The 257,787-nt window shown below is 39.5% G+C and overlaps 3 protein-coding genes and 1 long non-coding RNA gene across 21 annotated transcripts; 1 reads left to right on the top strand and 3 right to left on the bottom strand.

Moving 5' to 3' along the window:
- Window positions 1-30,189: 30,189 nt before the first annotated feature.
- PHEX (phosphate regulating endopeptidase X-linked) lies at window positions 30,190-139,602 on the bottom strand. Of its 3 annotated transcripts, XM_053936711.1 has the most exons (23): window positions 136,552-139,602; window positions 120,004-120,072; window positions 118,709-118,870; window positions 102,755-102,841; window positions 101,478-101,704; window positions 98,255-98,323; window positions 97,592-97,708; window positions 94,520-94,603; window positions 94,062-94,207; window positions 87,769-87,862; window positions 82,731-82,859; window positions 79,202-79,303; window positions 63,275-63,352; window positions 61,564-61,667; window positions 54,617-54,675; window positions 53,809-53,877; window positions 43,370-43,424; window positions 40,213-40,280; window positions 38,695-38,825; window positions 35,698-35,763; window positions 35,481-35,585; window positions 33,694-33,770; window positions 30,190-30,527 (listed from the first exon to the last, which is right to left on the bottom strand). In XM_053936711.1, exons 1-23 carry the CDS (start codon window positions 136,673-136,675, stop codon window positions 30,425-30,427), a joined length of 2,325 nt encoding a protein of 774 aa, XP_053792686.1. In that variant the 5' UTR covers window positions 136,676-139,602; the 3' UTR covers window positions 30,190-30,424. The 3 variants fall into 3 exon arrangements, with proteins under 3 accessions (XP_053792686.1, XP_053792687.1, XP_053792689.1); XM_053936712.1 differs by lacking the exon at window positions 53,809-53,877; XM_053936714.1 differs by lacking the exons at window positions 53,809-53,877; window positions 136,552-139,602 and adding an exon at window positions 124,226-124,582.
- Window positions 139,603-139,696: 94 nt separating this feature from the next.
- SMS (spermine synthase) lies at window positions 139,697-181,542 on the bottom strand. The gene is made up of 11 exons (XM_053936715.1): window positions 181,174-181,542; window positions 168,695-168,815; window positions 161,313-161,406; window positions 160,507-160,571; window positions 157,886-158,061; window positions 155,900-156,054; window positions 154,923-155,012; window positions 153,819-153,933; window positions 153,263-153,342; window positions 143,752-143,867; window positions 139,697-142,442 (listed from the first exon to the last, which is right to left on the bottom strand). Exons 1-11 carry the CDS (start codon window positions 181,502-181,504, stop codon window positions 142,400-142,402), a joined length of 1,386 nt encoding a protein of 461 aa, XP_053792690.1. The 5' UTR covers window positions 181,505-181,542; the 3' UTR covers window positions 139,697-142,399.
- A 6,337-nt stretch (window positions 181,543-187,879) lies between these two features.
- Window positions 187,880-188,633, top strand: LOC128783415 (uncharacterized). The gene is made up of 3 exons (XR_008429155.1): window positions 187,880-187,979; window positions 188,256-188,305; window positions 188,546-188,633. It is a non-coding gene; the product is annotated as an uncharacterized LOC128783415 (long non-coding RNA).
- A 3,827-nt stretch (window positions 188,634-192,460) lies between these two features.
- MBTPS2 (membrane bound transcription factor peptidase, site 2) lies at window positions 192,461-244,325 on the bottom strand. Of its 16 annotated transcripts, none has more exons than XR_008429150.1 (13): window positions 243,601-244,325; window positions 239,232-239,380; window positions 237,372-237,510; window positions 233,498-233,601; window positions 230,979-231,106; window positions 227,055-227,173; window positions 226,076-226,256; window positions 223,557-223,651; window positions 221,143-221,338; window positions 210,730-210,805; window positions 209,315-209,379; window positions 207,613-207,739; window positions 192,815-192,858 (listed from the first exon to the last, which is right to left on the bottom strand). XR_008429150.1 is itself a non-coding variant. In XM_053934053.1 (12 exons), the coding sequence occupies exons 1-12, from the start codon at window positions 243,673-243,675 to the stop codon at window positions 192,734-192,736; spliced, it is 1,452 nt and encodes a 483-aa protein (XP_053790028.1). In that variant the 5' UTR covers window positions 243,676-244,325; the 3' UTR covers window positions 192,461-192,733. The 16 variants fall into 16 exon arrangements, 6 of the variants coding, with proteins under 6 accessions (XP_053790028.1, XP_053790030.1, XP_053790029.1 ...); XR_008429149.1 differs by lacking the exon at window positions 192,815-192,858 and adding an exon at window positions 203,614-205,343; XR_008429145.1 differs by lacking the exon at window positions 192,815-192,858 and adding an exon at window positions 203,614-207,457.
- Between the last annotated feature and the right edge of the window lie 13,462 nt (window positions 244,326-257,787).

Genomic DNA, 257,787 nt, shown 5'->3' on the forward strand with positions numbered 1-257,787 from the left:
GTGTTGACAAAATGACACCACCCCCTCTGCAATGGCTCAACAGCTTGGGCTTGTACCACCTCCAGTCAGGACAGGTTGGCCTGAATTGCTTCCAGGACATCAAAAAGCTCTTACATTTCTGCAACAGTTCTTGTCTTCCACAGCAGTTTGACCTATTATCTTAGTGGAAGTATTTTTTTACTATTCAATAACTGCCACAATAAATCGAACTCCATATATTAACAAGAAGCTCAGAGTAAGTTAACTATCAATGGATTAATTAAATATGATGGATAATGATTGCCAGCTAACATAGGCATTTGCAATGTTATTGCATGTTTTAATAAACAGTCTTCAAATTAATTTGTGAGATTGGTGTCTATTCTGAATGCATGCTTTGTGCCTTGCCTCCCCTGCCCCACTTCAAAGAACATTATCTGCTGCTGTTGTGTGGTGGCAAGTTCCTCTGCATATGGAAGCAGGTGCTCCTCAGTTATCACAGACTGACATTCAGCACTTTCACTGATATGTAGATAATGTCAGCCTGGAAAGGTGGCAGGCAGCATCCTGTCCAGCCTTCCCTGTGGTATGCAGAGATAAGCATCTCCAGCTGTCAAAATCCTTCTCCTTTCTTCTGTATGCAAAACTTACATCCCATTTGTGGCAGCTGAGGATGAGAGATATGCCCTTGGTTTAACATGCTTTGCAGTTAATCCTCTCCAAAGTGTATTTAAAACCAACAGCAGTAACTCAGTATATTAAGGGATTTGGTCAGTGACCATATTTTAATGGCCATCACACTGACACTGCCCCCCTTTATATTTTAATTCTCTTGTGATACTTATGCATGCATTGCATGTACAGGCTAAAGGGGATGAGGGAATTTTAGAAATCCTTGGGCCTGAGAGAAATGCAACCCTGGCCAGGAACAAAATGTGTGCCATTTCATCAGGTTTTTGTATCATTACCTATCTCAATTTGCAGAAACACGCTGCTTATAATTGTAGTGAAGAGGCTGATGCCTGATGGTTAGTCTTTTAAGCACTTTAAATAGCACTTGATGATATAAGCTGGAACTATTGTACTTGCTCTAAACAGCAAGTGATGACACATTGTGATGACATGGACTGTTGCAAATCTAGCAAAAACCACCTCTAGCCATAGGTACTAGGCAATAGTAATATAGTATCAGTAACTAGTACTATAACAGCATAAATAAACTATTTTGATACTACAAGGAAATATTTTTAATCCTGATTTCTTGATGTTTATATGATTGCACTGTGACTGCATTTGTCTGAAAACTGTCGAGTCAGTAGCTGATTTCAATCAGTTGTGACAGAGCTTCAAAGAGACATGCTTAACCCTCATGAGAGAAGAGGGGGAGATAAGAAAAGAAAGAACAAAAAGAAAAGAAAAGAGACAGAGAAAAGTTCTTATTACATGTCAGCACATTGGCTGCCAGATGCAGACCTTGGTGTATTCCCTGCTTGCCTTGTCTCTGCTCCAGGTATCAGGTAACCCAGCCTGCACACAGCAGCTAAGAAGCAGCACCTGGATTTTACACCCTGCCAAGCACAGTTGCAATCAACAGCAAAGACAATATAAATATACCTGGACTTACTGCTCTGGGGTTTCCTGGGTTCTACTCTGGTGCATGGACCTCCATTGGCTGGAGAGAAACAAATGCATGGAAAATCAGGAAGCTGGAAGAAAATGCATTTGACTTGTTCAGGTAGAAGCTGATTACTTCTAGCCACTACAACAGGTTGTCACTGCTCTCTCCTGACTGTTTGTGTGCAATTGGGCTTCAACCAGCAGGACTCTGAGCAGCCCTCAGTCATTCCCCATGGCTACAAATTCCTGGGAGCAGAGGAAGGGACAGATCCATATCTCCCAGAGCCTGGTGGAGAGCTTTAAGTGGTGATTTATTGCACAGCAGGACAAGCATCTGGCTGCTTTACTGATTGGAAGCTGCACAACTCCAGAGCATGTGTTGCATCCCTCTTGGACGCAGGTATTTGACAGCAGCTGAAAAGCAGACTACCTTTGGTAACTCTGCCCTTGGCACTTCAGGTCCCACAGATCCATTCTGACATACCTTACCCTGTCTGTTCACTGCATAAGGGATCCACTCCAATGACTCCCATGCATTCCTCCAGCAAGCAGTGCCTGGCACCCACTGTCCTGTGCTGACACTGTTCTGTTCAACAGCTGTAGAGTCATAGAAGGGCTTGTGTAGGAAGGGACCTTAAAGGTCAAGGCAGTGATTCTGCAGCTGAGGAAAAGCCTTCCCAGGCCTGCAGACAAGCTGAGGTGGGAGAACACTTCTGGAGATGGTCAAGTTCAACCCCCATCAGTCCAGGTATGTCTCACCAGAGCTGAGTCATGTTCCTGGATCTACATTTTTCCTAATGCAGCCCAGGGTGCTGTTGTCCTTTCTTACAAGTAGGGACACTGCTGTCTCCTGTCAAAGCTGGTGTCCACCAGGACCCCCTTATCCTTCTCTGCAAAGATGCTTGTGAGTCAGATGGCCCCTGGCATGTTCTGGTGCCTGGGGATTTTCCTCCCCAGAGACAGAACTTTACACTTTCCCTGGTTAAACTTCAGGAGGTTCCTGACAGCCCATTTCTCCTGCCTTGTGATGTCCCTCTGGATGTCAGCACGATTTTCTCATGCACCTGACACTCCTCCCAGTTTTGTACCAGCTCCAAGCCTTATGCTTTCCCACAGCCAAAGCCTACTGTGGAATGATACTGTGCCTCGGTGTGAGCTAACTGCAGCAGTGAGATTATTGCTCCAGCAGTTCCAGCCAGGGCTGAGGCTTCTGCTTGTGGTGCTATGGGCACCAAGAGGCCAGGGCAGGAATCTGGTCTATTTACTATTCTACAAGTAAAATTACAGTTCAAGAAAATTTACAAATGAACATTCAAGGTTTGAAATGCCTTAGATGTGCAAACAGAGACACCATGCCCTGAGCCTTCTAACTCACCTTAAATGGTTAATATCTGCTTTGCAACTATTTGTTGCAAATGTATTTCGTATGAACTGACTGCTGTGCAGGACTGAACCAGTGTTTTGTTGTGAGACATGCTAGATACAGCAAAAAACACATTTCTACCTCCAACACAAATGCTTGACTCCCCCATCCTTATGTTCACTCAGGCCCAACAAAAAGTCATGTTTCTCATTGCTTTTTCTACTCGTAGCCACTAGGAATCAGTATAAAAGAAAATAGTGAAAAAAACAGAATCTGAAAATTTTAGTGCAGTGCTACTTGAGATATGTGTGTATTTTTAAGTCCACTTGATGAGTTTCATGCAATTGAAAAGGAAGGTAAATGAAAATGTACAGCATTTTTGGTTTTTGTTTTGTATTTGGTAAAACACTCTTTTACCTTTCCACAAGTAATCACATGTGCTAACATGTTGGGGTTTTGGGTTTTTTTTATCTGAACAGAGGAATTTACATGTATTTTTACTGCAGGTGAAGGAAACAGAAATAATGGCAAGGTAAACAAAATTGCAAGTGTGTCTGGGGGAAAGGTAGGGCAGATGACGAATCTATAATCACACCTCTGTCAGGCTGGCTGCTCTCAGCTCAGATGGCAGGATGGTGCTCTCTAGGTATAATGGAGATCTATAAATAGCTGCATCATTATATAACCCAGCAGCAGTCTCATTCCCTTTCTAAATATAGGCTGTGCAGCAGAGGACAGTCTGGTGAAGTGTTGCTCCTGATACCGATTAATTTCATGACTCACACTGCCCAGCTAATAAAAGTGAAATGTGTGCCTTGGAGGCACCACACTGGATAGGGAGAATTTACATGAGGAAAAAAAAAATGGATTTGGTTTTGTGACCAGTGAAGGAGAAACTGAAATCTAAGCAATTTCATAATGCATAAGTCCCTAATCATAATGACTTCAAAGAAATGTGAAGCTGTCATTAATGAAATGTTTAATGTCTTGTGTTCTCTTAATAAAAAATAGTTTATTGCTTTTGAGTAATTACTGCAAACTCATTTGGGGGGTTATAATAATCTCACCTTTCCTAGGTCAACATGGCTGGCATGCTTGGGATGAGTTCAGTGGTGGGCTGTGTTCACTCAGGATACATGTGCAGAGCTCCCACTATCAACCAGGCTGCACATGTAGAAGGGAGGGAAAGTTTTCTGTAAAGTATAAATATTCCTTTTGTAAAGAGTTTTGAGATCAATGCAGCAAATTGCATCTAAGGCACACTTTGACCTTCAAACTCTAATGACCATAAATAGTGAGGCACGTACACCGTCGTTCAGTCATACTGCTGGTTTGCTCCCTCACATCCAGTCTGCAATCAATATTGCCATTTCACACACAAGGATTTTGCATCCACCTTTTTGTCTTTAAAGTTAGGGTGCTGTCACTGCTGAAGCCTTTGCTGTTGTCTTTATTTAATTACATGGCAAAGGTGAATGTCTAACTCTAAATTGTGACTTTGATGAAAAGTGCTGCAGTGGATTCCCCTTATAGCTCAGGACATTGGTCTTTGCTCAGGTGGGAAAGAGCCTTCTGCAGTGAATTGCAGCATCATTTTGTACCATCTTCACCAATTTGTCCAGACTTTCATGTCTTTCATTAGAAACATTTTGGAGTTCTTCCAGGAGCCTGCTTATGCAGTAAAGTAGTTCTCAACAGGACTAGAAGTCCCTTGGACAAGTGAGGCAGTTCTTGCTCACCACTGAAACGGGTGCTGCCATGTGAGGCTGAGGTTTCCTGGCCAGAAGGCCACACACACAAGCACTGGATAACACAACCTGAAACTTCAGCCTCCACTTCCTTCTCAGTTACATTCTGTCCACTGCTTCTTCAGACTTCAGCCCTGTGATTCAACAGCAAATTGAATTTCCTCACCATACAATAGCCTATGGTGTTTTGCTGAGGCAAACCTTGGGTTAACAACCACTGGAGAAGAGGGAATGTTATGCACAACTTCTTTTTTGCACAATTTCTCTGACTTTTCCCAGACTCTTGTTTCAAGCAGTTATGTGTTCCATTTGCACCTCCAGCAGCCACAGCGTCAGTAATTCTTAATTTAAACCATTTAGCTGAGTTTCCCATCAAAAGAATATTTTTTCTTCTTTCCCCTCAGGATGTAGAACTCTGCTCCAGCTGCTTGCCTTTGACAGATTTACGGTAATAAAAAATAAAGTAAGAAAACTGTTATTTTGCTTTCAAACACAAATCTTTTGTGACAGATTAGACATGGAGGGATAACCTACCCGGCTGGAGGAGTCAGGTATTTATCTGCAGGACTGCACAGCTATATTCAGCAAAGACATGGTACCAGCAGCTTGATCTTGGTCATGTGGATAACCTTAAAACCTTTTAAAACCCAGGGCAATGCTAAGGAGACACTTAAAGGGAACTTGCATAGAAATGACAATCTTTATCAATCAGGAAGGTTCCTGCACTGAAAGCCTCAGTTCTGCTACACAGCCCTTATGGTCCCCACCAGTTCCAAGGGCCCCCACTCAGCTGAGGCTGAGCAACAAAGTACCAGCAGCCAGCCCACAGCTGCCTCATGCCACTTGGGATATCTCAAATCCTAAAATACAGCTCTTGGGGGCTTCCAAACCTGACAACTATCATGAACCCTAAACCTACTGTATGGTGAGGAAGAGCCATACCCAAAGAGGAGAGCTACCATTTTAATGAAAAGTCACATACATGAAGATCTGTGTGTTCCTAGGTATTTCTATTTGGCTTGAATGGACCTGAAGAGAGGCTGAAGATGGACAGTGAGATAGAAGGTGGCTTCCCACCAGAGCCCCCTGTAAGTATTGATCTCTAAGGCATTTTTAGAGCAAAAAAGACAATAAACCTAATGGACACCTCTGTGTTTATGTTAAAGTGCTGCTTGCATTTAAAATGAAAAGAGGCAGAGGAACACATTTTAGATACTCTTGTGGATTGTGAGCATTCCAGGCAAAACCAGACTGCTTATTTAGAAGTGTGCAGATCCCATGAGAAGGCTCTGGGACAGGTGTTCCCCAATGTATTGGCATATTAAACCCCATGCAGCAAGGAAATTCAGGGCAATAGGTCTGAAAGCACACGCACAATGTAGTCTGATGGTAACACAATTAAATCTCCAAGCAAGCACTGGAGAGCAGGGATGCTATTCTCTGCTCTCTGTCAGAAAGCACTGGCAGGTTCTCTGACACTGGACATGTGGTGAGGCCACACCACTGCCCCAGGCAGGCAGCCTTGCAGGCAGGATTTAAAATTCATCTGGCTGGCATTTCCCCAGGGACCAGCTCCTGCCATGGCTGTTCATTTGATGCCCCTGCAGGCTCTTGGACTCAACCTTGCCCTGTCTGAAAAGTTTCCAGCCATCAGCATCCATACTTGCTCAGTAAATACGCTGAGACTAATTTGCAGTTTCTTCCTTGATTGATTAGTTTGGAATGAGAGGTAAATCATTAAACCCCAGGCCTTTTATTGATAATTTGCAAATGGGAAAAATGATTCAATTCTTAGTATTGATCATTAGTTACATCCACTTCCCCACAATTATACAAAACATGCCATTTGTTGCTTGGATTGTGCAGGTTAAAGCCACATCTAGGAAGAAAATATACCTCCCTGTGGCTCACTGCAAAGCATCTTGTCTTCTACAAAACAACTGCAGGAGCAGGAAGGAAAAAAAAAGCATGTGCTGCCTTAAAAAACATGCTTGTGGTCTTGTGGAGAACAGAAAGGTCTTCATTTATTAGCTGCAAGAAAAAAGGTTAAGGTCCAGGACAGCATGGTGATTCAAGCCTTACAAGCATAGACTGGAATTTGTCGAATCTTCCAAGTTAATACACAAACAGGCAGGCCAAAGTAAAAAGATTTACAAAGCTAAAAAGCATTTCTGGCTTAATAAAAGCTAGTTAATAAAGTTGGGAACTGAATATCCATCCTGCCCATTCCTCTGTCTGAAAGAACCACACAGGCCCTGTCTGTTTCCACATATGTCTCCAGGGCCCCTCCAGGTGTGAAAGGTTTTGGCATGATGTGCCATGAGTCTGTCTGGCCTAAAAACCCCCCAGCACCCTCCATGCTTTGCATATCCAAAATTAATGCAGCAGGGACCATATGCTAAAACATTGTAACCAGGCAAGAAACCTTACAAAGGTAAAACTTGAAGATTTTACCCTTCATTAACAAAATGCCATCACAGTTCATTCAAAAGTTGGAATTATTTAAAACCTGATGTATATTAATCAAAAGTAATTCTAAATGGATGGTTTGCTTAGCAACTGTATTCTGTGATGAAGCCCTTGCTAAATCTAAAATAGCCTTTATTTTATTCTGGTAATAACAACCAAACCAGATGCTGTAGCCTACATTTCGTATTTTAAGGTATTACTGGTATAAAAATAATACCCTGTAGGATGGTCCTGCATGGTGCAGTCTATGCCTTGAAGAGACAAGAAAAAAAGGAATAGCCTGGCAAAGAATTATCACCTTTATTATATAGCTGAGGAACAGGGGCACTGAGTGATTAGCTGTCTTGCTGATAATACCATTGGAAGGCTATAGCCAGACCTAATAGGGTCTGGTTGTGCCAGACAATATGTTCTCACTACACTGCCATCTTTCTTCACTGATGTAAATGGCTTATTTTAAAAGTAGATTTTCATTGGCATCAGCTTGGTTAAAGATACCCAATTTCTCATGGCTGAATCACACATTAAAGCTGAATAACCCTTGTTCTTCTGCTGCAGATGACTGCTGTGGACAGCTGTAGCTATAGGCACTCAAACACTACCAAAAAAAGTAGCATTTTAATTTTAGTAAAAAAAAAAAAAAAAAATCACTGAAGTTTTAGGACCTGAAGAGAATATTTAGAAAAGACCTTATTATCCTTAACTCTGTCTTATACTGTCAGGTGACAGGTATGTGATTCTGAACAATATTGCCATAAAAAGACCAAGATTTAAAGCACCAGTTATATCTCTGACATACACTGGAGATGTAATAACCTGGGGCACAATGTTCAAAGTCCATCTGATTCCAGGAGACTACAGCCAGAAGTGTGCACTGTGTAGAGAGGTTGCTGTATGTTATATCTATTGGTGTTTTCCCTTTGCTGAGGAACTTTTGTTCACTGATGTGATCATTTCTCTCACTGCATGCTCAATTTAATGGAGCAAAATCCCCATGATAACAAACTACAACTGGGCCAGCTGCTTTGTTTACATAACATGCTAACTTTACTAGCACTTATGTGTTTTATAAGCATATGTAATTGGAAGTGCAACACTGGGGGCAGGAATTGAAAATAATGGTGTATTAATTACTTTCTTTTTGCCTAAGTTGCACCAGGGCTTCTAAATTTTGACGTAATTAAATAAAGAGCAAGACAAGAAAATGTGAATCACTTGAGACTTCTGAGCAGGTGTTAAGGAAAGGAGTGACGACTGGCCCTAAAAATAAAGCACTGGAAGAGCAGACCTGATGCTCCAGGTGGTCTGTGTTCCTACAAAGCACCATAAAGGGTAAAGCAGCTGTATCTCTGCAGTTCCCGTTGGAACTGATCTGGAAATACACACTATCAGGCCTGATTGTGTGTTGCAGACTGAGTTTTTCTGCCTGGAGAATGGCTCTCCCAGGGATTTCCAACTCTCTAAAGACCACCCACACAAGTCCATTAATTATTGTTGCTCTCCTGAGGACTGAGAGCCAAACCACTGATGGCACCAAAGATAGTCTCAAGACTCTGTTGCTTTTCCTTGGCACCAAATTTTCCTCTTGTGCTTCTGCTTTTGCCCCCAGTGTGCTCAAGAGCTGCAGGAACTGTATTTAGGGTTGATGTCTCCCTCCTTCTCCTGACTGGCAGCAGGTGGGCACAGCAATGGTCTCTTCTCTTCTATTTTTATCCAACCTTTATTTTCTCACATTAGTGAGCTACTTTCTTTGTGAAATAAAATTACTAGCCCAGGTGCAATCTATTCCAAGCCTTTCCCAGACAGCGAATTTTGGCAGCACCTAATCTGAATGTCAGAGGTTCTGCTGACCAGTTTTCAGCTTCTAGTTGTCACCAGGAGGAGCTGAGCCACTGCTGTCATTGCTTCCATATTCGCTAGAGAGCCCAGCCAAGCAAACAGGCACTCTGTCTCAGAGAGGATACATCTGTGGATTCACCAAAAAGGCACAAATGAGAGATAAAGCAAATGTGGAGAGGACAAAGACAAGGGAAGATGACAGAAGAATTCATAATTTCTTCAATTTTCCAAGCAGCTCTGAGAGCCAGCTGTGACCTCTTTGCAGCACTCATCGCACTGCAAACAGTGATATGTTTTAAAATATTATTCAGGCAAGAAAGGGTGTTCTATTATTGCCCTAACTTTCCCAGCTCAATCTACCTTTTGCAGCAGATATCTATGCTTTCATAAAATTGCCTTTCTTTTCCTCTCTTACTAGTCATAATTGCACATAAATCTTTATCACAGAAGTTTGCTACTCTAGTGAGACCACTTTCTGCAATTTAAAGAGCTGAGAAACACATTACATTGTTAGTCAAAAGGGCAGGAGATAAAAGGTTTGAGATTTCTAACTTAATTTGAGATATTCTGTGCTTGTGTTGTGTGATAATGTTAAAAGTAAAATGTGTGTGGACACTGGTTTTATAGTGTCAGAACTTCTTAGGGCCTCTTCCCAACAACACTGTGATGATTCACTTCTATACAAACTACCATGCAGAGAATGACATTATGTTCCAAACCTGTGGAAGCAAACCATGACAGAACTAGTAAAGAAATAATTTCTTCTGAGTGTGTCAAGGATTGGAGGCCAATTTATTTTTCAGAGGAGTCACAATCAATATGTATCTCCTCAGCATATTGAAATCCAGGTCCAATTTTACTTTTTATTTGTAACTGTGGCAAACAGGCTGCTTTTGTGGTTTCCAGAACATTGTCTCCCTATTGCAAGTCAGGTTGCTTCATTATTTCTAGTGGGAAAAAATATTTTGGGGAGAGTCAGGCAACTCGAGAAAGATCAGAGGGCAGCACTTCTTTAAGTAGGTACAACATAAAAAACAACAGAAGTGTTCACATTTACAGAAGGCTAGATTTTTAGACTAATACCCACATTTGGAAAGGAATACAGTGATCTTGCAATGGGAGGGTAGTGCAGCTTCTTATAAGGTAATGAAGTAGAAACAAAAATTTCATACCTAGGTTTCTCCTCTTCAGATTTAATTTGTGTTTTCCGTGGTAGTGGAGTGGTTTCTTTTGTGATACACCGCAATCCTTGAGGCAAAGCTGTGGTGTCTGGAGCTCTGCTGGGATAAAGCGAAGGCAGCTTTTCAAGATAGAATTTCCTCCATGGGTGGTGTGCCCTATGCCTTTGCTGCCTGATGCCATTTTAGATCAGACTGAAAGAAGAGAGTGTGTGTGAAGTTTAATTGTAGCTAAACCAGGAAATCACCTCCTCACTCCCTCAGTGGCCAAGTGTGCTGGATGAGTGCACTCCGCATTTCAGTGCCTTCTGAAAGGGTGCAAGTTCAAGGTTATACTTTCTGTTATCAATTTGTTCCTTAAATATTTTCATCTTTTCCAGCTAGGTGGCATGCCAGAGCCCATAAACCTCTTAATATTCTAGCTTTACCACATAGCTTTTACAAACAAGGTCATAGAGAACAGAAGGAAAACATATAATTAATAATTATCAAGACTTACTACTGTGTGGGCTGCAAGTCCCTGCTCAGAAATTAGAACCAAATTATTCCAGGCTTTTAAAAAGGTAGTTAAGATATCCAGCATACCTAAATTATCTCCTCTGAGAGACTACACCAGCCCCATTAGCTCCCTGCAGGTCTTTTGCTCCATGCTAACATGTACCACATGCTTTAAATCACAGCAGCCAGTTCCTTCCCATTGCACTTGCCTCACTCCCCACACTCCCTGAAATGCCTTTCCAGATCCCCTTGCCTTGTCTCCTTCACCCCAACCCCCTGTTAATGCCAGCTGATCTGGAACAGCTGTACAGATTATTTAGCAAAGCATGGCAAAGAAAGGAAAATATTTCAAACATTTTTGGAATAGCTGCAAAAATAAGTAATGCAGTCCTAGTCCCAGGGAGTAGGTCTGTGGTTAGTCAAACAGAACTTCAAAGGCATGTATTTTCTCCTAGTAAAATAATAAATGATTGACTCTTAGTTCGTGATAGAAACATATTCACCTAGAAAATAATTACTTATACTCTTCTGGCAAATAATAGAAGGAAATCAGATTAAGAGCATTTATTCAATAAATAAAAAGTAAGATTGTATCCAAACATTTGTCACCAAATGAAATGTTTCTGCAGCCCAAATCCATTTGTTAATTTTCTCCTCTCTTCCTGGAATGCAGCTGTTTAAGTAATTTCTGAAGTAGCATCTACATCATTGACAGACATTTGTGCAGAATTGGTGATGTGCAGAGAATACTCTATTTATAGAGAGGCAATCATGCCTTTCTTGTCTCCCCTGCTCCCACCCACAGCTCTGTGCAGTGATATCAGGGGAGCCCCAATCATGGTATTAATTTCTATTCAGCTGAAATGTACCCATAAAGTTTAGTCGAGAACAAGTGAGTAAAGGCAAGTGAAGATCACTTTTCCTGTGCTGAAAAATATTTTTAGATACCAGCCACAAAGATTTCTTAATATTAGAAAATGGCAGGATTTGTTGAAAGAGAAAGAACATAAAAATAACATTTTACAAATAATATAGCATCTATTTTTAATCATAGCAGTCTTTGGGTAAAGGCCCAAAGCAAAATGTTTGACTTTGAAGATGAAACAAAAAGAGGTGGCAACTATTAAAAAGCCTTTTTTATTTTCTTTATGATTTTTTTGTTGAAATATAGCCTCTACCTAAAACAATCTTGCTGGAGAAAAAGAAAATAAAAGAGTTTTAGTTCTTTTCAAATGCTCATAGAAGAAAGAAGAAGCTTCTGTACAATGTTTCATAGATGAAAATGATTTTATTAAGAGACCAGCTCTATTTAATTATCTGTGGCTTTCTATGGAGCCAGGATGCTCCCATTCCGCAGCAAGAACACTGCATCATAAACTTATCACAGTAATTCTCATGTTCCAACCCCAAAATAACTGAATTTGATTGAATGCTCCTTAGGAAGAGAAATAGGAAGGTTCTTGAGACACTTTCTAATGAAACACATACTAATTATAGTATTCTTTAAGACTAAAACATTTCAAGATGTACTTTATTTTACAGTGTGAGGGGTTATTCAAATATTAAAGATCATATATTATTCACCTAGAAAGAAAATGAGTTATTACTCTAAAATGGAACATACACAGCAGGGCAGAAAACTCCAAGACGACATTTTTGTGAATGTGAAGGCACTCTAGCTAGCAATTGTTGTTTCCAGGAATCCTGTGCTTGACAGCAGGCTTCATAGGGGCACAGTTTAAGTAAAATAAAAAACCAAACAAAACTTCTATGAAATGGCTTCAACATCAAAGAAAAAATAAATGACTACACAGGTCCAATGTGAAGGGAATTTATAGATTTTGTGCTTACTTTTGTCTTCACAATTTTATTTTTGCTTAATTGTCTGCATTACATAAAATAAGAAAATTCCATGTGTTGGCTTGTGCATCTCTACTCAGAATAGCAAAGGATCTTATGATGACTTTGGGGAAGTCAGGGTAACCTGGGGTTCTCATGGCTTTGCTGAATCTCAGCAAAAGACATTGCAAAAAAAATTAGCCAGTTGTTTCACTATTCAATGATTTAATTTATGTCAGTGTTGTTATTTGTAAACTTTTCATAGTCACAATTTATGCTAACACCTCCAAATTTCATAAGCAATACTTCTGAATAAAATTAGGTACTTGCAAAGATCAAGAGCTAGAACTGTTATTTGTGAATACCTATTCTGCAAAATATCTTAGTTCAGCTCCTGTAAAGGTTAGAGTTAGCTGTAGGCATTGTAGAGCCTGCTAACTGGATGAGGATCCTCCACAATTAACTGAAAATTTTTCTGCAGCATGGGTGGGCCCTAAGAGAGATACCAAAACATTTAAAAATACTCTGCATGGCCATTCAAGCTCTGCTGAAAGGCAGTACTGCAGCTGCCTGTTCTGTAGACTCACTTCATGTCGTTCATGTCAAATGTTTCTGCATCTCGTGCAGTCAGGCTTGGTTGTGCTTCTGACTGAGGCCAGGCTGGAGAGGGCTCTGGGCAGCCTGACCTGGTGGGTGCCTCCCTGGGGACGGGGTGTGGAACTAAGTGATCTTTAAGGTCCCTTCCAACCCAAACCAATCTATGATTCCATGATCAGTAAGACTAGGCTTGCATTGCTAATTCCACCAAGGCCCTGTATAAACCCTCAAAAAGAAAGCAATTAATTTTTTCAAACCTGATAAACCATCCACCAGACTGATCTGTTTTCCCCCAAGCTGAACTATCCAAGAACCCAATGTGACTTCTTTGACATGATTACAGTCTATGTACTAAGACAAATTTAGGCACAAATTCTGAAAGTCTGAAGAGAAACCCTGGCAAGTGTTCACAATTACTGGTGCTCATGGGAGACAAAACCAGAGTCTGACTGGATATCAGCTTATTTAAAAGCCCACATGGCAGAGCACATCACAGAGACAGTCCTGAGTCTCAAAGCAGCACTGCCCCAGCAGAAAGAATGGCAGGAAAACATTTAGCAGAGAACAGCTTGAGGCTAAACTTTGTGTTAATTTGCTTGCCTACCTCAATCTTTTCCTTTTACTGAAGGCTTTTACAACCACTGCATTTGTCAGTGTCAGAGACAGATAAAATGCACAGCAGTCAGGACAGAGATTAGTGGAAAACTGGCCAAGGGTTGCTCCCTCCATTCAGCCAAGTCCTTGTGTCTTGAAGCATGACAGCTTAAATTTTTAAAGCAGTTATGTAAAATTGAAACTGCATTTGTGTCCCCTGCAGCAGCAGGTCACTCTGCCCTCTGCCCTGGCCAGGAAGGCTCATCTTTCTGGCAGGGAGCAGAGAGAACATCATTTAAATTTACTCCTTGGCTGCCCATGAAGAGCTATTCCACAGCAGGCTGGGAAAGTGCCACACCACTTCTGAAGGCAAAGCCACCTGCTCCTGATGAAGGACAAAAAGTCCAGTGTGGGTGGTGCTCTCTGGGTTCCATGTCTTTCCTCCTAAATGATGAGGCCACAGGTATACTTAAAAGCCAGGGGGCAGACAGATGAATCTGCTGTCATCCTTTTCTTTTTAGTTTGTGTCAATTCTACTTTATTTTGCCAACAACCCCAAGAAGGAGTTTACTTGCTGACCTTTCTTAGATGTGTTGTTACATGTCTGAAAATCAATTTCTAGAGTTAGCTGTTGTCTTTTTTTTTTTTTTCCTCCCCTATAGCACTTTGAAAGTGTAGGCTGGGGAGAGATAAGTGATATAGGTTTGCTGGACTGACACAAATGTAACAGGGACACAATTTATGACTCAGCTCATTCATGGTAGATTATATGCTCTTGAGATACTTGATGATTTATAGCCGATGTAAATTGTGATACTTACTGTGCCATTAGCAAAGCCATTATCTCTGTTGTGAAAACTTACAATCAATATATGGCAGCAGAGACAGAAACAGTATTGTGAGCTTGCTGATAAAAATGGGTTTGCGCAGAAGCATTCTAGGATTCCATTTGACACAGCCCTTTCAGAATTTTGAGAATACCAATTTTACTAATGAAATCCTGAATTCAGGTAGTTACGTCCTTTGCAGTTATCAGGTATGTGGTAATGGCCAGAGTGCATTAGCAGCCTCTCTCAAAAAAGAATTTTGCAAGTCACAACTAGGAAAAACGAGCCTGTAACATGATGCTGCCAGCCATTCTCTAGATAATAACTAATAATATGTTGAAATATTACTTTTTATCATGATATTTAATTCCCAGAATTAATTATTTTATTCCGTAAATGAAGAAAATGCATTTTTGGAGAAACGCAGTACTAATTAGAGCCTCTTGCTGAAGAAGAGGATCAGCACCATACATTTGGCCACTGAGAACAGACTGGGTGTCATGCTGGACACACAAGGCAAACAACTGAGCTAGAGCTATCGTGAGCAAGCCACTGACTGCAGTCAGTTCACAATGAATAGTTATACAAACTATTTGCCCAAAGTCAGTTTAAAAATCATTGTTCTTCAAGTGATAGCTCTAAAGATTTACTTCACTAAATAAGACATCTTTTAAGATTTTTCACTTTGTGGTTTTTTTCAGGAACTAGATGTACAGGAGAACAGCTGAAAGAACTACGTGCCCTTTCTCAAAGGTGTTGCTGAGGTCTCAAGTTGAAATGCTTTCAGAGCTCTGGAACATTGGATGTGCCATTCTAGTCTAGCTCACTTTGGAAACAGTTATCAGCCATGAAATGCTGATCTCTCTCACATTTTTCACTTGTAATTTGATACCATGCAATGAGTCAGGATTTTCCATCAGGCTCTTAATAGCTTCACAGTCATTATGTTTGGCCCCTACATCAGTTCCTTCCCCCACCTCTTGCGTGACTGGCTCACCACATCAAAGAAATCCTAAAGTGCTCTTCTGTCTACCCTTGCATCTCAAAGGTTCTCAACATCCCCATACCTAGACTGGCTAACCAAAACAGTTGCTTTTATTGTGGTCTCTAATACACCATCTTCTAGTTTCACACAGTGTTGCTATTATAGGATTAACACTGCCAGAGAATTGCATAGTATTCCAGGTTCGAGGAGATCTCTGGCAGTCTCCAGTCCACTTCCTGCTAAAAGTTGGGCAGCTAGAGCAGGTGGCCTAGGCTGCCTCCTGTTGAGTTTGAGTGTTTCCTGTGATGAAGACTCCACAGTCTCCATCGGCATTTGTGTCATTGTTTGACCTTCCTCACATTGCAGATTTTTTTCTACTATTTTTTTATAATTTTCCTTATCCCTGTTTCTGTCTGTCGCCTCTTTTCAGTGCACTCTTATGGGCAGAGTTTGGGTCTGTCTTCTCTACACCCTCCCATTAAATATTGTGGACAGCAATAAACTCTCCCCTTTGCCTTGTATTCTCCTGAAAAAAAGCAATTCCCATGATCTTTCCTTTATATCATGTACTCCAGCCCCATGAACATCTTGGGGATTGGAGCTGAACTTGCCCCTGAAGTTCCAAAACTGGATGCAGAACTTTCAGCACAACCTCAAAAAATGCCAAATACATGGGAATGGTAATTTCCTTGGACCCCCTGGGTATGTTTTTTCTAAAACTGTGGAGGATGTGATTGGCTGCCTTTGCCACAGGGATACACTGCTCACTGATATTTAACTTGTAGCACCAAATTGATAGCTCCCTTTTTGCAAGATTGCCTGCTAATCACTTAGTCCCTGGCCCAGATGGTTGCAAGGATTCTACTTTCCCAGGTGCAGGATTTTGCACTTCCCTTTGCTGAACTCCATGAGGGTCCAATCAGTGCATTGCTCCAGTCTAGCAAGATCTCCCTCTACACAACTTGGTATCAGCTGCAAATTTTCCGAGTAGTGCACACTGTCCTGTCATCCAGGTAATTTAAAGATATAAAACAGTCCTGTCCCAAATATGAATCCCTGAAGATTATCACAGTGACTATCAACTAGGTACACATTATACTATTGATTAAAATCCTTTATGACACATAATCCAGGCATTTATCCATTCACCTTATTGCTTATTGTCCGCTTAGCCAAACATACCTCACCAATTTGGCTATCAAGATACTGTGGGAAGCCACACCAAAGGCTTTGCTAAAGTCAAAATACACAGCATCCACCACTCTCTCTCACTGTGAGTCATCTCTCTCGTCACAGAAGGCAGTCAGTTTCATCAGGCACAATATGCTGCTGGGAACTCCATGCAGGCTGCTTCCAATCACCCTTTTGACATTCAAGCACCAGGACAGGACCTCCAAGAGGACTCACTCCATAAACTTTGTCATGCCCTTGCAAAGCTGCTTTGGAGCAGCCACATGGTGATGTTGGCCCACTCCTCTGGTGCTCCTAGAGACATCCCATCTGGACCATCTGGCTTCCATGTGCCCAACTTACTTGAGTGCTCCCTTACTCTGTCTGCCTCTCCTCTGGATATTGCCACAGAGGAGACTGCAACCAGCCTCAAGAGCAGGAGAGTCTGAAAGCAGTCTTGCACAGCAAAAAGACAAAAAGGCACTGACCGCCTCCACCTTTTCTGTGTCCTTTGTCCCTCAGTCTCTAGCTATTCTCAGCAGCAGGCTCACAATTTCTTTAGTTCTCCTTTTCCAATTCTGTTATAGAAGCCCTTCTTCTTGTCCTTCACTTCTCTTGCTAATTTAAACTCCAGCTGCTTTTCTGGTATCTCTCTGTTTTCTTATATTACAGTAAATTAGATAAATTCATCCCATTGGTAGTAAGAAAAACTCTGAGGAAGAACTCACTGGAGCCATTCACACAAGAGAAATAGCCTAATGCATCTAAATCTTTCAAGATTTGGGAGCAGGAACCAGATGGAAAGGGACAATTTCCAGATGCCAACCCTCCATGGAAGTTTTCAAATCCTCAAAGAAAACAGCTCATAGAAAATTCGTCTTATAAGAGACATCAGAGAAAGAAAAATCACTGTTCTCTTCTGTTACTGTGCAGCTCAAATCCTTTCCCAAACTCTGACTCTTGTTCTATATTTTTAACTCTCAATGTACACTAATTACCAATTGTATTTTAACATTCTGTCAGCACATTATATCTATTTTCACTAAGAAAACTTTTGGGTTTTTTTCCCATGGCACATTAAGATAAGCACTTAATTAATTAAGCTGCCCAGATTGAATGCAGATGATTGGGAGTGCTACCACTTATGTCAAGTATGAAACATCATTGTTTGGAAATATGTAAGGCAGCTCCAAAAAAAAAAAAAATCCATGGTTGAGTACATACTTGAGGGACAAAGCACTGTATCCTTCAAATCCTTGCTCTCTCAGGACTTCCTAGGAGAATCTTGGTGCAAACAAAATTTTGGAAAACAGTAGGAGAGTCCTCTTAGTCTTCACAATGAAAGACTACAGTATTTTCAACATGCAAATATTAAAACCCTAGAAGATTAAATGTGTTTTCAATCTTTTCTTTGAAGATTTTAGTTTGCTGCCAGATATTAATTTTCATATTTCTTGTGAACTATGGTGTTACTTATAGAGAGTTCAACACATTCACTTTCTTTGCTATGAGAAATGTTTGACATTTTCTCATTATTAGGTATGAAAACAGCAGAAAGAGAATGCAGTAACTATCAAAGGAGGACTGGACTCTTGTCTTTTTTTCAAGTAACTTTCCAGACTGAGGTTGTCACTGTAGAGCTAAGAGTAGAGTTCATATCAACTGTCTTGCCAAAATAATCTCCTCTTTCTTTTGATGGTAAATGTTTTATCTCTTTTTCTTTTGAACTTTTTGCCATGATGCATAAGAAAAGTGTTCCAGTTTCACTTCATTTTCCACAAAACAAAGCACACACCTAGTCACACATCTGCTGTTTGGTATAGTAATGCCCAGAGCCAGCTTGGCTCCTCCTTTAGTCCCTGCCTTTAGGCACATTTCTTTTTCTACAGCAGGGATCTGAAGCAACAGGTCTTCAGCTGTGTTACAGCTTAAAATGGCAAATGGTACATTGCTTTGAAGCTGTCCATTTCTACATCCCCTCTTGCACTCCTGTACATTGCTCCTGTGAAATGCTCCTCTGGGATAATATGACTATACCTTCTTGATTTCCTACATCATGCATGTTTTTCTAGCTCCTGAAGCCTCTTCCCACATCAGCTTGAGAATCACCTTTCTGTTTCTCATTTCATGTGGTATTTCAGCTTATGCCCTCTTGCATTTAAGCATTAAAGAACTCTATCACAGTTTCACATCTGTCTTTTACCACACTCGAATCTTACTTCACACATGTTGTCTGAACACAGGGAGAAGGGCTTTTCTAGTTCCTGCACTACATAATTACAGTTAGTTAATTCCTGCAAGAATTATCTGGAAATTATTTCTATATTCATGTATATTAAAGCCAGCTCTTTTTGGGAATAAATGTTTCTTTTAAATAATTGTATTTGTTGGTGATATCCACCCTCTGCACCAGCAGAACAAAGCAAGTCTTAGGCATTCTTCATGTGTCCTCTGAAATCCTGGGAAATTTAACTTTGATGAGGAAACATTCAGTGTTTTTGTTCTTTCTTTTCCCTCACTGTCCTCTTGACACCAAGGACATTTCACTCAATCACCCCAAGAGAAGGACCTGTCACCTTCAATTCTACCTGATCTGTCTTTGTTTCCTGAGCTGTCACCTAATATAACATGAACCCAACAAACTGATCTGGAAATGCCTTAAAATGAAAGTTTTCCACAGCAGGCATCAAACCCCCATCATCCATTATGGAAACCGATACCTTCACGTGCGAAATAATCTCTCTCCAGCTAAAGCATCCCTTGGGCACTCCTTTGTCCCGGAAGCTGGTCAGGACTTAGGTGCTTTGGTGCTGCCACCTCTGCTGCTGGTGACCTGGATGTGTCTCAGGGCTGGGAGAAGGGGAACAGTGTGCCTGTGGTCACTGTGCTGTGTAGGTCTTCCCCCTCCCAAGTTAAACATTCCTCTTTTGGAATTCCTTTGCTTTTGGCAACATAAACACTTGAAAAACTTTGCAAACACCAGTCGACTAAAAGTTAGGTTCTGAAAAGTTTTGACACCGGGGGAGGGCTGAAAAAACTAATTAGGGAACCATTATTATTGACAGAAAAGACAAAGTTGAATTTTGACCTAAATTTCTCCATCTAATGCGTAACAGAGCAAAAATGGTGTGTACAGGGACAGCTCTGGGTTCTGGACAGAAGGCTCCAAATACTCTTTCACATATAAAAGGAGGCAGAGAGCAAGGCAGCACATGAAGTCCCATGTCTTTCAAGGTTTCTGTGGTCGTTTGCTCACAGGGGTGCCTGAAGGCCCTTTGGTCCTCTGGTGACCATGGGGTGACCACTGAGTGTCTGCACCATGGTGAGAGGCTGGCCTTGGTCGACGGGAAGTGCTGTGTGCATGGTCTGTGCTGCTGGATGAACACAGGGCAGGGTAAGAGAGCAGCCAAGCCTCAAACCTGCAGCTGGGATATGCAGAATATGGCTGCTGGGGTGGGGAAAATGTCACCAGTGCTTTGCTTAAGGGCCCTGATATGCACAGCACTGGGGAGAGGGTGTAGGTAAGAGGAGGTTGTTGGAAAAATCTATCCAAAAGCCTTTAGGAGTGACAAGTGGCAAATTCCCACTACACACATAGAGTTCTCTTTTGTGAGGAATGGTGTAGGGTCTCCCCCAGTTTTAGCCAGACACCAATTGCTCCTAGTGACACAGAAAGGAGGCCTTCTGCAGAAGTGCAACTCCACACTCCTTCCCTTGGCTGTGCCTGTACAGCTTAACTGTAAAGATGGCACTGCTTTGCAGCAGTAAGTACAGAAGGAGCAAGAAAAGAACATCAGACCCTGGAATTTAGAGGAAGACTGCAGCAGAGCAGCTAATCCCACTTGAAAGGATGGGCTTATGTCCAATTATACATTTTTTTTCCAATCCACTGGGAAAGCCATTATACTGATGGCAGTCAGATTGATGCAGCCACAGCAATCTTGAAAGCATTTAGGATATCTTTGATTAAATGATCTAGTGGACAAAGACTGAAATTGCTTCTCTAGGAAAACCCTAGCATAGATAGTTTTTTAATTAAAATGAGCTAATATGTGATTTTTGCTTGTAAAATCACATGAAAGGGAGAAAACAAAAGTGAGTGATACAAGAAAGGGAAAACACCCCTTTGTTTTCTCTACTGACTATCACCATACTGTTTTTAAAATCCCTTCACTCCTCTGTGTAATCAAGTTGATTAAAAACCTCTAAAGAAATAAAACAGCTGCAGAGACCTCCAAAATCACATTCTTCTCTACTGCATTGTATTATTTTCAACGGCTTTGTTTCCAAATTATTCTTTTCCCTTCATTGCCTCTGGAAGTCTATTACTGGATTTATTAAAAGAAAGCTGAATAAGCGTGGTGAATACAGCCACAGTGATTGCCTCAACACATGTTGTTCGTGCAAGGACTACTGTGCAAGCAGGTTTGAGCTGCCGGCTGTCACTGAACTGAGGCAGAACAAAGGAAAACCCAGCTGAAAGAATGAAATTGTTCACTAAAGGAAGGTTCCATATTTTGCCCTTCTATCATACACTGAAGAGCTAACATAATTATTAAGCTGAAGTCAGACCATGACATTTTACTTCAACCCAGGCTAGGAGAAGAAATGTTCCTGTCTTGTCTCTAAAACGACCTGACACCTTTCCACTGTTGGAGGCTGGGATGAGGGTGTGCTGCCACATGCTGCTGCTACAAGCTGTGCCTCCCAGGGAATTAGCTCATCAAGGGTGACTTGGGAAGAGGGCACCCTGTTTGCTTCCCACTCCTGCTTGGTGGTGATTTGCCTGGCTGTAGGAGGGAGCAGGAATAAGGAGAGGCTGGTGTGTAGAGCACCCCTGATCCATTAACTCACTGTGTGTACACACAGCACACACGGGCATTTGCAGCCATGCACGGGAGGGAGGGGAGTGCATGAACCCTGGCAGGAGCCCTGCATGAATGCATGAGCCCTGGCAGGAGCCCTGCATGAATGCATGAACCCTGGCAGGAGCCCTGCATGAATGCATGAGCCCTGGCAGGAGCCCTGCATGAATGCATGAGCCCTGGCAGCTGGGGAGGTGGCACACCACTCCTGCCACTCCGTCAGTGCTTATGCAAACCAAGGTGTGCCCAGTGCTCAAACAGACCTCTCTGGGCCAGGTCCCTTCCTCCTCCCCATTCCATCAGGTTTTTCACAGATAGGCTTCCCTAAGGAGGCAGGAGATTTAACTGCATGGGACTATAGCTGACACTGTAAAAAGGTGCATTGTACCCACTGCTGTAGTGGGAACTGCTGGTGGAGCTACTGGTGACTCCCCAGGGAAGGGGTTGAGGCACCATCACTGGAGGTATTTAAAAGACATGTGGATATACCATTTAGGAACATGGCTGGTGGTGGACTTGGCAGTGTAGGTTAACCATCCTTTGCAGCCTGAAGGACTCTATGATTGCTCTCTGGGCAGCAGGGGCGTGCCCTGTTTCCTGCAAGCCTTCCTTCTGTGCTGCACTCCCCATAGTGGTGAGTTTTGTTCCTTGTTCAGCCCATCCAGCAATTGGAGTCATCTCAAAACAAAGGGAAAGACACAGCTGCAGACAGAGGCAGCTCTGCAGGGCTGTGACATTGCTGGAGTTTGCACAAGCAAGATGCAAGTGCTTTTATAGCCTCAGTCAGCATGATGGTTCAAATCTTCCCACCTTGTTGATTTGTGCAAGAAAAGTAATTTCTTGTTCAGGACAACAGATTTTTTGGTTCTGACAGACAGTACCATTTTAATGCAAGTTACACAGACAAGCACAGACTTTTTCTTGCTGAGCAGCTTTATGTGCCCATGGTGAATCACCCATCCCCTCTCCAGCCATGCTGCAGCCCAACAGCATTGACCTTGCCACGGGCACCAACAGCTTCCCCTGTCACTCCAGTAACACAAAACTTTTCTGCCTCATCATGGAGACCAAGACATTTAGGAGAGACAAAAAAACATTTATGGAGACAAAAATATTTATGATCTCAGTGTCATAAATAAGCCTACACTTAGTTTGATAGAACATAGCAAGTTTATTTTAATGATTAATAGAACCATATCTGGAAAGGGCAAGTTGAAAAAGCTACTTTGCAATTCTGAAACACTGATAAAGTCACTCTTGAAATGTTTAAAAATATGAAAATGGAGTATCTGCTAAACAAGAGCAAATAAAGTAAGTTCTATGCAAATGACTGAGGACAGGGCAGGTTCTGAAAATACCAGAGGCTAGAAATTTTGTTCTGTCTAGAAGAAAATGTGTGTCCCAAATAGTTTTAAATCAGTAAACTTTATGTGCTATTATTCAGATGGAATAAAATGCTGGCCCCACAGACATTAATCACTCAATGAACTCACTGAGGTCAGAGTTTTACCCTGAGACTCAATTTTTTAAAAAATAATTCATATCTCTGACATTTTTATATGCACTCACATAGCACAGACTTACAAACTTCCCACACTGTGCCCATATATAAAAAATCATTTATAGTAGTAATTGTACTAATGAAATCTTTTACTGCTTTACAACACTAAAGACTTTCTAATTTCTCTTTGTCATCCTATTCAGACATTACTCCCTATTTTGCTCTCTTCTCTCCAGTGAAAACCACCCAAGGACCACTCTAGCAGAATGACATGAAAGCACATGTGTTGTCTGGTGAAGAGCAGCCCTATTTCACAAAACACAGATGTTTTTGAGATGCAGCAGCACTGTATTGTTTTGCAGCACAGACCTACAAAAGGCCCTCTTTATTCATTTAAAATGCCATGATATGGAGAGTGGCTGATTCATATGATGTGTTCCTTGGTGAAAAGAACAAAAAATACATATAAAACTAGGAATCAGTGGCAAAATTGCAGGCTTTTTGGGTGCTCTAGACACCCAAGAGAAAGCAAATAGCCCCTCAAGCCCCAGGGCTGATTGGGGTGAACTCTGAGAACTCACAGCACTGTGATCCCCACGAAAGACAGAGCTCTAAAACACAAGTGTCCCAAGAAGTTACAAAGGCAGACAAGTCTCCTGCACTCAGGTTTTTCTCTGAGCAAAAACAATCTGTCAAATTACAAACCATTCCCCTGACCCAGTCTGGCAACTTCATATCCTACAATAGCTTTTTATTTCTTATTGCATATCATGGCATAAACTCACATGTTTGTGCTTCCCTAATTGTTGTATTTGAGAATGTAATCGTTTTTCCTGGTTCTACCCAAATACTCTTTTAGTGTCAAGAGGATGTAACATCATATTTTTTCAGATTTCTATACTTAAATGTCTGCTACTCACATTTCAGAAGAGGACTATGCATCATCCATATAAAACAACCTAACTGGTCATTGCACACAGCAGCTCTGGTATGTTAAATAAACTTCACGGTAGAAAATGTTTCAGATCCCTTTTGAAGCCTTTCCCCAAGTTTTGTTTACCAGTTTGAACAGTAGATATGGATGTGATAAAATTTTTAGAGACATGTATTATAATGTGCATCCCAGTTCACAACCCAGTTAATGTATGCAGCTGTGTATGTCTAACTTCATACTTAAAGTCTTCCAGCTTTGGTTCTTATGGATTATTAAAATTATATCATTATATCTCTTTCTTTGATCACAATTTAGTGTAACACATTATCTTGATTCTCAGTAACTTCCAACTTTGATGTTATATTTAATAAAATATAATGCTGTGCTGAAGAGTCCCTGGGGTATCTTTAATTTCTTTTCTTTTTTATTAATATATATTACACTGTAAATGGGATTAAATTGTCTGATTAGTGAAGCAGGCTCTCGCTGCACAGTTAAACCCTGAATTCCTCAGGGTGTTCTATAGACATTGGTAAAGCATCTTTCCAAGGTGCTGATAACCCATGAGAATTAAGCCTAACATTTCCCTTGTGCTGAGGCTGGTTTCATGCTCTGACCCCAGCCTTTGCTTTGTTAATTCATCTTCCTGCACAGACACCTTTGCTTTTGACCTTAGAAATGTTGTAAAGGCTGCACTGTAAAGTAGGAAGCAGAACCAGTGCAGGTTTTGGAAGACACCCTGCCACCCCAAACCCAAGAGCTGTGTGGACAGTGGCCTGCAAGGGGCTGCACCACCACAGAGCACCATCCAAAAGATGCAGCAAGACCAACATCACCCATTGTCCCCACCAGCACAAATTGCTCCTTGATGCTCACAGGCATGGTGCTGCCTTGAAGTGGGCCAGTACCACTGCTTATGGCCACCCAAGCTGTGTCAGGAGACTTGGCCAGGGTAGAGCCCAGGAAATGGAGAACTCAGCCTAGAAAAGCCCAGCTGGTGCTGCATAAGGCCCCAGTGCAGTCCCTGTGCCCAAACAGCCCTTGAATATGTGCTCAGTCAAACTCATGAAGTGCATTGTGTGCTGAGCTGAAGTTCAAGGTCAGGCATGGCACGAGGACTATCCTACCAAAAACTCCTCTGGAAAATGCTTTAAAGCAGTTCGAAAGCAGAGTGGGCTGAGAGAGGCATGGACTTGGGGAAGAGGAGAAGAGGGAGGCTGATAGGCAGGCAGATCTTTTCTCACTCTTTTTTGTGCTCCAGTGGCTTTTGGTAGAGACAGCTCTGCCCTTCTGCAGCTTTTACAGCATCCAGCCCTCATCCACAATAGCTCATCAGAGGGCAAGTGGAGCCTAAACTCTCGCTGACGATGCCTACACAATTCTCTGATAGAGAGAGGAGGTCCTTCTTAGCCTGTCAAGCAGTAAAAGTAGTCTTGAGAACCTGGGGCCACGTCATTATGCTCTTTATTACATCTCATTAAGACTATATATTATAGAGGTAATATTATAGAGTTGGACAGGGCCAAGCCAAGCAGGTTTTACCATATTGCAAGCATAAGAAAATTCTTCATCACTTTGGCTTTATTTGCTAACACAATTTTCTTTAAAACAAACAATGTACTATGCAAGTAGAAAAATTCAAATGTACAATAGGTTGACCAGTAAATAAAAATCAGATTAAATAGACTTAAAGACAAAAAACATTTTAAATCCCTATAGTTCTGCCTCCTGAGTTGTCAGGCTTTTAACATTTCACTGACAGACACATGTATATATATATATATATATATATATATATATAAAACATTTCCGAGCCTGTAATCGAATAATACTCAAAGAAAATTTATATGCAGACCTACCTGATTATTTAATAAATTATTCAACCAATTACCTACCTAAAGAATAGTGAAGTCCCCCTGCACAGGGCATGAGGCAGAGTTTTGTAATTCAGCTGATTTTTTTTGGTCCTTCAGTGTCCAGACCCAGCTCGGACATCATTTTTGTACCTAAGCAGTTTATACAGGTGAATAGCACAGCTGCATTTTCAGAGAGCTGAGTCTTCCACAATATGATCAGCAGCAATATTCACAGTGTATAAACTGGTGTTTTAGCATTTCAGGCTTAATTAAAGAAAGAAAGACTAGACTAGATTATCTAGAAGAGAATAGGTTTCCATATTTCTAGGACCTGGAGAAGGAGACACAGGACAGGAGTAGAGGTTGTTCCTTTATGTCTACACAGTAGAAAAATATCTCCTCAGATTTACAAAGGTAAAAATGTCTCATTCATAGGTGACGCTTCCCCTCCTGGTCACTGAAGAAGTAGATTACTGAGCCAACAGGAAGAAACATTTCCCAGTATTACTGACAATTAAGCAAAATAACAAATTTAAAGCTCTGAGAAAAGGCTATATATGGTGAAGGATTTTTTTGCATAGATGTAATAAGTGAACCTGAGAGCAATGCAGGAAGACTCTGCTGACACAGACCCAGGAGGCACAATACAAAAACAAAGCACAGCCAGGTGGTCTCATAAAACAGAGGCAATAGGTAGAGCCCTCACAAACCATCACTAATGTCTTGGCTGTCTTTGATGACAGAAAGTTTTAAGAACTTGTTTAATTACCTTCTGCTTTGATTTCCAAATGGTACCTAAGCAGCTTATCCAAAGTGAACTGTAAATTTTATGATCAACTCTTTGGTTTGAGGTAAAAAGCAGCAGGTGAGGCAGGCCAGGGTTCTTGTGTGGACACAGGCAAGACCTAAACCCCAGACACTGAGAACCTGACTCAACAGCAAGAATTTCCTGGATTAGGATACTACTGATGAACGTACCAGTCAGCAGCAAGGACTTCTGGCTTCCCCCAGCAGTGTGTGGGTACCCTCTTAGCTGCCAAATCAGGGTACAAAATCAGGTCATATCCTCTCTTCCTCTCTCCTAGTGCATTGACCCCAGACCACCCAGCTCCCTACTATCCCTCCAGCCCAGAACCTGTCCCCTGCCTGCTGCAGGAGATGGCCTAGCAAGGATGTAAGAGTTTGCAGTGGCTCCTGTGCCATTGGGAATATGCACACTACCATGCAGAAACCCCTGGTATTAAACATGAAAGATCTGAGCTTAACAAGGAGCAGGAAGAGTGATATTTAAAGCAAGAAACATCAGACATTTTAGAAAAAATTCCAATCCAGTACAGATAAACAACTTCATAAATCACAAAATGACAGAATCTGTCCCACTGGAAAATAACCATGAGAGAGGAATTCTTGCAAATGCATCTCTGATTTGAGAGATAAAATTAGAAAATGCAGAGTTGCCTGTTGTGAAACCATCTTTGCATATTCCAGTAATTTAAAAAAATCAGATAAGTGCCTAAATTGATGTCCTTATTTTTCTGAGGACAACAACCATATTGGTACTACCTTTAATTGGGCCAGGATGTCAACCCTGAACTTTGTGCTGTTGATCCAAAGCAGCCAACATCAAGTCATGTCAGTGCTTGTATGAGCACAGAAATGAAGTCAGTACATACTCAATTTGCTAAGGAACTTTCCCATTAGGCAGCAAACAGTATCCGTTGCTAAAGACCCATACCTGCTTGTTTGAGGAAAAGCTCTATGAAAATACTGCCACCATTATTTATGGGAAAAATACCTCCAGGAGAAAAATTTGGCAACTGAAATGATAAACTGTAATCTATGGAACTCAGGAACTGAGCTGAAATGAAGGGAAAATGCTTTCCTCTTAAGAAAACTTTGACTTTTCCAGGGGAAAAAAAAAAAAAGATTAAAGAATGTTCTGGTCCCAAATCACAATATTTTGTTTCTAAAAAGTGGCAACACAGCCTTGAGGACAGGAATGTCTGCTTCCTTCACTCTGGAAGGTAGCTTGAGATCCTGTCCTTTTCCATAAATTATGCTTCCATTAGTCTCCCTTCTTTCTAAAGACACAGGAAAATAACCCAATTTGTTTCAGTTAGTTAGCTTCAGTAAACCTTACTCCACCATGACTGTTGGACAATCATAAAATCATAGAATGATTTGGGTTGTAAGGGGCCTTAAAGATCATCTAATTCCAACCCCCTGCCATGAGCGAGGACACCTCCTTGCACTTCCACCAGGTTGCTCAGCCCCATCCAACATGGCCTTGAACATTTCCAGGGATGAGGTACCCACAACTTCTCTGAGCTGTCTGTTCCAGTGCCTCAGCAGCCTCACAGTAAAGAACTTCCTCCTGGCATCTAATCCAAAACTACTCCCAGTTTACAGCCATTCCCCCTTGTCCTGTCTCTACACGCCCTTGTGAAAAGTCCCTCTCTATCTTTCTTGTAGCCTCCCTTCATGTACTGAAGGTTGAAATTTAGGTCACACCGAAACCTTCCCTTCTCCAGGCTGACCAATCCCAACTCTCACAACCTTTCCCCATAGGAAGGGTGCTCCATCCCTCTAATTGTCTTGGTGGCTTCCTCTCCCTTCCCTTGACCTGCTGCCCTCAGTGCTTTGGACACTGTTGGTTTTTTGGGCTGCAAGTGCCTGTTGCTGGATCATGTCCAGCCTCTCGCCCACCAGCACCCCCAAGTCCTTCTAGGCAGGGCTGCTCTTGATCTGTTCATCCCCAGACGTTGTTGATACAAGGAGTTGCCCAGGCCTGGATGCAGCCCCTTGCACTTGGCCTTGTTAAACCTCATGAAATTCCCAAAGGCCAATTCTCATTGTCCAAGTCCCATTGGATGCCATCCCATCCTTCCGGTGTGGCAACCCCACCACTCAGTTTGGTGTCATCTGCAAACTTGCTGAGGGTGCACTTGATCCCTTTATCTGTCATTAATGAAGATATTAAATGGCACTGGTGCCAGTATGGACCCCTGAGGGGCACCATGTTTCATGATGTCCATTAGGACTCTGAGCCATTGACCATCACCCTCTGGATGTGACCATCCAACCAAGTCCTTATCCAACAGTATTTCACCAATCTTTGTAAAAAAAGTTTCTCTTACTAACATTTCTATACTGATAAAATAAAATTAAAGCATATAAAAAAATTATGTTGTGTATATATGTATATACACACAGAGACTAATATGGATTTGCAGTAATTAAATAAGTCTAAAGACACTCCTTTTGAAATAATTCCACCATGTAAAAATGAAATAATGCACAAGGTATAAATATACACCACTTGTATAGGTACCTTTCTGTTAGGAAAAAAAGAGTTGTGTGTGCATTCTCCCTTACCCCCCATCCCACCCCCCCCGGTAATAGTTATGTGTTAAAGTTTTTCTGCTCTAATAAAATATCATTTCATTAATATTCTTAAAAATCAAATTGAAAACTCAACTGGTCTGTATTTTTACTATATTTTTAGGTCCTCTACTCCTCAATTGCTCTTTTTATCCAGACAAGTCAAATGATGCTGGTACTCTTTTTATCTGTCACGTACTCTTACCTCAAAATCACAAGTCATCCTGCCCCATCCAGAACATGAGGGCAAACACACACACTACTTAAAATGCCATGTAAGACCCAGAAACTATAAAATCCATCATTTAAAACTGGTATAGTATTTCTGGCTTAAAAAAAATAAATGTAGATGAAGCTATCTTCAGCACAAGGTAAAAACCATTCCCTAGGAAAAAACTGCCTACACTATAAACCAGAATAAATGCTGAAATATTTATGAGTATCATGGTGCTGGGAATCCCCTCTGAGAGCCTCTGATTTTCACCATACATTGATTTTTATCATAAGCTGTTCTAAAATTAGAAGAAGCCACGATCTGACAAGTATCCTTTGTGTTTTAGTCCTACAGATTAATACTGTGAAGTACTTTCTCAGCTTGAAACTGTTCCAAAACCAGAGGCACTAATCTGACATATTAAACAGAACTTATATAAAGTCTTGTGTCTTTACATCATGCAACATCATTTATGGCATGCTGGGCTGTGACGGCTTAAGTTATGAAAATGCAGTATCACATGGCAGATCAGAGCTGGCTTTATAGCTGGTCTCGTGAATTTCTTCATCCAGAAAGAATAAATTTTACTGTGGGAGCATTCTGCATAGAACCCCTGCAGAGCAATAGATTAAAACTGGATTTTAGCATTTACGTCTTGCTCAACTATAAATCAGGAATTAGAATTGATAATGGCAGTTATCCATCAACAGCAGTGCAACTGCAGATGAGCCGGAGTAGTTTTATGGAGTTTTTAAGGAGTTACTTTTTATTATTATACTTAAAGAAAAGCTCTTCTATTTGGAATGTTTCTAGGTTCTAAATAAGGAATGATCAGATCCATGCACGGATGAGGAAGATGCATTTGAAATAACACCTCTCCATATTGCAGACCATCATTCTGAAACCCTGGCAGTGGGCTAGAGCAGTTCACATTGCAGCCTCCCCCTGAGAGAAGAGCTGGAAGGGGCAGCTACCACAGCCGGCAGGACTCTGCCCCGCGGTTCATCGTCGTGTTCGCGGCGCAATTGAACGCTTTACGGAACTCTTCAAAGTTGCTCATGGCTCCGATTACTCTGCAAAGAGAAAAGTGATTGACATGCAGGTTGCCTTTTGTCAAACACTACAGGTCTGCAAGTGTTTCAGTGTTTTCACTTCAGGCTGAATTTTCAGGCTTTCATATGATTTTTTTCCACAATAAAACTAAAAGATTCAGGAGAAGGGCTCCCATTTAAAGTTAATATGAAGCAAATGTTGTTTCATGCTTTGAGAAACATCTTGCTTTGCTAGAAACTCGATGAAAAACAAATGCATTTTGTGACACTGTGTCCTTTAGAACAATTTTCTAATGTAACCCTTGGCAGCACAGGTGGGAGATCAGCAGTAGCTGTGCACGGTGGATTCTTCTCCCAGCCCTGCCAGACAGCTGCAGTGCAGCAGGCAGGAGGATGCAAGTACACACTGGGTGCTGGCAGTGAGGTTGTGCTGGCAGTGGTTTCATGAGGCTCCAGATTCTCTTAACAGCACGCTCTGCCCACCCACACACATCCACACCCACACACACTGGGTCCCTGGGACTTTGGAGGCTCTTGTTGGGCAGCTCAGCCTTGCACCTGTGAGCATCTCAACTCCTCTGGTATTTTGGAAATATATTTTCTGAGCCTTCTGCCCTGAGCAGCTCCCAAGCTCTCTTGCTTCTGCCACAGGTGGTGTGATAGTGAAAGAGCAGCACATCCCTGCCTGACACAAGCTGGACAATGTGTCTGCATTCCAGACTGGCACCCTCAGGCACAGGGGAAGAGCTTGGTCTTTGCATGTATTCATCCTTGGCTCCTGCTTTCACGTCTGCATTACTTGATGCAGTCAGAAACTATTATTTTACCTTTGCTAGATTGAAATTGTGTTGTTTGCTGGTTTTTTCCTATGCGTTTAACCATCTTGGGATTTACTAACCTGAAACTTGTAATGGTATTAAAGAGTTTTCTGAGTTAAAAGCAGAAAAATATCAACTGTGATATTAATTGTATACCTTGCCTTTGTTATGCAGCAAGGAGGCATTTTTCTATAGTGCAGACAATCAGCTTCTCAGTGTAGCTCAGCATGGTAGAAAATATTCTTATTACATTGATTAGACTTTCTGTGAGTAAGAAAATTTGTAGTCATCTGGCACAAAAATGCCTAAAGGTCAGTTTTGTATGGAAGAGTACCAAATTAGGTTAGGCTTCAAATAAGATATGCAGCTTTACTGTAAAAAAAAAAAAAATATTCAGGGCCTGTAACAGCAAGAGTTGGTCATGCAGAGCTGCTGCTGATGTTGGTGGGAGTTCTGCCTGCCATGCCAGGGATTTCAGTCTGAAATTGGCATTCAAAAATAGCAAAGACACATGCTAATACTGAAAATCTGCCAATTAAAACCAAGTAAACCCAGAATTTATCCAGTGAAAAAATCTTTATGTGTGCATGCACGCCACTTTTCTACCCATGGTTTGATTTTGCCACACATTAACTGAAATCAGAGTGGAGTGTCTGGATTTCATCCCATTGAATTATAGTAGAGACACCTTTCCTTGAGCAGGTCACACTGGCCTCCCTTGGTAATCAATAGAAATATGTACTTGCAGAGTCTAAGTAATTTAAACTTATTACCTGCTGAAAGATCATTTATATATATATTAACTTCTAAAATAACATTTCCTTTTTGACTTTGAAGAGAAACCAGTGTAAGTAGTTCAGCTGCACACACCTGCGCTCAAGACATGTGTTGTTCATTTCTATAATTTCTATTGTTACCTTTTATAATTACTTTTAAAAGGGTTGTTTGAGCTTTTTGCACAGAAAGAGCTGTCAGTGTTGGAGCTACCTGTATTGCAATTATGCTTATAATGGTCTTGGGACATAAATGAAACCAAGTTGGGAGAAATAGAGAAGGTAATTTTTTAGCCCAGCTGATATGATTTGCAAGAAGACAAGCACCAATGCTTTTCTTCAGTTCTGAAACAGAAGCCAGTTCTCCATATCTCACACAAAAAGTAAGAAAAAGTTTTGTCTATATTTTCTAGATCTCAAATTAAACTAAACTTCTCTAAAATTTTCTTTCATAGCTTGATGCCTTCAGGAGTTTTCCTAATACTCTATCCCTAGAGTTCCATGTGTATCACCATCTCATGGGAATGTAGCTATGAAACAATTCAGAATATAAATATACATATAGGTAAATAAACCTGAGGATTTTAAAAGACAACAGATGGTTATTTTACCAAAATCTTAACATGGGTAGGAATTATGAAAATAACATCTCTGTAGGCTGAAGGTCAACCTGATGCTCTTGTCCTCATTGCCATGATGTATTTTCAATATTAATAGGCACACAGGTTTGCATACTGCGTTACTTTTACCCTCACTAGCTGGTATAACACTCTTTTAGTCAACAGAAAGTGGTAGGATTCTCTAGAAGGTAAATAATCCATTGTATTGTGTGAATTTTGTCCAAATAAAGAGGTAATGTAGTACTTGACCAAGGGCAAACACAGAATTCTTAGTTAAGTAAATGCAACCAACATGAATCCCAATGAAACCAACATGTTCTTGGTGAAGAAGCAGAAAAATGAACTCTGGCTTCCTAATTCCTATTTAGTCTCAAAAACTTCCTCCCTTCCCATGACAGGGAGTTCATGAGTGTCTGTGGCTACAGGAGCCTGTGGGAGGCCTTCTGGCAAGGACAGTGTCCCTCTGTCATGGCTGGACTACCACAGCTCCTTCAAGCAAAGTGTCACTTGAGGGCCAGTGAAAGAGTTTGGTCCTGAACTGAACTCACTGGACACGTTTTGATTTGCATTATCAATGTAATTCAAGGTTGAGACTTAGGAGCTTTTAATGAACTCAGACAGATTAAATCAAGGACCCTCCTTATATTCTATATTCCTTATAGAATTGCTTAGGGAAAGAAAGTGACAGATGAGGCATTTTAGGTACTCAAGCCATGATTACAGGAATCACAGGGATCAGAGTGTGTTCTGGTTCAAATGCTTTTGAAGGTAGATGCAAGCTCCTCAATTTCACAGAAGAGCATTTATAATAGTGAAAGATAAGCTAATAAAACCAGTTCAATTTCCATCTAAACCAAGAGCACAGTCCAATTTTGTGTTTGCTCTTAACCCCCTCTTAAAATGCTATATTTCTGCACTTCTGTTCTGCAGTGATTGATTCTGTGTGTACACTGAGGAAATACCATATTTGCACTACCTGAACTGAGGAGGGCTGTGAGCTCCGGTATATATTTGCTCCCTTGCAGATTCTGGTCTAAAGGAGTTGCATCTTACCTAATAAAATAAAATAAAGAAAAAAAAAAAGTAAAAAGAACAGAAAAAAGCACATTATCTGTGATGACTTTTTTATGTACAGCAAAATGCAATGTCACTGTTCTTAAGATGTCTGTTACTTATAGAATGCATAAAACAGAAAGACACCATAAATTCCTGCTTTGTTTCACCTTTGCCAATCTGCAGTTTTCTCTTGGTATATTCTCTTGTTTTTTAAATCCCCTAATGGATCCAGTGTCCACCCACTGTTTTTCTCTACACACTCTTTCACATCATCTAATCGCAGTCACTTTACTTCTTTTTTTGAAGTTCTCTATAATGGTAGCTTGCCTTTCTGCTTGTTCTGCAGCATCTCACACCTTAATAATTAACAAACATACTTCTTGGTCTCAAAACTATGTAATGTGTATAAAAGGCACACAAAATGATGCTCATCATCTCTAGAATTGCTGCTATATTACCTGATATATTTATGCCATGTTGGAATGTCAGTTGCTTTTGAAATTACACATCTTCCACATTTCCATCAGTGGTCCCCAGTTCCCTGTTCCTGACATGATACTTAACCCAATCATAACTGAACAAAAAACAGGGTACATAGAACATTTGCACAACTGAATAATCCCTCTTACGCTGTGTCCATTGCATGAAAAATCTCCTTTAAACTGCCCCTACCTTACCTAAGTCTCTACATCAAATGTTCCTATCAAAAAAATCCTTTAAGCCAGATTGCCCATAGGATTCCTGTGGACTTCAGCGCAATTTTGTCTGGCTGAACACAGTTCTGACATTTTAAGTAAGTCTGTTGAGTGTCTTGAGCTTTGTGGAAATAGACTGAGCTTGAGGGTACCTGACAAACACTGCTCTCACTGTGCATGTGCCCTCCCTGTGAGGGACCACTGGACATATGATTTCTGCAGTGGTCCTGTAAAACCCCCAGATGTTCACTATAGCTTCAAAATTTTCTTGGAGAAAAACTGACTTGAGGTGAAACTTAATTTAGCATGAACAAAGAAAGTGGAATATTTTGTTTGTTCAATATAATAAAACTGAAACAGCCATAGGCCCATAGACTGCTACACTGACTCTCAGCAGAGAAATTATTTTCAGCCAGGACTGGTTGCACTGAGTCCTGTTTTTTCAGTTTGAGATGATTAATTCCTTCAACTGGTGGCAAAGTTTTATAGCCTTTTACTTCTCATGTAAGGAGTTTGCCCCAATTTGTTTATCCAAATAAATAATTTCTGATCCTTTCTCTTTCTATGTTTTCTCAAGAAAACTCACATCCCTTATCAAAGTTTTGTCACAGCATATTTAGTGAACAGATGGGAAAAAATAAACTAAGACTTTCTTCATTGCTGCTTAGTTTCCTTGAACAATGTACATAGTAACAAGTGGTATGAGTTCAAATTGAAGGAGACTGAGGAGTCAATACATGCTGGAAGACCCTTTTAGTGCAGGGAAGCAGAAAGAAGAAAGAAAGTTGCTGTGACAACACTGTGCAAAGCCAAGAATAATTTCAGCACTTCTGGGTAGTTGAGGACAAAGAGGGAAAGAGAAGGAAATAATAATTGTGGGAGAAGTCTCTGCTTATACTCTCAAAATTTGTGTTTTGGTGATGCAGATTGTTGAAAACCAGAAAGCTCATCTCTGCACTGCACATTGTTCAAGTTCATAGTTGGGGATTTGAAACACATTTGTACTACTCACATGGGCATAACTCAGAAAGAAAAGCTGGTTATGTGTGAAGTCAAGGCCTGGCAGTAAAGGCTCTTCTTCTCCTCCCCTCTTTTCTGTAATCCATTTCCTGTATGCCTGATAAGAAAGAGATACAAAGTGCCTTTCAGCAACATGAAGAGAACCACAGCTTTTTTTTTTAATTATTTTTTTAGTAATATGATATTTGAGATATTTTCCATCTACTTACCCTGAAAGCTTCTCGCAAACCTCCATTATCTGCAATGTTTTCTGCCAAAGTTCTCTTCCCTTTCACCTTGGCAGAATGAAAGAACATCAGTCATTTGACCCATTTCTGAACTTCCTACTTGATCAACTTCAAAACCAGGGGAAAAAGTAAAACAAGGCAAGAAAATTTCAACCAACTCTGGTTAAGAAAACTGGGTTTCCATGTGAATACTGCCAGTAAACTATTTTCTGTGATGAGTTATCCTGGCTCTGGTCATAGATCTCTGTAGCACAAAATACAGTAGATAGAATGCACTTAAGAATCCAGTCCCTGATCTTTGAGCTGCATGTCAGTAATTTTCCCCTAAGGACTGTTTATTTCTGGTGACATGTAACATCCAGTAGCCTCTTAAATTTTTATCTAAAAGGCTATATTTATTTCTCTACATAATTCTTAATATGCTGATGGGATGCTAAAATATCTTCTAAGTCATAACATAAATAAGCGTAATTAAAAATAGCTGTCAGAGACAGAATCAAAATTGGTAGTATATTCAGTGCTCTAAAAATATCTGCAAAGGAGATTCCTGTTGCTTCTCCTGGTTATTGATTCCAAGAACAGGAGCAATAGCAACAAGAATGTATTGTGGGAAACTGCACTATATAAACTTTGTGAGGAAACTGGTCTCCTGGCATTACCAAGTGCAATACCATTACAAAGAAATCCTAATTTCTGTGCAATACCATTACAAAGAAATCCTAATTTCTGTTGAAGTAGCATTATCTCTACTCACCCAGCCTACATAGGTCCTTGTGTTTCCAACTGTGTTTGTAATTAAGCAGTTTTACTCTCTCCTGTGTCTCGAATAAGGAAGATAGTTGAGCATGGTTTTGAGCAGGGCTCTGAAGGGCAGTGCTGGCTGCAGCCATCAACTCTCCCATGCCACAGGGATCAGTACAGTGGGGTTGGCATCAGGACTCAGTTTCAGGATGGCAAATGCGGGGAAAATTCAAGGGAATGGCCAGGAACTTTTGCAAAGCCCCACACTCAGTGCAGATGAGCACCCAGATTGGACTCGGGACATCTTACTTGATGCCTTGGCTACAATGTTACAGGAAAGATGGGAGCCCCAGAGGAAAGGGCAACCCTTTCCTGTCAGCTCTCCCCTGCCCTCAGGAAGGTGGAGATGGAGGTGAGAGAGAAGCTTTTAGGACAAAAGGTGCTGGGACACCAGGGAACAGACATGCACACAGCTGCCTTTTCCCTTGGCCTTCCTGCTCACACATTTTAGTTTCATTGGGCTTGTGAGGGAGACTGACTTAGAGCACAAGATCAGAGTAACCTAACAGTGGCACAGGGCCACAGGGCAGCTAAAAAGTGGAAGAATTCTTTCTGCTGATCTCAGGCAGCTGTGGATCAGGTATTTGAGACTACTCTGCCCAGAGAATTTGTGGCAGGGATCACGGACCATGATAAGCCCTTTATTTGATGAGGTGACTTTATGTGATTATTGCACTCTGAAGCTATATCTATATCCACTTTTCCTTTCATTAGGTTTCTTTTCTGGAGACAATTTTATTGTATACCAAATGAGAAGGAAGAAGAATAAATAGGTTTCTTGATCCATGAAAAATATTCATACAGGGGTAAAAAACCTGCAGAGTACTGATGTAAATGACAGGCCAAAATGATAATAAAAAAGGTCTTTGCTTGCGTAACTCTTCAAACAAAAGCTTTAAAATATAGCAGAAAATCGGAAAAATCTTCTATCATCTAAAAAGTGGTTTTGGTTATCCTGTGGATATAGAAGGAATGGGATGACAAAGCTGTGGGTAACAGGATCTCTCTAATAAGCCCATGGACTTCAAAGGCAGTATCTACACTGGGAAGAAATTCAGACCTACCTCATCTCAAGAGACAGTGCAAAAGGTAAAGGGGATGGCCAAGCCAATGGCAGAGGCATGGGAAGAGCTCAGCCACATCCTTGGGGAAGATTTTAAGGATCTTCTTTGAGTGGCATTTTTGTAATGACGGTTTTTGTCCTACTTATTATTAAATATTTCAAGTCTGAGTTGCTGGACTTCAGACTGGACTACAATATGGCTTTGTTATCTCTGAGATCAGTACAAACAAGCCTGGGAAAAGTGCTAGAGTTGTTGATAAGAATTTCATGGGGCCTCACTATTCATAAAAGGTGAAGATGTACTAGTATTTCTAAAATGTAGGTAGAGGTGATAGAATTGAGTGGGGACTGGAGTATGTGTTTTATTCTGAAAGCTAAGATTAAAATCATGCCCCAGACAACATCACTGGAATTTCAGCTATTCATTTCTGAAGGTCTGGACATATCCTGTTTACCCTCATTTTGGACATGTATATGAATGTACACATCTTCAGGGAAACCCATACCTTTGATACACAATGAAACAAAAACAATTCCCTTGCACTTTCTCAATCCTTTTCTAGGAGCTACCGCTGCCATGTTCCCTTGATTAAACATACAAATGGGGTCTGTGTGCACACATGGAAGAAATAGCAAGAGTTGAATCTGAAATAAAGTAGGGCTTATGCATCCATTTCATAGCTGCAATAAATAACAGGCAGAATTGTTAAAGGAATCTATAAAACATGCTATTATAATCTTTCTAAAAGGGTGACTGCTCAGTTTTCATTAGAGACTTCATCTTCAGAAGACATTTAACATGCTCACAATAATTAGACCAACCCTGCTGAGTGGCTTCATCCTCTTCCTCTGATTCCAAAAAGATGTGATGGAGAGAAATGGTTTAACCCTGTCACCAGAGTGTGGGTATTGGTATTTGACTGGACTAATCAAACCTGACAGACAATTTTTAACACAATTATTCACCTCAAAAAATCATTTCTTGTGAGAAATGAAGTTGGTAGTTTAATATTCCAATATGTTGGAATTTATAAAAAGATAAATAAAAGGTAAAAAAGCAGAACAACCCAAATTCCTCATGTACCACTGTTTTCAGTCACTGGTGGTTTACATACATGTAAGCCAGCTTGCTTCCAGTAGTAGTTGTTGTATTGATTAATCATGCATTTTGTTTTCTCTTTAAATTTTTCTTCAGAGTCAGTCGTCCACCAAGGGTCTAAATTTCCATTTTTGTCATATTTCCGACCTCAAAAAGGAAAGAAAGAAAACAAATGTTTCTGCAGGAAAAAACTTTTATGGTTTAGGAATCTATCACAGAAATGAGAGGTGAATGTTCTCATGTGAGTGTGTGTACAAAATGGATAGGATCAGTGAGCAAATTCTTGACCCCACTCAAGTCAGCAGTGAAAAGCTGGCATTCTATTTATTGTTATAATTTCCATTTGCAGAAAAATATAGCAATAACTAATGAATTCTATAGCACATTTTATAATTACGTAGTGTAAGAGGCACTTAGCTTTCTTGCAAGTATAATTGCATTTTTTATCCTCAGACCATATGTCTTTCATTCTGTTAATGTGATGATAACTAATTTATAATTAATTCTTCACCTGATCAGGAAACAAATCCATTTCATGCAAACTTCTAAAGTTTCCACAAGGTGATAAATTCCCTAGAGATGTATTTATTTCTGTATTTGGAAGGTAAGACCCTGGCAAGGAGGGGTCTGCTTAGGGAATCAAGCTTTAGGTTCCTTTCTGACTGGCAGGAGACAAGGTGGAGATCAGATGCTCACCTACACAAGGTGGGCATTTCTGAAGAAAAATGTCTCCATTCTGGAGTGGTTGCTGACACAAAGTGTTGTAGAGCAGTTGTGAACAGGATACCAGGTTGTTTTTTTTTTTTTTTTTTTTTTTTTTTTTTTTTTTTTTATGGTATTCGATATTACACAACATAAGCAAACTCAAAATTACTCCCTAGAGGAGGAGGTTCAAGTTTCTTTCTGCCTGCACCTCCCTCCTCCCCCCTCTCCCCTAACTTTCTCTCAGGAGCTCAGTTTTTAAAAGCACTTTGATGAGACAGCCAAACCTAGGTAGTGGCAATGCCCCACTACACCCAGTTTGTCAGGACAATTGTATTGATATTTTATGACTACTTTTTTCCCTGTCTCTCTTTTTTTTTTTTAATTTAATTTTAATATTTTGCAACACCTTTTCTGTACCACTCTTGTAACAGTATTGTATTTTAAAATTTTTGCAATTATCTTTTGAAAAATGTCAAACCTGAAATGAAAAGTTTTTTTAGTAATTTTTATCAATCAGAAACTATCCCTTTGTCCTTCCCACTCCCCCCTGGCCCTGTTAGGACTTTCAGAATCTGCTGCTGATTTAGTTTTCATTCAAGACAAACAGAAAGAATCAAACTTGTGGTATTTCTTATCAAATAAAATCCAATTCAGACAAGCATGATTCCATGTAAATAAATCTAATAAATAAAAGTTTATAATTTTTTTCACACAACTCAGTACATTAATAAAACCAAAACAATAAAAATGCTACAGCATGTACAAGTCAGCTTTCTAATCTGTCAACTCTGTAAATAAAAAAGTTATCAAAGTGCAGTCAAATACTCACCATTGCTATCAAATCCATGAGTAAACTCATGGCCAACAATCACTCCTATGGCACCATAACTTAATGACCTGTAACACAAAGAAGCAGTTTCCTCAGAAAATGCTCACAGTCATGAACATTAAAGGACAAGAGACCTCAGCAAAGATTATTATTGATTTAAAAATAGGCTGAAGAGGCAGGAGATATGGGTCTAAAATTCAGACCTACACAATTTTGACTTAAAGACATTGAAAATCTTGATGCTAAACTCTTGCTTAAAAGTAACAATTAATCTAAAACTTTGAAAGCATTGTGATAGTTCACTCTTCCAACCAAATCCCTTATCAGCATCATATAAGCTCCACCCTCCTTCAGCTGACTGAATTCTGAATATTCTGACTAGGAACAGGACAAAGTTATAGCTGTAACTACTCTGAAACAATGACTACCTTTTGTAAAGCATTAACAGATCTCCATTCAGTTTTAAAAAGAAAGGTCATATAATTCCCTTGCACCTGCCCCGGAATAGGACATGATGCACAGTAAGATCTAAGGCACCTGGGAAACAGAGTAAAAAGAAATACTTTGTATTCCTGACTGACAATTAATTATATCTTCCTTATTATATCCAATAAGCATGCTTTTTGGAGAAATAGGGATGAAAGAGGGAAAAGCTCAGGGCTTTTTTACACCAAATGCAGTGGGTATCATGGGGGTAGGTGATTTACTCAGTGTATCTTTCATTTGAGTTGAGTTGCTTTTTGTGATTTTAATTATTTCAGTAATTGAGATGCTATACTTCAAAGTAGCTTATAGTATTTCTAAGACATTGTATTGAAATAGAAGAAAGGCAGAGGGTTTTGAAATAACATATTATTGGACTTAACGATCCATAGTGCACTAATTGCTCATCTCAGACACGCCCAAAAACTATTATATCATTTAATTCCCTCTGCTCCCATGAAAATCCTTCACTTTGTTTTTTGCTTTCCTGAATGGTACTTTGCATGTGTTAAAATCTCCCCTACTGCTTTTCAGCCCAAGTACTGTTACAAACCATCTCAAAAAAATGCAGGTTAAAATTATATGTTTCAGCAATGGAAATACCATCCTTTTGTGTGACAAGTTTGTAATCTTGTGCAGCACCCAGTGATAATTACCCCTAATAAATGCACTGTGTAAGACTTGTTTTCCATATCTGAAGTAAAGGGGTTATACAGGATCTTTTGCAGCTAGAGAAGTATAAAAATAATGGCACAAAACATGTAAAGAGAACTAGAAGATACAAACCCTGTTACAAAATGCATCTTATTTTTCTTCTAAGGTTCTTTGTCACCATGAGTGGCAGGGACAAAGAACAGTCTGGTTTTCTGGCACTCTGGCTCCTTGGGGCTCTTCTTAGCTCCAAAAGATGGGGTTAAGGTTGCAGTGAATTTTGGCCTTTGAATCTGTGAACCCCAACACAGCATTTTGTCCAGCTCAACGACATTTTTTCCAGAAATTTTCCCAGTTCTGTTCACGCTTTTCACTTCTGGGCACAGTTGGACAGAGATGGAAGGGTTAGGTGCAGCCCAGCAGATACCACATTAAAGGGGAACTTTCTGGGACTGGGGAGGCTCAGAACTGTAAGGAAGCTATGAGGTCAGGTAGTTTGAAGTCTCAATTTATATGGCACTGAAGACACTGACAATTGTGAATGGTGGCATTTGAGTGTTATTTTATTTAATATACTGAGATGTAAAAATGATAACTAAGCTTTGCTTTCTGCAAATAGATGAAACTGGATTTTGGTGGTTGTGCTGGAACTGGACACTAAAATGCCACTAAATGTTAAATATTTGCTAAATTAGTTTTTCAGAAAGCACTGGTGACTTCTTGATGGTTTATCTGTTCCACTGCCATGTAGTGTTTCTTCTAAGCAGATAGAAAACATACAGAATATTTCAAGGACGAAAGCAATCTGTTGTCTGATATAAACCAGCTACATTTGTTTACTAAATTACATTTTGATACGTACTCAAGCAAAACCAATTTTAGCTAAGGTAACCTTTAAGGAAGAGAAATGAGCGAAGTATAATATTTTGAAAGAAACAGTTTTATCACTATGGCAGAAGGTCAGAATACAGAGAAATCCGTTCAGAAAGCAAAGCTGGTCTGCAATAACTGTAACAGAAAATGAGTTCACCTTAACAAGAAAGGACTTTCTTCTATCCCCAATTACCACTTACAAAGTCACCTGGCCCACAAGAATTCTTTTGAATGCAAATTAATTTGTTCATAAATTGAACATATATTGCCAAATTTCCTGTTTACAAGGACACAATCCAGACTGGATGATGGCAAAAACAAAATGTTCGAAAAGTTTGACTTTTTTTTTCACAATGATTTATTAAGGATATGTTTCACCAGTAACTGGCTTTATATAACTGCAAAATATCTTTCAGAAACTGCCGCCAGAAATTTTTCATGGTCTTATCCTGCCCTAAAATAGAAAGCTATTGAACTGCACAAAAGCAGTGATTTTTCAAAATTTAATGTATGTGACCTATAATTACCCTTCCTCAACTACACTGGCACATGGGCCTGCTCAGGCAGTCTCAGGCAATCACTTATGCACATGAAGATATTCTCATGCACCTTGACAGGCACAGACAAGGGCCCACTGCTAATCTTAGATATTAGCAGAAAGTGAACAATACACTGATAATAATTGGCTTCTCCGGGTATTCTCTTCTATTCAGGAGGTGTTAGTTATCTGATTTACAATTCGTTTTAATACCTGCCATGTGCACACTGCTACATCTGCATGCTATAGCATTGAAACTCTTCCACTTGGGTGCACTTAATTAGCAATTCCTGTGAGAAATCAGTCATCAGTTTAAGACAACAGCAACACATACGGCTCCCAAGGGTAAGAAAATATCACACAAAGCAGCACTTCTCAAAGTCAGCCCTTCCAGAGGCAAAAGCAGGATACAGCAGGAGAGAACACACAACCCAAGGACTTAAGTTTGCCCTACATCAGGACAACACAATTTTCCTAGGGGCTACCTTTCAGTTGCCTTCAGCACCACAGCCTTCTTCTCCACAACCTCTTCTTTGTCTCTATGTGTTTGCAGTATCTTTCCCTGTTATTCCTCACTTCTAGGTGGATGAGGTTCCCTTGTGCACTACTTACCTAGGATACTCTGCTCCCCAAAAGAAAGGCTTTTGAAGTTCTCCTGCTGGGAATCCTGCCATTAAAAACAAACAAACAAACACACAAACAAACAAAAAACACAAACAAAAAAAAAAAAAAAAAAAAAAAAAAAAAAAAAAACCAGAAAAAAATGGTGAGGTCAATTGAATACAGCTGAATAGTGTCACAATGCCCAAGGGTTTAGATTTTATGACCTCATTTGATTGGTTTCAGAAGGTTTTTTGAGGGGAGCTTTCCCCCATGTGGCAGAATGAGAGGCAGCAGAGATCCTGTCACAAGCAGGTCTGAGTAAATGCATGTGTTCCTGTGAAAAACACACCTCATGCTTCCTATGAAGGGTACTGGATTATCCTCAGATGTGCTGACTGATCAATAGACAATACATAGGTAAAGTGCAATAAGAATTAAAATACTGTTAGCTTAGTGAGGCTTCAGGGAAGCAAGAAATATGAAAATGGTAAAATATAAGCCTGATTCTATTTAGTCTATGAAAAATAGAAGTAAATCAACATACTTAGGCACTTCTGTAAGGGAAAACTGTAGATTATTAAGGCTGTAGGGTCAGCCTAGCTACGGATATTACCTGCCTGCTTCTGGTAGAATAAGCAGTTGCCAAAAATACAGCAATGGAGACATTCTGGTGAGTGATGAGCTACTGATGTTTCACATAGGGATCAAAATTGTTCCTCAAATTCAAAGTCACAGGTTTATTTTTAATTCCAGAGTGACATTTTGGTGCCAGGATACTAAAGACAGGGGAACTGAACATGGTAAAAGTTTAACAGCCCAAATAGTTGCTAAATAAAACATACACCCATGGTCAAAGTTCTTATGTGATGGTGAAAAGTGCTATCCTTCCAGGCCCAAATTAACTGTCTTGTGTCACAAACTCTCATCTATAAAGCACAGGTACACACCTGCTTAGAAGGTTTAACCACATGGTCATCACCTTGTTGAGGAAGAATATTTCCTCAAGTGACTCACTAGTTTTCCCAGGAACTCTTCTTTACCCTATGGGTCTGAAAGAAATCACCTGAACACCCAGAACAATACAAAAAACATATTCATTTGATTCTAACACTATTCAGTTTTTTGTTGACAGTTTGGCTATGGATTTGTTTATATCTGAGATAAGTTGTTATGCAAGACCTTTGTCTTTTCCTTACAAAGTCTTTAAAAACTTACTTTCAAATGAAAAAAAAAAAAAAAAAGAAAACAGAAAACCCAACAAACCAAAAAACCCAAACCAAACCCAGTATGCTGAGTGTAATTCATTCCAATGATGTGGCACAAGGCATGTCCTCCTGGCCCGCCCAGCTGCTTTTTTCTGTTGCTCTTCCATGGCTGCCATCATTCCCTATCTGCAATTAGCTTATAAAAAGGGTGAGCTTCAAACTTATTTTCTGAGTGTTGTCTGGGTTTTTTTTTCTTACTTCTCCAGATGTTGTTTTATTGTTTCAAGCACAATATAATTTTCTTTTCCAGCACTGCAAACCACAATTTTACCAGTGTCAAGGACAAAGTTTTACTGATCTAACTCTCCTTGCCTCCCAGTGCATAGAGAAGATTATTTATTATGCATGTTTTGAACATTTTAAGCAGCAATAGTACATTCATACAACTTGATGAAAATTGCTTGTTAGGCATCTTAAGAGCTGTGTTCAGAGCTGAAAATCTAGTTTGAACTGGTTCCCTCCAAACACTGAAACTCAGAAAAGGTTTTGGAAAGCTTAGGCTCTGCTAACTCTAAGTGATCCTCTCCCCACAACAGCAGAGGAGAGGAACTGTGGCCAAAATGAACAAATGAGCCCATACTGAAGGCAGTATGAACCAAGGTAGCACAGTCACCCCACAAATCATGTTTAATGATCACACAGTCCTGGGTGCCTGTCACTGCATCAAGAGGCTATCCAGATCTTTTAAGGAGCTGCAATTATTTCTTCCAGGTATAAACTTGTAGTGAGTTTGCTCTTGTCTGCAGTAGAGGTAATATACATTATTTACAGCAAATTAGGTGCAAATCTTCACTCAGGCTTATTCTATGTCTTCATAGAACACTGCTGAAACACCGTCAGCTGTGAGTTAAGCCATGAGATAGTTTCACTGAACAAGTCAATGTGCATGAATGGTAGGAAGCTCCAATGCTGAATCTGTACAACAGGTTGGTAATTATTTTACTCAGAGTCGGGATCCATTTTAGGTTAGATATGACTGAGCAAAGTGCTGGTTGAAGGAGTGGTTTCTGCTTCTGGACATGCATGAAAACACCTCTGTAGTTTGCACTAAGGGAAGCTCAGGAAGTATTTTCAGGCCAAAGCAGAGTCAGAGGCCAGTAGAATGTACTACACATTTCAGAAAACCTCAGGAAACTGGAATACATTATCACCAGTAGGAGTTGTTTGGTTTTGCTTTGTTTGGGGGGTGCATGTTTTTGTGGTTTTGTTGGTTTTGTTTGTTTGTTTGTTTTTTGGTAATAAAGAAAAATCTAGGTCTGAAAGTGATTCTTGGTGAGCTAGAAAAGCAAATGGGTCCCATTCTTCAGAGGTCAGCAGCGCTGAGGGACTGAGGGTGCTTGTCCACTATTCCAACACTACAAGGAACACATTAAGAGCTGACAATGCTTTTTATGCAATGTCTCCTTCAGGCAAGCAACAACTACATCATCCTTGGGGGATCAAGTATAACAATGTCCTATACCTAGAATGTCCTTGAAATTGTAACATGAGATTGATCACCAGACAGTTTCTTATTTTGTGCTGATTTGAATCCCTTGATTTAGGCAATTCTCCTGTGAAGCCTGTTTCTTTTTTTGCTTGGCATATTGCACCTAAAAGAATTAATGAAAAAACTCAGAGAGCTCATAGTAGGCTGCAGATGCAATAAATACTAATGGGATTATTTCTATGCCACTGGATTTCAAGCAGGCAAAGGACAGATCTGAAGGAGTAAGACAGACAGACTTCAGGGAATTTCACATCTTAAGGAATAGATACAGGCAGTGGGAATGTATTTTGAGTTAACACTTGACCACAAATTTAGCCTGTGTTATGCATCTTTTAAAGCTTTCTCCCTCTACACAGCCCCAAAAGAGAGGTACAGGCTGACAGTCTCTCTCTTTATAGACTAGATTACAAATGCAGGCCCAGAGTCCACATCCAAGGCCATTACTCACCAACAGCACACAAAAAGAGAACTGTGTTATCTTAATACAGATCCCACACAAATCAATCTGCCATCAGGACCTGGACTTGCAGAATGTGCTTTGACTACCTTCTTAAAACCTACCTAAATTTGGAGCAATGCCACTGCGCTGCACCATCATTCTGAGATGGGCACTGGTACCACACGTCACAAGAGCACTGCTCTGTGGACAGCTGAGTTCAGGCTGTCACAGAACAGCACTGGGACCCTACATCCATGCATCTTACTGGTGGCAAGGTGGGACAGCCAGGCTAGGACAAGGTGGGACAGCCAGGCTAGATCATCCTCAAGACGGACTTTGTGCCACTGATCCCACCATGCTAGGGACCAGCTGTTCTGAGCACAGCCCTTTAAGCCCAGCAGTTCAAGAAGTTTTCAGTGCATCTGACCATCTGCTCGAGTGGCCAATTCTTCAGCAGTTTGTATTTGAGCATGTTAGGGGAGACAGTGCAGAAATTCTTTCTAAAGAATAAATCATATTCACATCTCTCTCCTCCTCCACTGAGCTAGTAATCTCAATGTAGAAAGCTGGTCAGAGAAACTGTTTCTAGGATTTACTTTATCCTGTACACAGGGACTGTTGTGAGCCTGTTGTGAGCCTGGCTTGTAATTCCCTAATCTTCCTTCTTGAAGATAAGAGTGACATTTGCTTCCTTCCAGTCCTCAGGAACCTCCCCCAGTCACCATAACCTTTCAAAGACTACCAGGAGTGGCCTCATAATGATGTTGTGAGCTTGTAGGTGCACCCTGACAGAGCCCATGGGCTTGTGCTTGCCCAGTGTTTTCAAATATTCCCTAACCTACTCCTCCTCCACGAAGGGTAAATCTCCTCTGTTACCAGGTCCCCTGCCCTCACTCAGCACTACATTTTCCTTCAACTTGCTGCTGCTGCAGCTACACTTGCAGAAACGTTTCTTCACATCCTTTGCCAGATTCATCTCCAGGGGGCCTTTTGGCTTTCCAAAGCCCTGTGTCTTGGGCAGTGACTGTTCAGCTTTCCCCTTAGTCACCCAACTGCTCTGGAATGCAGGGGCACTTCAAGCAGTGGAGCCAACACCTGGCTTACTTCAAATATTTCACTCTGAATTTATGCTGATCTCGAAGCTCTGACAGAACTTTGCCTGCAAAAGACTACTTTTAATGTAATTAAAGGTTTCTATCTTCATTTTTATCCGTGATATCATTTTCAGCATCTCTCTCCAGCAAAGTGCTGTAAAGTTTGTCAGAATGTATTTAAAATTTGAAGGTGTTTTCTTTTTCTTCAGTTTTGCAGGGGCTTTACTGCCATTAATAAATCCATTTACTAGCTAATACTTTCATGGTATTATTATACACACTTTGCAGATGAATACCCTTACCTCAGTATAATATTGCTAGTTTACCAAGAAGACACAAATAATTGCATTTGATCTGATAATTCCCTGAAAAAATACAGAGCAATAATGGATAAACTAAACCAAAAGCACATGAGAAATTTGCAGCTCAAGTCTAAATATGAATTCAATTTGTATAGTTCACTTACATTATTCAGTTATATTGCATGACGTTTTTAACTGAGCAAGGAAAAGCCTTATTCCAAGTTAGTGCATTTACAACTTCCAATAATGAGGTTGGTTTGCTTTAAGCAACTTCTGACAGGCTAGTGAATCCCATGGATAAGTAACAGATATGGGAGATAGCTGAGCTAAACTGTTTGATATACAGGGTACTCTGCCACTTGGTGTGCTGACAGTTCTCAGATGTGCTCAAAAGCTCTAACATGTTTTTTAAAGCCACATTCATTCACTGAATGAATTCAGATGTAGAGTTTTAAAGGGATAAGATATAAGCAGAAGACTAACTGCTGGTCAGTAATCAAAGAATACTAAATTCACATAAGGAATTAAATGTGAAGACAGCTGGGATGTTGGTTAGTTGTCTAAAAACAGCCCAAAGGGCAGGATACATTTGTTTAAAATGGTTCCACAGACTTCTGTTTTGACTACTGAATCTCATCCCAGTGATGGTTTTGATGTTTGGGGTCTAGCTGTCAGTCTCATTGGCAAGGGGCTCCTGCAAGTTTTATCTCAGATAAAACACATGAGAAAAACCACATTGCTTTCAGACACTTTGAGACACCCAGACAGCTTTGAGCATCCATATGTAGGTGACAGAGACCAATGTCTGTTATTACATGGACCTGAATCATACACCTTATTTCAAGTTTTATCCTGTGGACAAAGAGAACAGAAAACAAAAATTGTGCAAGGACAGAAAATATCAGTTGTGTAAGGCACAGTAACTGTTCCATGCAGTGCATGAACACAAAGCTTAATTTTATTAAGAGCTCAGTGAATAAATTCATTAAATAGATACAGGGAAGTAATGGTCTTAAAGCAGAGGACTCTGCAGCCTCTGCTTCAATTCTTGGCTCAGTTTATCCTTCACCTGACAAGAGGTTTTTTTCTACTCATGAAAAAGAGAGAACCTGGTGTTTACCAACCTCAGTGGGGCAACATGAGGAGAAACATGACGTGGTTTGTAAGGTGCCAAGAAATACTGTCTGCTAAGGGAGTAGGAAATGTGAAAGCATCTGTTTTACAAGAAACTTAAATCTTTATTTTATGAGGAAAAAGCCTCAGTGGATTCCCTGGGGTGAGGGAATGGGGGCTATGGGGAGAAGAACAAAGTACAAGTTCTTCTATTTTATACACTCATAGATAGGAAGTTTAGGAAGAAAAAATAAAGAATGGAGGTAAGGGTCATGCACCATGGTTAAATAAAAGAGAATAGTGGTCTTTAGTAAATCAGGAAAACTGAAAATGAGGCTCACTTAAGACACTTAGAGCTTATTTAATAACAGGGCTCAGAAAGTGTTCAGTCCAGATCTGTTATGTTCATTAACTTCCAGGAAACTAATGGCACACTTGAAATTACTTCATTAATAACCTTCCAAATAGTCCAGTTCTTAAGGGAAGAGAAAATGTCCTGTGCACATTCCCCTCATCCTGCCCTGGCCATGCACCAGGTGCTGTTTGCCAGCACTTCCCTGGCTCCAGGCAAGAGTTCTCCCTTGCAACTCCCAGCATCAGTGAGCTGCCAGCGTCAACATCTGCGTGACGCTTCCTGTAAAGATGATACTTATTGGCTAATATGAGCTCTCATCTGTGGTTTTCTCTGTGGATGCTAATTTGAATGAAGTTTTTAAATTCTGTTGTAGATCATATCTGCTTTCTGTAACATGTATTGAGGCCTCTCTCTAAAGAGGCCTCTTGACTTTCTCTAGAGAACTGCAGTAACAGCACAAATGACTTAGAAGGAGCATGGATATAAACTTAGAGAGATAATATCAACATTAATTATCCAGTACATCTATTCAAGCTTACACCTCATGAGTTCATTGCTTATATTTGCCTCAGTTCACTGTAAATCTCCCTTTCATTACCGTTCACAGCCCACAGATGTGACTATTTTTATATATTCTAGAGGCATACATATTTACACTTTGGAAAAAAAAAAACCTAATCACACCAAATGTCTGATGAACAGTTCCCTCTTATCCTTAACATATTCAAAGGCCAATATTTTAGTGCTGCAATGAAATAAAACCTTTTCTTGAACAGAAATACGCTAGCACACTTTGATCATCACTTGTGTCTATTTTCAGCATATATTTGTTGACTGCTCTAGAGTGCATTAAAATAAACTAATCCTTTAGAAATTGTTTTTGGTGTTCCAATTATGATAATTAAAAAGATAGTATTCATGCTGCTTAGATGATATGAAGTGTACTTAGATACATTTTGAGACTGTAAAGGCAATAACACATACCTGTTGTCCTTGTTAAGTACCTATAATTAAAGGGGAAATTGACGAGCAAATGCACAGAAAATTGAAAAACTATCCAAACTAGGATTAAAAAATTATTAACAACCATTATAAACATGCACATTGGTTCATCTAAGACACTTTGAATTATGGAAAAAGAGGAAATAAATAAATAAAACTCACATCATAAATAAATAAAACAAATAAGTAAATAAAACAAACATCAGGAGTAAACTTGTATAATATTAAGATAAATTATATGTAACATATTTTTTAACTCTGCTCTTTGCGGCACATCTCACCTTGATGCAGCTACTTATTTCTCCTTTGCAGATATTAACAGAATCATTCAAACTATCAATAGTTTAGTAATGAAAATGAAACAAAGTAACACCAAACACGAAAGTGTTTGCACTAAAAGACATCGAAATTTGGTACATCTACTGCATATGCAGGATTTGCTAAATTCTCCCAAATCTAATAATTTTTAAAATCATCTAGTTTCTATTCTCTATTAATTTTCTCTTTTAGTGAAACAAGACCTTTTCTTCCAAGTAACTGAGTAGTCAAGTTAAAAACACTAACATCCTGCCTGTATATGGAGATTACATTGGATATTCCAATATTTATGTCAGTGACACAGATTACAGCGAGAGAAGAATTTGTGATCCTTCCAACAAGAGTGTCAGAGACCTCCCTGTGCTCTGAACACAGAAAGCAAAAGCAGCTGCCTAAAGCTCAGAAGTGCTCAGGACATCCACATTCCCCTTCCCTTGTGCAGGCACCTGACGATTGCTCCTTTTCAGAATCCATGGGTCAAGGCACTGATGTTTCTTTTTCTCTAAACTTTTTCAAGAAGCTTCCAGTGACTAATCAAGTTTGGAGTTGCTGTAGTTTTGTTGATATCGTCACACAGTACATTTCCATTTCCAAACTAATTTTTAGAATCAAATTTTGGAACCAGGGATTTTCCAGTTCATGTAGAAACTACTTTCCATAATCAAAATCTATTATGCATTTTAAAATTCTTATTTCTCAAATTCTTCTTAGTAAACTCACTTATAAAGAGCAAAAATAGATGGCCCTTATTACATACTAAAGTCCAGTTTGCTCACTGAAGAGCAGGGGCACTCAAGCAGATGAAGAGGATATCTGGTCCATTCACTCAGTTACAGGAGTGATCCGTTGTAGATGTGAAGGGAAAGAGTTTCAGGTAACTACCTGTGAGGTAATTCTTCTGCTAGCACATATTCCTACCTTCCAGCAGCCAGCAGCAGAGGGAACTGTCCTCCTGGACTGGGTTTATATCCCTCTGTTCTTTTGTGCAGAACAGAACACCCTCTTTTCAGTTCATCTGCTAATGCAGTGAGTAGCACAGATCCTCTTAACACACCCCTTCAACTATTTGCCAGCAAGTAATTGGCTTCTACCTCCTTTTCTTATCTCTAATCAGTCATTAATTTATGAAAGGATCTTCTTACTTGTCCCATGACAACTTTCAATTATTAGTATTGGGAAAGAACCTCATCAAAAGTGTTCTATGGAAAAAAATGATATGATCGTATCAAGCATACTTACTTGCTTTCTGAATTTAAAAAAAAAAAAAAAACCTCTAGTAGATTAAGAAAGCATGACCTTTTCTAAAAGAAAAAGCAAGAAATATCTCACATTCTCATGTTCACTCTTCACTGTTATATCATATGCTTATCTATTCAATCATGTTGTGGTCACAACCAGATTCCTTCATATAAAGGCTAAAATGACTTGCTATGTAGATCCCTCTGAACTGTCTTTTAGAAAATAGGTAATTTGATACTTGTCACACCTATTCTTCCTGTGCTGAGGTCACTATAAGCCATAGGCTATACATCAAAGCTGGTTGTTTGGAAAATTTTTGTCTAAGTTCCTTTAAAATACCTGGGAGAATATTATCTGGTCCTTATATTTGTCACAGTTCCTTGTATGAATTTCTTCTAAAGTCCCTTCTATTGACACTAAATTTTAAACAACTTCCAGGACTAACTTCTCACAAGCAAAAGCTCCAGAATTAGAACTTCCCAAACTCTTTCAATGCAAAGAATGATCTTATTTTTATGCCTTAGAGACTTTCCTCTCTCAATGAATTTGACAAAAAGGTTTTAGCATTAGTTCTTAAGCTCTGAGAAATTTGGTCCTCAAAGTTTTTCTGGGCTTGCTTTATCATAATTTTACATCTAACTTGCTAGAGTTCAAGCTTAATTCTTACTCTCAAATGATTCTGGTTTCTAGAACTTTTTTTCTGTTATTTAACTAGGTCTTTAAAAATGTCACAGTTCCTGTGTCATGTGAGCAGCCCCCAGAACTTTGTACAGATTACTACTGAAAATACAGCTGCAAAGCAGTAAGGTAGCAGCTCTTCCCCACCAGCATTAATGGGAAATCAGTAGTGATGTGTCAAATGTTTATCAGCAACTTCTACCAGAGAATGTTCCTCCCACATCACACAGGGCCTCTTGCCCCATAAAAACACACCAGCCAGCAGTGGCAAACAGTACTGTGCCTTTCTCTGAATTCTCCCTCCTGTTGCACATCATTTTTGGAGCATGATTACATTTGTACCTCTCTCTCAGGTATGAGAGGCCTTTGTTCAGAAAGAGCCACCTAAACTCTTTTCCTCTTTGAACCAGTCCTAGAAAGGACTGAGAGTGAGTGGCACTGTCCAAACTTCCAGGTCACTTGCCAGTAGAACGAGGTCAGCAGTTATGGTAGAAAATATGATCACCTCTACACCCATGACTGATGGGTTATGTTTGACAATTCTCTGCCTCCTGACTCTAATTTTAGACACAGTGAATGTAAAGTTTTCAGTGGCTGGCTCCAGCCTCTCATCACAGTTTTCTCTAATGTGCCATGGCAGAGAGGCTGGAACAGCTGAGCACTGCTCAAATTTGAAAGAACCCAATATTAAAGAAGGTATAACAGCAATGGCTCTCATTTTTCTCTGAGCAGGCTTCCTCTCCACTCACATAAAGCCTTTCTAGCAGCAGTGGTGGCTGGAGGAAGAGCAGCTGTAATGCTTCAGGGGTACCTCAGAGTTGTGACCACCTCATTCAAGTGCTCCCTCAGATGATCAACAAAAATGTGACTGCCTAACAATGGCAGTCCTCTAATTAAGGCAGAGCTATCTAAATCTAGCACTAATTTTAATAAAAAGAACTGCCTAATTAATAGACATGCTTTACAAATGAGATCACTTAGACACAAAAAAATTTGAGTGGTTTGAAGGCAAACTGTTTACAGAAATTGGTAGAAGCAAATACCAGCAGACTCAAATTACCAGTCCTCTGTTGTACCTTCTTCAGTGTGATATGTTATCTTTGTGCCTTTCTATCTGTAACCAAAAGAGATTCAGGAGAAAAAGGGGGACTCACTCAGCAATTTTTGAGGTCCTGACTCTGGGGACTGAGACCACAGAAGTAGTGGCAGCCACTTTCCAGACCCTAACAGCACAGAAAAAGAAGGCCAATTTAACATGCAAAGCTAATAAGAGCAAAGAGAATTGCCAGGGTAAAGGTAAAACTGTTGCACACAGTCTGGTATAGAATTTTAAAGCCTGGTATAGAATTTTAGAAAATTTCAATTCAAAGCCCCATTAAAGCAAACTGGAATGAACACCCAAACTCATAACACATCATTGAATAACTCAGCTCTTTTACCTTATTTATCTCCACACTAGAATATATGCTGTCTAAAAACAACCAGTAACAATGATTAGAATCACACAGGTATTTCTGCACATACAGGTAAGAATTTTCACTTAACTACAGATATCACTCCTTGTCCTTGAAGGTATTGAACAAATCCACTGGATACACCTTCTTATGTTTTCTAGTCTATATCACAGTTTTCTCTAGTCACATCTATCATTACATATCTGTCAATACTGTAGGACAAAACTGCTATCACTGTGTATTTATGGAGATGTGTGTACACATTTTTGCTACAGAAAACAGAAGATAGAAACATTAGGCTTTAATAAAAGTGATTTAAGCTATCATTCACAATGGACAGAGTACAAACACACACACATACACACTGAAGTCTCACAGCTGAATTATCAGGTTTGAACTTTTAATTTGCAGTCACAAACAACACAACAGGTACAGCTCTTATCTGAAGTTTGATACCTACATTCCCAAACAAGCACTTTATAAGGAGGCTCAGAAGGAAGATACTCACTGATCTGGTTGGTAGATGCACTATAAAAAGCATTTACAGTAGTTGGGCTTGTAAACCACCTGCAGCAAGAACAAAAGAAATTGTCTGTCAGCACATTGACATTCACCTTTATGAATCAAAGGAGCAAAGATAAAAATTGAACTCAGTAGAAGCAAGTAAAACATTAAGGACTTAAGATACATTAAAATTTAAGTATTTCTCCATTTCAGTACATCCTACCTACACTTCTAGAACATTGAAATCTATTGTTTAATGACTTTACTGCATACAGTCAATAAATGCCCAGTGGGAGCAATTCTTAGTGTTACTATCATGTGATCTGTTTCATTTTTAAGTGACCACTCTGCTTGTGAGGCCAGCCATGCTGATGAAACAAAATTCACCCAGAAGAGGCTGCAACATGGACAGAAGCTGTGAAAACTCTCCTGGGTGTTTTTCAAACACATGTGGAGGAGCTCCGTGTTGGAATTAGAAGAGAACATTTTGAAACAGGTAAAGTGGCTTTACAGGCTTTGCTGAACAACTACTTGAAAAATTAGGATTATGCCAGCAACATAAACAGACAATTTCTGGGAATGTAAATTCAAAATAAACAGCTTCATGTTCTGTACCCTATGCAGTGAACATGACCATCCCAAACAAACAGACCTCTTGCCAGGCATTTCTTCTCATAGTTTGATTTCTCATACATACTGGAAGAAACCCTAGATTTGAATAGGAGTTGGACTTTGATGATCCTTGTGAGTCCCTTCCCACTCAGGATATTCTATGATTCTATGAATAGCAAATGAATCTCCTTAGCCTAAGCTCATCTATATTGACAGTGGCTTCAACCATATGAATGGAAAATCTTGACTGACTTTAGCAAGATCCAAATCCCCTCCGATGAAATCCTGAGTTCAGTGAACCCAAAATTTCACTTTGTGATTTTATAGGGGAGAAATAAGGTTAAAGAAATAAAGATGATGATAATTAGTGGTTAGTTCATACTAACTTAGAAGCAATATTAGTAAATGTTCAAACAGGAACATCCTGATGTCATTAGCAAAATATTACTCAAAAGTGTTATAAATCCATGTGAATGCAATGTAATTGCTTTGGAAAATTTCTTTTAAAGAGAAGAGAAAGGAGCTGCAAAACAATGAGTAAGATCTTTCCAAAGGAAGATCTGTCAGAATATGGAAAATGTGTGATATCAGTGAAAATGTACACACAATTCATGCTTTTAAATAGCCCCATTAATAAAAGAATCATCTGCAGATTCTGACTGTTTTTCTGACAACTAATGAACTCACTTAAACCATGTAACAAAGGGGAGAGTTCAAAAATGGCAGCAGTTTGTCTTTTATCAATAAATTTAACTGCTTGTTTTATTCTCCAAGCTGAGCAGCTTATTTTGCAATGCATCAACTAGAAAAACCAATAAATGAAGTCTAAGAGTGATGTCATGTACATATTTTAACCATCCATTACATTACAGGCTCTAATTGTCAGAGATAACTCTCCCTGTTTTGTTTATTAGGAGATTGTGAAGGGAGGAGCGGGGGGGGTTGTTTTCTGGTCTGTTTTCTGATTTCTTCATAATAATGAGATTAAATGCTAGAGGTAATGTAGTGAGATAATGGAAAATTGAAGAAAGAATGTATATGGTGAGGGGATAAAGAAAAAAAATTAGGGGCTTAATTAACTACATTTCAATTTCATGTTTGTTCACAGCAGCAATCAGCTGAACTGTTTTGAAGGATGCAAGCCTGCCATTTATGCCTTGGAACCACACTCCAGGCTTCGCTGTAAATCTGGAGGACTGTTTCTTTTTTGACAAGGAGAAAACCCATCTGAAAGAGTCAAAACTTCAATTTATATTTTACTGTAAGATTGAGCAAAGACACATAGTGTTGTGACTTGCACCTCATCTTCTTGGCTTGTTCTGCTTACAATGGCCTTTCTGTTCTCAAACAGCAATTTTTAAGCATGAAAAAGGCTTCTGGGACAGAAAATGCTCCCTTTTTGCAAATTCCTCTTAGCCTTTTATTTCCAGTCAGAGAATCAAGGGCCTGAGATGCATAACAGATACTTCAAAACAGATTAATGTGCTGTGGTTCTTCTCTCCATGCTCTGTGAGAGCTTACCACAGCTAGCTGCAAAGAGGAACCACCACAAGCAGCAGCAAAGAGCTCTTCACTGACTAGAGACAGCTCTCAGCACAAGTTTGCACTTGTTTTCCTGGGTGAGGAGCTGGTGATGCAGGTACTTGTCCCCACAGGAGCACCTCGCTCTGCCCAAGAGCAGCACTGAATGCTGGCAACATTTGGTCCACATTTACTGAGGGAGGACTTCACACCATCCTCTGGCCATACTTTCATACCCATGCACTCATAGGCTTGGAGTTTGCAGGTGAAGATGTATCACAGCCTCCCTGCCCCGAGGCTGCTGCTTTTCTCATGATCTGCCACCAGAATTGCAGAGCCCATCCTATTTGCTGAGCTTAGCATGAGCCCAAGGCTGAGAGCAGCCTTGATTTTCCTACTGCAAAACTGGACTCAGTTCATTCCAAACTGCTCCTCCATAACAAGGCCTCAAGAATGACCCTGTGTGGAATTCATTATGCTTTTAAGCAGTTGGGAAGAGGACACTTAGCAGCCATACTGAGGAGTCAGGAAGAATGAGACTCCTCTAGTAACAAGCAGAGTATTTAATATTTGACATTTGGTAAGAAGCGTATTTCTATGCTAAAGCATTTTGTTGTACCATCCTGAGCCCTTTCAGAAAGATTTGGGAAGTATTTTCCATAAAAGAGTAGCAATAACCAAGACTGCTTCCATCCAGACTAGCAGAACAACTTCACTTCTCATCTGCCATGCTCTTTCAAGTGAGCTCATGGAAGTGAGCTCCTTGAAATGACTGAACCTTCAGGGACAGTCCTTAACTAATAACACACCAAATTACAACATGAAGGTGTGTAATAAATAGCTGTTGCTGTTAAATTTTAAGGTGAAGCAAATTTAGAAATAACTCTCCCATTCCTGTTTGAAGTCAGATTGCCTGAGCATTTGCTCTAGGTCTGGTTACAATTTCTGTATGCTTTATCTACTAACAGAAGGATAGAAAAAATGAAAGGCATTACACTTTCCAAGCTCTTATTAATTACAAAGTAAATAAATAAAAATTCTAGAATTGTTTACACTGTTTTCATTTGCTATAAGTTTGTGAAAAAGGGATAGTTTTGAATGATGTCCTATAGTATTACCTATCTGGTACTGCAGCAGTCAAAATCTAATTCTGCAGAGTTGACACTTCTAGGGTTGAGATTTCTTTTGCAGAAATAAAATTTGAAACATACACTGAGATAGCAAGTGGGGCAGAAACTCTCTTAGTCTGTGTTCTTGAGGCTGAAATTTCCTCTGGTATTTTCTTCCTGTGTTAAGAGTATAGTGTGCTACATTGCCATTCATGAACAGGGATGGTTGGGAACATTTACAACACAGAGAAAAGCTTATTCTTTTATTTAATTCTTTGTAAAGCACAAATTGAATTTGCAAATTGATCCTCAGTTTTTGGAGTTGGAAGAAATCATTTGGTTTGCTGTTCAACATTCAAAGTAAGAAATAAATATTAATAATCATATAAACTTAGCAAATGAACTTGTGAACGTACAAAGACTTAAGCTGGTTAGAAGTGAAAAGCTGTACAAAGTTTCTGAAAGCTGGAAAATGCCTTCCAAAGAAAACACTAAAAAGAGAAACTTCTAAATGGGAGGCAACCTACAAAGTGACTTTCAAAATTGTATTTTCTCTTCTCCTTGTTAGTCTCTTTTATATATTTTCCCATGTAGAAACAGATTATTAACCCAGGCCAGGCTGCCATCTGCCTCCCTTAGGAATGATCATGCAGCTAGGGTGGTAAGGCTGGGTCCAGCCCTCAGTGCCACATCACTGCTTAGAAAGAGGCTCAAAGACCAGGAAAAGGCTCCAGGAGGCTCCTTTCCAGCCTCTCCTCTCCAGGGCAGGTCCCAGCCACACGATTTCCAGCAGTGTCTCTCCAACAGACAACAGCCTGCCAAGTGTTTTTGATGGCTGCTTTTACCTTTTTGCAGAAGGAGTTTTTACACCATCCTTAGAGGTATCCAACCCAGAACCTCTCAGAGCTACCCTCCCTTGTGACAAAGCAAGAGCCAGGGCTAACACACAATAGTGTGTGGTCAAGAAAAACAGGAATAGGTTCTGGAGGAGAGAAGGGAGGCTATTCTTTCATAGCATCCTTCCTTTGTATCCTCAGCTCCTGCACAAATCCCTTTCATTTTTGTCTCTGCTGATACCTGAGCACTTTTTTTCTTGTTGGATAGAGCCAGCTGTGAAGGTGACAGTCACCTCCCCAGCCAGCTGTGAGGCTGGCAGCTGGCACCCAAGGCTGGTGTTGAGCACAAGTGACACATCCCAGAGCTGTGGTGTCCTCAGGGGAGCCTGGCCCCAGGACTGGCAGAACAGGCAAGTGCAGCAGCCTGGTGCCTTGTCACAGCTTCCTGGCACCAGTGGTGTGGCCCATCACCCATGCCCTGAGCAATGAGGAGCTCGTCTGAGTTCCTCCATGCTCCCTTCTCCTGTCAGGCAGATAAATGCCAGGGATGGAGGGAACAGAAGAGAGAATGAAGATTTTTGACAATTATTCCTGATTTAGTTTTTTTTTCTTTTCTTTTTTTTTAATTAAAAACTGTTGAATTTCCAAAACAATTATTTTCCACTTTGTTATCCATATTCCCCTTGTTTTATCCAATTGCTTTGTCTTGTATCTCCCATCTCCTCTGTCCATCCCCTGATGGTCTTTCCCTGGTGCTTTGATTGAACTATCATTTTAATTTCACATTTAGCTGAGGAAAGTGATTCCAGTTTGAAATAATTATTAAGAAAAATGGACTGTCTGCTAAAAGAATATAGTGTTTTACCTTTTGGATGTAATATTATTTTAGCAACTTTTATTTTATTTCCTTAAACACTCATTTTCTTATTTATCTTTTTTGGTCCACAACTTTGATGATCTTATAATATCTGTCTCAAAATATAAATGTTATGCTAAAAGCTACTAAATTAGGGAAAAGAAATGAAGCAAATAGAAAGAAAAACCCAAGGGTAATTAGCTATTAACAACCAAGCCTCATCAAAAATTCTGTGGAGTTGTATGAAATGTAAAAGTTTAAAAAACAAAAACAGAAAAATGAGAGAAAAAAAGAAGGTAAAAGCATCAGAAAGCAGTGGAGTATGATGATTTAAAAGTGGGAAGCAGCTAAAAAGTGGCTGATATTTTTGAGGTCAGGTTTGACATGCCTTTGACTCGTAAGTGGGAGTTATTGGTTTATTTAAATAATTTTTTTAAAAAATTACTGGTGGCAGCAATGACTCTGTGCCTTGGTGTCCCTCAGCAGGCAGAGTGACACCACTTTCAGAGCCCTTTTCTATCACTGAACAGTTGCAGAGACAGAATAATTATCACTGAACAGTTGCAGAGACAGAATAATATCCCAGCAGGAGCCCTGATTATCCCTCCCTGCCAGGGCTCAGGTGGAGATTACCTCCAGCCCTGCAGAAGGCAGAGCAAATAGCTGTGCTAACAAAGGGAAGGGACCAGAAATCAAACTGGCATCCCCCAGGCCTGAATGTGCTGAGGGTTAACAAGAAAAGAGCTACAAAGGTGATGAGGGGTTGGCTATTATGTGGTCCTGGGAATAAGAAGGTAAAGACAGGCATGAGAAGGTGTTCAGTCTTGCAGAGGGCAATTGGATAACACTTTCATTTTTGAAGCATACCCGTGGGACAGCTCTCAGACCAGTCCTGGAGTCAGGGGCTGCCTACCACTTCATTTCCTTACAGGGGAGCTTTCCCATCGTGCCAAGAGTCCACAGGTTCTGCATCACTGCTGGCTGCCCCAGGGCTGACCATTGCTATAGAGAGGCCAGGGCTGCTTCACTGCTCTCTTGGAGCTGTTACCCTGAAGAGAATGCACCATTGTGGTCTAGTCCTGACATCCAGGAAAATCCCTAAAATCATACCCCAGGGTTGACCAGTGCACTGTCAGAGAAAGCTGTGATCAGATGGTAAAATTCACAATTAAATCTAAGCCATAAATGATGCCTTGAACACACAGGGCCAAATTAAAACACTTCAACCATGAGCAACCTTTGTTTGTCCCCCTGCCTCACGGACAGCACGGAGCCACCCCCAGAACAAGGAATGGCTCAGTTTGAGTAGTGTTTCTGGAGTCCTAAGGAAATAAAAGCACTGGAGCTAAGCTCTGGCACTGATTTCAAAGTCTGTGTGTAGAAGAAGTCATTTTTAAGTAGCATGATTAGACTAATTAAGTTCTGCTTAGGTTTTAATTTGCATTTTAAGGATTTGATTACCCACCAGTAAGAAAAGAGAATGATCCTCTCATGTATTTTATGACAGTTTGTAACACAATCTGCACTCTCATGTTTACAAATAAATAAAAATAACATACGTAGATTAAATTATGTTTCATTCTGTATCATTGCTATCAAAGCAGGTAACTAACAATGCTGATTTGTATTGCTAATAATAACATTATCTCTTACTATGATTTCATTCCTACAGAATTTATTTCATAAATCCCCACTGTACCATTCAAACTCTGTGACCAAGAGACATAATCCATTTTTAATTGCAATTCAATTACCCCTTTTTTCATTAAATTAAGTTTAAGCTTCAAGCATGTGGCTACTCTGCATATGAACAGGGATACCTTACAAAAAAAAAAAAAAAAATCACAGGAGTTTCTGAATAATGGGAGTTTGCCCATAGGCTTTTTGTGGCATAACATATTGCTGTTGACATAATTCTATTAAAACTTAATATATAACAGTATTTAATATATAAATTAAATAATATAAGTTAAAAAAATGTTAGAAGATTATGTAAATTTGCCTTTTGTCTACTCACTCTGTTTTTGGAACTTCTTTTCTAAGCCAGTAGAAATCAGATTGGGCTGCGTATTTGCGAGTTTGCAATACATTGCCAAAAAAATCACTTTCTGTAAACTTCAGCTGTACCAAGAAAGCACAGACATTTTTAAAGCATGTCCAAAGAAACAAAAGCTGACATAAAACAAGCAGAACTTCTATTTTATATGAGATAATTACCTAATTTTTTTGTGTTATCAAAGCAAGTAAAATTTTCACACTTGGTAGGAAGAATAAATATTTTATGAGCTAACTTAAAAAAAAACAGTGGCTGAACAGATCTGCACAAGGCTCTGGAACACTGGGAAAACACTGTGCAGAGTGCTGCTGAAGGAATCATAAGCACCCAACAATGGATTGCAGACTGCACATTTCTATGGTTATTATTAAGAAAGCCTCTTTCCCAGGAGGAAGTAGGCTTACTTTTATTTTTAATAGTGCATTTTAAAGCAACTTCAAACAATGTAATGAAGTCCCCTTTATCAGCTTGCTTTACATTTTATAAAAAATACTTCATATTCTGTGCCTTCTGAGAGTTCTACCACATTAAATATTTACAGCCATAGGGCTCCATGCTTCCATAAGTTTCCAAGTCTAATAGCATTCACACACACAAAACTAAACAGGCAAGGAAGAGGGATGTTAATAAGTTATAAATCCCTGTCATCAGTTTAAAACAATTCTAGGATTTGTGAGGAAGTTGCTCTTCAGATGTAAACTATGGTTTTGAAGGCACGATTAACAAGTATTTTTCACCAGCCATTGCCACTTATCTGAGCAAATAATGCCATGCACTTAGTGATAGAGTTGGTCACATGCTCTGTCTCATTACACTGTTTTCACTGCATCATCTCACCCTGCAGCTTCCCTGGACTAGGACTAGGCTGGTGGAGTTGGTTCTCTCAATAAATGATGCCTCTATTTAGTGTTTGTTCATGTGCTCTGGCAAAGATGATGATTGCTCTTTTTTACTGCCTCAGGATTAAACTTGTGTTTCTAGTTTGCCTGTGACTTTCAGTGATACAATTCATCAAATGCATGCCACAGTTGAAAAATAGTAAAATTTATTATTATTACTACTACTACTTCTATTATTATTATTATTATTATTAATCATTTGCCTTCCTGCCTCAGGCTGAACAGGTACTGGGACAGGAAGGAGTCCCCCCACAGTATCTTTGTCCAGCAGGCAGCACAATAGGCCTATACATTGGTTAGGACCTCTTGGCATGACTATAAGCATCAATTGTAAATTAAATTCATAGCCTGGAGAGATGAGGAGAACTTATATACTGTATCCTAAATTGTGATTTTCTGAAGTAAAATGCATTAGGCTTTTTTAAAATAATTATTTTGAGAAAAAAATGCTTTTAGTTTGTCCCATTTTTATAACTAAATGCAAAATTATTACATTGTGTGCTTAACCTTTAAAATGCTTAATAGCAGAAAGGTTCTTTACACCCAGGCAGACTTTACTCCCAGCAGGCCTCATGATCTCACTTAGATACAATAGCATTGACTATTTAGACAAAATTTAGAGCTAGCACACTTCAAAAATAAAATAAAAATAACCAGGCAAGCACAAGTCCGGGTGCATGCCAAACAAAAGACTAGCTTTGACTTTAGACAGCAGCAAAACAGAGCAAAGAATGGCTGCAATAAATGAATAAAGCTGCAAGCCTGACACTTACTGTTTTGATGTCTTCATTAATATATGTGTCATTCATTATGAACTGAGGGTAACCAACTTTCGCCATAACTGCTTTTGCCTTTGAAAAAGAAAAAGAGAAAAAAAAAGTTTTGATAGATAAAACCACTTCTCAGCATGCCACTTTTTGTCTTTCTTGCTCAGTTTCCACTTGGTATTATTATGCTTCCTGGAGCCATCCTAATGTAACTTCAAAACAACCTGGCTACAAGGTAAACTTGGTGCCACAAATGAGCTCAGCATCACAACGCAGAGGGTCCAGATTCTGTTGTCAGATTATCACAGTGGGTCTGTTACTGCCTGCAGAGCTCTTGCGTACTTACAGCAACGTGTCTGAGTGCAAAATCTTAACAGCTGATTTTCCCTACAGGGTTTTTTGTTAATCAGATGGTCCAATGCCTGTTTGTACAATGTTTTCCAAAGGACAAAAGGAAATGGCCTGTTTCTCTATGGCACAGTAGCTGGTGCACATCCAACTGCTAAAATAGATTTAATGCACAGATGTGAATCAACCTTGATCCCAGCACGTGCAGCCTGGTGTTTCCACTGAGGGCCACTTCTCTTTGCACCTGGGGATGGGTCCTTTTCTGAAGGACACCGTACGTTCCAAAAAGCACAGGACTGATCTGTGTGTAGTTCTCCAGTTTCCCTCCTTTATTCGCAGTCTTTGCTCTTTCCCTAATGCCAGTAGAGGTGTTAAAATAAGACACTTCAATTTTCATTAATCCTCTTTCAACTGTGACTTGGTCCCAGCGTTTATGCACAACCTGCACAAACAGTCCAGTGTGAAGTAGCTGTAGGTGAGTAGTCCCACTTTGTAAATCATGGTGTGAGTTTATAAACAGCCTTGGTAATGTCCTCACAAAAACACCAGCAGGCCACTCAGACACCCAGAATCTCTGTGGAAACAAGTTTCCAGAAGAAAAGCAGAAGTACACAAAAAGATAAGATGATATACCAAGAAGTGAAATGTGACAAGTCCATAGGATAAATTACAGCTATGATGGACTAGGTTAGCACAAAAGTTTAATTTCTTATGTGTTCAGACTGCTGAATATAATTTCTCCATAAGTCTTTGGAATTCCCTCTGCCCCTCAAAAAATGTGCCTTCATGGTCATCAGACTCCGATGTCAAAACTCGAATGAATATTGCAAGATATGAAAAGCAATAAATAATTGGCTTTAAACCAAGTATAACCATACCAATCCTGCACTCTGCTCTCTGTGAGCAGGGTCTGGACCTTTTTTAGGGCCCAACAACTTTCCTTGCTGCAGGGACTAACTGCTTAAGGGAAGATTCCCCTTCCTCCACATATCCTTTCCCCTTCTCCCACTTCCAGTATCTCAATACAGCATGACCTTGTATACAGCAAAATGTAAAACCAGCTGTTCCACAACTTCAAGAAGAAAGGTGATGGAGGATTGCCTCCATTTAACCAAAGTCATTCTGTCTCCTCTTTTATTTTTCAAGAAGAAAAGCCTCTTTTCTTCTTCAAACTCCTTCAATTTCTCAATCTCACTTCCAACCCAAAGACATAATCCTCCATTTGTGACATCACAATTAATTGTGGTTGAGATAATTAAGATGTCACAAACAGAAGATAACAACTTCAGGTAGAAAATTAGCAGCAGGAGCAGATGATCTCTTAAGCAAGAAAGATCCCATTGTCATGCAAATTGCCCTAGTAATAAAAAAAGCAATGGAAGAAAAATGCTGAATGGAAAATATGAAATGAGCCAAATTAACTCTCAACAGAATGTTTCCTCACTTTGCCAGAAGGTTCAGCAGTCTTTCATGATATTTTAAATCCTGTGGTAGGGAGGGAGAATAAAAAGCCAGGAAGGGAGCACGAGTCATCTGCAAGTTTGTACGTAATCAAGAGTGTCTAAATTTTTCCTGGTGGTGTTGTCAGGTCCAACTGACTGAACTTTGCAAGGAATCAGAAAATTTCCTTTACCATTTCCCATATTTCAGTACTACTTAAAACTAGCTTTGGAAAAGCAAAAAGCAAAACCCAACAGTGTTCATTTCTGCTAGATCAGCTACTTAAACAAATCAGGTGGATCTCAAAGGTTCTGCATGAGTTCGTAATTTGCTTTGTGACTTTCACATTTTATGATGTGAGATTGAGATTTCTAAGCGTGAGAATAAAATAGTGGGACGCTATGGAGATTATTTTATAAAGGCTATAAAAAACCCTAGCAAATAACAGAGTGTGTCTTAAGATTTTTGAAAGCAACCTCAAAAGGTAATGCTGCTTTTAGTACTTTGATGCTTTGTCAGTGTCTAAAGTTGTCTGTATTTTTTGAGATTAGATAGATAGATAGACAGATAGACAGATAAGGGGGAAATGTTATATTATTGCATTTGTTACTTAAAAGGCATTACCACAATATGTGTGGTTTAGAGATCTGAGCAAATAAGACAGACAAAGCTGATGCTGACAGTGAAGGTTGTTTGGCTCCTGGTTAGGTAAACTGTTTCCTGTAGCCAAAGCAAACCCCATGAGACAACATGGAGACCTTCTGAAGTCCTAGGGAATCCCTCTGACTGGGATTCTTCCTAGAAGCTTTGCATCAGGTGCAAACTTTTTCAGCTGAGCCCAGCACATGGCACAATTTATTTACACAGCTGACAAGTTAGAAAGTATCATACTGAGAACAGGTTTCTAAATTTGCATGTTGGAAGTCTTGTTTCTGTGCCTGTTTTTCTGTTCATTTGTGTAATATTTAACAGCAGTTGGGAGATTCCTTATTTATTATTATATAGCACAAGGAAGTGGAAAACTCTTCTACAGCTTGCTTACTCTTTGATAATGATGTCATTATTTTCCCCTTGATAGGATTAAATGTATAAGAGACCAGCCTTCCAGGAGGCAAGCACAGGGAGTCAAATGAAATGTGACAAATGTACAGGAACCAGCCATGTGGCAATTGCACATGAATCCACCATAAATCCACCATGCACAACTTTTTATGGTTTAAAGGCTCATTTAACTCCTTTCTCTAATTTGCATATTAAACAGCCATGTGTGCAGGAAGAAAAGAGGAGCTGGGGTACTTCCCCCAGGCATCATTAAGCACTCAGCCTGCGCTGGGCTGTTGGGTAAATTAAGGAAACTCATTTCTGCAGGGTGCTTTAGGGTAAGTCATGACGACTCTTTTCTGTCCCAGCAGCCAGAGAGAGCAGGCTCTGAGGCAGAGGAGGTAGAGTGGGACTACTTCCACCACACCATGTGCATGGAAGTTTCCCCACTGACTTCAACACAGCCAGGATTTTCCCATCAGTGTCTTTCTGTCACAGGGAGAGCATTGCAAGTCAGTTTACTACCCGGACAAAATAATAAACGAGCTTTCACTCTCTGCTTAACAACCTGCCAACGTGGGAATGCACACATGTTTCAGCGCTCCAAAGCAGCCCAGGTTCCAGCCTATTCAAATTCTCACTTGACATCCAAGCATGTAAGCATCCTGAGAGCCTTTTTGTCTCTCAGAGTATGACTTGGATATTTTATACAACACTAAGTACTGACATATTTTACTTACTGTAAAGAGAAAACAAAACAAAACATATCTCACAACAAAGTTTTATGAGTCTGAAGAGATCTTCTGTATATTAACCTGACTCAATAACTTTGTGAAGATCATTTTTAAGCTTCTAAATAGATAAAAAATTAATACAATTACAGTTCACTGAAAAATTAGCATGAAATACATTGTGAAAGCTAAAATCATTCATGGCAAAGTAATGTTCCATTTAATTACAAAGATTAATTCAGCCTTTATATTTGTGCCCAGTCTTTTCATTTTTCATTGAGAACAGATGATTCAAGAGCCATCTGGTAAAACTGCTGCATAAATATCACTGCATCTATCTAGGGTTTACATATGGAAAAACTAGAAAAATAGAGTGATGGATCTTGGCAAAACACAGGAAAGTTCCATCACAGGGCTAAAGCCCAATCCTACAGATGTCAGTAGGAAATCACTATTGACTTGAGTGAGAGATGAATTGAGCTCACCCTAATGATGCACAGTATTTCCTTTGTGGGAAAATGAAATATCAGGGATTTTCACATTGTCAACTACAATGGAAAGTGAAGTGGCAACTCAAACATGAACACTTGGCCTGAAGTGACAATTTTTAACAGTATTTGATCTGCAGTGAACTGTCTAATCCCTACTCAATAATACAGATTAACATTACTTATTTTTAAAACTTGGCTTAACTGTCCTCTTTTTGTTGCATAACTGTCCTCATTTTGTTTGTCACAATAATAGAAGCTATGTAGACTTTTCAAGAACTGGAATTTCATTTAATAATAATTCACATTCCACCACTTCACACTGCACCATAACCATCCCCTCTGAATTACAGTAATTGTTTTGAAAGCTCTAAAATAATTGCTAAAATAAGGAAGACAGAAAACACAGCTATCATTCCATCTTGGTAATAGCTTGAGGCCAAGGTCAAAGAAAAAGTAAAATAAATAATCAAGTGACTTATGTGAATAATGACACCCATGTACACCTAAAATTGCTTTCCGTTAAATACACGTTATGGTTTCAAAATTAGCTGAGTCCATTTAGCAACTTTGTGCTGCCAAATGGAAAAAAAGTCCTAGTCCTTGTCCTTCTTCCCCACTCCTCTCAGCTCTGTCCATAGCTCTCCTCATCCTGCCTGCACCCCCAGCCTCCAAAGGCTGCCTCAGCTCCTCAACACATCTCCTTAACACACCAATAACAAGGTGGAAATTTAACCAAGTTTTCCCCAGCTAATTTTCTGCCAGATCACTGAGCTGAATCACTCACTACATGGAGAGACCCAACAAGTTCTGGAACTTCTACAAGCCGAGTGCTGGAGACACATGATGTGACAAAGTGGAGAAGGGTTATGTGGTACAATAGTTACCTCCTCCACTGAATGATCTTTTGAAACCAAAGCCTCACTCGGACAAAACTTACTGGCAAGACAATACTATTTAGTTACTATTTAGACAATACTTAAAAATACCATACCATACCTTATAATCCTAGGAAACAGAGAGGAAAAGGGACACAGCAATTCCTAAGACAAGTGTTCATTGAGATTATATGTTCAGTCTTAATATCTACTATTCAGCAAGACAATATTATTATTACACACTATAAAGTTTAAAACATCTAAATGTTTAGTAGGACTACCATGGACAAAAGAGTCAGAAAAAGCAACAATGTACATCAGTGCTACTCTTTTCTCTTCTAAATCCATTCTGGCTCTGGAATACAAAGATTCAGTCATTGGTTCAAGCACTGTGATGAAAGTTTCACTGGCATTAACCTTTCCAATTAACAAATCCCACATGAAATTATTGGGTTTTTTAGCAATAGATTCGGACTAAGTCAGAGAAAGCGTGAAATTAGCATCTTTATTTCAGTCTTACTTATATAAACATACTAATTGACTGTGATATTTTCATAAGCACAACTCCTTGGTTCAATGCAGAACTACAATTAATAGACCTAGTCACATTTTCTCCTTCAACCAGAAACTCATTCTGCTGCCAGCTTTGCTTTAATTTTGCTGAGAAAAAAAAAATCTTTGTCCATTTTATTTTAATTCCATTTTCAATTTGCAACCTCTGTATGACAATTAGCTTGATTCCATTATGTTATACACAGAATATTATATGTGAGAGACTTATATTCTTTCTTTCACAAACAGAACATCATATCTGCAATACTTCTTTTTGTGGCAAACGGAAAATATTTTCATCTTTGAAGATATAAGTGCACTTATACTGCAGACCAGCACATCTGAGTTCCTGGCACAGGATGTGCGTAACTGCTAACTATTCCTGTCCAAAGCACCTGGGTGAGTTCTAAGGGTCTTTGGATACTCAGTGGAGCTGGAATGATGCCCATGGACCAGAAGAAAGGATGATGCCCAGATATGCAAAATGACTCAGCTATGGCACAACAGCAGCAGTGACAGGTCAGCTCCAGCATGGGGGGTCCTGCACTGGATTCCTCTCTGCACACCTGTGGATCACCCTTGCCCCAGGGTGTGTGGAGAGCTGGGAGCTCCTCCAGCTGCACTTCAAACAAGCCAGAAACTAATGTGTTGTGGTCTGAAGACACAGACTATCATCAGTATCATGCTGATATAGGTATAGATAGATATTGATGATATATATAGATAGAGATAGATAGATAGATAGATAGATAGATATAGATGATATAGATATAGATGATATAGATATAGATGTAGATAGATATAGATATAGATAGATATAGATATAGATATAGATATAGATATAGATATAGATATAGATAGATATAGATATGCCCCATGGTATGTGCTGCTAAGCTGCCTTTGATAAGACTCATGCCAAGCTAGGCTTGGACTCTTACTTAGGAGTATGTAAAAATCCATACTCCTCCTGCCTTTATTTTTCAGGCAACATTCCATGTTTTCTAATATAGTTATCTCTGAAAACCAAACATACTCCCCCAACTCCAAAATCCCTTTGTGCTTTGAAATTACCTTAGATATCTTTACTGATACAATTTTGCACCAGGATCCTAAGGATTTGCAATAGCAAACAAACAAACAAACAAACAAACAAAAAACCACAAAAACAAAAACAAAAACAAAAAAAACCCCACCTTTGGTTGGTCTTTGTCACACTGGTGAGCTGCAGAAATTATTATATTCCACTTTTTATAGAAACTCCTTCCTGGAAGTGAAGGAGCTCCTTCACTGCTCACCCCCAGAACACCTCACGACTTGACCCACACTCTCATGTTCATGCCACCTCTTGCTAGAAACACACCCACCTTGATCAAAAAAATCTTTTCTGCTTTTCTGTTTTAGCTCTGGACAAGAAGCAGGCTTAATAAAACCCACCGTGCTAGCAAAATAAAACTCCCCAGGGACCCAAAAAACTGTGCTGAGATCTCCGGCACTGGACACTGAGAGAGGGGCAGGCTCAGAGATCGGGAAAGGGTGAGGAAGCTCTCTCCCCATCATAACTGTATGGGGTATGATTTACCATAGCATTTCTTCTCCAGTTTTATGCAAAACTCTGAATAACCTGTTCCAGAAAGGGACAACTTCTGACCTGAGTCTCTGCTTGCATCAGTTTACATTCATTTAACATTTTCAAGGTTAAGCAAAGGCTGCTGAGCACTTTTTTTTTAAAATAAAGAATAGCATGTGAAAAATTCCCTTTTCATTTCTCATTTCACAAGTGAGCTTCAGCTGCAGTCTTGATGCAACTGAAACCAGACATGATAGAGAACCCTTTTAACATGACTCAAACTGAAATAGTGTCTGAGAACTTAAACACCAGTAGTACTCATGACTTGCATATTTTATCTCTGAGGAGGAATTCCTTTTGCTTGAACAGGGACCTGACCAGCACTGTACCAGTGAGCGTGTCACTCTCAGTTGTCCATGCCTTGTAATGTATGGGGGAAAGCAGATGTGTAGATAATCAAATACATAGGCTGCAGAACATAGAAAAAAATATTCAGAAAATGCTCTACTCTCTACTCAAGATCAAATTCCTCTCTATTCCAAACCTTTACATATTTTTAGTTTTAAATAAATTATATCTAGGTATTTTCACATTGATGAAGCTCATCCCATATGCAGAAAACTGAGCACAAGACACTTCACAGCTCCCTCACAAATTTTGGCAGCTGAGGAAGCCTTTACTCTTAGTCACAGCATCCTGGCTTCTAAAAGGCCACTAAAGGAACAAATTCCTGAGTCTGATGAGCTGCTTGTGGCATAGTTCCTTTACAGGTAAATTCCAGCAATACCAGTACCTGAAGCCATTTAAAATCTCACAGCTTTGCTTCAGACCCCAGTGACTGGTACAATGCCTGAGCCTGCTGAAGTGCGGCTGGTTCACGCTCCTGGTTGTGGACAGCTCAGTGCCCAGACTGAGGGTCCATGGTGGGGTCCCAGCCCATGGCCCTGCCCTGCTGAGCTCCTCACCCGCTCCCAGCCAGCAGGCAGCTCTCCTCAGTGAGCATTTACAGCACATGGAGATCACCACAGCCAGGAAATGCACTTTCATTGCAGAGAGAGAGGCAATGCCAAGCAGATACCTGGGCATGCCCTTGCAGACTCCTCCACACAGAGAATGGCTCCCCTGCACCTCCATATCTGCTACTGCTGACCTGGGGGACTACACTGTCTTTGTAACTGTACCTCTACCAGAGACAGGTTTACTTGTTAAAACAACAAAGATAGTGAAAATTAAAGCTGAAACAATCCAAGACTTTCAGAGGTGGTGGAAGATCACTTGCTCTTTGGAAGAATTACTCTGTCATTTAGCATAACAATGTTTTCACGTTGTGTTTCTGCCATAAAACCTTCAGATTCACCCTGGTCCCTGAGCATCTGCAGGTGTCTGTCCATCTGTCTCCCTCCTATTTCAAGCATGAGATTTGTCACAAGTGTTTTGATGTCACACACCCATTCTGGCCTTATGTAGTCGTGGCTGAGTCTGAAAAATGACAGCTGTGAGATCAGGGTTAAATACAATTTCCTCTCTCTTCACCTGTTTTCCACTATCTGTTTGCACGGTGCTCAGGTTATTAATGGAACTGACATCCCTGCACAACTGAGTGAGCAGTAGCAGCAGCCAGATAACAAGGGAGAAGCTGACAGCAGCAATCTAACCCCAGAGATAAGAGATAAGCAAACATGCCATGGCTATTAGTTTCAACTCTGGCCAATGGAGAAAAACATCTCCTGTGGTTACTGATCAGGAAACCCCAGTCTTCCTGTGAAGGTTAAATTAAATTCAGGATGTGATAGATTATTCTTAGAGTTCAAAAATTAAAGTTTGTAATGAGAAATAAATATTTGATGTAAAACGAATATGAAAGAAAAGGGGATGTTAATCTGATAGAAAGTGAAGACCTATTTTTATTCAGTGAAAACCATGGAACACTTTTACTCTAGAAGGAACATACCATTCTCTATTTCTTTCAGGTGAAAAAATATTACTCTAAAAATTGGCATTTTCCAAACAGCTATCTCAGGAATGGTGTAGGAGTGGCAGCCTCAAAATCCTGACCAAATTCCAAACTTGATAAGTAGCACAAATTTTCAAATCCCTTACATCATGTCTGAGAAGCATCTACTTTCCTTACAGCTTCCTATTGAGTTGTCCCCTTCTTTTCATATGTCCATGCACATGGTAGAAGAAGGAATGGGCTGTTCAGCCTCAAAAAGGGATGACTGAGAAGGAACCTCATGAATGCCTCTAAGTATCTGAAGGGAGTGTCAGAGTATGGAGCCTTTTGGAGGCTCTTCTCAGTGGTACCAATCAATAGGACCAGAGGCAGAAACTGATGAACATGAGGAAGAACTTCTTCGCTGTGGAAGTGACCAAACACAGGAACAGATTGCCTGGAGAGGCTGTGGAGTCTCCCTCACTGAGGATGTTCAAGAACCATCTGGGCACAGTCCTGTGCTACGTGCTCTGGGATGACCCTGCTTGAACAGGGATGTTGGACCAAATGACCCCAACTGAATAATACCTGAATCAAACTTTCCAGTAAAACCAGTAAATTAGAAACTCAGCAGTCACCCCTATAGGGTTTTGAACAGGAATGAAGTGTATCACTGAAATTAGAGTATTTGGAAATTTCTCCTGCTTTTCTTAGCTCTTCTGAAGTATGCTTAGCAGTTTCTGTGAGTGCTCTGAAGCAGTCTTACACTTTGTGAAGTTCTCTGATATCTTTAAAGCAAAGATATAAAGTCATCTTAAAGGAACATGTAAAAGGTGTTTTGCAAGCTTTAGTTTTGAAACTCCATCCCTCTCTTTAACCAAATATTGTTCTATCAGTTTTGTGCTGGCTTTCATTCTAGAAATAGCCATTGAAATCAGAGGCACTGAGTCTCAGGGCTGGTTCCACTGTCATATTTGTGCATTCATTTTCATAGGATGGGTCCACAGACCCCACAAGACTCAAAAGGCATTTCTAATTTTTGCAGAACACCCAGTAACCACTTTCAAGACTGGATGATTATCTTTGTGCAAAGTAGCTTGGCATTAAGCAAGATTAATTTCAGCTCCTGAAGCTGTGGTGCCTGGCCTTTCTGTCTGGGCTTGCCTCAGGTCTCAATGAAATGTTATTTTTCAGAACTGTATCTAGCCTTGGACAGTCTATGTGAAGAAAAGCAGGAGGCCCCTTTCTCCCAGTATGTATTGCTGTGCCAAAACTTAACAGAAGCAAGAGTGAGCACAAAAAGAGACTAGGCAATGATAATTCTTTGGTTCCTGCAGTACCATAACACAGAAGAAGGTTTTCAGTCAAGCAAAAAGACATTCTTTTTACCCACAGAGCACTGTGAGGCAGTGGGGCTCATTGCTTTGGGAAGCTGTGGATGATGAAAATGGTTGTGGGTTCAAAAAGTCATTAGACAAACTCACAGGAAGAAAATATGAATAAATACAAAGACACCACTTCTGGCTCAGGCAGCAAGTGAGCTGCAGTTTGTCAGAGGCCAGGAAAGGACAGTGGGAATGTGTCCCTTTACGCTCGCCCTGTCCTTGCATTCATCTCTAAACATCTGCTACTGTTTGGCCACTGCCCGAAGCAGGCAATGGACTCTGCTCTGAGTAGTATAACTGTCATGGCCATAGTGAAATCACCCAAATGTGAGAGAGACACCAAGGAGAACTGGGAAAGGGGAGTGTGGCTCAGATAAGTGACTGCAGGGCTGGATAGGGCCAGCAAGCTCTGGCTGGGAAATGAGTGGCTTCAGTGGGATAACCCACAGACACCCACCTCCTTTAAAGTACCTATACTTTGTAAAATCAGGGCTTGTACAGATTTTGATTTCCTAAGGGCTATTGGCCTTAGGAAGGGCTCTTGATTTCCTAAGGGCTATTGGCCCAAATTACACTGTGTTGTCTAGGGAGGTTTGCTGTAGTTCTTAGAAGAAGCAGAACAAGCCCTGTAGGCTAAACAAAGGTGCCTAACACTGCCTGAGAGAGCCACCTATAGCTAGGTCCTGATGTTTTGCTCCTCTTGACTCAGTCTTCAGACTCAGAGATGTGGAGAAAACAAATGTTGCATATACAACTTCCTAAGAAACAAAGCAAAGCAGCAGGCAAGTTCAGGAGCCAAATGATTGCACAGTGACCTTGGGATTTGTGCTCCATGACTTAAGGAGGTTAATAATGTTACAGAAAAATCTTACTAGAGGAAAAACAAGCTCTTTTTTGGCTTATCATCCATGCTTTAAAAATAGTACTGCAAAGCACAAGAACTAACTTCCAAATAGGAAGTTATTCCTGTGCCATAGCCTAACAGGGTATTTTACAAGAGAATTGCAGAATTTAAGAAAAACGTCTTTTTTGAAGCCTCCAGTTAAACCCAAGAACAAAGGATATTTTAGGAAGGAAAAACAGTGATTAATAAAATGATGGTTCCTGCCCAGGAGTGGGAATAATTTAACATGTCAGTGATGATCTTCCATTGTGATCTTCCATTGAATTATCCTTTGAAGAGCAGAAGCAATAAATTGCCATTTTAAAGAAGTGAGCCCTCATCACACAAGTTACATCAATGGAATTTCAGTTATGGGTTCCCCCTTTCCCCTGTGTCTCACCATGCCAAAACACAGCTGTCAATACCATTTAGCCACCATAGCTGGCTGCACTCTCCACCTTCATTGTAAGGGAAACAAAAGGGTGTCCCTTCTCTCCTCCACCCCTGCAGTCCTGCTCAGAGGCTGTGACGTGGCCATGGGTAAATCACAGAACATGCATTTGAAGAGTGTTGCCAGACACACCCTTGGAGCTGCATCTAGTTGAATGATTTCTCTGTTCTGCAAATGAGGGCAAAATGCAATGACCCTTACAAAAGGGAGACTAAAAGGGCAAGAACAGAAACCTGTTTGGGGTGTTTGTTTGTTTATCAGAACATTCCACTGAAAATTCGGGGGTTAACAGACATACTTCAAGCAAATTTGAGATGGTAGTCAAATATGGCACAATAAAGAATAGAGCAGAGGAGTAAGGACAGGAGAGAAAACAGCATCACAGCTCAGAGCCGAGCGCTTCTCTCGGGCTCGGAGCTCCTTTGGAAGCAGCGTGAGCTCCATCCAGAGAGCCAGGTGAGAACTGCACGTGAAGGCAGAGCCATCTCACCCTGTTAGAAACCTTTTCTGTAAGATTGGCTTTTAGATGGTCTGGTTTAAATTCATCTTTCAATCACAGAAAGAAAGGAATGGAAGGGAGAGAGAGAGGTAAATTATTAGATGTTATCTCATTATATTGTTTTGTTACAAAAGGAATGTCAAACCTTAACTCCAAACTATACAATGGCTAAAGAGATTATTCTCAGATATCAAGGCAGCAAGACAATTGTTCCCTGTGTCACATGGAGTAGTAGATTTGATCCTTTTAATATCAAATTAGTAGTGTCCCCTCTGAGTAACATAAAACAACAGGACAGACACAAAGAGTCACAGACGGAGTGATTAGATAGAGCTGACGGGCTGCCTAAAGCAAAATTCACAAATACTTTCTACCAGAGGGTCTTTTGTAAGTCCTTTGGAAGTCGATGGTTCCTTTGATTGCAAAACATCAGGCTGACAGCAAGGTATACAAATTTGGCCTCAGCCAAGCACAAAAGAAAGGTGGCCATCAGTCAGAAAACAGGAAGCAAGAAAACACACAAAACAGTGAGTATCTGAACCACAGAGAAGATTTGCAATTAATTCTCTTTCAAACCTGCCATGTCCTTTACATTACAATGTTGTCATCTAAAGATACAATCACCACAAGGCTCTCTATGCTCATTGTCCAGACACCCAGATCCCATATTGACCCTCTTCTTCTTTCAGGAAATGAGTAAAAAATTTATTAATGACCCAAATATGCCTGGAATTAAAGAAAAACTAAAGGAAATTAAATAGATCACATGGAGCAGGCACAGTAAACAAAACCACTGTCAGGTTTCTGCAGTTAACTTCTTTTCAGAGCATTTGAACATTTCAAAAATGAAATGTGATTAAAAATGCAGAGAATGAGCAAAATATCTGAATCAGTCCTTTCCATATAGGATACAGTTCTGCCATGGAACTTAGAGCAGAACCTCCAATCTGCACTGCTGCAAGGGACAATGTGACAGTTACTGATGAAAACATAAATGACCAAAACATCCTTTAGCTAACTAATAGCATCCTTTCTTTACTTAATTGATAGAATAGAATTAGGACATTTCGGTTGGAAGGAAGAACATCTTGTCCAACAGCCAGACCACCTCAGGGTGACCAAAAGTTAAAGCATGATGTTAAGGGCATTGTCCAAATGCTTCTTAAACACAGGTTTGGGCTATTGACCACCTCTCCAGGAAGTCTATTCCAGTGTTTGACCACCCACTTTGTAAAGAAAAGCTTCCAAATGTCCAGTCCAACCTCTCCTGATGAAGTAGTTTTGAACTGTTCCCACACATGCTGTCACTGGACCCCAGGGAGATGAGATCAGCAGCTCCCTCTCCACTTCCCCACTTCAGGAAGATGCAGAGGTGGCCCCTCAGCCTCCTTTTCTCCAAACCAGATAGCCCCCAAGTCCCTAGGTGTTGCCCTGCACCGTCTCTCTCCCAATTTATACTTGGTACCTGGCATTTCTCCATCCTGGGTGCAGAGTCCAGCATGTGGATGACATTTATTGACAAAGAAACGCAACTTTTACAGATCTCTACAATAAAGTAATAGTGGGGGTTTTTTGACCAACCAATCTCCCTCATAAAATTCATGCTTGTCTGTGCTGCTTTATTAAAGCCTAAGTTTTTAAAAAAGTAACAGAAGAAAGTGCTAGGCTCATGAGATTTAATTAGAACAGTGTAACAGATTTTGAAGGTTCTGCTGTATTATAAAACTTAGATTTCCCCTGTGAATTATCTGACCCTACATGTAATGAATCTATTTCTTGAATTAAAAACATGCTTATCCAAGATTTTCAGGACAAATAGAAGATCTATCATTAACAATAAGCAATATTTAATAAACATGCACACACTCCATGCCTGGAAATCTACCAAATGTCTCTCTAGGCTCTTTCCTTCCAGCCAAGTAGCTATTTCTGTGGATCTGAACTTAAACTAATAGACATAAGCCGTATCCCATAATTGTTGCTGCAGTATCTAAGGCATTACATAACATTCATGTCTTACAAGTTTGACTTTGTTCCTATGTCAGCACACTATGAAATGGTTTTTCAGTTCAGTGAGAATGATTTTGAACCATTGGCTATACATTTGACAGTACTATGGCTTGTAGTATTATTTTTGTTGTACTTATGGAATTTAGTTTGTCATGCATTTTTCAGCCCAGACTCACCCCTCTAACTTCAGAACTTTCAATGACATATCCAAATTGGGAGCAAAGTGCCATGTGCTTCCAAAATCTGTCAACAGAGGGAAACAGCCATCTCTACCTACCAAAGATCTAGCCTACCTTCTGATGAAAATCCTCCTTAAAATGGGAAAGGGAGAGCTTTTTTAGGACTACATTTGGTTCTGGCAATGTTTGTATTGTTTCCTTGCTGAAAGGCAGGTAGCAAATTTTGAACAAAGTCCCTAAGCATGTTGTGATATAGAAATATCTTTATTAAGGAAATCATTAGAAAATCTTCCTGCTCTTATTTTGCATCAATTTTAACAAATATCTAAATTACAGATCATTATATTTCTAATGGTATTTCTAGGAAAAAAAAAAAAGTGTAACAGCCAGGAAGAAATAATAACTGCAGCCCATTTACCACCAGGTTAGCAGGAAATAAATGTCATTTTACTGTTGTTCTCTTGTTATAGAGTTTATTGGTGCATTTATGCAGCTCTATTTCATTTGCACATATATGAAGAGCACTGCTGTAAAAAATGTAAATGGACTGCATATGGAATTTAAATCTTTCCAATGATAAAAGGCTCAACAGCCTTTTCATTAGAATAACTAAAAATTTTGAACTCCATGTTTGCTTTTAAATTAAAACACTGCTATTTTTACTTGAGCACAGAGAGCAGGAACAGTTCAGCTGCATTTGCCTGTCAGTTTATTCAAAGAGGATGCTTACTAATTCACTGATATCCCATTGCCTCAATAAATAAGGACACAGACCTACACAACGTCCTCCACTTGTCTTTTTATACACCCTCTCCAATTGCTGCTCTGGGGGCAGAGCTCTGCATCTGGACAATCTTCCTTTCCACTCATCACATGCTGTAAATGTGAGAATAGGGTGAAAAGGAGGTTTTGAGTACATCCTCCGGCCTTCACCTTTGCCTCCTGCATTTTATTGTGACTTTATCTGAAAGCAATCAGGACCAGTGATGCCATCCTTGATTATAACACTTCATAACTGGCATTATTCTGTCAGGAAATGGATGTTCAGCTGGGATTGTCATTATGCTCTCAAAAGACAGCTCTCGAGTTAGGCCTCCCACCACAGCACTGGAAAAACTGTGAAACCTGAATTATTCTCATATCCTCTTCTAGGCTAGATCCTCCATCTTCACAGCAAATACCCTTGGCTGTCACAGGTGGTTTAGGCACTGTTTTATGTCTATAGATTGCTGTGTCCCTGGGATCCCAGTCAAGGTGAAGACTTCGTCAAGAAAAGCCAAATCTGAAATAAGCTCAGAGTCTACATCAGCCAGAGCCAGATAGGGAAAGGTGGACACAAAGAAAGAAGAGCAAGGTAACAAAAATAACTTCAGCAGAGAAGCAGGAGCTCAGATGGCTCAGCGTCCAGAAAAACAAATGTGTCCCTTCACAAAGAAAATGATCAGTAAGTAAGTGGAACTGCAAATACTGTCCATGGCATACTGTTATTACTCAAGTCAAATCTTTATCATAACAGGATTTTACTTATTCAACATTTATATTTATTACCTTCTCATGAGCTTTTCTTTTTGTTTCAGAGTCCATCCAGTCGTTCTCCTTTTCTAACATGTCAATAAAAGCCCAGCGAATTCCTTCAGTCAATTCCTCCATCTGCAAAATATTTAGTAAATCCATCCTCAGTAAAATATATCATGGCAGAATCATTGTAAGGAAAGGTTTGGTGTATATAGGAGTGATAGATTTGTTTAGACTACAAATGATTGCAGATCAGATGGTGTCTGCTGTCCTTTCTTGAAGGCTATTTCTGCTCTCTGCAGTACTAAGACACTTCTTCTGAAGGTAAGCTTTTTTCCATTTTCTTTCCCTTCTAGCATCGCATACCCTGTTCATTGCTGATCATTTCATGGCATATTTGTGAGAATACCCATCTTGAAATCATAAAAAACACTGAGAGATTTGCAGTCCTTTGGGGAGATTTCTGTCCCTTAGGGTCTAGATCACTGGCCCATGCAGAAAGAGCCAGCTGCAAGGCATTTGTACAAATAAAGCCTTTCCTTCAGAGAGAATGTCTGTGGTCTGGTTTGGTTTATGTGAGACTGAGACACGCCTTATCAATACTGGCAAAGAACTGAATTTGGGCTGACAGCATCATGATCCAAATACAAAGCAGTATCCAAATATTTAGCCTGTATTTAGCTGCATTTGTGAAGCATTGCTACCCTTTACTTACTGCAGGGAAGGAGGCCCTGGCTCACACCACTGAGCAGCCTTAACTGCTTCTGTGGTCCTGGACCACCAGTGACAGCTTGGATCTGTGCAAAACTGGGTAAACCTACAACCACTTCATCTCAGCTGCTTCTTCAGACACCTCTGCAAAGCCAAGACCACATATCAAGCAAGTAAAAAATGATAATAATAGGACTCATTGAGTATGCACACTAAGAAAACCCTGAAATGACAAAAAATCAGAAAATAATGGCTAAGATATGCATTATATGAGTCTAAAGAGCTCTCATTCCTATAGATCTGTCTGGAAGCCCAGAAAAGTGTATGCAACCAGCTGTCTCTATTTATGTCAGCAGATGAACCCCACGACAGATAGCCATGGGAATGCAGTGAGAGTGAGGCAAAGAGAGAGATCCAGCCATTGCCTGAATCCTTTAGCACAAACCAGAGTTGAGCCAGTACAAGACATGACAGATACCCATTAGATGAAGACTTATTGTAACTTTGTGTTATCAGTATGTTACATTTAAAAATAATGAAAATGTCAAGCAGCAGAGATTTGTATAATCTTATTCTATAAATCTAGTAGATCTGAAATATCATTAAAAGCAGGGACTAAACTCTCAAAAGTAACATTACTTTTAGCTAAATTGTCATTAATGTATCAGACGAACATTTTAATCTGGAACTGTCCTTTATTTGTGGTGCAGTCAGAAAAAAATATAGCAAAGTTCCTTGGGTCATTCATTTTTTTCTACCCTTTTCAAAAAACATTTTCTTATTTTTAGAGGCAAAATGGGTCAACCACAGCAGGTCTAGCATTAAATAAACTGCATCCCAGGAAATAGGGTAACTTGAAGATATTGATGACAGAGCACCGAGTCAATTAACTTCATTCACTAATGAGGTGAACTCCCTGTATTGGGGGGTTACAAGTTCAAACTCAAGCTCTGCAGCTGGGCCCTGGTGTATACTTAGGCTTTATGCAGCAGCTGTAGCTGCAGGGGGCAGGGGCAGAAACCTATTCCTGCTATCAAAGTTATTACTGAAACTGCTCAGGCATATCTGTAAAAAACACTGCAGGCACTCTAAGTTAGAAGCAGTGATATATTTAGACACAAATAATATCTTTCTTGATAAAAGAAATATCTAAGGTATGAAACATCGATCACAAAACATAGGGGGGAAAGAATCCATATTATCCAAAACTCAGGATTTGCTTATCATAGACAGATATATGCCATAAGCCAGAAAAAAAAAAAAAAAAAAAAAAACCTATACAAATAAGAGTGCTTTACTCACATGCTTTTTTACTGCTTAAGAAAGAGAAATAGAACTGAAAACCAATGAAATTAAAATAATAACACCATAAATTATTAACTTGAAAAGCATACTTCTAAATGAAATGCAATGAATTTCATCTGTATGCAATTTTATCTCCATGGGTTTTTCATTTTAAAACTGAATTTTGTGACCTACACTATGAATTTTATATGCATTTCTCACTACGGGTGCTACTGCAAATTCAGACTTGATAATTTTCCAAATCTTTGGTCTAAAAGGAATGTTCATACTAAGAAACATTCTAATTAACTTGCATTTCAAGAGAAACTCTGCTCTGCTTCTCATAATTTTTCCTCACATATGCAAATATGAAAAAGTGTCCATCCCCTCCATAAAGTGTACATTTCCTATACTCCTACTCTTCCCACTTATCTGTGCAGGATAACATACTGCATATGCCTGGCATATTTTGCCACAAAATGGCCAAATAGCACATTACAAACTGGATCAAGAAAAAGGAGATTGAAAAACTGGATCTCAGAGAGGAAACTCCAGTTGAAGGCAAATATGAAAAGAAATGCAGAGCCTGAGAGGGAAACAGATGACAGATTTGGACAAGTCAAATAAGCATGTTCTTTCTAAAATGGAATCCTTCCCTGAGAAAGCAGTCTAAATAGATTAAGTCAAAGAGACAAACTCAGGCTGCAGAGCCAGGGCAGTGCAGGGCTTTCACAGAGCTGTTGCTCCCAGCACATGGTGCCATCTCATGTTTCCTAAATGGTTGTGCCTCTCCTGCATGGAGAGCTAAGTTCAATGACTAAATAAGTCAATTTGAAACTGATTACTGCTGGAAAATCAATGGCTGTAAAAGCAGATATTGGAAAACTTTTTAAGGAAAACATGAACTGAAAGTAAGTCATAAATTATTGTGAAGGGTAATTAATTATTTGAATATTGAAAATTTTAGAATGAGGATGAACGTCTCTCTAGACTCAAAGGTATGGAAGAATATTTCCTTCTGCTGTTCAGCAGAAAAGATTTGAATCACAGATATAAACTCTCATTATGTGACTCTCAGCTTCCATTAATTTGGGCCAGACATCAGTCACATGTTTCTTGCTCAGATCACAGGTGAAGCAGTCACAGCTTTGAAAGAGTAAACCTAAAGCAGAGAAATCTCAACAAGTTTTTTGATTAGTCAGTAAAAACTTCACCATAATAAATTATATTAGCTATACTAAACAATTTCTGATCAATACTCCTTACTCTGTTCCTGCACAGCTGGCTGTAACTATTTACATAAATCAAGTGTTCAACCTGGTTTTGAACTGGCTGCTTATTTGTCTGAAGGATTGCAGATGGAAAGAAGGGGCAGTGCCCAGATGGGCAGAAAGGCAACACTTCTTCAAATTCATTCAATTTTCTCCTAGTGTTTTGGAGTTTTTAAATTCAATGAAAACATTTTCAAGAATCTTCTCTTTTTAAACTTTGGTGTAACATCAGAGGCAATTTTTGAGGATGAAAGCACTAGCTGAAAATATGCAGACAGAGACTGCAGAGGACTCACCATCTCTTTCTTGTCTTCTTGAAAATGGGCTTTCACAAACATCTTACCCACAACGTAAGGGAGGGCATTTTCTACAAGGTCTACACATTTATCCCACTGAGGCAGCAAAGTTGTAGTCCCATGGATCACCTGTTGACAGGGGCAAGTATTAGGCCATAACATCACACTGTTTAAGAAGAATTCACACACAGTATAGGCCAAAGCATATTTGCAAAAGGCCAAAAAAAGGACACAATAGTGATACTCTATTTTCATCCAATGCTATGACAAATATTTTGCACACTACAAAATACCTGTAAGATTTTAAACTTCAGAACAGTACAATGGTAGCAGTGATTTAAAGAGACTAGGCTTAGAGAATTACTGCTTACTTTGAACTAATCTTGGTATTCTTTCTGTGCGAGAGACAATTTCCTCTAGAAAAACCCTGCTGTGAGGTATCTCCTGAAAACATTTACCTCTCCTCTGACAGGGTGAGAAGCCTAGGGAGATTGTCCTCATGAAAATTGGGTTAATCCTTATGAAACACCTCCTGCAGAGCCCTCCATTGCCATGAACTAATGACATCTAACACAGATGTTCACACCTTCTTGTCATTTACCTGTCCGACTAGTTTTATGGCAATTTGTATAAAATAGTAAAATTGCTTTCAGCTTCTTTCCCAAATGGAACATTTTCAGGAGAAAAGAGATTTAAATCATCAAGAACACAATATGTTTGTCTCGCCCCAAAAAAACAGTCACTCTGTTGCAGTAGAAAGATGTTGGTAGAACAACTTGCATGTTCTATTAAAGGAATGGTATTAAATACATACTTTCAGGCTCTGATGATGTCACCATAAATGAACTTCAAAAGAAACAGTCAAGAATGGTCAACACAACAAGGAACGAAACAAGGCAAAACAGAACTCAAGAGCATTTGCTGTCTTGGTTTCTGTTTCTCACAGGAAGAATGTTATTACTGTGGGTGCTTAGCTAGCTAACATTATATTGCTTGTCAAGATGGAGTTTGTGTAAATAAATCCTGCACACAAGATAGAAGATGAGTCCATGTGAGCAATAAGCAGTGCTGACTTAAAAAAAAATTTTGTTATTTTCAATGTTCAAAGTGTTCCCTTTCCACTTAGGGAACTTCTTAAGCTTTTCCACAGAGAACAAGCACAATTCCAGTCCAGCCGTTAATACCTGACAGCTGTGTAAAGGCAGAGCATAGTCAGCATCAGACAGAAAAGGTGGGATAGAGATTTTGGCCTCTCACAGATTATAAAAGCCTCTTAAGCACCAGTTTTGCAGTTTCTGAGCCCTTTCTTTTTCCAATTATTCTCCTTTGAGCATAAGATTAAATGTCCAGCGAAATGAAGGGTTTGGATTTGTCTTTTCCCAATAGGAAAATATTCCATTGGAAAATTCCAGAGCAGCTTAACCCTCAGCCATTGAAGGTGAGATATTTTGGTAGTTCAAAGATTGATTTTTCCCTATCATATTGTCTGTAATTAAGCATAATCAATGATTCACACTTAAATACACCAGTGAATTGCATTTCCAAGTGCTTTTTATTAATACTGTATATGCAGTAATAGATTTTCGATGGCGAAGAGTACATTGCTTCTAAAAAGAACTCCTATTAGTCAAACCAATACATAATAAGGTGATATTTTTTATAAACAGAGCCAAATTTGACAATCTACTCCTTTTCCAAATTCTTCAACCTTTCTACATAACACAACAAAATGTTCAAAAAAAGATAAGAACAAAAGAGAAGAAAATTTCTCTCTGGGGTCAGAGTAAACCTGCAATGAAGCTTTTTCCTGATGCAGGGGGAAGAAGGGGAGTTATGGCATTAGTCATCAGAGCTTGAAATTCCTTCTAAAAAGCTGTGAGTATGCATCAGCCATAGAAATAGTCAGGAGACAGAGCTGGCTTTTATACTGTGACATACTATTATTACAACATAATAATTATCATTATTTGGATGGAGGCTTGACTGTAAGGAGGACATAAAGGCAACACAGGCTGTGAGACCAATAAAAATAGAGCTGAGAGGAATAGATTATATCTCACAGCTGGTTTATTGATATTTATGTCACAACAGCAACAGGAACTCCCTCAAAAGGTCCTCCTAATATTAATGTACCACTCTAAAACACAGTACTTCAGGTAGTAACAGTGGCTATAAATAGCAGGTTTCAAGCCCTCACAGTCAATTCAGAGCTTCACGACACAATTAACCAACCTCTTCCCCAGGTGCCACTGCACATTTATAAGGTCTCAAAGTGCCACTGCAGAGGAGCTGCTGATAGTTGCTGGTGTGATACTCAAAGCACTTTCTCTAGAGTCAGCAGGTTCATCCTATTTCTAAACATGAAGTTTTTTTAAAGTCTCATCATGTATTTTTCCTTCTCCTTCCAAAGATTTTAAGGCCTTGGTGCCAAGATTTCTACATACAAGGTATAAAAGCCACCAATAGAAAATGAGAAGGTGGTGAAAAAAAATAGTCTGCTTATGATGGTTGAGGCTGACTGAATTAATGAAACAATGAATGTATAAATGCATCTTTTCCTTTAAGGGTCACTGATTTATCTCATGGTCATATCTTTTTAGTAGTAATTCAATGTTTTATTCACTTACCTGGCAGAGGGGTTGGTGGGTCCTTTTTATGATCCTAAAGTGCCTCTAGTTCTCCATCCTCTGACTAGATAAATCTATTCAACAATAGAGTAGTCCAATGCCTTGAACTCCATTCCTCATGTCCTTTCTATTGACCTGTGAAGTCTGCACCCATTTACTTGGCCAGTACTGTTTAACTTATTAATCAGTGACTTGGAGGAAGGGGCAGAGGCCTCCTCAGCGAGTTCACTGAAGACACAGAGCTGGGAGGAGTGGCCAATACCCCCGAGAGCTGGGCAGCCCTTCAGAAGGGAGACAGGCTGGAGAGGTGGGCAGAGCAATGGTCTGGAATTCAGAAAAGGCAAATGCAGGGTCCTGCACTGGGGAAGGACAAGCCCAGGCACCAGCACAGGCTGGGGGTGACCTGCTGGAAAGCAGCTCTGCAGAGAAGGGCCTGGGGGTCCTGGTGGGCAGTGAGCTGTCCATGAGCCAGCAGTGCCCTGGGGCCAACAGGGCCAGTGGGGTCCTGGGGTGCCTCAGGGAGAGCACTGCCAGCAGGTCAGGGAGGTGATCCTGCCCCTCCGCCCAGCCCCAGTGAGGCGTGTCTGGAGTGCTGTGTCCAGTTCTGGGCTCCTCAGGACAAGACAGACACAGAGTTCCTGGAACAGATCCAGTGAAGGGAAACAAGGATGAAGAGACTGGAACATCTCTCTTATGAGGAAAGTCTGAGGGAGCTGAGCCTGTTCAGCCTTGAGAAGAGACAACTGAGAGGGAAGCCCATCACTGCTTAAGAGTAGCTGCAGGGGAGGTGCCAAGAGGATGGAGCCTTTTTGAAGCTCTCTTCTGTGATGCTGAGCAATAGGACCAGAGGCAGAAACTGATGTACAGGAAGCTCCACCTGAGCATGAGGAAGAATTTCTTCCCTGTGCAGTGAACAAGCACTGGCACAGATTGCCCAGAGAGGGTGTGGAATCTCCTTCACTGGAGATGTTCAAGAACCATCTGGGCACAATCCTGTGCTTTGTGCTCTGGGATGGCCCTGCTTGAGCAGGGAGGGAGGCTGGACCAGATGACCCCACTGTATTCCCTTCCAATCTGACCCATTTTGTAATTCTATGACAGCCTTGATGCAATTATTAATAAGCACTGAATTACTTTGAATTAGATTTCTCCCTAAGCTTCTATGTCCCAGAGATGTGACAGCAGCCAGTTACCATAATAAAATGCACAATATCCCAAGCTTAATGTTTCCTTTCAGGATTTTTTCTGCCATTATATAACTTAATGTAACTCAGCATTATGCTACAGACTGGCTGATAGCCAGCAGCAATCTATTTTACCTGACTAGCAAGAAATGTCCCAGGAGGAGACGTCTATAAACTTGTCACTGTGGTTCTGACAGCCAGTTTCTTATATCTTACATGAAGAAAATAGCATCTTTAACAAGACTATTTTGAATATGATCTCAGAAGTACAAGAAGCTGCCTTTCCTGTGCAGTTTCCATCACGCTATTGGAACTTATTTTTAGGAATGTGATCAACTCAGAACTATTCCAGTATTACTCAAAGCAAAACAGTATAGGTTCTTTAATTAGTCACCTGCATGCCTCACCAGGGAGGACAGAACACCCACACCTCCTGCACCATGCCAGCCTCCTGTTGTCAGCCAATTTTCATAATGGCAAACAAAGTTCACCATTCAAAGTGGCTTAGACACATGACAAAGTACCAGTTTCAGTTTCATCCTTGGTTTAGTTAAGGAGCCCTCACACTGCCCACACAAATACCTAGGTGTCTTTCTATTCAGGGTTCACTTAATCAAATGCATGTGTTTTACATAAATGCCCCTGTTGCTGAACAGATAATTAGTTCTGCTCTCACAGCTTGTGGCACTTTTCTGGTTCTTCTGCAACCCCAAGCTGGAAGGCACCTGATCATCTCTCTGGAAATAGGTGGGTATCCTTTTGCTAGAAATCATGTAATGGCATTAGAGCATGGGAGAGTTTTGAGCAAGCTTTAAAAAAAGTGAAATCCTAGACTTCTGTTTTAGTACAGCTGTATTCACAAATGGGCAAACAGTAGTTTTCAAAAAGTTCAGATTTTGGTCAAAAGGTTTTGGCCTGAATGTCATAGCCCACATAACCTAATTCAAGTTTCTGCAAAAGAAGACTAAGTTTCTTAAAGGGGAGGTTTCAAAACCTCTTTAACTTCATCTAAAAGACTTTTTTGTCTTAGTGTCATATTAGTGTCATATAAATGTCTTAGATCAAACACAAAAATATGTATGTCAATTGTTTTAGAGGGTGTCTTAAAAAAAAAAAGTTTATTCAATAAATTTATCCAGCATGGAAAACATTTTGTGTTTTGCAAAGGTATAAGCAACTATAAGGGAAACCAACAGTGTAAACACTAGGACCCTTGTAATAACTTACCCGAGCAAATTCCAGCCATCGATACTGAAAACGTCTGCTGAGGTTAAATAACCTTGAATAAACCATCCTCCATACCAGGTAATTGGCAAGAGTCCTGTTAAAGCAGGCATGTTTTTATCAGACATGTAAATACATATGATGTACCACAAAGCACTCACAGCAATTGTTCCACGAACATTTTACCCGAATGCTGGAAACTTCACCTTAAAAATTAATGAGTGATGGCCAAATTGATAAATCCCAATTACATAGAAGAATCTGTATGATTGCAGCCATTTAATATATAATTGTCCCATGATAACCATCTTCTAGAGATTATTTTTAACAGGTCCATCACCTAGTACATAATTTTAGGTAATGTTTTTTTTCAAAAGGCAGCTTTCATTTTCCTTAGAAGTGGCAAGAACTGTGTTATAATAATAGCTGTATCAAAGTTGTATCCAGAGATTAACTAGTTCTTCTTTTGTAGATCAAAGTGAATGTTATCTCCCCTCATTAGTAGGACACATAAATGGTAACAGAATAGATAACAGTCCATCCCATGTACACTCTCATTATCTCATATTTGTATCTTTCATTAGAAGTTATCAATATGCTTTGAAAACTTCTACTATTCACAAAGTTATTAAAGTTTTACCATTCCTATTTTGTCAGATGGATAATTGAAATACCAAAAAGGAGAAGTATCTGTAACAAAAATCTTATAAGAATTGAGGCTGAGAGATCAAGGAAGAGCTTGTTTAAAATTCCCAGGAGATCTGGCATCCATGCCCCTTTTCTAAAACTTTGGGCACCTGACTGGAGGATTTATCCAGTCTAGATTGATCTCTCTCCATGTTCAGCAGTGGCTGTATGAGCTAAAGGTGCATTCTGAAATACACAATTCAACCTCAGTCTCAAAACAAGTTCAACAATGACCTACACTTACTACTCTCATCTTTTATACATGACATATTTTTCAAGGATGGTCATTGCTTCAAAGCTAGGATATTCAAATGTTATTTGTTCCCCACTGGAATATACACAACATTTTTGACAGGCCATAGACTTCTCTGTAGATAGGAAAATGGCTTCTATGCAACCGAGGGTGCTGTTATGGACTGTCTGAACAACTCCTGCATCTCTAAAAATCCCATTTCTGCAATCTCCTGTTGTCATAAGTGTGGGGCAATGCAGCTGTTGCTGCAGAGTCACTCCATTAGCTTCACTCAGAGACACATCCCAAGCAGCTCCCTCCTCTGAATCATAACAGCTTGGGAACACACTTTGTGGGCATGCTGTCTTCACAGCAGCATTTGCTTGAGACATAACTTCAGCTTTGCCTCTAACCAAGCTCCAGTCCACCCACACAAAGCCTTCAGCTCAAGATCTGTTGTTGCATCTCTCACTGGGTATATTTCCTCTTTTAGTACACAGATATATTCTATAGTGCACCTAAATGGCCACAATAATTGTAAAACATATCTGAAAAAAGATTTTTTTAGCATTCATAATGTACATTTATAAGATAGTACATGTCACAAGAGCCAAAATAGTTAGCTCTGTTTAGATAATCACACCATTTTAAGATAATGTTTAGGATCATTAAAAATTCATTTCAACCTAAGAAATGACACAAAGTTCAGATTTTTCCCTTAACAAGTTTCTGACAATGTGGAATTTTCTCACTCAATGACAAGTGAAGCACCCTAAAAGCACTCAGCTCTCACTGTTTTGGTAAATGTCTCGAACTCCAGGAACCTCACAACAATCTGCCTCAGATATTTCAGCAGAGCTGAAGAAGATCCAGCTGTAGCAACTTCTGCAGCATGTATACAAATCTTACAGATTAAAAGGTTAAAGTTTTGCTTCCAATCAAAAGCCTTAGGTAAAATCCTTAGCTAACTCAATCACTATCACACACCGGTTATGTATTACAATTTGATACTTAATCACAAAACCAAAATCAATTCTGTCTTTTGTGTACTTGTTTTCACACAGCAATGCTTGTCCTTACATTTGAGTTGGGGAACCTCTCTCAAACTGAGTGAATGAAAGACTGAAATTCATAAAGGCTGGGTCTCAAAAGGTGACTTATTGAAAAACAGTAATATCAACAAGAATTCAGAAATGTTTGTGTCAGGTATAAGTCATGAAGGCAGATGACAGTTGCAGGAAATATAATTAATTGGAGATTGTTTTAATTTGGGAAGGAAAAGGCTGACACATGCTAAAACCAAGCTATCTGATGAGAGTAATAATTCCAGATTGCAACTACAACAGAACCCACAATGCATTAAACAACAGGGAGTTTCCACTTGAATGCTTGTGAATCGGGGGTGGGCAACACGTGGAAAGGTTGAGGGGGTTTGTTGTCATGTGTTTGAAGCCCAGTGTGCTTTAGTTTGTTTTTCAAAACAAAATAAAATCATAATTTATCTGAATTTGTTTACTTATTTGGGAAATTATTATTTTACATTTTGGGCTAACTGTGCAAACTTCAAATAATTGTATTATTCTCAGCTGGCTTAAAAACTGACACTTTTTGCTGATAAAGTTACTACAGTGCAGATCTTGGGGTGATTTTCATCCTAGTTTCACAAATAAGTTCACTGAGGCTCAGAGAAGTTAATCTCTACACATTGAGCAAAACCCAGTACACAAATAAAACATAAAAATCCTCTCTGCTCTTTCGATGAGACCAGACTATTTGTTGCTGTAACCTTTCAGAAGAGTACACTCTATTTTAACTTCATGTTAAATGCCTGTTGCAGAAAGTGTAGGCTCCCTTCTAACCAGTATGACCCTTATTGTGACACACACTCCCAAAGGAAGTGGTAGAGAGATTGTTTGCTGGGACAGTTAAAATTATACCAGTACTCATGAATATTTACTAAAGTACTTTCTGTCCTGGCTGAGAATAAAGTAGGTTGCTCATGTAAAATTCTGTGAGTTTGCAATATTTTAATCAATAGACATGGTAGCAATTAAAGAGGACAGATTTAATATGAGATAGGTGGAAAAATTAATTGACATTTTAAGAAAAAGATCCCTCACAAATTTTAGATCTGTTTGAAAATTCTATTCAGAATTGAGTCACGAATCAAATTATAAGTACTGAAAAACTTTTGCCTCTATTGCTAGAGGCACTAATTCAAGGGAAATTATTGTAACTTCTCTGATTTTTCAGATGCAGACTAAGACCAGAAAAAAGATCCAGTGTCTCCCTCTATCTCTGCAGAAAATTCCTCATATGCTATACGAATTAGAGTTCTTCTCAATTAATAGTCCCATATTGCAAAGATATGAGAAGGTAAGACAAGGGAAAGGAGCCTACAAGAAAGCTGGAGAGGGACATTTTACAAGGACATAGAGTGATAGACAGGGGAGACTGGCTTTAGACTGAACAAGGATAGATTTATCAGCTATTAGGAGCAAATTCTTTACTGTGAGGGAGATGAGGTGCTGAACAAGTTGTCCAGTGAGGCTGTGGGTGCCCCATTCCTGAAAGTGTTCAAGGCCAGGCTGCCCTTACCCTTAAGAGTGTGTCATGACAATGGGGCTCTGAGCAACCCAGCCTGGTGCAAGGTGTCCCTGCCTGTGGCAGGGGTTCTGAAACAAGGTAATCTGTAGGGTCCCTTCCAATCCAAACCATTCTATGGTTCTATTAAACTAATTATGCATTCTGGGAGCTATGAGAATGATAAAGCTGCTTCTTTCAACAGCTGCAAAGATCTCCAGAAAGGATGCAATTTACAGTATCCTATTTATGGCCCCCATAAAGCACCAGCACACCAGTAACAGGGAAGGGATATAAGCTCTTAATTAGTGCCAGCACAGCTCTATCTCCCCCTTCACATGGCACAGCTGTACTGGAGCTCTGCCATTGCTCATTTACATCACAGCTATATGCACACATCTCTTCCTGTAATAGAGATAAACCCCATAAAAATGAATTAGTATGCTAAGAAGCTGAAGGAATCCCTGAAGACCCCTTACAAAGGTGTGACTTACTTCAGCACCTGACATGACTAAAGCTAGCTATCCCCAAGCTGGTGGAAATTCCTGCAGGCTGGTTGCTGAGCTTGGGCAGCTTTCCATGGAGAGCCCAGCTCCTGGGCTGGAGTCACAGCAGTGCCCTGGCCTGGGGTCTTCAGATTGACCTCTGGACACCACTGCACCTATTTCAAGCTCCACACAGCAACTTGATTATATGCAGTTAAGTAAAATTCTGCTAAACTCATGCTACACCATGTCAATGTGCTCTCTTACAGTAATATTGCCCCATGAATGATTTCACAGTTCAAGATTGCTCAGCAGGTTCTCTGAGGGAGAAATTTTTAATACAAGTATTGTGAGTCTGTACAACCTGCCACCTCCAACACAAAGTGCTTCTGTAGCCAGAATTAATTTTCACTCCATTCTTTCCTCCACCTGAAACAAACTTCATGAAATACTTTACCAGATCACTGGGTAAAATACTGGGGCATGAGCCATCTTTTTGTGACATTTTAAATAATACTCAGGCTAGCAGGGTGTTCATTCAGGAAGAGGACACACAAGGCACTGGAATAAAAGTATAATTTAGGGATAGCCTTGTAACTGAAAAGAATATGAACTTGGTGAAAGTACCTGCTTTTCCTAATGACACTCCATCTCCTGAAATGATGAGAAGATAATTCCCATTATGAATACTGAAGCAAATCTAAAATTTTGAAATGCTTTTCTAGGAATTTCAGGTCTAGATATTTACAGTAACAAATCAAATTCATGCTGTTTACATTAAATAAATCTTTTAAATGTCATATGGAGAATGACAAATGAGATTACCTAAAATAAAATATCCCTATTAAGCTTTCAGAGTTCACCCTACAGGGAAATGCTGAGACCTCATTGCTAGGAGTTCACATTGAGATGATTTCCTAATTTTCTCAGGCCAGATAGCAAGGGTACCTCTGGAGCAGATTCTAACACTTTAAGTAATGAACATTATCACCTAATAGATAAACATGATCTTGGTTATCAGGCCTGGGCTGTTTGGAAACATTTTACACACAAGAATTTGAAGCCTGCTTGGGTTCAGTTTAGCACTATTTGCCATTTCTAACATTTTATAATGCAAATTGCTTAGGATAAGACTGGGCAGAAAATGCCTAAGCCATTAACACCTATAAAATATGCACTGTGAATATACTGGAACTGGTTTTGCTCACCCTCTCCCCCTGACCTGTGAGGTCAGAAACCTGGTCTTGAGCTTTGCTAAAGACAGGCATTGCAATTATTTCTGGTCATTACTCAGCCTCCTTCTGCCAAGACACACAGGCTAACTTAAATTCTCTTGAATACTCAGATTTTCCTTGAATAAGAAACTAATGGAAAAAGTCTCCAGGTATTTACTCTGTAGTTACAGGATATATTTGCATCTAAGTGTATTTGTATGCAGGGAATAACAAATTCCCTGTTATCTTGCTAGATATGCATCCTCTAAATCACACATTTATACCCACTGATGTAACAAACTTTGAGTTAGAAAGCAGGGACAGCCCAAATAATTTTTAAAACTTTCTTCAACAGATTAATATTGGCAGCAGTAATGCTCCAAATCTTTTTAAAGAAAGGATATTTGATGATCTGTAGTCAAATCAGTAATTTTTATTTTTCTAATTGTTTGATTTGTGTGCTATTTTTACAGGTACTATGAATTAATGTAAGCATCCCACCACTAGTGACAGAGAGAGACAATATAAGAATAATCTTTGTCCTTTTTTTCCTGAAATACATTTGGTTGTGGCCATACTGTACAATCAGTAAAGATTGATATTTGGAGACAACATCTTAACAAAAGTTATTTTCAAGTTCAGTAACATGCCTCAGAGACCAAATTATCACAGAAATCCCTTAGATGTCGTCAGTAAGGATGTTTCAAATGGGATGGCACTTTTTCATTACTACCCAAAGCTGTCTTACTTCCCTGTGCAAAGGACATCTACCATGTTTAATTTGAGCTACCTGCATTTTACAACTATGTTCTACAGGTGTAAAGGATTTCACAAGATACAAGACCCTATAAAAGTAAGAGCAGCTTTACTGCAACCTGTGTTAACCATAGAAGAAATGTGTTGAAACTGAAAATTCTCCTGCTGTGCACAAGGTAATATCTAAATCCTCATTCAGACAAAACCAAACAGTCTGTTTGCCTAGAGACTTGATTCCAAGACTAGCTGAAACTCACGGAAAAAAAAAAAAAAAAAGAAAAAAGCCCAGCATTTGATGTCCCCTTATAAGTGTGAGTGAAACCATCATAGGATCCTTACTTTTTCCTTTCATTTTCTAGTATCCTGAATAAATCTTTGAAGTACTGGGGAACACGGACAATCACATTTTCTGAAGGACCTATATCTTTAAGCTCAGGATAGAGTTTGGTGTCAATCACCTTCTTGATGTATCCCAGCCAGTCAAACTGCAATGACAAAGAGAAGGCTGGTTAAAGCAGATTAGGGAAGTGAGATGATTTATTAACGAAGTTACACCTTTAAAACAAATGATTTCAATGCTTTACTTATTAAAAACTTAGAAACTATTGCACTTTGTCATTACATATGTTTTCAATCCTCATTAAAGTTGGAACTATATTTAAAAGAACATACACTGTAAATGAGCACACACATTCCTAATGATACTTCTTTAACATGCTGTTCTGAACACTAAAGACAGTTTTAATTATACAGGTCATATATTAAAAAAAAAAAAAATTCAGTTATCCCCAACCAACCTGTGGAATCATGGCACTAAGCTCTGATATGTTCATTTTATTGTACATCACCTCACTTGTTCGATTTTCATATGGAATCATGATCTGGTGAAGAGAAAAAAAAAATGCACAAAACCATCAAAACAAGGTTTATCTTGCAGGGACTCTTACGTCATTACCATCCTTCATAATCCCAGTGCAAAAATATCTCACCACCTGTTTTCCAAGCATTTATGGCATTAGCCTCTGTTTCTGAGGATTGCATTTACCTAGAAGAATTGGAACATAATTCCTTTACGTTCAACTTATTACTGGGGAATTTAATGAGCTGCATGTCTTCTCTGGACTTTAGACTGATTTAGCTCTGATTATGCTAAGGAAAAACATGTTAATACATAAGAGATAAAAGTACACCTTGAGCATTAATACTTATTCATTCCTTCCTATCGAATAGAAGCCAACTTCAGATTTAATAGGTCAAGTCTGAGATAGGTGCATCTTCATGACTAGAAGTGCATCTCATGTCTCAGATTTGAATGTGTTCTTGCTAGGGCTTTACTCCACCTGGGGGAAGAGCCAGATACACACAAGTTTCTCCTCATTTCACCCCACCATCCTGATTTCCATAGCAGGAAACCTGAGTATATAGGCCAGAAATGAATAAAGCATTCCCCAACCAGACCTCTCATCCAGGTGACCAGAAGAGCCAGGTCTCAAGTACCTCTGCAGTGTCCAAGCATACAGCAAAAGAAATCCTAAATATGAAACAAGTCCTTTTATAACTGACAAGAAGGACACACAAAAACTCCAAGACACTGTGGAGTTTGGTTCATAATAGTAAAACAAAGAAAGTACAAGATATAGCTCAAAATTTTCTCAGTGTTCAAGAGAAACAAAAATTCCCGATGGCAATTCCAGCCTGCTGTAAGGTAAATCCTATACAACAGGCTGCATGCTGGGCAGTCTAAAGGACAGAGATTGGCACCTGACTAACCAGACAGCTGGCACTTCTCCAGTCAAAATTCTCCAGTTAAGTGTTCATGGTTTTAGTATTGCTCAAAAAACTTGCTTTCTTTTCCCTTTCTGCAAATTTCATTTATCTGAAAAATCTTTAAACACTTCTTGAAGCCATTTACTCCCTTCCTCACAAAACTTTCCCTCTTGCTCCAGTGATTCAAACTTAATAAAAATCTTCCTTGTACACAAGCTCTCTCAAAGCATGCCACTCCTCCCTATATCCAAAGTATTCTTGCTGCCTCTTCCTGAGCATAGAAATTCTCCATTACATATGTTTACTTGAAAAAATGCAGAGGAACACAAGATACAATAAAACCCCCAGTGACAAACAGGACTACCTCCATCACAGTATGATGTTTATATAATCATTATGTTTCTTAGGGTTTATGCAACAATCCATGTCCATTGACTGATGCCTAATATCTGGACAGATGTTAGGAGGATTATCCTTACTAAAATAACCTGTAAGCAAGCATGGCTTGTTGCATAACAATGTGCATTACTGATGCTGAGGGTTGTTACATGATCCATGTCATCTTACATGGCAGCTTCACTTACATACTTTGTGGATTAATGCTCTGTAAGACACTTGTTAAGCAAAGCATTAGAGCTACCAGAGCTAAGGATACCTCTTCTTATGCACAGAACAAATATGTACTGTTTTTCAAGTGTGCTGGGTCACGAGGAAGTATTTGTGCATTAGTCCATCCATGCTAAGTAGCTGAAAATTAATATTGGGCTTGGCTTAGACATTTGACAAAATTTCATCCCTGTCAGCAGAGAGATGGAAACACTGATTGGCTACTATTGTGGGTGGCCTTTACTTCTGTACAAATACACATTAAGAAGCATCCTGTAGACTGCAAAAGCAGAATCCAGATAAAAGACATCTGCTGCATCACCTGTCCCATGCAGCAGGCTCCTATGCTAACAGGAGACCAGCATTTCACAGGGATAGCTTCTTTCCTTGCCAATATGAAGAAGGAATACTCAGCTCAGCTGGCAGTTCTGCAAACTAGCATCAAGTTTGTACCCTTACTTTTGGTGGTTTCCCAACACTGAGGCCAGCCCTTCTCTTTAGTTTTAGTAGAGATTGAAATGATAATGAACTTGCTGCTCCCATCAGTGGGATTCCTATAGCAGCCACACTGAAACAGAGATATAGAGAAGCAAAAACACTCCTTCAATCTGCACTAATCCTGTGGCATAAATTAAACTCCTTTCAAAAAAGTCACCAAGTAAATGTCAGAACCAAGGACCAGATTTAAATACGCTCAGCTTTACTAAATTCAGCTGATCCCCTAAATTAAAATATCCACTCTCCCAGACTACTCCATGAAAACACTTCAGGAGCTAAGGGTGGTACTGCTGTAAACACCACCTCTCACCAACAAGATTCAATATCCCACCTAAGTCTTGCACTGCTTTTAGACTGTTCCACAGAAAATCAGCCCAGTCTGCTTCTTAAACAACAGAGTAATATATTCTCAACACAGGTGCATGGCAGGAGCTCAGATTCTACACAGCTTCAAAATTATAGAATCACTTAGGTTGGAAAAGACATGTAAGGTATTGGGTTATGTCATATTTTTCCAGCTGCCCAGTGGGTGCCAGTGAATTTGGGTAGATGAGCTTCTGCTGGGATATTGATCTCATCACCTTTTTTGAAGGAAAAGCCCTAATTCCTTTAGGACCATCCTCAGGCACTTCCACAGTTTCTAACACATCAGCATCCCCTGTATCTCTGTTGCCATATGGATCTCCATCCCCCACCTCCACTGAGCTGGCAGACCAAAGGACCTTGCAAATACACCATCCCTTAAACATTGCCATGCCACCCCCAGGCTTGCCTCTGGTCAGCCTGGCTGACATTACAATTTAAACACCAAAGGTATTTGGCTAAGGTTTTTCCCCTGAGAATAAAATTTACAGTTTAACAATTAATTAAGGGAGAAATATTTTTCATCCTTTCTTCATCAGGATCTGCTCCTTTCATTCTGCTTCTAAAATCTCTTTGCTAATGCTGTTGATACAATGGCTCTTCATTTCGAGAAAGGCTTATATTAGGTTACCAACCTCTGCTATTTTAACTTCCAGTTTTAGAACTGATTTCATATCAGACTCGGCTCGGGAGGCATTTGCACCCAGAAGGACTGCTGTATCAACCATGAACTGCAAAAAGGCATCTCGGTACTGTAAAGAAAGAGAAAGATGGAAATGACAACAGGATTTGCTCTTGAGCAGAGTTGCAGCAGCAGACCAGAACTGCCCAGCTACAGAAAGGGGTATATTACTTTCATGCCTTAGGAACCAAGGTTGTGCTTTCCTTACCTTGAATGACAAGCAACTTGGAGAAATAACACTATAAAAATACTATGCATGACACAGACAACTGCTGTGGTTCAGGGAGTACAAGTCTCAGGAAATGCAAATGACATTTCTGGATTAGACTGACAACTTTCAGCTCTAGCAAATGGATTAGACAATGTGTAAAAATGTGCACCAGTATTTTAGGCCAACTAATACAGTAACCACCATGGGACAGAAGTACTAGTATACAAATACAAGCTTCATTTAGGAAACTTTGCAGGAGTATTTGATAGAAGTGTGTCTTCTGCTAGACCCAAATCCAAACAAAGCACAACCTTTTCTCAGTTTAGAACTCAACAAAACAAAACTAACAATGAAAAAAGATGAGGGGGGAAATGGTGGCTCTGTTTTTCAGCTGACAATACTTACAGATTTGGCTTCTGTGGTATTTTCTAGATAATCCTCTCGAGATGCCAGAGAGAGGCTTGCTTGATCAAGCTGTTAAAAACAACACAAAGTAACATTTAACAGCTAAATTCATCAGATTCAAAATAAAACTGACAAGCAGCTTTGGAAGAGTTCACATTTTTCTGCCAATTACAGTAGTTGTGTGCAAATACCCAACATATAAAACACTGCCCCAGTCTCAGTTGGACAGGATTTCAAAACAACAGGAAAATGCTATGCTGCGCTGACAGGTATTAACTAAATCACATTACTGTGGTCTGGGGAGCCTCGGCTGACCCCTGCAATTGCTAAGCCACCTAAAGAAAAGAATCACAGGTGTGATTTAGGTGTTTAAAACAGCTACATCAGTGAGTAGGAAATGCAAAAGGACTGGGCCTACAGGATCAAACCACTGGTGCTGATGACTATACCTGTTTCAGGGGTAAAGGAGTCAGCTTGGGACCACACCAGTCTAGTGTATGCACCAAATGCCCCTGAGGTGCTGGAGCACGAGAGCTGCTGTCTATCTGGGAGGCATCATCAAGTTTTTGTGACTGAAGATTAGGTTACACTTTTGAGCTTCACCCTAGACCAGCACTGGGGGCTGTACTCAGTCTTTGGAAGAGATGAACTGAAACTGAAGTGCCAGCCAGGATTGCATGCACAGGATATTGTTATGTCCCCAGTACTTTAGCTAAAGGTGTCTGGTAGTCCAGATGGATCTTTGACCTTCACTTACCTTTTCCATCTAAACATGGATCAGATTTTCTGGTCTACATTCACCCTAATATTGGAATTAGACCTGAAAGTTTGAGATTTGCATTGAGTGTTTTGAGTAAAATATCTACATGGGAATATTTGCATACTGTTTCAAATTCCTAACCAGGAAAATCTCACTACACAGCATATATTTTATAATAATTACCGGTAACTGAGATTTCCCAGAACTTTTCCATGTGATCAAGTTAGGTTAGGGTATGGAAGCCAAAGCCGAAAACTTCCATCAACCAGCTTCCAAACTCTGAATAAGATACTGATTGGAGCAGAAACAACTGATTAGATGTTCTAAACATTTTGGTTTGATGCTGCAATTGTTTTTAAAAGATAAGTCTAGTGACAATAGACTGTATTTATTCATACAATTCATCTAAGTCTTATTTAATCTAAATACTTTAGGTTAGGTGATTTATATTTCACATTTTCTATATGTGAAAAATAAATAAAACTTAGAATTTTAAGTGAATGAATAAATGTAATCTTTTCCTCTACAAAACAAACCATCCTCAGGAAGGAGTAATTGTGATGCTCAGTGCAATTCTGATTCTTTGAAAAACAGCATCACTTTCTTTTCTCAGCACAATGATGCAAAAAGAATATACTCTTATGCTTTTTTGTACATGCGTCTTTGCAGTAGTTTACTTCAGATTATTTGAGGAATTTCAATTATGTGACTGTGAGATTAAATGCTCATTCAAATTCCCTGGTCTAAAGAATTAGATTTGACAGCACATTAAACCAAGAGAGCACAAATATGAGAAGCAAACAAAAATTGTTAACCAACAGCTTCAGCATTCATGGAAAAAAAAAAAGAAAAAAAATCATGTTGAATGCTGAACAAAGTTTTATTTGGAGTGTTCACTTCTTTTATGACCCATTGATGATTTTGCAATGCTGAACAAAAATAATTTTGCAATAAAGCCATTTTTACAAGCAGATTGAAATACACTGTGGTACATCTACACCCCAGGGAATTTGTTAAAACATGGACAAAGTAGAGCACTGGCTGATGCATTCTGCAGATCAAGGTCCTAATCAAATTAACATCAGAACACCCTACAGAATAATACGTCATTCATAGCACGTAGTGCTTCAGTTAGATATTTAATTCCTAGGTGCCCCTAAGCATAGTGAATGAAGGTACTGCTGGTTGTAAATCATTTCCAAGAGACCAGCAGTGAGGGTGTTCCTGCCCAGCCATTTGCTGACAGGTGACTTGAACTGAAATATTATGACAGGAGACACTCAGATAAACATCTCCCTGATTCTACAGCTTCAGTTCTTTTGAGTGAGTCTCCAGCTGAAGAAAACCTGACAGGATCTCAACAGCACTGTAGCAGAATGAAACCTTTAATGCAGCAAACTGTTGATCTGCTGTTGATTATTCAGGAAAATGTCCTAGAGATGAAGGAAAGTTACCCTTCAATTTTATGCCAGTTAAATGCCTCAGTCAAAAGACATATGGAAGAACTGACTTAGAACTGACATCTGCTCCAGTACCACCACAGTCCCTAAATACAATGTATTCTTGGCTACATTCCTACAGCTAGCCAAGATGCCAGCAAAATAAGGATCTTAAATCCTTTTTTTGCTGTGATGAATACCATAATAACTTTCTTATGTGTTCCTTCTCTCTTGCCTTCATGAACTATTTTCTTGTAACCATGGAGGGAGGGTCTGCTCTGGCTTCTCATCTGAAGTTCTTAAACAACAATGCATTTGGCCTAGGCACTCAGCCTTGCCACAGTTATACAATTTTACTTGGAGTTTTGTCAGACTACAGGCAGGCAACATTTCTTGAGTCTTTTTCTTACTAAATTGTTATTTAATGCCATGCATTGTAACAATTTGGTTATGTTTTGGTCTAAAAGCAATTTCAGGAAAATTTCAATTGGTCTAAAAGCAATTTCAGGTCTAAAACCATTTCAGGGAAAATGTCAATTCTCTTATTTCACACTTAAAAGCACTTGGGATAAATATGTGTTGTAAGGTGCTGTATAAGCACCAGATTAAGTGTTTCCATCTCAAGAAAAACAGCTCAAGTTCAAAATATCTGCTACTGATGGACCATTTTTCATCCTCACAGACAAAAAGCCTTCTTCATGCAACTGATGAGTCATAAGCAGCACACAGAATTAGATATTGAGTTCTTATTCTCCTGCACATAGACCCTGGCTATTGGTCTACTGGGACATTTTTATGTTTTTTTTCCATTTGAAAGAAGAAAACCTGTACAGAAATACTTTTCAGTAGCATGTGGTTGCTAGTGACTTCTACATTCCCATAAACAGGCACCTACATACATCTGTAAGCCAGTAGATAATAACAACAACAATCAAATGTAAACATTTGGTACGTAAACATGTTTTTAAAAAAGAGACCGTCAAAATACCAGGCAAAGGAGCCTGTTAGAAATGCTGTGCTCTACCTTCAGGATATAGCGATGGGAGATTTTGTCATCGGCAGCCACGTACAAACGGATGAAGACAGAGCTGCTGTATTGGCCACGAAGAGTTGCCAAGGCTTGGACCAAGCTGAACCTCCTTTCTGACCACAGTCCTTCAGGTCCAATATTGGATTCCAACACAGGCCAGCGGAAAGGTGAATGCTTCAGGATACTTAACAGGGGTTTCACATCAGCTTTTTCAATTTTATCTGAAATGTCAAAGTGTGACAACAATAACATTCCAGACAATTCAACTCCAGCAGCAGCCACACAAGACAAAGATTTATTGGTATTGATTGATTTCCAGGCAAGGCAATCACAATAGCTGAAACTCAAAGCCTCTGCTCTACCTGTGAGCACAGCAGCATAGCAGTCCGACCCTATTTATCTGTATCAAGAAAAAGAGAGGCAAGTCAGAGCCTTTCCAAAAAAGCAAAGGCTGGAATTAGGTAAATTAAAAAAAAAAAAAAACACTCCTTGCTTAGGAACTAGCATAGAAATTTCACTGGTTTTAGGGAAATTTCGGGGGTTATTGCTCATAATCAAAGCCAGAGGGGCAATATCTGGGCACCAAGGCTGTAGAGCAGGCTGTCTCACTTGCTGGCAGTCTGATGGGCCATGCTGTAAGAAAACTGTGCAGGAAATAAATCCTCAAAGAGTCAGAAAGACAAAGGGGACTTCCAAGCCTTCTTTCACCTGTGCAGCTGCCTAAGAGTAGTGATATATCCTGAATTAGTGAACATTACCTTACAGCAGCATTTACAAGCTGAGGAAAAGCACTCTGCAGACATGGCTAACTTGCTTGACATGCAGATACCAAAGCTGAAGAGTCCAGGGCTGTCTATACCCAGCCCTGGGGTAGAGTTTCGATTAAACAGATTTAGAGAAATGTAGAAAGTGATGAGCAAAGGACTCTTGAAAATATCAGTATGAGAATTTCATCAGAGGGTTCCTCTGATTTAATAACCCCAGGCACTAACCCCACAACCCTGGGGCACAATTTAACATCCTTTTGCACAAATAATATCTCTTCACAGTTCTGACAAGCAGAGGTTTCTCTAAAACTGACTTGTGCCTGAGTGTACCTCAGTCTCAATTCACAGCTTCAGATGTGTAAAAGATTCTCAACCCCTGCTGAATCCATATCAACAAAATCCATGCATCTGCACAGAGCTTCACAGAGCTCTGCAGAGAGACAAAAGCCTGCCTTTATAACTGCAGGGAATGCATCTATGCCCTCCTCAAATCAATCTGCTTACCCTCATTCATGCAGGATGCATAAAGGATCTTGGCCTTCTGTACAGCTTCACTGTCTCGTCTTTTGCTGATGGGTTTCTCTAACAATGCTGAAAAAACAAATAATTTTTTTTCAATACTTTGGAAAACGTAGACACTGCTTGCCTGTTTCAGCATTTGGTGTAATCATAGGATTTGTTTAATTAAGTATGAGGCTCCATGTGTACTTTCTTAAGTACTAGCACAGACATAATTCCAACTTTTTCAATCCCCAACAGAGAAGGATTTTTTATTTATTTATTTTAAAGAGAACTGATATAAAGCTAAATGATAGATGCAGCTTGTTACTCATCCTCACAACCAGCTACCCTCAGCAAACTGAGGTGACAGGCAGTCATGGGGTGAGGGTGGGAACCAAGACACGGAGCAGGGAGTCAGAAATTTTTTCAAGTGGCTCAGCTTCTGGTGCTGGTACATGATGAAATCAGGACCCAACACAGAAGGTTACAGGATCCCAGGAGCACGCTGTAAATCAGCCACTATGCAGCTGCAGATACAAAGTACTGGCTAAATGTAGAGGCAGCTGAGCTTCAGAGAGATATATCAGCTGGGGTGCTGCACAGCACAAGCACTTCCATGGCCAAGAGAAGAAGGCAACTCTTGAGCACAGCACAGGAACAGGGCTGGCAAACTCTGTTGGACATCATTTGATTTTGCAAGACCTAAGCAGGTCCTGCACAGCCTTACCTTAATGTTACTGGGACCACTGGAAGGAGTAGCTTTGGTGGTATCAAGTCCCTCCTGTGGTGTGCTCAGCCAGAGATAAAAAGCCTTGAAAAATTCAAGACTCCCTTCCCTGCACCAAAGTACCACCCAGGGCTCTGGGTTTGAAATGAGCAGAGGCAGCACAGTGCAAGTGTGCTGAGAATCATGCCCCACACAAAAGGGGGAACAAAGAAAACAAGAGTCCCAGAGGCCTGTGAATGCAGAGAACCACTGAGACTCCATAACACCAGCCATGGCAAGACCAAACAGCTCCCACAGAGAGCTGGATCAGGTTCAAAGCAATGTTATTCCTCTGCCAGGACTGGCTGGGGACATGCAGGGTACAGAAGAGGTGGTGGCACTGCCATCCAAAAGCAGCATCCTCCTGCAAACAGTGGAGGCTGCTCACTCTCCAGCCCTGCTCTTTCCACCCTGCAATGTCTCCTCTCCAGGGAGGCAAAAGGTGGGTGCAACTGCTCGGTTCTTCAGCTCAGAACAGCCTGGGTTTGCACAGCTTCTCTCCGTATTAGGAGCTCACTGCTTGAGGCAGGATCTTAAGGCACTTATTTCCCAAAATTTCCCTAGCTCCCTGAGGAACCAGCCATGCTGCACCTCTTAAATATTCCCCACCTGAACTCATGTGAGCACTCAGGGGACCAGAATGCAGACCTCAAACTGTTTATTACTTTATTACTCAAGGAATACCATAGTGATGAGCAATGCCCTCCGACCCCTTTTCTCTCCCTCCGACCCCTTTTCTCCTTAAACAAACAAACAAAAAACCCTATTGCCCAATTCTTTTGCTTAGACACAAGAGATTGAATGAGATTATTCCCTCTTAGATATTAATAAGCTTTTTCCATAAAAATACTTTTGGAGAGGATAGCTTTGGTTTCAAATCCTCAAATATTTCCCAATTTCTTAAATACAATATAATGCAAATCATCTATATATATGTTCAGTGTGTACAATTTGTAGCAGCATAATCAGACCTGTTCACATTTTTTAAATGACATTTTGAAAGAAATTATAAATGAATCCTTCATAAAACTAAGGATGAAAAACTACCCTCTCATTAAAGCCATTACAATAATTTCTGTCCTCGCCAGTGAGCTGTACAACCATGAAATTTTGAAGCTAATAAAATCCAATGGCTAAAGCTCAAGAGAGAAACAATTTATACAAGCCAATAAAATCAACTCTAGAAATCCAACTAGAGTTGTATCAAACTAGAGTTGTACCAGGTCTGATTTTAACACATCAAATTGTGTTAAAATCAGACCTGGTGTTTTCCCATCAAACCATTTCATTAATGTGACATCTACCCCATCTCACTACTGCAAAGAGTGAGGTGAGGTAGATGTTGCCAACTTGTTCAGAATTCTTTTATGAAGACAATTCTCAGTTCTGATAACACAAAATCCAGTGATCAAATGTGAATGACTCAATAAGATGCTTGAATCCTGTGGACACTGAAATAGGGGATGAAGACCATCCATGGATGGTCTTTAGGCTATGGAGATTTCCCAGCCTTAACCTCAAGTTTTCAGAAAGATTTAGAAGCTCAAACCTGGAGCACTGCTCACATCCACATGATTTCTACATTAGCTAGTATAAAATCCAAACACAGGATTTAGAAATTTGCTTCTTATTTAGCTCACAAATACATATGGATTTTATGTGTCCTTGAGTATTTAAATTCTTACAGATGAATAGCAAGAAAAGGCAAGAATAGGAAGAAAAGGCAAGAAGCACAGCATACTGATCAAAGATATGTGTAATCAATTAGTCTGTGTAGAGGTTGCTTTTTCATGGAAAGAAAGTCACTACTGTGACTGAAATCTATGTAGGCCCATCAAGCTCTCTTTAAATTAGTAATATTGGGTCCTGTGAGCAGCCTGGCCATAGCTGCAGGCTCTGACAAACCCACTCCATAGAGAGCATATCTGTTTGGGTGGGTCTATGCACGCTGCTCTCTACAGGGCAGCCTTTGGGAGGGCAGCAGCTCAGCCTGCTCTCCCAGGGTTCTGCAAGCTGAACAAGCCTGCCCCAGGGCCATCCCATGCTCTCTGAGCAGTGCTTCACCTCCTGACACATGACATGGATTTCAGGCTCTCATCTACAGTAAGGGAAATGCCAGCCAGTGACATACAGAGAGCAAATTCAGCCTGTCTGAAAAAAACCACCTGAACTATAGCTGCCTGGGAGAATTGTCTTTCCACTTTAAAAAACTGCAATACTTCAGATATTTTCTGTTTTGATGCCAAAATGTAAGCAAAACCAATGTTGTCTTTCAAGGCATAGAAAGAGAAAGACCACCAAAGATCAGTTAATGTTGCACCTCATAAGAAACCACAGATTTGCTGTTAAGTTCTTTACTTTGTGTTTCCAAGCTCCAATTCTCATGCCTCACTAAGGAATTGTGTGTATTCATACAAATCCACTGAGAAGTTCAGTCTGATAGGCTTTCCTTAAGCACAGTTTCCTTAAACTTTGACCTAGTTAGGGAGATCAGGGCTACCAACATTTTGAGTGAAACATCTCACTTAGCACTGAGAAGGACATTGAGCTTCTTCTTGGAGCTATTTTGCTTGCTTGCTTTCCATTTTCTTGTTTCAAACTAAAAGTTCTAATTCCTTAAAGCAATCTTCCATTTTAGGACACTATTTTTTTACCTCTAAAGAAGAATTGTTAGGAATAAATAGTTTTGATCAGATTAGGAAATACACATCACTCCAACAAAATCTGCAGAGGTTAAAAAGAAACCACAATCTAGGCTGATTTCCATGCATCTGAAAAAGCACAGAATTGTTATTAATATCAACAAAAACTTAAAAATTTATTGCTGCTACTGAGTTATACCACTAGCCTACCTGCAAAGCAGAATATCATAACCAAAAATCACCAGGACAAACAAAGTGAACCAGCATAGCTTAAGCCAATTGAATATACAGTTTGGATCCCATTTCCTTAGCCAAATATCAAGGATATGTTTGAATAGCTTTTTTAGCAAAACAGTTATTTTTCAGTTACATTTTTCACTTTCTTCACTTTTAAATTATTTCCAAAGTTATTTTCTTTGGGATAAAAAAAGATCTTTGCTTCTATCACTGACCTCAGCACTTCATTGTTCGTATTTCCATATGCACAGGATGCCCAAATGCAAGATTTGTGTCTCCCTTCACATAAAACTTAGTTATGGCAAGTGTCAACACCTATTAGCAATTGCACTCCACAGTGCTGTAATAACTCATGTCATTAAGCAGCTACCACTTGCACAGTCAGAAACTGGCTAAAGGTGTTCACAATATCCTAAACTTCCTGAGGCTGCAAATGGCTTCATCATTCACTTTCTTGTACAAAGGAAATGAGGGTGTAGAAGTTCCCATTTCAGTCAAGATTCTTGAACTTCTGTCATCCCAGGTCAGGCAGCTTTGGATCATTGCACTCCTGGACTCTCATATAAAACACAAAGACTCAGCATCACCAGCAAAAACCACTCCATAGCTGGGAGTGATCTTCATTTGTCCAAATCACCACCATACATCATCAGCAAAAAACCACTCCATAGCTGGGAGTGATCTTCATTTGTCCAAACTGGAGATGCTCAGATATACAGTCAAGGAATAAAAGGCACAGCTGCGGGTGGGGAACTGGGAAGGAAGGGAGAGAGTTTATATTGAGTTGCCTTCACATAGTTCTTTTTCAGGGCAAGAGTGCTAAAAAAGGCCAGCTTCCTGTGGTTCACTACCCTTGAGTAAATAGCAATCATCTGCTGTTAAAAGTGAGAGCAAGGCACATTACAAAGTAAGCTTTGCATGTGTGTTTATTTAACTGCATACTATTCTAAAGCTGCTAAGGATAGTCTTCTGGCTAAGTGTTACCTTTAATCTTACTTTCCATTTCCAGCCCGAGTTGATTTTCCAGCCCACTGTCTTGCACAGCTTCATTTTGATTTTCTGCCATCATATTTTATTTATGGCACCAAGAAATCCTGTACCTTTCCTTCTTCTGACTTGGACTGCATGAAAAAGGATTGTAATACCAGATTTGCAGAGAAAAGAAACATGCACACCATTCATTCAGATTAAAAATACTGGTTCAATTTATCTGATCAGTGTCCTGATCAGATTATATACCCTATCAGACAGTTTTCTATATATATTGTTGTGTTGAAATCCTGAGAAATACTGTGTTATTCATGAGGTTTATTTCCTATTCTAGTGAGAAAAAGAAAAGTTTTCTCTGCACTTTACAACCCTAAATATAGAGAAATACCTAGTTGGTAAAGACAGAGCATTTTTTCCATTAGTTTTCGTCCTTATCCTTTTACAATCATTTGCTCTGTGTGGAAAATGCAAGTGTGAAAAAGCTCAAGTGTTTGCTCAGTGATATCTGATAATTATCTTAAATATATTATAATGCTTTATATCTTGAAGAAAAAGAACTCCATGTGCAAACATCCCCCAGGGAATATGCTTGGACTGTAAAAAAAACCCAAAAATTATACAAGAACCCCAAAGGACATCCTATTTCCTGGGAAGTTGTAACCCTGGAGGAGTGAAAAGCTAGAAGCAGACAAATAATTCAGTGTGAACTCCCAGGGCAATGCTAGAACAGACAGGAGTCTTGGATTGCAAAACCAAAGAAGTATCAAAGTGGGGAGATGATCTTAGTATGTACACAGGCTGGTGAGACAGACTGGAACACAGCCTGCCCTTTGGCTGTCTGAATTGGAAAAACAATGTTGGACAGTTGGACAGAGGGCAGAAAATATCAAAACAATTGGGTTTTTTTTTTTCCTTTGGAGGGTGTGGCTTGAGAAATAGAAGGGAAGAACAAAAAAAGCATGCAATGAGGGAACATGATTTTTCTCGCAAGAGATGTGAAAGGGTGATGGAATCACAATATCAAAACACCTTTAGATAATGCTTGGTGCCAGAGAGATCTTTAGTCTATGGCAAAAAGGCACAAAGAAAACCAATGGTTGAACAATGAAGACAAATTCAGCAGTGACAGTGATTAACCATTGGAACCAGCAACCAGAGGAGATAGTGGCTTCTCTGTCCCTTAATATTTTCAAGACTTCATGCTTTTGTGGGAGATAAACTTTACCCCAAAGTCAATCATATTTTATCCCGGTGCAAGCTACTGGCCTGCATTACATGGGTAATGTAATTGTCTGTGACACAAAAAAGGTCATAGAAAATAATCTAGTGGTTACTCCTGCAATTGCACTCAATACATTTAGGATACAGATCTCAAAGCACTCTTAGGCATGACAGAGCAAGGAGACAGAGCCATTATCCATTGTTGCAGATAAAGAAAATGAGCCACAGATTGCTCCTTATCTAACTAATGTCAGACTCCTGGTGACTGGAATAGTGCTCCTTTATGAGCATAAAGCTTGCTGAACTTGATCCACACACTCAAAGAGCTTGATCCTTTGGAGACAGTGAATGCCCCTCAACCCTTTTAATTTCAGAGACAGTGGGAGTTGCTTGGCATTGCCCAGATGATGCTCAGTACTAAACTGAAAGCAGCTTGTCATGCATTCCTTTTGGGATCAGACTCAGAAAGCAGCCCAAGGGCCTATACATTCAGCAGGTTTATTTGTAAATACCCAATGACAGAGAATTTGTCTTTCAATACTTGAGCAATAAAGACTCTGGTACTGACCCTGCCCTCACTGTGCTCTACAGCTATAAGAACTGAGTTACTTAACTGATGAGAAGAATAATTAAAAGAGCTGTTCACATCTCCAGCTATCAGTGACAGCCTTTGTCTCCTCCCTAAGTTAGCACTGTCATGTGCTACCTCTGTGAAGAAACAAAACCCAAGTTATCTTCTGAAAAATTGCAGATGGTCCTCTGATGCCAACAGCAGGTTCTTTTAAGGATGTTTTGTGAGGAATTACCTCTTAAATGTAGAGAAAAACCTTCTCAAACCTTGGTTGAAGCTCAGCAATCAAACCAAACACAAAACATAAGTGTGTAGAATGTCATTCCTTGAGGTCCCTGAACTATATGATGATTATGATTAATCTAGTTCTCCTTAAAAATGTCTAACTCTTAATTCCCATATTTTCTTCACGCTTAAGAGGTATGGCAAAAGAGTTCCTGAAAAGTAACCTCTAAAACCCGAGTATCCAACTGCACCTGTGCTACTGGGGTTGTTTAGCCCTCCAACTGTAGCATGAAGGCATTGCCCCGTCTTAGAACTCTCATCACTCTGGATTTCAGAAGTCAAGGTCAGTATGGTTCACAGAGCAAAGATTTGGCCAGGATGCCAAAGGGCACAGAAAGAACTTTGAAACCACACTGCTATTACAGACATCACAGCTAGACAAGTGTACAGTCTGAAGCAACATGAGCTTACACATTCCAAGAGTGATCATTTCGGAATGGTTTGGGGCCAGCTGACATTCATTTAGAGTATCTGGTTTCCAATTCCTCTTTTTCAGAGTCCAAAGTGAAGGAGAGCTGGCAGTGGTACGTATCATTGTGCCTACGACGGGCACAATGTTCTACCCCAAAATAAAAGCACTGGCCACAGCACACAAAATTAAACACAAGACTGCTGAGATCATTCGACCAATGGTAACATTCCTGTCTTGACACATGAAAATAACAATTTAATTAGACTGCAACATTCCAGGTTACAAAATAGTCAAATAAGAAAATCTGATACATATATTTTTATTCTCATCAGTTTGGAAAAGGGACTTATAGCTGGAATGGGGTCTAGAGGGGAGAGTGAAGAATATTTTATATATATGTATGTATGTATGTATGTATGTACGTTCTAAATGGGAGTGATAGACTTAATTGATATTTCAAGCTGAACATATTTCTTGGGAACAAGACAAGTATCATCAAGCCAAGATTATTCTTAGAGTTAAATCTGTTCCCTCAGAGCACTCTTTTGAAAAAGACACGGACACCTGCTGTAGGACACAACATTTAATGTTTCAGTACGACTTTATCCCTCCTAGCAGGTTAATAGCATAGGTCAAACTCCCACACAAATGCACCTGCCCAGCTTCCATTTCAAAATTATTTTGCATCTGGAAGCCTTGGAAGAAGAGCAAAGCAAGATCTAGCCTGCCTGGAAAATACCACAGAGACAAATCTCAGTGGAGGTGCAGATGACTGCTTACAGTTCTTGTCTGACACCAGTGCAACCCAACCTCAAATACACAATTTCAAGGCCTCAATACATTCCTTTATGTCTTTAAAACACAAGATCTGCTGAGAATGTCTCTTGATAGGCAACTTAAGTGTGCAAAATCACTTTTTTCCTATAGTAGCAATTGATAGCATATTTGGTTTCTGAGGTTTCCCTAAAGTATGAACTAACCTAAATTTATTTGGTTTTTTGTAAACTACTGGTTCTGCTAATTGCTCTGCAGAGCTTCTTGCTAGTTCACATATCTTATGCACAGTCTGGCATGTGAAGTCTGGAGTCCTTTTCCCCACCAGACACTTTATTAGAACTGAATTGCAAATAATTGGTTTTCAAAAAAAAACTTTTTTCCAAGAGTCCAAAATATGAAAATACACAATCTAAAGATAAAATTTTTACTCCCTCACAAATAAACAAGCCAGAAAAGCAATGAAAAATTTTCTCACCACCATAAATAAATTTAAAAATTACTAACTTGTTACTGACATTAAGGATCTTCTTCCTTTGTGCATTGGTAGCTGCAAAAATTCCCAGTTTCAGAACACAGGAAGGGAAGCATTCAAGCCAAATGCAGTACAAAATATATTTCATTGCATTTTCTAAATACCTGTTTTGAATTTCTGATTAATTATAGTCCATATTTCTCTACTGTTTGCTAAATATATATATGGGAGAACAAACTAGCATCAAAGGCTTGCAAAAAAATCTTTCTCCATATGCTTTAAACTATCCTTGCCTAATTAAAACTTTTTGTTTTGAGTGTCTAAAGTAAAATAATATAGCAAATCAATACACCTTTCTGGTGCTTATAATTCAGTTTTTAATTTTTTCCAAAGCACACGTTATTTCCACTTTCATGTCTTAACCAGTCTTAACGAGCCTTCTACTGCTATCTTACCTTTCTTCTCTTAGTTCCCCATTGTTAATAATCAGATCACCAGAATCATCTTACTGGAGTACATAAGTGATTGAAATAATCACTCAAAGCAAATTTCATAATGGCAAACTACTTATTCACACAGGAATATGAAATAATGCAGAGAGCCTCCTCTCGGATTGCCCTACACCTGCTGTATTGTATATTCCCACTTTTTTGGAAGGCAGAACCACCCAGGATGTCAATGGATGGGGTCATTGGTCACTTTTGGAAGGCTTTGTGTTGGCTTACATAGCCTCACATATGCCTTAGATATTCAATAGAAAACTTTCCATATTTTCAAACCAGTAACTAGTTTGTTTTTGTTTTTTTCTTTAATAAAACTACCAGTGTATTCTGCAGCTCCATGAGTTCATTCCTCAGAATGGCCCTTGTGGAGTTGATGCTTTAATCTAGGTCTGCCTTGCTTTGATAAACTGTGTCGCCCTCCTGCCCTTGTTTTATTTTGTGAGCTGAGGGGGGAGGATGAGTTGGTGGTTGGTTGGTGGGGAGGAATTTAGTTTGTTTGCTCTTTTTTTCATTGTTTTGTTTTTTAGGGGATTGGTTGGGGATTTTTGTTTGTTGTGGGGTTTTGTTGGTTTTTCTTAAAGGTATTTAATAATGGTCAAGACACCTGTTATCAATTCAGGAAACTATCTTTTTTATTTGATACAATTAATGTCCATCAGCCAATTTCTTGATGGCAACATTCATCTCATCATGGATGAAGCAGTGACTCTTGAAAAAAACAGCCCCTCATTATTAATTTTTCTGATATTCCAATGGAACATTTAAATCATTATGAATTAATTTTGCACTCACGAGGATGTAATTAATATGAATATGTATTCCCACAGGAATTCATTACAATCTTGTAATTAATCAATTCATATAGGTTCTAGTTCCCAAGGAACATAAACCAAGTAGAACAAAAAAATATTCCCAAATACGAATTTCATTAAAGGATCCTCTATTTAGACAAATCCAACTAATATACTGACATTCTAGGGTTGCCCCTCGCCCCTTGAAAAGAAATTCCTCAATTCTTTCCTTGAATATCCATTTTAGCAATATGGAAGTTGCTCATGGAAATAGCATTCACACATCTGTGCTTACATAAATGCTTCCTAATGCTGCTGAGTGCCCTAATACACAGCACATTTCCCAAACGGAAATGTTGTTTGTTTACAGTTTCAGCATTTTGTAAATCCTCTGAGTTTGTATATCAAAAGATAAGCCCATCATGTGAGTTCCTCCAAAAGTCAACATAACTGCACACAAACTGTGACCAAACCAAAAATTGTTTTATAAGGAGGTGAGAGCCTCTGTTCATAAATTAAATTTCAATAATACATCTTACTCTTTTGAGCAGAATTTCCCTCTTCCCTGCCCTGCCCTTCTGGCCTCCTAGTATTATGCTTTAGGGGATAACACATGTCATTATAATGTTAGGCAAAAGATTTTAAACCACATTTACACCAGAAGATTGCAAATTTCTCAATTGCTACAATATAGGTGAAGCTCCATACTAAATGGCAGCATTACATTTACTTCATTACAATAATACTTTCAACATATACTTGTGGATTTTTTTTTTTGTCAAAAGGGGAATCATATGTCATGGATTGCTGTGCCTTCCAAGGCATCAATCCTGATTCTGTAAAATTACCCACCCAAACACAGCCATCAAAAATTTTGAAATTCAGTACCTGCAAGTATGAATGACACATATCATACAAACCCCAGGTTCATTGTAAACTGAAGGGAAATATGTGCCACATGTGGACAGGAGTAAGCAGGATGCCCTGCTCTGGCTCTAGCTAAGGGCTCAGAGGAGGATGCCATTCTAGTCTCCACACCAGGCAGATGCTGTGGGAATCCTGTGGCTCAGTTACTGTGCTGCCTTTAAACCTCATTTAGGAACCAAAATTGTCTCCTCTCTGTACTCGTGGTTTCCCAAAATCACCCATTACAAACACAATTTTCATTCTGAGCAGCCACAAAGCCTGGAAAAAGTCCTGGCTTCTCCGCTTTTGATTTAGGTATTTCATTTTACCAAAAAGCTACTAACTTCTTGCCTGGAGAGATTTACCTGACTTGTGCCATTTACATTTTTCTTACATTCAGATAAATAAGCCACTATAGGAAAGATCTGGATCACTGAAAAAGTGTTAGTACCATTGAAGAGAGAGAGATCTATTCATTGCAAAAAAGACCAAGCAAAACAGCATGAAGTGCTATTGATTTTTTCTGCCTTCTTCTTATTCAAGAGCAGTTAGCCAGCAATATATTGGAGGCAAAACCATAAATATCCTCTTTTATTTTAATTGCTGCTGGTATTCTTCCTCATACTTGGGACAGCTCTCAAAAAGCTCGAATAACTTTGAAGGAAACAAATCACAAGAGACAGGTCAGCTAATATGGAAACCTGGGGATGAGTGTCAGCAGCTGCATTACAGATTTCATGGGATACATCCAAACTATCCCAGTGGTTCCAGCTGAGCACCAGTTGAATGGTGGGAGATAAAACCCAGCCCTAAAAGAGCCCTGTGGCACAGGGTCCTCTGTGCAGGACAGCAACCACTCAACAGCAACAACTGCTCAACACCAACTCCTGGGATCAGTCTGAAAGGATATCCTATAGTCAAACAGCATCAATTTCCAAAGAGATGTTTTTACTTACCGGTTTTACTTATAAACAATTTCTCTTCCAAAGGAAATCATTGCAGATTATCTTGGGAAAAGTTGCCTATGCTGCCAAGATATTTTGTTTGCTGTCTGTCTCGTGTTCTTCAGAAACCCACACACTATATCCTACTAAAAGGCCTCCATTTCTTTCTGTTTACCACATTGGAAATTCCTCATTTTAAACTGACTGACATTCAGAAAACAGCCACACTACAAAGCTTAGCACAGCAAATCAGCCTGAAGTAGGTGTCTCACTGGACCAGGAACAGTACGGAGACTTAATTTGTGAACCGGTTTTCACAGTAATAAATTAAATTTAAAAGGTCTGGAAGACATGTTCACAAATGATTCACGTAATTTAAATCAGTTCCTTTGCAGTGCTGAGATTTAGGAATGTTCATGGAGTTTTGTTTTGTTGTTTTTATTTTAATTTATTGCTTCCTGCATGGTCACTCACAGAAAGAAAAAAAAAAAAAAGCCAGCTGTATACCATTGTACTTCAGAGAAAGGAAAAGCAGCTTCTGGGCTCACCACCAACATTCACCACAGGTAATAAGCACTGAATTATGTGCCTCAGACCTCCAGCTCTGAGCTGTTCACAAAAAGCCAGTTGCTTTTCAGTGACAAGACAAAAGCACTCCTAAAACCTTAATGGAGGTCATCAAATCAAAACAGAAAAATTCATCAGGAATACAAATAGCTTTGCAGGAAATATTATGGTAAGTGAAAAAACATTTAATAACTCCTAGAGTTACTGCTGTCTTGACCTGACATGAGGCTGAAGCTGTTGCAGTTTGAGATCGCTTCTGTTCACACAACACAGGCCACAGCCAAACAATTCTTTCCATTTTGAAGGACTCCAAGGACTTCCCCATCAGAGGCCTGTTGGGCACTGGGAGTGTTTGCTCTTTAGTGAGGTACTTTTTAACATGCCTGTGGTGTAGCTGAGAAGGAAAGGCTGGCTTCAGGTCAGGGACAATCTGGTCCAGCCAGGAATGGTTAAGGGGAAGTAGTGGTACCTCAGTCCTCTCCAGGAAAGTTCTACAAGGAACAGTTCTATAAGAAATTTTAATCTAAATATTACATGTCCCTTACCTAGGTTTGGGTCATAACCCAAACCACAGGCCTCTGCTTTTGAGGTATTTTTGGATCTCTACAATTATCTCCTTTACATTCCACCACGACGCCTGAAATCCTGCTGAAGGTCTCATCCAAGGAAAGACCTACCACCATTTCTCCAGGCTCAAACTTTATTTATCTTGTATAGTCAGGAGATCAAAGTGAGTTACACATGTGGTTTGTGGATTCCTCTGAGCGCAGAAAAATAAACCCAAGTGACCCTCAAGCAACATATGGAAAAGAAATTAAAGGGGAAATGATGATATGATTTGAGCTTGAATGCATCTTAAGGCATCTAGAGAAACCCATGGGAGCATAATATATATACATATTCCTACCCCATTATAACCCCAAATCTTAAAAAAAAGTATTTTAACTATCACATTTTGCACAGCTAGAAAAACTCCAAAATTAATGTTTCTAATCCTGATCCTTTAATAAACCAGAGATATGCAGACAAAAAAAATCTACCACCCAGTAGTTCTTAGCTATTTTCTATTGACCTCTCTTTGAAATTCCCTATTAAGGCACCAAAACCTTCACTGATACAGGAAATGTTCTATCCTTTTTTGAAGCTGACACCTGCAAAGGTGTTTGCTCTTGTCTCAAAAAACCTCCAAAAACCCCCAAAAACACACCAGGGAAAAAATCCACAAAAAAGAAAACTAAACAAAACCCTAAAATGCACACACACTAAAAAAAAAAAAAAAAAAAAAAAAAAAAAAAAAAAAAAAAAAAAAAAACCCAAACAAAGAAACAACAAACAAAGAAACAACAAACAAACCAAAACACCAAATCCAAATGAAATTTTAAAAACATGCTTCGTTCTCAAGCCCACTAACACCTAATGCTGGGCTCAGTACATTACATTACACAGCTACAACTACCTTTTTTTGGTAAGACAATATTAATTCTTACACTTTCTACTCATTATCTACTGCAAGATCTTCTGTAGCAATTGCTCCTGAACAAAAAAAAAAAAAAAAAAAGCTTCCAGAATATTGAATATACACTTGTGCAACCTGTGTAACAGGTCTTTGCCCAGAATCCCTTTCTCCAGAACAGGAGTAGGCTCAGGAACATTCAGGGACCAGAAAACAGATTAAATATCCAAATGGTTTCTTTTACATAACATAATTTTTTAATATATGGCCTGAATAAATGTTTCCATCTATATCATGCCATCAAAGAAAATCAAATATGAAAAACGTGTCTTTCTGGCCAAGCCATGTTATCATTTTAAGATTAATAGTTCTCTTTAATATGATAAGTATTTCAGAGCATAGAACTTGCATAATGACCAGATCTTTAAAGACTGAGGATTTTTTAATCTACTGAATGTCAAACAGGGATATTTACCATGTGGTACAAAGTTCTACTAAGAATTCTTGAGAAAGGAGAGATTGAATTTGCTTCCAAGGTCTATTTAGCCCTATAACTGTTTCTCTATGCAGGAGTACTTCCTCTTGTTAAAACTGCTAGCAAGGTTGTGGTCATACACAAATTAATAACTCAGTGTTGAGCTAATATATTGAAATAACTCAAGAGATAACACAAATATACCTAGAGGCTGAAATTATGCTTATTATTTCAGCTACCAACACTTTCCTTTTTCCTTTTTTTTTAATTACAAAGACTATATTTTGGAAAGTTCATGAAGTAAAAAGTTAAGGAGGAGATGAGAAATGTTATTTTAAAAACACTCCTGTACACCAACCAGCATTTCACATCTTTTTGTCCCTGTCTCTGCCAAGGGCCTCTTATTAAATAAATTTGTGTAAACTCCCTTTATCTGATATGGAATTTTCATTAAGCAAATACTTCCCACTTGGATGTTTCTTTCTTTGTCTTGCATTATTTTCTAGCTATGTATTAGCAACTCCTAAAGGAACTGCAGAAAGAAATCAAATAAAAATCCGGCTTAGCATGATGTCCTTGATTAGGACCTGTAAAAAGAGGAAATTAAGGATGACAGTGACATCTTGCTACTCTATATTCAATTAAGACTGGCCTCTTTGTGGTTATGGTTCATGCAGGACATGCAGTTATCTAATACAGACCAATTCTGGCATCAGAACAATTAGAATGCAAAGCATAACTTAAAACAGGCTCTGGCAATATTTTTTTTCCTTTCCTTGTGACATTTTCAGCAGACTTTAAACAGAAGTCTTGAGATCATGTACCATGCTGAAAACCAAAATTCTGAACCCAAATACAGCTTTTAAAATACTTAATAATATGAAAATTTGATACAATAAGACTGAAGAAAGCAATTGGAGAAGGGCTTTGGTGCCTACACAAAATCCAAAGAAAAACAAGTGCTGTATTTAAACATTAAATTCTAAAACTGACTTCTGTTCTGTGGTGAGCTCAAGCCAGGCTCTTATGTCAGTTATGTACTCAAAGTACAAAGCTCAAGCACCACCAACAGTATTAAATCTTGCATGTCTCCCTTTTTTTGAATGACTCACTTCTAGCCAAACTGTAAGAATCTGGCAAGATTTTCCTACCTAACAATAATCATCACCCTTTCTCCCCAGTTGGTCTGCAGGGCTTCCTGGCAAGGCAGCCACTGCAGAGTATAGCCCAAAGTCACATGCAGACTAAAATACCTTTCTTCCTACACATTTCCACCCTGGGGCTATTTTTTCCTCCAGAAACACATTCTTAAGCAACTTTCTGTTTCACTGATGATAGCTCAGGTACTTCAGTGGCAGCCTGAATGGCAGTGGGAAGGAAACCCAATACCCAAACAACCTCCATCTCTGGAAGCCTGAGAATTGCCTCTGCCAAGGGCTAGGTGAGTGTACTGGAAAATATCATTCTGGTTTGGCCTTATTATATTCTTTCCTGCTGTTGGCCACTGTTAGAGACAGCTTGGTGCCCTAGACTGATGATTGATTTTGGAACAATCTTACATGCTTTTGCTGAGCTCCTGCACTCTGATCTAACCATCTACTGCAAGGGGGAAAGAGTTAAATCCCCTTGTCTTTTCCTTTTGCTAGAATCAGTATAATTTCATCCCTCCATTTTTAACTGGTAGAATTTCCAGAATTCCCAGCAGTCCTATTCTTTGTCCCAAATTCTGTTTATGTTAAATTCCTTATCTCTCAACATGATTTTCAATTAAAAAGAGAAAAATATACTTAAAAGAAAACATCAAGTCAGGCTGGATGTTATCAAGTCATCACTGGATGTTATCCAGTGATGAGAACTGTGGAGATTTTCTGGTCATCTCAAACCCAGCCAATTAACAGGCTACAGTGACAAGCCAACCAAATACTTCTAGAAATTATCTATTTACCCTTTAGTTTGAGGTCCACATTGTGTCGCAGCCAGGGATAAACACCATAGTTGGACATATCTTCAGGAATAGGGTTATTATATATCCAGCCATCGCATGCAAATCGATAGAAGTTCTCACATGGATCTACAGATTGATTTATCTTGCTCAGGATGCCAGCAGCTGTAAAAAAGACAATACATAGATTTTGCGGAACACTTTTTCCTAAATAGAGAATTACACAAGGCTACAGTCCAGAAATGATGATTAATGAGAAACAAACAAACAAACAAAAAAGACAAAATATCTGCAATGAATCTTCTTAAGTGCCATACTGCAACAATGACTGAACTTAGCACTACATGAACATGAGCTGCTGGAGCCAGACGCCTGAAGACAGGCTCTCCATTGTTGCCATGTTAGAATTAATTGCCTGAGGAATTTAGTAGTGGTACATATTAAGTAGATTGTGATTAGCATTTCAGTAACTATGCGGTGAACTATGTTTACCTCTAGTTGAATACTGCACAAGAAAACAAATGAAATTCTGATCTACCATACACTGAAAAAGATTATTGTATTTTCAGCTCCATTTTGTGACCGATTCCTTACCAGTTGCTATTGTCAGTGAAAGAGAGGTGGTAAGAGAGAGATCAGTCTGACGGGCCCAAGGCTCATTAGCTTTTCAGTACCTAATCATAAAATCATAGAATAGTTTGGCTTGGAAGGAACTCTTAAAGGTCACCTAGTCCAACCTTCTGCAATAAGCAGGGACATTGTCAACTAGACCAAGTTGCTCAGAGTCCCATCCAACCTGACCTTGAACACGTCCAGAATGGGGCATCCACAACTTTTCTGAGTGACTTGTGCCAGTGTTTCACCCTATTTTAATATAAAACCATATAAAGCATGTGCCAGATCTGGTACAAAAGCATCCCTGTGCTCAACAATACACTTGCTAGTTTTCTGATAACTGGAAATGAAGCAACAAAATACACCTGAAGGTCTAGTTACTCAACATATTTTTTTCCTATTAAAAAAAAGAAAAAGAAAAAATAATCCCTATGGGAAACTTTGAGTCAACCTAGTTAGACTAGTATTAGACCAAATTAGAACACAAATTTTAATTGTATAAAATAAACAAAACAGAAACAACTTGAACAGTGATTTTTTAAAAAGTTTGGTGTTGTCATTCTTTCTCCCTCATTAATTAAGCTTTCTGAGTAAAATGTATAATGGGAAAAAATAAATGGTATAAATATCACATTAACATACTATAAGCATGATATAATTGAGAAGATAAAATTGCTGCTTACCAGCTTCAATGCATTCTGCAGTCAAACAGTACTGTTGCTTTGGATGAAACTTTATAAGACCTTGGCTAACTGCAAAATGGAAAACCATAATGAGATCATTTGCAATGAATTTTGACAGCTGCAGCCAAATGTTGTGTACTCGATCTTTCCAATATCAGTGCAGCCTCTGGTCCCAGTGCTTCTCTGACTTAGAAAGCACTTAGAGCATTAGACTTAGAGCACTTTGAATGTATATTATGTAAATATTTAGAATGTATATTATGTAAATACTGCAGCTGGTACAAATAACTTCCCCCTCCTAGTCCCGCTTTCTCCTTCTCCCTCTTTGCTCACAGGCAGCACAGAGCAGGGGCTGTCTCTGCACATTGCCTGGAGTAGCATCACTTCAGCCCTACTCACTGACAGTGAGCACCACACGATACAAACAATTCAGCATTGTTGTCATCCTTCAGCGCTTGGAAACACAGGAGGATAGAATGGGTTAGAAGGGACCTTAAAGATCCTCTGATTCCAATGCTCTCCCCTGGGCAGGGACTTTGCACAGGACCAGGTTGCACCTTCCATAGTAGGAAATGCAACAGGGAGCAGTCTCCCCACCTTCTGCAGGGTTTCCACAGCTCCCCTGAGCTGTAGGGCCCACACTGCCCTGCAGCAGCACCGAACTGCACTGCCCAGCATCAACAGGACCCTCCCAGGGTCTCCTTATTCCAGCCTGGAACAAAGCAGATTGCAATGGGCACAAGGATAGCTGTGCTTTATAAGGCACAACCCAGTTTCTGTCTGAATTGTCTCCCAAAAGTATTGTAATTGCATTTGCTTCCAAAAGCCTTGCTGAGAAGAACTATGAAATTGTCAGTTAATTTTGCTCATCTTTTAAAAACATGTATTACAACTGCCACTGAAATTTAAGCACAGGAATTGCTAATTTCAGACACTGCTCTCAGGCAGCAAATATGCAGATAATTGATACTTGGGATTAGGAAGGGAGAATCCCAAGGGATAGGTGAAATAGTTCTCATTAGATGTGCTCAGTAGGCATAAAGAAATGTCTCATTATATCCATTATCTTAATAATAGTCCATGGCAAAAATAAAAAAAGCAAATAACACTGAATGAAAAAATCCAACAATGGAATATATTATGGTACCATAGCATTAACAGTGCTGATAGTTCTAAAGCAATTTCTGCTGTAGTTATATGTTGTTTCAAAGTGATAGAAAAATGTGAAATATCATTTCAGGCCAGGAAATTTTTTTACAAAATGTCCTAAAGCTAGAGTTGAATATAAAGGTGTTTCTTCTCTTCCAGTCTCACAGTTTTAATGGCAATTAATGACAGAAATAACTGGATTTCAATCCAAGTTTCTCAAAAAATGGGAATGTAAAACTATGTCTGGACAGCTTTTCCAAAGCTTGCATTGGTTTAGTGAAACACAACACCTCAAACACCTTTGTAAATTAGCCAAGAAATACACAAGATTTTGATATGTACAAAGGTTGTAATTGGAGTATTGAAGAACAGGAGAAAATAGAGAAGTGGAGATGTCCAGAATATGATTTTGAGCTACTACAAAGATGAACTACAAATAATGGATAATGACTCTTTTAATTAAGTGCTGTACTCTTCCCAGCTCACCTTTTTCCCTGATTATAATTTAGCCCTTTAGAATCTATCCAGGTCTTGAATGTTTGCTAGACTTTTTTTTTCTTAACAAATCAGAGAAAGGAAGGAAAAGGCCAGACATCATTTCATGCTTAATCTGAAGCAACCCTTGTGCTTTTGATGCTTATAAACAAACACAAAATACCATTAAAACTGGAAAACATTTTATCATTTTAATTATTATATTTTATATATATACAATTTTATCATTAGAATAAATTTTTGGCAGTAACATTTCCATTTTAATTAACAGCTAATTTTGACAGAAAAAACTTTGCACAGTTTTGTTCTCTTGCCTTTTTACTGTTACGGTAACTAATCACGACATTATTACTTAGAGTCATGGTTATAACCCTCAGCATCCTAGCTTCCTCCTTGATAAGCCTGTTTCCAGATTCTTAAGCAAATACACACCACAACTTAAAAAAAAAAATCTATAAGGGAAAAGGCATACAAATGTACAGATGCAAATAATGTGAATGTTCCTGTGATGTGAGAAGCCTAAAGGACTACCAAGTCCAGAGAAGAGGCTCTCAAATTGAGATTCAAAGCTGCTTGACTTCTCACCCAAGGGCACTGGAGAGCAATCTGCTTCCTCCAAGGAGGAGGTGGCTCCTGTCCTGTCACAGCCCCCACTCCTACCAGAGTGTCACAGGCAGGACCCCAGCAATGCTTCCTGCTGAAGTCACAGTGAGGGCACAGCCAGCACGAGCAAGGAACAGTAAATAACAATATTTGATTCTCCCACATCCTCTTTAGACTTGTAGGACCTATGAGAAGAAAAAGCCAGGAGAAAGCTACATTTCACTCCTCAGGCTGGAAAATTGATTTCAGGTGTACCAGAAACAAAAATTTTTGCAGACTAAATGAAAATTGAGGAAAAAATAATATCTTGAGGTGCCTGAAAGGTTTCATATGGACAGAAAAAAATTATGTCCATTTCTACAGTTAAATAAAACTAAAAAAAAAAAAGCTCAAACTTACAAACAAAACCATGTCACAATGAAGCATGGAAACATCTAATTAAAAAAATGTTAAACCAAAACAATTTAACTTTTTTTCCTTGGTTCTTTAGGTTAAAAATTTCAGACCATTTCCAAAGAAATCCTAAAAGCATTTTGGTTGACCCAAGGCCAGCATTTTTATTTTCTTAGCAGTTATGCCAATGAAAATTTTGATATTGAGTCCCTGCCTACAGAACATGCCACAGGCACACTTGGAAAACTGTCTGCAAGAATTAATATATTTGCTTGAATTTTCACACCTGGCCTATGGATAAAGCAGTTCTATCTCTGAGAACTGCGGTGGTAAATGTCAATTGCTTTTATTGCTCTAAGCAATAAACAAACAAATTTAGAGCAGGCAAAAAGAAATAAGGTCTCTCCATTATTACTCCCTGGTGTTTATACTGCAAGTGAAAAACTTTTTCTTTTATCTAGAAATTTGAAGATTCAAACTCACTCATGGTTATAAAAAGTTGACTTGAATGGGATCACTAACACAGAAGTTATTTTCCTGCAAATATTACAGAAATTGCTCCAGAGCAGAAAAGCTCTAATCAAGAGTGAGCCTGGTGCTTTAAATATTCTATAGAAAACCTGACATTGTTTTGTGACTATAAACAGACCTTTGAAACAAGGTCACAAGATCATAAATGATTGGAGGAAAGCAAAAGATACGCTTGGAGGCAAGGTATCCACCAATCTAGGGAAATCTGTGTTGGTCTAAATAAACAAAAAATTGGGCAGAATTGTTCCAAAAGAGGATCCAACTCTGCAAAGTTCTTACAGAATACAACAAAGCTTCCTCTTTGGTTGGAGTTTCTGGGTATATTTATACTTCTACTCATAATTTCCAAAGTGTAGACATATGCTTTCAAGTGTTATGCTAACAAAACCAATCTACAGGTAATTCCAAATCTGGGAGAGGAAAAACTATTTCCTTCTCTGTTGCATCTAGTTACAGCTTATATATCTAACAAAAATATTTCAATTTCATCCTAGATGCACTCTTTATGACTTTTGTAAAGGCAACTTTGCAATTCATCGTAGAAGAACAGAAAGATCGCAAAAATGTGCACACATATGCACTATTGAAGATTTCTACAGGGGTTTTAGTCAAGCCCTAAATGAAAACCAAATGAAGGAAAAACCAAAAAGATTCCATAAAATATGTGCAGTACACAGATTCATTTTCAGGAAACAGAGAATATTACTCCACATCAGTCACAACCACTGAATCCATAATCAGCATAATCTCACCTTCTTCTCTCTGTCCTGTGAAAGAACCCAAGTCTGGTCAGAACACATTCAACTGAGTATCCAAATTTAAATTCAGCATTCAAAACGTTACATGAGTTCCCATTGCATCTCCCAGCTCTAGCATTCCCACAAGAAGAACTCCTTTACTGACACATATCACTTTCAGGATAAATATAAAAAGGGAGGAAAGAAAAAGAGACTTAGATTTTCACCAAAAGACGTCATGAGACACAAACAGCAGCACCCAGCAGGCAGGCTCGGGAGGCTGTGCTCAGGTTAGTGTCAATGCTTTCACTTACCCAAGAAAAGAGCAGTGCCAAGCACAACAGTGCCACTCACAAAGACACCAAGGGCGATCCGAGTGGCTTTGCTGGCTGCCCCCCTGGCCTCGGGGACTGTCTCTCCTTCCATCAGGATAGCCTGGGAGGTGCTTGCTCTCTCAGAAGTCTGGTTTTCCCCGGCTGCTGTTGTATCAGTGTTTCAACTGTTCACAAACTGTGCCCATGAGCTCTCCTACTCCTCCTCTTCTCTCCTATTTAAAACTCCGGGTTTCTGTCATGAGCCATTTCCTAGGCACTTCCTGCTCTCTCCTTCTCAAAGCAAAATCACATGTAAAATAATAGCTGTCTGCTACGTTTTGCTCTGCCCAGGAGGAGGAAAGGCAAGCAGTGGCCACAGTTTGTGCAGCCCTTGCTGCCTGTAGAGCCTCTAAGAGCCAAGCGCTCAGCAGTTCCCCTTATCAGGGGTTCCAAACACGAGCATTTCACAACGTCGCTGAACAGATGTTTTAACTATTCAAAGAGCTGCACACCCTCTCCAATCAAAGCAGGATTGCTGACAACTTCTACAAACACAAGTCTGATGGAAAGTTTTATTTTTTTTCTCCTTGCACTTATTTAAAAAGACTAATTATCTGCTGACTAAAGTTTTCTCCTTTTAAACCATTGCTACTGCATCATTTAGCTTCAGAAGAGGTACCCACTCAGCAGACAAATCCCTTTTTAAAGCTTCCTAAGAATTCTTAGAATATCATGTAGCATTTTATTTCGGGAATTTGGTATGTGACACTGTGTGCCAAAAATCACAGTCAAGCAGCACAAAGCAATAATCAGCCAACCTACAGAAAAGTCCTGCTCTAAACCTAGATCTGTTTTTTTCTAGGCAAGATATTTCAGTCCTTGCTGGTACACAACACATTTTAAGAGATGATTCTATGCTTCCAAGTCAAGTACTACTATAAGCTTAGTGGAGAAGTATCTATTCGGTACTTTAAGATGGTGAGGGATTAAAAAAAAAAAAAAATCTTATTTATACAGATTTCTCAGTGGAGTAGACTTGATAGTCCTCTCTCCATGAAGCAAACATTCTCCATTCACCAACTAAAAAAATAGCCATTTCAGGGCAAATTCTCTGAACTGTGTGTCACAATCAGCCCTCTGAGGAGCTCTCGCTGTCTTGAGAGCTGGACTCCCATACAAAACATAAGGATGCAGGGAGAGGCAACACCATGCCCATGCTCTCAACAACACTTTATGTTACTGAGTTACTTACTTTCATAAGGACTTAAAAGTCCTTATTTCAGCCCCCAACCATCCTGATAAAAAGTTGCACAAGCAGAGAGAGAATAATGACATGCATGTGTCACAAAATGTGTGTGATGGCAATTATCAGCTTGGAGAGTGAAACCTTTTTCCATGTGAGCACCTGCAAACAAGTTGTCCTGGATGTCACATGGACATAAAGGGAAAGCCCACTCTATCTAGAAGAAGACTTAGAGCTTGAAGGTCTTGAAATCCTCACTTCTCATCCCCCTCTACTGCCTCACTGGGGTCCTGCGAACAAAATGCCCTCAGTTCTTATTCCTGTCCCTCTTCACCAGGAAGTTCCAAGAGGGCATTCCCATCTCTGCTTGGTGCGGAACAGGAAAAAAAAACATTTGCTCCTTTTCACCTGCCTATTGTCCCACATATAACCCATGATTTTGACACCCATCAGCTGAAGCAGGAGAGGGAAATGATGCTGCAGAACAAGGAGGACCACATGCCTCCCACTATAAAAATTCCCACTCCTGTGAATGACTCCATGGGTGTGAGCAGATACCCGGTTATAAGAAAGACTCAGCACAAGACTGTTACCAGCACAGGTTTGGGAAGGTATTTGTGTGACGTTGGTGCAACTGAGTCCTCATATCAGAAATCACTGTGATCTCAGCGGGGCTGCCAAAAGGGCAGGGAATTGACAAAAAATGCATGGACACCGTGTGATCTCAACACTTAATCCATTGTATCCGAACACTGAGTAAACCTCAGAAGGACCCTTTGACAAGTATTTGCTGTTGGTTACCTGATGGTTTTTCACCCCAATACTAGAAATGCTGAGCTGTTAGACCTATTCATTCTGTCAGCTTTATGTCCCCACAACCAACACTGAATCGTCATATGCTTACTTAATCCCCCCATAATTTCTAAATTTCAGCTTCTTCCCCCTTGAGAAGTACTTGTACGTACTGAACATCATGCTCTATATCACTGTTTTACTAGCAGGATTTTGCTTACATCGATTATTGCACAATCATAAAGTCTTATAAAATAAGGCAAAGTCTTATAAAATAAGGGCCTTGTTACCCTTGTAAAATGATGGCTCAGGTCTGCTACTTAGGTTAAGTAGAAGGGAATTATGGGAGAGTGACTCAGCTGGAATAGGGGTAGAGAAACGTGGGATACATGAGAGCTGCGCTGCGTGACTGCCGCATGTCCACACCGTGCTGTGTGGTGGTTGGTTGACTTGGGCTTGCTGCGCCTTAAAACTAAATAAACTGATTACCAGTAATAAACTGATTACCAGTAGTAAACTGATTACCAGTTAACTGCTTAGAAAGGCCTGGTTTTTGCAATAAAGCAGCTCTCCTTTGCACTGCCTAGGGACTCTGCATCACTCTGCATCGTCACAATTTGTCTCTTTCTAGGACAACATCGAGTCAGAAATTAAGAACAGCTTTCAACAGACAAAGCAGCAACCAGTTATTTCTCTTTGGAAATCTGTGTCAGGGAAGAGGGAAAGGAAAGATAGGGAAGGAGCAGGGAGAAGCTGGACAATTCATTCCCCTCTCCCAAACACAGGAAGTTGAGGACTATGGGAACATGGAGCTACCCCAACAAAATCCAGCAAGCTCCAACTACAGGAATCCTCTGGCAAGTCAGCTCCAGGCAGCACCTAATCATTGTGGCAAGCTGTCAGCAACAGAATGACTTTTCCATGTTTGGGTTTGTGGGCTTATTTACACTGTGGCATAGTATAAAGTGTCCTTTCCTCTGGCTGTAGAGCCTGCCTGCAGTCAATAACCCATCTTGGTTTCTCCAGCATGTACAGAACTATAAAATTACAGCTAAACCATAAACAGCTACAGGCAACAGCTGCAGAGATCCACTTCTGGCAGCATTTGAAAAGGTGCGCAGAGCAATGTGAGTAAGTTCCTGATACTGATGATCTCTGACAGAAGCCTGCGGAATTTAATTCACGTTTTTGATGAGCGTTCTAGGATTTGGTTGCCTTGCTCTTCCCAAGTCCAGCAGCTCTTTGGCAGGTACAGGATACATGGCCACACCTGCTGCTGGAACTGCTAACAGCACTCCTGGCCATTGCAGCCCAATAAGGCACTTAATGAGGCTGTGCAAAGACTCTGCTAAACAGTCATAAAACATTAAACAGACATAGGGAGCAAAAAAGTAATAACTAAATGCTACATGTTCCAAACCACACTTCATTCACTCAGAACTCCATCTGACCAAGAGCCCACTCAAACAATGGGATCACTCTGGCACTTATAACAAATCCAGGACAATGCACGAACAATTCTATCCATGGTCATATGCCAGAGCTAGCAAACCCTCTGGAACATGCTCTGGGCTGAACCACAGCAAGTGTCTCAGCCTCTAGAAAAGGTCTGTCTGTGAATATAAGTGTGTGGGTTTGTGTATGCACATGAATGTACACTCACAAATACACACAAGTGTGTGTTATCCTGCTCTTCCACAGGCAGACACAATTCCCACTTCCAGCCAATATGTCAGAGTCAGACAAGAGAACTTAAAATCAATAAGACCAAGTCAGCTTTTCCTCATATAGCTTGGCCCAAGAAAGTGAGGTTTGATTATTCAATTGATCAACAAAATCACACATATTGCCCAATTTTCACTGGAACAGTCAAAACCAGTTTCATAGGTGTTGGTGAATGTCTGGAACAGCAAAACAGCCTGATGTCAACACATGGTCAGCCCAAGCTTACTTAAAGAACCTGCAGGCAATGAGCCTAAGTACTGTAAAATATTTCATCTTTCTAGCATTTAGATAACATTAAAACAATCACTAATACTTTTTATACAAAGAGAAAAAAATCCCAGTTCAGTTCTAGATGTAAACCCCAATGTAACACAGGTAAAACATATTAGGTTATACCAACATACAAGTTACAGACATTGCCTCAAAGGACACTGTCCTCATGGTGCACATTAAAGACTTGCCCTACCTAGAAGGTGTCTAATGCACATTAGTGCAAGTACAGCTTAACAGAAGCAGTCTAGAATCACAGCATCACAGCTTTGGTGATGTACTGTTGAGCATTTTTAGCCCATGGTAAAAGGAAAATACAGACACCATCACACTGATGGAAGCAGAGACACCACATACAGCTTGAGTGGCTTCCTCATGGAAGCCATTCACACGTATGAGGGGATTGAGTCTTTCATTAGTGAATTTGCAGACTAAGATGGGAGCATGTGTCCATCTGTTGGAAGGTAGGATGGCTCTGCAGAGAGAACTGGAATGGTTGGATGGATAGGCAGAGTCTAACAAGATGAAGTTTAGTAAGTCCAAGTGCTAAGTCCTGCATTTTGGCCACAATAACCCCCTGCAGCATTACAGGCTGGGGACGGTGTGGCTGGACAGTGCCCAGGCAGAAAGGGACCTGGGGTTACTGGTCAGCAGCCGGCTGAACATGAGCCAGCAGTGTGCCCTGGTGGCCAAGAAGGCCAATGGCATCCTGGCCTGTATCAGGAATGGTGTGGCCAGCAGGAGCAGGGAGGTCATTCTTCCCCTGAACTCAGCACTGGTGATGCTGTACCTTAAGTGCTGTGTCCAGTTCTGGCCCCTCAGTTTAGGAAGGACATTGAGACACTTGAGCATGTCCAGACAACAGCAATGAGGCTGGTAATGGGCTTGGAACACAAAGCCTGTGAGGAATGACTGAGGGAGCTGGGGGTGTTTAGCCTGGAGAAAAGAAGACTCAGGGGTGACCTTATCACTCTCTACAACTTCCTGAAGGGTGGTTGTACTCAGGTGGGGTTGGTCTCTTTCTCCAGGCAGCAACTGACAGAACCAGAGGTCACAGTCTCAAGCTGCACCAAGAGAAATACAGGTTGGATATTAGGAAAAAGTCTTTCACGGAAAGAGTGATAAAGTATTGGAATGGCCTGCCCGGGGAGGTGGTGGAGTCACCATCTCTGGATGTGTTTAAAAAAAGATTGGATGTGGCACTTGGTGCCATGGTTTAGTTGAGGTGTCAGGGAATGGGTTGGATTTGATGATCTTGAAGGTCTCTTCCAACCTTGTGATTCTGTGATTCTCATAGAAACAGAGGTATATGCTGGCTTCATTGAAAGAGATGAATTAGTGTGGGTCAGAGTAAAGGCTGTATTCCATCCCATTTCAAGGGTTTCACCCTGGGCCTTGAACTAATTTTTTGGACTATGCAGCTGTTGTAGCCAGAACTGGGCTTTATGTACACAAAGGGTACTCAAGAAAAGCCCAACATGTTGCATTTGAAGACAGCTTGACCAGTTGTCATCAGATTGCTGGATTTTATAAATTACACTCCCTTGGCTACAAAAGCTGCCAAATTTCTGTACAGGAGCCAACAGAAACCACACTCTGGCACTACTTCACGTCCTTTATTCATGGGACAAATACAGCTGGAAATAAATTACTCTATTGTTTTCCACTGGTCCAGCCACATCACAGAAGGCCTCAGTGCATCTGTGAGAATGTGGATAATTAATTAGGAGTCAATACTGAGCCAACAGGATTTGCAGGGCTCCAAACACTGCTGGTGGCAAGCTTTTCCACTAACTATAACTGCAACTGTAAGAACACCCTGAAAAGCAGAAAATTTTGTTCTCTAACATTTAATACCCCCAAATCAATTTTTTCTTTTTCAGTTCCAAGTAGACTAAGCTATTCTCATTACTCCAAGAAAAATTTTTCCCTGCTGCAGGAAACATTGCATTCTCTGACCAAAAGGTGCTTATATGTAACCCAAAAAGCAGCTAACTATGAAACCCAACATCTGGGATGCTTAAAGCTACACCACTCAAGTTTGCAAGCTTTCTATTTGCTTCTTTTGAAAAAGCACTTTAATGAAGCAATGCATATGTTCTCAAGCAGAAGGAATTGCTTTAGGTCTTCCGGCAATTTTTCATCAAGAAGCACATTAAATTCTAGCTAAACCAAACACTACTTCTCCTAAAGACCACATTCACACTACAACCAGAGAGTGTTTACACTCAGCCATCACATGGGCATCCTTCCCATCTGTCATCTTGCTGTAGAGATTAAACAAGGGTGAATGCTGACACGGGCTGTAGAAAGGCATTTCAGTTGGGGATTAAGAAACACACAAGATACCCTGGCATAACTCAGAGCAAATTTTTGCTTTTTTTCATATAGTGTATGTACATAGGCTGCAAAGACACTGAAAAAGACATTGCTAGGAAAGGTCACTTTTCTAGTGACCACAGCTGTAGGTGCAGGGAGATAGAACACAAATATCTGTTGTTTCCTTAAAATATTGCATCATTCCACCAGAGCTTTACCCACTTATTTTGTTTTGTCCAGATGTTTGCTCACAGCTCTCAAAGTCTACTTATATGAGTGGAAGCAAGAAGTTTGGTTACCAAGGAGTTGGTGTTCCGTGGATGAATTTTCAGGTGTGCAATGAGACACACATTCACCGGCATTTTAAATTAAAAGAGGAGGAGAGCCACCTCCTGTCTCTCAGAGAAGCATGACTGCCTCTGCAAAAGCAATGGCTTCTGCCTGCTCTCCCACTTGGATCTCCAGCAGCACAAATCTGTCTTTGGCAGCAACAGAGCTCAGAGACAGCTGCAGCCAGGAGCAGAGCAATCGCTCCACAGAGGTGCCACTGAACAGGTAACAGGCACTCTGTCACTGCTATTTGCTCAGGGCTTGCTTGTGCTAACTTTTGTAGGAAGCCAAAAAAAGTGAAGCAGAAGCTCCTCCAAGTGCTTTAACCCCAAGGCAGTAGAACTCAGCAGTCCCATCAGGCACAAGCTCTGGTGAAAGCTCTTCTCACACAGAGGCTTTGGGTCACATCCCTCTGCACAACAAATGCACCTAACCACGGTGCATTTAGCAGAAGAGACCTTTTCATCCAGGCAAAGACTTGTCAGAATTTATATCTTTGAGCCCAAACCCCCTCTGTCAAATTTGACTGAAGCTGGCTGACAAGGTCCAGCATTACTTATCAAGGCTGGGTGGGAAAGAAGGAACACAGAGACAGGAAAGAACAACTGCATAACCTCTGTTTTCAGAAGAAATCAGCCTGGCAAAAAAAAACCCCAATAAATACCCAAGAAAACCAACAATAAAAAAACCCCAGCCACAAACCTGAAAAACCAAATCCTGCTCTTCCAGGGCATTGCTACAACCAGGGTCTTACTTGAAGTTAGTTTTATTTCAAAGCGTTTTATTCCACTGAGTTCTTTTCCTTCATCTCAAAATGAGATCAAAATTCACTTTGCACACAGCTAAAAGCCAGAAAAATCACACATTAAATGTGATGTCCTAAATAAAACGCCCCTTGACAATGTGAGATTTTGTGTGTATTAATTCAGTGGAGGTATTTCTAGATATTTCTCATCTTGTCCTCATCTTGGTGCAACTCCAGTAACTATGTATGTATCTAATAATGCTAAGCAGCAGCCCCTCAGCAGAGTTTAAATGTGTTTAGTCAGCAAGTTCTCTGGAAATGGGAAACCAGAGTTGGATCAGGCTGAAACCACAGCATGAAGCCCCATGGGACAGGATCATTGAGAGCAAACATTTGCTTTCCTGAAGCTGCAGAAATCCTCAAAAATCAGTTAGGCACCAACTATAATTATCTTTACAAGTCAAATTGCTATGTCTCTGACAGCTCTTCCCTTAAGTTTCCAACATCTCTATTTCAAATAAAGCTTTGTTTTCTTCTTTAATATTAACACAAGGTTTTAGAACAGAATAAGGATTTCTGTAATATTAAACATATCCAAACTACTTGTTATAGATCAAAAGCTGGATCATTACATGGTATTGCTCCCCATAAATTTTCACTAATCTATGAACAAGTAGCTGGATTAGGGAAACTGACGAAAGGGCCTCAGTATGGCTCTAACTAGCTACTCTTAGACATTTAAATAACCATGCAAAGAAATCAGCAATACTGTCAGCAAAGTTAATAACAATGACAAAAATAGTCATGACCAAGCTTGCCTAAAGGGAAGGAAAATTATGCTGATCAAAGCTAAATCCTTTTCTACAACTTGCAGAAAGGATCACACTCTTCTGAAAAAGTTTCCTTAGCTTCTTCAATATGCACTTCCCAAGAAAATGACAAAATCTTAGTCCACTAAAAGACGCTGATAAATTCATAGGTCTTTAATAATTTAATGCTGTTTCTGTTGCTAGTTCTTTGAAATTGCTGCAAACACAATCAGCCTCTTCCTTGGTTGAACTGGTTGACTGAAATGGGACATTCATTATCCAACTTTAAAACAATACTCAAGTAAAACTTCCATGATGACTGTGCTTTTCATAAAAAAGTGATAGATGTGATAAGTGTCTTGCAACTTGCACTACCAACAGAATTCAGATTGGCCAGAACATACTCACAGCATCTGCTTTATCTAAGCAAAAGTCTGCAGGCTGGCAGTTAAGTTTCTAAAAACAACCTAGGAGTATCATGGCTTTTGAAGCAGCAATCAATGAGAGAAAATAAGAGCCCAGAGACGCATATTCCGTCTCCCCAAAACAGAGGGAAAGCACTCACAGTCAGACTACATCTGGACTAAGACACACAAAAAGATTTCCTACTGGCTTCCAAAACCTGATTAAACTCCTCATCTGGGTACAGCCCCCACCACATTCCAGGCAGCTCAGGGCAGAAGAACACTGGTAAGACCTTGATGAGAATTCCCATGTGCCAGGGGCATCAAGAGAGATCAGGATCCCAGGCTGTGCTGTAGCCACCCAGAATGTGGTCCCATAGCCCAGGATATCAACTGTGTTAAGTGAAAGCCCTCCATTTCCTCAGAGGACTTTCTTACACTTCCTAGAGGCTAAGACCTGCTCCTCTTACAAACCTTTCCTAACTTTCTCTGGTTCCAAGTCTTTCCCTGGAAAAGCAGTCTGAAAAAATGCAGTGCCATGTTCCTCCTTTTCACCCAGGTGCTGACTGTTGCAGAAATTAATTCATCCCCTTTGCTGTCACTACTCCCACTTTTCAGAGCACCAGAACACATTACCAGGAATGATGCAAATGCAGCTCACTTCACTCTGAGTCAATCAGATAAACTCACACTCCTGTCTAGGCCTTCACAGTGTGATGCCATGACTGCATTTTCTTGGGACATTGAAGTTTTTGTCTTTGGAAAACATGGTCTTACGAGGTATGGAATTCTTTCAACCTCATTTTATAAAAACATTTATGGCTTGCTGCTTTTATTTTAACCAAATCTTTTTCTTCCCTATATGTGGGTATAAAAGGAACTATAAAACATAATTTTAAGCCAAATAAAATACTGAATGAAACTCATCCATTGTTGCATGAATCTGGATGCACTAGAAAATATTTAAACCTATTCATATATATTTTGATCAGTATGACACAAAATGCATTTTAGCGTGTTTTAAGTTCAGAAATATTTTCATATCATTTGTTCACAATTAAATGCTTAAAAATGGCCAAATTTCTATTCACTGGAAAAACAATTTACTCACTGCCACCAGACAGCCAAGCAGATGCTGGAAAGCCAGGTCACAAGCATGATCCAGACTTAGACCATACTGTTCTGCTCTCCCAAATAATGCATGCTCAGTACAGAAAAACACTTCTACTGGATGAAGGAACTCACCGTGGCCCACACAGGTACCCTGCCACTGTAACTCACTGAGCAGGGGCTTACCTTTGTGATAGCATATAACTGCACTCCTTGTGCAAAGGTCTCTAAAACCACATTGCTGATTTTGCTTGTAGCAAAAATGAAATTAAATAATGGGCCTCACACTTCTTTCTTTAAAAAAAAAAAAAAAAACAGAGCAAAGAAGGCCAAGAGCAAGGAAGCTCATGTTCCACCAAATTGGTGCTGTCCCCATATTCTTTAAAACAAATTCCTTGTGAGAAAATCTATCTAAAACTTGAGTAGTATTTTTAATCTAATTCTCAGAAGAACAGAAAAAAAAAATCAGTCCATGTAACTAAAATCAACTGAGACAGCCAAATTACTGACACAAAATTTTATTTAAAAGTTTTGAAGGTATGAATGGCAACAAGAAATCAAAAAAGCCCACATCCCCCTACAAAGCTACACCACCAACAGAGTACTAACAGATAAGCTTTTAATTCTCACTAGATCAAAGTTACTAGCTCACCTTTTATGTGCTGTAAAAGTTCGAATGATTTGAAATTTCTGGATGACTGAAATCAAAATACCATAGAATATCTTTAGTTGGAAGGGACACATAAGTAATTCAGTAGATGGGGTCAGAGAAAGACAAGAAAAAAAACAAGAGGTAACCCACTTAACAACTCCTCTCCTATTTCTAAAGCAAGTATAAACCATGATGCTCTGCAACCTTTACTTTAAACATTTTTCCCATATTCTACACCTGGTGTGACTTGTTCCTCAATCCCATGGGAACCACCAGTTCCCATTCCTGCTCACCACTGAGGTCTGCCAGCACATGAGAAGCCACAGGTTTATTTTAAGCAGACAGCTTTTTCGTCCATTCATTTCAGCAGTGTAGCTGAGCAACATCAGTTTCCCATTTCCCTTTAACATCTCTGCTTGCTTGTTTTTAACCCACTTGGTTTGTCACAGGGCCATGGGAGAGCTCCCTAAAACTCTCATGGCAGAGGGGACAACACAGGGTGCAGCCAAAGCAATGAGAGGGCAGAGACAGCTGGGACCATTCACATGGCACAGCCACTGGAATAAATGACTCCACAGCAACCCTCTCCCATAAGCTGTAGCACTGGGGGGGAGTGAGTTAAACTGACCTTAGAAAACAGTCCAGTCAAGAAAGTCTGAAATATTTCATCTTTGAGAAGGTACAGCTAATTAAATTTCCATATATCTCATAAGCATTTTCAGCACTTCTAGAAACAGAAGTTTAGAGAGACAGGGGACAACAGGGACTCTACCTTCTAGCTTCAGCAAACCTAAGGGTTAGGTCTGCATTGGGAGCAAACTTAAAATAGTTCTAGCACAGGCCCTAGGCTGAAAACACACACTGCAATAGAAGTGCTTTGCCAGTAGTTTGGCTCTTTAGATTTAGCTCAAGAGAACAACCTCTTTCATTGTTCCAGAAGCTCCAGAAGTTGTTAATACTTTCATGCCTCCAGGCTAAGCAGTCAGCTACTTGAAAATGGTTTGGACTCCTCAGTTTTAATGAGGCTGTCTCTTGCCCTACTTACCTAGACAAGCACTAAATTCCTCTCTTGTTTTCCCAGTCATACCTAATGTATCACCTGTTTTAAGGCTGAAGGTGCTCCAGGGAGACCTAAGAAAAATGTCCATCCTACAGGCCTCCCAGAGAGGTGGTGAATGCCTCAAGCCTGTCAGCATTTAAGAGGCATTTGGGTAATGCCCTGTAACAACATGCTTTAACTATTCTGGTCACTCTGAGGTGGTCAGGAAGTTGGACTAGATACTTCTTTTTGCTCTAGATGTTCCTTCCAGCTGAGTTTCTGTTCCACTCATCATTTTACCAGTTACCAAATTGGTTCAATGTGTTGCCAGTTAAAAATGCAGGGAAGTGAGCAACAAAGATTAAACACCTCTTACATCCTGTCTTTTTTCTTGGGCTCAAATTCACTCCTGCCTCTTCCTTGTCCTGCTCCCCTGAGAGGTGCAAGGCACCGAGCTGGGCTCAGTCACCACCACCAACTCTGCTCTGCTGCTCCATCTTCCACACACTTTTCCCGTGCTCCAGAGTGGGATCCCCAGGGCCACAGTCCTTTCAGGATGAACCTGCTGCCAGAGGGGCTGTAGTTTCTTCAGGAAATAGCCACGTGCCCCAGTGCAAGTCCTGTGAAGAGCAGTGTGGATTCCCTCCTCCGGCCCAGTTCCCTCCAAGGGCTGCAGGGAAGCCCATGCTCCACTGGAGCCCTGCCCATGGCAGCAGGGGAATCTCTCCTCTGATGTCTACAGTACTTTCTCCCCATCTCCTCCCACCTCGCTGCTCACAGGGCTGTTCCCAGCTCCACTATGCAGCATTTTGTCACTTCTAAGCCCAGCCACTCCTGCAGTTTCACTGCTCCCAGGCCCAGAGAGCTGGGCCAAAGACACCAATTTACCTGCACCATGAGCGGCCTTTGCAGCTGCCTGGAAGACACAGGCAATACTTTTACTTCGGAGCAGTGCAGAAAGAAAAGCAAAAAACATTAGTCTCTGCACACAAGGCCATCTCCCAGAAGCCATTGACGTGCATCCAGAGGCGGGTGAGGCTCCAGCAGCAGGTGAAGGTCTGACAGTCCAGAACAGAGTAACTCAGAGGCCTCTACAGGCCTTTGGGGGTTCACTTGGGACCCTAGAGCAAAAACCTTAGGAGGAGCAGCTGAGGCAAGACTGTTTCTCTAGCCTTGGAAAAAGACTAGATGTTACTGCTCTCTGTAACCACCTGAAAGGAAACTGTAGAGAGGTGGGGGTCACTCTTTTCCCCCAAGTAATAGACAGTAAGACAAGAGCCAGTAGCCTCACTTAGTGGCACAGGCAGTTTACACTGGCTATTAAGAAAAATTTTCTTCACTGAAAGCATTGTGAAGCACTGGAACAGCTGTCCAGGGAAGCAGATGAGTCACCATCCATGGAGCAGATATGGCATTCAGGGACATGGTTTAGTGTTGGCAGTGTTAGGTTAATTGTTGATTATCTTCATGCTTTATTAAGTGCATCTAGACTACAACTTAAGCCACATGGCTGTCTGCAAATCAGCTCCAGAAAATGCCAGCAGATAGCAGTTAAATACTAAGGAAAGGAAAGTTATATATACTGTAAGAATTTTACAATCCTAGTAGAAACATTTTAATTCAAGATACAGGTGAAAATTTCTAACAGTATTCAGTTCTTTCTAAAACAAAAAGTCATGGCATGTTCCTATAAGTATTCTGTCAGTCTTCACTGTGATTTTAAACAATGAGCTGTCAAAAATTTGCTTCCTGAAAAGAACTTGTCATCCTTCCACCCCAATTAACTAACCAGCGGTTATAAAACATCATTGAATACACCTAAGTGTTACAAGACATGCCAATCACTAAGAAGTTATTTCACAGGATGTCCCAATGAGGAGCTTAAGAGCAGAACCAGGACAAAGCATGAAATAAAAATAATTTTTAAAATCAAACCCATCAGGTTTGATAATTAAGTTAAACGGGGAAGTGTTAGATAACACTAGCAGCTAGCAGAACAACAAAAGGCTTCACAGAGCTGTACACACTCATCTTTGTTATTCCCATCTACTAAAGCCATTGTTTTATTCCATTGGTGCATTTCTGTGCCTATACAAAGAACAGTTGCATTAAAATGTTTCCATTATACACCAATAAAATACTTTTGTATTTGGGTACTGCACAGGCAATATGGTACATTGTGCTGTGCATTCATCACTGAGTCATGAAACATCTTCTCAAGTAACACACAAAGTTATCATGGCATGTTGAAGTCAGATGGCTGTAGCAGTGCTTTTTAGTCATTATCATACATTTGCCAGTTCTGATCAGTATTTCCAGTTCCATGAGCTGAAGACAGCAGAGACACCACTGGTATCCTTCTGCCCTCCTCCCTTCCACACTCAGTGATAATCCATGACAGTTAAATCCCACAGCTGCCTTGCCTTTGGACTTCATGAAGTTTTTATTTATTTGCTTCAGTAATCAGTTTACCCTAAACACTCCTTAATCTGAAGTTTCCTTTTAGTCTTCATTTAATTTCCAGCAGTTAAGCTCTCTTCCTTCTAAAATACTTAGAAGACATCTTGCACTCATTACTCAGAAAAAAAACCCAACAACAAAACAAACCCAAATGTTTCCAATTTCTCTTCCTTTTCCATCCAATACCATCAGAGGACAGGCTGGGCAGTGTGATTGGCACTTTTTTGTACGTCCACATGTGTTCCCCAAATCCCCACACCACATCTGTTGTGCTGTCCTGTTTCTTGGTTCCTCCTCCTGGCTCATTTCCTCAGTTCCTTTCCAATTTAATGCCTCTTGCCCCCGCATCCTTTCTGCTCTTGACACTGCACAGGAATACTTCTCATCACACTTCCAATTATGAAGTTAATTTCACATTTTACTTTTCCTTCTTTCTATCTCTGAAGCTCAAGTTCACTGCAATATATGACCACAGTATGAAATTCTTCATATCCTCCCAGTTCCCTTTCCACAGTCCTTGCTTCCTAAAGCATTCCACATTTCAAAAAAGCACTTCTGAGCTGCTCAGTGCTATTATTAATCACTGCAGCACTTGCTTACTTTGCTACTTCTCTCACTTGCTCCCTCGGCATCTCTAATGACTCCAACTACTCTCCTCTCTGTGGGCAAAGTTTGTCAGCTTTCTCCTATTACCCACAGGCAACATCATCTGCAATCTCCTATTCCTCAATTAAAATAAGAAATTGAGTTCTCTTCCTTTCACCCATCCCCTCACCTTGTTCCCTCCAGCAAGCTGTCAACACCTCAAACTCTCAAACAGCAAAAATAAAAACCCAAGATACCTATCTTCCCTACCGTGCACATAGGCACTCCAAAATTACTCCTTATTACAAAATTACTCCTCAATCTATGTGTGAGACTTTTTTCTCCTCCAAGTTAAGCCTTCCCCCTCTCTTTTTCCCCACGAGCAAGCTTTCTGCTATCACTGTACTTAATGCAGATGTGATCTCTCTGTATTTTCTGGAAGTAATGTCTTTCTTTCATTGTATGAAATTATTCTGGAGTGTGATTTGGTAAGACTAATAACTTCTGCCCATCCTGTTTGTGCCCTTCTCCCTGTTTCCTAAACTTCTGTGCCAGTTTCTATCATTCTCAATGTCACACTGACTTCTCCTGTCTTTTCTCTGTGCCACACGAGTCACACTGTCACCAAAAGCCAACTTACTGCTTTAGCAGAAAAACTCAAACTTCCACTTAAAGACCGTCAAAGAATTTACATCTAAAATGCTGTACAGAAAATTAACTCTTTCTAGGCAAATATCACTGAAGCCTCAAGTGATTGCCCCCAGTACAAGTATCAGTGCACTGTTCCATACTACAGAGTATCTTCTCTAAACATTTATTATATGGAAAATAATAATTTATTAATCTGAGACAGAAAAGATACTCAATAAAAGGACCAGGAAGTACCTTGCAACAAGGAAAAAGGAGGTACAATGGTAAGCATCATACCCATCAATTCTGTTATTTGAACACTAAATCCACAACGGATTTAACAATTCAGACACACAAGTAACAACAGCGTACCTTTATTTTAACACGTGCACTGCACTGATGCAGTAGATACAATGCCAGCAGTCTTCTCCTTGCACAAACTACTATCAATCAATAACTTCTAGGTGGAAGCAGCATTTAGTGCAAAGAATAATTAAGAAACCTCTAATGTTAACCATGTCTTGGGGAACTGTTTGCATACATAGTGCAGCAATCACAGCCATTTCCCAACTCGCCTTAAACAGAGAAAACTGATCAGCTAGAGCAGTTTGCATTTGAAAATTCTAACAGAGAGACTTGTTTTTCTTTTTAAAAAATCTATACTACATCAACAAATAAATAAAGACTAACAATGTGTATATATATTTGCTCAGAATCAATTCAGCAATTAAAAAAATAATGTTCAGTGTTTGCTGAATTGCTTTATACTGCATCTATCACTGCAAAACACTACATTAAAAAAAAGTTAAAGAAAAAAAATAATTCTCCCAACTCTCTTCATACCCTATTAGTTGAAAAGTTTGCAAGCACTGCTGCCTCTCAGCTATTAATATGCAATTCAGGTCCCCTGGTCATTCTGGGAATCTTTACAGAACATCCCTGCATACCCAGCAGCCCCCTGTGCAGCGATATCAAAGGGAAGCACAAGCCCTGGTACAACAAGCAGATTAAGTCATCTTCTAGTTCACAAGTTTCCTTGCTAAAAACCAAACCACCCCCACCTGTTGTGACTGATTTCCACATCTGCCAAGCTCACCCAGGAACACAGATGCTCTGAGCTCTGTCCCTGTGGCCTTCACTTCATCTACATGAGTAATCACACTAAGAACCAATGGAAAGATTCATGCTTGCAGAGGTATGGATACATTTGTTTACAGGATATTTGCATTCACAAACTGATTGCAGTCCTGGATCATAAAGGAAGAGTCTCTATTAGATTACAGGTAATAATATCAAAGTTTTCAGGGATGCCTACAACAGAGCTAGAACACTCAGGGAAATACAGGAAACTTTATTCTATTTAGAGGGAAGCTCTGTTCTTTGGGAGTATTCAGTGATTCACAAGCTGTAGGCCATGGAAGAACTGCACCCTGTGCATATTACAGAATTAACTGAGATAATTTGTAAGATTGAAAAATGCTTCTATTGGCTATCCAAACTGAAAACATTTTAACAGTTTTAGACCAATTATAGACCAAAGTAAATGCAAATTTTGGCACATTTTCTATCACCGATCTGGAATTCTGCATAGGCTACTCAGATTCTATGAAGAGTTTATAAACATGGGATGCAATAAAATATTTCTTTATGTATGGTTTAAAAACATAAATGACAGCTTTAGTATGGTTTGTTTTCATTAACAGTATATTGGCAGGGCAAATCAACTCTTTCCAATAAAACTAAGAAAATGCTGATATGGGTGTTGAATGAAACATCATCATTGCTCAGGATTAGAGTGTTTAGGGAAATAGTTCACTTCTTATTCTACCTTGGAAAAGTAAAAAATGCTCATATTGGTCATATCCTTCCTACCTCCATCCTTTCAAGTGGGATTTTTAAGCACAAATATTTTAGTCACTACACAGCAAACTCTTACAAAAATATAACTTCTGACAGCATGAGAAACTGAAGAAAAATGTGTTTTCTTTCAGAACAGAACTACAAGACACCTCAGCTTCTACTGGTTTTTACACTGCAAGTGACTCTAACTGAGCAAGAGCCTCATACAATATGGGCCATCTGTGGCAATGCAACCAACACTGACCCAGCTGAAGCACACACATACTTGCTTCAAAACATTCAGTACAGGTGCACATACAGATAGATCACAAAGACAGATCACATCACACCCACATTTCTTCATCCTCTAAGCCAACTTTTACTTCAAAAAATCTAGTGCTTCCCATAGGGCTGGGGAGAGGATATGCCCACATGAACCTCATTGCACCCAATTTCTTGCACTGTGGTGGAATGAAAACCCATCCTTGATCTTCAAGCTTCAGTACAAAGCTACTGTCAAATCTATATCAGAATCCAAATAATCAATATGGCAGCAACTAAAATCCAGGAGGTAAAAGGCCAAAGATTCTTCTGCAGCAGAGATTACAGTAATGATGAATTGCTAGGGTAAATAAAAATTTAAGACTAGTTTTCTTCCCTTTGCAACAAAGGACTTGGGGTATTCTACCACAAGATTTTTTTCTTTTTAGTTATGCCTTTCTCTATATGGAAGCACTGCAGTGTTCATTTAAAAAAACCAAAACCATACAAAAACCCTCTCCCATTTTTAAAAAGCACCATAAATGAAAAATCTGCTGGAAAAACAAAACCAACAAAAACTCCAAGGACCACCCTTCAGGGATGAAATGCTAAAGATGTCTTTTTTAATCAACCAGTTTGTGAAGATCTACAAAAAAAATAAAAAGGATCACATTCTAAAGGTTCAGTGCAGTCAGCAGCTATATAGTTTTGCTGCTTATTCATCTTTAAGTTGACTTTCAAAAATAACACCCTAGCTTGTCAAAATATACATTTTCCATTTGCTTTTAAATTAAAATAATAATAAAAAAACATTTAAAGAATTCACAATCAATAGCATGACTAAGTTTCAGGATCATCTACAGCATATAATTTAAAGTTTCAAGACGCCAATATGCAGCATGTGGCAGGCCTATATGCTCCATGCAGCATGTACATTTAGGATCATCTCAAATCTTGATGTTCAGATGTCAGTCTGTTTCTTCCAAATCGTGTAGAATACCCATCTGGAGAAAAGACAAAGTTAAGGGAAAAAAAGGCAACACTTGTACACAGTTAAAATGTAGTTCTTTTTACTTATATTTAAATTCTGAAAACTTCTGGAAGCTCATAAAGGGTAGGGAAAACACTCAAAAGTGAGATCTACCTGGATTCCTGTCTTGACTCAGCAGTTCAAAGATGCCTACTCTTCAAAACACATGCCTGTTCTATTAAGGCCTGGCAGCTGTAAAGGCAAAAATAACCAGTTTCTCTGAAACTGGTAAGCTTTAAGGGCACGTATCTTGATATCCTTCACATTCTTTTGTCTTGAAAATGCAAAGTCAAATCTGCATTTCACAAAGAGTTGACAATAATGAGAAGCAGGAGGAGCTGGCTATATCAGTCTGGAGTCAGTGTAAGGGTCAGGATGGAGGCTGCGGCAGTGAGCACTACTGGGCTTACAGACACAGAAGAGAGGCAAATGAACACACAACAGAAGAAAGGCTGTGGCACTATCGTGTGCTTAATGTATTACGAATAAGAATACTGTGGAAAGATATTTCCTGTCAAGAGAGACAGCCACAGCAGGCTTCACTCTGCAGAAACATTTTCAGGGAGATCCCACAAAAGCAGCGAATGCTCAAGGCAAATGCAGATGCCAGAAACACCTTACAGCAGATCAAAATGCCCCTTTCATGCTAAGGGCTTGAAGTTTAAACTTCTAGGCTCTTTATGTAACTTCCTTGCCACCCACAAATTGAAAATTCTGAAGGATTATTTTTAGGAATGGGATGTTGCTGAAAATATGCATACCCCTCTACTTGGAATATTTTTCCAGTAACACCAACTAGTAACGATTGCTAGGAATCACTCTTCCCCATTCCCCAGCCTTAAAAATCAAGTCTGAACTGTATGTTCAAGAATAGCTCTATCAGACAATATTCAAAGATCTGGATCATGCTAATCTGTATCAAGTTAGTTTCTTATTTTTGTAAAAGAAAAAAAGAAAATAAGATACAGCCTTGTCAGAACTCCCAGGCAGCATTACCCTTATACAGTTTATTCTACATCATATACACCACTCAAAAGCATTAACAAAAACACAGCCTGTTCATGAAAGGTGCTGATCATTTCACCAGCTGTCAATTTATAGCACTTTTAGAAAACAATTCCTAGAATTACCCTCAAAATAAAACTGCAGTAGCTCATTTATTATGAAAAAAAAAAAAAATTAAATCAGAACTGCCTTTTCGCTTGAGTTCATTACCTCCAAACAATTTATGCTTGCTTGATTTATTAATACACACTCCAGTCTTCTTCAGTCTTTAAGGATACAATTCCATGTAGGAGGGAACACACACAGTTTCTTTTGAAAACTCCACAGGACAATAAAGCCTGCTAAGCTGTTCTTCGTACAGAGCCAAGGCATCAGTCAGATTGATACAGTTTCCCTGAAGAAAAAAAAAGTTCCAGTCACAATCAAGTAAAATTTCAGACGAATACATGCATTTTGACATTACTGCAAGGCTCCCACATATTTCAGAACCAGATACATGCTGTTCTTAATATTTAATATTTACAAGGCAAACACTGAACAGCTTGCCTTCATTCTGCCTACAGCAAACAACAATTTGTATCCTTTCAAGAAAGGGTAAGTATGGGGGATTATCTATATTCTCATTACCAGAAGCAACTATTATATGAGGGCTTCCAGTTAAAACAGACCACCATGTGTTGTTTACCTACAACATCTACTCCATAACCATTTCCTTTATAACTGCTTAAATGTATCAGTAAACAGTATTACAATGTCCAGATTTTTCTCAGTTATTTAACATTGCCTAGATCTTACAGTGTTTAAATGCACTTTTAAAAAACTATAGCCTATTACTTTTAAACAGATTCTTCCACAAAGCAATATAACAAAATACATCAAATTATACAGAAGTTCTCTGGCTGTGGGCTACATTATCTTGAGTTTCCACATGTCATGCTTCTGAAAAGGAAGATATTCTGACAATACTTTTTTTGCCTTAGGGGTGAAACAACATCTCATTCTTGGAATATAAACACATCAAGGATTACAAAGAGTGAGGAATTAAAAAAAAAAGCAAACCCCAAGAAACAAACACCTCACCCCCAAAAACCCCAAGCCCAAAAACCCCCAAGAAAACCAAACACCCACCCCCCCAAATTAAAATTAAAACAAAAAACCCCACCCAACTCTCCCCCAAGCAATTCCTATTTGCAAGCACTACCATGTCCCAGGCTAGGTATTAGTAAGAAGCAGAAGTTACTGCAATGTATACCTGGGGTGCCCATATGGAGAAAGCTCTAATTAGAAGTCTGAATTCTCCATATCTATAACATTTAAAGATTTAGTGATTACAGTGAGCTCACCAGAACACCAGACTAACAAACACCAACTACCCAAAGCAATAAAAGTTAGCTATGTAAGTTCAATCAAAAAAACTTTGTCAAGTTTCTTGACTATATAACCAAGTAGACAAGCAAACACTTCACAACCTTAAATTCAACGGTCTTAGGAAGAGTGTGGCAAATACAAGTTATTTAGACACTAATTTGAAATTAAGTGAAGTTGAATACAGTCACCACTGCATGGTCTACAAATCACTCAGGTTGTTTTTTTCCAGGTATGAGGCACTGAATGAAGACTCACCAAAAAGAAGTGTACTTTTGCTGTGGCACAGCACAGAGAAAATATATTCTGTGATTGTGGTCAAGGTGGAGATATTGTTAAAGGTCCTTAGCACACTGACAGCCAAATGAATTGATTTCTGGTCTTCTACTTCCACCACTTTCCTGAGGAATCTTCAGCTCAACCTATAGGCCCCAAACATGATAAACCAACCAGGCTGTAACACTACACATCAAGTTATGACTATAAATCTCTCCTGCTCACACAGTATGTGTCAGTCTGGCCATATGTGGAGCAGGATGAGATCTTCAGGAGATGTGTGTCCCCATCTTCCCCTAGCGGTTCGTTTACTAGCATGTAGTACAAATGTCTTTTATTGTGATCTATCACAAACCCTGCTTTCCTCCTCTGATTTCTGATCAGTATATACAGAAGCATTAACTAACATTTTCTAGAGCTATTCTCAATATAAAAATTCTCAGCTTTCCCACACATCTTACCACTTCTAGTGGAGGAACGTTTAACAAAGAAGATAAAAAGGAGAACAAAAAGGAAATTTTTATGTTAATGAATACACATAGTTCTTAAAGATACAACACAAGAGCCCACAAAATGATAGCAAGAAATGCAAGGCACAGAAGTTGTGTTAGAAAGGAGTCTAAAGTAACACCCTCCATCTACAGAATGACAGGATCTTCCTGCTGCTCTGAATGACTTTGGGAAAAGTACACATAATTTTGGGTTTTTTTAACTGACCATTGAATGCAGTATCTTGTTCATTCCTGCTGTTCAGTAACACATGTAACCTACACCTACCTGACTGCTAAAGAACGCAGATGGCTCAATTAGAAAACACTAGATCTAATGAAAAAATTAGCTCTCTTACATTCACACCTTATTCAATATTTTAGATCCTCTAACTTGAAATGAGGACCCCATGAACCAAGGACTTACTCAATGCTTCCAAAGTGTCCGACTGCCTACGTTTCACACATTGTGTTGCACTGCTAAGACACTGCAAAGCTTTTAAATTCAGGACCAGAGTCTTTATTAAAAACTTGTTTTACTGTGCAGCTTACTTTTGCTGCTCCCAGATTTTTTAAACAGCCTTAAAATTATTACATGTACACAGATGCAACTGAAAATTAATTTTCACAAAGCAAAGAACCAAGATGAGTTTGAACAAGTACTAGCTGTGCTTTATAAAGTATAGAACAGGCAGAGGCTAAAACAAGCAGAGGTCACATTTGACAACAGTATTTCTAAACAGCTCCACTTACACTGATTTTTTCATGTAACAATATCAGACAGTAACTAGAACCAAAGTGTAAAATGTACATTCTGACTTTGGGATTTATACTATTTTTCCTACTTTTTATTGGTAGGATTTTTTCACAGTGTATTTAAAATATTTCTATTTCCAGAGGAAGTGAAAAGAGAATTCATTCCAACTCATCTTCCTCTGAATTTTTTGCATCCTGTTCAATTTTTTTTTTGAACTGTGCTCAAGTCTTCACAAGTAGAAAAGAAAACCTCAACTTAAAAAAATCTTAACACAGCATCTTGACAATGGTCTCAGGCACATGATGTGATTCTTGGGGTTGTCCTGCACAGGGCCAGGAGATGGACTTGGATGATTGTTGTGGGTCCCTTCCATACCAGGAAATCCTATGACTCCACTCTATTCTATCACTCTCTAATCTTTAAAAAATTGTATTTGGGAAAACACTCCTTCCAAAGAACTTGCATAAAACATTTGATTATAATTTTGATCATATTGCACAAGCAAATCAGTACTTGTTTATTTAGTAAAGGAACATGACATGCTGTATATAAATTTTCATATTTGGGTTTGGGTATCAGAAAAGAAATGAGACTTGTAAAAAGGTAGAAGACTAACACAAACTGAGCACAATGAACAGACTGCTGCAGTACTTGTTTAGTAACGTGTTATTATCCAGGGGATTGTGGTGGGGTTTTTTTTGGTTCAGCTGCCCTTTACCAAACATATTATTTTGCTTCAACATCAGACTGAATGCAAAAGAAAACTAAAAAACAACCTGTGTGTGTAATTTGAGTCATAAATAGGAGCACTGCTAGGTAATTTACAGAGCACACCACTATTACGTAGGAAGTTGAGTAGGATACACAATGATAGAAGAGTATACAGATTCCCAGACTGCTGCTTCAGTATTTCATCATTTCTCCCTCCTCTAGAGGGACAAATCAGTGCAGACACCATGGAAAACAAATTACAGGAACAATGAACATGCCAAGAAACAATTTCTACTTTTCAAGCCCACAATCTCCAAATCAAGATCTTGCCTAAAAAGGTTCAGATAACTCAGCTGGCTCTTCTATCAACCTTTTTCTTCTGGAGAAACACTACAGAATTTTGTAGTTCTACATAGTTAAAAAAAAAAAAAAAACAAACCAACTATCTGGCTTTAGTCAACACCAAGTTAAGCACTCCAAAAATCAAATCTACAAAACTTAAGGCTTATTTCAATAAACTTATTGACAAAAACCAGTATTATCAACACCTTTCTTTAAAACATGACCAGTTACATTAACCAAGACTAGTGTTAGTAACAATGTCAATCACACTTAGATGCTCCAGTATCACCAGTATGGCACAGGTAACCAAGCCCAGAATGCAATGCACTGTTCACTTTAACTCCCACTGCCTAATGAAGAGTTATGTGGTAGAGCAATGCATTGTTTGTTCTGAAAAGACACCATATAACTCAAACAATAGCTAATACTGAATGCTGTTCAATAAGGTTTAAAGCAGATGACTCCCCAATTACACATTTTCAAAAAGCAAAATCACTTTTTTTTTCTCCCACAGGGTTCAGCCAATTTTTCAACATATATAAAAGCCCCTACCAAACTCCTTTCCTGAACCCTCCTCACTTAGTCTCTGTTCCATGTCAAACAATTTGACAGGTAAGAACTAGGAGAACTATGATTTTTTTTTTTACCTTTAAGATGCATCTTTGACACAAAAATACTTGAGGCAGTTTTAACTTTTGAGATTAACAAACCTTAATTTCTAAGACCTTTCTTAAGACAGTTGGCTCCTGAACTGTTTTACAGCCTTTGCATTCTGAGTCTGCTCAGTGCTTGCACTCACTTCAACAGCTCATGCCCACCTCCCAGTAGGCATTTTTCTGGGCTCTCACAAGGCATAAATTCTGTAGTTCCTTGAGTTTAGTTTTTAGGTTTCTACAGGACAATACACAACAAATTTAAATAACAAATACAGTTCTGGACAGACAAAAAAGCATCCTTTAAAGTAAGTAGCAAAAAAAAAGTTTAAATTAACCCTGTAAGTTCCAGTTAACTCTGCCCATCTATAAAGTGGATGTGTCCATCAACTGGTTACAGGTTGAACTTAGGTCACTATGCTTCTTCCAACCCTCAGAAAGTAAACTACTGAGTTGAAAGCAGGTGAAAGGGTCCCTTTTCCATACTTGCCCGCTTCTTACATGTCTCACCCCATATGTCATTGTCACAAGCCACTTTCGTCTGTGACTGTATGCCAGAGAAGTTTAGTTTTTATGTTTAGCATGGGTTTCCATTTTTATTTTATAATGATGTACCAGCATTGGATATGGCCATGGTTGGGTTTTATTCTTCCTCATTTCAGAGTGACTAATAAGCAGTAAGACACAGAGCATAAAGCATCTAGCATCAAAGCTAGGCTTAGGTTTTGGGGGACAGGGAGGGCTGTTAAGGAAATAATGGAGGCAAACTCAACTGTAATTACCTCCACTGGCTAAACTCTCAGTAACAAAAGGAAATGAAAATGTCTGGGCCTTGAAGTCTCTCAAACTACCAAGAAATCACAGAGGCTCACATAGGGACATACAGCCATTCTTCCAGCCTCCTTTCATGCTTCACTCATGGAGAACCTTGCTCCCTCATTGGAAATGCTAATTCAAAAGCCCACACAGCAGCCAAAAAAAGGAGTCTAACTACAGAGCAACATGATGATTGTCTGGACATTTAGAGGGCTCTATAAGAGAGTGGCCAGGAAGAGACAGCTTAGTGAAGGGCCACATGCTCATGTGGGAGACACATGATCCCTTCAGTAGGTCAGTGCTGTTTACTGGAACCTGTGAGTGGTCTGAGTTTCTATTCTGCCTGGGCTGAGTGACCCCAAGCAGGAAGTCACAAATTCCTGTTCAGAGGTATTTTTAAAGGTTCTACTACATAAACAGGCTGAAAATTATAGCCTTCTCAACCTCAAAAGATTAGATCAACAGAACAAAAACTTAGCACAGAAAAAGGCATTTTCTTAGCTACACGTAATCCACTGACACTCAGAGACAACCTTACAACCAGTCTCAGCATCTGACAGAGCATGGCTTCACAGCTCTTGGGACAATCCTCACATGGTACTGTGAAGGCACAGGAGTGATGGTTCAGGTAAACAAAAGCCACATACCATGCTGGTATCTACACGTATATATACTCCCTTGTAAGGAATCACTTGGTCCATATAAAAACCATACTTAGAAAGGCCAATACCATAAAAACACTTCACACTTTTGGAAACAAGTTGCTGGGAAGGCATATTAGAGAGGAAAGTGGACCTCGGGATACACCAAGGTCTTACATCCTTATCAATTTCCATTTTTCTCCACTGTGATGGCTGGGAGCCTGGACCTCTAACTGTCTCTCCTTGGAGGACATAACACCAAGCACCTCACAGACATGGCCCCCTATCATATCATTAAACACATCAAAGCACCAGCTTCAGAATAATACAAATAAGAGCATGCCATATGACCATCGAACCTCAGAGTGGTGGGATTATGTTTAACAGTACGTTTTCACAAACAAGCTTCAAGTCTTAAACCTACAGACAGGTTTGCAACTTCTGCAGACTAAGGGCCCCAAAGCTCATGTCTCTCTGTGCAGATCGTGCATAGGCTGCAACACTCAATAGGGATGATGCAGCTAGGAAAGCAAGCAAGTGTAAAGCACAGCTGCTACTCATACAAGTTTTTGTTTTAAGCTGTGATTACTATTTGCACAGAGAAAAGAGAGGCATTTTTCCCAAAACATACTCAGATACAAGCTTAAAGCAGCAGAGAATGACATCTATTAACTGCCCTTTTGTATTTTTCCAGAGCTGAAAAAAAGGGAAGTCGTCCCTCTTGAATCTTAAAATTTGCCACATAAATTCTTATATCCCCTAGGAATACAAATAAATTGTCTGAAAAACCTTCCACAGCAGAATCTCTATAACTGTTAATGAACTGCCAGGCAATACCGGTTACCTGCCGCCACCTAGTGGTGACAGGACATTCTGCAGCAGCATTTGGAGACAGGATCACCACGGAAGGAATCCCGAGGGAACCACCAGGTACGTTAAGAGCAGCATGCCAGAAATAATTATTTTTATAATCACAGATAAATTATATCCATCTGGAGTTAGGCAGCACTAGACCCTTCTTGCTGGCAATTCACGTGCACATCAGAACATTTTCTAAAACTTGTGCAGAGCTCAATGAAGAGGTGATGAGCATTTCCCTTTATTTTTCCCAGGAGTGGCATTTAGACAGACAGCAATACATTATGGGAAAGGATGGCATTCTGAGAATACAATTCCACTTTTAGGTAAAGCATTTCTCTGTCATTGAAATAAATGACATCCTAACTAGATGCACATGATTCTGTTCAGGGTGCAAGGGGACAGACTACAAAGGACAGAAATTTTCAACATTAGTACAAAATAATGCCAAGGCAGAATGTAATTCTGTAATTGCTGGCTAGTGGCCACCAGGACAACGATCCTTTTGCTGCATTTTTCCTATGAGACATTTCCTCACCATAGCAAAGATGATACTCTAACAAGTAAGTGGACATTCCCTCAGTCCCTTTTCTTGATGATATTTAATATTTTTTGTTTTAAAGAACCAAAATGCAGAGAAGGGGCTGGGGGGCACACAGAGTCCTGCATTTTAAAAACACAACTGCCTTAAAAAGCACATGATTTCTCCAGCAAGGCCTGCTGTGTAACATAAGCATCCTGCAAGTAGATAGCTGGACCAGAAGTAACTTAAATTCCTAATGTTAATACACACAGATAAAACCACTGGCATTTAACAGCAACACAACAGAACATTCAAAATGGTTTATGAGTTTCCAATGCGTGACTAAGCTGCCAAAGTTGGTAGTGGTCATGTTTGAACATCTGTCTATAGTCCAACCAATCCTCTAAGTAGCCTGCATCACTTTGCTTAATAGAATTTATATTTAAGTAATTTAAACAAAGTTATAGACAGCTGATTTTATTAAACACACCCCAATAGTCTGTTCATCCTATGACCAGACTGTTGAGTTGTCTGAGGATGTGGTGGGTTGATCCTGTCTGGATGACAGGTGCCCACAGAAAACACCCTGTCATTCCCCTGCTCAGATGGACATATAGCGAAAGGCTCACGGGCCAAGATAAGGCTGAGGAGAGAACACTCACCAGTTACTGTCACAGGCAAACAGACTCGACTTGGGTAGTGAACTCCATTTCCTCATCAAATCAGAGTGGGCTAATAAGAAATAAACCCAAATTTTAACAATACCTTCCCCTACCTCTCTCTTCTCCCCAGGGTGAACTTCACTTACGAATTCTCTACCTCCTCCCCGCTGCACTGACAGAGGATAGGGAATGAGATTTGTGGTCAGCTCATCCCATGTTATTTCTGCTGCTCCTTCCTCCTCACACTCTGCTCTGCTCCAGTGACTAAATTGCTAGAGAATACTGCTTCTATACTCCAGCCCTTGCCCTGGCTACTCATTAGCCCTAAGTCCAATTTTAAGCCACATCAATTTTAATATTGTTTTTTTCCCATCCTGCCATGTTGCTTTGGGACCACAAAATATAACATTGCATAGTTTCACAACAGCTAAAACCCACCAGGGCTTCTTCAGGATTGCTGTCCTTTCCTTCCTGCTGTGCAATCACATGCTGGAGAGCTGACTTACCTCCTCCCATGAGGGCAAAACAAGCAGCAAGGGCTGCACCTGTCTCCACCTCATCTAGTTCCAGCTGACACAGAACAACCCCCCTGCCCTCTGGCTGCAGCAGAGCCATCATTTCAGCTTTCAGCACAACCTTCTTTTCAAGAGTCCTTCTGCAAAGTCCAACAAAAGCTGTCCCCAGATACACATTTACCATCATTCCAATAAGGCGAGTTAGTTACCACGGTGCATGCTACGAGGAGAGCAACTGCAACACAACAACTCGCCCTGTTTCCAAAACATTTAGTGTCCTTTTCATAGCAAAGTCTGCCACAATATTTCCACAATTAACAGGACAGAAATGCCATTAAAATTTAAAGTGTGGTAAAACCATGTTACTCATGTATTCTATTTCAACCACAAGATAATTTCTCTTGCCCATACAACCACAGCATTTTAAAATAGAGCAGCATACTAGAATTGCCATAAACCTCATCCCACAAGTTTTGCATTTCTTTATAAACCTGCACAATTTTACAGAAAACCAATTTCTATATATTTCAGAGCTTAAGGATATTATTCTAAAACACAGTATTTAGATTCTCCACATATCAGAAGACTAGTTTATAAGCATTAAAAAAGAAATACAGATTCAGAGACTTCACTGAACCACCTGATGGCTCCTGTCACATTCTTGTACAATAGCACACAACTTTGTGACATTTCAAATTCAGGATTACCTGAAGTATTATCTGTTGAAAGCTATACCACAATTTATTACCTATGAGGTGACTGTACCAATTCTCTCATCCCACTGCACCTATGTCAAACTCTTACACTTTAATGAATGACAAATTTCTATGTTTTACACTCTGCAATTAGAGACATTAGCTTAAAAAACACATATCTCTTCATGAACCACATCTCTTCTGCTTTTGCAAGAATTGTTTAGGTGCAATATTCTGCAGTGTGCCTTGCTGAGTCTTAAAATTATGCTTTTGAACTCCAGACAAAAGCACTATATATTCAGCTGAAATAATGAAAAAAGACAAGTCAGTTAGCAAATCCTAACTTTCATTCAAAATGCCTGTTAAGTCATTAAAGGGAGAAAACCAGCTTGAAGTAGATTTTTAGTTAGTTTTGTCTTTTTTTAACTGAAAATATGCAAATTGCAATAGATATAAAGCAGTACTTTATTATATCCAAGTATCATACCTGTGTGAAGTATTTTCCATCTTGTTTCAGGACTTTCATTGAGAGGTCAAGAATCAACCGTAGAAATTCCCACGTGGAATCTGCATATGGGCAATGATTGAAAAACAGAACAGCACATTACTGGCTTTTTTGCTTATTACATATTCAAGACTTGCAAAGTTAAAAAAAAAAAAAAAGCCTGGATTAAAAAAAAACAAATGCAAACCATACACAATGGCAATGACAGCAGGAGCATTATTTTTCTCCACGGGAATTTTCCTGAAGTTTCCAATAAATTATGCGGTGAGTAAAATTTACTGTAGTATGAACTCCAAATACTTCTCAAGAGCTACCTGAGTTTATATTATTCTAGAATAAGAGATTAAAAAGAGAGATATAGGCACTTACTAGCCTTTTCTAATATTCAAAAACAATTTAAAAAAATTGTTGTCTTTTTTCTCAGATCTGCTTTTTAAATTGAAAAAAAGAAAGCATTTATGCTGCAAACTATTATGCAGCAGAAGGATAGAAATGTGAAAATTCTTAGAAGTTTAAGTAAATAAATTAGAAGATTTACCTTCTTCTGGAGATGTGGAGATTGGAACAGCTGTCAGATCATTAATTACATAATCAAACATTCTTCCTTCTTTGGCATACCTCTTCAGTACTGGAATACAGTCTTCAATTAGAACCTATAAGAATGAAATATTGTTGCTAGTCCTAAAAATACCCTAAAAATGACCAGGTAAAAGGAACAAATGTGGATTCACAGAAATTAGGAGGAGAAAATTACAAAATTAAATACATGTTTAATTCTAGGCTCCACTTTCAACTTCTTACATCTATATATGATTTACATCATATAGAAAGGAAGAACTTTGTAGGAATTATGACAATGAAAACACAGGCATTCAAGGACTGAAGTTCCTAGATCTGTGATCACTATTCTTTCTACCAAACACTGACAACAGTTAGCAGTTCCAACATATGAGTTAAATAAGGTATTTGCATGAAGGGCCACTGATTTCCACAGAGTAGCATGTGACTTCTGTTATTTTTTCTGTGTTTTTATTTGCTAGCTTCTGTAAGTTTGTAGCTGTGACAACATCTAAGGGCCAGTAATGAAAACAGAAACATGTTAGATTATACCCAGGCTCATCTGTAAGTGCTGTCAGATGCAGCACAAAGAACTCAACTGCAGGGATGCATGACATTTGTTGGGGTTTTTACTTTAATATAATAGCAGTGTAATACTAAGGGATTTTGCTTCCAATTTAAAAATAATTGTTAAATGTGTGTTACAAATTCAGCTATTTTCAACAGTATAAAACAACTAAGAAATACATTTCTTCTCTCTTTTTAGCAGTTTAAGGAATGATGTTAAACACAACATTCTTACTGCTATCTCTTATTTATTTCTAAGTTATAGCAAACATTCTCCTATTTCACATTCCTTAAAAGCTACATATTCAATTAATTTTAGAAGTCTAAAGACAGAGTTAAAATACTTCCAACATAAACTCCCGTTATTAAAATATGCAAGTGTCATACAAAAGGAAAAAAAGCTTCCCAAACTTGAATCAGAAGACTTGTCCCCAAAACTTTGACACAGCAGTCCTTCCAGACTAGGCCTATGTGTATTTGAAATATGACTTGGAATGAAAGAAAAACAAAACATTACCTGGTAGCAGTCTCCTTTCAGATTGTCTAAGACATCTCCGCACGTTTTACGCATGTATTTTTTACACCCGTCAATCACCATTTGGTCAATGTTTGAAGCTTGTCAAGGCATAATAGATTCCAGAAATACAGGTAAGAGTTTCTACTTCTTCAGAAACAAGTTCTCAAAGAGGCATTCACAAAGAAATAATTAGATGTGTGTATTGGTATATATACTGCAACAGTCAACCTTATGTACTGGTCTCCAGATTCAATTAGATGATCACAAAGTGCTTATTTTTGGTTTTAACCAGTATTTTTGATACCTTAGGTTATCATTACTGTGAAAGCCTGAAATGTGAACTGTAAGACTACTGAAAACTCCAAAGTTAAACTAGGTTAAGATTTTAAACTACATTTTTAAAACTATTATTTTTAGTCTTAGCAAATAAATCTCAAAACCTAGGGTGATCAACATCTCATATGGCTAACAGTTTATGTTACAAACTATACCAACTACAGAATGTTGAAAACTGGATTTGTATTGGTATTTTTAGAACAGGGTTGGTCAATTCATCAATACAGTTCATTAAGTCATGACATTTCTATTGATTACATTTTTTGGCTTCTAGGCACTATTTTTTTATAGCTTTCTTTAGGAAAACAGACAAACTCAAGAAGGCAGAAGTGAGCCCAAACTTGACAGACCTGTCTTCTGTTATTAGAGAAAGCACCAGTCTGATAACAGAGGCATTCCTTTCCAGCCATACGTAAACTGCTACTCAAGAGCTATGGTATGGATTGGGAACCTGAAAGCAGGTGTTGCATAATGATGCACAAGTATGTAGCCAATGGGTCTCTCTAAGCTGACAAAAAGATTTCGCTTTAGACCCTATGTCCTCAGGCAAATCAGAACCTGACAGGTAACTATGCTCAGTGCTAAGATATCAGCAGAAAGCTCAGGTTGATATGAGTGATGGGCCATTTGTCAAAGGATATCTCTACCATAGTAACCATCTTTGGCTTCAGTTTGACTATCTCATATAGTATACCTCCATCACCACCTCCTAGGATTAGCACTTCTTTCCCAGTGTAATCTTCCTTTCCACTGCCCATTATGGCTTGAGTATATGCCAGGTCACTTTCTGCCAGATCTGAATGGAAGGAAGAAAGAGTTGGACAGCAGTATTAAATCTTCAGTTGTTCCCATTAACTGGTATTAATCCAGAGGTGATACAACAATACAGACCAAAGCAAGAACATCTGCAGAAACAACCTGGCTCTCAGAGACAGTCCAAGTAATGAGATTCTTCTCAGAATCCCACACAGGATTGCTCCAGTTCTCCATATGAGCCCAACAATGGCCACCTCAGCACTGAGAAGTACTGTGTGCCAAGATGAAAAGTAGAAGAGCAAAACCATCGGTCTTGGTAACCTGATGCTCACACTGCCTACGTCAGTGCATTTTCATCTCAGACTCATCCTGCAAGAGAAAGATCTGGAAATTTTTGAAAATCCATTGTGGACCCCAGCTAAAAAGAGCAACCTAGATTCACGCCCATGGATCCCCGCACAGAAAGAAACATGACCATTAACACCCAGGTGCTGAAGGGCCCTGCAGCTTGCCTGCTGCCAGCATTAGCTTCAAAGCAGGCAGTAACACTGCCCAGCTGCAACAAGGGCCAAGATCTACACTACAAGGGCCAAGCTCTGTGCAGTAGCACATCGCAGCATAACTCGTCACTCTGCCTGGCAAACACCACCTCAGTTATGAGTGCACAATAACAAAATGAGACAAAGCATTATTTCAAAGTCCCATGTAAGGCAAATAAGTAGTGGCATACTTCCCTTTCTACAAGGCACACAATCTTCAAGCAAAACCTCATCTCCATATTAAACTCTGATGTAAAATTTCTGGCTAGAATAATTGAATATCCAATTTGATGATTTCTAATACAATTCTATCTGGATTAGAAACTACCTTGCTAATGAATTCAGTAACAGTGCTTTTCAGCTGCCATCTGCAAAAAAACCCTCTTGATAATCGCAGAAAGCTAATTTAATTGTTAGAGGTACTTTCAATGATTTCAAAAAGCTGTATTTCAACTTCCTAATTACTTTGCCATTAGAGTGAAGATAGGTATTCTATCCCTGGGCAGCAACATCCTGCATTTACCAGAGTCAGTCTTTTTGAACATAAGAACTAAGATTTTACAAAGCATAGTCCTTTTGTTGCCTAGATTTTACAGCAAACAGCAGTCTCCAACTTTAAAGAACAGTAGTCCACCTTCTCCTAAGTCCACTTTCAAAAATACAAAGGTAAGCAGGGACAAAGTACTACACACAAAAACCCTCACAAAAAGGTTGAGTCACTATTTTGATTAACTTATGAGTTCAAGTTCTATTATTTTGAAGAAGAGTCAAAAGACATTCACCAATAAGGCATCTAAATGGTTTTGAGATACAGCTGTCCTATACCTCACCAATCAGGAAATTCCCTTAGAGAATCAAGGGAGCAGCAGGATTATACACATACATGCCAGGTCACACTTCATATTTCTTTATAACTCCATTGTGTTTTGAAGACTGACAAAGTAACCTGTTTTGCTGTCAAAGAGAAGCTCTCAGAAGGTTGGACTGGCAACAGAGAAAAGGTCTTATAAAAGAATGGAGTAGAGCAAGCACTGCTATAGAACACCATCTTCTATTCTTCCAGGCCACTTTCTGCAGCAAAGATACTAACTCTGGAAAAGTTAACTTTTTTTTAACTCTAGATTTTACACTGGTCAGTCTGAGTAACATTCTTAATATACAGGAACAGATATATGTGTACACGCATATGTATGTATGCTATGTTTGTACATGCACAAACGGTTTCCAGCATCTGAACCATTACCCTTAGACAACTATTAAAACTGCCATAGGATACAAAACAACACTTCTGACATTTTCATGCCAGAGATTCTTAAATGAGATAATACTTACTAACATCCCCACTGAGAATAAGAATATTCCCAAATTGTTTAGAATGCAGAATTTTAATATTCTGAAAGGGTGAATCTTCATCATAAACAACTTCATCTATGTCATACTCCACCAGGCGCCCATCAGCTGTGGGCCAGTATCTGTCAATAACACCTCCTCTCAAAATGGCTGGCAACCTAGAAAAAGTAATATGAAAGATCACAAAAATTTGGAATGTTTATTTTTTTTTTAATCCCCTTTAAACATACTGTGGATTCACCATAATAAATAATATTTACAAGAGGCTTCTAAGAAAACTTGCCACATTAAACACTTAACAGATAAAAGAAATTTACCAGTCATATGTTAAATATATATAACTTGCTATGGAACTGGAACTTCTACAATGCACCTGTGAATTTCTCTCTATTCTAAGAGATGGAATTTACATAATGTATGAGCCTCTGTAGAAGAATCAGCTCATAACTAGAAATTAATACAGCACAAAAAACAGAATGCGGGCATAAAAAAAAAATGACAAAAGCTCTTCCCATCTTCAGTTCAGTTTAGAAAACCATTCCTCTGAGATTAAGTGGATCTCATTCTGAAGCTATACTGAGACACATTTTAACACACAGAGAAACAAAAAAAGCACTATTACAGTGTTTCAAACTGAGCTGGGTCAGCCTGCAGTACATAACCACAATGCTTGATATCAGTCAATAATAATCAATCTGTATTACTTTTTAGAAGTGGTTCAAGCATCTGCTAAGATTGTTTTGGGTATGTTGTTTGTGGGTTTTAAAATCTTTTTTTAAATTCCATAGAGATGTACCTTGGTTCAAACCAGCATTTCACCTGTAAAGACAAACTATCTTTAAAGTGACAGCAAACAATCACATTGCATTTAGGCAAAACGTGCAGGCACAGAGTTCATCAGATCTCCCACAGGCACATCAGCCAAAGAATTAAAGGGTTTTTTCCCAGGGGGCTGTAGCAGAAGACCAGATCCAACAAGCTTCTTCTAAATTCCCTAGCGATTCCCCATCAACATTCCAGAAACACTTCCTACCCCCAGCGAGCCGCCAGATGGCGGCACACGGTGGGAGCAAGGGCATCCCTGCCTTACAACAAAAAGGCACGAGAAATTTCTCCAGCTACATTCATACTACTGCAGCTCCGTGTGTGCAGCTAACACCAAAACAAAACAATGCAAAATGCATTAAAAAGAACTAAAAAAACTCCATTAAAAAAACTCATAAACCAAAAACAAGCAGAAAAAAAAAGACATGGAGAAGCATATGACAAGATCCATGCCAGATGCACTGCTCTAGGAGGTTCATCTCCCTATACTAAGGTAATCAGAAGATCTAGACCACTCCAGGCAGACATTGTCCCGACCCATTTTTAAGAAATTCCTATCACAGGGATTCCACAAACTCCCTTTATCATTTCAGCATCAAAACAGCCTCAGAAAACTTCTCTCCTTAAGCACAGATGCAAGATCATCTATGTTAGTACACTGTGCACCTTTTGTGAGGCTTTACCAGGTTGAAGTACTCTTTTCTCTGATAATTACTCTGTTTTACATGCAACTGTAAAACAGAAATGACAATATGCAAGTATAATACCACTTTTCAAATCACTACCACTTTACTTGGGCTCTCTCATAACCTTCCTATCTTCTTTCTGCCATAATACTGCTTCGCTCCTTGGCTTTACTGAGCCTTGTTGATTTCACACTTGCTTTTTACTTTTCTTGACCCATTTTCACTTTTATGTTCCTTCAAGCACCTGCTGCATTTCCTGCCATGTGCATGCCTAGAGTAAGCACTCCCTGGCTTCAAGGTATCAGTCACTTTCAGACAGCCACCACAAAGACAACAATAAGACACATACAGTATTAAAGTTATTTCAGCACCAGGTCATGAGCTGCAATTTGAGTCCTTAAATTTTAACACATAGCCTTGAATTTAAATAATCCAAACCGACAAAGGGCTTGCAAAGCATCCATCCTTAAGTTTAATTATAAAAATTTGCTACAAAACATAGCTGCCTTCTTGGCATGTATGTTAAACTACACATACCCACAGCAAGCACCATGATGCACAGCAGAGGCAGAGATGCGAGAAAGAGCTGCAGGAAACCTTGTCGGGGCAAAGTCTCCTCTGTGGGCTTGAGTTCCATTTTAGCTCTAATCCTCACCCCTGGTCCCTGCGCCAGAGCAGCACTGCAGCTCTATCCCTACCTGTCCAGGTCTTTTGCCAATCCTTGACACTCAGCTCATGCTCAGAATTGCCTCAATACTGCAGCCCAGCCTGGCAGTCATAGGGCTGGGTCTGATCCTGGTCACAATCACCAGCACACCTTCTCCATGAGTTGTGGCCTATAGGGTACAGTTTATGCCCTGGCCTATTCCTCTACCACCCTTGGCTGCCCAGCTCTTTCAGAGCAGTCTGCTCCTGCTTCCACATTGCATGAAATAGTGAGAGAAAATGTAATCTTCTCAAGAAACCAAAAAATATCCCATCCATACCTTCATACTCCAGGCTATTCACAGCATTACAGCAAAGCCTAACTTGCTTATTATCTTTAATAACTATGCAGACAAGCCACATACAGAAGTAGAGGTACAAGCTTACCGTTTCACCCTTTTTATGTTACCATGAATCAATTCTTTCATTCTGTCTTCTACTTTGTTTAGAAGCTGAAAAACATAGCAAACAAGAGGTAGAATTTGTAGATCAGCACTTAATGTGAAGTATCTGTTAAATTAGCCAACCGGGAAGTCAATAGAACAGCACCTGCTAAGAAAGGGCTTTGAAATCTAACACTAGAAGCCCATGAGTAACTAGCTGGCCTCTTCAGCCTTGTTACTAGCAAGAATGTGCACATTTCAGCAGCTGTCATCACTGCATTCTCCAGGACAACATATCCAAAGAGAGAACATGAGAACCCTTCAAAGTTCCATTCCTGTGACAGCAGTGGCCTCTTCCCCTGCAATATTCAATGTCTAGAGCCTTCATGCCAGGGAAGATGAAGTTGTTTTTCTCCATGGGGCAAAAGATTGAGTATGGAGGCTTCCCATCTCTCAGAACAGAGAATACAAAGAAGTCTCACACTAATACACCAGGCTGCAGACTGAGCATCTCATGTCCTCCCTCACTGCCCTGGGCAGCTAAAGAGACTCAAGCCCTAACTAAGGCTGCTGTATCTTCACAACTGCTACAAAGAAGATGAGGCCCAGTACTTGCAGAGGAGTGTGTGCATTCACACTCACATGTGTGCACAACTTCAACAGGTGCTACTGTTCCTCATCTGTGAGCATCCAGGTTTGAACTGACTTTAACATTTTTTATCTTTTACTATGATAGACTCTGATAGACCCGACAAAAAAGGGGTTCCCCATACAGTTAGGTAACCCTAGTAAGATAAGTAACACTCGTACCTGATCAACTTCTTCTCTTCCTTTCATGTCATCATTGTAGCTCTGTAGATCCACCAACACCAGTCCATTAGGGTGAATTCTCAAATTGGCAAAACTACAACAGAGACAGCAATGACAAATTTATTATCAAAAATCAGAGTATGGAAAGAAAAAACTAAAACAAATTATATTAAAATTCAGAATGAATATATTTTTCCCCAGCATCTGTAACTGTTGGCAGTGCCAGCTTAAGTCTTCCTCTGCAAGTCACAAAGAGCAAAGAAAGTTGCAAGAACTTGCCTATGTTCTTAGAACACAACTAAAAACCAGTAGGAAGCAAAGAAGTAAACAGGGTGTTAAGCCACAACAACAGTGGTACAATGAGAATACACTGTTTGCTAGTCTATAAGGCCTGCTGGAACAGGTGTGTTGGTTTGGGCTTTTTAATTGAAAACAAGCCTTAAGTAAACAGCCAGACACTTTCCTTCCCCTATATTTTCCTTTTCACTTCTGGGGGTGTGTCTGTTTTGTTTTGCAGGCAGGGTGGCTGGGATTGGTTGTTTGATTGTTTTGTTGATTGTTTTTTTATTTCTTTTTTAGTAGTATCTATCCAAAGACACTGATCACATTCAAAGTTGAATAAAAATCCGTAAGTGAAAAACAATAAGCTTCCTGGAGCAAATCACAGCTTTGACTGGCAAAGAAATTGCAGCGGCAAACTCTCATTGATGAATACAAATGCAAGTTAACAAAACTCCTACTGTATGTTTACTACAGAAACATTTAAAGACCGAAGAGCAAGGCTTTGCCATGCTAAGTACATCGGGTGAACAGAGAATCTCTGAGAACTTGCAGTTAAAGAAAACAAGAGCTAAGGTCAGTGGGGAAAGACACAAGAAAACAGTGTAGCAGAGTCAATATCCTTTCCATTCTAGGGAGAAGAGAAGACAAAAAGAAACAGAAAGGCTGCAAAGGAAGTGGAGGAGAAAAACATACACTGGGAAAAAAAAGCAGAAGAGAGGATGAGAACAAGAATGGCTGAATAAAGAAAGCAGGGTATTCAGGGATAGAAATGCACTAGTACAACCTGAAACCTCAGATAAAGCTGTATCATTCTCTGAATGCTCCATTCTCTGCCTGTCTCCTCTTATCACCCCACTCAGCCTCAAAGGAAAACACAAACCAACTCTTGTTATGACAAAGTTTATATGACCTTTCATTTCCCTACCACTCCCGCCTTTTTTGTCTCTTCCAGAGCTCCCTTTGCAAACTGTCAGCCTCAACAGGAGTACTACCTCCCCCATGGTGCTGGGACTTTCAGCCCCCAGCTGCAGTCAGAGATAAAAACCTGAATATTGTGTTTTATCTGAAGATAACTTCTGGTAACTGTAAAACAATCAAATTATGAAACTGACTGAAGCAATTCAAGAATAAAAACACCTTGCTGGCTTTGGAACAGCAGTGATCTGCAGCTCCCATGTGTTACTACTGTCACCCAGTTCTCTTCAGAGGATGGCTCTGGGCAGAATGAGTCTTTCCTCAAGACTCTGCAGACAGGTCCTGCCCCCAGGAAGAAAAGGCGTTTCTATTTACACCCAGAGCACACAGACTGTCACCACCTTGGAGCAGCTCTCCCTCCATCCCAGAGCTTCCCCACTAGGTGTCCTCTGACACAGGTTTTTGGTTAGGGATCATAAAAGCCTACCAGGATTCTGTTCTTGTGAGGGTTTGGGTTTTTTTTAAAGGAAAGACAAAACAGTAGAACTTGGAAGTACTGGTCACTCCAGCAGGTTTTGGACATGACCATTCACAGAGAAAAGGGTGAAGTCCATAGGCCCTCAGAGCTGTGGCACTACAGATAGAAATATGTATAAGCAGTTCAGAAGACAGCTCTGTAATTTGATTCTGTGAAAACTGGCACAGTGTCAAATATTTCCACTGTTGGAAAAATTTTTATCAGTTTACTTCCATGTTCTGGGAGTTGCTGTTGGCACAAATGAGCAACAGATTGACTGCCCTGTGACTCGAGTTCTCTTTTAAATTAATTTCTTACAAGAATCACACAGCTGTCAAGATTTGACAGCAGACATCTTCACTTCCCCTGTGACTCAATGAGAGCCTCAGCAGGGGATGTTCCTGCCCCTGCTTTGAGGTGGGAGGCAAGAGAGGCAGAGAGGAGAGTTGCTCTGAAAGTACAGCCACACAACTTCAGATTTGTAAGTGACATGACAGCATTAGAATACAGAGATAACAGCAGAACCATCCATTTCATCCAGTTGCCACCTTTAACAGAATAGAAGGGTCCTGACACCTGGGGCAAGGGGGAAGAGATGAAAGGCAGACAGCAGGCTGTGTAATGGGACAAAATTTCAAGTTCCAACAGGTTCCAAGTTTCTGGCTGATAGTCTCAGCTAGTGTGGTAAAAAAAAAAAACACTTGAATGAAATTCAAAATGGTCAACAATAATAGAGGTCCAGGTTGGTTATACCTTGGCTATAAGTTATCCAGATAAAATAAACTAAAATGCCCATAAGATTTAAGCACACAGCCAATATTACAAGTATACCCAAAAAGGTGAACAGTCCAGTATTAAGTAGCATTAATGCAGTAGTAGTAGGCCAAAGCTGGACTCACAAGAAGTTACTAGCTTCAGTCAGCAGACAGCAAAGGGTATGCTGGTTTTTCTCACTTTACATTTTTCTGCTTGGCAGAACATATATATGAACACAGGTTTTTATCAGCAGCTGCTCTTTTAATATGTGGAAGAGGGTTCTTTGAAATAATGAGAATAGTTTCCATTTTTTATCTATGAATATACAAGAAAGATTACTTTAGAATCCATGAGGGGAAAAAAAGTTTGCTTCAAAATTAGCCCCTGCTGTCTCATCTTTCTGAAAAATATAACACCTGTTTAAAAAAAAAAAATGCCACCTGCCACACTTTTGGTGTGTGCTTGCATGTAACTTCATAAAAGTAGGAAGAGGAAAAAAAAGCTCAGTGAGGAGATATCCTCTGTCTTTCCATCTGGCAAGGAAATCTGCATCTGAAAAGCAGCCCCACTGTAAGAACGCTCCACTTGCTGCTGCACCTGCATATCTGTTACATCCTCCAAGGCAGTGCTCAAGATTTTTGTGCTTGTATGCAAACAGGTGTTGGCTACAGACACAATTCTATTGAGTGCTGCATCTTAACACCTGAACATCAGAAAATATCAGATATCAAAAAATAATTCCAAACTACACAAATCAAAAAGTAACTGCTGGAAACAGGACTAGGAAGCAAAGATCAAAATATTCTAACCCAAAATGTACCATCCTACCTTAGTTACTCATACTGCAGAGTACAATGAAACACTTCAATCCCACATACCCAAGAAAGGATTTCCCAAACCACCACACCCAGAGAATAAAGCTGGATAGAAAGCCAGGTACCTACAAACTCGTCTTTACCCATCAAAGTTTTTATCTGCTGACTAACTTTGAATCGCTATAAAAGAGAATAGTTCACATATTAAAAAAACAGCTTGCCACTAAAAGCATCACCTGTCAAACTACTCAATGAGAGAGGAAATCTACATTTGCTTTTACTAGGAAAACGTAAAATTTTTGAAAATGGCATGAGACTGCTTCACTAAAACATACTCTTTTTTTAGTTCTTCACCTTAATTACAAAGTACTCGAGGGACCTTAAGGAGCTAGGCAATCACATTTCTTCATTAAACTATTAGTCCTGTTCTGTTTTTACAGAATAAGAAAATCAAACCAATGAAAGCTACCATGGCAGCTATTGCTGATTCCTACCAACTGCTTTCTATTCTTCAGCCCATTTTTACACTCTGGGTCAACTCCATAGGCAACTACAACATTTTAGCCTGAAACAAAGAACTGAGGAATGTTCATCCTGCTCCTTTAAAATGTGCTGTCTAGCATACAGAGTGGTTAGCAAAGGACTAACAAAGAAAAGAAAGTAAACACACTCCCCTCTCTCGTCACAGTGTTAACATATTCATCAGCATCTCTGTGACATACAAACCAAATTCAACTGGCTAAAGCTTTCACTGCAGTGAACAGTGAAGTCAAATGCAGCAGGATTACAACTTCTCTAAACAAGAAGTCAAACACCAAAGTTAAAAATGGATGTGTTGTGTAGGGGAGGACAAAGCTTTTCTAAAAGACACTCTTCTACTGTAGAAACAATGACTCAAGTTTCAGGTTTTGGGGGTTTTTGAAGAACTTCAAGGTGGAACATGACAAAAGGAGCACATATGCAAAAGGAAAAAAACTCATAGCTCTATGCAGTATAATAAAAGGCTACTTGCTCACAAGCAGTAATGAGATTAAAACAAAGTATTAGTTGAAAAGATAGCAATTTCTAAATTTTAGCTTCATGGATTTTTCTCCTTAAATTAGATGTAACAACACTTCTCAACCTGTTGAAATATACTAGGCAGTATGGCTCTGTACTAAATCACGTATACATTAAGTAAGGTAAAAATTTCACATGTTTTAAACCTAACTGTTTAGTCCATGATAGTGACATTTCAGTAAAAGCATGCTGCTTAATGTGACCCTACAAACCACTCTAGAAGGAATCTGAAAACATACAGCTCAGAAAAACAAGACTGCTTGAGATTCAAAACTCAAGCGACAGTGCTCCACTCTGGCACATGCTACTGCTCCCCAAGCAGTGTTTGGGCAAGGGGACTGGCAAAGCAGAGAGGAATGCATCCATCCCCACCACTTCAGACAAGAACTTGAGTGGCTCAAGTGAGCCATTCCCTGCCCCACTCCAGAGCCTTGTATCGACAACCCCATTAGTAAATATCTTCAGCTGAACCTCCCTCAATTAGGTTTTTTGTCAGAACAAATCACAAAGTAAATGGACCAGATAGAGTTGCCACATATGACTTTTCCTTGCTTAGCTTTGCACAAAAGAGAACAGGGATCTGTTGCTTTGGTAATGACAACAGGAAAGCAGGTCTTAATCCCCAAATCAGCTCCAATTTGTTCAACCAGCACAGCCTTCCATGGAGCTGTTCCCATGATGACTTTGTCAGACTGCTTTGTCAACAGCAGGGCTCACAATTCCACAGACTGCAGCATGGGGCACCCTGCAGGCTATGGCTGTTATCTCAGCAAACTTTGGAGTACAGACATTGTTTAGCAACATATTACTACCCCATCTCAAATATTTTTCCCAGGGATTAGTACCCAGCTTGTTACATCAACTGTGCATCTGTCTTGCAATGGCTCAATCACCTTTGTCTGGCTAAAAACACGTTTGTGTGCACATGCCCTTACTCACAGCACCCACTCCATCTCTCCTTCTAGGGAACTTGTGACCAGTTGTTGCCAGCCATCCTTACAAGAGCTGCTCGTAGCATACTTACCTCACAATTATTTTTTCCAATTTTTCTACAAGCTGCTGCTGGAAATGAAGTACACTCACTCTTTTACAGGGAAAGAAGAGAAAAAGTCTGCATGTCCTGGCTACTTTCTTCCTAGTTGTGTCAGGTAATATTTTTATGCTAACTAAAATGTATGATATTTTAGGGCACTAAGATAAAGTACAGACAAACAATGATATTAAAACAGAACTAGGAAGTTCTGTTTTAACTATTTAGTCAGTTGAAATCCATATGCTTATCAGTTCACTTACAACTTGTGAAATGTTTTGCAAGGATTTTTAACTGTCCAGTCTGTTGGGTTTTATGGGTTTACAACCTCATTTGTTTAAGTTAACTGAAACTACATCAAACAAATACAAACTACACTAGCAGAAGTACACTGCTTAGGGCTACCTTAAAACATTCAGGCTTGTTGTATAAACAGAGGAAACAAAACTGCTGAGGTCCCAAAACTCACAGAAAGTTCCCCTATGCACATGTTCAGTTGACAATTTAACAAAAGCAATCGAGTCAGCTATTTTAAAATTATATTTTTATAAGAACCTTTCTCAGAGATGCTTCCAGGTGCCAGTTTCACTTATCTCCTGGGAAAGTTATGTAACAAAACACTGTTTACTAGGAAGTTCCTGGAACACATCGAAAGACAGGCAATTTAACTCTGAAACTGTTCCTTTAGAAGAGGCTATCATCTTAAAGGGAATGATCAAATGAATTTGCAAAGAGAAAACCCAATTTGAGAATTCACATCTCAAATCCCTCTAACACTCAAGGAAATGCAGGAAAGCAACATGAGGCCATGTAATCAAATATACCCAACCTTTTAATCTTCTACCTACTTTTTACTTTTAGGTATTATCTTTTAATTCTTCAGAGCTGGTAGAACCTTGATATTATCTTTTTAGGAGAATTACATGAAAGCTTAACTCAGTAGAGAGGAAGGATAGAACCTGAGTAGACAATTACCAACGTTGCTATCTTTTCACCGACTCAGAGACAAAAGGTTACCAGAACTGCAATTTTGATCAAATTATTCAGGAAGAATATAAAAGCGCATGTAATTAGACAAACAAACAAGGCTGTACAGAAGCAAGACCCAACTAACAGGTTTTTCTAGACACATCCAGTATAAAAACCAAGTAATTTTGAGCAGAAAAAGCCAGTGCCACATTTGAAAAGCCACCTGAAATGTAATAAAAATTTCATAGAGCACAACTGAGAATGATAAACATAGAACTACTAGTATCTACTTACTTGTTACCTTAGTGTCCCAAAAACCCCCCAAAAAAAATCCCAATTAAACAAACCACCAAGCAAAACAAACCCAACCAGCGGGCAACCCCAAAGCTGCAACTGCCACAATTATGACAAGAACAGGTAACTGAATAACAATAAAGAAATTTAGTGCAATAAAACCATGGTAGTTAATTATAGACCAGATTAATGTATACCATTATCAACTAACTGTGAAGCAGCATCAGGAAATCAATTGAATGTAGTTTTGTTTATCAGTTTGCCCCAGCAGACTCAGCTTTTGTGTCACTAATGACACCAACCACCCTTATCATGCTGTTAATTACCTCAGAAGCTGCTTGAGAATTTGAAGCATATAACAGCATGTAAATACAGACAGACACAAAGTTGTCATTGTTCACATGCCAAGGTTAGACTCCAAAATGTTTAGACATATTTAATAGTCAGAAAATCACAAATATATTGAACTGACTTGAGCTTTCCTGCATCTGGAAGCACTAGTGCTGAGACCAAGGCACCATCCTATGGTACAGAACAGAATGACCAGCTCAACCTTCTGATATCCAAACTGCAAGATGACATAGTCCAGATTAGAAACAATATTCTGCTTTATCATAGCTACTTCATACACAAGGCTCATAAAAGGATAGCTTGCCCTGTCAACACTACAGGAGGTCCAATAGAGGGAGAAATAAATACTTTAAGGAAGAACAGCAGAGACATAATCAAAAGAAAATCCACTCACCTGCCATTTTTTTTGATGTAGGTTACTAAATAACCATGGTCTTCCCAGTTATGAACTGTTTCTGTCATTCCCTGCTCCTGAAAAATGGGCTGTAGAGCTTTAAGAACGGCATTACAATCAGCTGCAAGATTAAGAGAAAAAAAAATAATCAGTGAGGATTTTCCACTCAAATTACTTCTGCCTTTTTTTAGAGGCTGGAAAAGTTTTTCCCTGGAAGCCTGGATTAATTTTTCTTTAAGTACCATTTGAACACTCATGTATCTTCTCTTCTGCCCATCCTCATCTACCTAGAGATATTTCTCAATGCATGGGTATCCAAACAACTTTAAATCAGTTTTCATACCTGAGCAAAAATGGTTATCTATCATGGATGTAATCAGTGTATTTTTATTATAGGTACTATTGATCATATACTGTATCAATCTACACAAGTCTCTTATAATTTCTTGTAAAATTTCTTATGTCTTTCACATAATTTCTTATAAAATCACTTAACACAAACAGCAACCCCCAAAAAAAACCACAGCATTAACAAGAAGCCTCAAAAATGTTAAGCTGTAATACTGGATAACTACAAAGTCATTGAAGACTAACCTATCCACTCTACCCCTACACAAACATCCTTTTTTCTAACATCCAGGCCAGAGCAAGTCCCCAGATGAAATCTCCATGATATTATGGAAAAGATCTCTCAGAAGAGCACACAAAAACTCACTTGGAAATAACTGACTTTATTCTGGTACAACTAGCTTCAAAAGCAAGCTGATAATTTGTCCATACAGGTGTTTCTTCAGTCAGAACATGGTAAGTTCAGAAGTCTCAAGTTTGCTGTACAGTTTTGTGGGGTTTTTGTTACCCACAACATAGCTTTAAGGAACAATTTTAGTTTCTTCAAATAAGTGTCTCAAAAGCAAGTTGCAAACTTTGCCCATTTATTTTGGAGTTGACAAGGTGAATTAGTGGAGGATACTCCTAAAATTGCACTTAGCAGAACACAAACAAAACTGGAAAGACTTATCACACCAGTGTCGGTGAGACCTAACAAAACATTAATCTACTGGCTGTCCCTGGAAGACAAGTAACATCACTTCCACCTCACAAAACACAGAACTAAGCCACTATGGTCATGCAGTATGGCATCAATACAACCAGGATTTAGTATCTCCACCAGAGAAATCACCTGACACCAACATAGTATGGAGACAGTTTACAACCAAATGCTTCAGCACAGACACGATCTTCCCCACTGTGACTTTCTTAAAGAGTTATTCCCAAGGTACTTTGTTTTACCCCTGCTCCCAAAATGCACATACATTGGAAAGTAGCAGATATAATCAGCAATAGTTTCCAGGATAAAATGGAGTTGTACAAGCTACAAAGAAGTGAAAAAAAGATCCATACCAAATAAATTAAAGTTCCTCAATCAATCATCTCTATCCAACTCCACAGTAGACTAAGCTAAAAATCTGATTGCTTGAAAGTTGTGTTTGCTCATCCATAAACACTAGACTTGAATTACCCTTGAATGTTTCAACCAGACAGACTAAAGTAACTGATAGAGTATTTACTTTTCTTTGAACAAAATGAAGACCAAGCCAATTCCCCAGTAGCCAAGGATATTTAATAAAAGTTGGAAGGTTTTGCTTATCACTCATTCTATCTGATCTCAATGCATGTTCTGAGACAGATTTATTATTCACCTTCTAAATCTCACTCACTAATTCCATGTTGCAAACTAAAGGCAAATAGAACTGACAAAACTAAATTCTGCTAGACCACAGTGAATTATATAACTGCTAGTTAAATAATCTTAGTCAGGAGCACCACTGTTGAAACAGCACAGTCCACTGCCACCATGAAACTTCTTCCTTCCCCTACCTTTCCGTAAAAAATACGCATCATCTGTACCAGTAAGATTTTAGACTTCCTATCCAGTGTCAGGTTCTATATCGGCAATAAGGCTCAGAGTACACAGCTTGTCTGCCCAGTAACCATGGTTACAGTAGGAATAAGCGGGCCAGCAATCAAACCAACATGTTTTTTAGACATCAAAAGAATAGATAAATGGGGCCATAACTATGAGCCACAGTTCTTAAACAGGTTCTAATCTCTGCCTTGCACTGGCAAGGGAACTTTGCAAGGCTCACTCTGAACTTGCAGTTTCTGGCAGGAATCAGCCGTTTTTGGAGAAGGTAAGAGCAGCTGCTCCAATGCCAGTGCATTCACAAAGAATTTTTGTCACTTCAGACACATCATCCCCACTTCTTCAGTAGCATTTGCTTCCTTGCCCAACTCCTTTACCTTCTCCATCTTTTTCACAACAAATGCCTACTTTCACCAGTTACTTCTTAAGCCACAAAAACATTAAAAACTCTGTTTACTAATGCATGCCATACCCTCCAAGGGTCAAGAGTAAAATGACATGAGTCCCAAATTGAACCACTGTCCAACCAACCCCCAAACCACTTCACTTCTGCAAGACAGCAGCAGGATGGTGAACAGACTGAAAGAACTGAAGTACTCATATCACATTTAGCCTGTTTTCAATAGCCTTAAGGAATCCTACTAGGTGCATCTTGGCAGACACTGCAGGACAAATCATCACTGATATTTTTCTGCTCCATGAACATATCAACCCCTCACATACAGCTCATCACTCAGCCGCAGAGTTCTTTGCTAAGAAAACAGGCACAAGCTTGATTAAGCTCTTCCTATTATATTAACTTTAGGAAATTAAAACAACAACATGCTCTTTCACCAGGTATCCTTTTAGTTATACCACACAAGATTTGCCTTGGAGGGCTAATTAATTCTCCCAAGTTGGAGATGCCCTTATAAAATGTTTGAGGCCTAAGTGGTTGCTTGAAGACATCAGGAAGTTTACATGATCTTGGGATGTCTCACCCAAATCCACTAGTCACCACCTCACTCCAAGATCAGATATGCTGTTATCAAGCATTGATAAGCAAATGGGACAATGGTGATTAAAACAGGAATACCTTTGAATCTACATCTAAGTGTTTATTCAAGTTGTCATTACTTTTTTTGGTTATTCAGGAACAAAAGAAACAAACTCTGGATACCAAGTATAAAACACTAGTTTAAGCATTTGATAATTATTTGCCAGAAGTAATGAAAAATGCCCAGAGTTTCAACTTTAGAGAACAGGAACAAAACCCACTATGTATAGGATTTGAAATACATGTATTTTTCAGGAGAGTCAATGCCCAGTTTAGCCAGAACATTTTTGAACCCCAGCATGCCTGAAGAGAAGACTTGCAGCAGTTGCAGATGTTCCTCTGAATTTGAGCAGCAAAGCAGTCAGTAATTGACAGTAATCTGTGAACATGAGAGCAAAGTCCAGAGTCGCTGTAAGCATCAAGTCAGGCCTCATGCACAACACTGGCTAGTTCCACCCTGATACTTGAGCTGGAATCATCTGCTATTGACCCAGACTACCTCTAAAAATATTCTGGATTAAGACTTCATGCCCTACAATTAACAAAATTTCAGTAAGGTATGGAAACAGATTAACTCTCATTTGAAAATATTCACCCCATTTAAAACTTTAAATTTTTCTTACCCTGATTTTCAATCATTTCTTCTAACAGTTGACAATATAGTATAACCAAAACAATAAAACACATCAAAGCATTAATATATGATTCTGCAACTGAAGAATTTTGCCTTGGCAGCTAGATATTCAGCAGAGAAAGGTGAAGAAAACAAATCAAGTGCTTCATTAAGAATACATTAAAGAGTTAGCATAAATTAGGAATCAAGATGCAGAATATGCTAATAGTAAATAGCAACCTGAACTGCTGGCATATTGTTTCAGTTCAGAGCTGTTTAGGTTGTTTCAGCATAATAAAGCCCTGTGTTTTGCAAATCTGATATTTTTGCACACAGGCACTCTACCTATCAACCCCAATTCTTCAAAATTCTTACAGGAAAAGGAAATACAGAGACAGAGTGGGAGGGCACCACGTACAAGTGATGAAGGGAACACACCTGACAGAAGAGATTCATTTCTAGGCAGCTGAGGTCCAGGGACAGTTCAATAAGAGCAGCAGCAGGGGGTGCCTCCAACGTGCTACAGCTGTACACCTGACTGCTCTGAACTCGCTCAACTCAAGTCAAACAGGCAGCCCCCTCCACCACCACCTCTTACTGGAAATAGTGTCCTCAGGCTCACAGGTGTACAGGGAATCTCTCACTCACAGACTGATCCAAGGCATTCTTCCAATGCCAATATTAATGCCAGTATCTCAATCTTAACAATTAAAATTCCAGAGCCAAGGAGAAGCTACAGGCTCCCATCTATTTTCCATGTCCTAGTTTCCTTAACACTTGAGAAAATAGAAATAAAAACAAAAAAAAAGTGAAAGTCACAATAGTTTATGGAAAGCCAACAGCTGCTGCTGCCACCTCCTTCTCCTAGGTCCCCCTCTCCATATGTGACCACGTAAAGCAATGCATAATAATTTGCAGATAACTTCTTATCACTTAGTCATCAACTCCTGCATGGCAATCTTTTTCTTAGAACTAGAAAACTTGAGAATTGTCATTCTTTTGTGCTAGTTAAAAGGATCTACCTGCATGGAAAATGAGTGAGCAGAGCACACCAGTGTTTGAAACAGACTATCTAGAGTTTTCACAGCAATATCACAGGCTCAACTAAAGTCAGAATGCCAACAGTTGCCTAAGCTGATTCTTGTCCTCTAATAAGAAAATAACCCCACACCTCACAAGAATGAAAGCACACCCTCCAAGCATACTCTGAGACCCCTGCTTTTATAAATGCCCAGAACAAAGCAGATAGCTTTTTCTTGACTTGTTAACAGATACAAATGAATAACCAACTGGCTTTAGCAACATGCACCTTCTGGGTATTAAGTTTCAAAGTCTCCCACCAGAACATACACACAGGAAAAATCCTCTGTTTTGTCCTTGATAGCTCTGCAAAAGAAAACACCAGGAAGCAGAAAACTATACTAAAATTACTCCTTTCAATCAATTTGCACCCATGAGAACCATCCTCATTATGTTGACTTAGACACAGAAGTCAATAAATCATGTATGGCATGAGGCTTAAGGGGGCAGCAGGTGGAAATAGTCATCTACTACTCATTCATCCATGAGAAAACAGATCAAGTTTCCTTGATCATGTATTACACAAGGTTAGGAGTAGAAGGCTGCTTTTTCCAAAGGTTTCCACAGAACATCTCCCCCACTCCCATTTTTAAGGATTTCCAGCTACATAGTGAATATGGGCAAATGCAGCTATACTGTCACATCAGCAAGTGCATGAACTTACTGGCACTTCCATGTGATCACCAGAGCCAACAGGAGTCACTCTGTGCATCCAAGGGTCCTTTAGGAAATTGTGGGTAAAATAAACATGATCAGAACAAGCTCTCAAAGCATTAACAATACCAGGCTACAAAAAGGAGAATTCGACACTCTCTCCTCCCCTGTACTACCATCACCTTTGTATTAGCTCCCTAATCACTTTCAAGGGATAATTCCACAGAAGATCTCAAGTTTTTAGCAAATATAGGTCTATGAGATCCATTTACTTCCATAATGGAATAAATACATTAAAAATAAGTTATTCCTTCACCCTTCCTCTACTTGATTTGCTGTATTAGGGCTATCAAAAATCTAATTTACTACACAAATATAGGGTGCCTCTGCTTGTGGGTTCATCAATATCTGAAGGCTCACTCTCGACGATTCCTGCAGAACAATGTATTATGGAAAATTTGAGACAGTCCACCACAGAGACCTGTGAGAGGGGTTTTCCCTTATTAGCTTTTGGCAGAATTTAGAGAAGACCATGTCTGGAAGCACATTAGAGACCATATTTTCAATCACTAGTAGAGTCTCCCCCATTCACTCTGATATCTACAAATTATTTCTTTCTCTATTTTTAATTAAATATATGCTTTAAAAGTATTTTCCTATACCTGGCATCTAATTGCAGTTAGTAATGATATGACATCCTACTACAGTTAACTTTTTAAATGTCCATCTTCTGGAAATGTGCACAATAGATCACAAAGCAATTCTCTGGTAACTCAAAAAAAAAAAAAAATAAAACAAAAACAAGACAGAGGCCTCCACTTGAGTCTTAGTATCAACAAATGTAATTTCAATGCCTTAACAAACTTCATTTGTCTCCCAGTAACACACAACTCAAGTTCACCAACTGGCATACAAAGACTGTTCACATTTTAAATCTTAGCATCTGTTGAAATATCTGTAGCCCTTCCACACAAGAAAGCTGTAAAAAAGAAAACACCCTTGGTAACAGAACTTCAGCATAATATCAGCTCTTCTGGTCACTTACATCTTTCAAGCCACTTTCATCAGCTGACCATCTTCTAGATAAATGTTAAGCACAGTACTTGTCCTATATACTTTCCTCTCCTTTCAAGGATTTTGATATTTAAGAGGCATGGTCAGAGAAATGTATCTGAAATGGGAAATACTGATGTGTCAAAAGCAGTCTTCATTTCCAGCAAGAATTTGCTCTACCGCCTCAAACCAGAACCTCACAAAAAACATCTCCCACTCTATTAGCCTTCACCTTTGCAGGTGACAGTTCCTTCATGTCTCAGCAAGCAGCCATTGAGAACCTGACATCATGCTGGAGAACCAGATAATTATATTTTCAGAGTTCCAGTCAAAGCCTTTTAATCTTCAAAACTAGAAATCAACAAAAGCAGGCAATGAGTTCATAGTAACTGTTACTGCTAAAAATGGAAAGCTATTAATACCTGTATTAACACCTCCTGACAAGCCCCACTTGTGCTCTGACACTCAGCAGGCCAGTTCTTGGTCCAGGCCTGCCAGAACTAGACCATGGAGACCTGCAGGGCTCAGCTCATAACAGCCCAGACAAAAGCACAGGCTGAGCCCAGACCACTCACAGAGGCTGCTAAGGAAACACAACCAAAACAGACCCATTCCTGAACTGCAGTTGCAAACACACCTTTAGCCAAGGTTGCTAACATAGTTGCAAGCTCCAGAGACATCCGAGTCTTGTTTAATCCTTATTTACATGGTCTTCACATACAGATCATAGTTAAGGAGTCAGTAAATTTTGTTCACATACCATAAATCAATAAGGTAAGGAGATAAGCCTGTCATCTGCATGTTATCACTGCAATCAGATGTTTCAGCACTTCAGACAATCCAATGCTTGACAGAACCAGTCAAATTTAGCTATAAGGATCAGAGATACCATTCCCTCACAAGAAGTTCAAATATACTTAACATGTTTTTACGGCTAACTGCAGCCAGCTCCAGCCACAAAAGCAAAATCTGTCTCACAGGAAAAAACAAAGCCTTAGCACCTCTAGTACATCAGGCAACAAAAGCACCCACCAGAGAACATCAAATTAGAAGTAACTCTCTGTATAGGTAAGTGCTCAAATCTGTTATTAATAAGTTTTATTTATAATCTTAGGCTTAGACTAATACTGAACTTGACATCTTCTTCCTCCTTCATACACAAGATTGACTTACTTGAGAAAGAAACCACAAGTTTTCAAGAAAAATAGCAAGCCTTCAATGCCAGTCATCTCTTCCTGCATTCTCTGCTATTTCCAGGCTTAGTATGGGATGAACAATGATTCAACATCTAGAACTGTTGATTATCTGCTAAATAAACCAAACCAGCACCAGTTCCAAATTGTCTTAATTACAGCAAGACACAGTTCAAAACACAAGCAACTGAACTCACACAGTGTTTTCCCAGGTAGAAGTTAGGGCAGAGAGTTCAGAGATAGTAGCAAGAAAGAGCCAAAGCAGCACCCCCCCAACCCCCCCTCTGCAGTATTTAGTTCTCCTAAACACTCCTCTTCCCCCTGCAGATTACCCTTTCAGAAAACCATTTTCTTAATTCTTCAAGTAAGGAAACTCAACAAAAAAGCTTTTAAAAGATGTAAAACTCAAAACCTTCTCAAGTCTTCTCCCCTTCAAAAGTTTAGATCAACACAGCCAAAAATAAGCACATAAAACTTTAGTACTGCTCCATGAAGAACATTAAGACATCCAATCCAAACAAAGACAAGAATGAAAATATTATTTTAACTGCATTCAGTTCAAATATTTAACAATTTGATAGCCTAAGTGAAAACTTCAATACTGAAAGAATATTTAGGAGGGTAACTCAGAACACCTGGTGGTTAAGATGTTTTTCCCCCCTGCAGTGCAGAATTGAGCAGTGGACCCAACCCTGCAGACAGGAAGCAAGCCACTGACAGAGGATGCTCAGCCTACAAAAGGTCATTCCCTTCCTTCTATCTCATTGAAAATATTAATTTGAGGAAAATCAGATCATGTGCACACACACATTCACTTAATTTTTCTTAAATTTAAGCATTGCCCTACCTCTCGAACCCCAGCATTCCCAGAGTGTGAAATTTACCCAAAAGCCTCCCAAGCTTTTGTTTTAGTAACTGTGCCAGCTCAGGTAATCACTGCTCTCCTCCACCAGCTCACTCATCTGTGCCCGGGCCCTGAGTATTACTGACACAACTGTTTGTGCCACTGTACCATGCACTATTTATAATCCCCCCAGCAATAATCCCAAACAGCAAACATGGAGACAGTTCTAACTGATTTCCAACTAATCTGCCTTTCAAAACAACTTTCTGAAGCAAAGAACCCAAATCTCACAAGTCTTCATATTATCTCTCCTCCCACCCTCAGAGAAACCTGAAGAACATCCATCAGTTCAATACTCAACAACCAAGAAAACTAAGCTTTGTTAACACATTCATGCATGGATGGAAAAACTCCCATGTGCAAGCAGATTTACAACATACAGTACATCCAAAATCAACTCTGTACAGGTATAAGGCATCAAATATGTATATACTTTCATAATGAAGTCCTCAAACTAAGTAACTTGAGGAGTCTCAAATTCATCTCTTCGGACTAACAAAAAGACCACAACTAAAGCTTTCTATGCCCCAATTAAAGAAGGCTAGCAAGCTATGTCCATTTTTATAAATGTTAAAATAATCTTCTTTTATTTTAGGATAGGGAACACTCTGCTGCTTGCCTGCTAAAGCTGTCTGTTTATCTCCAGGGTCACAGATAAGTAAAATACTTCTGTTCAAAGGGCTGAGCTCTTGAGTTGCTAATTTAACCAGCTCTTGAGAAGACCATTACTGAAACTCAGGCTGTTCTATCCAGCTATCCAAATATTCACCCTGCTTATATTTTTAACTGACTACTCCTAAAAAACTAATGAGGTGCCTAATTAGAGGAAATAGTTACAAGGACAGGCAAAAGGGCCTTTTTTTTAATAGTACAGAGACTTTTGTAGTACACAAAAGAAGACAAGGACAGCAGACAGACAGGCAAAAGGGTTTTTTTTAAATAGTATATAGATTTTTGTAGTACACAAAAGAATTTATTGAAAAGTTTGAAAAAACTAGCAGCTTTTAGCAGAAGTACATGGCTTTAATCATCTCATGCAACCCTATTCCCAAGGCAATACTGTGTTCCCCCATCTCAAACCAACACAAGAGGACCTGTTTTCTCAAACTCCCCAGACCCATGTTTTTATTGACATCGCTGCCATTTCCAACAACCTTATGGAAGCAATAACTGCAAACACTAAGAAATGGCTACCTAAAGTTATCAGTCTCACGATTCTTGCCGAGTACATTTAAGTCCTGAAGAATGTACATGACAAGCTCCACAGTCCAATACTCCAAGACAACTGGACTGCCTAAAGAAACCAGGGCTGTTATTGAAAGGGTTTGCAACATGCTAAGTCATTCCGCCAGTGAGAACAACCCACCAGAACCCACACCATTCTGTAGCACAAGTAGTTGCTAACAGCTGCACAAGTGTTAACTCATGACAAAATCCCATCTTCCTCAAGCAGAGCTGTATCCTGTGGATCTTTTCCCTGCCAGCGACAAAGAAAGCCTGCATCCTTTACTCACAGAGAACCTCAGAAGACTGAGGATGAAGACAAGAGACACATACTACAGGACAAGGATCCCAGAGAGCTGTTAACATCACAGCCTTTATAGTCATCTTCAGTCTTGATGGTAGACAATTACAGTGATACTTTGGATAGCTGCTATGTTAAATGTGAACAGTAAGGAATATATACAGATTATTTCAATCATTTATAATGACTCAGACCAAGCAGATTCTTTAAAAAAAAAAAAAAACACCATTACCATGTACAGTTATTGCAAGATGCATTGCAATGAAACAAACTATTGTACAACCTTCCTACAAAGTACAGATGCAATTATCTGGACTTCTGCAAAACCTTTGACATGATCCCCCACAACATCTTTCTCTCTAAATTGGTGAGAGCTGGACTCAGTGGGTGAACTGTTTGGTGCATAAGTAAGTCATTGGACAGTCATATCCAGAAGGCTGTGCTCAGTGGCTCAAAGTTCCAATGGACATCAGTAACAAGAAGTGCCCCTCAGAGGTCCACACTGACACCAGTTATTTAGTATATTCATTAATAAAGAGATCAGTTACAGATGGCACCAAGCAGAGTGGTATGGTTGTCACACCTGAAGAATGGGAGGGCATCTAAATGGATCTGGACAAGCTTGAGAAGTGGCTTATGGGAATCTCATGAGGTTTAACAAGGCCAAGTGCAAGGGGCTGCACCAAGGTCTGGGCAACTCCTTGTATCAACAACATCTGGGGATGAACAGATCAAGAGCAGCCCTGCCTAGAAGGACTTGGGGGTGCTGGTGGGTGAGAGGCTGGACATGGCCCAGCAACAGGCACTTGCAGCCCAAAAAACCAACAGTGTCCAAAGCACTGAGGGCAGCAGGGTGAGGAAGGGAATTCTGCCCCTCTGCTCTGGTGAGACCCCACCTGCAGGGCTGCCTCCAGCTCTGGGGTCCCAGCACAGGAGGGACATAGACCTGTTCAAGTCCAGAGATGATCAAGTTTAAGATGTTCAGAGAGATGGAGAATCTCCTCTACAAGGAAAGGCTGAGAGAACTGGGATTGTTCAGTATGGAATAGAGATAGCTTTGAGGTGACCTAATCACAGCTTTCCAGTACCTGAAGGGAACTCAAAGCTGAAGAGAAACTTTTGAAAAAGAACCTGGAGTGAAAGGGAGAATGGCTTCAAACTGAAAGAGAATGGGGTTCAGTTCTTTACTGTGAGGGTGGTGAAGCATTGGGATAGACTGCCCAGAGAAGCTGTGGACACCACATCCCTGAAAGTGTTCAAGGCCTGGTTGGATATGGTTCAGTGTAAATTGACCTAACCCAAGGTGTAGCAGCCCACGGCAGAGAACTTGCAAGTAGATAAGGTCCCTTATCTATGTAGATAAGTTCACTTAAGGTCCCTTTTAACCCATCCATAATAAGCTGGCAACTTCTGTTATATTAACACCGATACAAAAATGCACATTTGTCAAAAACAAGGACACAACTAATGTTTTGAGGAACAAGGAGTGTGCATTTACCAAGTTTACAGATTTTTGCCTTCTCCAGAAGGAAAGATGGAACAGCTTTAGCTAAGACCTAGAAAAAAATATGTTATCCTCACAAGATCTGAAGGTCCAAAACCAAACATTTAATTTTACTAAATGCCATTTCATGGCGTTCCCCACCATTCAGAAGTCTAGTTGTCCACCTAATTTGGAGAAAGAAAAACTCAATTAGTTGACAATTTATGATTAAGCTATAAGGTTTAACTCCTGTAATAAACTATACATGCACATTCACCAACTTTTTCTATTTAGATGACTTTTTGTGCTTTGGACCATAAACACTAGATGAGAGGAAAAACTCCACATAAGAAGTACAAACCAACTACTGAGCTGTCAGAGCAGAAAGAAAGTTCTTCATGTCTCAGTGAAGAGGTCTGTTTTGCTGAGACAATTGTAAGACAGGAAAAATGCTTCTTCCTTCCTTTGATCTACACAGCAACACTTCTATAGTGGGTCCATCAACCTATCCCCATTTAGGTACATCCATCTTGGTCAGAGAATGATGCAAACACTGCCCTCAAAAGTAAAAGCAAGTGGAAAAACCTACCTAAAATCAAAGCAATTGTTAAGATCCTTACCATGTTCTCTAATGAACAGCATTGCTTTTTATATCATAGAGAAGCAAACATACCTATGGCTTATTTTCAATACACCTACTTTATCCCTGGCAATCTTCATCCTTCTGCAGAAACCAGTCATGGTTATAACTCTTGAACCTATGGTAGTTCAGAGAACTACAGAGACAAATAGGCCACCGTGGGGGCTGGTTGGTTTCTATGAGACTTGTTTTTACACTAGTCTAGCTTACCAATTCTGCTCATAGTACATTAGTCAAGCACAAGATGCAAGGAAAATAGCAGGACTATCTCATTTGCCATTAGGTCACCATTACAGTGGCTAACCTGCCCTGAAAAAAACTCAGTGTAAAAGGGGAACTGAAAGGTTTTCACTGTGAAAACCACAGTACACTACCTGAAAGCACACTCTTTGCGAACATCTGCAGTAACACCTTCCCCTTCCTGCTCCCGGCTCTCCGAAGCGCACATGCAGCAATGCCACAAAGGGCACAGCTCGCAGCAAAGCCCCCGTGGTCAGGAACCTCCTTCTCAAACCAAGCTTTTGAAAGATTTTGTCTGCAGATGCAAGGAACTGCCTTCACACCAAACTGGGAAGGAGAAAGGGGTTCGACACAGGAGGCCAGGCCGGCCCAGGGGCGGGGGCCGGAGGCCACACCGAGCCCGCGGCCTGGCTCAGCACTCAGCGAGCCGCTTTGGCGCCCACGGCAGCTCCCCCCTTCCCCCATCAAACCTTCCCACCCGGCTCGGCCGCCGGGAAACGTGGTTGTCGCCACAGCTCCCGGCCCGAACGTGCCCCCCGCAGATACCAGCGGAGTCAGGCCCTGCCACAGCCCGGCGCTCCAGCGCTAATCGCGTCCTGCACCAGGTTCGAGCAGCACCGCAGTGACACCGCACCCGCGCCTCGCTCGGCGGCAGCCGCCAGCCCGGTTCGTCGCACCCGCCTCAAGCGCGGTGCAGCCGCAGAGCCAGGGCGGCCTCGGGGGTGCCCCGGCCCGGCCGCTCGCCAACAGCCAGGCCCTCCTTCCCTTCCCTTCCCCCGGCCCTGCAGTTCGGCGCCTCCCGCCCGCCCCCGTGGGGAAAGCGCGCCCTGGGGGAACCCGCATGTCCGCCCCGGTCCCGCCCAGCCCCGCTGGTGCCCCCCGAGCGGGGCAGCCCCCGCCGCGGCGGGCTCTGGGCAGGAGGCCGCAGCGGGCCGCCCGCCTGCCCAGGGACAGCGGCGGGCACGGGAGACAAACACGGCCCGGCGGGAACGCCGGGGAAAGGGCCGGAGGGGGGAGGCGGCGCCCGCGCGGGCCTCATCCTCGGCGGCCCCGGCGAGACACCGACAGGGGCGGGTGGGGAAGGGAAGGTGCGCGCCCCCCGCCGTCTTCTAGCCCGGTTACCTGTGGCGCCGAGCAGAAAGTCCAGGGTGCTGTGCCGCGCTGCTGCTGCCATAGTGAGGTAGAGCCCTGTGCCATGCCTGGAGCGGCGGCGGCGGCGCGGCCCGAGCGGCGGAGCGGCCCTATATGCGCGGGGGCTGCGGCGGCGCCGGGGGCGGAGCGCGGCGGGGCGGGGAAGCGGCGGGCCCAGAGACCCGCTCGGAGTGTCCGGAGAGCCCTTGGGGGTGCGGCTCACCGGCCGAAATCCCACCCCCTGAAATCCCGTAATGGTGTCCTGGTGCTGAGGCCACGGAGCGGTCCGAGCGGCAGCGGCCATGGGGCTGCTGTGTGTCACCTGCTGCCCGCCCTGGGCACGGAGGGGGCCCGCTGTCCCTCCCTGCAGAGGGACCACCACCAGGGAGTCATTAAAGCCTTTTGTTTAAAGTCTTTTTTATTCATAAGGGATAACTGTAAAACAGCGTGCTGAATCCACAAATTACATTAATCACATGCAGTTACAAGCCCAGAAAAATAGTATCCAGAAGTAGTTAGCTACAGGACTGATCACAGAATCACATCACAGAATCAATTAGACCTCTGAGATATCGAATCCAACCTGCGGCCGACCACCACCGCGTCAACTAGACCATGGCAGTCTTTCCTTAAAAACATCCAGGGATGGTAACTCCACCACTCCTCTGGGCAGCCCATTCCAGTAACCTTTCTGTGAAGAAATTCCTCCTAATGTCGAACCTGAATCTCCCCAGGTGCAGCTTAAGACTTTGTCCTCTCGTCCTGTCGCCAGCTGCCCAGCAGAAGAGACCAAGCCCCATCTGTCTACAGTCTCCTTTCAAGCAATTGTAGAGAGCATAAGGTCACCTCTGTCTCCTTCTCCCCAGGCCAAACAACTCCAGCTTCCTCTGCTGTTCCTCATCAGACTTGTGCTCCAGACCCCTCCCAAGCTCCGCTGTCCTTCTCTGGACATGCTCCAGCCCCTCAACATCCTTCCTGAATAGAAGGGCCCAGAACTGGGTACAGGACTCCAGGTGTGGCCTCACCAGTGCTGAGAACAGGGGAAGATGTTTGGCTGTGTCAGTCACTAGGAGCTTTATTGCATGAATGAGTGTGGATTTGCACAATGCCATGGCATCAATGGTTTCACATGCTTCCACAATTAAATGAAGAGATTTACAAGTAACTGTCATGTGAGTAATCTAATGTGCTACCATGATTAGTTCCATAACTTTCAATAAAGATTTTTTCAGGGCAAACTTACAGTATCCCCATTTTGAACAGTTATAATTCTGCACAGACACCCTGGGCAAAACAGAAACATTCACTGGAAATGTGCATCAGAAGACACACAGACATCTGCAGGTCTGTACTAACTATACTTTCTTCAGATGGTCTTCATTTGAAACTGCTCATGCATGATAGGCTGGGGGATTTTATGATTGATTACCTAAAATATACAGCTTTGCATGTTCCCATTCAGTGTCTTTGATCCAGTCTTGGATGTCACAGGGGATTACATAGTTCTGTTTGGGTGGCTTGTGTATCCTTGTTGCCATTCCATCAGGAATTCTGATTTTTCTTAATGCCATCTTTTCTCCTTTTTTTTTTTTTTTTTAATTTAACCAAAATCAATGCTTCCTTGCTTCCAACTTCAATCTCTCTACATTTTTTTTCCAGACATGCAACTGCCACAAGACAGCCAGTAAAATCCATGCTCTTTGAAATCTATTGCATGTCTCACCTTTGCTTGTGCCTGCTGCAGTGGTTTCAGTTACCTCATTCCATAAAGGAGCTTACTGGATTGATTTTTACTCACTTCAGTGGGAGCGATGCCTTGTGTTCTGTTCAACCTATTACATTGTCTATCCATTGTGAAGTAATTGGAAGAAGGTAATAGTGATGCTGCCACCTAAGTGCCTTCAAATGTATTTGTTCATACGTGCTAAGTGCCTTGCTAAATTATGCCCTTACATACACATGAACAACTTTCCTGGGTTTACAGGGAAGGAAAAAAAAAAAAAAAGGAACATCAATATGTCATCCAAATCTTTTCCTGGCATTAGTTTTACAATTGAAGGCCAACCATTTCAGACTGGCACTTAGAGAAAGTTGAAACATCATCTTTTTAATTAAATTTGCTGTGGGAAAAAGAACAGTGGTTTTACTGTGTCCCTTTTTATATTATGAGAATTTTGTGATTTTGTAGTGGGATGAAAAGCTAAAAAGGCTAATGAATTAATCCAAAGAACAGTATGAAGTCTTTCTTTCTTAAACTTTGACTTAAAGGACGGTTCTTATGCATAAATGGCTTTTGCAGCTCCTCATTGGGTTAGGTGGAACTGGGAAAGCTGGAAAAACAACATGAAAAAATTCAATAAAGGGTGAAAAAGAAGAAGAAGAGGTTCATCTTGGAAACTTTGGTAGAGCTGTAGGAAAACATCCAACAAGAGGAAGAAACCTGCAATATCAGTATGTAGGAGTGAAAGCAAACAGTAAATTACATATGGTTTTACAGAAAAGCATAAAAACAAAGCCCACAGAATTTAAGCCTCCTTGTGAAGGATCCCATTGCTGAGGAAGGAACTAACACAATTCTCTTCCACTTCTTTGGCGTGACTACTTTGTGCATACTACTTAACTAGGTCATGCCTGGGATATTTTTGGGAATCTTCCTGTTAAAAAATTACACTGAAGGGAATTTTAAAAAGGGCAATTAAAATAATTAAAGAGATGAAGGGATTGATTTATGAGACAAGATCAAAAGATCTGGAATATTAAAACATGTTTCACAAATCCTGTGGAGTTTGGATGACATCACGTTGTTAAGATTAGCACAGACTGTTTGCAAAGAGTTTATTCAGTGTGAGGTTACCTGCATATTTTCAAACTAGTAGAAACTGCAAAAGTGGGGAAAAAAGGTTGAGGTGCCAGTGTTTAAAAAGCTTTGGGCTGAAAATCAAGAGCAGAGACCATACCCTCTACAGGTAGATTGGATAGATTAGATAAAAGACACCAGCTGATGGGAACAATCTTTGCACTGGCAAATAGCTGGGACAAAGGCTTTGCAGAGTATGCAGTAACCTGCACTAGATGTGTGGTTTAGCCTGCATAACCCCTGTTCTTTCTGGACCACAGCAAGCTGAAATACCAAGTGTTTCAAGTCTCAAGGTTTTTTAAGCAGGGTGTAATAGAATTTTTAACCACAGGTTCCCTGTTCATCCTCTCTGACTACATCCACCTCTGTTCATTGTTCTGAAGATATTTCACCTACAACTGCCACAATCCTAAATTCACCTCAAGAATGAAAGATAAACCAAACTTCTTCTCATACACAGCTAAGAAACATCCTTGAAGAAAAATATTCTTTTTCCTCATTTTTATAATCTGTTCAGAAATTCATTAACTTCAGGTCCTTCTGAGTCTAGCTCAGGGTTCACTAGGGTTGCCTAACAATAGTAGATTTTTTTTCCCTGAATGGCTAAAAAGTTTCTAAAGTGGTAACACATTTAAGACAGGAGTTCACAAGGGTTCTGTTCACCCTTGTTTAGGAACACTTGTATATCTCATGGCTTTATCACTTGGGAATAATGTGGCCATCTCACAATGCTATTGAAATATTGAAGTTAAACGTATCCATCTAAAATAAACTTACACAAGAGTTCTCTCTCCATTCCTGGTTCTGTATATTCAAAGTATTGTTAAACATTAATGCAATACAATTAAATAAGCAGAATAACATGTGCAAACATATTATCCCAAGCTGAAGTGCTTGCTAGAAGATAGCACCAAAATGGGAAAAGCAGGGGCTGCAAACAGAAAAGGGTTAGGACTTGGTAAAAACCCCTGAAAGTGCTTTCATCATCTTCATTGTTTGTACATCTGAATCAGCTTTTCCCTAGGAATTTTCTTTTTTTGAACACAGCTCTAGTCCTTAAGTACTTGCTTATCATTGACAGAAGTCATGGTAAATTTTGAGAGGTAGGAGAGAGAAGATAATACTTCATTTTAGAAAAATATTGCTGGGGTGGGATGGGAAAGAGTCTTGTAAGTTAATGGTTGTTTTAGAAATTATTGGAGGTGACAATGTGCTATCACCATTGTGACCAAACATGAAATTCACCACTTTGCAAATAGCATTATCTTATTATATAAGATGAAATTCACGTTTTCTGGAGGTGAACAACTGTTTAATACAGCTAAGAAAACTAGAACTGATTATTGTAATGAATGTATTTCTTCAATTTGTGTTTCTACTCTTGTGCCTGAACATGTTACTGTTTACTAAAACAAACACAGTTTATCCCCCCTCTCTTGGATGCTTTCTGTCTAATATATAGGCTTGCTGGGGCATAGCTCTAGAGGCTTAAAAAAACAGATAGCAAACTGTCCATTTCAAATTAAATTTAGGCAGTGTGGAGTCTACATCTTACGGGAAATTATGAGAAAAATCCCTGACTTTAAAAACAAGCATATTGAGTTCAACAGGAAACTTACTCAGGTAGATTACAAGATGAATAAAGACTCTTTCTTTTCCTTCTTTTTTTTTTTTTTTTTTTTTTTCTTTTTTTTTAATTCTGCAAAGAAAGACCCTGGAGAGTCAAATTATATCATAGGATGTAAGACTTCTCACAGAACAAGAGAACAATTTCAGGAAGTTAGCAAACTCAGATAAGAGTTAATTACTTAAATAAGTGCTACCATAAATTATAGCAGCTATTATACTCCCTGCTTTTTGAGAACCCTCTGCTGGATTTTAGCCAGAGTGTTGTGTGTAAACCCTTGGGATTTCCTGTGGTCCAAATAGACTCTGGTCTGTTTCCTTTGGGCAGAGGTTATTTACCATGGAGGTGAGACCTTCAGTCCAGTTATCCCAGGATCCTGGTCATCCTGCACATCTTCTTCAGGGACACCTTACTTGCGTTAAAATACTCACTAATCAGGTTTCAATCTTGACAGAAGCTAATGAATTATTTTGACAACACTGAGAAGTAGCCACAGAAACCACTTACAGACCCTTCCTTACCTTTGCCTTCCCAGCTGCATCCTCTAAGCTTAGACCACGTCGTACCTTTAACCTGCACATATTGGGAGGTTTGGGGTTGGGTTTTTTTCCTAACTGCCAAAATGCCACAGACCTGACAGAATTTCTTCTGTGTTTCTCTGTAGATGTTTGACCATTCGACAGAATTGCCCAGAATCCTAATGAGTATTTCCTCACCCCAAACCAAATACAAGGAAAGGCTAGATGAACACTGCTTTACCATCCCAACCACAGTCATGCCTGTGAACTTACCACATGATACAGCAAAATTTGATCAAGCGTTTCTTTAACATCTGTGTCATCTCTCAGAACAGTTACAGTCTATAAGTCCCTCTTGGTGTTTGAAAATAGCCTTTGAGGAACCTTTCTTATAACTCCTATCAGATAATCTTCCCTATTCACTCTTTGTCCCCAGTCATCATCTGATCCCATGGGCAACTCATCAGGTGATTCCCAGTAAGACATCAGATTATCATCCTCTTGGATAGCAACCAAAGGATTTGTCTGGCTTGTCCACCTTCTATCATGCCTGTCACATTGTCTGGATGCACCTCCTCAGGCGTCGATAGGGCCTGCCAGTACTAGTCTTCTTTTATGACCTAAGCTATAGAAGTTACGTCTGATGGCTGCATCAGCTTGTTAGAATATCTAAACCACTCCCAAGTGGTGACTTACAGAGTACAGGACAGGACCTGTGGTTCACAATCAAAAAGAACATAACAGAAAAAAATTTGAATTCTGATGCTTCATTTCCCCCCACACAAAGCAGAATTATGGCAAGCTCAGGTGAGGTCAGATAACCAGTGCTAGGCATGGCTGTGTGTGACATGCTTGGGACTTCAGGATAGCCCTTGTTTCCAGCAGCAATACAACAGAATCATTTGTCTATTACATTAAGCTGGTTTTGGTTGTTTGCTTGGTTTTCTTTTTTTTCCTGTTCTCCTTCTGTTTTGTTTCTATGTCCTAATAATTACTGTCACAAAAGGAATAATAAGCAGGTTTCCCCAATACCTTCAAGTTACATCATCCTGTCTATTGATTATAATTTCCCATGGTATGCAGGTGACTTCAGGAAGAGGTTACCCCTAGATATCAGAAAACACACTGAACAGGTAAATTCCCTCTTTTTCATCACAGCACTCTGTATCCAGTGGACACTGTTCTCCTTTCTGCAGCTACAGTTGAAACAATGTAAATAGTACAGAAAACCTGATCAGGGTGAAATAATTTCCTTTATACCTTGTAAAACTCTTTATATTAGGGGAAAATATACATAGGGGGATAATTTGTAATCCTAGCCTCTCATAACATGAAGAAAACAAGATTCTTTCTGATCAAAATTTTTTTTTTAGGGAGGGAGGGAATCCCTGCACAGAGAAGAATGGATGGTAAATTGATTAAAATTAGAGTAATGAATTCATCCAGACAGCATGGAGGCAGTAGAAAAAATGAGCAAAAGAGAGGGAGTGTAAAAAAAAAAACACAATAGAAAAGATGTTTTACCTTAACTAGACATTAGTAGTATGTACTTTATATGCATGTTTTACAATATTATTTCTCATGAAGTTGTTCCTTTTAGTTACCTTTTCCAATTCTCTTTTGAGTGATGACGCCTCAGCATGCACTCTGTGAGAAATGCTGATGAATTATAGTGTGAATTTTATTTTCATATCTGTATTGTATACTGAATTCAGGGCTTCTTACATTAAATTCTGTTGCCACGGAAGTCAAAGACAGACTTAATGCTACCTTCAAGGGAGCCAGAATGTCAGTATTTGTCTGGTGCACTGCAGACAAGGTTAGACCAATATTCTTTTTTACCTGATCATTTGACTTTTCAGGCAGAATTGTATGTAACAGCATTCAAAATATAAAACCAAGGAGAATGAACAAAAATAAAACCAAGGAGAATGAACAAAATGCTTAAATACATGCCAATAACTCATACTAGCTACAATTAAGTCATAAACTCAACCCCTCAAAACTGTATAAAGGGTATTACTTTATTGATGAGTTGAGCTTTCTTACTGTGAGACAAGGTATTAACCTTATGCCTGTCATGAGTGAACCTTTTGATTGCAAGTGCAATACAAATTCCAAGTCAGAAAATGGTCTCTTCTGCAAAGGGATTTCCAGATTAAAGAAAGGAATAATGTCTAAATAGGCCAACATGCCAGTGCAGAACAGCTGTTGCACATCAGGCTCTCCTGTGCACCCTGTTCATGAAACTTATCTCCTGTGACTCAGATATCTACAGTCCAGAAGCCTGTATTTGATCTGGTTGTCTTGACTGCATTCAGAAACAGCAGAGAGACAGTTTTAAGATGTAGTTCATCTCATCTGCAGTTTAAACCAGATCAGATAAAATGTGTTCTGCTCCTATCTGTTGCCTATGAACAGTTCAGGTGAATTCCACATTCTTGGAGTGCTTTGAACAGATTGAATTAATTTCTTTCTATTCAGTGATACTGTCAACATGAAATAAGAACTGTCATGTGGGGATGAGAGCCATGATTACTTTTTTCCAAGTTTTCTCCTTAGAGGAAACTTTTGTACCAACTTCTCCATTTTCTATTGTAAATAAGAAACAGCATGTGCTTAGGAAAGGGAGATGAGTTTTCTAGGGGAAAAACCAATACAATAAGATAATACTGATCAACTCAGCTGGCCATGGTCTCATTTTATTTGCTGTCAGACCATCTTTGAGTTCATTAAATAACATCACAGAACAAAAAAGTTGAAAGGACTTTGTGAAAGACTGGTTTTTCACAGTCAGTTCCTCTAAGAAGTTGTCAGGTAACATCTAATAATAAATTTCTATGTTTTTTAAATGCAATGTAAATGAAAATGTAGAGTGAAGAATATAATCCAAAGTTATTGATCTTGTAGCTCATCTAAGTGCTTTCACAATTAGAGCTAAAATGGATAAACCAAATTTGGAGAAACAGATAAAAGTCTAGTAGTTAATCCTCCAAAACCTATGGAAAAATACTGACCCCATTAACTAGGTAGTACAATAATAATGTATAGCAATCTGTTGCCAAAATTTCACCAGAACACAATAAAGTAGTAATTGGCAGTAATAACAGCAAAGTGCCTTTTGGAATTGACATAAAAATTTTCAGTCTGAAACAGCCTGTTGTAAACATCAGAAAATTTATGTGTCCTTGGAACTCAGAAGTTTGTCAGGTAGGATATACTGATTGCAGAAGTTTGTCCCCACTGGTACCAGCTCAGTCTTTACTAAAATGTCTCAACTGATACTTTGAGAGAAACTAGAGCAGTAAGTTAGGAGTCAGGAGATCAGTGTTTTAATTCTTAAGTTGCTAATGTTTATTCCACTCAAAAAGTGGTAGTAATAGTACTTTCTTTCTCTGTTAGTTTATACACCCATGAGGATGAAAACCGTTTCAGCTGTGACATTTTAAAAAATACAAATTCAACAGGTAGCTCTAAATTCCTCTTGTGAATAATGTATATGGTATTCTACACAAATTTCCCATATGGTTCTTTATTACTTGCCTTATATTATCTGAGTGATTCCTTATACAGTCTTTAATATATTCTCCAGTTATTTAACAGGTTAGTTTAGATTTCTTATTTAGGTTTTCTTCTTTACTCTGTTAATTTTAAACAGAAAGAACTTCTGCTGAACACAAAATGGCATGTGTGATATTGTCAATGAGCAAGCAGTTGTTCAAAAGATAACATGTAGTTTGCTTAGAGGTTTTGGCTGCAAGACTTATATAATGACTATTATTGCCAGCAACATTAACCACAAATACAAGAAAATCAGAAAAGTAATCAGATAGGACTACTTACCATATGCAAAGCTCAAATGTAGGTGGGTTTTTTTTTCTTCCCAGCATCAGAATTCTCGAAGGTTTTCTTCAAAGAGGTGAGGGGTGAAAATCTTGAGAGGGAATATTTTCAAATTTTTAAGGGGATTTCCAATAGAACCTGCAGGTACTGGTAACACCTGAGGATAATTTTCAAAGGCAGGACTTTTGAGTACTGTATCTATTTTGACTTTTGGGGTGAAAATTGTGAAAGAAATGCAGATTTGGAAAAAGAGATAGAGCAAAAGAATTTCTTATACAGAATTCAAATCATCATTAATTTCTTCTGTCTGGACAAAATTGGAAGCAAAAGACTCCCTTGAAGAGAGTTATGTCAAAGCATAGGCACTGAAGATGCCAGTTGCTTCAATAGACAAGGATTTTTCAGCTACACAAAGGAGGACTATTCATACAGGGTTCTGTAATTTAAGGACTTCAAGTATTTTATGGAATAAAATGCAATTGTATTTTCTTTATTTTAAAGTTTATCAACTTACTCTTGTGAGTTCATGAATCTTGAAAAAAAAGCAAGTAGCTGTTTAGTTTCCTGTCATTTCCCAATCCCAACTAGATCAGCATGACATGCAAAATTAAAAACATAAGTGAATAGGTAATGTCATTAGAATTTCTGGTGTGGAAACATTTTAATTTTTCAATTAAAACTTGACAGAAAGGTTGCTGTTATGACCTAAAGCAAATCGTGGGTAATTTAGTTTGGTCTGGCTCCTATGCTTTCAGTGTTTTGGGATTGCTACTATGCAGGGGTTAAGCTGTCAGAAGAAAAGAATGTATTGTTGTACCTGCAGGGTAGTAGAAATCCTGGTTAGGTTTCTCTTCTGATCTAGGCAGTGATATGGTGGCCTTGTTTTTGTACTCTGATGAATTCAAGCTGCTGTGTTCTGAGAGCTCACTACTTCCTGACCTTTTTTCTATTTTGCCCTGTTTTCAAGGGCTTCATCTGTCATAATCAATGATACTGTGTTTCATTGTACCAAAAGAGCCCAAGTTGGTGTCTTGTCAATGCTAAAAGACACTGATTCAAAAAGATATTTGAGAATGCTGAAATGAAACTCTTGGATTATATATTCGTCCTGATTCCTGTTTTAAATTGTGCACTATTGTATTTCTCTTCATCACATACTCAAAATGACAGAGCCCCATGTAACAATAAACAATACAGAACTGCCAGCCTTTAACTTTTACTGTTTGCTTAGGAAGTGTGCAGGAACTGATGACAAAGTGTATGAATTAATTTTTTGACCAATGAATGCTGAATAACAGATTTTGTAACAAAATGGCTCAAGAAAAGACAAGATACATTTTCTGTGACAGCCACTTCTGGCTGTCAAACAAAGCTGTAAAACTTATCAATATGTCATGCAGACTTCTTGGAACAAATTATGTAGTTGCCTGACTCCATTCTTCCAGAAAACTTTTCCACAGATTTTATTGCACTATGACATGGTTACACTATGGCACTGAGAGCCAGACTCTCTCTCGGCTCTCCTGGTCGATGGGGCCAGTTTTCCTTTGTGTTATGGGCAGCATAGTACAGCCAGACTTAGTGTGGAGCCTTTGCTAGCTGCAGCACTGCAGGAGTATAGAAGCAGCAGCCAGCTCTTCTTTCCCGCTCACTGTCCTGCGTTGAAACTATGTGGATGGATTAAAAGACTCAGCCCTAGAGGATAACAGCTTATCCTGTCAGAAACCAGGCTTGAGGCTGATGCTGGGGTCTCTCTGGTCCCCAGGCGTGGTACTTGCTGTAGTGCTTCCTAGTGGTATGGAAACAAGTCCCATGGGATCCCTTGGGATGGGCTGCAATAGACCTGCAGGAGGAAGCCAAGATGGTTAGAGGAAATACTAATAAGCACCTTACTCTTTAAGTATTCTTCTTCCCTGGAAATATTTTCTTGTCAGCATTTCTACTGTTGGATCCCTTCTAGTTATGAGATCACATGATTGTGATTTTGCAGGGTAAACCAAGGGACTCTGAAAAATTTCTTTGATTTCTGATCAAGAAAACAAGCCTGTTATTACTATGCATATAGCACTGTTTAGTCTACTGACCACTTGGCAACAAATTTGCTTTACTCTCAATTAGATTTATTTGAGGTGCTGGAGCAAATCCAGAGAAGGGAAACAGAGCTGGTGAAGGGTCTGGAGCACAAGTCTTATGAGGAGTATCTGAGAGAGTTGGGGTTTTTTTAGCCTGGAGAAAAAGAGTCTCTGAGGAGACGTTATTACTCTCTTGAACTACTTGAAAGGAGGTTGTAGCCAGGTGGGAGCTGGTCTCTTCTCCCAAGTAACAATTGACAGGACAAGATGAAATGGTTTTGAGTTGCACCAGGGGTGGTTTAGATTGGATATTAGGAATAATTTCTTCATTGAAAGCATTGTAATGCATTGAAAAAGGTTAGCCAGGGAAGTGTTGGAGTCACCATCCCTGGAACTGTTCAAAAACATGTGGGTAGGGCACTGGAGGGCATGGCTTAATGTTGAATATGGTGGGTTGATAGTTGGGCTTGAGGATCCCAAAGGTCTTTTCCAGTCTTTACCATTCTATTGTTTTCCTATTGTTTTTCTTTCTCATTCATGAATAATATCAAGATAAAAACATACTAAATTTGTTTCCCTCTGTTTTGTTCAAAATGTAAATGGTACTTTTTGATGGGAAAAAGACCAAAAGTTCTCTGCTTGTAGGTAATTCTGGTCAAACTGTATCTTGAGAGTAGCATTAGCTTTAGGCTTACTTCTGTTAGTAAGCCTCACTTATACCTTTATAATAATTAATGGAGCTCAACTTTAAGGGATAGTGCATGTGTTACTGCCAGAGTTGTCCTATTCATATGGCAACCATCAGGCATGGCATATTCCATTGCTCGGGTCATGTGCAGTCTGTCTGAATGGTAGCCTCCAGTAACACATTTACAGTATATCCTTCTGCTGAAAACAACACAGAGCTCTATTTATAAACTGTTTAGGAGTTAAATGTCTCATAAGTGTTCCAGCCCTTAAAAGCAAGCATTTCCACTTCCAATGTGTTAGTGAAATGACCACATTTATTCACAAATCATTCTCTGGGCTGGCTTTATCAATTCTAAACCACAGCTGAATCAATGACATTTTCTCCCTTTATCTGGCTTTCAGTCAAGCCCACAATCACTTTCCCTATGTGCCGTGAATGTTTAATTGGTAAACACTGCAGGATAATATTTAACTATAAATAAAAATCTATCATTACTGCCGTGTTATAAACACATAGGGAAATTCCAGTTTAATTTTCTGAAATTGCTTGCTTGCAGCACTAAATATGTGGGATTAAACTGACTTTGAGAGAATGCTGGGAAGCAATAAGAAGCTTTTGGCCTGGTGCTGTTTCTGAAGGCTTTGCAAAGATGCTATCATGCAGCATTTCAGTCATGGCAGGAATGAACTGGAAATTTCCTGAGAAGAGGTGGTGGGTAGGTAAAAGGTTGCTATAAAACCTTAAACCTCCCCTAAGGTCGAATTGCAGGCTGCTTGAAATAATGAATCTTAAAAACATGTAGTGCAACTGTGGTGTAAATACAAAATGTGCTGCATGAGTAAGTAGATAAGGAAATAATAAAAAAACACAAAATACCTCAGAATGAGGGAGAAGCAATGACTATCATATAGTCATTAATCTCTTTAATCCTTACACTCTTTCTGCAGTTTCAAGTCCCAGTCATTTCTCCCATTCCTCCTTTCAACTTCCTGCCCCTCAGTTCCATTCTCTCATCTTTCTTTCCTGTGATAATCACTTTAAATCTTTGCTGACTGGAGACCTCGTTCTTCAATACTCTCCCAACTATTTCCCCTCCACTAATTTGATTTTTAATTAGCTGCATGCTACTCCAGCCCTGCTTCTGTCTATAGCTCTTTGATACTTTATTTACCTTAATGTCTTTCATTTATCTCAGCATCTTGATCTGTTATTTCAAAATCAGCAGAGCTTTCTCCATGTTCCCATTCAAGCCGCTTTTACCCAACCTGTTCTGAATGCAGCACTGTTTGTTCTCAGTGCTTCTTCCTTTCTTCTTCTCCTAAACCATATTTTATTCTGTTTGATACCATCATTTGCATTCCCTCCTGCTGAGTCCTTTGTAGGATGTTCATTCCATTAGTTTCTGATTTCTCTGCTGTTTACAGCAGCCTTTTCTTGCTCTGCCTGCACTGTTGCTGACTTCCTGACTGAATTAATTTTCAAAATGCATGCTGCTATTGGGGTTTGGTCTGTATGACAGGGATCATGTTTAAGACCTAGTATCTCTTTTCTAAAAATCAATTTTTCCACTGCACACTACTTTCAAACCATCTTCATATCAGTACTTGGAGCCCCACTCTCCAAACAGATGTACATCATTGCACTCAGAAAAGGGAGTTTCTACACAGAGAATTTATGATCCAAATACTGAAAATAAAAGGGATCAGCAAAATGCCAAAACATTATTTTGGCACAACCCTCTTTTACATGGGCTGAGCTGAAAGTTTAATTCAGGTCCTGTAAAAACTTAGTCCAGTTTGTTAATGGTGGAAATATTCTCTTACTCAAACCATCATCTCCCTGGTTCTCCAAGAAGTAAAACCAAGCCTGGGCAGATGTGGAGATTTTCTCAGCACCTGCCGTAGTTACTCAGCATCACATTTAAGGTGCTGTCAATTTTGATGACAGATGTATTGCAGGCTTTACTGTGAAGTGCAGTCACCGAGTAGAAACTGGTCCAAGGTACTAAACCAGGCTGCTATTATTTCAGCTGTCCAGGAAACTAGTGTGATTGTGTGTGATAATATGGTTAGTGCCCTTACTAGCACCTGTCTTCAGTTTTTTCAACCATTTTATTTTTTCTTTCAGTGGGAAGTAAATCAGAGTCACATACACAAACACAAATGTTGGTGTGTGGTAAGCAATGGTCCTGGTGTGCAAGCTGGCTCTTCTAAGAAGACCTCATTTTCTGTTCTCTTGCATAAAATAAATCCTTTAGACTGAGAATTCTAGAAATGTACCCAGTTTCAGTTGTTGCTTTTCAGAATCTTGGCTGGATCTTTACATGATGCATGTAAGGCTTATTCACTGTAAAAACATCTTCCTTCCTACAGCAAATCATCCTTCAATGTTAGTCCAGGTTTTTGCCTAATATTGTTAATGACCTCAAGGGAGATAAAGCATTAAGCAATAGATTGTATGAAAGTATGTGACCTGGTATATATAAGCTAATAATCTCTGGCCAGAAGTGCAGCCTTTCAAATAGTTGCCACAGCTGGCAAACTACACATAATTACATAGGGAGTCATCATTCTCTAAGCAGTCCTTGTCAATCATATCAGCACAGTCATTTCTTTTAAAGACATGTAAAAACTAGAAAGTCTGACAAATACATTTGCTAATTAAGTCCCCAGCTAAATCAAGAGTAAAACACAGATGCCATGCTCCTCCTTTGCTTCCTCCTGGCTGCATAGGAATGGCTTGTTGAGAAATTATCACTTTTTCATTTAAAAATCATGTATTACTGACAAAACAAAGGCAGGCAGATACTAATAACTCTGCAATGTAGTTCTGGATTTGTTAGTGAGAAGGTGAAGTCAAAGTGAGGAGGTGGGGGAGGTGCTGGGAAAGGCAGGAGGTAGAAGAAATACAGGTTGTGAATTCAGTGTCAAACTGGTAATCACAGAATCACAGAATGGTTTGAGTTGGAAGGGACCTTAAAAACCATCTCATCCCAACCCCCCTGCCATAGACAGGAATACCTCTCACTAGACCAGGTTGCTCAAAGCCGCATCCAACCTGGTCTGGAACACTTTCAGAGACATCCCCAACTTGGACAATCTGTTCCAGCACCTCACCACCTTCACAGTAAATAATTCCTTCCTAATACACAACTGAAATGTGCCCATTTGCAACTTAAATCCTTTCCCCCTTGTCCTGTCACTGAGAACCCTTGTGAAAAGTCCCTCTCCAGTGAATGAGTGGGCAGTCAGCTGTGACAGGGAAGTTGTTTCTCTAATTGGCTTTCCAGCCTTCAAACTTGATCTTGGCAGAAAGAATGAGAAAAGGCAGGTGAGCATTTCTGAAGGTAAAAAGAGATTATTTACAACTACAGCAGAGATGTACAGTGTAGGAGATGGACAGGGATGATGTGAGGCCACACATGTAATTGAGAATGCCTGTCTTCAGGCATACATTTGGCTTATTTCTAAGCCTGTTCTAGAAAGCTTGATTTCTAAATCACTATCTCCATCATTAGTACTTTTAAGCATTATTGTTTATTTTTTAATCTCTTTTTATTTTAATTGTTACTTTAAAAAATATGAAGAGATTGTTAACTCCAGATATCTAGCAATTAGAAATTATTCATCATGTTTCAATGATCTTAAAGACACACACATATATAAGACATATTGTGTTACTAGACTAAAATATTTTAAAATTGTAAATGATTAAGATGAATACTTACAAGTTTTAGAACATATTCTAAAACATTTTCTGGAGGAATGTGGTGCGCATGAATGAAGACTTTTTCAGCACGGTAATCAGCCACAAACCAGTGTTTATTCACACAAAGCTTTTTATTCACAAATGTGCCAAAGAAAGAAAGAGGAAATAAGGCAGTGTAGGAACTAACAGTCACTAGTCTGTTCGACTCTCTAGTGCCTGATTGCTCTGAGCAATCCTATCTGTTAATATAGTCCTTCTGCAACATGGCTGTGGAGCTGGCTGTGCCCTGGCTGCTCACCCAGGCTGGGTCTGCAGTGTGTTCGTTGAGAAGCAGCCCCAGAGCTCCTCAGATGGCGTATCTGTGGTGGTATGTCTGCCTTTGTTAACTCTAGAGAGAGGCTAGGGTGACTTTCCAAGTGCCTAAAGCAAGTGATTCAAGCTAGGTGGGGTTCAGTCCCTGAATTCCTCCCCTCACAGCAGCAGCCTGTTCAATCAACAAGCAGCCTTGAAAGCTTGTTACAGCCCAAAGCAAAAAAAACTTCCAAATTCCATTTGATTGCTACATCCTTATGCTTCAATACAAAATAACTTTTACAAGATGTGCTTGAAGAATAGGGCTATGTCTTACACTACAGAAGAGCTTTGCAAAAAGCTTTAAATACAAGAGAAGCCCCTTGCTTCATTCTGTATGTTGAAGCAACTGTTTTCTTCCTTCAGTAGGTCCAGTTCTGACCCTGTTCTTTAGGCCACACCACCTTATTCTGCTATCAGTTTAACACTCCATACTCCCCTCCATATAGGGCTGGGATGTTTCCCACTAACGTCAGCATAGCCAGACCATGTCTGTGGTGAATGAGGATGGAAGAAAGGACTCCTTCATGTTTTCATATTGATAAGAGTCTTACCGCTCGTGCACAATATAGCTCTGTTTTCACATGCATATCATATTCAGTGTCTACTTCAAGAACTCAATTTAATTTGGACCTCCAATTTCCTGGTATCAGGTCTAACTGTCTGGCTGCAGTGTTAGATTTCATAGGACAGCATTCCAAAGCCTGGGATGCACAAGCAAAAATTTCTAGTTTCAGATGCCCAACTGACTAATAAGCTGTTCTTAAGACAGCTGACTTTCCTTACAGCTACACAACAGCAAGTTTTTGGTGCTGATCCAACAAGGTCAAACATTTGGAGCAGTTGAAGAGGAAACAGCCCATTTCAAAGCTCCTTTGTTCATAAGCTTCCATGGCCCAAGCTGCACACTCCTTAGACTTGGAAGAAAGTTAAAATGTTTTTTTTTAATATTGAAAAGGTATTTCACCAAATTCTGTAGAAGAGTAGCTTTTCAAATATTAAAGCAATTTTATTCTTTAAAATTAAAGCTTTATCCCCCAAAGCTTAAAATTGGCAGCATCTCTTTTAACATTCCTCTCCAGGAAGAAAACACCTCATTCTTACATGGTTTGTATGAATCTGCAGATACAGCAAAGATTAAAAAAAACCCAACAACCAAGACACAATTTAAGACACTCCTGAAAACTTCGTGGCTCTGTCCTGGAGATTTCAAGTAGGTCCTGGCCTAGATCTGGAACTCACCTAAAGTATTACATAAACTGTTCAGTGGTTCACTAAACAGACACTGGATTGTGCCCAGGCTGTTTCCCATCTGCTGTATCCTGCTCCCACCCCTGCACACAGCATTTACAAAGACAGAACTAGCCCCTGCTGCATTTTGTGGGATCCTGGATTATAAAATTTCACACTGAGACTGAGTGCTATGCTGAGCCTCAAGCAAGAGGCGCAGCACATGTCATTGCCAGACTCCAGCCTGGACGTTGTATGTTAGGTCTTCTCCTGCTGGGGCTGGGCATGTGCAGAAGAGCTTGGGGCTATTTTGGGTAAAAATCTGAGCTAGTTCTGGAGGGCTGTTGACCTCAGGATAGGAAAGGTCTTAATGGTAGAGCTTAGTGAGATCTACTGGCCTAAGTCCCTGCTAAGGACTGCAGGTGCCTTTCTGGGGCTGGCCCTGGCGGGTGCTGCGGGTCACACAGGAGAGCAAGCGGGATGGATTCCAGTCCTGCAGGGTGGCCTCGCATCCCAGGCCCAGACAGAGCTGCTCAACCACTCTTCTTCACTGCAAGTTGTGTTTTATGGATCTGACAGTGCCACTTCACTGCAGCTACAGCCTGTATGGTTCACAGCTTTCTAAGGACACTAACAGTCATTACTTTTGTCTAAACTGATGCTAGTGCAGGCCAGAAGTTAACCAAGTGCTTATTAAATCCATATCTCTGTGTATACAAACCCATGGCAGAAGACAAGAAGTTCATTTTGCCTTTTGACTCCTTTTTGATCTAGAAGAATGCCTTCATTTAAGGGGTTTTCCCCCACAATTTATTTACTTACTTGTAATTAATAATAAAAATCATTATTTTTAAATGTGCATGACCATTAATTTTCTGGTCTATTTTTGATGTTTTACATCAGAACATGAAAGGTTTGGTTTCATGACCACATATATGAGAACAGAGTGATTTATACATTTAGTGTCCCATTTAGTATCACTTTGTTAAATGATGCACTTTTATTTTTACACAATCATTTGCACATGCTAAAAGAGAATCCCTCTAAGTAACCCTGTAAGTGAAAGCTAAAATGTTTTCTTCAGAATGGCTTTTGGTATTTTCAATCAAAATGAAAAAAAAAGAAAAAAAGGTGAAAAAATAGTGCAGTTCCAGTTAGCTAAAATCAAAACTGAACAATAGGTTTCTGCATTTTTATGAAAAAATACGATTTGATAATATGCTGAAGTTTTCACAACAATGACAGCAATATTTTAACTTCTGGTCTAACTTCTGGTTCAGCTCCACTTAATTGCAGAGTCAGTGGTACACAGAGGCCAGTCAGGTTAACTACTGAAGTGCTCTCCTTAGGAGTACCTTTGAATATAAATGCTGGAAAAATAACCAGAGCCTTTATCTATGACAAAATAATTTTATCTGTGTTAGTTCACTAAATGTAACAGTGAATTTTATTGTAAAAAGCACACTATGCAAGTTTTGGGTTGCCCATTTTTTTCCTTCCTTCAGCACTGCAGCACATTTAGCACTGCAAGTGCCAGAACATTTCCAGGGAATAAATTCAAGCATCTAATAAAGAGCAGTAAACAGTCAAAGTGAAGAAAAAAAAAACAATTGTTGGTATAACCAGTGGCAAGTACCCAGGAACTTTATGGTTCATAATCTTTGTTGATTTTGCAGCAATGGTAGAGATAGAGGTGGTTTGGCCAAGTATCTACTAGTTATTCAAATAGCTACAGGAATGAAAACAAAGCCAAGGGGCAAAACATTTTAGCAATTTATTTTCTTAATAATTGCATTTGTAAGGCTAACTCATGCTGAAGGGGGATTTTGGAAACAGGAGGAGAAAAGTTCTGACTTTCCATCCCGACTAACTGAAAGTCAGATTGGTCCTTATCCTCAATCAGGGAGAGGGACAAAACTCTGAACACCCTGAACTACTGTCTAGAAGGACAGGCTTTTATTGCCCCTCTGATCTTGCTACCGAAGTGTTTCCACCAACGACTGAAGTTTGTTAGTTCTAGTCACAGGTCAGCTTTATAAATGCTTCAATGGGAAGAAAAAAGTAGTAAAAAAGCTTACTGTGGAGTTATTAATGATTCTGTAAATGAACAAACCACCTCTCTCTATCACTCCCTTCCCTGACTTTATCCCGTTCTTAACTGTAAGTCTCATTTATTTTCTCCTGCAAGTTAAAAACCAGTCAAATGCACAGTCGTGGCACTTGGCAGAGATGATCACAGACCCCTCACAGGCCTTGTCTCTACCTGGTGCCTCCACAGGCTGAGACTGATGGGATTTTCCTCATAACATCAGCCTTCCTTTTTCTTGCTGTAGGTAAGGCAGCAACACTAATTTCTGCTGCTTCCAGGCCTGAGGTCAGTGCAGGAGGAGGATGAATGTATTCTGCTAGCCTGACTTTTATAACAGTCTGGATCACACTGTTCTGCATAAACAGAAAAATTTAGATGAATTTTATGTCAGATATACTTATTGAGAAAGCCTCATAGTCTACTGTAATTCATGAGCCAAAAAGAAAAAAATGCAAGGAAGGAAAGGAATCTGTTTGGCTTGATTTGTTGCCCACGTGCAAGCATCTGGTGTGATACAAAATGCCCTCAGGTACCTTTCCAAGTATCCAGCAGCTGGTCCAGAACGTCTTTGATCTCCAGTAGGGTCTCACCCACATCTGGAAACCCCATGTGTAGGTCTCAGAAACCCTGAGACTCATCCACCAGGAGACAAAAGGAGACATGTGGGGGATGAGTTTCAAAATGTTCTTTCAAGTCAGATTTTTAACCTAAGAACACCTTAGGATATCTCAGACCACACCAGATGCCTGCGTGAGCAACTGAATCAAATTCAGTTGGTTTGGGGAAATTAAAAAAAAAATATCTGGTAATATTTTAATAGATATCCTCAAAGAGCCATAAAAGGTAAAATGACAGGAACTTTGTAATGCAACAGCAAATTAAAAGCATGACATTAAAAAGAAAAAAAAAAAAGGAAAAAAGTATTTCTTTTCAGTTTGAAAGATTCCTTTGAGGGGAAAATAAAAAAGGATGTAGGACCATGTGTTTTCAAGACAGGCAGAAATGGCAGTGACATAGTATGCAGCCACTAATATACTTGCAAAGAACTAAAAAGAGGTAGAACTAATCATAAATGTAAATAATATTATAAATAATTGGTAAGAATATCCAATTATATTTCAACAACACCAGAGCCTTAAAAGTATGAAAGCAAATACCAGACCCACATCTCTCTGAGGTAAAAAAAGGAGAAAATTTTAGTCCAGCTACAAGACTATTTATCAGCTTAGTCCCCATAAATGTTGTGAATTCTCTCAGTTTACCACCATAAGATTAAAATAAAACCTTAAATTTTATTTTGTTGTGTAGGTCACATCAGAAGATCATAAATATACTTAAAAAATATTTAAGTGAGTTCAGTGCATACAGATGACATGCAGATATTTAGGAATGCTTCTGCTTGGTGGTTCAAACTGGTATGATCACAGGAAGAATTATATTTAGCTTTCTTCATAAAGTTACCAGCAATAAGACTCATAGATACAGGGTTTCTTTTTAAATTTTACTCTGAAATTACATTAGTGAATAAGGCAACATTCCTCAGGATGACATTAGGCTATAATTGACTGTTTTTCCAGATTACAAGAGGAACATACCTCATCAGAGTAAAGGATAAGCTTTTCAAAACCAACTGAAAAATCTCAGAACTCTCCTAAAAGCTTATATGCTTCAGAAAGAAAAAAATGCTATTGTATCTACCTTTAACATGGGTAAGAGGAAAAAAAGAAGACATCTCCTCATGCCAGAAAAATGCAATTCAGAAAACTGCAAAAACTGCATAGCAACCTATCTGGGAAATTCTACCAATGTGTCCAATCTGTGCTTTGTGTCCATTTCTCATGGCAATCTTTTATCTGGGAACAAAGCCACAATTACTGAAACAGCTCTGCTTGTATAAAGTAACAGTGTGTCCAATAGGCAACAAAGGCCAGCTCAGTTCTCAGAACAAATAACCTGGCTGGCTCCAGATGAGCTTGCTCACGAAACAGCAACGCTTCCCTCGCACACAGAGCTGGGTGTGAGCACAGCCCAGACACCACCTGGACACCCAAGGAAACCTGTCCAGAACCAGCCAGGGGATGTGCCCAGCTCTGAGCTGGCCTGGATAAACAAATCAAAGGTTGTCAAATAGAAGTTCACCTTTGGAGAGCTGACATTCTAAATTCTTCATACAGGAATGGCCAGAGCAGTGGTTTTGCTTACCTTGATGATGACATCCAGCATCAAATATTTGAACTATTACTGTGATAAGCTGATAAATAAGGGACAGTAAAGTTATAGTTGTTATTTTTTTAGGAGGTGGTCAGATACTGAAAAGGATGGTGTATCTTGTTGGTACCCAGAGAGAATACATGAATCACATACGAAGAAAATGAGAATATATGACAGAATATGGCAATTGCTACTAGTAAGGAATTATGTCACTCTACCTTGTTTTTAAGAACTGACTTAAGCACATCAACAATCAGACAATGAATTTATTTGCAGGATACATTTATCATACATAGAAAACAATACTTATTGTTTGGTTAATTAAATAGAGAAAAAAGCAAAACAAAACCACAATACATTATTCAGTGTTCCATATATTTGTTAGCTGACATTTTCAAAATGAAGCTTTCTTTTTTTCCAGTTTTTTAAAAAAACCCATGATCGTGAACAATGCATAGTGGGAACAAAGGGTCTAGAAATCTAACATTCCACAGCTGTGAGTCAGTTTGAAAAATAAGGCCATGTAGAGGGAAAAAAACCCCACAGTGAATTTCTAAACAATACCTATTCCATTGACAGACTTCAGATAAGATCAACTGAGTATATGAAATCTAAAAACAATGTCATGTAAGGAAAAGATTAATTTAAAATATTAACAAACAACTTGGAAATAGTTTTTCCTAGTGATGGCTTGGAAATAGCCTCCAAACTTTCAACCCAGTATCAATGAAGATCAATTATATTATGATGCTGCAAAAACCATTCCAGGATGAACATCCAGAGGTGAGAAATACCCAAGTCCATTTTACAAAATAAGCTACAACTACCCCTGCTACTTATTCAGCACATATTTATCGAAGGAATGACAAAGTGTTAAGAAAAAAGTTTGACCACCAGTCACTGAATGATTCAGTGAAGGGCTGGAAAACATATCTTCCTGCTCTGAAATGTTAATTACAAGTTCTTTTCAGGTTTCATGACAATGTAAACGGAATGAAAGGAATTGCAGTGTCATATCCTGCTCTTTGTTCCTGTCCTTTCACACCAGGTCAGCAGTGTGAAAGTTTCATAAAGCTGCCATGAACTGAAGTCCTTCACTGCCCTTAAACACTGCCATCTGCTCTTCACATGATGGAGTGGATGAGCCCAAGGACCAGGAGTCACAGAGCTGCTGTTTTCTGGCAGTCCCCAGTGCAATGTTCCCAAATGCTGCATTGATGCAGGGTGTGTATCCCAGATAACTCAGTCACATTAAATAACTAATTAATAGAAAGCATTACATGAAATTCAGGATAAAGAGGGTATAAAATATTTACCAACATTGGATCTTACCTGTGTTAAGATTCAAGATTCCTTACTCACAAAATTACAAGAACAAAGCTGAGGCAAGACTGGTTGTGGAAACTGGTCTGAATGCAGGTGTACAGAATGCGTATTTTACAAATAACTACTTATATCTAGAGTTTAACTCACATATTTTTAAAACAATTAAATACAGACTAGGCTATATAAACCTTTATAAGCCTTCTTCATCTGTCATTAGTGATATCCAGATCTGTATGAAAGCTCTGAATTTGTAAGACATACATTATTTATTTTAAAAATATTCCTAGAGGTCACCCTTTGACATCATGTAAAATGTATGGGAAGCTTTGGGAACGTTGGGATTGCTGATGTGCTAAACTGAACAAAACATATCCTTATTAAAAGAAAGCTCAAACACCCTGACTGCCATGGAGAGTTCTGTCCTGAAAACTTTATTTCTTCAATATGCTCTACACAGTATCCCAGTTCTCCAGAACAGCACAAACAGCAGCAGTATAAAGAGTGAAGGCTGACCTTTTTTAGTTGCCCTGAAAAAGCTGTGTTTACCATGCTTGTAGCTGAGGCTTCACAGAAATAAGAAACATGCTTTAAACACCAGCTGAACAAAACTCATGCAGCTGTGGTTACATCATGTCCGCATCACTTGTCTTCTGTTAATAAAGAAGTTAAGAATTGTTTTTGGGAAGAAAACATATCCAGAGAAAACCATAGAGAGAATTCACAGAGATAAGGAAAAACAAAAGCCTACATTGCAGGATATGGAGGATATGCTGTAAGCTATCCCTAAAAAAAGCATTAATCCATCCTATGGCTATGTAGGTATCTGTTATACAAATGTATGTATACACACATATCCACAAATGTAGAATTATCACATTAACTATTAACATGGTCGCCATAGAAACTGTTAACATGGTTGTTTCATTCTAAATAAAAGGGATGACTTAACAAATTTTCCACTGTGGCTCATAATTTGGGATGACTAATCTGCAAGTTTGTCTATACTTTTTCTACTGAAGCCTCTTTCATTTAATTTGTACAGAAGCAAGCTGGTTTTAAATTCCTAAGTTAGCAAAGAGCATGTAACATCCCCCATGCTAAGGAGTTTGCCATTTTCATGTCATATCATGCACTATCATAACATGCTATGTAAATATTTGCTGATATAAAAAACTATTTCATTAAAAAAAGTAGAACAATGATTATAATTATGGAATTCTTCTGAAAATTTTCAAACAAAAGCTAAGTATAACATTTCTGAATATTAGACATTACTTTTTCCATCTGATACAGATTTAAAATGCATAGTATTTACATAAATAATAGCAGCCATCCAACCTTCAAGAGTGCTGTGTTTTATAGTCCAGTCAATATGCCCTAAAATTATATTGAGGGATTCTGTATTAAAGATTCGGAGGGGCTAATTAGAATAAGATGTAGAAGGATTTAATTTAAAGACTTCCTGTTTTTACAAAAACAACACACATCAGAAGTACTCCAGTAAAAATCTAACACACAAAAATCACTCTGTACTTTTGTGCTTTATCTTGCTAAATAAATGACCAAAACCCAAGGAAAAATCATCCCAGTAAGTGTATGTATGGCACATGCTTATCAGAATGTAATCCATATGTCAGGATTACAGAGAATGAAATGGACCCACTGAACAACTTTTTCTTCAGAGAATAGTCCAACCTAATTATTACCTTTGTTCACACTAATCTAAGATGTGCTGGGTCACCATTCATACTCAGTTTGCTTAAAGTCTTGATTTAAAGAACCTGTACGCACCTAAATCAACCCTTACTCAGTCAAATTTTAGCATGTGGAGAAATGGACTCATGAATTATTTTTAAGCACTTCTAGTACTCTCATACATGACAGGGTATCTAGGGTCTTTACAGTGCACTAGTGTGTCTGTTTTGCTAAAGCCATGACCAATGTCTTTTCCACCCTCTTCTTGCTTATGAGGTCAGACATAGACTGAAGTTCTACTCAGTAGAACTGTGGCTTTCACTGACTGTGTAAAGTACACTGGCTTTAGTTTCATTTGATAAAACTTCATGTTTTGGTAGCACACTAAATAACCAGGAACAGCCTGCCAGCCTCATTATAGCAAATGAAATTTGTGCATGCCAATTCAGAAGCTTTGGGTTTTCCCAAATCTGTTGCCTACATATCCATGAGAGGCACTATGTTAAAGGATTGTTCCAAGCCATTGTAGTCAACATGAATAAATAAATATTAAACTTGACATGTTTCAAAAGTAAATACCCTGTCTTACTAAACTACATTAAAACTTCGAAGTCCAAATTATTTTTTTGCACTGTAGATTGGATGAGGCAGAGGAAAGTGTTATAAAGCCACTGAAAGGAAGAGCTCAGATAAGAAAACAGCCACTGAGGTAAGAGAGCAGTCTGGAACAGTCTCAGAGCCAGGCCTTGTGCAAGGACCAGGCTGCTCCTGTCTCCTGTCCACCGAGGGATGGCAGAGTGGCCCATCAGAACTGCTACTCTGAAACCTCTCTGTGCTTCCAGGAGTGATGACAAATTAGGGTTACAGAGTGTAGTTTGGTTTTCCTTTCTTGCACTTTGTTTTACTTTTAATGGTCCCCAAAGGGGCCAGCTCACACTGGATTGAAGGATTCACCCTCTCTTACCAGCACCTGTCCCAACTTGCCTGGGTTGAAATGACTGAAAAGGAGAGGCACAGGCCAGCCACCCCAAAGAGTGAACTTCAAGGGCCCACTCAGCCTGTGGTAGCACTGGAAGGGGATATAAATTAGTCAACAACAAATAAATAAACATGGTGTCTCGTTGCTGCTTGCATCATCGTAAGAAAGCTACTGTGCAAAAGTATACGTCAATACTTTGAAATTACCCAGGCTTTCACCTCAAGTGCCAAAAGAATCTATTTTACCTGGTCATGGATGTTTCAGTACTCCCTGCCAGCCAGGATCTGTGAGCTTAGGTTCCACTTCAGTTTCTAATGGAAAGGCCATTTCTGTAAAGGAACTCTGAGCCTGCAGCAGCTTCTATGGGGAACACTGTATGAGGCAGAAGTTGCAGGGTATTTTTCAAAAATTTTCTATTTCAAATATTTAGGCTCCCAAATGAGAGCATTTTTGTTTAAGTATCAGCCTATATTGAGGCAAGGCTCTTGACTGAACCTGATTTAGATAAACTAGGCAAAATATCACAGGAGGAAAAGACATGAAATATATAATCCTACTGGGTACAAAACATTACAAACCTAAAGAACTTCAAAGCACATCAGACATACTTCAGTCAGTAAAACACTGACTGTCCTTCCACTGTTCATTTAGGAACAAAGATACGGTCTGTATTCATCTCAGAAAGCAAAGCCAAATGTTTAAATAGTTCATGTCACCATCATATTCTTCCTCTAAATAATTCATATCTAAGACAAGCTAAATATCTTTGTTAGCTATCTTTGAACAGAATGAATCCTAGCAAAGGAAAATTCCCTTTGAAATACAGAAAACCACCAGTGAGTTACTGTACATATTGCATGCATAGCATCAGAAGATAGACACCATAAAAACAACAGGTTTCACTTTCAACTGTGAACAGGTAGAATACAGTATTATTTTCTGAGTAAAACACCACAAACATTACATATCACTTAGGAAAACTGTGCACAGCATACTTCAGCATTCAGAAACTAAATTTCAGTTATCTTGTAGCTATTGCTGACAAATATTGCCTTTAAAAACGTCAGCTGCATCTGATAACACACAACTGAAAGTGTGAGCAACATAAACACGTGGGCTTTGTTATCCTCCCACATGCTTCATTTTTAGCAGGTATTGGCACTTTTCATCCACATCCTGAGGACAACATTCCTCCAGTCATTTTGGCCAGGTGGAAAGGAAAGCCACTAACTCAAATGGCTGCTCTCTCCCCATTAACACATGGTAAGCATTTAGCTACCTTTTCCCCATTTTGAGACCAGACTTTAGAGCTTCTTAAAATATAGTTTGGTAGAGTAATACCAGACTAAAAAAACCCCAAACAAGTCACTGAAGACTATGCTGATGGAGAAATGATCAGAGCCCACATAGACAATTATTTAAATTATAAAATAAAACTGTCTTTTTTTCCTCCAACTTTACAATGTTTGAGACAAAATAATTCCCTTATTTTGAGATCTGAATTAATGAAGTCTGATTTTTTCCTATGAAATCTTAAAATGCAACTTCTCCAAAATTAATACAGTGCTTAAAGAGTAAATAAAAAGGCTCCTACTTTTTCTATTAGATTTCCCATGACCACAGGCATGGTGTTATAAAGTTTTAAATTAAAACAGCAACCACCAGTTGATTGTTCTTTCAGTCTCATATTAGAGGAATTATTTCAATCTCAGTACTGGACAAATTTTAAAAGGTAATAGATTCATTATTTCTGTGTACTTTGAGAATTGATGGAAGAATATCCAATGTTCTATCGTGCTGTCACCATCCAAAGTCCCAGTGCAACATTGGCAGCCAAAAGTGCACTACCAGCAAGCAAAATCAAAAAGCCAACAAGCTCTCTGTTTTGTTTTTCTACAATTAGGGAGCTCAGTGTGGCTTCCAGGAAGGAATTTAATATCCACTGACCATCCAAAGCGAAGCAGGGTACAGCGTTGATAACTGCCAGCGCTCCTGATAGTGAGATTAGGTACCTGGTTGAATGTAGTTAAGGTTTATTAAGAGTATCTGAGAAAATGTTAAAAAAAAAAGTAATAAAAATAATGTATTGTATTTCTAATATGCAGAGAGATACATACAAAGGTTATTTTTCTAGCTGCCATTCTGTTTCACAGAAATTATATGAGTAAAATTAGTTTTATGCCATAACATAGCCACTCAGAGAACTGCCTTTACAGATTTTTATTTTTTAAGAGCTAAGTTTGGATACTCAAACCTGCATTCATCACAACTTGAGTGAAAGCAGGAGACAGCAAAACCACCATCTTCTTTGCTTGCTTTGTGTGGTTTTGGAGGAAGGTTACAGCTCTGACACCATGCCTGAACTAAGAAGGTATTCTAGACCCAAGTATGAAATCATGATTAGAAATATTTTCCAAAACACTCCCTAGCAAATGACTAGAATATCATCAGAAATCTGACCTATCTCTCCTCCTTACCTGTTAGCCAGAAAAGCTGAGTGGATTTCTGTACATGTGTGTGCATGTGAGAATGAGGCACGGGTAATTTTCACTGTTGGTTAAAGGCTTGCTAACTGCAGTACCTACCTCCATCCTGAATGGCCTGGCAAGAAGATATAGTCAGAAAGCAGCTGGAGCAGTGTGAACCTTGATGTGTTCTCAGAAAATGGAAGCTGATGTGCTACCTTTCCTCTGCTTCTATGGACTTGTTACTAAACTGAACTACACAGTTTAGTTATTCTATGGCCACGCATAAACATTTCAGTTTCTAAGGCTAAGGGTTCCTAGACTAGCCACATTCAAGTCTACTAATCTATATGTATGTGTGTATATATAATCTTGTTCATTAATGAGCAAGAGTTAATTGAATTATTCTGTTTTTTGAACACCGATTTTCTTTTCTTTTGAAGGAAAAAAAAAAAAAAAACCCAAAACCAAAACTACCATATCCTGTTATTTAGTTCAGCAAAATGATACAAAAATAATAAAATAATAAAAATAATACAAAAATACAAAAATAATAAAACTCTGATATTGCAAAGCTAGCAAGAACATCTCATTTTTCCTGACTTAAATTCAGGCTTACTTTGGCTTTCTTGTCACATCTGTTAAGGCTCACCTTCAAGAGTTAAAAAAAGCACTGACCAAAAATATGCTCTTAAGCACAAGAAAGTGAGAGATTTCATTTTTAGCTTGGCACATGGACAATAATCAATGCAGAGGTGGGATACAGATGTCAAATCTCTACAGAAATATTTTAGGGCATCCTGTCTAAAATGACATCCAACTGAAGTTTTGCTAGGTCACTAAATTCTGAACAGTTCCCTTCTTACCTTAAAAGAACAAACATACTTCAAAGGATACTTGCAAAACGTCTCTATCATCACAGGCAGATCGATACTTAGAAAGTTTTGTCGTGGTACAAAACTGCTGAGACTTACTGAAATGAAAATACATAAAGCATGACAAGTCATTCCAGGGTTATACAATTAATAAATTTAGATTATAATTTTGCAGAAAAATCACATGTGAAATGACCCTCTTCCAGGACAAATAATCAATCTCAATAAGGGTTTGATTGGTTTTTTTTTTTTGTTTTTACAAGAGTGCAGCTATTATATTTTTCTTAAATGTGGTCACTATCACAGTAGTCACTCCATAAAGCACAATTAGCATTTCAGTAAAACTAGATCTAAAATACATCTTTTCAGAGGCATCTTTAGTTATAAAGACCCCACTGTATTCCAGTATTTTTCAAAGAAAAGATAGTTACCAGACTTTTTCAACATATGCAGTCCATATGCATACTGTGGGTGCACATGTGTATTTTCTCTGAAGGCCAGAAAAATCTTCTCTGGCAGTACCTGCAGAAGATTCCCCCTAACCTGAGGCTGAGCACATGGTGTACAGGAGAGAGAGAGATAGGGAGCAGAATTCTGGAGTCCCTCTGAGAAAGCAAAGGCTATGAGAGAATGCACAGCTGTATCACACAACACCAGTTAGCTGATGCCTCAGGTTTTAGCTTTTATAGTTTTCAGATTCTGTACTGCTTTAGTATGTAGTTCTGAGCTTCATATTAGGGGATGGTGAGCTCTCGTCACAGAGTAGGTAGACAAAACAATTCCTTCTCTAGCTGGGGACCAAGGACAACCAATCCAAATCTCAGACCCAAGAGCAAAAACAAAGGTGGACTGAAGAGAGAAAAACAAGAAGAATGGGACTTCATAAACTAAAGCTATAATTGGACAATTAACTCCAATATGCTAATGGACCAGAACTTATAAAAATGAGAGACCTCGTGACCAGTCGTCCATTTTGTGACCATTTTGGGTTCATCTTGGGTGTAGTCCTCGCTGGGCTCTTTGCTGGCCAAGGTGGCTCCATTGAGGCCTTTTAATAAATGCCTACTTTGTTCTTTAACTCTGTCTAGCCTCTCTCTGTTCTAGGTCAGCCTTCACAAGGCATCATAGCCAGTACATAAGTAGCTTCTCTTCTGTTTTCAGATGGTAAGTGACTTCAAGATATAACTTGGTGCAACTCAAAAACCTGGGAGGTGGGACTTAGCAGCTTTAAAAACAGTGACTGCAAAATTGCAGTGTCAAGGACCACATGATCTTGAATACTTTATTACTGTACACACTGTTCTTTGAAGGGGTACATGAACCTTCAGTGGACTGCATGTCAAATGTTTTGAAGAGATTCTTCAAGGCAAGTGCAGTAGTTTGAGATCTGCCAGAAGGCACTAAGTTGGTACAGGAATGTTCCACCCAGGTAGTATTCTGGATCTGCCAGCACCAGGGACTGTTTGAGAACCATTCTGTGATAGCTGCAAGAAAAATGCCTTTCCTACTAAAAGGAAGGCACAGCAGGCTCTCCTCCCCAGAAGGAAGAGGTTAGGGTAAATTAATGCAGAATTAGAGAACCACCTTGAGAATAAACTTGCATAGTACCACTGATACTCGCTGCCTTTAAAGAACAACTTCAGATGTGAGTTGCCAGCCACAATGGCCTGAATTTTCCCTACCGATGTGGAGAATAGTTATAGCCATAAGAAATACATACATCCACAGAGATATTTGAAGGCAAGAGTTCAAATCCCATGCAATACAAACACCTCTTGGGAAAGGAACAGTTTAACCCACTCTTGGAGAAATTTTAACCATAGGCTAAGAGAACACTGGGAACATAACATACCAAAAGCAGGATATCTTTCATAGGAGTGAGATCAGATTTCTTCAGGTTCACTAAAGAATTCATGGACACAGCAACAAAGGTGAGGGAAAGTAGTTCTAAAGTAGTTCTAAAGTCACATAAGGCAGAGAACTGGTCCATTCAGTCACATAAAGACATTTTCTTCTGTTAATAGATGGCCTTCTGATAAGTCCAGCCAACAAATACACCATGGGTTGGAAAGATATGGACAGCAAGGAGAACAAAAAAAAAAAAAAAAGAAGAATGGGTTTGGTGTGGCAATGATCAGAGAACTTTTCAGTATCAAAACTGCCAGTGTGCTTGAAAGTCATGTTTTTGCTTAAAGCTTAAGACTGACCATTGATTTAGGGGAACTGAGAGAAAATAAATCTGTTGGACGACTAAGTGAAGACCACAACAGACAGAAATCCTGGATACCACCCAGCTCAGAAAGTCAGGTCAATCACAGAATGATTTGAGTAGGAAGGGATCTTAAACATCATCCTGTTCCAACCTCCCTGGCACAGGGAGGAACATCTACTGGACCAGCTTGCTCAAAACCCCATCCAGCCTTGCCTTGAACACTACCAGGGATGGGGCAGCCACCATTTCTATAGGCAACATATTTCAGTGCCTCACCATAGTGAAGTATTTCTTCATTGTATCTAATATCTTTCTAGAAGAAAGCCTGTATGATAAGCCACTCATTTTGAGAGATACAACTGGGAAGTTCTTTGAAACATTCTATGTGTTTTTCTAGCAGTTTTTAGTATCAAGGCATGGTAAAAAAAATAGTTGAACCACAAAAAAGCCCCAGAGATGAAATATTTTTTTCCCATTATACCTATTCTATACACAGAATTACTCAACTAAATGCAATTTTATTAAAATACTCCTTTAGCCTTATTTTAGAAATTACATTGGATAACCAAGCAGACACCACAGCCTTCTGCAGCTTGATACAAGGCTTTCCTCAGTGCAGGTGCAGGACCTTGTACTTGTCTTATTGAACCTCATGAGGGTTCTTTTCAAGCTTGTTCTCTGGATGGCTTCCCATCCTTCAGCGTGCCAACTGCACCACTCAGCTTGGCATTATCTGCAAACTTGTACAAGGTGACTTGATCCTGCAGTGGGGAGGCTGCGTCCCAGCCCTTGGGTGGAGCTGCCCTATGGGATGTGCTCCCCTGCCTGGGAGGGCAGGGGAGCACCCTGAGTTCCATCCCCACACAGGCCCATCCTGGCTGCCCACTCATTCCAGGGCCATGAGGTCACACAGCCCCAAGCTGCTCCAGCACCTCTCCATGAGCACCCTGAGTGCCATCCCCACACAGCCCTGGCTGCACAAGGCCATGAGGTCACAGAGCCCCATGGCACTGCACTGGCCATAAGAACCAACTGCTCAGCCCCCATCCCCAACTGCAGCAGCAGCAGTGTGGTGGAAGGGGGACCATGGCCTTTGTCCACCATCTTTTCCTCTCCCTCTTCATCCTCCTGATGGTCCTGCATCTCGGGGTTGCCAACTTTGTTCCACAGAAATCACAGGAAGCAGGTAAGCTGCCAGCATTGGTCCAGCCTTTCATGGGCTTGGGGGGGTCTTCTCACCAATATGTTTTTTCCTCCAGTGCTTTAGTGAGCGTTTCCTCTGTGTAAGCACTCTCCTCTTAAAAGAGTCCCAAGGGTTCATCTCTCCTCCAGGGGTGTTGCACATTGTGCTTGACTCTTCAAGGCATGGTAGCTCAGAGGTCCCCAGGTCCTCCTCTGCAGCTCTGGCAATCCACTGACATCCGGCTCCCACACTGTTACCTGACCCCCATCCAGTGCTTCTGTACACAAAAGCAGAAGATCCCAACACACAATGGAAACACTTCTCTGTGCTTGCTTCTAGCTGATTCTCTAGCAGATTCTCTGGCAGCTTGGAAGAAAGATGGTTTGGAGCCCTTGGGCGAGCCTGGAGCACGTAAGTTCTCAATGTTCCTTCCTTTGAAAGAATAATTATCACTAATGTGTCAATAGCTTACTAATGAGCAATTTTCTTTAAGATGTTGAGGCTGATGGCTTGTGGAAATCTCCAGTCGCCAAGCATATGCATAATCCCATGGGTAAGTTAGCTGGAAGAAAGTACATTTACCTTTTAATCTTCCTTCCACGTCAAATGCAAGTTGCTCAGTCCAAGGCCGATGCCAGCCTCTGGCATGTTAGTTGCTGTCCTATGGTCAGCACAGGATGGCTTTGTGGCAGCAGGCTCTTTCCCCAATGCCTGATCTTGCACATCACATCAGCAACTAAGCTGAAAGTGTGTTAGGTTCAAGACATCTGAAACCCATTGCAGAGACAATGAAAAACATGATTCTTGCACAAACATAGCTTCCCCTGCAGCTCCATCCCAGAGCTTGCCCTGAGTACCTACATGACCAAAGCAGAAAAGTAGCCCCAAGCAGGATCCCTCTCATGAGCTGAGGTCAAGTTTCTGACTTGTATATTGGGCATGGAAGCTAGAGGGAACCTCCCCATCCTCCTGCATCCTCTGTGCCTGAGCCATGCTGAGGCTTTACCTGTATCTGCTTTTTGGCAGTGCTGCCAAAGTCTGGAGAAAAAAAAGAGAATGCAAAAGCTGGTGAATCTTCTCAAGCAGACCCAAAGCACTCAGGTACTGAGCAGTCCTGCTGGGGTCCCTTATGGGGAGACACATCCTGAAACCTGGGAGTGGCTGCAAGGGGTGCACATGCTGGGAAAAAGGCAGATGAGGAGAGCAAGGCTCAAGTATCGCCTGTGAAGGCCTGACTCCATCCCCTTGGGGTGTGGGAGCTGGCCCAGAGAGGGAGAGTTGCAGGTGGAACTTCCTGATGAGTTTTTGCTGAAGAAGTGACTGGCCAAGCAACAGTGCTCCCCACTGTGCTCTCCTCCTGATCGTTTGAGTTCTGTTCAGAGGGACAACCTGTCCCCGAAGGGTGGGAGTATGCCTCCAGGACCACCACTGGGGGGAAAACAGAGAACATTCTGGTGATATCAAACATGCTGCAAGTTCACGAGTGGTAAACTGCCAGAGGACAGGCTAACACTTTGAATTGCTCTGCAGAAATGGCTGGAGAAACAACCAAACAAGTTCCTAATGCCCCTGAGCACATCGAAAGTATTTTCTGTCGTGGAGCAGGCTGTATGATAGGCATAGTGTTAGCCCTGGTTGCTGTGCCAGCTGGGATACTGATGTGTTGTTCCCTTGCAATCTGCTGGTGGTGTGAGAGAAAACGGTGAGTCATCGATCCCCTCACAGCTCCTGCTTCCTGCAAAGGCAGCTCACAGCCACAAAGCACTTCTAGTCAGGCTGCTGTGCAGCAGCAAGTTAGTGGTTGGTTGAAAACCTCTGCTGAGGCTTTTGCAGCTGTCAGCAGCTTTAACTGGCCTCTTATTTTCTGGGTCTTCTCTTGGGGAGCCTTCTTGGACTGGAGACAGTGTTTGCTCAAACTGAGCCTGTCTGGACAAGAGTAGCTTGCATGAGTGACAGGCAGAGGCAAAACAAAGTCAGGATGAGAAAGAGTGGGGGGTAATACTGCTCTAGAAAGCAAGAGATGCATTGGCACCTCCTGCTGACCAGTGAACCTGCCTAGAGGAGTCCCCCTGCTTGGCGGTGCCTCTGCCAAGGCGTGCCAGCAGCTCCACTCCCAGCGGTGAGCCCTGCCAGCTCTGGGCACTGCTATGGAGAGTCCCTGTGTGTCACCTGCAGCTTAGCCACCTCCTCTCTCCACAGGCGTCTCTCTGGAGACCAGCAGGAACGCACCCGCCTGATCACAGGCTCAGACAGCCAGACCAGTTCACCTGAACCTGCCCTGCCACTGCAGTAACCCTAATAAACTCACACATCTGATCCTTGAGCTGCCCCTGTTCACCTGCCCCTCCTTGGCTGCCCTTAAGCAGCTGTGGAAACTGCCCAGCCCCAGCCACAACAGAAACAGCCCCCTCCACCCCCAAACCTGCTGGCCCAGGCCTCTGGACAAAGCTGAAGGTGGGCCTGCCAGGGTAGGGGCTGGGCTGACAGAAACACAAACAACAGCTTCAGGGATTGGCTTTTTGTCTGAATAAAAGGGACAGTCTTCACACGAGTATTTGCATCGTATCAGAATATCCAGAGCTGGAAGGGACTCACAAGGATCATCAAGTCTAACTCCTGGCCCTGCACAGGATATCCCCAAGAGACACACCATGTGCTTGAGAGCATTGTCCAAATGCTGCTTGAACTCTGCCAAGCTTGGGGTCATGACTGCTTCCCTGGGGAGCCTGTTCCACTGCCTGACCATCCTCTGGGTGAAGAGCCTTTTACTGATATCTGACCTAAACTTCCCGTGGCATAGTTTCAGGCTATTTCCTGGGGTCCTGTCACTGGTCACCAGAGAGAAGAAACTAATGCCTGCCCCTCCACTTCCCCTTGTGAGGTTTGTAGACCACGATGAAATTTCCTCCAGGCTGAGGAAGCCAAGTGACCTCAGCTGCTCCTCAAATGATTTCCTGTCAAGACCCTTCACCATCTTCGTAGCCCTCCTCTGGATGCACCCTAATGGCTTTATACCTTTCTTATATTGTGGTGCCCAAAACTGCCCCCAGCACTTGAGGTGAGGCTGCCCCAGGGCAGAGCAGTGGGACAATCCCCTCCTGGCAGTGGGACAGGTGGCTCTCCTGGCTGCCAGGGCACTGCTGGCTCATGTTCAGCTTGCCATTCACCAAGACACTCAGATGTCTTCCTGCAGGGCTGCTCTCCAGCCTCGCATTACCCAGTTTGTCTGTATGCACAGGTCAAGTGACATCCAAAACAAACAACTTGTCAAGTTGAAGGCTGATATCAGAATATCTGATCAAAACTCCTGTTCATGAACCAAAATAGCAAAATGGCTGAGACAGCCAGTGTATTCAAAGGTTTCAAAAGACACACTGCAAAACACTGTAGTTTCAAAGCTTGTCTGCCTGTTGACAAATACCTAATGGCCACTACCATCCTGAACCTGAAATTATGCCTACATTGAGAATGGATCATTGCTCTTTTTCCCTTTTTGTTACAATAAACTGTTGTCACTGACAGCCACTAGACATGGATCTAAACTCCAAACCTTTCTCCAAACACAGAGAAACTCTTCAGGAAGTTTCTGGACTGAGCTCTAGAGACTGTAATATGAAGCACTGAATTTTGTGGTTGTAATGGACCAATCCTAATGGCACTAGGCAAATCTGTCCTCTGAAGAATAACAAAAGAATTACAGAAATTACACTCTACAGGCTTGTCTTCAAAGACCCTGCTGGGAAGAGGTGAACAGCAATGAGTCTGGGTGAGAGAAGACAGTCATTGTTTTTCCACTCTAATTAAACAATTCTTTGACCTGGAAATAACATTTCTTTTGTTGGCTCATGCTAAATGGTGTTGGCAAATATTGAGAAGGATTCACAACAGACACAATTTTAATTGGAAGTGACTTGGAGACTAGGCTGACCAAAGAGCTTTTGAAAACTTCTTCATGGGGGAAAGGGCACGTACGCCATGGAGGAGACAGACAGCATGGCATGAGATATTTCTGTGTGGTCTAAGAACTATATGTGTAATCCTTTAAACCTGGGTTAAAAGCAATGAAGGACCATCCTCAGTTATAAGAGTAAACAAGCATGGAAATACTGAGAGAACAGGCAGTACCAGAAAGACCTTTAGCATGGATTATGGCTGTAGTTGTTCATAAACATGCCCAAAGCCAGGAAGTGCTCTTTTTTTTTTAAAGACTCGGATACAACAGAAGTAGGAGACTGGTCAAGCTTGAGGAAATGATCTCTAGATAAGTTCCATCTTCTTTTCATGAAGAAAATCTTAACGGTTTTTAGTCTGTGATGGGTAAGAGTAACATTCAGGGATATGATGTTTCCTCAAGTAGTGTGAATTCCTAATATAAATCTTAGTCACCAGATTCTTCTTAACCAACAAGGGCCAGAGAAGGAAGCAAAAATGTTGCACTATTAGAAATGACATGAGGGAATAAAACCTCCCATACATAATAAAGAAGAAACACTGCAAATTTGCAGGGCAGTACTGGCAGGGCCCTCCATTTCAGCCTTAGATATCAACTGACCAACAAAGGAAGGGACTCTAGAACATAACTGGCCTGCAATAGGAAGAGTTTGAAAGACTTAATACCATGTGTATTGAACCGACAGTATGAATTTATATTGGATAACATTGCATACTTTTTACAGAAAGGATGTTAATTAAAAGCATTAATGTGTCTGTCCCAAACAACATGCACTCCTAATCATCCTTCTGTTCTAGTTTTGGCCAAATCTCCATCCCTGTAAGTTCATTTAGAATTATAATTCTTTACTGGAAACAAGTGGTATATATAGCCTCCATATGAACAAAAATATTTTTGCTAGGATATTTTAATTTGAGGCAACAGAAATATTTAATAGAAATGAACTGTAGAGACTATTTCTTCTAAGTAGCTAATATAGATATGCTTTTAAAAAAATATGTAATGTCTTCAAATGACATTATGAAATAATGTCTTCAAATCTTCAAATGAAAATATGAAATAATTTCTGCTTTTCCATAAATCAGGACTACCATGACAACAACACAAGCCTAAGCAGAAAATAATGCATGCATCATTTCAGAATGTTATTCAAACATTGCTTTAGTGAAATTTCTAGAGAAAGTATAGTCATAGTACACACTAGTACTACAACTCCCATATTATGTTGTGCGTTAAATATAGCACCACTCTAAAAAGTAATGTTTCCTGCAGGCAGAAAGATCACACTAAAGAATAAGCCATTTCATGAAAACATTCTTATTTCAAAGCTCACACAGTAGAGGAAGAAATTATTATTTTTTAAACTGTAAAAAACAGTTATCACATTCTGATCAGTCACATTTGTGTTGGCCCTAGCCAGTCCTGTACAGTGCAATGCTAAGCCTGAAATATTTAGAAGTTGTTTCACTGGAATGAAACTCTAAAATGCACAGCAGACTGCCTGTTTCCCAAGCCAGCATCCTATCAATTTGGTCTGGTGTTTTTCCAAAAGAAACATAAGAGCATAGATTACATTTACAGCAAAGCTGGTAATAAAATTTAACTTCTAGCTTTCACATTAATATATTAAGTGCACAATTCCAAGGGTAAATCACTTTAAAATTCTACTCCTACATGTGTATGCAAACAGTATTTTTACAAAATAACTTCTTAAAGAAGAACTACCTCTTTAAATGCAATAGCATTCTTTTCTGACTTCTGAAAGACTGGTAGGTTCAATTCTTCTGCAGAATTACTACAGTGGGGAAACAGCAATGAAAACCCCATTGCTCCAATGTACTGAAAAGGGAACAATATCAATTGTTCTTCAGTACCAATAGTTTGCATTGTTAAAGTCCAAGAAAAGGAATTCTGAATAATTATAGAACTCTATTCTTAAAATATGTTGCTGCATTTGAAATAAATATCATCAGATACAGTAGCGTGTGTTGGTAATACACAAGCGAAAAATGTTTTCCTCTTAAATAGCATAAGGCGAGAATTAACAAATGAAGTGATCATATTTTGGGCTTAAATTAGAGTATGTTGTAAAAAAAAGTTGAAATAAGTAACTCCTCACAGAGCATCAAATTACTAGTATGGAAAAATAAAGACTGATAGATTAACTGAAAATACAGTATCCAAGAATGTTAATGGATTTACACCACCAGATTTCATCACTGTTTCTAAAATTCTTTTGTACCTAATTCCAGTGCTTATTCAGAGAAGTACAATGCCTTCCTGAGGAGATACTTCCAAGGTAGTACTTCCAAAATCATCCCAAGAATTTCAGCTGTCTGTGAGGAACAGACGCCTTCCTCACAGGAAGGGATAGTAATTTAACACTTCAAACTTCTTAAAGCCCGTCTGCAGCTAATTTTCACCATGCCACTCAAGCTATCAAGTAGGATGTTGATAAATTTCTTCATTCTTTCCATACTCATTTCAGGAGCAGAATTACTTTTTATTTATATAAGATGCCCAAAGGAGAGTCACAGTGAACTTCAAAGAAAGGAACTAAAATTTTATCTGTTACTTAATTTAGGACAGTCAAATGAAAAAAAAAAATCAGGAAAAAACTATGTCGTGGTAACACTTGTGGTTCAGTAGTCACAGGAATCTGTCACAGATACTTGGATATTAGGTGTGATTTAAGCAGTCATGCTAATATTCCAGGCAAGGTGTTGGAGCAAGGTGCCCTAGAGATTTTACAATAGCATGTTGAGACATTTATGTGCTAGGAAAATGCATGCACCTGATTCCTATGACTAACCTGAATAAGATCTGTACCAGAAATAGCCCTTTTATAGTTTTCTGAAAAAACAACCATCTCATATCACATATGGTTTCTATTACCTTCATAACTCATTGCACTGTGAACATTTTATTTTAGGTCTGAGTAGTCCATCTCTCCACTGGCTGTAAGAAGAAATGGATTCTGTTTTAAACAAATTAACTAAGAAGCACTCCAAGACCTTGTTTAAGCAGGCAGACAAAGGAAACCATATTAGAGATTGCTTTTGCTAAACTTTCAATAAATAATACCAACCTGTGTACTGAAGATGCATGGGGTGTCCTACATAGAGCATGTCAATATGGGGTGGATGCTTTACCCTGATTAGCCTTGTTTGGTTCTCCAAAGAAGGAGTCACACAAAAGCTTGGAACGAAGTCCTTATGGCAGTCCATGTTGGTTCGACAAACTTTGCTGGCTTCAATAACTTTTCGTGCTGGCATACAGGCATACTGCAAAGGACATTTAAAATCATCACGAAAGGTAAAAGTAAGCTATTTTCCAGAAGATCAAAATAAAAGGATCAAAATATTCCTTTTTAAGCAAAGAAATGCCTCACTGATATAAGCCCATGAAGAGCTAAAATCTGATTTTTTCCCTATTTTTTTGTTGTCAAATCATGACAAATCTCTACCTGTTATATTCAACCTGTCATTCCATATTTTGTAGTGTGGAAGAGAGGGCATGCACATATTCCAAAATAAAAGCAAACTATTTCTAGCAAAGTACACATATGCACAACAAAAAATCATGGCATCTAAACATAGGTCAGTGATTTCTAATGGACAGAGCCTGTATCAACATCCTAGTGACTTACCTGTTAAAGATGAAGTTTTAGCAAATAAACCAACAAACCTAACTGGTGTGTGGTAGCTAAGAAATCGTTCTCAACTAAGATGAAGACAGGACTCAATGCACTGCTGTGCCCCAACCCCTGCCTATAACACTCTTTCACTCTCTAAGTCTGACAGACCAGATCTTTCTTGCTCCCCACAGGCCAAAGACACTACTAGCACAGCACAAGGGAACAGGAAATTAGTTTTCTCCTTCATGTCTCTTGGAAAATCTCAGTAACACTTTTTCCCTTTTATTCTAAAAATAGAACCAAGGAATCATAATCTACTATTTGCCTTAGGAGGAAAAGCAAAAGTAATTTCTACCTTCTCAGCCCGATCCTTGCACTCCCCATAATGCATGAATGTCAGGCCCTCACCATTAATCCTGATACAAATTCCTTCTACTCTAACAAAGGATAAGACACACTTCCAAAAACTGCTGTATAGCACTGCAAAGACCATTTAAAAGAAATGTTCAAAGCCCACAGCCAGTCTAAGGACACTTGAAAGTCATAAGGTCTCAAGCTTCCTGATGCTTTTATTTCTTCCCTGTTCATAAGTAGCAACTACAAGCTCAAGAATGCCCAGGCTCAGTTGATAGTGATTTATCAAATCTTGCTGCCACTGCCATATTTCAAATGAACCGCTGGAATGTGTTCAGCTCTTAGTGGTTAAATACCCTGGAGTGGGAAGTTTACCAGAGTAGAAACTATAAACATAGCAGATTTGGAAAAAATTTATTTGAATTTCTTTGGGTATTTATCACTAGAGTCAGAACAATAACAAACTGGTATGTGTAGAAAAGTTTACACAGTTCATTCATGTGTTCTGCTTGTAAAGAACCAACAGAAATATTGCATCACTGTCAGTATGGAACACATATTTTAAAAAACAATGATATATTTTCATAAAATCATAGAATGGCTTGGGTTGGAAGGGACCTTAAAAGATATTCCATTCCAACCACAGTCACGGGCAGGGACACCTTCCCCTAGACCAGGTTGCTGAGAGCTCCATCCAGCCTGGCCTTGAACACTTCCAGGGATGTGACACCCACAGCTCCTCTGGGTAACCTGTGCCAGTGGCTCAGCACCCTCAGAGTAAAGAATTTCTTCCTAATGTCTAATCTAAACCTGCCCTCTTTCGGTTTAAAGCCATTCCCCCTTGTCCTATCATTATATGACCCTGTGAAAAGTCTCTCCCCAGCTTTCTTGTAGCCTTTTTAGGCACTGGAATGCTGCTAAACCCTTTTATAAGGGAGTAAGGCAAAATCCTACTGAGAAACTTTGTTTCTACATGACAAGAAAATCAACATCATGAAAAAAGATTCAAGTATGGGCCCTTATTTTGAGAAACTGGGCAATGTCTAGGACCTTCTCCTGCATGTTTTTATTGAAATTTAGGGCTTCAGACAAAATAAGTGAACAGGCAGTCCAGGGCTTTGCTTTCCCTGTAGTGCTGAATACTTAAAAGACTGAAACACAAAAATAAGCAATTTCAACTTCTTCTTAAAAGTTGTTTTTTCTCACCAGTATTGTGCATCCAGAATACTGAAAATGACTGAGGTGTCTTTCTGCCTAAAGGAATGAGGTGTCTAAGATTTTTTATGATTCTTTCAGAGACCCCCTGTTTAATTATGGGGAAAATCGTAACTAATATTTTGTGGTTTTTTTAAGCTGTAATTGGGAAAATAATATACATGCACACCTTTACTGCAAACTGTAGATGTTCTTAAACACTTGAGTATGTTGTATAGGTGTTGGCATATATTACTAATTAAACATTTAAAAGAAAATAGATTTACCAAAGAGAATTAGCAGTTTAAATAACTTACCAGATGGCTCTCCAACTTATTGCTGTATGAAAAGCAAATGTCTGTGAGGCTGTTGTTACTACAACATTCAACTGTGCCATCAAGTCTTCTGTAAACTAAAGAACAAAGGCATAGAGCAAATAATCAATATTATTTGCTGAAAAAATTAGTCTCTGAATGAAGTAAAACAATTATCCTGCAGCCTTCAAGAATTACACTAATTCACAGTCTAGCTGAGGCTCAGTCACAACTACAAATAAAGCTTCACCACCAACATGTGAATGTCCCATGATTTCAGTCACATCACATACTGATTTTTTCACCTTTATAAATCTCCTTGAGATACTGGTAATCTACCATTGCATTATTTTGAGTATTACAAGTTGCAAAACACTTTTATATCCATTGCCCCTAACTTGCACCAATATTTGGCATAGAAATTTGTTAGCTACTACTGTACTGATTTCACTGGCGGGCTAGGGAAATGGCAAGAGACTCAAAACATATTTTTTACATCATGAAAGCCTTCCAACCCTTCAAGGTTGCAGCAGTGAACAAATGATGTCTTAAACCATGATTTAACTAGTCTGGTAAAGAACCTTTGTACCTACGCTCTTGAAATGAATTAAGCCTAACTTGCTTTCCAGCTTAAACACACACAGATGCAGAAGATACAGTAAGGATCTGTATCACAGGAACTGCAGTCCCTTCCCAGGCAGATCAAGCCTGTGATACTGGTTGCTGATTTATCTCTGCATAAGCTGCAATCCACTGACATAGAGCTTTATGCCTGGGGCTTACAGGTGCAAGCACTGTACCGTACAAACCTTTTTTCAAGTACCTTGAGGCTAAGAAACCACACATATTTTTGAATAGCAAATGACCATGAAATTGGAATCCTTATAAACTACATTGAAACCACTTTTTTTTTTTTAATTTCAAGAAGTTCCTTAGGGCATTGTTTTCTCTCTACCTTCAATACTCAGATAGTTCACTCTCCATTTGTTTTATGGTCAACTAGATGGAGTCCATTTGCTATATACATTTTTATCAATACTCTGTATTTATGTCAAGTTGTGAACTGTCAAGATTTTGATAAATGACAGCTGCTCGAGACCAAGCAGAGTTCATTTAATTTCAGAGGAATATTTCTCACTGCTGGAGGCTTATGACTCCGAAAATGCAGACAGACTGGTCTGATTAGAAGGCAGCAGTGGGGACAATGGGCTGCTAACACAATACAGCAACCAGGCTTGGAAGCAGTATTGAATCTCCAGCACTAAGTCTCTAGTATTCCAATCTAAATAGGACTAGTTCATCTGCAAAATATGCAGTTTTATTACCCATGACTCCAAAATTGCACTTCAGAGAACAGCAGAATCTGAGGATATATATATCTACAACACCTGAGAATTGGTTCTTGTCAACCCTGCCCAGCTGTAAGCATGGGCCAGAGTTGCACTCTTCTTCAGAGGCATAATCCAAACTGTCAGACCTCTAAAAGCAGGTTTTTACCCACACTCCACTAGTTTCCAGTTTAAATATTTATCTCAGTACCAGCTATAAGATCACTTTCTTTACATTAAAAAAAAAAAACAAAAAAACACAACTTTTTCAGCCTCACGAAAGTTCTATAGTGCATCAAAAGCAGGGACAGTTGAGTTGCCTTACCTCCTGTTTATTCCCAGGATGATGGAAAAATGCAGTGACAATTTTAAAGCTCTGAATAGCATCCTACAAGCTTTGCTCAGCAGCAACCCCTTACCTCTGGAATTCAGTTTCCATGAATGCTTGGATGAAAGAAACTTTAAAGAGCTTCAGGGCATGTCACAAGATGCTCAGTCAATTTAACTTGACTGTTCTTTTTTGTTCTACTCAATTTTTGTTTATTGTTCTAGTTTAGTTCAGTTCTTTTTTTCTTTTTTTGGTTTCTTGGGGATAAGCCCTTACAGCAACAAGCACTCTAATGTATAAAAGGAAACAGAAGGAAGTAGACTGACTTCCAGAAGCAGTATGTGCAATCCAGACAAAACTGAGTTTATGGGCAATGACATAAACCCTATAGGGAGACACATCTGAAGAAGCAACCATAATAAAGCACATCACTGGGTTAAATCATATAATTTGCAATGTCATGCTGATCAAAGCTGTGAGGTAACATGAAATTTACATCTGCAAAAGATCACTGAGTTGGTCCATTTTACAGAACTTAAAATAGAGGAGATACTTGTACTACTGCTAAGAACCAAGTTCTGCAATATCCCGAAGAAGCAAATTTTATTATTCAGATCATACAGGGTATTTGTACAGAATGACTGAAAGACAAGAGAAATTCCTATATCTAGCCCTCCCTCGCTTTCAGATTTCACAAAACAGCATGGTACATTGGTAATTGCTTAAGACAGGACAGCAGATTTGACTTATAAGAAATCTGACTCCAACAACAAATTTTAAATCCAGAATAGTCTTTAAGACATTACCAAATTAAAAGATAAATTAATTAACATACAAAATAATGAGGAGAGCACCTTAAGTCATACCTCTAGCTGGAAAGCTTAATTGCTGTAGGGTGGCTGCACTTACACAGTAGCCGACCTGTGACTTCTCTGAAATGTCTCCCAGACAGGAATTCCAGTCTTCCACATTATAAACTGGGCAGTCTTGCAGGTTTGTGACAAGGTCTCCCACAAAAAGACCTCTCGGTCCATTGGCAGGAGAATCCTGAGAAGAACAGTGAAGTCAGTCATATTACTACAGGAGGATAAACAAGGATTAATTTACAATTCATTGAATACTATGAAATCTTTAGGTTAAGATACTAAAAAATGGGGGGAAGGGGAGGGAAAGGGAAGTCTCCAAGTGTCCTGGACACATCTTCAAATTTGAGTAATTATTTTCATATAGGTCAAAAGGTAGGAAAATGCACAACATATTAAGTTCAAGTAACTTAAATTAATACCCTGAACTTTTCAAGAAAGCAGGTGTACCTATATTTTCAAAGGTAATAAAACATTATAAATGTCACTCTCTCCTGAGTTCTATCAATTGATTTTTAGATACAAGAAAGACTGGATTTGATTAAGTAAAAAAAAAAATCATTCCTTTCCAGAATCCCAGAAGTCTATCTCTATTTCGCTTCCAGCTGACCAAACAAGGAAATCAGCTCAAAATAATCTTTAACATTAAAAACAGATAGCAGTAACTGGAGTGATAATGCAGTTTCCAGTAGATTTGCTTTGTGCCAATACTGAAAAACAGTTAAAACCAGAACTAAACCTGCAAACTCATCTCAAATGTCTCAACAGTTTTATAGTATGCTAATTAGTCTATCATTATTCACACCATGTTCCTTTATTTACTAATATTAAGATACCTGACACTGAAATGAAAACTTCAAGCAAGAAGTTCAGTATATTAGAATCTGCAAAGGGCTACAGTGACCAAATTTGATTGTGATAATAAGAGATGCATTTCAGATCACAAAGCATATAATATGGAAACAGCAAATCTCCTTCTTACCTCTGCAACCTCAGTGACAAGTGCCCCAACACCCGTGTAATAGAATGGGAAAAGAATGGCTGGCAGCAGAAACAAGACCATGAAACTGGCAACACCAAGAACAAAATTATGCCACACTCCTAAAAAGAAGGCAAAAAAAGTTTCTAAATAAATACTAATAACAAAAAGTTGGTTTTTAAATGATCCTACAGCTGCCTTCTAATTAACTTTCGTGAAATTATTACTGCAAGAAAAAAGAAAAGTTAATTTGTGAACATAGGCATAAAAGAAGAGTACATAGATTATAAACTTTAACTTCTAGGATGCCACTTTGTAAGGCAGTTTTAGAGAAACCTCTAAGCTCCTGAGAATTATACTGTCAAAAAGACAGGAGAGCAGTAAGTCCATTTCTAAGCTGTCCTTCTACCAGATTAAGATTTCATGTACCACTTATTTTCTAAGTATCAAAGGGTAGTGTATCCAGAAGAGAAACTGGGCGTCTGAATCAAATATTAAAATACAGTTGCTATCTACAGAGTTGTCTTCAATTATAAATATTAAAAAAATAGTGGAATGAAATATATTATGTGTTACCTTCTACCACAATAAACTGCTGAAATTAAGAATCTCAGTAAATGGGTTTATTTTTGAATAAATACTGTTTGTCCTAGAGAGCAAGATGTCTGAAATTTACTTGCAATTCAGTATTTGTGATGGTAACCTGCATTATTTCAATTAAAATTATGACATGTATATGCGCCAAATGAATTTAGGAAATTATTTGAAAAAAAAAATTCTTCTTCTACAAGAAAATATGGACCTGAAACCCCATCAAGAAACTAAATTGTACAATCAGCACTTCCTGACACGTTGTATTGGGGAACATATTTGCAATTACCATCTTTATAGTATGTGGGTCTCCATAAGAAGCAATAAGCCACTATCATAAGACACAGCTGGCATTCATCATCAAAGCTTTGTGGCTTTTTCCACATTCAGCTCTACACAAATTTTCTCATTAGTTTGTGATCTCGGACAAACAGTTTTGTATGAACAATGCAGGAAAACCTTTCAGTGTTGAAGAGTCTTTATTTCTTTCTTACAGTGTTTCATCCTGTTGTGAGGAGTTTGATTAAATTCTATACTTACAGTGCAGCTACAGTGCAGGAATTAAATTAAAAATATTTACAAATGTATTAAACCTATCATTCTTGCAGAGTATATAACACAGAAATCATAGCATATGGCAGACTTATCTCCCCATCGCATCTCACCTCCCCTTCTTTCACACTTTTAATGCTGCAGAAATGAGAGACATTCTTGATGGTTTTGAAATAAGTTGCCATTTCCACTGGTATGCGCTTCTTAAAGTAATTTTTTCCTATAGTTTTAATTGTATCTCATGGAAAGGCACTCAGATAGAGGAAATGCTTTTGTAATCAGCTCTCCTTATCTCACATACACACATTTATTTGTAACAAATACAGAAGTAGTGAGCAAATATTTTAACTTTATTGTTTTAATCTTTTTTATCTTAAAAATATTTTTTCAGCTTAACAGCTTAACAAAAGACAAAAATGCAAAATGGAAACAAAATTATTTTCAACTGTGTGGCTGCTACACAGAGTAAATTGAAATCCCGATCTTAAAATAGTAATAATAAAAAAGAGGTGATGGTACTGCTAGAGAGTGACAAGGAATACTTTCAAACAGCTGGGAAAAAAGGGCCTTGCTACCAAAATTGACACCATTTGCTGTGTTGAATACAGCAAAAAGTCTAAAATAGAGAGGTTTCAAACTCATCCCAGGTGATCCACAGAAAAATAAACATGCTCCAAATCAGAATACATGCAGAGGAACACTGCTCAGTCTACCTTCATCTTGCTAAAACAGCCTCATCCTTGGACACCTAATTCCTTACATTTAAGAAGAGACACTTTACACAACCCTAAAATACCTTAAAATAATTTATTAACTACTAATTAATTAAAAAAAGAAAACCAAAACCATTTAACTCCTGTTAAAGACAAGATGAAATATATTAAAAATTATCTCAGAAAGTCATACAAATATTTGAACTAATTATAAGAATGTGCTGCACAGAATCCCTTTTCATCTATCTAAGTAGGCATGGAATTATGCTATAAATATCACAAGTCTTACAAGAACACTCATTTCCTATTCTTGAACATATGATGCCATCTGCTGTACAAAAATATATTTTTTAATCTCCAGACTATAGCTGGACTACAAAAAGAATATTTGGTATTGGCCTCTAGTCTAGCTCTGTTACTTAGCTGCTATACAAAAATATGAGCATGTCTCCCTAAATTCAAATTTCTGAACACCAGGAATAGGTTCATTCAACTGTTCCGACAAATAAAAGAAATTGATTGTTTACTGAAGATTGCATTTTGTCATTATCAAACATCCTAGTTCTGAAACATACCTCTCATAAACTGTGAAAACATGCATTTATTTGTTACACCTAAGTGAAAGCAAGCCATTCATGCTGACCAGTCTTGCAACATGTTTGCTCCTGCCTTGTATTCCCCTATTTCAGGTTTCCCAAGGAACATGAAAAATTATTACAGATTTTGCTTGTCATCAAATCATGCAAGCAATTATTTTCTATTACAGCTTAGAATTCTATTTTTCTAGATAATGTCTCAGGAATCTATGTAATCAAACTACTTTGAAATTTAGTATGCCTTTTCTTTCAGTTCTGTTCCCAGTAGATGGAAATGGAAAAAGATTAATTTGACAAACAGAGCTTCCTAAAAGCCTATTGTATGTGAATGATTTTTGTTGATTCAGGTATTTGGAATACAGATATATTTACTTACCTAACATTTGTAAATATTTACTTGATTTATGAAAGCTTGAAAACATGCATGCTAAAGGCTTCTCTATGTCCACCCTCTATAGGATATTTTAGATACAATATTCAAGAAACAACATTAATAACTAAACATTACAACAGGCTGGCTGCTAGCCTGCAACAGAAAAAACACCAGTATCAAGAACTGACCCAAGATGATAACTTTTCTATCTCTATTTCAGTTCTTCAGGGAGCCATCTTTGTCTCTAGAAATAATAATACAAGTGGTTCAGGCACAGCAACACAGTCTCAGTTTGACTTTTCACCAGCAACCAGACTCTACTTCCCAGTAGCCAGAGACTTCAACAAACATCAATTCAAAAACATCTGGAGGTTATCTGGAGCCATAAGCTACGTTTCTCTTTGGATGTTTGTGTTTTAACCTTTATTTCCTCCTGATGGCAATATCAAAACACAGTGACCTGTGCAATAACACAACTCACAGGTCAGTGAAAATCAGTCACAATACTATTGAAAAATAGATTGTTCCTATTGCAGAAAACAGTAGTGAATTGTTCAAGGATGTTGACCTGTGCTGACAGGAAGTCGTTTTTCTCATAGCACCATTCTGGCTCAGTATTTCCCAGCTTGTGTGCTCCAAGGTTTTGCTACTTAGGCTTACAATGTGCAGAAATATCCCAAACAACAAACAAACAAAAAAGACAGAGGAACTTCTGCACCTAGTGCAAGAGCTCTTTCTAATGAGAGGAACATCAGAAACCACAGTTTTTCCCCAACTACACAACTGGAATTTCTTATGCACAACTATTCTGAATTGGATCTAGAATATAACAAAGCTTTTCAAGACAGGAAATTTGTGCTCATTTAAGATCCTAGAAACTGACATCTCTAGCCCAGAAAGCAGCTCAATAAGGACAGTAATGATCAAATGATTCTCTGAGATGGCAATACAGGTTCAGAACAGAAGGATCACTGTTAGGTAAAGAGAAGCTTTGGTACTTATTCATTCTAAACCTTAAATACTTAATCAAAGATTCACAATGATGCCTTGGAATAAGTAATGGTGCTAAGCAAAGATATAATAAAAAACCACAAACTATTACCTGCACAAAATATCCTTAACTGCTGAACAGGAGATATCAACTGCAAGTGAGTTGTGAAGAGGTCAACAAATGCTCCAGGATAGACAATGAAGATAAAAATTCCAAATCCATTAAATCGTACTTGTTCTCTTAAAAAGAAGAAAAGAAGAGTGAAGCTGAGTAATTGCAAACAAACAAAAGAAAAACTGAGAGATTCTACATAGCACACAGTTTTTGACAACAAAAATGACTAAATTTTAATTATAAAACTGATTTACTTTTTATACTATCAGTAATTGAAAGATAATTAAACTAAAGGATGTTTTCTGCAGTAGTTGCCACTTCTAAGCAGTATTCATTTTTAAGTTTGGTAAAAACATAAAGAGCAAGTTCAATTTCTTTTCTGTCTCCTGGTAACAGTAACACATAAAATACCTTTTAAAAACCTATTTAACTTCCATGTTAAGATATATTTCAACATTTGGGGTAATTGTTCTTTTAAGTAAAAAATGGCAGCCCGTAGGAAGCAGTTTCAAACTCATCTATGTAAAAGTATTTGCAAGAATCAATTGCTTTCCTTTTAAAGAAATACTTCCACAGTTCTGGAATTTTTAATTCTATTTCTCTTAAATGGACCTTAGAGTACGTTGTAAGCTAACAAAAATGAGGGAAATGTCATCTGAAAAAATGAAAACAGGTCAAGAGGTTAAAAGGACAAATGCTAATGCCCTTTCAAACCCTAACACTTCATAATACTATTTAAATATATTAGTAGCTGACGCTACAATATTATACAGATAATATTTTTCCCTAGGGTTTTGCAATTACTTTGAAATGGAATTTTTTTGGAAACTACACATTAAGGTTTTTTGAAGCTAGAAATTGTACAAGGGACTTAAGAGAGGCATGGCAAATTCATGTTCCAAGACAAACCAGGCACAGATCAGCTAATCCCATATCTTTACTGAGACAATATACTGGGTCTAACCTTTTCCTTATTTACATTTATCTATTTAATGTGTATATACACCAAAAGAAGACAAAGAATTATACAAAATTATTCAGAGTTAAGTCTCACACTAATACTGTGGAGTCAATTCATCCCATGCTACCAATTAATAATAGGCAGTTTAATGCCTGTTCAGGATTTCATGACTTGGGTAGAAGAAACACAGGAAGGAAGAAAAAGACCTGCTTGGTACGAGCCTTGACTAAGCTAAGGCTCAAGTATTTAAGCTCTTATCGTTCACAGCTAATGCTTTCTAGAACTGAAGCTGGCAAAAGTATATTAGATTTCAGGAAGGCTAAGTGACTTGCCAGAATAATAAAATTTGCACACAGCACAGCTTTTTAGTGAAGTTGAAACCCTGAGAATTTACAGTAACAGCACTACAGACTCAACATATGCCAGAAGGAGAATAATAAAGCCATGCAGAAAACAGCAGCAGCAACGTTGCCTGTGAATGTACATTGGACCAACAAATTTCTCTTCTGAAAATAGCTGGAAAAACTATTTTTTGATGAAAATATAACCTGAAATTGAATATTCAAAACCTTTGCTGTAGACCTTGAATAAAAATATCACACCATGAAGACACAAGAATTATTCTTCCTTTCTGCTTAAAAAGAGCTCTGTAGTAACTCCTAGCTTCTCTGCAGTCTGCCAGCAACATGCAGCAGAAAGAAAATTTTGTTTCTTCTTCCTGTGATGGGATATGCAAAAGGTTCATCCTCCACAGAAAATTCCCTGTAAATATCTGAGGGAAGAAAGCTGAAAGACAAGCAGAGCATATGAAACACAGAGGTTCTCAAACCACCCCTTTGAGTGAGAACCTTTGGGGTTACAAAAAAGGTAATATATGGGTTGAAATGCAGTCATGACTCCCTACACTCAGGAAAATCAAAGAAACAACTTAGGGCTTTATGCTCAAAGAAGAGATAATGATGCTGCCCAGGAGAAATGTGGAGGACACCTGATCATCAGTCCCAGTAATCACTGCTTAACCTTCTTATGCTAAAATGGCATTCAAAAGTAACGACTAAACTGCCAAATAATTTTTGTGAAGTAACCATCATAGTTAAGGACATTAAAAATATAATTTTTGATCAAAGCTAATAAATCACAGAGATTAACACAGGCAAATCACATTTGACCAAGTTATTGCTTCAACCTGTTCATATCATATTTCATGAGCTATGTTAAACAAATCAATTAAAAATCTATTTTCAAGTATTGCTGTGCAATAGCACAGGAGGTCAAGTGCCACAAGCACAGAAATGAAATGAAATTGCTATGTAAAAAACACAGCCACTTAAAAAAATTGTTTTAAACCTGATGTTATGTTTGCAAAGCAGAAGTCCTTTCTCATAATCTGTATAGTAGACACTGTATTAAAACTCTATCCCTAATTTGTACACCCTTCCAAACTTTGAATCTAAGGAAGCTATGAATTACAGACTAAACAGACTCTCTACATAAAACAAAGCAGTGCTAACAACACTTTGTTGTGAGAGTAGCAGAAAAGCAAAACAGAAATTACCGAATAGCTGCCACCCCATGGCCGACTTCATGTATCACACCGCTGATGAGGATTGCAGAGAAGAAATAGGTCAGCTGGCTGATGGGCAAATTGACACCAGGCACCTGTTGATGTGGGCATGACAACAAAATAAAACATAGGAGGAAAACAAGAGGTACAAAGACAAATCTTTCTGCCCCTAAATTTGCTGCTCTTCAGACCCACAACAGACCGGGGGCTGTTCTCATGCAGCACGATCAGTTTGCACCTCTTTTACCAACTTATTCAGTGTATTTTAAAGTATATTAAATATATATTCTTTTGTGGAATGTTAAATAGCTCTCCAGGCACAAAAGCCCTCTCCCTACCCTATATATTCCCCACAGCTCTGATCAAATGTGTCCTACTCTATATTAAGCTCAAGAAGTTTATAAAAATGTACAGACTTCCATTCAAATGAAATAGGCTTGGCACTGTGAGCATTAGTTTACAATTTCCTGCAGCCAGTCATGTAGCTATAGAAAAGATCCACCTTTCAAAAGAAAATAATAAAAATTGTATGGCTCTTTAAAGAGTATGAACATGAAAAGTTACAAAATGAGTTGACAGCTGAACAGTCAGTCTCTTCCTTCTCTCTTCCTATACAAATCATAAAATTATCCCAGTTTACAGGGTCAAATTTTTTTTTTCATCTATTCTTCAGGTTTTGCTAGTCTACACATGGCAATTCAACCTCAAAAAAAACCCACCTTGAAATGAGTATACTATTTTAATTTACCTAAGACATAATATGCAGGCCCCTCATATTCTTCCTGTTGCTGTGGATTCCCACCACTCCCAGGTCCTTCCCTGTGCTTGTCACAAGACTCCAACTGCTTCCAGACAGGCTTCAAAGTGGTCACTAGTCAAAGCATGAGGAACCGTTCCCTCCTTCTTCCTGATGGACCTTCATCCTGCTCGGTTCCATCCCCCTCAGCTGCTGGGCTGCAGTGGGATTGCTCTGGGACGTTTCTCCTGTCAGATCTACAGCTTTTTCTACTCAAGGCAGGCTGCATTCCAGTATGCTCACTAACAACTGATGTGAACACAACATGAATTGCAAGCCAGCCTCACAAAAGAGATGCTGTGGGCAAAAACTCCTGGCCTGTCTATAGAACTCTATAAAACCCAGCATCGTGGAAGACAAAAGGCTGCACATCCAACTAGGTAGGTTGGATTCTACCTTTGTTCAGTCCTGCACATTCTTCACTTATATGCATTTACCATCTGAGCAGCAGAACTCTACAAGAGTTGAGACAATCTTGCTAAATGAAATCATTCAAAAGGATTCATTAATGTTAATCACCTCACAAATTCTGTCCAGTGTGATGGTGACCAAGGAATTTACCTCAACTGGCTCAGCTGTGTTACCTCACAGTATGAAAGACAGCTACACTTCATTTCTTAAACATCACTGCTTGCATTGCAGCATCAGCTGGTGGCACTAATGCATCACTTCAGTGGTGTTGCCTCTGCAGTGGGAGGACAGATGGCAACAGCAAGAGCTGCCATCTCAATTCCACCATGACTACAGCCTGCTAGAACACAGCACCAGATGCTCTCAGACTTTACGTCAAAGAAGCTATTTTAAGATTCACCTAAAACAGAAGTTACCTCTCATGCAGGGTTCTGAAACCAATAGCAGTATTTTGTTAAAAAGCATGCTGTCTTGTATTTTATGGCCTTCTGGAAATGACTTTAGTAAAAGAAGATCCTTTGCTTGTAACTAATCTGCCTCTTTCCTACTTTTGTCAGTAGGCAACCAACACAAGAGGGGGCAGCTGAAGAGAAACAGCCCAGTTACCTATAGACTGGTATTTTAAATCAAGTACATGATTGAACAAAAGAGGAAGCGTACAAAAATCTTAATAAAATATAAGTACAACTGTTTCTCCCTCTCTCCACACCCAGAGGGTAAAGGCTAAACAGCTTTATGTCACAGGCTAAAATTAAGTTTACAAAGAAAAAGTGGGGTTTTGTTGTTTTTTTTTTTAATTAGTTTGCTCTCTTCCAGGCAGCCAAATACAAGTAAATAATTTAAATGAGAAGGTCCTCCTAAGTCATTCTTCACCTCTTTGCAGCCACATAAGTCTCTTTTTGGTGTCAATTTACACTAGCACATTCCCTTTAAAAAGAGTACTGAAACTTGCTAAAGGCAGAATTATACAACTGTGAAATGAAAGAATGAGGTAAGAAAGGAAGAGAACCACAACTGAACTTAGGAGAAGTAACCTTATCCCCACACATGACATTACTTTATCCCTATCTATTAAACTGTTTTCAGTGCCAGTTAATCCTTGGTTTGAATGCAGTGATATTGCCAGCAGGCAGTCACTGAAGAAACAAGTCCACATTGAAATTGTGAACATTATTCTACTTTTCTACTTTCGTTGTCCCAGTTCACACCAGATTAATTCCAAAGGCTCATCTTTACTTTGGTTGTGTCTGTGTTATTTTCTCCAAAGAGCAATATACTGTCAATGACCACTTTACTCTGGTGTCACAAAAGTGGATGGATCCATACAATGACCTCAGAAAATGAAGATGTAAAGGAACTCCAGAAAGGTTAGGACAGATCCTAGTGGAATGTAAATGACAAAATTTTCTGTGTCATATTCAGCTCATGCCCTCCCAGATGCACAGACTGTCCACTCCTGTCTGCCCTCAAAGGTAACTGAGGAGTAGGCTCTGGACAGGGGACAGCAGTGGCAGTGACAGCAGTTCTTCCTCAGGTCTCACTGCTTGCTTTTTCCAACACACACTGGACTCTGTATATTCACTCTGCTTGTGGGAAACAGACCCAGCCATCCAAAGGTACTGAGTTTATGGCACATGCTAAATCAGGCCTCCTGCACTCATGCCAGTCTAGCTGTGTGCAGTCAGTTTAGTGCTTACAGGAATGTCTGTTGTGTCTGCACACAATTCTCAACATCTGGTCACTTGAATAGCCGAGAACTCAAATAGAGTAACAAGGCTGGGCACCTCTGCTCTAAGCCATGTAGCAGAAGGCAGAGCAATCCCACAATACTTTCTGAATTTCTGGAAAATGACCATACATTTTGGCCACATTGCACTCTTGGTATAAAAAAGGTGACTAGGAATCCTTCCAGGTTAAAACTGTTCCAAGACAATGTCAGTTCTTCCATTACTGCCATGTGAAGAAATTAAAAAGACAGTATTTGAAATCTCTCCTATCCTGTGAAATACATTCCATTCTAAAACTGTAAAATATATTGTCCAGCACCAGAAATGCACAGAACAATTAAATATATCATTGGACTTTGATACTGCCAGAAACAGCACTTGAAATTTCACATAGTAAATTAAGCCATAAGTCCTTGAAGAATCAAAAAATACTCCCTCATTAACAACTCTTTGCTTCTACTATCATACAAAGCTTTTTGCCCTTCTTTCCTTTTCCACTGCTGTTTTGTATTGTATTAAAAAAAACAGAACTTGTCTCCTCTTGTCAATTATGTATGAGCTCTGCAAACTGTAAGGTCACCAGAACCTACTGCAAAGCTTACAGGAAACGAGTTCTTAACTCAGTTTTATATGCTTAGTACTATAATGTTATTCTTAGTAATTTAGGGCTTTTCAGAATGATTATCCAAGTCCAACTCCTGAGAATTTAAAAAAAAAAAAAACTCTTCCACATGTTTGCTTTCATTTGCCCTTTTTCTATACCCACTCGCCCATTTTTAAGGCTGGAAAAAACCAGCACATTTTCATGTAGATAACATCAGGAACTGGGTTATTCTTGCATAGGAATATTTTAGCATCCCATACCCCATTAAGAAGCTGCTTTAGATCTGTACACAGTTCTCAATCAAAGACCTGAGGAGGGAACACTCACCACGACTTGCAGCATTCGATCATTCTGGGCTTTCGGAGCCTCGGTGAGCATCTGGGTCAGTGTCTGCAGCAGGGTCTTTCCAAGCAGAATAACAGAGCCAAACATGGCAACTATTCCAAACACCATTCCTACACTGAACCTACACAGAGAAGCAAATAGTTCAACAATGCACAGCCACAAGACAAAAAGGGTATCATCTCTGGCTATGTAAATCTCTGCTTTATAGCACAAGTTTTTACACAAAACACAGGGCAAAACTTACCTGATGCTACCACAATTCATCAACAATCCAGTACAAAAATGCTAAAGGAAACTAATAACAATAATATACTATAATAATACTAACTTATATTCTCCTTGTTTAAAAAATGTTTTTCATCCAAACCATATCCTGATCAATTTTCAAATACTTTTATTCAGTTACTCAAAATGTGTAACTTGCTTGTAACTATGAATATATAAATTTATAAGACTATAGAAACATAACTAACAATATATAATTGGCCATGTTGCACCACATTATCACATATTTAGAGACCTGGATCAAATTATGGGGCAGCTTATGTACTTATATATATAAGCTTCCTCAGTACATTTTGCATCATTCTCATAAACAATAAAATGGGCTAAAGAACAATAAATGAGACTGAATCTTTTGTAAAGAATGACTAAAAAGTACAACTGCAAAACCACATTAACACCAATTTCTTAAACTACATTACTCTTCTCAACAATTTTTCATTAAAATCAATGTTGAAAATAATTTCAATTCATGTCACTCCACCTAGTGACATATTTTTATTCAGCATTAATATTACTATTTTTATTTTACACTGTCCTATAGCTGAAGGATGTTATAACTCTTTTTTCTAACTAAAAAAAACTTCTGTGATGCAAAACCAGTACATACACCTCACTACCAGTCTTTCTTCTTCTCATAACAGCTCAACTGTTCTCTTATCAGCCTTAATGGAGCTCACTGGGAATTAGTAGATTTATTTTAAGCAACATGTACTTGTAATGTTAATTAAAGAGACTAGTGGAAACATTATACTGTAATAAATTATACACATTAAAATTGTAATTGATACAGAGCTATTTCAGACTGATTATTACAAAATCATTACATACTAGAGAAACCAGTTTGAAGTACATCTCTTTTATTACTATCTCACTGAGGGTAGCAATACAGGAAATGAAAAGAAATTCAAATCTTACTCATTTTATATTTTCAGAGCAGATACAAAGTAATGCTAGGAAGGCAACTGAACAATAGTTTTCTAACCCAGTCCAGGAGCACCCATATTAGGCCACCCTACTTATCTACCCATTCCAAGCACTGTGCAACCTTTGCATGGAAAGGTGTAGGCAGATAAAAGACAGAAGGTAAGCAAGGTGCTACTGAGCAGGTATCATTGCTGAATGTCTGGGCAATGATTAACTACAGCTACACAGCTAGCTCTGAATACTGTGTAAACTCGAGTGATTGGGAGAGCTAAGTCTACAGCACTGGGGATGATCTAGGATCGGAGCAGCTGCTTTCAGACCTACTTCTGTATGCAGTATTGCATGTAATAGCTGTACTCTTCAGAACTATGCATACTTCAAACCACAGGTAAAAACAGTTTAAGGATTTCTAGTTTTATAGAATCTCAATATGTAACCTGTATTACACTTATGTATTTTTTAGCAGAGGATAAATACTTATACTGGCACAGTACAATTAGTGCAACCACTCCAACTGGTTTTATCATTACTATTAAAATATCCATGTCTACCCACTGCCCTTCTAATGCTGAAAGGCACCAACATGGCTCAATTGCTGACTCTGACAGAAGAAAAAGGATGCTGAATTTATACCACAAGTAGAGAAATTTGGGTTTCCATCTCCCCCAGTTGTAGAACTGGCGGTTGAAGAGAGCTGTTTGCCAGCGCAGGTGAAAGGGAGAGACGCTCAAGCCGTACGTCAGCAGCCAGTCCTCGTACGATGCCTTCAGAGAGTTGGAGGACTGCAAAACAACAGAAAACCAAAAGTTGGAGGACTGCAAAACAACAGTTTGACCACAACATTCTAGGAAGATTTTGTAATGTGACTGAGCAGCAAATGTGATCTGTTTATATAAAAACAGACGCAGAGTTTCAAATAGATGTCCTTTTTTTTATTTGCTAACTTTACTTTATGGTGCCTGCATTCTCAATAGGCTTTAGTCACCTGCTCCATGGAAGCTTGTGTCAGAAACCCAGATGAAGGAATGCTTTCCTTGGAGGAACTCAGAGCTCAGGAAAAGCACAGATGAGCTTTGAGCCTACTGACACTGGGCAGTTCCCAAGGCAGGAGTGTCTGACACAATCCAGACAAGTCTTTGGAGCTGTCTGAACTGGAGCACTGTTCCCAAGGTTCCCCACAAGCAGCAGCACCTACTGAAGACATCCAGAATGTGTAGTTCACAACAGGCTCCGTTCTCCTCCCTGACAAGGAACTTGACAAGTTTCTGGCTGTTGTCCGTGGTCCTTTGAACAAATTTAGAACTTGCCAATTCCTTGCATTCCTCCTGCCCTGCACCACAGTGGTGGTGGGGGTTGAGGATTTCATACTGCACAATTGTATTAACAGCTTTTCTCATTTTGTCAAATTAATTAAATCTTGAACACTGAATGTTTATTTCAAATAACAGATTTCCTCAGCTGCGAGTCCCATTTACTTGAGCCATTGTTCATGCATCACCTCTTACACCACTTATCCTTTCTGCCTGTATATTTCTGTATCATTTCCTTCTTCTTCTACTGATTTCAGCCACAATTTTATTCTGTCATCTGAGGGCACCATCAGAAATTTTCTCTTTAATGCACTCCCATCAACACCACTCACTCCTTATGGCACTATTAAGTTTAATCATATCAGCTTTTGCTAATTTGAACAGAAGATATCACAAAGATGATTAGACTTGTACACAATTAGTGATACATAAGCCAAGGAAACAAAGAAAAATACCTCCTCACATAATCTACCTGATAATTCAGAACAAAGATACATGCATCATTAAGAACCCCTGATATGAGAAACTGTCTTTTGTGAATAAAAAAAAAAGTCCTATTCATTCACACAGTCAAAAAACCCTCAAAATCACCCTAATACATTATTCTACTAGAGTTAATCAGATACACTGATTTGACACTTGAAAATGTGTTCCTTTTATCACATGCAAACCCCACTTTTTTCCCTAGAAATGCCACAAATTCATCCTTTTGAATTCATTGCAACAACATCGCAGCCCCACTGTCCTAGCAAGATATAAATAAGTATGAAGTTTTCCATGAGGAATATGGAATCATTGACTATACAGCTGTCAAATGTGGAAAAGAAAGGTACCAAAAATTTTCCTTTTGTATTTTCCTCACAAGCTGTGTAAACATTATTCACGACCACTGAATGACTGCAAACTTTTGCAAAACATATTAAAAAGCTCTTTGCAAAGTTTTGCTCCTTCTGTCCTGAGCCCAGTGGGATCCCCACATTAAACACACATCCTCATGCCTTGGTATGCTTCATCTCAAGCTGCTTTAACACAGGCCTTGGTCCTGCTTCTTTGAGATCGACGAGCTCTTTGTTAGATTAGTTTTGCTATAAAAGCAGCACCTATTTATTTATGCAGCCTTTAAAATGCTGGACACCTGCTAAACAATCCAGGAGCTCCACAGGTATCTGCCAGCAAGCAGGAGTCCTTAACATTCTTTGCTGGCAGAATCTGTTCAAGAGCTCTGAATCATTTCAGCTTCCTGACCTTAAATGCTGAGAGCCAACCTTGACTGAATGTGCCTAATGCATCCTTTATTTCTCACAGCAGAAGGAGGGACAACCTCCTACATGTCACACATGACTGTATTTGTTCTTGCCATTTGTTCTGATCCTTCAAGCAGAATAAAATGTGATGACTTAGGATGCTGGGGAGAAGGAATTCAGGGGTCTGAGTGATTCCCTCTTACAGAATCCAAGCTTCAGTGAAAATGTTGGTGGCAGTGGTACAACAAGGAGCAACAAGAGGGACTTAACATTCAAAATTCCAGCTTGATTTGGCATAGCTTTAGTTTCCTTTTAATTTTAGCAATATTATAATATGTGGATTTATCTGTGCAAAAGTACATTTATACGCAGTTATACTTTCTATATTGTAGTCTAGGAGTCAGACTGCTAAAATAGAATATTTAAAATCTGAACAAAAACCAGTAAGGGAATAAACTGAGCAAAAAACATTGCACATTGAACAGATTTACAGAATAAACAGTAACTGCAAGTTACAGCACACATCCTTCTCTTGCCAAAAATATCAACAGGATCACACATGGAAAAGTGCTCCCACATTATTTTTCACTCAATTCTCTGTACATCCTTTTGGTGGAATTACACTGAAAGTGATTTGAGATTTAAACAGTACAATTAATTAAACAGTACAATTTTGCTGTGGTAGCTAGCAGCCTTGGGTTGTGACTGTGGTGGAGATTTACAGTACCAGCAGAAAAACATGCAACCTGAGCTTCCTAATGATATAAATGTGGTTATTCAATCCAAATTCTATTTCAACTGTGGTACCCACAGTGAAACCTACGACTGAGAAGTACAACAGGAGATCTATCAGTAAGTTCACTGAGGCTCAACAGCTCCCACATAATTCCTGAGGATTAATAACCTTGGTCAACTTTTAGTTAAAAGATCAGAATTAAAATTTAACTCCTGGACTCTCACACTTGCTATAGAATTCTAGGCATTGCCCCTTCTTTTTCAACATAAATCAGGCATTAAGTAGGCTCCAATGTAAGGGATTTTTTTCCCTCCCTTGCTGCTGCAAGAAATGCAGTGGCTCTCCTTATTTCCAAAAATAATTTTATTGATTTTATGTTCTAATAAATGATTTTATAGCCTAATGCATAAAGAGATCTTCAGAATCTCAGAGATGCAAATGGTCTCAGCATCATGGCACAACAGGTCTGGTACCTGAGCTCAGTTCTTGCTTCACAGCCCAAGAGCCCTCACCAGACACAAAGCTGCTGCCAGAGGAGAAGCAGCCTCCTGGCTGACCTTCCTGCTGTGTCTCACTGCAGTCAGAGCACGTTCTCCTGGTTCCTGGCCAGTCTTCTCCTGTGTTTCAAAACAATGCTGTATTTTTTTTTTTAACACTTAACATAGACTTGCTGCAAGAAAATTTGAGAAGTCTTCAGGTAAATGACTGTATTTGTTCTTGCCATTATGTACAGGCTGTATTTTACAATTATCAGCTTTCATCATTAACAGAGCTCTCCAATTAGCTGCAGGGGGAGACACCTTTCCAAGTTTTCCAAGCATCTGAATTTTCTTGTATTTCTTCCTATATTTCACAGGAGTGACAAAATGCACATTTTGTACTTTCGTATCACTAAGCCTTATCTGCCTTGGCAGAAACAGATGCAGCTCCTGGACTGTAAAATTAAGAATTACAGATCAAACTTCTCATTTCCTATTCCCTTATATTTAATCAGCACGAGCCTACTTTTTATGCGTGCTTTGCAAACTCAGTCATGTCTTAGAAATCGTAACTCTGAATCTTAAAAAAAAAAACCCAAAACAATGCCACACCGCTTAATGAAACTTGAGCAATGCACAGATGCATCCTAGATATAACAAATGATGTCTTGGTGTATTTTCTTTTTAAAACTTCCCCTCTATACCAGGAGAAAAAGGATGAGTCTCCTAATACTCTCCGAGGATCAAAGTTTATTTCTTTAAAAAAGTATTTGTATCGAATTCTGTCTCAATTTTTTTCCAGCAAAACTAAATATACTCAAAAGAAATAAATACGCATTGCTTTTTACATCTTTTAGGAAAATCACCATTATAAGGCACATATTCTACACCGCAAACTTACAAGGTTGTATTGTAGGTTTTGTTAATATAAGAATAATAAACTCCAGCCAGCACGTGCAAATGCCACGGAGCCGCTTAAGCAGTGTATTAAAAGCTGTTTCCCCTGACTTCTCGCGGCTTCGGTCGCGCAGCCCGGAGCCGCTCAGAGCCCAGCGCGGCGCGGGAGCGGAGCAGGGGCTGCCGGGCCCGGCTGCGGGCCGGGAGGGGCGCCGGGGGCCGGGATCGCCTCACGGCCCGCGGCAGCGCAGCGGGGCCCTGGGCCCGGCGCGGGGGGGAACGGGGCTGCCGCTGCCTCCTCCCGGCCCCGTCCGGCTCTGCGCCCTCGGCCCTCACCTTGAGCAGCGTGTCCGCCAGGTACACGGCGCACCAGCCGCCCAGCACGGTCACCACCACCGGCACCGGGATCATCGCGGGCCGCGCCGCGCCTCAGCGGGCAGCCCCGGAACCCAACCTGCCCGGAACCTTTCTTCCAGCGCCTCTGCTGCCCGGGCGGACGCTTCCGGGCTGCGCGTAGAGCGAGGGGAGGTTGCGGCATGACGTCACGAGCCGGGGCGCGCGCGCAGTGGGGCGGCGGGGCCGAGGGGCGGGGCCAGCCTGGTGGGGCGGGGCCGATCCGGGGCGGGGCCGGGGGCGGCTCCTCCCGCCCTGGCTAACTTCGCCTCAGCTGCCTCCACCGCCGAGTTCTGGGAGAGGCTGCGCCGGAGGATGGAAGTCTGTGTGGTGGCAAGATCAAAGCACGTTGTGGAAGCGCCTCAGTAACGAGGGGGTAACGGGATTCCCTTTAACCGCTGACGTTCTGTCAGAAATTAGCACCGACCTGTCTGCACAACAAAATCATTCTGTGAGGCTGCCTGGGAGGATGGCTTTCAAGCAGATGCTTCCTGGCCCCGTGTTTCCTTCCCAGGCCACGGTCAGTGCTGATTCTCCAGCCGCGGGCCTGTGAGAAACATCAGTCACTTGTTTTTAGAAATTTTAAAAGTTTAATAATGAAATGGTTATAAAAATAGCAATACAATTAGAGTAATAAAAAACTAGAGTTAGGACAATTACAAGATAATAAAAAGCAAAGAGTTACGGATGTCTGGATGTTTTTGGACATTAAGCTGCCAAAAGCATGCCTTGTGAACAAAGCAATAACCCTTAAAAGCCATAGCTTGTTGCATATTCATACATCTCATACATGATTCATAAATCCCTTGCAAATTAAGAATTTTTCTGTTTTTTGTCAACTTCTTCCCCTTAATCCTGGTGGTTCCATAAAGGCGGAGAGAAGGTGGAAGAATGTTTGTCTTTTCCGATAAGGAGGCCGTAACTCTTTATGTGCCCTGTCGCTGTTATCTCTGTGCGAAGAGTTTCCTGATTATCTGTCCCTTTCTTGAGCTAGTAAAAAAATCCTACATCGCAGAGTTTCTATTTTAACATTATGTTGTAACCTAAAACTATATTTAACACATTGCTTAAGAGAATTAATACAGCATAAATTTCTAACATCACACTTATAATATTCATTGTAATATTTGCGAAAAGCCAATCATAAACCACGCATTCTTCACAGGCCTGTGTTTGGTCAGGCTGACGCGGAGCTCGTTGTCCTCACGGCTTTGCATGGGTGCCTACGAAGGGGTTGGTAACACGCCGGGTGTGGCACAGCCTCAGTGCTGTCCCTGCCACATTCTCCTCATCAGTGGGCAAGATCCTGGCAGAGAACACAACTCTGACAGCTGACCCAAATTAACCAAAGGGATATTCCATACCATGTGGCATTAGATTAAAAAAACTAAGCAAAGGAGGAGGAGGCATTTGTTATTTACAGTGTTTGACTTCCTCAGCAAGTGAGAGAAAAGAGCCCTGGGCAGCCTCTCCTCATTGGCATTTGTGGGTGCAGAGCAGGAATTGATGCTGGTAGTGCACGCTGGCTTTTGCTTGTTGTGTTTGCTCAATTCCTTTGTCTTTCATCCCAGCTCGGGGCTCATCTGCCCCTTGCATTTAGATTTTCCATCATTCTAATAACCCCACTTTTTCATGGAAGCTGTTCATGTTGACTGATGCCTTTTGAGAGGGTTGGAAAGAACTGCATTTGGACATAAAATCTGAAGAATTACAGGAAGTGTTTCCAGCTGCATGCAACCGAATTTGAATTAATGCACTTTCATAGATGACTTTGAGATGTCCCCAGCATCTAAAAGAGCTTATAAACAGTAACAGAATATTGAGATCTGATAATGATTTTTTTCTGCACTGGTTACCAGTCTAAGAAATTTATCAATTCATTAAAAAATTATGCAAATATGGTTTATTCTACACCTTACTGGTTGAAAACTCAAGTTGTTCCACAGACCAACATGAATTTAATGTAAATATACAGACTATAAACCAGTGGTGGTTTTCAGAAGCAATGGAGTGGAATTATATTCAAACAGTTGAGAACACAAGTACTTTTCCTAGTGTCATATCCTCACTGAAATAAAGCAAACTAAAATGGGCATGTTTAAATGAACCATTTGGTGACCAGGTTTTGTAACATTACTGTATTTTTGTTTCTACATTCATTTAGTGTACCATAAAAATACAGACTTGAATTTTATTAAGTTTTCATAGAAATTGGAAGTGCAACTAAAAAAGGAATGAAAATAAAACACACAGTTTGTATTTTACTGCTGGGAAGTTTGTCTCAAGAAAACAAACAAAAATCAGAATTTTGTAAAATGCAGAAGATGGATGAACGGTTCCATCAGTTCTGAATGAACTGCCAGCCCCAGTGTTCTGATTTGGGTAACTTGAGCAGGTGTTTTGCCCATGGCAGAGAGGCAAAGTTTGTCCTTGTTGCCATGGAATTAAGTTGTTGTGGACTGTGACGTGTTACATTTTAAAATAACGGTATTCAGGATTAAAGATTTCCACTTTAGAATGGTTCAGGAGGTAGCGCAGATACTGATGCTCATTTCCCCCTGCTTGGTTTTACTTAGAGCCAGGTATTAAGCTGAAGCAGTGGCCAGAGCAGAATGCCCTGCAGGCACCACGTGGGTGCACAGTGTCCACACGCTGTTCCAGAGCGGCTCAGCTGTCAGGGTGTCAGGAGTCACAGCTGAGGGGTGCGTCAGGGGAGGGCAAGGCTGAACCTCAACAGGGCAGCTATCAAAGAATGTTGGAAAAGGTTAAACATCAATCATCATACAAGAGTATATAAGTCCATGCAAAAAGCTTAGGCAGAAAAAAATTCTCTCATAAACAATAATACTGATTAAATATAATTTATCAAGTAAACACCAAATTGACTCTGTTAATAATACATTAATTAAGATATTATCAAGTTCAATTAGTGATTTAATATCATAGGCATCTTTTTCTAGACATGGTAAATATGTTTATCTTGAGATTAATTAACAATATGTCTAATAATTAATCTCTTCAACTTTGATCTATTATTGAAGTAGATATGTGATTATTCAGATATTACCATAGAAGACACGTTGCATAAAAAAAAGTAAAACTAGCCTGAACAGCACTATCAAAAAGTCTTAAGTTAGAGGGGTTTGCACGGCTTCAGGGAAATTGTACCCAATTGCAGTTCATCACAGGCTCAGACCTAAAATCAGCTAAGATGCTGATTTTGTCGAGGAGAGGTTGTAAATTTTACCAGTTTGAAGATACTACAATCAGAACATGAATTGATTGGATAAGTGTTTGAGCCTTGGGGAAAGTAAATGGGGTTTTAAATATGTTCTGAGTAATCTTCATCACTAGATTTTTGGGCATAGAGATGAGCTAAGGACAGGAAAGGACTGCTGGGATAAAATGTGATTCTGCAAGTGTTCATGTGCCACTGTAACTTAAAGTGAAGGGCTGCTTTCACAGAGTACAGGAATGTTTCCAGAATGAGCCTCCAATCCTACCTGAGAATTTAAAGTACATAGTAGAATGCATGAAAGAAGAAATCTGTGGGAAAAGATGAAATGGATGGTCCATTTAGCACCTCTGCAGGTTAGGAGATTTCTTCTGGAGGAAATAAAGAGATCAGAATAAAAAAGAAATCTGAGAAACAAGAGGAGACATACAGAGACTGGCATATTACAGAGACGTGTGTGGCATTGGTTGTGAAACTGTGAAGGAAAAATATGTTTTCATTACCTTACTAGTATTATTGTATAAAAAATCTCAATATAGGGGAGAGAGGTAGTGGAATTATGGATATAGTTTATATGTGTGATATTTTAAACTGAAATCCAAACAAGAAAATAAAAAATACCCTTTCATCTTTGCTCTGTTTAAAACAGATAATAGCACAATGTTACACTGTTTTAATGGTTTGGGTGTTTTTTATGTTCCAATTACAGTATGAAACAGTCTTGTTTTATTTAAATAGTAATAAGGTCAAAATACTCTGTTAAGGTTCAGGATTTGTTTGCAGTATTTAACCTGGTTACCAAAAATACTTGCTGGAAAGGTAGAATTTTGATTCTTAAAACAAATGAAATTTGTTCTTAAGTCACTATTCACGTGAAAACATAGGTAAAGCACAAGTGTTCCTAGAAATATGCCTTTACTAGATTATTAAGCAAAAAACCAGTAGTTGTACATGCTTTTTCACCGGTTGTCTCACAGTGTTGATCTATGGCAAAACAAATGATAGTTTTTTCTTATTTGCTGTCAGTTTGCAGCATGTACCCATCTGTGTTAACTCTGTTAGGCAAATCTCAGCTGGAATTAAATATAAAAGAGGGTCCTCCAAAGCTTTTGCATTCTAAGGAGAAATAGGTATCAGACTTTAAAGAAAAGCAAAGGAAATGGAGAAACCTGAGAGATGTGGCTTGAATATTATTCTAGAATACAGTTCCATAAAAATATTATTTTCAGGCTTATGCTACCCATTTTTAGATTATAGTCTTGCTTGCATCCTCTGTAGTAATTTAGAAGTTTTACATGAGGAAAATCTACCGAAGAACAGCTATTCAGCATTAGCTCTTATGTTGGGAGCCCTTTACAACTTTAAATGTCTATCCATGAAAGTGAGTTATCTAAATTACAGGAAAAAAAGGTCTTAGTCTGTGAAGGAGGAGACCATAAAAGGGCATAATATCAAAAAATTGTTTCAAGGTTTGAGAGATTTTTTTTTTTTTTTTTTTTTTTTTTTTTTTTTTTTTTTTTTTTTTGCTTTAAATTACCTTTGAAGTCTCTATGGACACAATCCCCTATTCTACTGCAGAATGCAAAATAAATTTAATAGTTTCAGTCTAACAAGTATTGTTTTATGCCTACTGTAACCTGAAATAAATGCACAAGATAGCATTAGACCTATCAACTGTGAACCCCAAAAGCTGTAGGGCAGCCTTAAACCCTAGGGAAGGGAAAGGTAAAGAAGTGCCCTTAGCATAAGCAAGTCAAAGTGAGGTAATGGTTTGAGACAAAGTAGTCTGTAGTTATCATTTCATAGGCTGCTAAAGCCTGAAACATTTCTCTTAGTAGTAACATAGGTTGGGTTGGGTTGGGAGGGGCCTTAAAACCATCTATGTCCAATCCCCCACCGTGGGCAGGCACACCTTCCCCTACACCAGGTTGCTCAAATTAATCCAGTCTGGATTAATCTGTGCATGTGATACCTTAGCTGTTCTGAGCAATAGGAATGTCTTGCACAGGATGAACCAGTGAGGATATCCCCAGAACTGTTCACTGGGGCTGCAGAGATGGCTGAAGCAGCTCCTGAATTTCTTCATCATGCAGCACAGCACCCAGTTAAACCAGCACTGGCTTCGATCTACCTCAAGGACAGAGGGGAGCAGCTTTGTGATTACATAGCACTGCACACAGTGGATAAACTAATTTTAACTGGTGTCCCAGTACTACAAATCCACTCTGCCCCTTGTCAGCCAGAGCACCTGTGAACTATCCATGACAAAACTGTGGGTTTGCCTTACACAGACCACTTTGTGTTAGGAGCCAAAGCTAAGAGCATTTCCTTTCTTACCAATCAAAATAAATAGTTTGAGAGTTGGCTGCAATAAAACAGGGAACATCTTCATGGACACTCTAGTCAGAGAATAGTCAGTACCTCACCAATAGCTGGTGGGCAGAGGAAACACAGAGCAGCCTGCGGTACTCGAAAGTAATTTCCAAGACAAATGATTTTCAAGCATCACTTTTAGCTCTAGATCTTGAGAACTGAAGTTTACTTAAAGAGCTTGTGTTGCACAGCCAGAGGAGATGAAGTGAAGCAGCTTAATATAGTTTCTTTTTCCAGGTTCTTTTTTTGTCCTTGTATAGAAGATACTACCTGTCCACAACTCTAATTCATATGGGTGTAAAGTAAGATGTGAAGATTTTAAAAACTACTTTGTGTAATTTCCTAAGAGAAACACTTTTTGATCCTGGAGATTTGATATTGTATTGGAAAACATCATTGCCCAGTGGAGCAGCTGGAGGAATTGTCTTTCTGTGCCAACACTGAATTCTTTTGGCAATTTCTCTCTGAACATTGCAATATTTGTATGGCAGGAGGCCACAGATAATTGAAAAATGTTTCTGTAGCAGATTTGATTCAATAAAAATAAGGTTTAATAGAGATCATGTTTGACTACTTCATAGATAGGTATGACTAGTAGATTTATTCATCCCATCACCATGGAAAGAATTCATTCTTAATGGCTCCAGTTTTTCAGAACATTGGAGGTGTGACAAGGTAAGGATTTTTTCCTTATGACTCTTGAGAATTAAGGTGTAAGTGTCCTGATATTGATTCAAACTTTAAAAATCTCCACACCCACGATTTAACTATCTTTATCTTCTATTTTCTGTCCAACAGGTACAAACCAAAGATAGCAACTGATAAATCACTTATAATTCAGCAGGTGCAGTTGTACTTGAGTTGGTAACTTTTTATCGAAAGGCATTCATTTATTTATACTGTCCTTGAAATTCTGCTTCCTCCAGCCCATTTCCTCATCTTACTTGTTTTGGGTGCATCTCTCTACCAGACAGATTTTTAATGTCTCTAACATGTATTTCTTTCCTCTCAATATGCCATTCAGATGAGAAAATCAGCAGAATTTGGTCATTGTTCTCTTTCTTAGACTTCAGATGATTGTGCTCACAGAGGGACCATAGCTGCAATTTTTTGTCATGCTTTATCAGAACAGATAAATAAATTACTTTCTGTGGTGCCGAGTCCCCAAGTCCTCTGGTATATCTGTACCTAGTTCTCATATATATCTTTGAGCTGAGTCAACAGCAAAATTCCCTGCTGCAGTCAGGTAAGGTCTTAATCTGATAAGATCTAATAGTGCACAGCTGATATGATCAGCTGATGGGGATGGGCATCATCAAATAAGTGTGTGATGGTATTGAAAAAGATAGTACATGCTTACTTGAATTATCCTGATTTGTGAAAACAATTAGTAGTCTCTCTGTTGAAAGTTTCAACAGTGATTTAGTCAGTTCCTGTTTTGTCAAAATCAGTTGCTGAGAACAGTATCTGATGGTGCAGTGTCGTGGTTTTTGTTTCTCTTCCAAATAATTCTGAATGATTACAGTAGACAGCATGTTTACAAAAATCAGCATGTAATTTAAATTTCATATTCAAAATCTGCTATTAGCCTTGCTCTTATGCTACCAGCTTTTCCAGATATGCTGGTTAAAATTTACCAGGAGAAAAGTGGAAACAAATTTGTTGCTTGTACATCATCATCATCATCTTTCAGTTACTGAAAACATTTGGGTAACTAGAAATTTTACACAATACAAAGCAACAGAGAATATGGCTTTTGGGTAATAGTGGTCAAAGCTATGATGCTCTAGAATTTGTATGGGTTGGATTCATAAGGCAATTTTCAGAACTTAATACAAATTCATAGACAATGCTAACAACACTAATCATCATGCTGTAACTCTGAAATTCAGAACAAGGTCACTGTGAGCCTTTAATGAGACCATCTCCTTAATACAAGGATAATTATTTCTCTATGGAACAGTCTGTGATAATAATCATAGTGCTCTTCTATGGAAAAGAAAGAGAATATGCAGGAGCTGAATTAATATTTAGTAGCCCAGAAATGCCACAGAAACAAAATCAGCTAATTTAGATATGTTTTGTATTGATTTCCTGCCTTCTAGATAACAGCAAACATTTTTGCATGCTATTTTATGTCATCCACTATTTAAATAACTTGATGTTATTGTTGTTGGCATAACTATACAAGTAGAAATTCAAGGGCAAGTGCTTGATTTTTTTCTTGATATTAAGAAATAGAGATTGGGCAAAATGGGAAGACATGTACAACCAGTAGATGATACCTCCTCAAACAATTTTTCTTCTGACAAAATTGCTGAGGTTTGATACTCTTTCTGCAATGTATGATTCAAAGTTGCTTTCTGTTAAAATCAAGCATAGGAATAATTTGTGATACCTGGTAAAATTGAAAGCTCTACTGTATTATAAATTTCTGTAGTTCTGTCTGACCACATGTGACTGGGAACCATTGATAAAAATCTCTGCCTTTCATCAAGTCTATGTGCCAAGTCATTATTACATGGATGCATCTTTACTAAGGGGAAAGAACCCAAAAATACAAATAAAACCTGAGTGAGTTAGAAAATGGATGGTGAGTTTGGGTTTTTTTTTCAGGATCCTCTGCATCAGTCCTCTGATAAATCTGTCTCATAGCAGGTTTCTTATTTTTACATCTTAACCAGTAATTCCAGTGTGGTGACTGAAGAGAATAGTTATACTAGTTGCACTGCAACTTTAGTTTGCATATCCTTCATAAAAAAATACAAATGGACTTAAAGATAGGAATTAATTAGCCAAATATGTAATATCATGGGCCCACTATTCTTACCTGACAATAAATTGTAATTTATGGAGCTAAGGTAAAGACAGAGAGGCAAAATTTTGCATATCTGAAGATCTATAATATGTTGCTACTACATGGTAATTTAAAGCAAAACTCCAGAAATGTTTTTTTTTTTTACTTCAAAGAAGTCTTATTTCAAGTGAGCTAAAGTTGTGACTTCTTATGTGTGGACTTGCATTTTCAACTGTATTACACTGTTTGCATTACATTAAAACATTGTGGACTACAATAGAAAAATTAATTCTTTTGGCACGCTCAGGAAGTTTTATCTATGCTCATGAGGTTTCTCAAAAAGCAAAACATTTACGTAAATGTATAAAGTAGCGACAGCTTTAAAAAACAGTTCTGACACTATGCAGTGAAATATCTTAGTGGAGAAGTAAGACACACACATTTCTGTTAACCATCAACTTCACTTTCAAAACTACTAAGTTGTGCCAGGAAGCATATTAATTAGACAAGCTTCTAGCAACGCCACAAAGTCTATTTTTAACTATATTGGGATTTTACACTTCAAATAAATGCATTTCTACTATATCTTTTGTATCTCTATACATGAGACATAATAATTTTATGCCATGTGTGTCAATGTACAGGGCCCTATCTTGCCAGACACTGAATCTGTCTTCTGAAATGCACATATGCCTCCTTATTTACTTACTAATTCATCTGCTGCATGCATTTACCAGATGACTCTGCAAGTCATGGGGCTGTGCATCCTAGGGGTTATTCAAAGGCAATAATACACTGCTAAACAATGCTGAGTGACTATTTTTCCCTTCATAATCTGCTCAGACTTTGATTTTCTGATATTAGTGATAAGATTTAAGTTTACTCCTTTTATCCTCACAATTTAATACAGTTAAGGTATAGTGATAGTAACTGGGTGTTAGGTAGGTGACAGACTCTTGTTTACACATCACTAAAACTATTAAATTACTTGTCAGTACTATGAAAATTTGTTGAAGGGAACAGTGTTGAGCTGATATTTCTTAGGCATATTTGCAAGATGAAGAAATTATAAAATCTAAACAGTTTGCTTAATTAATGACACACAGAAGAAAGACCTGTGTATTCGACAGCTAGTTTGTAATATTACTATTGTAATATAAATTAAGTTAACGTACAGGACCATGTTACAAACATATATTGCCTCTTCCATTTCCTTCTGGTACTTTTGTTGTAAATATGAACCTTCAGAAGGAGGTATGTAAAGTCACTTACCTGAGTCTGACTTTGTTTTAATGTGGTCTCAGCCACCTGGAAAGCAGGGCCTTTGGCTGCAGACTGCTCTATTTTAGCCAAAGAGCAGCTTTGTGAGCCCTCTTGGGAACTCCACCACGTTTCAAGTGCATTAGTCCGTCCTCTCATGCCTCAAAATTTTTGGTAACAGGCATAATCAGCCTATCTGAGGAATAGAGGTCTCCTTGGAATGAGCTGATTTCTGTGTGTATGTCCATCAGTCCTGACCTACACCAATGCATGTCCTGGTTGCATGCCTGCTTCTGTCTCGTCCATCTTGGGCTGCTTGGGAAGGGGGTGGCTGTAGGTCGTCAGCAATCTCCCAGAGCTAGTCATCAGCTTTATCAGCTTCCAGATGACAACATTTTTGGGAAAGAGGGCAGTGGAGAGTGAGTCACAGGCTTAATGAAGCAGCCTGCTTGGTCACCTTCCTCTTTGAGATACTTGAAATTAAAAGGGTCATTTGTCAAATGAGGTAAACTCAAAGGAGATCCTTGACAGTTATTGCCCATAATGACACTGCTCTTGTCACCATTACTGTTGTGGGTCCAGTGGAGATCAGATACAGCAGAGGAGTGAGGAAGAGGGAAATTCATTCTTGTGAAGATGCACAGATGACCAGGAATTTGCACTTCTGCAAGTGGAAACCTGAGGATATGTCTCACACATGACTTGTTGTGAGATCTCCATCAGTAGCCCTAACTAAGACAATACTCCAGCCAGCGTGAGCACAATTGTGTAATGTTTTACTTCTGCCATGAGCTATAACAACTCTCTCTCTCCCTCTCTCTCACACAAACACACACACACACACACACACACACACACACACACACACACACACACTCCTCCTTTGGCTCAGGAGCCCTCCCTGCCACCCCAGGGCAGCTGCTGTGTGAGTTTGCTCCCAAAGCAGCAGCAATACGGTCATGTTGGTTTGTCATTCACCTCCCCTAGATAGTTCCTCTGAGGTGACTTCTTCATAATTACGTCTCCATAATTATTTCCTTCTCCAGTGTGGCGTAGGGAGGCACACACTGCCCCAAATGCCATGGGAGGAGTTCTGTGTTACCTGCTACCACTGTATGCCTGGCACTGGGGAAAAGCCTGGAATGACAGGGAGAGGGAGGGCAGGAAAAGGACCTAAAGGTGTGTTCCTTCAACACCTCCTGCTTGACAGTTGAGCCCTGCTTTTACCATGGTCAAGTGTCACAGGGGACCAAGTTACAGGGTGAATCAAACTCTATATTTAGGAAGAACAACTGGAAGCTATGACAGGAATTCCCTTTTACACTTTGCTTCTCTGCTGAGTCCCACTCCAGCCTGGAGCAGCATTCAGTGCCGTCCAGGCTGAAAGCATCGGAGCTATTTCAGACACATTAAAAGGGTCACAGTTAATACCTGAGCTGGTAGAAGAAGGTACCTCTTTCAGCATCAAAAGGAGGTGTGCATACTCACTTGACGGTTTGGAACTTTTTTTATATAAGTAAATAAGTTAGCTAACCTTGAAGGGGTCAATTAAAATCGTGAAAGACCCTCATGAGAACTCTTTAGGAATTGCTGTGAGTTTACTGCAATAGTTGTGGGTTTCTGCCTATTTTAAAGTCTCATGCAGTGTATCAGAGTATTCAGAGCAGATTGCTATTGCTTCATAGTCTGTGGGGATCTAAAAATTTAAAATAAAATGTCACTTAAATACCTCATGTCTCATAAGTGTGTATGAGCCTGAATATTGTAGTACATAGACAGGTTATTGTTTTCTGTTTGTTTATTATAGTTAGTGAAATATTACATTATGGTTTTGATGTAAGAGAGGTTTCTTTCACTAAGCTTAACAGGCAACTATAATGAAGATTATTGTGTATGTATTATGGAAACTGTGACCACATTTGCCTAGAGCTTGTAGTAAGTTTTCATGTAACAGGCTGGGAGCTGCCGATTAGGGGTTTCTCTTCTTTCATAGTACTGGTTGGGTCTCACAGTTGTGTAGTTCCTGTCAAAGTCTTTTAATAAGATACTACACTGCAGTTCTGTCTCCAAAATGCCTGTTGTGCTTGATGCTGTGCATGCAGTGGGGGGAGAGGACAGCTTCCAGCTGGGGCAGGGGGAGGGCTCTTGCTGTTGTCTGTGTGCTACTGTGCATCTCTTGTGTGCATTACAAAAGATGGCATTATGATATCTCATAGTATTTAAAGCAAATTGAATAAATCAGCTTATTATCTTGCTGCAGCCCTGTCAGAAATTATTTTTAGCAGAGAGACAGAAGATAGGTTCCTTTGTTTTACAAAGTTTCGCTTCAAAACACTCATTTATTTCACTGCAGTAGTCTTATATTTCACAAGTAGTCCTGCTCGTGAGTACTTTCCCCGCAAAGCAAGGCAATTTGCAAGGGAAGGCTGCCATAAACCAGCTCCAAACTGAACTAGCATTGCCACTGCTTTCTAAGTTTGGCTCAGCATGCAGCCCATAAAAGGTAAAAGGTAAGGTGTGGGGAGGCCAAAAAGACACCGGGGAATAGAGGCAGCATGTCTGCATTTCTCTGCCTGCAAGAGACATGAAATCCTGCTGTGGAAATGAGGGTGAAGTGGGATTTTTTCAAGATTGCAGAGCTGATTGGAATACCAGAAGTAACTTAATACAATCAGTGCAGCACTCTTGACTCTCTCTCTGAGATTCATGATGAAAGAACAAAGGAATGTATAAAAATTAACTAATCACCTCTGTAATGGATGCTTCTGTAATCTAAAGTTTATTTTCCTATGATTGATGGTCAGTATTGCTCTGTAAGGAAATTCAGGGAAGGGGGGGAAGGGGAAAGAGCCAGAGATCTATTTTTACTCAGTAGTGTACTGTTGTCCTGATTTCTCTGGCAGTAATGAGGACAGCACGGTCTGGTAGGAAAATCACCTCCTCCAACAGCAGTCCTACACAACTGTATCATGCATCCGTCTTTAGGAACCAGTGTCTGATTGCAGTAATTTCCAACACTGACTGCTTGTGAACCCAGAGCACCTCACTGAGGAGCACTAATGCTGTGCTTGTTTCAAAGCTGAGGTTCAGGGTAACTCCTTGCCATTTATCTCTAAGTAGCCCAAGAGGTGTGTATGGGTGTTTTTGCAATGCACAGGCATGCAAGATGAAGTACATCTTAGCAAGAATTTCTTTGTGGCAGTGTTTGGGAAGTAGATCCACTATGTTTCAAAACATTTAATGTTATTTAAGCATTTTAAAATGTGCTTTTCTTTCCATTTTTCATTCTGATTAGAAAGATGAGAAGTTGATTAAAAATTAATTAAACATTCTATATTTTGACTCCTATCTTCCCAGTCAGTTGGAGGATTGTTTTGTGTTTATTTTGGAATACAGTCACTGATCAATGGAACAGTTATTTATATGCCTAATAAAGGTTTTAAAAAATAAAGGAGACAGAGTGTAGTAAATCCTTTTGTGTTTTTGAAATCTGTTTGAATTTTGTCATGAATGTCAGTTGCTAAGATTGCATCCCCTAAAGTGAATTCTAAAGTTTTTAAAATCCCTCTCATTTTAAGATTGTATATATAAAACCACAATATAAAGCTCATTAAAAGAATGCTGGTTTTATTTTACACAGTGGGATTCTTTCTGATTTATTAATTAAGTGGAAGCAATTTAAACCCAAATTTATGAACATGATTGTCCTCTGACTGAATGCTGTGTTGGTTTGGACACCACTTTTTGCAGCTGAAAGTGTGACCAGAGGGAGACCTCTAATGGCAGGTCATTTGTATTTTTAATTCTGTTCAGCATCGTACACAGATTTAAAACTGATGTGAGAATATGCAGGGGGAAGTCTTCTAGTCAGTCCCAGCAATACAATTTCAGGCTGATATTGCTGATATTCCAAGGTGAAACCAACCTACAACTCATCTGTATGGTTTTTGGGGACTGCCTCATGTGACAGTTATACTCTTTGAGGCACCCAAGTCTTCACATTTTTAATTTTTCAGTGTATTTTACTGTTCTCTCCTGTTTCATTTATTTCTGTTCTCATTATTTCCCTTCCTAGCTAAGATTAAATACAGTATCAAAAATGTGCTGTAGTTCGGTGGTGATCAGTGACTTTACTGATGGATTAATTTCTCAGCCTTTAAAATTACTGCCTTAATTTATATTGTAAGAGTTAAATAACAAGACTTTGATGAAAGTCTAGTCCAGTTAAAATACAACTTTTCAGTGAGAGAAAAAAAGGCTGAGATGGTGTTTCAAATAATCTGCTAATAAAATTTCTTTTTACTTTGGTGTATTCCCCTTTGCTATTGTATATTAATGCTGTATCAGTCCATATGTCTCCACTTGCATAAAGTTATATGGAAAAATATGTAATTTTTGATGTTATTGCTAAAGAAAAGTGATGAATCTGTATGATCTAAAACTTTGAAGGGAGGCTACTTTGTGC

The sequence above is a fragment of the Vidua chalybeata genome, chromosome 2 (genome assembly GCF_026979565.1).
Source record: "Vidua chalybeata isolate OUT-0048 chromosome 2, bVidCha1 merged haplotype, whole genome shotgun sequence".
Classification (NCBI taxonomy): Eukaryota; Metazoa; Chordata; class Aves; order Passeriformes; family Viduidae; genus Vidua; species Vidua chalybeata.

Excerpts from the sequence above, each read along its gene's own strand:
- PHEX (XM_053936711.1), bottom strand. The coding sequence starts at position 136,675 with ATGGCTTCTGGGAGATGGCCTTGTGTGCAGAGACTAATGTTTTTTGCT. Across the intron at positions 102,842-118,708 it reads TGTGGACCTCAAACTAAAGG|CATTGTTAGAGAAACCCATC; the intron begins GTAAATAGATAA and ends TTGTTTTTTCAG. Across the intron at positions 43,425-53,808 it reads AGGACCTCAAAAATTGCTGA|GATTCCCAGCAGGAGAACTT; the intron begins GTGAGTCCCCCT and ends TTTTAATGGCAG.
- SMS (XM_053936715.1), bottom strand. The coding sequence starts at position 181,504 with ATGGGGGAAGGGGGGAGCTGCCGTGGGCGCCAAAGCGGCTCGCTGAGT. Across the intron at positions 158,062-160,506 it reads AACATAAAAAGGGTGAAACG|GTTGCCAGCCATTTTGAGAG; the intron begins GTAAGCTTGTAC and ends TACTTTTTCTAG. Across the intron at positions 153,343-153,818 it reads CTCCACATCTCCAGAAGAAG|ATTCCACGTGGGAATTTCTA; the intron begins GTAAATCTTCTA and ends GCCCATATGCAG.
- MBTPS2 (XM_053934052.1), bottom strand. The coding sequence starts at position 243,675 with ATGATCCCGGTGCCGGTGGTGGTGACCGTGCTGGGCGGCTGGTGCGCC. Across the intron at positions 231,107-233,497 it reads CATGGGGTGGCAGCTATTCG|AGAACAAGTACGATTTAATG; the intron begins GTAATTTCTGTT and ends CTTCTTTTTAAG. Across the intron at positions 210,806-221,142 it reads CATGCATCTTCAGTACACAG|TAAGTCTCAGCAGTTTTGTA; the intron begins GTTGGTATTATT and ends TTTTCATTTCAG.